This window comes from Aythya fuligula, chromosome 5, assembly GCF_009819795.1.
Source record: "Aythya fuligula isolate bAytFul2 chromosome 5, bAytFul2.pri, whole genome shotgun sequence".
Taxonomy (NCBI): domain Eukaryota; kingdom Metazoa; phylum Chordata; class Aves; order Anseriformes; family Anatidae; genus Aythya; species Aythya fuligula.
Genome location: NC_045563.1, coordinates 1191325 through 1477172, shown reverse-complemented (window position 1 = coordinate 1477172; position 285848 = coordinate 1191325). Strand labels below are relative to the sequence as shown.

Here is a 285848-nt window from a genome sequence, read left to right as displayed (position 1 = left end):
ACAGCAACTGAAGTCAGCTTATCCAGGTATGAGAGGACACGGTCCTGGGCTGCTGTCCAGGGGACTGGACGAGATCATCTCAAGAAGTTCCCTCCAGCCTCAGTGATTCTGTGATAAAGGAATTAGAAAATAGCCACGCACTCTGCTAGCTAATAAGGGTGTGTGCCTTTGGCACGTATCTGTATGTCTACCAGCATGTATTCCCAGTGGACTCTGACATATCTATACAGGATTATAAAAGGGAGTCAATCGTCCTTATCCCTGTACTTATGGTACCTGGATGCCAAGTTCACACAAGATTATTTGGGCCTCTAATTCCTTTTGTACTCCCTTCCCAAAATAAAACCTGCCTGCGAAACTTCAGCTTCCTGCTGACACAAAGCGTGGCAGGACGGGTAGCGCCTCCAGGAAAAAGCGAGATGAGAGCTGTGCCCCTGAGGGTGTCTCTGCAGCACAACCCCTCCAAAATAAAACCTGATGCAGGTTATGCCCTCCTTGCTCAGGGCTGTGCTGCACATCAAACTCTCCTTCCACACACCTGAGGAGGTCTCCCTGTGCTGATCTTACAGACAGCTCTGTGTTTGTGCCTCCAGTCTTCGTTCAGCCACTGACACACGACCTCGAGTGCTCTGTGAAGAGCAGATCGGGCACGCTGTATGATTATTAACCACCTACAGCAAGGAAGGCACCCGTATAACAACGGGACTATCAGCTGGCAGTGAGCGTGGGCTGCAGGGAGGCTCCCGCACAGGGGGTTCCCCCCAAGGCCACAGGGTCAGGCTCGTTTCTTTCATTCATCTTTTGTTTGTATTTTCCACTTGGACCACGCACTTCTCCACATCATCCTTTTAAGCCACGCAATGTATTTTACTTGGCACTGGAGCATTAAAAAAAGACAGCAGCAATTGGTGCAATAGCTCAGCAGAGCAGGGTTCAGCCATCCCGCTCGCATTTCCAAGGGGCAAACAGAGATGGACCCGTGTGTGAGTCAGATCGGGCAATGCCACTCCCTGCAAGTAAACAGAAGTACTTATTCTTAAAAATCAAAAGGTAATCACTCGCTTTTCAAATTGTGTGAAAAGATGGAGACTGGATCTCCATTGCTGGGACGTGAATCAAACCCAGACTGAATTTAATGATGTTAACAGGCATCTTTAGCTTTCATAATCACTCAAAGAGCTTCTGCTGAATTTTTTTGATCTCAGGCTTTTTGCTCACATTTCAGCAGTACTTTAGAGAGCCTATAATGTCTGAGAAGCTTCATGTTCCGAAAAGGGAAGGAATCACAAGACTAATATTACTATTTATTACTTTTTTCAACTCAGTCAAACTTAAATTACATGCACAAAACTTCGGGATGATATAAGGCACATAAACGCCCGTATTTAGTATTTTGATTAGTCACAGAAGAAAGCAAATCATGAGCTTGTCTATAGAAGTTGCCAAGCTGCTGACAAAGTCCTTCAGAAATAACGCTGAAAAATAATGAAGTCTCGTTTATGAATGAAGTTTGTGTCAAGGTAGGACAGCATCCCTTCAGCATGATAAACAGCGCTTTGATGAAAGTTTCATAAATTGTTTAATTTTTCTCTTTTATCTTCTCTCGCCCTCCCCTCTCCCCAGCCTTCAGAGCAGCCCCCGCAGAGGAACGGCTGGGTCGGGAGGTGGGAGCAGCCTCCTGCAGATCACAGGCGGAGGTTTACACCGCTCTCTAGGAGGAAAGACACCTCAGTTACGGGTGTTGGACAGGAATGGATGCACAGAAACTACTGCTCTGTGCAGGACGCCTGCAGGCTCTGGCGGAAGAGGTCAGCTCCCTGCGGGGCACTGAGCATTCACTGAGAGGTAATTGTGACCACGAACTGCAGAGAGAGGACACCGGGAATCTAGCTGTTCTCAGCTAAGGTGTCTGTATAGATGGAGCTGTATCACCAGAGAAGCTTACAAGCTTTCCCAGCTCCATACATCCTCCAGCCCCGTGTCTCAAGAAGCTGCTTGGAAAGGGAAGTTCACAGTCACTCCTCCTCATTGCCCAGTGCTGGTCTTCATCCCACGTCCCCCTTCCTGCAGGAACTCAGCTTCAGGCCCATCCCTCTGCCCTGTGCCACAGGCCCACCTTCAGCAGCTCCTTTTCTCTTCCCATTTTCTGGAAATGCGGGGCCGTGCCTTCACTTTTCGGGCAGAGCCCACCAGGCTCAGCGCTGCAGGGGCAGCTCTCAGGCTGATTCCTCTTGCAGCAAGCCAGCAGGTTTGGATGTCAGAATGGCATGCAGCAATCACCGACTTTTCTTCAGAGAATGACTGAATTGCTGTAATCTCGAGGTTCTCCCTTATCGTGCAGGTTCAGCCCCTGCCTGCTCGGTGCAGGTGCTGCCTTTGTGTTGCCTTTGTTCAAATCTGCATCCAGACAACACGCACAGGAGCATGCCTCTCACCTCTGCATCTCGTGACATATTTCTCCAGCAGGCTGGCAGCAGCTCCAGCAGCCCTCCTTGTAGCGAAGGGGAACCACCCAGAGGATCTCTGCGTTCCCGGAGCAATGCTGGATGTTTGTCTTTGTTGTGCCTCGTACCGTGCTGGAACACTGCTGGGTGAGCAGCAAATAAATAAATCAGCAGATCCGGACAGAGCAGCCAGATGAAGGCTGCAGAGAAAGGTCCCTGATTTGCACGTTGAGTCTGTTCATTGATCATCCACGGTAAATCCTGGCTGCAGACAGTAGAAAATACAGGGACTGCTTCCTTGGACGTACCTCTTGGTTTCACTGTTTGCTTCAAAGCCTTCAGGCACGGCCAGCCCGCGGGAGGGCAGGGCAGGGGCTGTCAGCACGGGCACTGAGCCTTGCAAAAAGCCACCACAGCAAGATGCAGAGCCCCGTTTGAACCATGAGAGCAGGAGATGTGTGAGCCCTTCCCCTTCCCACCACAGGCTCCCACTTCCTCTTCCCAGCTAAAGCTAAGGAGGAAAAAATGCACTTTAGGAGAAGGGCTCCTTTGAAATGAGGCTGAACACGGTCACAGGGGGATGAAGACGAAGCCTTGTGATAAGGCCACGGGCAGCAAGAGCAGGGACACTGGGAACAGGGGAAATGTCACAGGGGTTAGAGCTGAACTGCACTACGGGCAGCAGGGCGAAAAGGTGCCAAGGCTTTACGGGGAATTTTTCTTCCCATTATTTTTGTGATAACGGGGACAGGGGAGAGACAGCAGAGATAACCAGGAATACCCTGACTGAAACAGGAAAACACAAACGTGCACAGCAATTGTGCCACCTCTGCCTCCCAAGTTCCAATCCTAATCAGTCGGGCGTTATTCTCTTTAAATGGTCCTCAAATGCCATCTCAGCAGGCACTGCAAGGATATCACAGCTCACTCTTTTTTTTTTTTCCCTAAATGTTCTCCAGATGCATTCTGGTCTTTAAAACTATCACTGAGCAAAATGTGCTGTTGTCCACGTGGAAAGCAGAAAGAATGAACGAAGTGCTGAACACCCTTACTGCCCTGCAAACATCCAGGTGTCTCTCCAGCACAGCGCTCACTGTGGGATCTCGGACACCCTGACCCCAGGTGTGGTGTGACAGTCACACAGCTGCTCACCATGTCAAGCTCAGTGCCCACCACGGAAACACAGCAAAATGCTGGGGGACTCCAAGAGGAGCTGGAGCCCAGCCCTGATTTAGGGGCACACACACACAGACTGGCAGCACCCGCTGGTGTGCTCAGGACCTGGGCAGGGGCAGAGCCAGCACTGGCCGGGGTGGGAGGGGAGAGGTGGGATGGGACTGGAGCTGCTGCTCTTCCCTTCCCCTGACAGATTACTCTCGTTTGAAAGCTTATTAGAGCAAAACTCATTTGTACTGATGATCCTTTCCAGGAGCTACAGCAGTGTGCTAAGCAGTCCTTTAAACAGAGAAGGAGCTGTGCTGAAGACGCTTTTTTGGCTCACATTTGTTTCTGTTCCTAATGGTTAAATGCTGCCAGCTTGAGCAGAGTCACCTCCGTCCCTGAGTGCCCGGTAACATGCAACCAGTTACTGTACCTCAACGCCCAGAGCTGCCATTGAAAAAACCTGCCCAGAAGTGTTTCATCTCAGCCAGAAACTTGGCACGGGTGGAGGCAGCATTAGGGGGACTCGCTCCCCTGGCCGGCCTGGTGCTGCCACCGAGGCAAAACACTGAGGGAAACACCCCGGCAGGAGTCGTGCATTTCACAGCACAGCCACCAGCCACTGCCCTTAGTGTCTGTGATAATCCTGAAGGCTTTGTCCCTCTCGTGTAGGAGCAGGTTTACTTACAGCAGCAGTCAGTAGCACTGGTGCTAACAGCACTACCATCGCTGCACGATTCCCCAAGCACGTAGCAGGCTTGCTGTGCAGCAGTACCATCTTCATCCTGGGTGCCCATTAGCTCCAGCGATGGCAATTGAGCAGCTTTACGCAGAGCTATGCAAACACTAAAGCAAACTCCTCCCCGTGCACAGGGTCCATTACACGTTAGGCTCTGACATGTATGCCAGGAGCTGGAAGAACAGCAGTAACACAGCTGTTTGTCGCCTCAACTCTTCTTGTCACCCATGTCTTGCTTGGGCATGCAAATATTCAGTAATCAGAGCTGCATTACATCAAAAGCCAAGATGTCTCAAAGCAGCTGCTTTCATGTTCTCTTGTTCCTGCCCACAGCAGCCCGTGGTGTCCTCCTCTTCTTCCCCCAGCCTTTCCCTGCTGACCTCTGCAAGGACGAGACTTTAAAGGAGTTCCCCCCAGAGCGACCCTGAAGCGTTTCAGGATGGCCTGTATTTCTGAAACACAATCAGAGAGGATAAGTTCCTGCTCAGTCATATACGGACTGACAGACCTGCCTGGTTTTTGCCCCGTCCTGATCCCGTGTGAGAGGCTGGGGAGCCAGCACCCGGCAAACCGCAGGCTGGTGCCTGGCTGGGAATGCAGCAAGGTTTCCGTGTTAACATCTCCGTGTTACCTGCTGCCGTGGGGGCAGGAGGCTGTGGTGGCTTGTATAAAACTGCTATTTTGCTATTCATTGGGAGTATAAATAAGTGATGAACAGCTGTGCTTCTCTGTGCTCTTTTTTTTTTTCTTTACTAATTTGGACTTGAAAAGTTGAAAAATTAGAAAGTTCTACACATAAATTTAACTGGATATTTAATCCTCTTTGCAAGCTTGTGTATAGGTTTCATACCTTCAGGCTGTGGCACATAATTAACATGCCCCACTTCCATCATGGCTTTCTCTTAGAAAAGATTCTGGAAGTTATCAGAAAACACCTTCTCTAATTTTGGTATGCCAAATTCTAATTACAGTATGAATTTTTTATTTCTTAATTCTTTACCGCTTTTGTTCGCCCTCTGGGTACTGAAATATAATTAATTCTGCTTTACTTTTTCTAATAGATTTATGTGTATTATCATATATATTAAATTTTCAGTTCTGTAACTTTTTTCATTTTTACTGCTTCCCACACTGATGATGTTCACTTCATTAAAAACATGTAATCCCTGAGCTGCGATCAAGACATAATTGCTCATTTTTGTATTGTAATAACATGCATGTTCTTCATATTTTATTAGTGAAACTCCCCGTTATGCTTGTGCGACTTGGAGTCACCTTCCCGACGGCACGTGGATCCCGAGCTAGGCCCTTACAGCTCCGCCGTGTGCTGTGCCTCATCTGCTAGAGACTTGATCTTGGAAATTGTGTTATTCATATCACTGTTAGTTTTATTTCAGTCTTTTCTAAGCACTTAAGAAACAGGAAAAAAATACTGAAAATACTGTACAGATAGAGAACAAAGCCAAAATTGTCTTAGCAGTTCACGTAAAGCCGTAGGGTGTGTTGGTACTAAGGGGGGATAAAGGACGCTGCAGATGTTGCTTTTCTCTTAGCCATCTATTTGGGATGCTAGCAAACATTACAAAGTGGATGGTAGCACCAGCAAGCACGTCTTATCTGTCCCTGCTGCAGAGCCATCATCCCTACACTGAACAATGAAATCAAATATTGCGTGCAGCCCTGGCTCAATTCAAATCGTTAAGGTATTTGCCTCACCTTGACACAAATGCTGTTCAGGCAGCCTCACAGCTTGCTAAAACACGACCACAATTCAGAAAATTAAAATGCTTCCTCATATGAAGCTAATCACCTGTATTAACATTACCCACGGTGAATTTCAGTGTTGTGTTAGAAATACCAGGTTCCTGCCCGGCCTTTTAATACCCCGTTTCTTGGTCTGATGTACAACAGAGACTGTTGTTAGCAATTACCTCCTGCTTGTAGCAAGTTGTCAGAAATAACAGGGAAAAAAGCTGGAACAGTCATTGCAAATCCACTGGCAAGATGTCAGCTCCTGTTAATAATCTCAGATCAAACCAGAGATGCGCCGGCTGACGGAAACAACAAAGCCTGGCAGAGACCCCGGAGGGGGAAACCCACCCGACCTGGTCCTTACTGCTTGCTGCTTCTGGGCACGGCATGACAAAGTGAAAAATGGCCACGAAAGCAGGATGCTGTACAAAAGATGAGTGTTTGTCACCAGCCCCGTGGTGACAGGAGCTGCTTTATGCCCAGACACAGGCCCGGCCACCGGGCGAGAGGCCTCCGGGACTCAGCGGGTGCTGCCGGCCCTTCGCTGGCTGGAACAGGCCGGGCCTCTGGCATGAACAGGGAGTTGCCTCCTAACCAAAATTTACAAATTTACACACGTATACCTGTATTTATGTAATACCTACACAGGACTTCCACTCCGTTAGAAGCAGTGCCAGCGGGTGGAAGCAGCCTCTGCCCCCAGACGGGGCATCAGGCACCTCCTTTAGACAGGGGCTGCCGTCGGGCAGAGATGCTGTGTGAAACACAAAGAGTTATCGTGAATCCAACTGCTAAGATAATAAATAATCATTATGAATCCTACTCTGCTTATAAATCCTAATTGCTAAAGCCAAGAGGAGAGTCTCCGTATACCTGACTCCAAAACAGATAGGTAGGAACTTAACTTATTCTTCCTCCAGATAGGAACAAGGACCAGAAATCGAAAATCCGTCTGCCTCTCCCATAGGTGATTACAAACGGCTTCGGCTTTGCCTGATGTTTTGACCTGCACAGATATTAAGAAAGCTGAACAAACAGAAGGATGGCTCTACCCTCTTCATAGGATAACTTCCTCTCCTACCACCCACAACGTCACGTCAAAACATCTCACAGGATCCTATGCACTATGGAAATCAGCCATTACGCTGATTTTATAAACATCAGCAAAATAAATAGGCCCAGAAAACGAAAAATATTATTGACATGACCCTGCAGCTTTACAGAATTACACGTGATTTTGGAAAAGGCTGTGGACTGCTTAATCACATGGCAAAAAAGCGCCATTCAATATCACCTTTACTTTCTTTCAAAAACTAACAACAAAAAAGGCATAGATTAAAAACAGCCCAAGCATGCAAAATGTGCATACTATTGGGTCAAACTCTCATTTCAGCTGAAACCTCACTACCTTTGCTTTAGAGGGAAAAAAAAAAAAAAAAAAAGAAAGAAAAAAAAAAAGCCACTGACAGCCTCCTGGATGATATTAAAATGGTCCTGAGGTCAGATAGAGAAAATCTCACTGCGGGGGCTGCTTGCCGCTAGGTCCCTCTCCCTGGCGCGGTGTCAAGACCTCTCTCTGAGTCCAAATGACAGCCCCAACAGTGTCATGGCTCATTGCAGCCTCTTGGGAAACGACAGTGGAGGCAGCCGTCCTCCTGGCCCCAGTTTTAACTTGTCTTTCTTCCCAGCTCAACAAATGAAGACACCCCTTGAGCAGAAGAAATTAGGGAAAAGAAGAACTTCTGCACTGAATAATTGCATCGCCACATTATTCCAGCTGGCAGCTGCTCTGCGAGGACACTGCTGCTTTCCAGGTGTACAAACCTCTAGTTTGTCAGTGGAGGGTGCAGTATAACTCTTTATTTTTTAAGTCGTTTCTGTTTCTCTCTCTCTTGTTCTCCCTCAGACTACAAGATGCTACACGAAGTGCTGAATGTTCGTCTGCATAGGCAAGCCAACTCGGCCCAACACCGTGTCAGAGACGAGCAGTGGCGAATCCCCTCTGCAAAAGGCACACAGCAGCAGCAGCAGCAGTGTGTCCTGAGCCAGCAGTGCCACCCATAACACCAACCACACGTGCTGGGGGTATTTGAGGAGATCACACTATTTTATTTAAACTCCGAAATTCTCATCTGTGTTCCTACAAGGCACAGATAAATGCTGATGTCCTGTTAAAACAATATTGATAGTTCAGTTGTTTGCTCAGAAAATCCCTGAAATCACAAAGTCCATTGTATAAACCCGCAACCAGCAAACCAGACTGCTGTGTAGGACGGAGAAAAGGAAAAGGGTTTCAGAGACAAAACCAGGAGAGTTTTCTTGGTTCCCCTCCAGCTGCAAGAGCCCGTGTTGGGTGGTGCTGCTGAGGGACCCAGAGAGACAGCACAGTGCTGTGCCTCACACCCAGGCACGATTTCTGAACCCAGCAGGACATGTGAGGTGATTCCTCGCCTCTGCTTTGATCCCTTCCAGGAACAAGCTGTGCTGAGCATGTGCTGCAGAGGGGCTGCTGCCCACCTCACAGCCCATCGCTGAACAAACTGACCTTCTAACGTAGCCAGCCTAATGGCTCGGCCCAAACCCAGGATGAAATATGACAAATATCAGGCTCCTACGGCCCCAGCTGAAAACATAAACAAACAAACCCGTTAAAATAAAGAGAATGAAGCCAGACTGGAACAAGGCATTGGGTCCCCCAGCTGGGGGACACGGGCTGGGCCCCCAGCAGCAGTGAGCCCTCCTGCCCCCAGCTCCAGCGGGGAAGGCAGAGGTGGGGAACGTGGGCCCTGGGGTAAGAAAGCCTCCTCGGGAGAGCAGAGAGGGGACGGGTGCTGCACGTCCTTGCATGCTGCAACCCCGATACCTCCTCACCTGGGGCTGCTTCCTCAGTGAATGTGACAGTGTAGAAATGCAGGTTACTTCTAAGCGGCAGCGGGGGCACCGAGGTGCACTGTGCTGGGGCGTTAGCACCTGACAGCCTGCCTTTAAAAAATCTCTGTCTTGCTCACCCAAAAGGCACCGTTTTGCTTTACAGCTGCCTCCTCGCGGCAGTGAGGAGCAGAGGTTTGAGCTGGAGCTGTCAGCCTCGGGGGGGAGAGGCACAAATATCCTCAGCCATCCCCGGCAGCCGCTGCAGCCCTCATGGAGCTCCCGAGCTGCACGGAGCTCCAAAGCCACCGTTTGTAAGCAGCACGAAGGGACAGGATGGATCTGAACAGCCAAAGCCTGTGAACGCCTCGGCAGAGGAGGAAATGTTCCAGCGGGAGGAGGATGCAGGCAGAAAGGTTGCACGAGCACAGCGAGAACAAAACCTCCTGCTGCAGTGCCAAAGCGGGGGGAGCCGCAGAACAAGGCAGCACGTGCACTAGGGCAAGGTGATGATCTGAGGTGTATTCAAATATTAATTCCTCAGAAGACTTGTGAGCCTGTGGTTGCCTTGTTAACTCACTGCTGTGTAGATACAAAGCAGAAAATACGGCTTGCAACTGCAAAGATGCCTCAGGCCCTTGCGTGACATTAGCCCTGCAGATTTTGGTAGCTGGCTTCCAAATAACACATGGTCCGGGAGTGAACGGAGCCGCAAAATCAAACTGCCTGCAGAGGGGAAGAGAGGGAAACCTCACTGGGAACCGGGTTCTGGAAACACAGGAGGCACTGGGACATCACAACTCGCCCTGCTGCATGCACGGGGTTAGCTTCTGGCACAGGAGCCTCGGGAACATCTGATATTTTGTACAGCTCCTGGGCTCGCTGCAGCAGCCAGGCTGAACAGCAGAGCTACACAAGCCGATACCTCAAAGCAAAGCCCAGCACAGGTGAAGAGAGGAGGTGGTACGTAAGTAAGGCTAACACCAGGAACCCAATTTCTCAATGGGAGTTTTGTGCACTTCTGTATTTAGCTCAGCGCTCTGCTGGTGGCCAGCCCGTGTGGCAGGCAGCTGAGAGCCACTTCAGCCACAGCCACGCACGACGTGGGGAGGTGGCACACGCTGACGCTTCAGCTTGCACCAGCCAAGCAGCGGGCAGCTTGCTGGCCTGAGGCACGAGGCAGGGTCTCTTGGTCCTTCCGCACCTCTCCTGGCATCCTGACAGGCTGCAAGGATCTTCTGGGGAGGCACTTTCTAAAAACATGCCACAACGTTAATGCATCCAGTAAGATAAACTGCCTGGGCAGCAAGAGCAGAGCGCACAGACCCGTGCCAAGCACACAGGCATGGAGAAGAAGAGGAGCAGAGCAGTTTGTCCAGCTCCACATGGAGGTGGGCTCCCAGGACGCTGTAAGTGCTGCTTTTTCCTGGTTATGTTTATCCCTAGGGTCATCTGCAGTGAAATGCTCAGAAATGCTTTCACAGGCACTAACAAGCACTAGGCAAGGAGCTGAAGCTGCACGCTCCTCCAGATCTTCTCCACACCCTGCTGCCTGTCAGCCACCTCCGGGCAGCACGGGAACATCCTCGGGTCACACCTTCCTACAGACACAGAGCTGCGCTCTCCCAGGCAAGGAGAGATCGATTTGCAAGCAGGACTTCTCCTCGCATCTTCAACCCGGCTGTCCCAAGGCAAGAGCCTCAGTACCCATTTCAGCCCAACGGTGACTGCCAAAGCCACGTGCCAAACCCCACGTTTCTGTGATGCAGAGGATGGCAGAGGGAAAAGCATCTTCTGTCTTCCCACCTCAGTGAGAGGCGGTGGGGTTGCACCATCCTGACACCGCTTTAAAACACACTGAGCCTCCCCCTTGCAGCCTCAGCTGGTTGTTTTGTTTGTAGTTCTCAGAAAATTGGGTTTGAAACATTTTGCCTGCAGTACTCTGCTGGCAGATTGATGGTTGTGGCTGTGGCCAACACAGGGCTGTGCTCTCAGTAACACTCTGGAGGCAGGTAGCCCTCCGGCTGCCAGCAACGTCCCTGCTGATACACCGAGGACCAACAGAGCTATTTCACACGCGAAGCAACACCGGGATCAGGCACGGCAGAGGCTGGAGATATTTACTGTGTGAAAGAGAAATCCATAGTGCCTGCAGAACTCTGAAGCAGCAAACTCTGAGTCCTTGAACACCCAAACTGAGCAGGCCACCAGCACAGCTACGGGTAAAGCACTGCGCTGGCGAGGCGATGAGCGCCCCTCGGCACACAGCACGTGAGGTTACCGCAGGAACCTGCGACCAAGGCTTCCTGAGAGATCATCCCTACCTAGAAAGGCTAATGAAAAGCTAAGGATAATTGATAAAAGCTAAGGATGATTGTAATTAACTGCTTAATATTCCAAATATAATTTGGGGGTTAAATGGCCTTACGATGTTAGATGAGCCCATTATCAAATGGCTGCAAAAGCAGTGTGCAAGTCCACGTGTCCCTCAGTCACACAGAGAATCCAAATAAAATCCCAACACAAATTTAACATGTATGTATTCCCTCTGGGCCCGCTTTTAATCTCTTTTGCTAGATTTAGTGATTTAAGGCCAGCATCACTGTTTTAGAAAGCCTTACGGTGCTAGCAGCACCTTTGCCTGTCTTCACTCGTGTGAACTTCGCCAAATAGTGTCTGGCCAGGCTGAGCTGCTCCTCTCTGAGCTTTTATTCATTCATGCACTTTACCCATAACAGTATTGCTAATAGCAGTTTGAGTTATTTTTTATATATTTTAAAGTGTTATTGCCCAGCATAAGGTGCTTTAGGGCAAGATTTGTATACCTAGGCATAGCACCTAGCTATTGCCTGCTGGAAAATCTCAGATTCGCCAAATTGCAGGTCTCAGGGGACAGGAAAAAACTGCTTGCCCTTCAGTCCAGCTGCGTGACGTGCTGTCCCCAGGCTCCCCAGTCCTACAGCCGCACACTGGTGTCCTCCTGACACCTCCCTGGGCGCTCTCCCATCCCTGTGGGTCTGTAGGATGAGCACGGGCACGGGCTTGCAGGTGGCTCTGTGGGGCAGTGCCGAGGGCGGCTCCGAGCCCCTTGGGCACACGGCGAGGGGAGGAGCGGCCGCCTGCAGAGCTGCTGCTTCTGTGTGCCAGGAGTCGTGCAAACTCACAGAAACATCTACAGATTAAATCAGGGGTTTACATGATGGGATTTAATTCTGGCCGTTTATTTCTGTTTGTCCTTGCCTGCATTAATTTGATTTAATTCTTGCTCCTCTGAGCTTGAATTTGTCCGTGCCACTAATGCACCTCTGATGTGGTTCTGAGCAGGTCCCAGACAATGCCATAACCCAGTCGAACCGAAAACACTCCCACGAGTACCCATACTCTTCCAGACCCACTGCAAGCAGCCCAGAAACCTAATGAACTTGTGAAAAACACAGTATAGGTAATTGGTTAATTAACACGCTGTGTGTTTCACACTGCATGGCAGGATGCTGGCCACAGCAAACACGGCGCTGAGCTCCCGAAATTAATGGAGTTAGGAGGGAGCGATCTATAACATCTGACTGACAGAGCCAGCCACACCTTATTTATTAACAGGATCTATACTGAAGCGGGGGCCGGCGTGCTGATGGAGAGCTTCATTAAAAAATAGTGTCAGTCTTACATTATCTAAATTACACCTAGATCCATACTTAATTGCATTGGATTAGCCCAAACAGGAGTCCCCTCTCAGGAAGTAATGAGCTTCACACCTGACACCGAAAGAGATGGGGATGGATTCCGGAGTGCTTTGACTCTTAATCAGGCAATTATATTTTCTTCTTGCTCCAAAATTAATTGAAAAAAGAAAACAGCTACAACATTAAGACACTTTTACGATAAAAACAGATTGGTGACCATGTGTAAAAGCAGAGTGAGCCATACAAATAGCTTCCTGAGCCTGGCAGAGACGGGTCCCAGACAATTCCTCTTCCCAGAGCGATAAGCAGAGGGCTCTCCTCCAGCAGTGTGGGTCAACTACGGATGCCTGAGACACATCAGACACACCTGAACTGTTTTTACAAGGCGAGCCAGAAAACCTGGTAAAATTAGCTGCTTTTCCTTGTATTTATTCCAAGAAAAAACAGTCTTTCAGCCATCACTGAGTCACCTTGACTGCACAAAGCCAGGCAGGCACAGGACGAGGGCACTTCTGGTGTCGAGCTGTGAGGTCAGAGCCTGTCACCCCCAGCACATCCCAGGGCACAGAGGGGTTTGAGCAGGGTGCTAACAGCCCCATCCTCTCTGCACGGGCTCTCACCTTGCAGCAGAAGCACCAGCCAACAGGTAAGCAAGTACCACCTATTTCCAGCCTCCTTGCAGACTTTCTCACAGGTTGCAGGAACACCCGGGTGAAACCTCAGCTTCCTGGAGGCCCTGACTTGGTGCCTGCTGAAGGAACCGCTTCGAAGAGCTCCAGCCCAGGGAGGCTTCGCACCGCACCTCACAAGTGCCGTCCCACCCTGTCTGAGGCTGTTCTGCTGCTCACCCTAAACACCACCCTCTTTTTGGCCAGCACACCCACCCGCTATGTACTTAGTGCTTCCACCAGACCACCACAAGTGCATCCTGACAAAGCTTTCCCCACTCAGGAATTAATGAAACAAGTCTGAGATGGAAAGCAAAGCACAGCGAAGCTCCTCTGCATCTCCTCACGGGTCAAATGTGCCAGTGCATCTGCCCCTCCGGCACGTCTGTCAATCCCCGACTGAGCCAGGGGATCATAGAAGCTTTATTTTTATTTTGTTAAGACCAAACAGGGGTTTTTTTGCTCAATGAATGACAGGCAAACCCATTGAGAAGACAATATACACCCTACATCTGCTGATTCATTCCGTATGTGCGCTCATTAATGGCTTCTTAAATCTGCAGAGACACAGCAAGGTGAATGGAGCACAGAAGTAATTTTTCCCCCAGTTTAATGCCCTCATCTAGCATGACAACAGAGCCCCATTGATCTCTGCAGTCACTGGCAGAGAGCTCAGCAAAGGATAACCCTCCTCTTTACTTAAATTACACCAAGTGCTTTAATTAAGAAGCATTGTGAGAGCCTTACTGCCTGCTCGCTCTGCGCCGCACAGGAGAGGTGTGGGGGTAACGGGGCCTCTCCTGGCTCAGGGCTGCACAAAGCAGAGCCAAAACCAGGGCACGCTCCCCTCGAGGGGCTGGGCACCTTACCTGGGCTTACACGTGGTACGAAAACCGGGTGAGAACGACAAAACTGTGAAGTCCAAACCAAGTCCCCTGCCTGCAGCCTCCTTGCCAGCAGCGCTGCCCCAGGCTCAACGAGTATCTGGAAGCCCTCATTCACCCCCCACAAAGTGGCAGAAACGAGAAGAAAAGAGAAATGGGAGGTTCTGAGGCATGGAGCTCTCTGAAGCTGGCAGGAACGGCACGCAGTGAGCGGCTGCCTTTCACACCAGGGCACTGCTCACAGTCCTGTCCTGAAACAGCAGCCAGCCGGGCTGTGAGTGACACGGCACTGAATCACACAGGCATCAAAAGAGGACACTAAATCCAGCCCGGTCTGTACCAGAGGTGGGCTCCATGGGGCAGCAGACATGCCAGTGTCAGAGCGTGGTTCTTTAGGGCTTGGTTGTTGCTCTTGGTGGTGGTTTTAGGCAGGCTCGTGTGGACTGGCGCTGTGTGAGAAGCAGTTGCGTTGCTGGTAGGCAGCTCACAGGATTTAGTGACATTAGGATGCTTTGAAGAGTGATATATCCAGGAACTGCTGGTTAAAAGAGAAGAATGATTTACACACGCACAAAAGCAATTAAAAATCCTATCCAGGTTTACTCTGAACAGGGGAAGCCACTTTTGGAAAACACCTGGAGCTGCCTCCTGAGCTCCTGGAGCACCCCGCGGACACCGCTACTGCCCAGCCCTAGTGCAGCCCTGCAGCAGCTCCGAGCCATGCCCTTCAGGCACTCACACAGCACGGACACGGAGCAGGCACGGCCAAAGCAGCACCCGAGCACGAGCTGGGCAGCCTAAAGCACAGTATGGGTGTCCACAGCCCTGTCAAGAAAGACCACCCAAGGTCTTGCTCTCTAAGGTTTCGGCCACTGCAGCACCAGAGGAACACAGCAACACCCGAAATCCAACGTCCCGGTTGGGAGCAGAGGGCAGCAGCCCCGGCACGCAGTGATGGGCACACGGGACCAGCCGAGCCACAGCACTCACCAGGGTTCACCTTCCTCCTCACCGGGGCAGCGTGGAGAAGGAGGACATTATGTTTCCTGGCAAACACTTCCCTCTGCAAAATGTAGAGCCAGCGGTGCAAAACAGAAATATTCATAAGAACTTTTCTCTGAGTGACAGGCAGAGCTTTGTCTGAAAGATTTGTGTGAATAACAGCAGTTTTGAGTTACATTAATTAAAGGAAACGAGATTGGTTCCCACTTTCAGGTGTGCTGAAATACATGGACAAAACATCCTGACAGCTCCTACTGAAGGAAAACCAGTGGCATGCAAAGGCATCTTACAGACACGGGGCATCGTCGTGGTCCCTGACTGACTCATCTTCTAATACAGCCTCTCGAGATGGGTCTCACAAGAGGAACAACCCCACATCTCCACACCTCGCTCTGGGGACAGCGCTGGCAGGGACTGGCAGATGTAGATGTAGAGCTTTAGATGTAGAGCTTAGGGATATGTTTTAGTGGGGACTGTTAGCGTTAGGTCAGAGGTTGGACTCGATGATCTTGAGGTCTCTTCCAACCTAGAAATTCTGTGATTCTGTGATTCTGTAACAGCGCTGGGCCCCGCTCCCAAAGCAGATGTGCAGGGAGCAGAAGCGCAGGGAGGCGAGGGGAACGCGGCGAGGGGATGGCAGAAGCAGCCCCTGCGGGGAGAGGGAAACTTCGGAGTGCTCTGGAGTCAGGCACACGTCCTGAAAGGCTGCCATAAACCATAAATCTGCAGAGGTGCAACGGAAAAGATGACCTATTAGTAAACCTCTCAAATACAGATAGCCTCCCAGGAGACAGGGGTGTACGTTACTCACAGAAATAACCCTGACAGCACAAAGATTTGTAGAGCATTTCAATTGCCCTGAGATAATTAAGAATTTGTTCAGTGAAGAAAACTAGAAACCTAAAAATCACAGCGGCTGAACAAATTATTCCAAAATCTGCCTCATTTATTTCATGGTGATGTAGATTTGCAGAAAATTAACATAAGATGCAACTTCAGTAGCTTGTGTTAAGCTGAGGAATGCAATAAACCAGAGAACAGTACCGTGCATCTCCTACAGCATCTTTGCAAAGGAGACCACAGCACCTCACTTCTGCAGCAAGCCGGCCTTGAATGAACCTTTGCCTGATATTTGGAACACCTCATGAAAAACTACCTGCTCAGTTCACTGAAATTACAGCACAGCTTTGGTAGTAATTGTACTCGGTGTGTATTCAGGCTGCAGTTTTCATTTCCAATCTCTCTGACTGGGGACAGGATGACTACCTTTAATATCACCAAAAGCCTCCTGGTTAAAACGTGGCTTCGGATGACAAGCTCACCCCTCGTAAAGCAGACCCACAAACAGCAGAAGCACATAATGGTTTTCAACTAAATCTAACCCCCTTTTATTAGTACACCTAAAGTTTACTATTCCCAGACCAGAAAGGGAAACAGCCAGCCCGACGCATCTCTAAAGGCTGAGATGTGTAATGGAGCACACGGCTCCGTTACCTACCGGGGAATGGATACGGTGCCAAACAGGAGTGAACAGTAAAAGTGCCGCCGCGGAGAGGAGGTGTGAGCTGAAAGCTAAATGTGGGAGGACAGAAAGCATAAGCAGTTTAGATTTATTTCTTTAATGCACACCACTGAGTTCTTTATCTGCTTCAGTCCTAAACCTCCAACGACTTGCCTGACAGAGTATTACATACAGCCCTTACTCCTGGTGAAAGAAAAATAACTGCTCTGCAACAGGCAGTCACATAGCCGGGAGTGGAAAGGAACAAAAGCGCGCAAGGAAGTTGTTTAAATCAGATGGAATTGGTCCACTTGATCACATATCAAGTTGATTGATTGCTGATTCCTCTTAGCTCCGTGCCTGTACTAATGTATTCCTTACACTACAAAACTCCCCTCCAAATCAAACAATCCTTTGCCAGGGGATGTCCAACGAGGGCTCAGTCATGTTCCTAGCTAACAAACTGCAGCTGCAGTCCTGCTGCTGCCTTCCTGAGAGCTCACGCTGCTGGCAGTGGTACCTCCAACGCCTCTCAGTTCCACAGCACTCCTCCTTTCAGCCACACCAGGACTGACATCTGGCTTCATGCAATTTGTACGGACTGCATGACGGTCCCACAGATCTCTGCTTTATAAATATCTTCCGAGAAAGCAGAGCGTGTACATTTTTTGCTGGAGGTGGTTGTTTTCTTTAACAGAGGAAGCTGATATTTCAGCTTTCTACAACAGCACAGCCTTACCTGTCTGGCATACGTGCAGCAGATCGTCGAAGGCAATCTGATGTTGTTTCCAGCCACCTCCACCCCGCAGATGGGAGAGGAAGGGAATTAAATTCATATAGCAGCTCAAAATAAAAACAAGCCAAATGTGGGGCATGCCCCTCAGGAACAGCCCAGAGAAGAGCACTGTCATCTTCACACTTGGTGCTTTTCTTTTTTTCTGTCCGATTTTTTTTTTTCAAAGTACCATTTTCAAATACCCTGTGAACGAGGACAACCTATAAAATTGTTGCAGGATAGCACCCCGGCGGGGTTTGGATATGTCCAGTGAAGGGGACTGCACAGCCTCTCTGGGCAGCCTGTCCCAGTGCTCCATCACCTCCCAGTACAGAAGTGCCCCTCATACTGAGCTGGAACCTCCTGGGCTTCTGCTTGTGCCCGTTGCCTCTCGTCCTGTTACTGGGCACAACCAAAAAGCGACCAGCTCCATCCCCTGGACACCCAGAGGCAGACATTCAGACACACTGATGGGGTTGACATCGACGCAGCCACCTCCCAGGCTCCCACCCTTGTGTGACCAACATCTGGGCCATGGGCAGAGCAGCAAGCTCCAGCAAATCTTGTCAGAATTAATGCAGAAGTAAACACTCTCATTAACATCCCCCCCCAGGAAGGGCTGGCTGGCCACGGGGCCATGACAGAGACCCCATTTATTGCCCCGGGCTGGGCTGTGAGGCTGTGAGGTGAGCGATGTGGGGGCTCGGGGGGGTCAATGCTGACACTGCCTGGGTGCATGCAGCCTGACCTGCTTCGTGCAGCCGTGCCCAGCAGGCTGGGTGTCAGGATGCCAGAGCTGCCTGAAACAAAAGGTCCCAGCACCTGATCCTGTGAGCCACCGGGACCTCTGCCCACGTGTTGGTACACAAATTTCTGTACAAAGACACAGCAAGAGTGTCTTTGTCATGCCCCCCTCCTAAGGGAACAGACGGGTCTGGCTTAGGGGTACCGTGGTGTTTCCTTCAAAGAAGTAAACATGGCTTGGCTCTGCTTGCTCCAAAATGTGCAAGGGGTCTTCACCCCCATGCAGTCCCCTCCTCGGAGATGTGATGAGGGTAGTGGGAGGCAAGCTAGGAGAAAGAAACCACGTTGGTGCTTACCAGAGTGTCCCTTCACTGCACCTTACGTGCCCCGATTAAAGAACAAAATAACACGGAGTTAACTGCCCTGCACAGTACCCAGTAAATTGGGCAACGAGACCCTGTGCTGGTTGGCCAAGGGCCTGGCACAAAACCGTCCCTCACACTGAAGCTTGTGTCGTAGGGCATGGATTGGCAGGTATCCCTGGTTAGGCCTTGAATAAATTATTTGTGAACTCACCTGCAACAGAAGCATTACTGTACCGCAGAGGTATAATGCAGCCCAATAACACTCATTTTCTGCATGAGTTTTTATGTGGGCACTTCAGCACTGCTGACACCTCTAAGGCTACAGCTGCTACACAAACATGAACAGAGCTGTAAGGTTGAAGCAATGATGTCTGCACGATGTCATTGGTAACACGACTATTTGTATTATGTCCAGGTCTTTCAGCTACTTGTCAGAGAGACCACGGAACTTAACCTTTGATTCAAAGCACTTGGAATAACCCCAGAATGGACCAACAAACCCAAGCTTCACAAGCATTAATCTCATGCATCAGTTTAAACACTATCAAGATCTCCCACTAGCCACAGCCTGCAGCTACAGAACCGCTCCCCTGGACCCACTCCACGAAGCCCAGTCCCTTCTGCAGTAACTCTCAGGCCGATGACTTCTGGCAGTGTTTCTCACCTGAGACAAATCCCACTTTCCCGATTACCAGCAGGCTGGGAGCTGAGGTTTGTTCTGCCTTGCATTCACCGTGATCTAAGTGGCTTCAAGGCCTCCTCACACAGCACAGCGGACTAGCAGGATCGCATCTCTCAAGCCATGCTCTGACTCTCTCTCTCGAGATATTTGCAGCCCTACAACCTGGCACGTGTCCTGAGGTGCTGCACCAGCCAAAGGCTAGCTGAGTTACGGAGCAGCTGCTCTGTGTGTACGCACAGCAGCTCAGACAGGAGACAAAGGAGAGCATAGTGGGGCAGGGGAGACTACTTGCAGGAGAGGAACAACGAGAGGTTTGCTCCCTGACGGCTGCAGCGCAACAAGGCCGGTGCTGCAGGAACACAGCAGCACAATAAGGCAGAGGCAGAACCCAGACAAGGCTGCTGGGGTCCCTGCAAAGTAGGGAGGTGGGGGTAAAGCTCCCTGCTACACCGCATCTCCTTCCAACACCTCTTCCCGAGGGTTCTGATAAACCCTCAGACAATGCAAACAAGGAGCAGGAGGAGATAACGCTCCTCGAGTGAAATCCCCACTGGAGAAAAATCGCAGCACAAAATGGCTGTCGGGGAGACACTTGAATTTCTTTATTTAATGTAAGTAAATAATTTAATGAATAAATCTAGTTTCACAAAGAAGAATTCCCCGGGGTTCTCAGGCATCAATTAAACACTACAAAGAATCCAAATGACCAATTGAGTTCCTGAAGCAAGTGAATCCCTGGGAAATTCAACACCTCCCGAAAAGAGCCCTTAGCAACTAGCACTTGACACTGGAGAAGCTGAAATTAGACATCAAAATTCATAGTAAGTTCCTAAATGAAGCTGAGGTCAGCTCCTTAACTAATTTACTCGTTAACATTCATCCATCAGGCCCAGCCTGGAGAGCTGAGGCTGCACTCCAAGCCTCTCCCAGCCAATTCTGCTGCAGCTTTAGGTGGTTCCCACAGCTGTAGGCAGCTATCAGGAAAGGTGACATGCCTGGATATATCTATCCTCAGTAAGTGCTCTGGGAGAACCTTCAGGACATTTTACTAATTCATTAATGAAAAAAAAAAAAAAAGTTTTCATTGCAGCCCCTCTGAGGCCCCCTCAGAGGTTGGTGGTGGTGTGGGGCAGAGCTGCACGCGGCCGGCATCCTGCCGCCGATAACCAGCGGTGAGGGGCTGCCAGGTATGAAAACGATGAAAGCTAATTTCAGTCCTGTATTTTCAGTATAGAAATATAACCTCGGAGCAGTATTCAGAAGCGGAGCAAAACCTACAGCGCCTGTTTTTCTGCAGGTCCAGCACGAAGCACGCTGTCCACAGCCAGCTCTTCCCACCCTACACACCAGGCCTCGGACGCAGTCCAGAAGGCCTCCCTCTCGGTGCAACACGCCGCCTGCCAGCACACACAGCTGGTTGTGCCAATTCCCCTCGTGTCACCGGGTGCAGGGTGTTCCTCAGCCCGCCGTGGGATCGTGCCACAGCCCCGTGTGCCCTGAATTTTCTACAATTCGTGGCCATTCCCGGAGAGCAGCTGGGCAGGAGGCAGGAAGCAGACGCGGAGCCACAGCCAGGGCCGAGCAGAGACCCCGTTGTTCTGCGCTGTTCTCCTCCAACGGGGAGGGTTTGTTGCCAGCCATTTTCCAGGATTTAATCTGTTCTTTTTGCTTCCCAGGGTAGACTAGAAACCAATTAATGCCGAACAAAATGGTGAAAGCTATCCCAAGTTTCACCTTGGTGCCAAAGGACTCGATACAAAGACTAAACCGAGGTGGCTCCCGCTCCCTCGCCTCGCCTCACCTCGAAAGGGCAGGATGGAAGGGAATTAATTATTAATTCCACCTCCTCCCGTTTCCAGCACTTCAGGAGGTTATTCCCAGCACGGGAGCACTCGGTTTTAAATCCGCTTCCAAAAAATCTTCAGCTGTCAAATTCCTCAAAAAGACGTGTTAAGAGGGAAAACTTCCCAGGAACGCAAGTGAAAGCTTTGCAGTGAAGAGACAGAATATATTTATTTTTCAATAATAAAGCCCTAAAACAGTGACAAAGCCACAAGGGTCAGAAGAAAGTTAGTGTTCCTCCATTAAAAAGAGCAACGTCCCTTTGAAGTCTCTGCAGATGCAGCCAGCAGGCGGGCCTCTTGCCAGGCAATTCTATGCAATGAATTTTTAAATCCGTCACTGAGCTCCCAGACAGAAGCAACAACTAACCTTTTGGATGTACAACGATTTTAAAGCAAAATGCCAAATCCACATGTATTAATATTAACTCGCATCGCAGATCAAACAAGGCTGTACAAGAGTACTAACTGCACGGCTGCTTCTGCAGGTACTCAAAGGAAGAAAAGAAAAGAGAGGTACTCGCAGGGTGAGATACGAGGACGCTGCTTTCCCCAGCAGAAATTATTTCCCTTCATGAAAAGCGTTTCCTACCAGCAGCAGACTCATGAGTTGACCCGTTGGTGTACGCCTGCCCTTCAGGTCAGCAGCCAAAGGAACCTTGTGCCCAGTCACCTCTGGAGCCTGAGCAGCTCATTAATGTATCAACTGCATACAGCTGAATTTACCTACTCCTGAAGTGGGAGCTCTTCCAGTGTGCTCTGCTCATTATGGAGAATTCACAGCTCCCCCTGCTCCTCAGGACACCTCTGGGCAGACACAGCACGAGAACGAGCTCTGGATCACACAGGGGTGAAATTAAAAAAATAACCTGGTCAAAGTCAAGTCCCAGTGAGTTCAATCGGCTGCAGCTCCAGGAGCCCTCTTCCCACACTCACACCATGGAGTTGTGGCTCACAGCCTCCGCCACACCGTGGTGGGACAGTCCTGGTGCCCGCAGCTGACACGTCCAATATTTGCATGTGAAAAGCTGGCAAATGCACAAAGATCTAGCCTGCCTGTGTAAGTGACTTCAATAAGTAATGTACTGTAGGAGAGAAATCCAACAGACTGCACTGTTTAATTTATGAACCTTGTTTCCACCGGGAGCGGCTGTGAAGCCAATCACTGCTTGATTCCTTTTGTCTGTCCTTATCAGCCCAGCAGCACGCGGGGCAGCGTGAGGAGGTGCCACCAATCGGTAGCACCAGCACCAGCTACCAATTGGTGGTCCCAGCATGTAGCTTTGGATGCGAGCTGCTGCTGTTTGGCTGAGGCTTTGCTCCCTGGGCTCACCGGGCGGCTCCTGCAAAGAGCCAGGCTCCTGCTGCACTGCAAACCCCAACAAAACGCTCCACATCAGCCCATCAAGGTCCCTATTTCTACTTTACCGTGGGAGGGCTGGCCAGCTATATTTTTTCCCAAACTATATTTTTTCCTGAAATTAACTGGTTAATCCTCCCAGGCTTGTACCGGACAGCCTGCCCTGGGCATCGCCCCAGAAGCAGTCCCTGGGAGGAAGCGAGGTGAGACATTTCTCATGAAAACACGATGTCAGGCAAATGGGGGGGAAAGGATGGAGGTCTGAATGAGGCCAGTGATGTGGGGCAGGTGGGATGATGGATGGCTGCAGACAGGTCAGGCTGCAGGTACCAGGCAGGGCACATCCCCACCACAGCCACAGCCCCAGGCCCTCCCTGCAGCCTGAGCAGAGCACAGCAGGCTGGTCCTGGTGCCAATGAAGTCTGCAGGAGCCTGGCCACAGACTTTATCTTACACAGTCCTGATTTTTCCTGCTTTTTCCAATTTACCTGGCCCCTCTGGCCCTTAGGACCAGCTCTGAGGCGCTGCTCACAGAGTGCCTGGGCTGAGGGCAGGGCCAGGGCACAGAGATGCATTGCTGTGTGGTGCTGTGTGGTGCCCGTGCCCATGCCCATGCCATGCCCATGCCATGACCGTGCAAAGCCAAGGAGACGAGGAAGGCACGGTGCCGAAGGTGTTCTTAAAAATCCTCCTGCAGCCTAAGCAGGGCTCGCTGGATTTCCTTCTGCGAAATCATCGCCCAGTGTGTTTGCTCCCTTACCTGGTCACAATGCACAACATGAACGTGTAATAACAGCAATAGCTATTTCTACTTTTCTTACCACGGCAGATGCCTATTTATTAGGATAGAAACTCTCAAATCATCTTCTAAAGGTTAAAACTAGCAAAACAACAATCGCTTGAAGTTGCTGGTACCTTCTATAATCTCCTCTCTTCGCTTCAAAAGCAGCCTTCTCCCTTTATGTCAGTTAAGCTCCCCGCGTTTCCAGCTAGCACAAAGCCCTTAACACCGACTCCTTTACAAGCAAGACTCACCAGTAAGTGGGCATTAATACGTTACCTTGGACATGAAGCAAAATCAATGTTTTCTTAAGAATTGGCAGGCAAACAAGACCAAATGGCACAGAGCTGAGCAGCACACAGAAAGGCAGGGCCTGTACCTGAACGGTCAGGAACTGAAGCTGCCTTTCAAACCCCAGCTTCAGCACAAAGCTCCGCGAGCAACCAAGCGCTCCCCAGCCCTGTCCTGCGGTACCTCCTCTGCTGCTCCAAAACACGAGCAGTGGACGGGAGATGAGCTGAAGTTGCAGGGCAATGTGGAAATGGAGCAAGCAAACACACCTCATTTTGCAGCACTTGGCTACCTCCAAATCCCACTGTTGTACAACAAAATCGCTCATTTAAGCTCCGGGATGAGTTTAGCAGAAAGGATGCTCTGTTTGCACTCCCCAGCTCCTCTGGGAGCATGGGTTACCTTCAAAAATTCCCCTCGTTACCCGGGAAGGCTGGGTGGCTAATTACCCCACACCTCATGCTGCATGATGGGGATGCCGTAAGTGTGCAGGAGTGTGCCAGGACCTGCTCACGGCTCTCCTGCACACCCAGCCCACTGGGAACTGAAACATGTGGCACTCCGGATAAAATTCGTTTTCAGAAATGAAGGAAACCACTCGAGGAAGAGGCATCAGAGTTACCAGGGAGCACTGGCTGCATTAAACGGGACTTGTAGCTTTCTGACAGACTCTGCATGTGACAAAATCTTGTTGGCCAGTAAAAGATCTGTCATAATAACTTAAAAAAAAAAAAAAAAACAACACTCCTGAAACATGTCTTATAACTTTGTACAACAAATAATGAGCGATGTTTGCTTGGGACTTATTCACAACTCTGTTTTTCTTTTCCTCTGAAAGCATTTGCCAGGTGGAGGAATACAAAAAGAGGGAAGGTGAAAAGGTTTGCCCAGCATGAGTCTATTCCTGGGTTTTTTTGTTTTTTTGTTTTTTTTAAAAAAAAATATTTTTTTATTTTTAAATTTTTTATTCCTGTTTTTTTTAAGAAGTTCCCAATATCACAAAGAAACCTACATCTTTACTCTGCTTTCCCCTGGGTCAGCTTTTCCCTATTGCCTGTCTTCCCCTACCTCTCGTGCCGCCTGCCCTCCCGCAGGTCACGGGTCGGATACCCCCGAACAGAGGCCAAGAGCAGCCAGCAGGTGTGCCAGGCTGCAGAGGTCACGCAGGGAGCTGGAAACATGTGCTTTGTGTTTATAAAACCACGCAGAGCATTTCACAATTCATCGCTATTTCATATTGCTAATGCATGACTCATGCCATCACTTACTTTTATCGCCCTGTGTGTTGTCGCGGCGGTGGCAGGCCCGGCGGATGGATGGACACGAGGGGACAGTGAGGGATGGGGCTGTGAGATCGGGGACACCCCGACAGGCACGCAAATAAAGCAGGTTCACTGGAGTCAAGAAGCCGTGTCAGAGAAGCCAAACTTCAAGACAATCAAGATGAAACTAATGAGGGTGTCCCTGCTGCCAAGAACAGCCCCAAAGGATAGGGCTGTGGCTGTGAGCAGGGTGGCCGAGATCACCCCGTGCTCAGCAGCCGGCATCAAGGAGCCACAGCACTGGGGCACTGGGAGAGGCAGGCGGTGCAGGCTGTGTGCTCAGGACACTGTCGGTCCAGCTCACGGCATCCTCAGGGAATGGGCTGGCAGGCTCAGAGCTCCAGCTCCAGCTCCAGCAGTGAAGGTCAGTGCTTGAAGGAGCGTTACCTCCAAGCAACGATATCAAAAAGAGCACGGAGCAGCATGAGATCACTCTGCTGGCTTGCGACAGCTCTGCAGAAGGCACGTTCCTGGCAAGGGGCTTGTCACAGGGCCTTAAAGCATGATCTCCCCGACCTGCAAATGGTGTTGCAAAAGTCACCCCAGGGACTCTGCAAGGGGCCCTGAGGGAGTTGAGCTGGAGAGGGCTGCAGGGTAGGAAAGGAGACAGGAACCCGGTCAGACAAATGGCTGATCCAAGGCTGAACAGAGTTTACATAAAAAGGATTTAAGAAACATTTTCTATTTGATCATCAAGAAATGCTCCCAGGCCCTCACACGCCACCACCATCTCCCCTTGGAGCTGGGTCTAGCTGAGTGAGGCTGCCACGGCTCCGAGCCACCAGGACGGGTGGCACTTGCCTTTAGCCACCGAGAGCGCAGGGCAGCTCCCAGCAGGGATGCCTTTAACAGGCTGCTGGAGGTCAGGACAAGCCTCTTCGGTCACAGCTATTTTCTCCCTCAGCAGTCCCCACACCCGATCCATGGGGCTGGCAGTGAGAGACACCCAGTGCTGCTTTCAGTGTCTGGCTTCTTCATACTGGGAGGACAAAATTTGGCATTGCCAGGAGCAACGTCACCTACGTGGTGCTGCTTCTGGTGGCCTGTAAAGCGTAGGGGCTGCTGCTCCGGCATGGGCTGGGCTGCAGATGCCATTTATGCTCTGTGCTTAAATAGGAGCAGCCACCAATGCTGCCAGAGGACAGAGGAGGTTCAAGAGGTTCATGGAAATGGGACATGTATCATGAGCTTGGTTAAAAATCCACTTTTTTATCCTGATCCGTTACCTGCTGGCCAGCCGCTCACTCTCAAAGCAGAGCACTGCAGACCGTCCATTTGGCCCTCAAAATTCAAGTACCTACGCCAAAGCCATGTTACTTGCTCCCCCTCTCGACAACCTGGGACATCCCCGACATGCAGATCAGGTGGGGAAGTTTCAGACTCCTGGTACTTTATTTCCTAAAGTTCAAGGAAAGATCTTCAGAGTTTTTTTCTCATCCATCTGTAATCATAACTTGAATTTTAACTTATACAACTCAACGAAACTACTGAGGCATGCAATTATTATGAAATCTAGGTTCTCTTATTCCTCTTTCAAGCTCTCATTAATTTATGGATATTCAGAAGTTTCGGATATAACAGGAAGGCATTTGTCACGGGTTTCTTTTAAGTGAAAGATCAAAACAAAACGAGAAATCTTTAGGTTACAAAAACACCGCACAAAGATGGACAGAATATGGAGTAAGAGAGCCCATCATCACTTCCCGGCCTAAAAGAAGAAGAAACAGCAAGTGATTGACAGCAAACTACAGTCAACAGAGAAAAAAAAAAATCTTCATACATTATGATTCATTTTTTCCTTTGTTGACTCCAGTTTCCTGTCAATCACATCCAGCTTTTCTTTATTTGGGGTAGGGAGAAAGGTTGCTGTCTCCTTCTTCGCGAGCAAGCTGTCTGTTTTCCTGCGTGCACTTTCTACCCGAGGTATTTAAATGTTCTCATCTGGTACTTAACAGAAATATATAATAAACCTCCCAATTACCTTCTACCCTTTTAAATGTCAAACCAATCAAAAGGTTGAAAGGGGAAAATTAAGGCCTATTTTCAGAAGAGCACACTCACTAATGTATTACTGACCTTCAAGGGCAGAGTAAGGTAACGCAGCCCCCGCTCAGTACGCAGCCTGGCTCCAGCCCACAGGATGGATTCAGAAATGCGGGGTGCACTGCCAAAACCAATCTCACAAAATGTAATCAGATTTACTCTAGGTAGCCTCCTAAAAACGGGGTATCTGCTGGGTTCTGCTTTCAGTACTCTCTCTGTCACTGATTAGCTGCAAGGCAATTTTAACCGTGAGAGGCAACGGGTGAACAGAAGCCAGGCTCGTGATTAGAAGAGCTGCTGGTGATGTTTATAAACACAGCGGCATTTGGAAATCGTCTTTTCCTGGTTTGTGACGGGGCCCAAACCCTGACGGCCGTGCAGGAGCAGGCCCAAGCTCAGGGGGCACTGCCGGGGGCCCCATGGGGGGCTGAGCCTTGCACCATGTGGGGGTACCGGAGCACCTCTCTGGTTAACTGATCGCCAGGGTACAAAACGCTCACCAAACTCTTAAATTTTAGCACTCCAATCTGCTGAGAGCAGGGTCTGTAACAGATGAATATGGGAACTTTGGTCATTTTGCCTCCAGGCTGGGGGAAGCTTGAGATTCACCTTTTTTCCAGCTGGATTTTTTCAGCTGGATTTCCTCGTTATGCCGAGCAAGGCATACCGGTAGCTTGCTCCCACTCTGGTAAGAGGCGGATCAGGCCCTTCTAGTAATTAACTTGTTAAAGCCTATTTCTGCACGTTAGAACAAGAGAGTAGAAGTAGCTATGGGAAAGCAAACTGCTCAGTGGACACACACCCAACTAAAGCCAAACCAAAGCCAGGGCCTGAGTGTTAACGTGCAAATTACTAATCTGCCAGCTCTGTGCAAGAAGCCATCACTCCAAACACGTGCGTGTGCTTTGGCTGTAAGAATCAGCGGTGAATTTTCCCCACGTGGTGGCTCAGCAGCCTGCAGCCTCCCACGACGCCCCGGCACACACAGCCCCTGGTAGGAGCCTGGTGCCAGCACAGCCTCCCCCTGCCTCCCAGGGACCTTCCCTATCAGCCCCTCCTGGCCCAGGGAAGCGCTGATATTTCAGGACAACAGAGCACGATCCTGCTCCGGTGGGCCAGAGGGTGGTAGGTACAGCCTCAAATCTGGGGTTCCTGTAAGCTTCTGCCACATTATTTCCCTCCCCATATGGCACTGAGTACTGGAGATGGATACACTGGTGAGACCCATGGCAGAACCCATCACCATCACCCAGAACATCTCACAAAAGCCTGCCTGGTCATAGTGGACCTCACATCCATCCTCCACATTCAGGAGTGCCCTATTAGCTCTTGTATTTGCCCTTTTTAACTCTTCAAGCCCAAATCATGTGTTTTCTTATTCATCTTCCATTCGAGCCTGCTTTCCTCAGATACGAACATGCATTAACCCTAAATGTTAAACTTATGCTAAATGTTGTAATTGCTGCTAAGTACAGCATCACTGAGGACACATTAATTCTGGCACCATGAGAGCTGTGTTTACTTGGCTTTTATAGCCACCCAGCACATCAATGTCACCACAGGGCACTGTGCACACCATCAGGGGGCTCAGACAGAGATAGGAGAGCACAGGCTGCTCCTCTGCGTGGGTGATGCCAGCTATGATGCTGCAGCCCTGAGAGATTTGTGATGCTGTGGCAGCTCCCAGCTCCCTGCCTTGGAGGCCGTGCTGCTCTTTCCAGCGTTTGCTGCTGCCTTTGGAATACATTCGTCCGTCTTCTGGAGACTGGGGACGGGCGTTTGGATTTACACGCTCCCAGATGAATCTGAATGTGGAATTTGGATCCAAACTCTCAAACCTAACCTCAAGAGAAACCCTCTCTGCACCGCTCTGAACTTGGATTTCAAGTCCTTTAAAACAACCGAAGTTGCAGCACGGAGGCAGAGCCTGTTCGCACTGCGAGGGTGCAGAAAGGTTAATTGCTGGGGAGAAAAACAAGCTGTCAGAGCCGACGGCAGGAGCCAACGTGGCAGGAAAAGAGAGTGGACAGCAAGAGAGCTCTGTTACACCAGGCTGTGCTGCCACTTAGGATTAGAAGTGTTAATATTGGCATTAGACAAAACCACCTCATTATCCGGGCTTTCAGTTACCTCCCTCTGACTGCTGACAGGTGAGAGCCCTCACCTCGGGATCACAGCCAGGCTGCTCCGAGATCTGCCCCTTGGGCTGGGAGAGGGGCCAAAGCCCTCGGTCCTGTCTTTCTCTCCCGTCTCCTTGGCAGAAGTGCTGTGCTGATGCTGCCTGGTACCGCACAGCCACAGCTGCAGAAGTGAAGATAAAAGCCGAGAGAGCTCCCTGTGCAGATGAACTTCCTGCAGACCACAAGGCGATGAACTTCTCCCAGAACGTGCTGAAACTGAAACTGAAGAATGAACTGTTTGAATGGCCCATCCCTCACAGCTAGTCAGCTCCTGCAGGATTAATCTCAGGCAGTTGTTTCCTCAGAGTGGCAATTTTTGTTTTACAAAGAGAAGGCAGCCCCATCAACTCCGTGCTGGGGCTTTTGTGTTTGGTTATGAGCACCTGAGGCAGGGAAGGACATTACCCACCTGGAAGACAAGCGCTGTGCTACCCCAGAAGGGCTGTGAGCTCCCTGCAGCCCGGTGAGCACATTTTCTCCACCTTCCTATGGCACTTCCAGGTGCCAGCAGCCACAGAGACGATCATGCAGCCCAGTAAATTTACACAAACATAAAGAGATTGTGTTTTCTTTGCTGCCCTGGCTCCTAGAATTTATTAATATGGCACTAGATGCCCCCAAGAATAGCGCCTGCCAAGTCTGCTCCTACTCTCTAAAACTGCGCTATAAATCACGCGCCAGGAGAGCATCCTGAATGCTGATGACTGGAAGATGTGGCCATGATGAGAGTTGCCAGGAAGAATAACGTGTTTTTCTCCCTCAGTCCAGGCAGAAGTGTTCGCACACCCCACAGCCACTGTCCTGCCCGGCTGCTGCTCTGCCCGAGCCGCAATCCCTTCGTAGGAGCAATCCCCAGCTGAGCGCCGTGTTGTTAGCACCATTAACGAAGGGATGGTTCATTGGCTTACAGCCCAAGGTCTAACGCTGTGGTAACAAGGAGGGCCTCGCTTAAGGCAGTTCCTTCCATTAGAGCACAATAAAACTATGATTAGTTCTGTATTCAGATTAATAGAGGAAAATCATGTCCAGTTGCTGGAAACCTTCACTGCCACGGTACCCACTTGTTTGTTTGCTGCTGCTGCAGCATTTCTTAAATGGGGCTGCTGTCTGCAATTTAGCCTCTCAGGCCACAACATAGTTAATTAATCCTGTCCCTGGGGAAGCGTTTGGGCTGGGAGCAGACACTAATATGGGTACCCACCAGCTCCCCCAGCACAGCCCGTGCGGGCCCAACAGGTCCCAGCACCGCAGGCTCCTTCCCAGGGCGATGGGCACCGCTGCTGGAGCAGCCAGAGACCAGGGCTGCACTGAGCCATCACCTGTGCTACTGGGAGCACTCTGCCCATCGGTGCTGGGCAGGGAACAGTGGAAAAGCTGCTTGAGGAAAGATTATCCTACCTTGATGTGTGCTGTCTGGTGACATGGCTGGGAAAAATGTAACGTGTTTCTGGGAATGAAGGCAGAGTGAGGGAGCGCGTGCCAGAAGAAGTACAATACCGGGACTCATGTGGGTATAAATTAGTCACGAGTTAATTTAGACTGTGAATGATGAGAAAGCCCTGAGGCCCTGCAGGAAGGGAGCTGGGAGACAGGTCGGCAGGCCCACGCGCACAGCTCCGCAGCAGGGCAGCGGGAATGCCAGGGAGAGAAATGCAAGCTTGGGTCTCAGGTCCTAGGGAGCCCAGCACATACAGGTAAAGGCTGTAAGGTGCCTGAACTGTTATGTCTGTGTTTGGTGTGTTAATCTGATGCTTCAGGGCTTCTACATGCTGCTGGAACAGACCTGGGACAACTTCTTCCATTAACGAACAATTTCTTTGCCTTTTATTTTTTCTTAATAAATAATTTCTTTGCTTTCTTTTCATCTGAACCCAAAGCATTAGAAGCTGGACAGCCCTTGAGATGGGCACTCAGTATCAGGAAAGCTTCAGGAGCCTGCTGTCTCAGTGGGTCACGGCCAGAAGGGTCACCAGGAGAGCTCCTGTTGGGTAAATCCTCCCCCAGGAATCGGAGTGCCCCATCTCCATGCATGGCTTTCCTCATCGCACTGCAGCACAGCAAGAGGTGGCACTCCTGCCCGGAGCTCTCAGTGCTCATGTCCAACCCCCTTAAGAGAGGATCCTCACACTGCCCGTGGCTGAGCCGCCTTGCTCCACACTGGAGCAGGCATCCCTTCTCGGAAAGGTCCCTCCTGCCTCTGCAGCCTGCTCCAGAAAGCACGAGGGGACAGCCCGGCAGCAGCAAGAAGCAGCTCCCCATCCCGTGCTGAACCCGTGTGGGGAAGGAGCCGCAGGCAGAGGCAAAGCGCTCGGTGCCACCAGGACAGCATGGTGCAGCTGAGGTGCAGGCAGGGACAGCAGGAGGGGAGGACAAGCCAGCAGTTTGCTTGGGGACAGCTGAGGCGATGTGTAAAACACAAATGCCAACTGAGGAGTTAATGGGTGTGCAGGACATCAGCACAGGGACAGGCAGGGCCCCAGGTGGGGCAGAGGGCCTGGTGTTGGGCACGGCGCAGCAGGAAGGCGAGCACGGTGCAGCCTCGCCAGGCCTCCACAGCATCCATTTTAAACACTTTTGTTTTGTTTTGTTTTAGTTTTCAGTGATGCTGTTAGTGTTGGAGCACTTTCAGAGCACAAAACGTGAAGAAAAGCCACAAGGCTGCAAAGCAGAGAGGCTGTGCCCTGTGCTGGGTGCTGCCCCAGCCCCAGCAGGCCGCAGCAGGCCGGGCCCTGGTGCTCAGAGGACCACGAGTGCCACCTGCAGCACAGCCCTCAGCCAGGCAGGGCGAGAGGCAAGGAAAATCCACCCAAAGGCCCGGGTCTTGCCTGGGGTCTGCTTTTCTCCGTGGTGGCTGGGAAGCTCCTCTGCAGCGGCTGTGTCACCTGTGGGAGGAATGAGAACCCAGCAGCACATTGCCTCAGTCTGAGTGAACTGAACAGAAAAAACATCGCCCAAAGTCACACCAGCTACCCTGGTAAACCAGAGCCTGTCAGGATTCGGTTCAGAGATTGATGTCTCAAAGCTTAACGAGATTGCCCCCCACCAGCGCTGGAAGCCTCTCAGTGTCTGTGAGTGCACGAGAGGATCCTGGCACCAGTTCCAGTCCAGGAACCCCAGGCTGACAGCAGAGGAGCCTCCGTACACAAATACACCGGCCCGGGAAGGGCTCTGCTGCTCACCTGGCCACGCTGCAGCCCAGGACACCCTGATGAAGCACCAGAAAGGGTGGCACAAACTGCTAAGGTCCCCCCAACACTGACCCCAAGGAACTGCGTGCCATAGCCCACCTGCATGGGTGTTCCCTTCCACCTGCATTTCCAAGCCCCGGGTGCTTACTTCAGCACACAAATCCACGAAGCTGTGCTCCAAGCTGCAGATGGTTTCTGTGCCTGCAGAACAGCGCTGTGCCATGCAGCATGGGCTGGCGAGGCGGCCCTAAACCTGTGTATGTCCCCTGCCTTCTGTGAGAGGGGCCTGTGCCTTCTAGGAACATTCAGAAATGTGTTGGGGTGAGACACAGAGGTTATACTTGCATATGAAAAGCAGTGCCATGGCCAGGGGACACGCAGCGGGCTGTGGTGGGGGTCCCGCCAGCGTGCCACAGCCCCTCCTGCAGCCCTGCTCTGCGGGAAGACACGAGAAATAATTGTGAGACAATAGACGTTCTCCGAAGAGGAGCGTTTTGATGAACCACCATCTGGCAGTGGGTAAAGCAGTTTTCTGAAACCATTTCCAACAGCTCAATTTGAACACACAATAACTGGGGACTCCCAGAGGGGAGGCTGCAAGGTACCTTGGGTAGGAGGCATTACTGCCACTGCAGAATGGAAATGTCAGGTAATTAAAGCCTCTCCTGCTTAACAAAGAGAAGTACGTGAAGAACCAGCTGCTTGGAGGTAAAGCCAGAAGTGTTCAAATCACACAAGGCAGATATTTTTAACAACCAGGATGATTAGAATAAACTCTCAATGGAAAGGTGATTTCTCTGTCTCGTGACTTCTTCAAACCACGTCTGGGTGTCTTTCAGGAAAGGTGCTTTCCCAACAAAGTTACCGGGCTCCATGCAGGGAGCAAATTCAATTGTCTGTGACTGTGGGGAGATCACATTAAATAACTTAATTCTCCCCTGACTACGGAGTATACCGGCCTGGAAAATGTATTAGCTGCAACACAATATGAAGGCAACTCTCAAGTACTTCTAGCTAATAGTAAAAAAGAAAAAAAAAAAAAAAAAAAAACCCTGTTTGTACACTGCAGCTCACCCCAGCAGCACTTGCAGACACTGTTGGTGTTACAAAGCTCTCTCCCGATCTCGTGGAGCCAGCTTGTGTGCTCTCCTCAGGGACCAAGGAGCTCCCAAGAAGCAGGATCCTGGCACACCAAGAAGTCTCCTTGGCACCACGCGTCCTCCCTCTGCCGAGCCCAAAGAAGGAGCGCCCAGCCCAGCCTCAAGGGCACGGCTCCTGCAGACCCAGACACTGCAAACAGCCGCGGCCGCACAGCGCCCAGCCACTCCTCGCGGGGAGGCTGATTCCCAGGAAAGGATTTCAGCGTCGTTACTATTGCATTTTACTGCTTTTTAATGACCCATTAACCACAATAACAACGATACAGAAACATTTACTAAAGGGTTTGTGAACTATTTCATCATTTCCCGGGGCATGCAGCTCTTCATCTGCAGACTGTTTCTCTCTCAGGCTTTGCCTAGGTGTGTGGCAGCGCTCCAGCTGCTCCGTGTCACCCCCATAACCCTGAGATTTCCAGCACTTAAAATAAACTCCCCTGACCCTGCAGCTCTGCAACAGCCAAACATCTTTAAATGGTGGTTCTGGAGGCTGCTTTGCTTCGGTCTCACATTTGTCAGGCTGAAGCAGCACAGCAGTGAGATCCCCTCTCAAGTCTTGGTGAGACCCTGGGCCCTGGCAGTCAGCTCTGTCAGCTGGGCGAGGTACAGGTCTTCCAACCTTTATTCAGGTAGCTCTATTGTCTTGGTATTTCTGGTTCACTGCTGCACTGGGTGCTGTGGGCAGCCTGAAGAGCACCTTCTGCTGCTGGGCACAGAAGGCAGCAACTGGAGAAGGTCACGGGGCAGGGGGGATGGCACGGAGATGCCATCGGTTGGGCCATGTCAGGGCAGGACAGGCTCCTGGCACTGGGTTTCCCGAGTGCAGGTACTGGGGAGAAGCTCCTGGCAAGGATGTGGGTGCTGCTGCTTGTGCCTTCCCTGTGGGACAAGGAGCTGCTGGGGGGACACCGACGGGAAAGGCAGAGGGGTCACAGCACACGTCTTAGTTATAAACGCCTCAACACCCAGAAATACGCCGTAAAACACAGGAGAAGGTTGGGTTTTGCTAAAGGACCACTCTTGGCTGTTTAAGCCACTTTTATTTAAGTCCATAAATTACCATTTTCAAAGAAAAAAATTAATTTCAGAGAAAGCAAAGCTTATTTTAATGGCAGATCCTAAAATATTTTCAAATCTCTAAAGCAATATTTATCTGGTTGGAATAATAAAATGATAATTACTTAACTTCTGCCATTCCTGGAATTAAAATTTTGTTACGTTTGTCTTCTGAATCAAGTAATTGATCCTCGTATGAATTAGAATTACACCCGCTCACAAAGCCACGGACTAATTGAATAGCTAACCAAGTGTTCAACAAACTTCACACCTTTATATTGTACCTGTTCAAATTACTTAATTAGATTTTGTTCTTTGCTTAAATAGCTGTAAGTGGAGACCGCCTGGTTTCACTTCTCATTTCGCTTTATTCTCCAAACACATTAGCACAGCTCCATTTATCAGATCTCTCTACCTGTGTGCCCTCAGAGGCTGCCTGCAGCAGCAGGAAGGGCTTCGGAGGCGCTTGTAGCAGCGAGCCGTGCTGCAGCCACGCAGCCTGCAGAGGCACGGGCCCTGCACACCCGGCTCAGCAAAATGCTTCAAGGACTGCACAGCCCCTGCTCAAGCTGCTGGGGTAATGCAGAGTTTACTCGGATACCCTTGCTCTGTTTTATGCAGCTTTCAGCCCCTTATTGTATGATATTCCCCTCCCACCCTTCTCATGTGCTTCTCTGCATCGGGACCATGCAATCACTCGTCTTGAACAAAAATGTCCCTTGGTGGGGTGTGTGACAGGGAGAGGGCTCAGAGGTCTGCTCGGCTGGGTCAGGGCCCTCTCAGAGCCTTATTGCCCCGGAGAAGCCGAGGGAAGGCGCAGAGCGGCGCTGCCTGCCGAGCTCTTCAGCCTGGCCAGGGCAGGAGCAGCCCCAGCAGCAGGGACGGCCGGGGCTGGGGCTCGCTCTCCACACCTCTGGTTATTGCGATGAGTTACACCCCTCCTCTTTTGCTTTTGTCACTCAGCCACAGCGTAACTACAGCAATCACCTCTTTGGTGAGACGATTATAAATCTGCTTCCCCCGTCGCAGCGTGCAGGCGCTGCTCACGGTAGGTGTAAAAATGTTACGCCGTGTACTCAAGTTGGTGCACACAGCAGTGATTTTTCAAAAAAAAAAAACAGTCTGGACACTTTATGGATATTTCTATCCAAAGACCAAGCAGCATTTGGTCACACTGCGAAGCGCATGCCAGGAAAATACACATTTTAATTAAGCTTTAAGAAATAGTCAAGTACACTTTTAAAGTAGTTTTGGGAACTTGACGTGTATTGATGGCTTTAGCCTTTCCACAAGCCCATTGTGCAAACAACCTGCACGCAGGATAATTAATTTTGCATCTCCCAAGCCCAGTGGGTATGGAAAGGGCTGCTTCAGGGGGCACACTGGGCACTGCCGGCGTTCAGGGGGCAGGCACCGGGCGGCAGCAGGCAGGAGCAGCTCACAGCAGCGTTTAGCACAGCCTGGGATGTGCAGATTCAGCACGGGGCAGCTGGCTGCTGCCTCTCCCTTGGCAGAGGGGGTTCAGGGGTGCTGCAGCTGCTCGGCTGCACAGGAGCGTGCACGAAAGCCGAGCCCTGCAAAGATGTGGGTTTGGAGGGAATAAATTGAGGTGCTCTCAGTAGCTGTGTGGATCTGCTCACGCACGGGTATTTTAGTGCTCTCAGTTCATGTTTAGAGTAATCCTCTGAATCCATATTTCAACCTTTTATCTCCTTATTTTCTCTTGCCTCCTTTGCTGTTTATTCTTTCAGGGATTTCGCAAAGGCGCTCAACCGAGGTCATTACAAAGCCTTGTGCTGGGCTCCTCCGAGCTTTGTAACAGCGTCAGCAAAGCTGAACACCACATTTAGGACAACCCATTGCCCTGGATAAGGATGCAGGTTGGGCACATCCTGTCCCCTCACCAAGCCCAGCCCTTACTCCCCCTCTGGCACAAAGCAAAGCTTGTACCTGTAGGTCAGTGAAATCACTGAATCACTGGTTGCCCAGACAAAGGCTAACAGTAGCCACCAGTGTACTGATTTGGGGAATTGTCGGCCATATTTCAATAAACTTTTCCCTTTCTTTCAATGCAGGCAAGAAAAAATGTTCTGTACTAAACATGCAACTCATTTTGGAAAAAAAAAAAAAATATATATATATATATAGTACAGTCTGCTCTGCCAGCTGAGCAGTCCCCAAGCCCAACCTGATCCCGTCAGTGGGGCTGCCTTGCTCTCTGCCCTGCTGCCAGGCTTGATCTTCTGTTTCTCACAGAAAAAATGAGTTTCTTGCTTACCAGTAAACTCACCCTGGCTGTAAACCGAGACAATTTTGAAGAAGTCCAGCTGTTTGGAGCTGCTGCCTGGGTGCTGCCCCCCAGGAGTTCAAGAGCGAACCCTGCTGCTCAGCCCAGGTTGGGTGTGGGGGACACTAAGAGCCATGCCCAGGGATCACGTCCTGGCAGCCAGGAGTGCGGTGCCAGCAGTGGGAATGCAAGAACCCCACACTCCCCCAGCACCAGTTGGTCCTGCAATCCTAAATTACCATCAGCCTCAATCCTAAATTACCATCATCAGCCTCAGCAGAGGGAATTGCCAGAGCTGCCACACACCAGCGCTGCAGAGCACCTCCTCCTGGCCGTGAGCACGCAGGCAGTTTCCCAGCTGAAGGCAGAAGGACAATTAGCTCCAGAAGCCTCATGTTCCCAGGCAGAAGCAGCCTTGGCTTCTTTCACAGCGACGCAGAGAAGCAGCTGTACACACGGCAGCTCGTGGTGCTGACAGCACCAGTCACTGACACAGCCTGGGAACACCTGGTCAGAGCCTGTGAGCACCCGAGAGATGAACCAGGTCATGGGGACAGAGAAGCAGAGCCAACGAGCACATCAGTTTTCTGATTTTATAACCTCGCCTGAAAGCCCACTAAGCTGATGTCTTCTTCCACTGATTTGCAGTGATTCTTTTTTAAATCACTGCTGGAAACAACATATTTTTGCGAGGTATGATTGTACATCCCAGGTACCTAAACACAAGCCTCCATAGCACAGGCTTCCTCCTAATATGAGCAATAAAACAAGTAATGTACAATAAAACAAGATCACTTGGTGCTACCTGTGGTTGCTATTATCCAATGTATTTGCAACTAAAACACTGCCATCAGCTCGGGAATCCATTACTTGGTAACATCCTAGCAGCTTCCCCACACTTCAGAACAACCCCTTTGCGAAAGTCATGAAGAATTACATTATCCTATAACACACAGAAAATAACCGTGGATATTCCCCCAAGAACGGGACGTTTCCTGTGCAGAGAGCAAGCTCGTGGGGGCCTAACCTGGAATCAAATTTATCCCAGCTGAAATTACCGAGTCCAAACCCTCGCCTTAAAGCCAGCGGCAGCCCCAGCGCAGCACCGTGCCCACAGGGTCTACAGGATACAGGGTGCCTTTTTATTTCAGATTAGAGCTTAAAAGTGTCACGACTTGCAGCACTGCTGGCTGGTGGCACGTGGATGTCACCGGTGCACTCCACCTTCGGGCTGCCCCTTGGCAGCCAGCGGGGCAGCCGGGCAAGGCTGGGGAAGGGACGTCCCAGTGCCTGGGTTTGCAGCCCGGGGCTGGCTCTGTCCGTGCTGGGAACTGCCCGTGCCTCTCTGCTCCTGCAGCCCCAGCCCCAGCAGAAGGGATTAGCCCTGACAATGCACGTAGCATTTTGAAATACAAGTTTCCCAAAAAGCCGCACAAAAGGGGCAATAAATCACGCCAGCAATTTGTTAGAAGTCTGCTTTACACTCCAGTGCCTTGGGTGGATTATTTTTAGAGAAAGCTAAGAGTCAAGACCTGCAACCACTTACAACTTTTTATTGGCTAAACCAATGACCTGCCAACATTAAGCACAAGGTATTTAACAGCATTAACCACCCCATTATCCATTTCTGCACTTATCATGCTCTCTCGTATACAGAATTTTACTGTGCTTTTGCTTCCAGCTCCATTAAATGCCGGTGGAAGCAGTCCTTCAGAAGATGGAAAGTACCGGGCTGCTAAGGACAGAGGCAGACAGGAACCCAGATTATATTTAACTCACTTCCAAATGTGTCATTTAAACAGCCAAGAACAATAATTGCCAGCCACGATATGCCCATCATTTTAATTTGGGGTTCATTTAAGCTACATGTACATGAAGTAATTCCCAGGCTTTCCTTCACACAAACGCGCTGCCAGGCCATTAGAGCAGGGCCCCGAACCTTGCTGTAATTTACCGGAGCGATAATTAAACTCAATCTCACAGCATTAACTTGCTCTCCGTGATGCGAACTAAATCCTGAAAATAGAATTTCTCTTTAACAAAATGATCGCAAAAAGCTTGAAAATGGCTTTACCAGCAACGCTGGCGTGCCTTTGTCCTCACCCCTCGGACAGCAGCGAGGGGCTCAGGCTCCCCAGCCCCGAAGGACAGGCTGGGGAGCACCCCCAGACTTCTCCCAGATCTGCCCAGAGCTCGGCAGGGCTTACCCCACAGGTACACGCGGCATTCATCTCCTTTGGCACCCAGGGAAGCTGCCTCTGGAAAGCAGAGCCAGAAAAGGACCTCGGCATCAGCAATGCCCTGGTCACTGCCTCGTGGGGAACTCCTGCAACAAAAGCACAGCTCCAGTTCCGGAGAGATCCCACAAATTTTTGGAAGGACCGGGTGGATGTTGTCACACTGAAGCATTTTCTGATGTCGTGTGCTGCCAACAGCAGATGCACGCGTGGCTCTGATAGATGTCGGAGGCTGCGGGCATCAATCACCACTGCCACCAATGTGCTGGTGGCTTTTATTGAAACGAAGCCTTTGATCACATTGAAACTTTTCTCCTTATGTGGATCATTTTTTAATTAAATTTAAAATAAGGTAATTGCCCACTTCAGTTGTTAGGATTCTCTGGGGAACACTTACAATAATAACCATGATCATCTAACCCGGGGATCGCCAGATGCGGCGTTCCAGATTGATCCACAATAGGGAACATTAACAAACCAAAATCCAAGGAGAGATTAGTACTCCTTTGCCAATTTAACATCTTAAAATGACTATTTAGAAACTTTTAAAGGGGTAATGAGACATGTATATTCTGGCTGGCGAAATAAAAACTCATGGAAACTGTTAGATGGGAGGAGAAAGGAATCTGGCAGAAGCACGGGGACCAGACCCAGCCCGTGGGCAGACTGGATACGAGAGCACTGGTTTCTGGCTCTCATCTCCTAAAATCTCCCCACCAGACAGCAGCAGCTGGGTCTTTCTGCATGCCTGGACCACCCAAACCCCGTGTTATCAGGGTGTTGCCAGGAGAACAACCGGCTGTGCCCCTGCTCCTCTCTCTGAGCTGCTTCCCAGAGAGGCACGCCCCGAGCTGGCCCAGCCTCGTTCCTTGCTGTCGGCAGAGATGTCGCACATGCAGTCAGTCCGTGGCACCAGCACTGATGGCACGGAATATTCCAAAAGCAGGACGAACAGTGCCAACACTGAGAGCAACTCCTTAAAAATCAGCAGCACACGGGGTCCCATTTCTCTGCTGAGTATCCTGGCTTCTTGTTCACGGCACCGTGACACTAACAGAGGGACAGCGGGGCGAGAGAGTCCTAGCTCTGCACACAGGAGTTCTGGCAGAAGAAGCACAAATACATTGCTTTTCTCGGTTTCCTGACATAGCTGCAAGGAAGAAACCTGTATGAGGCTCAGAGAGCAATTCTTCCTGCCCCCAATCCTGCCAGCCCCAGCTGCAGATAAAAGCCAGCGGTTTCAGTTGGAGGGGATTTAGTTATTACTCTAGCATGTAGGAAAAAAAAGTAGGAAAAAAAAACAGCCGAGCACTGTCCTAGCTGGGGGATGCACACTTTGGTTGTGATTTGTGGGGACTTCAGAGAAACAAAGGAAATTGTCCCCTCCAGAGCTGTGCTTCACGTCACAGCAGCGGGCTGTTAGCCGTACCCAGAGCAGGACAGAAGCGAGCTGTGCCTGGTCCAAAAACAGCTGCAGGGTCAGATCGAAGCACAACCAGCTGGACACACGCTGTTTAACAGCAGCCCCACTGAAAGCTGTGACGCTTCCTGGGGATGTTACATGAAGTGTTTGTGGCTGTGCCTTTGGAGCCCAGGCACACGCACTTTACGCCACCTAAGAGTTGTATTAATGTGGAGATCGTCGTGGGAAGCACTGGGGGATATTATGATTTTATTGTGTCTAACATATGGAAAACATTTTATTATAGGAGACACAGCATAATCATTGTAATTGAATACTATCAAATGAAAATTCCCAGATGTGTCTGAAAACTGCACCACTGTAATTACAAGCAGAAACCAAGAGCACTGAAAATAAGGGGCTGGCAACAATTGGTTTGCTCCATTTTGTTCGCTTTGCAACTGGGGCAACATTGCCTCAGCAAGGTAAGGGCTCGCTGAAAAGGCAGCTCAGTGCTCTGGCAAGGGAGCAGAAAATGCTTTACATAAGGAGGAATTTGATTTTTTATACTCCGGATATGCAAGACAACAAGTGGCCCATCAAAACCTTGCTCTTGGAATGAAACTTTACTCCGATGGAAGCCTTAATTCCCCTGCAAGGAGCTTACAGGCTCCTCGATCTTTGCTCTGCTCATTCCATCAAAACTCTACAGAAATGAGCTGTGGCAGGTTTGGATCAAAGGTTTATTCTAATAGTAATTTTGTGAAATTATTATGCAGCCCCACACGGCCCCGCAGCAGCTCCTCTCCCTCCCGGGTTCACCAGGAGCAGGGCTGGTACAGCAGTGAGCAAAAAAATAGGGGAATCAGGGGAAATGCAGCTGCGTGAGTGTTCCCTGAGAGAGCCAGCAGCCCAGCTCAAGGGAGCAGCAGGCGCACAGCTAAGTGGCCCTCAGGCAGCAGCAGTGGCCACGGCTGCAGCGGGGTGAGGCCAGGGAGGAGCAGAGCTCCCAGGGCACAGACAGCGGCCGGCTGGGAGGGAGGAGGCAGCTGCCCAGAGCACACAGCAGCCACCTGAAGCTGCCCGTTTCCTCCGCTGCAGAGGGGTGGCACTCACAGCAGAACAGGACGGCAGGATCCCAAAAGTGGGCGATTGAGGAGCGACCCCACAGTCCTGGGAGCTGGCAGGCAGGAGGGCAGCGGCCGGTGGTGCCCCACTGCCCAGCTGCTGGGACCGGGGGAGCCATGCTAGGCTGCTAAGCATCAGTGGAGATCCCACCTGCATTTCGGTTGTGATGCTCCTACTGCTGCTTGCAGAAAACATGAACAGCTAATTGCAGGAGAGAACGGCCATCCAGCCTGGCTGCTGCACCTGAAGTTAAAAAAATGACCACTGTAAAGACGAAACATTGGCCGGCATGTAATCTTTATTCTGCACTTCTGTCTCTTCACCTGCTTTAAAAAACCTGCTTCTTAATGGAGCCACCTCGTTGTGTTTGAGGAGTATCAGCCATCCTGATGAACGGCGACTTATCCATGGCGAGGGGACGCTCCCCAGTGTGACCCTGGGAGAGAAAGGGGATGCCACCGAGTCCCTCAGGAAATGAACAGCAACAAGGTCAGACCCTAGAAGCTCTCAGAACACTGCCAAGGCTAAGGCACTGCCAGAACAACTTCAAGATCAGTTGTAAAGAACACAGAAACGCTTTAAAAATAAATAAATAAATAAACTTACAGCAAAATCATCAAGACCTGGAGGGAAACAGGGAGCCTGATTAAAGATCTCATCTTCATCTCCACCAGCTCTGTGAGCTTGCACAGAGCAGCAGCGATGTGAAGCAGAGCTTCTTCCACCCCTCCCAGCAGAGCAGGTCAGTTCATTACCAAAGAAGAAAGTTCCCCTGCAGCTGGTGAGCGTGCACAGCCACGTTCACCCCTGCTGCGTGCACGGACACGAACAAATCACACCGAGAACCTCACCAGGACGGCACTGCTCCGACCTGCTGTGGGCTCCTGCACAGCCACCAGAAATGCACCCACAGAGCTCCAGGAGCCACGCAGCAGTGCCATGGAGCTCAGAGCAGAGCTGTGTGCTGGCACAAGGGGCATTGCCACGACTTGGGAGTTAATTTGCAGCTTGCTACTCACCGTACCTTCCTCATGGCCAGCCGTACAAGGAGGCACACTTGGCTTTGGTGTGCCACCCCTGAGGAAGAATGCACTGCTGTGGTTGTGTGCTCAAGCCAACACACAGAGAACTGCCTTTTACACAGCTAAAAAAAAACTGACTGACTTTTACTCAGCTAAAATAAAAAGCTGGGGGCTCACACGTTGAGCTCCACTGCTGTGACTAACACTCAAATGCCAGCTTGTCTCGGTGGGAGGTGCCCTGGGGGATGTTTGTCCAAGGGATGAGCTTGGCAGGGGGCTGACTGCCTGCCTGGCTGCCCTCTGGCTGCGAGCACGGCTCAAGGAGGCAGAGGGGTGGCCGTGGGGCTGCTCTGCATGCGGGGAGACACACCTGCAACGGGGCAGCGGGTCCAAAGCTGAGGTGCAGCTCTCCAGAAAGCCTCCGAGGAACCCCAAGCCAGTAATGCTCGACCAAAGGAACGCCACAGCTGTATTTTATTTTGGGGGTGGAAGGAAAATCTGCAAACTTAAAAGGAAAGGAAAAGAAAAAGATTCCAAATGACAACAGCAGAAGCGCTGATGATCTGCCACGAACTGTAAAACATGGGATGGTTGGAGTTAATTTATTCCTTCTCCTACCTCTAACCTGCAGGGAAATTACAGCCTCCGACTATCTGAACTACCACAAATAAATTACACATTTATTTTAATTCCTTTGAAATTTCCCTCTGACAAATTGTATAGGCATAAATAATCTTGGAAGTGTTTCAGGAAGATAAACAGCCACGTTTTAATAATCGTAATTCACAAACCGAGCTTGACACTTGGGTTTAAATGGAAATGCAGCATCACTCTGCCCCAGGAGGGAAGGCTGGGACATGAGAGCATCGTGCTGATCCTCCCACAGGGGTGCTGGGCTCAGACAGGTGCCGGGTGTGCAGCACGTCCCCTGAGATGCCTGCACACAACTTGCATGAGAAGTCCCCACACGAGGATCCCCAGGCAGTGCTCCCTCGTGCCCATGCCTTGGCAGCTGAGCTCATGGGGAAGCACAGCACGGGGCGGACTGCACCACCTCGTGTCAGAGGCAGCTTGCCAAAAACTAACTCACCAACACGGCTGGAGTGACTCAAGGCACCTCTTGGGAAATGCCACCCCTCCCAGGACCAGGAACAAGGAACCAGGACCAGGAACAAGGCTCCCAAAACAAGACCACCTTTTGCTGGCAATGAAGTCAATTTACCCAAAGGTCTGATTTTTACCGGCAGTTCCTAAGACAGGCGGTGTTACATAACTCAGCTGCCTTTTCTGTCTGCTTTCTAAGCCATCAAGTGACAGGAGGGGAAATGAAAACAGCAGAAAAGAAAAAACTCCACCAAGGCCATAATGGTCCATTAAGCAAAATTTTAAACCAACTTGTCCTCGGCTCTCCATTGCTGAAATGCCATCCTGCTCCTTCCCTTCAGGCTGTTATTAACACTTCTATAATAAGTAACTAAAATAAAACTCGAGTGAATAAATACGCCCAAGGTGTTTTGCTATTTCTGTGATTAGAGAAAAACTGCCACAGCCAAGCCAAAAGCATTTGGGGATGGTACTGAGGGGAACGCTCCCCGGGCTCTTGGCGCTGCCCCGAGGGTCGGGCTCTGCTCTCCCCCACTGCAGCAGGGCACAGGATGAGCACAGGACCTCGCACAGCACCGCCAGCCCCATGGGCTGTGGGAGCTCTGGATGTCCCCACGGGGTGCCACGGGGTGTGGCTGCCACCAGCCCATGTCCTGGTCAGCCCTGCAGCAAGCCCTGGATTCACCCAGCGATTGTTCATTCCAGCAAAACGCCGGGGGAATTCCTTCTGGGGAGAAATGGGGCACAAGAGGGAAGGAAGAGGCCGCCGGGCTCTGCAGGACTGATTTTCTGCTGTGACTGGCTAACGGGCTTCTGGACAAGAGGCAGCAAATGTCCTCTATTGTGAGGTCAGCCATGCCTTGGGGGCTCTTCTACATGGCATCTCAGAGCAAGCTGGGGAAACACGGCTGGGATGGAGCAAAGAGGGAGAAAGTCAGAAAATCATACTGAGAGTGGTGATCCCTGATCCCTGGGGACACGCCGAGATCTGCAGAGATCCCCCTGGGCCCTATGTGATCTTTCCCTTATCGGCCTGGATGTGTGGCACACAGCCGAGACGATCTGGGGCAGCCTGAAGCTACCTGGGGCCGAGAACTCAAAGGAATCACAACTGGAGGAGAGTTTTGGAGAAGAAAAAGTCCGCACCCTGCTGTGAGGGCGCAGGCTGCAGGCTGACTGCCTCAGGGACCGGGGCCACCCCAAGGAGGATCCCAAACACATCACTGCACCTGTAAAACATCCCCTGCCTTCAGCTGCCTGCCTCTGCTTCGACAGCAGTAAAACAGCGGGGTACTTGCCCATCCTTTGGCACTGCCCTGTCACCTGTGAGTAACAACACCTGATTTTCCACCAGAAATTTTGACCGCCTTGTCCCAAACTCTTCCAGAAGCAGACACGGTCCAGCTGTGTGTGCAGTGGGTTTGTGCTTGGTTCTGTTTTTGGGAACACCAGACACTCACAGCAGCCGAGTCTTCACATTCCCAACATCTGTTGGTGATGGACTCTGATTGTCTCTGTGCTAATTTGGGTTGTTCTTGCATTTTATGGGCTTTGCATAAATTTCCTTACAGCAAAATGCTGCCTGGGACATTAAAGGGCTGCTCCTTCTCTTTTTTTTTTTTTAGATTCAGATCTTGAGTTCTTAGGTTTTGTCTTCCCCTTCCTTTGCCCTTAGCAAATCAAACACATTTCCAATTTCGACAGTAATTTCTCTACAGAGAAGAAAATAATTGATCAGGAGGCCGTTTGCAAACGCATCTCAGGGAGGGTGCAATCTGAATGGGGATAGCTGCACGTGGAAGCAGAGCTGCACAAGTTTCCTGGCAATAACTTCGGAATAACTGACCCCAGGGCAGCTCGGGTGCGGGTTGGGTTCCCCGCGGGTGGGTCAGAGCTGGACCGCTCTGCAGGCTGCAAGCTGTCCCACCTGGCAGCAAGGCTGCGAGCTGCCCCCAGCACCCCAAAAGCCCTCAGGAGCCCACTCCTGGCACTGCTCACTGCCTGTACCGCAAATTAGATAAATCCACGGGAGAAAAATCCCTTAAAGATTGTTAAGCACAAAGCTACCGTGGCTGATTCAGAAGGTCCCGAAGCCACAGCCGGCTGGAGGGGAAGAGAAGGCAGGGCAAAATTCTCACTGCTGTCCTGCTGTCTGTCCTGTCTGTCATGCCGTCCTGCTGTCCTGCTGCTGGCAGGCTACAGAGAGCAGCACTTGGTGTGCGCTGCTGGGAGATGAGCAACCACTTGAAACACCTTAAACGCACACACTGCATTTAATGCTGTGGTCCAAGGGACACAATCTGCCCACGATCCACACAAACGCTGTTTTATAATTCAGTTTCCAGCGATGAGAGCCGTGTACTGCTAACAAAGGCATTATTCTTTAGTGTTAATGTACTGCAGTGCTTTGATCCAAAATACATATTTTTTGTCACTTAGAAATGAAATCGTTACCACTCCTTGCAGGGGTAAAACATTGTCTTAGCACGATGCGTGTGAAATGCTCTCTGCATTTTTCTCCTCACGGTGCTCTGCTGTCAGATAGGTTACTTCCAACACGGCTCCTTCAGCTATTACTGAAAAGTACGCAGGTAATACATGGATTCCTCTTCAATCACTCAAAATATCCCCTCAATACAAAGGGCTAGTCCGACTCCAGGCTTTGAGCCTACGTATATAGTATCAGGCCATTTGCATGAGTTGTGACTCGATCAGGCTGCAGATAACACGCACAGGGACCGTGTCTGCAGAATGCCAACGGCTGCTTTAACCCTCCCGAACACCAAACTTCTCCTTTCCAGCAGCAGCTCAGAATGACACCAGTGCCTGTCACCCCTGGTTTGAACTAAGTAGGCCGAGGCAAAAACTGATGCAAATAGGCTTAAAAACATCACGTGAGGCCATGAAGAGCAGAGGCAGGATGAAGAACCGAGACTCCTCCCCACCCAGCACCACTCCATGCCCCTCACTCAGCCGTGTGGCTCTGCATACCCAGGGCAGCACAGCGGCCAGGTTACAGCACGGCACGGCATCTCATGACTCCTCTAGCCACCAGGGGAGTGTGACTTGTCTCTGCCCTCCGTTACAACCAGCTTTGGTTCGTCGCTTGTTTCAGACCGTCCCATGAACAGCAGTGCATGAGGCATGAGCAGTGCTCGCACTCAGCACCCGACAGGTGCCCTGCTGCCTGGAAGGTGCTGCAGGACAATGCTGAACAGGCTGCCCAGAGAGGCTGCTGAATTTCTGTCCGTGTTCAAGGCTCCCCTGGACCCAGCCCTGTGCAGGCTGTGGCGATCAGAAATGTTCTGGGAGGCTGGGCTGGGCGACCCCGGGAGGTGCCCTTCAAGCTGCAGCAGGATGCTGGCCCTGGAAGGCTCCCGGCTCTGCTTCTCCAGCGGATCCCAAAATTACACTCTAATTTAGAAGAGTAAGGGGGCTGCTAATTCTGTGGGGCTCATTAAGTGAATGCAATGCGCAGAGCACAGATCGCTGCCTGGCAACAGCCTCAGCACGCTTGTCAGCACTTAGCTCACTTCTCCGGTGCCCGTCCTGCCGGGGGATGCTCTGAGCCTGCCCGTGGAACAGCCACATCGCTGTAAGTGAAGGCAGCTGAGAGGTTGCGATGCCTTTAATAAATCCTTTTCAAACTGTACCCACCGAGTACGATGTGGTTGCAGATGAAAACCCTGCCCTGTGTTTTCCATTTCAAACACACGTTCTGGGTGAGAAAAGAAACTCCTGTATATTTTAACAGTGCAACTCCTCCAGAACTCAGGCTGCCGAGTAAATTGCTACTAGGTTGTTCAGCAGCATCAAAAAGAGCCTCAGACAGACTATTTAGCAAATAGCCTCGCCTGTGAGAGCAGAAAGGTTTGGCAATGTTTAATCGGTGTCCTGCTTTTTTAGGGGTGGTCATAATAAACCAAGTAAATCAAAGAAGGTATTTTACCTGGAAAGCAGAAGAGAGAAGGCGCTATCTGCCCTGCACCTTCATTATTTGCCTTCAGCTTGAAAGCATGCAGCCAGCTGAAAGCGATGCCTAATGATGGCCCTTAATCAGCAGAGCAATCATGCTAGGGCTGGGTTACATTACTCCCTGCAGAATATTAATGGAGTGAGGACATTGCAGACTGATGTGCAATGAGGGTTTAAAATCCCTCCAAAAGGCTTCCCAGAACATTTTGTCTTGTGCTGTCACTGTGCTACCCGGGCTGGGCACAGCAGCAGGCAGGCAGGCACTCGCAAGGGAGCTGAGGAGCAGCACACGGGCAGTACCTGCTCCCTGCTGCACCTCCCTGCTTCAGGGAGCCACGTGTGCAGAACCAAAACACCGAGTTAAAAAACAACGTGCTTTTGAGGAGCTGGACCTGCAGGTGGGCTCAGACCACACGGCCGTGCAGCTGCAGCAGAGGGGTCAGAGACTGCTTGCAACTCACCCACCTCTGCCCAGGGCTGCTGCTGCCACGCTGGCTGCAACAAGGACGGGCACTGGTGACATGGGCAGGGAAACTGAGACAAGCTCCTGACTGCTTTTTCCTAATGGAAGACTCTGTTCAAAAACACCTTTCAGGAAAATGATTGAAGCTGAAACTGCTTATTCAAAAGCCTCGTCACTCCAGCTGAACACGTCATGCACAATACTGTGATCACACATCTCGTACCCTGGCACAGCTGTCCAAAGGCACTAATGCCACCCTCCACACACCAAGCCCCAGGGCAGTCTGTGTGCACTGCAGTGTCCCACAGGAAGGGGTGCTGTGAAATCCCACCCAGAGGATGCACGGAGCATCAGCAGAGATCAGTCCGTCCCAAACCCTGCTCGTCAGCACGACACGACACCCCTGAGAGCATCTCTAGCCTCGTCCTTCATGGGATGACCACAGAGCAGTGTTTCTCTGCCACATGGCAAAGGCTGCAGGACAGTGCCATGGTACACCCTGCCTGGGGAAAGCAGCGGCACCAGCATCCACAGGAGGAGCTGAGACGTCCCCTGCCTTCTTTGTGATGGAGATGCGGGTGGCAGAAGCAACTGCTGTCAGTGCTGTGGCCGGCTGCGTTATCGCTGCTGCTGCTGGCATCGCTGTGCTGGCGGTGCCCATGGCGCAGCCTGTGCTCGCCACCTGCTGCTGCCGCTGGGAACGGCAGGAGATCGGGGACGGGACCCCCGCGGCTGCCCTGCCCCGGGGAGGTGCAGCCGGAGCCGGGCTGCTTCATTGCCATCAGTACGAGACGGCGAAAAGCCCCGGGGTCCTGCTCAGCGCCGGGCAGCAACAACGGCAGGGCAGCAGTGCCATGGGCGGCCTCCAGAGCAGGCAGGAGGCAGCCGCTGCTCCTTCCACAAGCTGCCCGCACCTGGCCCTGAAACACACACAGGGCTCGCCGGATACCTGGCCTGGGGGCCAAAAAGCAGTGCTGGGAGCAGCCCTCGGAGGGGCCTTCGTTCCCTGAGGCTGCCAGGAACCAAACGGCAACCACGAGGGCACAATCAGCTCCTGGAGCAAGTCCATTCGAAATTAATTTCATAAATTATGTAAAGATTAGCTAAATTAGGCTTCTGTGTGAAGTCGGGACGCAGACAGCACGACGCAGCCTGCGCCTTGCCCACGCTCCTGTCTGCGCCTCCGTCACGGCACGCAGATCCCACGTGGTGCATTCGGTGACCGAAATACTTCGAGTTTTAAACAAGGACAAACTGAGGCCTGCGGCACCAGCTCTTGCCCTAAGTTAAGCTCCTGCCAGGGTACCCGACAGCAGCTCCTCAGCACCCCGACCACCCGCGCCAGCCCCGGCAGAGCCGCAGCGCACCGCGGGGGCAGCGCCGTCCCGAGCTGACCTTGGGCCGCCTCTGAAGAACACGAATTAGCTTGCAGAGGGAGTGGAGTGGAAAGCCGAAACTATCATTTTCCAAAGATATTCAAGGTAAAAAGCCTCAGGAACAATCTTTTGTCAGTTTCTGAGACTTGATTAACTGCCTTAATTCCACATGATTAATGGCTTTCACATCCCAGGAGACCCAAGTCTCTGCACACGTCTTGGTACTGGAGTGTCTCTAAAAGCCCTGCTCCAGCAATCCTCTGAGCTGCTTGACAGCCTCAGCCCCCGGCTCCCCAACAGGCCTGGCAACACGGTGCCCTCCTCGTGCTCAGCTGGTGTGCCTGCAGAAGGTTTTTTGTCCTCCCATCCCACCCAATTCCCACACGAAGGGGACGCAGAGAGATCACATCAGTGGGAGGAGCTGCTTCCCTACAAGGGCTGGACAGGGGCTGTTGCACCTGCTGAAATCCCAAAGGGAAATATGTCCGCTGGAAAAAAAATAGGGAAACCTCCTTCTCTTCTGTTCTGCAGTGGGAACAACTCCAGAGTGCACGAAAGGTGCTCGGAGCATGTCTATCTCTGGGTCCCTCTGAGCGTTACCAGGTGGCCTTGGTCAGGGCAGTGCTGGCACTCCCATCCTGCTGGCGTTGCGCCTTAGCACCACAAGTGATGCCTTGGGTCTCACCCTCGACGCTTGTTCAAGAGACTTGTGACACGGAGCAGAGGGTGGAAAGAAACCTCATGAAAATGATCAAAATCCTACTGACGAGTTAGCAGAACACTGCTGATTAAGGTTGCAGTTCACGTGTGCAATAATAAGGCCAGCCAAAGCCCATTTCGTTCTCTCCTGTGATCACTAGCAGATGATCCCACGGGGTCAGCAGTGATGGAGGCCCAGGGAAGATCTTTCAGTCTTGCAAATGAAAGTGGTGACCAAAATGCAAACAGAAAGAGAAGAACATGAAAAGAAAGAAGGAAAGAAGCGCTGCCCCATCACCTCATGTTGCTTGCCACATCAGCATGTGTTCTCGCAGTGCACAGTGCTCGTTTCCCAGCTCGTGGTACACGTGGCGATGCTGCACACTGTGGCTTATTGCTCCAAACAAAGTCAAATTAATAGATGGAATGAGTACGGAGTGGGTAAGTACACACGAACCACACAAGCCTTATGCAAGATGTCAGTAAAACACTGGTAGCTGAATCATTAATTATAAGTCAAAGGTTAAAGCAGGAGAGCCTCCAGCAGAAATGCACAGTATTTTATGCAGCACAAGGTCCGTAATGGATAAAAAATTCATCCCATTTCTGCCCTTGTTAATCGAATGCAAGAACTGTGCATCTACAGGATCTATAAATAAAGCACCAAGGCTGACTTGCTTCTACTGCACTTAATGGTAGGAAATTGCATAAAGGAGTTGGTCGGGCAGTCAGTGACCTTGAGAAGTTCATGTGAAGAGAATGCATACGGGGCGATTGCGCTCTCCTGGGGTGGGCTTCTGAGCAAGGCTATGGCATCAAACGTACAGCAGGGCTGCAATTTTCTCATTTGTGTTACGGAAAGCCAGAATGTAGCTCACGTGAACAGGACTGAATTATACATGGGTTGGATTATTATTTTTACTTATTTGTATTTATACAGGAAGCAGAAGTGCTGCGTGGATCAACAGAGTGAAACACACAACCTGGCTCTGTGGAAACAACTATTGACCTTTATTGGGCACCCACTCGTACATTTAGTTATTTGTACCATTTCCCATTAAATGCCTCAGAGCTTTTGCTATTAAATGAATCGCGGCTGACTATGGCAAGGGGCAAATAGTTCTGTTTAACACACACGCAGCAGCTCCTCTCTGCAGCTCGCTGCTTTGGGCACTCACTAGGTTTCCCCCCAGCCCATGCACACGAGCTAATCACCCTTCTGCTCCTTCTGCTCCTTCTGCTCCTTCTGCTCCCCTAGCTCTGCCCGTGACAGAGCTGTATATGGATCTCAGTGTCTCGGCTCTGTTGCATGACTTCAGTAAAGGCTGTACCACCGCAGACATTGCGTTCCCTGGCTCGTTCAGAGAGCAGCGTTTCAGTGACTGCCACGTGCAGAGAGCAGATGTAATTAAAGCTGTTTGAAGAAGTTGCAGAGATCTGTGCAGGGGCTGCAAAGGTCACAGGGCTGTGCCTGGAGAGGGGACAACTGAATTCATTGTCCCACAAACACAACAACTACTAAAGAAACTTCACTAAGGTCACAAACCAGGTGTTGAGATGTGAGGGTACATAATGCTCTGGGCTAACTCACCCGGCCCCCTGCTGCGTGTGTAATGGTTGATGGATTGGTACCACCTAGGAGTCTGTGTTGTTCCACTGTGCCCATCTCAGGACCTGGGGATGCAGTTTTGCTAAAATGCAACCCAGAAAATCATAGGAACACAAACCAGAGTTGAAAGAGTGTGGGCTCTGGGAAACACCATTGCCTTGGCAATGCCCAGACATAAAGCTAAAAAGCCCGTGCTGTCTGCTGGCTCTCCAAATGCCTGGGGTTTGCAGGTCAGACTAGGTCCTTCTTGACTCAGGTATCTGCAGGAAATGCTGACTGCAAGTCAAAATCTGCTCTGCTTCACCAGCAGGTTCTCAGTAGCCTTTGGAGACCGCAGTGGAAGCTGACCCAACACCTATTCCCCACTGCCTGCTCCAGAAACATTATTTCCATCTGCCTCCTGCCCAACTGTGTATTAGAAACCAGTAACCATGAGCTCCTTCTGTTGTTCCTGCAAGGGCAACGTCACTCATCAGCAGGGAAATGGCACTCTGTGGACATCCAGAAAAATAAAGCTGCCTTCCCCTGAAGGCTGTTGCTGACTGCAGCAGTGCCTGCAGGCTCTCTGAATTAGTCCCAGCAATAAGCCTGGCTCCTGCAAGGAGATGCAGTAATGCCCCGCTGCTACAGAGCACCGTCTGATTTTGGAGTGTCAGCTCCAATGCAACATCCATCTCCTAGAGCTAGCAGGACAAATGCCAACCCTTGGGCTTGCTGAGGCTCATTCCATTTCTTCTGAAGTAAAACTGGACTGCCCGACACGCTTTGCAATAGCCAGGAAAAGAAGCATTTCAACATTTTCAGGTACAAACTGAAGTTTCCTCAACAAGTGGAAGACAAAGCCGTGCCCAAATACGTGCAATACGTGCTGCCACTGGTTTAGTACTTGGCTCTGGGATGGTCACCCTTGTACCTCCATCTGAGCCTTCACTTCTAAAACACACAGCAAACGAGGGGCAGTGGCACCGGATTCAGTTGCAGCACGCTGTGTGAATTACTGACAGCAAGTCCTGCACACACTCTGTATCTGTATCACAGGGCTCTTCCAGCAACAAATGAGGTACTGTGTCCTGGCATTGCCAAAATCCTTCTTTTCCCAGGCAATGTGTATCTTCCTGAGAGGACATGACTGCCCGTTCACAGCTCGCAGTTAGCACAGCTTTCTGTGCTCATTTCGCTTCTTTCTGATCCTTGCACTACTGTGAGTTTTATTGCCAGTTCAAATTAAATTACTTTTACAGTGTGTATTTATCTTCCTGCCTTTTAATATAACAAATTGGAAACCTACTGGATGTGTAGAACAATAATGCTGTTTTTCTTTATGGCAACAGAACAAGTTCTTTGCCTTTCTTTTCCCAGGGAGAGCAGTGGGCCAGGGCAGCACCGCAGCCTGCAGAGGAATGCATTTTTTGACACATTGAGCACAGCAGCTGAGCACTTCCAAGCTGTCATTTTGTCACACTGCTGTCTGTTAATTCCAGTCAGAAGTCCTTACACCTGGGGGAGCGGGATGGTAGAAACTGAGTGTCAGGTGGTATTTACCTTGCCTTCCCTGTAGTTAGCAAAGACATTGCTTATCTCATTGGGATTTCATGACCTACAGCATGGGTTCGTGAAACAATCCTCAGTAATGTTCCTTATCACTAACACGGTGTGACGGACTCTTCCTTTAATCTTTCTTGTAACCCAAACCATAAAAATACTGCCGAATGCACATCCAGGAACTCAGTCTTTCTGTCCAGAAGAGCACAAATGCTGCTGCCAACCATAAAGAGTCTCCACATTGCCCTCTCTTTGCTCTTCTCTCTCCTCCCTGTAAGTACAGCCAAGCTTCTTTATTTTCTACTGTTTTTACAGCTGGTTCCCAGTCCTAAGGTTTGAATATCCTCCTGATATTCTGATGATTTCCTACAGATATCCCAAACGGTCTGGGAAGAGAGGACACACTGAGATGAGAAGAAGCAACCTCCTTATCATGGCATGTGACACTGAGAATAAAGCCCTTGGAAGGAAAGGTGTCAGCTGTGCAGCTCAGGTGACGCTGCTTTCAGTAGTGTGCCAGCATCAGGCGAAGGCATTGCGATGAAGGTTGGTTCACTTTGCTGAGGAAACAATAAGAAAAGCCGACAGGAGATCCTGGGGAAATTCCAGTCAGGCCCTCCGTGTGCTGTGCCCTCAGGAGAGGTGCACAGAGCGCAGTGGTTCAGGCGTGCAGTCCAAATGAGTCTGAACTCTGGCAGCCTAACAAAATACATAAACAACAGGGAATAACAAACAGGATAATACAAACAACAGGGAATAAACAAAAAGGATAAACAAAGAGGAAGGAACTCGTCCCATCATCATTACTCCATCCCAGAGCATGTTCACTGTCATCGCAGCCCCGATTCAGCCCCGCACTGTGGCACTGAGGGCTCACCCTGACCTGTCTGTGCATTCTCTTCACAGAGGACTCGTGCAGAAAGTGAGGATTCATCCAAAGGACACTGGCTTTCGTGCATTGGGTTCCTGCTTCTGCCTTAGAAGACTGCAGACATGCGTAGAGCAAGCACCAAACTCCCTGGCCGCTCTCAGATGAAGTTCTGCCAGTGCAGGGAACCGAGCCCGAGGTTCAGACGTCCCCACACTGCACTCACTGCAGCCCCTGCCTCCCCCTCTGCCTATCTGCAATGCTCCTGGGGACACAGAACCCCTTTAAAGGAAGCATAAATGGGCTGCTTTGACTTTTCTATCTAAACAAGTCAGAAAACACTCCCTCCAGGCCCAGGAATCCTGGTGGACAGGGAAATGTTCCTCCAAAGGCCTTTGTGTGATGGCACCCGGGGCAGCAGAGCCCAAGGACAGCAAGGACACGGGTCCCAAGCAGCCACCGGAACACAGCCGGGGCTGCCCCCTGACCTCCCAGCCCCCAGATCCCAGCAGTACATTGCTGTAAGAGAGCCGTCTCTGGCAGCTGCCTTCCTCCGATGGCTCTAAAATAGCAACAGCGTTTAGCAAAGCAAACTTCAGCTTAGAGCATAATTAATGTGAGGCAGCCATGGGGAGATTCTTCGGAGGATTGGTAACATTCACCAGCGTTAAATCCTGCTGGCAGAGCGCCGTGAAAGAGGATAAAAATAGACCAGATCTGGTGGCAGCCAGCACTGCCCGTGCAGGGCGTTTCTGCCTGCAGCCTGGGGCTGGCAGGGGGACAGGGGCCTCATTTCTGCCTCCTCAGCTCTGCTTCTGCTGGGTTTTCTGTGTTAAAGGAAGGTTGCAAATGCAAGCTGAGTGAGGACATGGGAAAAGGAGGTGAAATTGAGATTTCAGGGCTTCTCAAAGCAGTGATTTCAGGGAAAGCCATGCACCATGGAGCTGCAATGTCCTGAAGGATGCTGTTTGCCCAATTTAACTCATAAACCCAGAGGAAAGAGATCTTGCGAGAGATGTTCTCTCAGTAGGAAGACACAGAGATTTTGATCTGTCAGCATCTGTATCAATCAGCTGATAGTTCATGCCTTCATTTTGCCAGAAGAGATGACTCTGAGTAACTGAAAGGGCACCAACAGACAAGTTTTAACAAAGCAAATTCGAGACATTATCACTCATCGCTTCCCAAAATAGAAACCTTCCGTCTACAGCATCTCAAAGACTAACATTTCAAAATGTTTTTTATATTTTTGTTAATTCTTAAAAATAAGCCAGAGAATAATCCAATACCTTTCTACAGTTAGTCTAATGCTCGAATTTGCTCCGAGTCTTGTTTTGATCATTTTCCTACAGACAGAGCTGGCTGTGTCCAGTAAGAGGGTGAGAACCAAGAACACTCAAAAAATAAACAACCAAAAGCAGCAGGTGATGGGATGGAGAGGCCTGGGATGGCACTGCAGGCTGCTCAGCAAGGAACTTAACCGTGACCAGAAGTGTGTCCCTTGTCCACTCCCCCACTCCTGTGCTGTAGAAGGGCCCCGTGCCGTGGCCACCCACGCCTACATCTCACTTTCCCTGTCCCAGCCTGCACAGCCTCAGCCTAAAGCTCGGCTTAGACACGTGCTGCTTTGTTCCACCTAGTGCCCAGAATAACCCCAAATCAAGCCACTGCCCAGCACTGCGTCGTTCTGCTCAGCACGAGACAGCCTGACAGCCCCCCGTAACGCACCCGGCCCTGCAAGGTGCTCACGGCTAACCACTTGCTCAGAAGGTGCCTTGTTTGCATTTACAGAGAAGGAGCCAAATGTTAAAAAATGTAATTCCTGCAGAGTATTTCCTTAGTAAATCATCATCATCACAGAGTGGATGCAGCAACAGGAGTCTTGTTTGGTGTTAATGCTGCTCATGTGGAACCCAAACCAGGACACAAAGGTTCTCCTGTTCCAAACAGCTTGCAGCTGTGCCCCGTTTGCCAACATCCCGTGCTTTATTTCAGTGAGCAATGAAAGCAGAGCAAAGCGTGCAGGTACACTGCCCAGCCATCACTCCTGTCATTAGGCAGATGTTAGATCAGCACCCTTAGCTGAGGTGGAACACCAAACCCACGACCAGTGAACTGAGTGCCACGACAAATTCACGAGTCCTTATTTATCACCAGCTTTATTACCAAATTACTTTATTGCCATTAGCATTTGGGTGATGTGGAACTTGTCTAGAGGGTGTAAAAATAATACTAAGGTATTCAGAAAAACCCAGCCTAGTTCTGAGCAAACTTCTCAACAGAGAAGATTAACCCCAAAAGAGGGCTAACACCAGCTCTCCTCCGCTCCCTGACAGCTAACAGTCCCCAGGGACAGCGGTGGGAAGGTGGCACCTCGCCGTGTCCCAGGGCTCGTTGTGCAAAAGCCAGCCGTGATCCACGGTCCAACAGATTAATTTAGAGCAAAATGAGGGCAAGACAAAGCGGTAACTGCAAGTAAATTTCATCCCAAATGGCCTGATGAACCTCACCTTCACAAACGAAGAGGCAAGCTGTTCCTGTCAGAACTGGCTGCCTCCTGCGGTATCTTAATGACTTATTTAATTGCCATTATTGTTAGGATATGAGGAGAAGGGGGGCAGAGGGGAGAGCAAGAGGACTTCATTTGAAGTTTGCAATAATGCCTTCTCCCTGTCATGCCGCATTAATGTTCTGCCAGGCAAGCAAAAAACTGTGATGTTGTACAATCAGAGTTAATTAAATTCGAGGGAAGAAATGTGTCATTTTCTATCAGAAACAGGAAGATTTTTTACATTTGCACCTAACACGCAGGAATGCTTTCCCTGGCAAATGGTCTGCCAGCACCACACACACCTAACACGAGCAGAGCGCTGCTATCGCACTGACAGCACCGGCTGGCGGTCCTGGGCCCAGCTCTGCGCACAGGGACTTACCTCGTTGTCACTAGAGCCGTGACAATCATCCTTCTTTTTCTACCCAGCAATTTTTTGCTGGAAATGAAACTTTCCTGCTTCAGAGCAGATCGGGCTACTTAGGTCTTGGCAAAGGGAGTATCGTATCCCTGCGGCGGGAGGTTTGAGAGCTTGTAAGTTCTTCTAACTCTTTACTGCTTTAGGGAAGTAGAAGCCTGAAGCTTCTTTACATCGTACCAGGGGTTACACGGGGCCAGGTTAATACCCACCGCTACAGAACCGCACTGCTGGCGGCACTGCCAGGGCTCACCACTGCTGCCACTGAATTTGAATCCCCTCAGACACTCCCTTACTGATCGTTTCTCTGTGCCTTATCAGGGGCAAGCTATCTATATGACTCTGGGACCAAAGCAAATCATAATAATAATAAAAAACATTTACATTTGCTCCACATAGCTGCTTCATGCAAAGCAGCCTGCCAGGGAGCACATCAATGCCCTCGTTTCAAGTCAGCTTCTTTCCGCTGGTTCCTTGGAGTTTGTTCTTCCTCCCTTTCCTTTCAACAGCACATAGGAATGAGTGTGCCTTCGTGCAGATCAAGGCCATTTGCACAAATATAAAATATTCAATTAATAAGGCTGGAATATTTAATCATGATATTGAAATACTTAGGATTGCACTAACACTTATTATTCTTCAGGAAGGAAGGATTTCCAGCACTCTGCCTGCAACTGCTCCATAATTGCTCTTTGGAGCTTGATGTGGGTTTTTGGTCTCTTTCCTACACCAATGTTAAAAGGCACTATTAATGCAGATTAAGCTAAATTTCAGAAGCACTAGAGTAATACTCCAAGAGAGAGTGAAATTACTAGCTCTTGATTTGAAAAACTGGGAGAAACATCTTTTTTCAGTTTCCAATTAGCAGAGCAGAGATGTCAGAGAATTATGCAGGAGTCAGCTGAATCCACTCCTGGATGCCAGCGTGGGTAATGCAGAGGGAGATTTATCCACCTCCTCCCCTGTCCCTGCCCCACTCTCCCTCGGTGTGATCCCTGCTTTTCTCACAAAAGCCCAGGATTTTGCCTGGGAGGTTTCTTTAGGCGAGCCAAGGACTCACTTTCAAAGAAGAGGCTCATGAAACTGGACTGGGAGGAGTTTCTGCCAGGTTGCAAGGCAGTGGAATACAATCAGAAGTGAGGGGTATTGCAGATAATGTAAAATACCTTTTTTTGGAAAAAAAAAATAATAATAGTAATAATAAACAGGTCTTATTAGTAACAGTAGGGCTCAAATAACACACTCAATGTGTATCTTCACCAGAGAGACAATGAAACAAAAACGAGCAGTATTTCAGCCTTGGTACTGGAAAAAATAAGAGCAGGTCAAAGGAAAGCTTGATACAACGACGAACCACTGGTCTCATCCTAATGAAAAGGTCCCTAAGTATGGCTCTCAATTTCACGGATTTTAGTCAAAGGAGGAAATTTGAGAAAACTGGACTGAGGAGTTCATAGCCAGAGGCGAGATGAAGGTCTGCAGATGCCAGAACTCCTAACACAGCAAGCTGAAAACCAAGTGGGGCTGTTTATGAGAATGAGCCTCTTCAGGAAAGGGCAGTGGGAACACAGCATCGGTAATTACCACTTCAAAAGCAGGTGGAAAAATACAGACCCCTGACATCTTAGAAGGCATACGGAGAAATACAAGGAAATGTCAGAATTGTCAAAACCAAGTTGCTTTAGAGCTTGCAGATGTCAGAAAAGCAACAACGAACACGTCAGAAACCTGGGGCTGGCCTGAGGTGGGGCAATTTGCACAGGCAGCAGGAAGGAGCAGCCTGCTGGTCCCGAGGCACACCAAGGCACCAGCGCCAGGCCTGGTGCTTCACACCCAGCGCTTCCAGGATTTGTTAGCCTGGGGAGCAGTGACACTCTGCATGTCACCAGGCCAGCAAGGGCCCTGCTGGGGGAGAGTCCTGCGCCACGCTCACAGCACCACCCAACAATGTCCCCAAATGGGTTTCCTTATTTCAGTCAGATTTATTTATTTTTAATCCTGTACGAGGGCATTTTTGCTCCGTGTACGGAGGGATGCAAACGTCAGGGAGGGGGAAGTGTTAAAACTAAGAGGGAAAGAAAACTTGCACGAGAGTAAATGGTATGAAACAGTCATGAATCCAGGCTGGAAACCTGAGGATTTACAATCCCAGTAGCAGGGAAATTCTGAGACAGCCTCCCGGCAGCAGTGGATGAGATAAAAACCCTCTCTGCCTTGTTTTTAATACGCAGTTTGTCCAGCCCACAGGAACCTGTGTGAGGTGGGAGGCAGCTCTGAGAGCACCAGCAGTGTGCCCTGGGAGCAGCGGCAGCCACCAGCCCCGGGGCAGCAGGAGCTTGCTGAAAAAGTGAGAGATGTGGAAACCTCGAATGTGATTTGGACCTGGAATGGGCTGTACGTGCCCTCCCTCCTGAAAAACGTTCTTTCCCAAGCAAACTCAAGCGCAAGGCAACTCATTTGGCAAACATCCAAAGGACTTGTAAAATGATGTGCTAAAAAATGGTAACACTGAGCTCACGTTGCTTTAAGTGCTCACCAGTGAATAATGTGGAGGTCGGCAACATCCACTCTGCTAATGGCTTTGTAATTTGTGGTGCTAGGAACGAGCATTAGCGTGTATAAGGATTCCTGCATAGAGCTGGCTTAAAACACCTCCTCCCTCAAGTGACAAAACCAGAAAGCAGCGCGGAGGAGCTCATCCCTCTGACCAGACACTGCTTTCCCTTCCAGCTCACCACGCGGCCGTGGTTGAACATTTGCAGTTAACGTCCGTGCCTATCGAAGCCATTCCTCTTTGCCATGATTGAAGAGCAGATGCACACGCTTTGCAGCCTGTAGGTCACCCAAGCACTTTGCCTTTAGTTAAAGTCAGTCCGTTCAGTGCACGCCTTTGGCAGATGTCCCTGGACAGCCTGAGCAGTACCAAGGAAGGGGAACGTCTGCACCCAGCCGCAGAGCACAGCACAAGAGGGGAATTTACCCACAGCAGCCACGCTGGGGACCCTGGTGAGAAGCTGTTAGCATCCCTCAGCTGAGAGGGATCCAGTTGCTGTGTGCACAGGAAGGGGACACACACTTCAGCCTCTCCAGTGACGGGATGAAGCCTGCCCCATGAGGTGCTGGAGCTAGGCAGGCCTGCTCTGCACCTTTTTTCCATGCCAAAGAAAAAAGCTTTCCCTGTGCCCAGAGCTCCCACGGTGCAGCCCATGCCCACTGCCCCCCAGCAGCAACACCCAGCCCGTTCCCCTGGCCATCAGCTCTATGAGCGACACGCTGTGAGCTGCAATCACACCAACATGCTGCTTAATTTCTCTTTTTCTTTCTTTCTTTCCCCAGATGTATCTGTCGAGGCCACCTTGTCCCCTGGCTCCAAGGGGCTGTGCTGGCCCACACCTCCCAAACCACAGAACTTCCCCTGCCTACACCCTAGCCTTGCCTGCTCCCTGCCACGTTCACTTTCAGCCCGTTTCCTAGTCCTTGCTGACTCCCCAGCTATCCCCACCACGTGTGTGTGCAGGTACAGAGAGAAGGAGGTGCCTGGTGCCACGCTGAGTGGGCAAGTCCCCTGGGCTGCCACAGCTCCAGGAAGAGTCAGATCGATGACAGAGTCCATCACAGAGCCAGGAGAACCATTAGGGAATGTAGAAGTTTGCCTTAGAGTGAGACATTTCAGGGCTTGATCTTATCAAATAGGATTAAGGAGAAACCTGGTCACAGTCTGTACCAATCAGCACACGAACAAAACTGCCCAGCAAACTCCGCCACGTAGCAGGGCTGGGAGGAGCATCACCTGCACTGCACAGGCAGTGACACTGTGATGGGAACTGCCTCTTTCTGCCCTCACAATAGACATGAAAATACAGACCATTTTTTAAAACCTTAGATGAGTGCATTTCAGGACCTCATTAACAGGAAAATTCTCCTCTGGGGGCCAGGCAGCTGCTGGAGCAGCAGGCCCCCAGCTGTGATGGAGCCAAGAACATGAGCCCTGGCCCCAGGTCAGTCTGAAGTCGACTGCATGCATGGCCAAATAGCTCAGTGCAGCTGGTCCTTCCCCAAACACCTCACACCTGCAAGCTTTTAGGGTAGATATTTCTCAGGTGAGAGCCACAGCTCTGTGTAGCTCAGCACCCTGCAGATATCCTGCAAAAAAAGAGGAAAGCAGGACAAACACTGAGGAGCCTGCCCACAGCACCGTCCTAGTTTGCATCCTTTTGGGTCAGGGCATAAGTTTTGACATATTTGGTGCTTCTGGGGTGACTTCCAGCTGCTGCAAAGCAACTGCACCTCGAGGAACAGCACCAGAGATTTGGCTCACTCCTTAAACTCGGGTTTTTCCTAATCCCTTAAAAGCCAACGTTTAGAAAGGGAGCGAGTGGCAGAGCTGAGCTCTGCACCGTGTCGTTTCGCTCTCACCCTGTGCACACGCAGTGCCGTGCCTCACGGGGACACGGTTCAGAGGGCAGCAAACACACAGGGCTGAAGCAGGTTGGAAACTGCAACAACCAAGGGAAGCAGACTGAGGAAGACCTCGTCCCTCTGCATTGAAGGCAGGAGGAGCTGCTGCCCGAGGAGCACAGTGAGACTGTGCCAGCCGCTGCCTTGTGGGCTGCCAGACCCCACAACAGCCAAATCCCTCTGAACTCGGGAGACCCCAAGGCCTGAAAATAACCAGAAGCCAGGAGAATACACCTGCCAGTTCCCTCTTCCTGTGTATCTGCCTGCTACTAGAGAAAAAAAAATAAAAATAAAAAATAAATATGTGGCATCTGTCCGGGGAGAGGGAGCTTTGGCATGTAATGCCAAGAGCAGAGCAGATCCGCTGGGGACAGGGTGGTGACAAAGGCGAGGACGGCTGTGAACCCCCAAAAGAGAGCAGTGGGGGGATGTTTGCCCAGTGCAAAGACACGGTGTGGAGAGCACAGCTCTGTCACGGGTGTGGAAATAAGCTTCAGTGAAGCAGTGTTAGGGGTTTGGGCAGGGCTCACGGTATTCTACATGAGAGGGCTTGAAAACAAAATGACATCAGGTTATTGCAACATATTTTAGTAGAGTCACAAACCTGCATGACTCCAGTCCTCTGAAAAGAGAGTGCCATTAGATAAAAGGGAAACTATCCAAATGCAAAAAGTCCTACAGAATAAAATAAAAATAAATGGCAAACAGGAAAATCAATGGGAATTACTCTAAGTGATCACTTATGAAATACACAAGAAAGATAAGGAAATAGCAGACAGTGAAAATAAAGAAACCAATAAGGGAAAGGACAACATGGAGGTTTTAACAGAACAATAATGGGGGAAATTATTGTAATAGCTTACAAGCATTATTGGGAATGGATTCTGTAACTGTGAGTGTTAGAGAAAGCGTTCAACAAATATTTATCTTCTGTGCTTGTAAGGACACCGAATGGGGTATTCACTCCTTACAGTAACAGGGAAAGGCTTTCTACTCAACGACTGTTTAACTAAGCAGATTATTAAACAACCACAAGCAAAGTTAAGTTAATTGCAGACAATTTTCTAGAAACTTAAAGCAATTTTTGTGAGAGGTTTAAAAAGCAATTCTTTGACTAACTGCTTATGTGTTCAGCAAGTCTCAGCACCCTCAGAAAATCACAGAGGAGGGGGAGCCTGGAGATGTAGAGGGCTGTGTGGGGCTGGAAGGGGCCAGCAGCATGGCCTGGGAAGCTCCAGAATGGTGAATCTGGTAGCCCTGGCAGGCCAGGTGGGACAGGCTGAGAGTGATGGAGGTAGGGTTCATTAACAGAATGCTGCGAAGGTCACTGACTTCTATAAAAGTTAGCCCTGAATAAGCTAAATGCCTTCTAGAAGCATCTTCCGCCTGAACTGCGATTATTCACCAACCTGGAAACTCTCCGATCAAGCACCTGAGGACACACAGAGAAAGAGCCAGCAAGGACACGAGTTCCTGCTGTGTCGGCACAGGCTGGGGGCTGACCTCGCTCCAGGACAGCCGAGAGCAGCTCTGCTTATCGGCTCCAGAACAGCAGACAAAGCTGTCCAGAAGCAGCAGCAAGTGACACGGGTAATGCTTCCAGCTGGGGCAAACTGCAGCTGCTCCCTAGAGATGCACAAGCAAGAAAATAACAGTGAAAGAGAATTTGGAAAGCTAAAGGGCAGGGCCAGTGCAAGAACCAAGAGTTATAAATCAGCTATGAATAAATTCACACTGGACACAAGAAGGCAGCAGCTAACCACTGCAGAGGGAGCACTGGGGCTGCACTCCATAGCACCAGCAGTAATGAGCAGCTCGTTACCAAATGAGCTCAGCGTATGGAATTAATGGGGCTGGGCTGAAAGCACCTCTCCAGCAGTCCCTGCAGCCCACGTTCCTACGGAAAGGTCATGGCTCATCCCACGTGGAGATAACAACGGGGCAGCTGGAGTGGCTGAGGGGTGGACGTGGGATCCACAGGCAGCAGAACCGGGGTTAGGGGCACTGCTCCTGCCGCATGCAGCACTGCAGAGCAAGGGGTCACACTGCGCAGTGACTGAAAAAGCACAGGGAGATGGGGCACCTGGAAAGCCTGCCTTGCGTGGGGAGATGAGAGAAGCTCTTCTTGGTTTATTTTACAGAGGGAAAGGAGGTGACCCATTCACCTCCTGCATGGGGTGAAAGCTTCTGGTATTCTGGTATTTTGGTATTCTGGTGTAAGTTTCAGGCTGCTCTGCATTCCAGCAGAGAAATGCCTGACCTAATGCAGGGGCTGGAAACTAAAGCCGAGCGATTTCAGCCAAGATGTACAGCACAGGTCTAACACCGAGGGTACCAAGTACTGGAACAACCGACCAAGGAATGCGGTCGGTTTCTTAACCAGGCTCCAGAAGGTGCTGAGCTGTCCTAGGAGCCGATGGGCCTGTCTGGAACTGACAGGAATACACAGAAATGGGAATTTCTTGGCCTGCAAGCTTCAGACTCAGTGGCCATAACGTGGCCATAACGTGGCCATAACACTTCTCTCTCGTCCTGGGATCAGTGGCAGCGGGTGTAGGCAGCAGCAGAGCAGTGTGGTGCCATGGCACAGCTTCCAAACCCCGAGGCAAGCTTTAGCTGTCCCGCACACAGCACATCTTCCTGAACCCTGGCTCATGCCCGTGTCTCTGCAAGCACAGAGGGGGCACGGTTAGGAGCAGCAGGCTGCCCGCAGTGCGCAGGGCTGCGTGCCGCACGCAGCAGGGAGCAAGGCTCGGGGCGCCTGGAGATCCCAGGAGGCTTGGTGCAGCCCTGGGAGGCCTGGAAGAAGTGCTGGGCACGTAGGGGCTGATCCTCACAGCCTAAATGGTTTTGCCTCTTCGCCTCAGACTGCAGGACCATGCGACAAAATCCAGTTGCAAAAGGTTTTGTGAAGCGGATCATCTCTAAGCAACAAAATACTTCAAGGGCTTTTTTTTTTTTTAATGCCTTACTTATGCAAAATGTAACATCAGCCAAAGCAACAGCTATTTTCTATACATTACTCAAATGTATCTTTGCCAAACAAGTAATGAAGGAGCCCCTTTTGAGTATAAAACAAGTTTTGTTAAAAATGGCATTCATTTTGTTATTTTTATGTGTTTAGTGAAATTAGCACATTAATGGCTTAATACTGTAGCTGAAGACACTTAAATCATTTGTGGGGTTTCAATGCACCAGGCAAAACTGGATCAGAGTCCATATTGTTGTGGGTATTATTATTATTATTATTATTATTATTATTATTATTATTAGTTGTTGTTGTTGGTGGTGGTGGTGGTGGTGGTGGTGGTTTGCTTTTCTGGACCAAGATGGGACCAACGCTGCTTCCTCATTGCTTTCCTCAAATCCATCCCATCTACCTCCTGCCTTGCCCTCTGCAGGGTGCCGTGCCCTTAAAGCACTTCCATGTGGCAGGAACGCCTGGCTTAACCAGTGCTGATCCAAACTGTGCTTATATGTGGTGTACCGACAGAATTACAGAATTAAAGCAGGTGTGCTCTCACGTTTCTCAGGAAGCGTTCTCTCCTGCCACTGGTTTGCTGAGCAGACACCTTCAAACAAGAGTATTTGCAGGTTTTAGAGCTCGTTAGTGACCTGTGTCGTGTAATCACAGCTATCCTTAGTACTCCTCTAGGGGTCACGTTTGTTCCTCCATCAGTATTCCCGTGATGATGCCCCAGAGGCGCAGTGAGGTGATGCACACCCGCAGGTAACGCCAAGGTACAGCCACCTGGTGAAGGCAATTCCAGGGCTACGACACAAACATGTTTCTGATCTCAGTGTGACCCTGCTATGAAATCAATCCACGCTATCACTCGGCTCTGAGTCTCATGAAATGGATATTCCTCCTGGAGCAAGACAAGGCCAGGACGGGGCTGTAATGCTGCGGTAGGGCCAGGCTCCCTGCTGAGCACATGCAGGGGAAAATTCACCTCAGCTCACTTCAGCTGCCGGCAGCACAGACTCCTGCACCTGCACTGCTCACCTCTCCTTGCCCAGTGGAAAGAAGCAGGTATTCAGATCCCTGCTTTCACATGGCTTCATGGATTACTTTGATTGCCTCTTCTGCAGCTGTAAAGGAAACCTAGGGCAAGAAGCTCAGTGGGTGTCTCGCTGGCTTCTGCCTGCAGGGACAGGCACAGCCTGAGGAAGCTCGTGCCTTAGGAGAGAAAAGCTAGGGGTGAACAAAGAGGGGGAAGGTCTGCACTTGCTGTGGCAAGGGACCAAGGTTTTGTAAAAGCAAGTGTTGGTGGGGAAAGGTGTGAATGACTGAAACAGCGAAGCAATGCACACAAATTGTCCTCCCAATGGAGGAAGGAACGTGCTGGGATTGTACCAAACACAGCAACACAGCCCTGATCCTGCAGGGAAAACAGCTGCCTTGGGAGTTACACCCCACCGGTGGACAGAACAAGAAAAGAAAGTCATGCCATGCAGCACAGGTGCCCTGTTACTCCTAAAAAATAGTCAGCCTGGGATTTCTTGCCTTAGGGAGGAAGCCCAGCCCTGTAGCCAGGAGTGCCCCACATCAGGGAGGTAAGAATCTCAGTCCCCAGCTGTCACGGCTGATCTGCAGGCTCACAGCATTCAGCTATGGCTGAGGAGTCGCCCTGCTTCCTCCGAGTGTCACAGAGCTGTCAGTCTTACATCTTTTTATCCCTTTGCACACAGTTGTTTTGTCAGTCCTGAGAGGTAATTATCACTGGAAACAGAATTAAACAGAACCAACTCCCTTCTTCCCTGCTAGGAATTACTTAATAGATGAAATGCTTTCTGCAAATAACCTTGCTCAGAGGAATGAGCAATTTGGTATATTTGAAAGTTGACTGCGTTTCTGTTCCAGTCCATTTCTGAGGTAGTTGGCCAGTCCTCTCTTTTCTGTATCTCACTCAGTTGCATCCTAGCTCTTTTCCACTGTTTCAGGTCTTTCCTGTGTTGACAAAGGACACCTCAAAATCCTGAGCCTGCCACTCAGACGCACAGCCTGCCGATGTACAAGACAAAGTGCTCCGTGCGCCACTCGGCTCAGGGTGTCCTCAGTCTGTGGTTTGCCTCTCTCCTTTCTGTTCAGTGGTGTGTACTTCTGTTCCTGGCCAGCCCACCGACCCTGCAGCAGTCCTTCTGGCTCCTTGCCTCGATGTTTACCTTAAATCACAGGTTCTTCAGTCCCCTGACATACAAAACAGGGTCCTGATCATGCTGCCTTTGATCCACCATGCCGTCAGGTCCTCCAGCTTCGTCTTGCTCAGACCCCAGGTCTTAATTTTGCCCGTGGCTATCTTTGGCCTGTGTCTTCAAACCCCTTCCTGCTTGGTCCCTAACCTTTGATTCCCACTGCACACAGCTCGGCTGGGATTCCTCATCAGGCCCCTGTTTCCTGCAGAGATGCAGGATATCTCAGTGCCTTTATGCAACCAGTAAGCCAATCCCAGCCTGTCCTCCATGACTAAATCCAAGGCTTCCAGGAAAACATGGTTCAGTTTCAAGTTTTCTTTTGAGCTTCCTGAAAGTGAAGCAAGCTACAACAAAAGAACAGGGTCTATTAGGAGAATCTCATTAAAAAACAGATTGTTCAGTGAAATAACAATGGAAAGTACGTGAATGGGTAGTTACTGAGAGAAACAGACCTGGCACTGCAACGGGTGATATGGATAAGCCAAGAATAAACAAGACTACAAATAAAAGCCCTAGAGAAAAGCATATGGCTCTGAGCACTATTGCTAAATCAGCTGAAGAAGAGTTCACAGAAATCCAATTAGCAAGGACAAAAGCAGAATAGCTGGCCAGAATGCCAATCAATATCTGAAACAGCCAGCATGACGATGGAATGTATTAAACACGTCCAGCCCCAAAGTGGAACACCAGCAAGCAAAAGAAAAGCATGTGTGTGGTAAGGACAGGAAGCACTGGTTACAAGCACAGAGGAAAAAAAAATGCTCTGCAATGCTTAAACAAGGAATGCAGTAGCAGGAGCACAGGGCATAAGCCACAGAAGGCACATGGGACTTGCACACACGGCAGCCTGCCTGGTTCTGTGTGCAGCTGTAGTGGTGAGCCTGCAGCACTGCCTCACACGCCTCGGGCAGCTCCTTCGCCCCATGCCCAGCCTGGAACAGAAAGACCTTTTTGGTCTCTTCTCCCAGGCAACATGCAACAGGACAAGAGGAAATGGCCTCAGGTTGCACCAGGGGAGGTTTAGGTTGGATATTAGGAAATAATTTCTTGCCTGAGAGGGCTGTGAGGCACTGGGCAGGCTGCGCAGGGAGGGGGCTGTCACCATCCCGGAGCTATTAGAGACGTGCGGCTGGGGTACTTAGGCATGGTGTGGTGGTAGAGTCGGCAGTGTGAGCGGTTGGACCTGATGATCTTAGACGTTTTCTAACCTAAGTAATTCTATGATTTTATGATCTTAGGGTGACTTTAGCAGGCAGCTCCCGTGCCGTCTCAGAGCTCTCCTCTGAGCCCTTCACATCCCCGTGCCTGAAGGAGCTGGGCCCCCGGGCCTTGCAGCAGCCCAGGCCTCTCCTCAAGCTCCCCATGAAGGTAACAGATATCCCTATGCCAGCCTCCCTGTCCCAAGGGCTGCTCTGACTTGCACCAGTACCCCTGGATTTTTTCCTGTGTTACCAATTCCTTTTGGTGCTCCCACACAGCCTTCCTCCAGAAGCTAATCCTCCTCACCACAGACCGGCCGGGCTGCGACGTGCCTGCACCTCCCAGGCTGGGCACAGCCACCAGGGCAGCCCGTTCCTACACAGCAGGGAGGCACAGACCTCTGCCCACAGCACAGACAGACTGCCAGTGGCACAAACTGGTAGCACCTTTGCAGCTCTTGCTGACAATCCCTCCGGCAGCTCCAGAACCAGTAGCTTTAATCCCGACTCTCGATTTTGAAAAATGAGCAAGGTGCCACTTCAATCAGTGCTCCAACAGCTCCATCTGTCTTCCCGGAAGGGTTCAGAATAAAAGCAATTTTCTGAAAATCTTATTTATTAAAAATGGTAAACCCCAAAGGTCTGGTGGTATGGCCAAATGATGACAAACACTGCCAACACTCCGTCTAGAGAGCCTTCTGAGAATGCAATGCAAAACCAGACTCACTTCTTTTCTTCTTTTTTTTTTTTATAGTTTATGTGCACCCACTGAAGAATGTTCTAAAGAACATGCTAGGACACTGGTTAGCTCTATGTCATTCAAGTTTTCAGTCCATTATATGCCCGAATATCTCTTCAGTCATGAATAAAGCTGGAATAAAGAGTAAATCTTTCACAGCGAAACAATTTAGTTTCACTAATATATTTGCATTCCAACCAGAATTACTAAATAATCATGAACATGACAAATGCAAATGCATTCACTGTTAATAAAAAAGAGCAAAACTCATGCACCAAATAATACATTGCATCCATCCACTGCTGAACAGTAGTCTGCAAAGTCCCCTTATGGTGTCTGCCTGGTAATTTACCACAGTCAGAATCTCACAGTGAGTCTCACTTACCGTAAGTGGACAAACTGCTCTGCAATGCCTGCAATTGCTTTATTAAACCGGTGTTCATGCAGTAACCTCACTTGCTAGTTTATGTGAAACGGAGGAAAACCTTGCACAGATACAGGCTGACAACGCTCAAACCTTACCTAAAGGTAAGCCTGTAAACCAGGACGACATTTCACCAAAGAAATAGCAGGTCCAAAGGAAGTTCCTCCAAAAGATTTTCTTCACATCCTCTTCCCGCTGCTTTTAATTCCAGAGCTAGGCCCCATTCAACATGACTATGCACACTACTTTTAATTGAAATCTCAAGTAATTACACTTAGGAAGAATACTGATTAAGTGCTGTCCAATTAGTATTCATCACAGAAGCTGTGATGCTATGAATATGAGACCGCATTTCTTGAGTCTTTTTCTTAGAAGCTGTTTTCAGGAGCCAGCACAGCGTGGAGTGGAACTGCTGAGGATGTAAATCTCACTTACTATTCAAAAACACCACGAGAAGAAGAAACCATCATGAAAACATGACAAGAGAGAAACCGTAAGAATTATGGGGCTACTGGAAACTCGGCATTTTAACAACAGATTATTTTTAAGAGTGGGAAAAACACTAGAGAAGCAGTGGAGCTGCAGACCAGGACTGTAGAGGAAGATGCTATGGGGACAAACCTGGCATGGAGAGGTGCTCGGAGGTGTTTTCTGACAGGAAGGTGCTCAGATCATCACGCTGGATTCTGGCCAGCTGGAGCAGCTTTGACACATCAAGCTTTGTTTCAGACAAAACCACAGGGAAAACTTGGCGCAAATACTAAAAGATGACATGGTACAGCCAAAGCCTGCTGGTGGGAAGGGCACAGAGGGGCTTTGGAAAACTCTTCCAAATAAGAACAGGCCCTGCACAGCACATGGAGCCTAAGCCAAGAACTCCTGCATGTGCAGCCTTAGAGACTTACGGGCAGCACAGAGGAGCAGGCATGGGTTGCTCTGGGGCAAGCACAACCGAGTTCACACGCACTGCCTGAACCACAGAACTGCCTGCACCTACCCTCACCCCACCCTTTAACATAAGAGTAGCTACAATTGCTCCACAGGCTCCAAGCATGGTTTTAGGAAGCAAATTATTCACAGTGATTTGATGTGCCAGTTTTTAGGAGTTGTTTGTGCCTGCTTATAAAGCCACTGCTTTTCCAAACAAACCATATCCAAGCACCTCAAACACCACAGGTATTATATCCCACACCGATGGAAAATCTCAAAGGTACACTGGAAACCACAGACCAACAAACCTCAGTTACCCATAGATTATTTCTCCTGTGTGAGAATAACCCAGTTTATTTCACTAAAAAAGGTGCATTACAGCCCCTGCAAACATTACCAACCTTCAGCATGAATAAGAGATGGGAGAGAAAGAACTGGTCCAAATGTTTTAGTGTAAATTCCTACAGGCTTCTGAAAAACTCTTTACAAAAAGCAATTAAGGGGCCTTAGTTATTAAACACAGTAATCACTCTCTGGTACTGAAAGGTAGGTCCAGGTTCAAAACACGTTAGTTATTTTCCACAATGTCAGATGACTGAGGAGTGGACGCACGTGTACATACCAGGACTTGTTGCAGCCTCCGACCTTCTAGTTGGTTCTGTACTTCACAACCAGCCGCTGCCTTTTCATTTGCATTTTGCTGAGAATTACAATTCTGCCTAGTTTGTCTTTCATGCAATTATGTTGATATCCCCAAATCACAGCCTCCTTTTTCCACTCCCCCTTCCCTCCCTCCGAGCTGTTGGCTAAGAACAGAAATAGTACCAAACCATTCTGAAGAGGAGAGGAAAAAGAATAAAAAAATATGGTCTGCAGTCAGCCACCCACTGTTACCTAAAGAAGTGTGGTTGTGTTTTGTCAGCAACAACCGGTGCTGTCACTCAGAAGTGTTTGTGCAGAAAGTCAATATTTGCTTACTGCTCGAGCTGGCAGGCAGACAGACTCACAAAAGATGTTTCGGCTTTTTAGGTTCATAAGCCACGTGTTCCTGCAAGAGCTATTCACTTATCAATTATTCCCACGCTCTTGTCCTGGTGGAACATCAGAACTTTTCTAAAAAATCAACATATGTTTTGGAAAACTGGGCAATTCCGCACCGTATTGGATTGAACTTTTGAAAAAAAAAAATTGAAAAAGTAACTGTATTAGACATTTGATAAGCAGTTGCACTTAAAAAAACAGATCGGATTGATCTGGTAACAAAGCTTGGAATGGCTTCTTAAATCTGGGTCGCACTTCCCAAAATGACAAGCAGGCCCTCGCAGAAGCCCCATTTTAACCAGGCTAAATGTGATCCTGTCAAAAGTTACACTGCTGCAAAGTGCAGCGTTCAGAGCTCTAGGAGCAAGCAGTTTGTTTATCTGCTGACAAGCCAGCTAGTGGAAACTGTTCTACTTTCGTGTTTTCCCGCAAAGAAACAGTAATGTTATGCAGACCCAGACAAATATATTCACTGTGCTGGGAAGCATTCAGGAGATCACAAACTTGTATGACAGAGTCCTCACAACAGCTTTTAAAAGCCTACTCACACGCACGCTCTTCAGATCTCGTCTAAAGACATCCTCCGAGGCTGCTAGGAACTCCGTCAGGCTGTCAGCAGTGGCACTGGTGGGGAAAAAAAGGGAGAGGAAATGCTCTGTCAGCCAGCTATAACCTCACTGCTTCGACTGGTAGATGGAGTAGAAGCACTGGGACAGCAAGCGACATTGCTCCTGCACTGAAGGGTGAGGGAGAAGAAAACAAGGTATTTATTGACCTCATTTACCAAAAGGAGCCCACTGGCCAACAGCACGAGGGCCACCAATTTCTTGGGGTTTACACCAGTATATTGCAGTTAGAGCAAGGGCAAGGAAAGAAGCCCATGGGTGCACTTCACTTAATCGATGCCAGATTTCATCTGAAACTTCAAATCTGATGTGATTTACTCAATTTATAACAAGGCCTTCATCTAGGAAGTCTGACCAATATTCAAATTAACTGTCTGTTAGTACAAGACATAGAGGGTCCAGTTATCTTTAAGGGCTCAAGAACCAGAAATGTTCATAAAATTCTTTTTGAGAGCTTGAAATAAAAATAAATAAATAAATGATCAAAGAGCATCCCCAGAGAGCCCCCTCCAGCTGTAGACTTTCAATGGCATCCCACCTGAGACACTTCACATGTGCCCCGCTCCCAGCAGAAGAGGTCCGCGTCTTCCCGAAAATTCAGGCCAGCAATGGCTCTCAGGTTCTGATGCCCAAGGACAGGAACAAGTGAAAATCATCTGGTGCTGTGGCAAATCTTGGTCCGCAATTCTTTTGGCTGTGCAAAATACGTTGTGGCTGCCCCATCCCTGGAGGGGTTCACAGCCAGGTTGGATGAGGCCCTGGGCAACCTGATCCAGCGGGAGGTGTCCCTGCCGCGGCAGGGGGTGGCACTGGGTGGTGTTAGGGTCCCTTCTGACCCCAGCGGCTCTGTGGTTCTGTGTTGGGTAGAGGAGCTTAACGCTGCTCTGGTTGGGACTAAGGCTGGGCAGAGCAGGGCCTCATCCTGCCAATCCCACTGTGTGCAAAGTCGCACAGACGTTGTGCTTAGAGTGCTCCAGATTGTAGGGACTGTGTAGAGTACCAAAACAGCATGGAAAAACAGTGCCATGCCGCTAAAAGAAACCAGGTTTTGACACTCATGCCCTACAGGTACTGCAGGGAGGGATTCACCGGCAGGGAGCGTTCACCCACAGCCACACGGGACCAATTCGGGTGTTACAGAACCAAATTGGATGTTCCAGGGCCAATTTAGGTGTTACGGAACCAATTTTGGTGTTATGGAACCAATTTGGGTGTTACAGAACCAGTTCGGGAGCAGGCCTGTGTGTGCCTCTTCATGATGGCAGCACCCCAAGAGGGATCAGGGCCCCGTGGCTCGCTGTGGGGAGGCCTCCCTCCTCCAGCCTAGCGCTGCCGGTGGCTGAGAAGCCGACCTCTCACGGTTATGAAGCCAACCGGACAGATTTTTATGGGGCTGGGCATTAGTTCGGGGTGGTGCTGACAGGGCCAGGCTGCGGTGAGCTCTGAGTTTTGGGCCCCTCGCTACAAGAAGGACATGGAGGTGCTCGAGGGAGCCCAGAGAAGGGCGACGAAGCTGGTGAGGGGCCTGGAGAACAAGTCCTACGAGGAGCGGCTGAGGGAGCTGGGCTTGTTCAGCCTGGAGAAGAGGAGGCTCAGGGGCGACCTTATCGCTCTTTATAAATACATTAAAGGAGGCTGCAGCGAGGTGGGGTTGGTCAGTTCTCCCAACAGCCGCCTGACGGGGCTCTACAGCACTGTGAGGACAGCAGCAGGGAGCCCTGAGGGCACGGTGACAGCCCGTCAGCTCAGCCGCAGCCATTTTATCGTAACCGAGCCCCCGCCTCCCGCCGCTCCCCTCACGGGAGCCCGCCCCGAGCGGCCGCCTCAGCCCCCGCCCCAACCACTGCCTCGGCTCAGGGGGGGAGCCCCTCCGCCAACCACCGCCCCCCCCCTCCCCCGCGCTCACTTCCCGCCGCCCGGTGACGCCGCGCGCCCCGCCGCCAATCGGCGCGCGGCGCTCGCAGCTCAAACCTGCCGGGCGCGCGCGGGCGGCCTCAGTGCGGCGGCGGCGGGCGGGGCGGCGGCAGCGGGCGGGGGGGGGGGCGCCGCTTAGCGAGGCGCTGAGGGGGCCGTGAGGGTGCTGAGGGGGCCGTGAGGGGCCGCCATGCTGGCGGCGGCCGCCCTCGGGGGCCGCGGCGCGGAGCCGGCGCCGTTGGGCGCGGTGCCGCTGCGGGCCGTGCCGCTCAGCAGCCTCCCCGCGGGCTCGCTGACGCCGCTGAAGGAGCTCCTGGCGCGGGGCCGCGCCCGCGAGCCGCCCCCCGACCCCCTCCCTCCCCCCCCCCCCCCACCACCTCCCCACCTCGCTGAAGCGGCGGGCGGGGGGGCCGCCGGGCCGCGAGTCCCCGGCCAAGGTGTTCCAGCGCCTGCAGGACGGGGCCCCGCGGCCCCCCACACACGGCCACGGCCCCGGCCCCGCCGCCGACCCCATCCTCACCCCCGCGGCGCTGCGAGGGGGGTGGCGGGGCCCGAACCGGCTGCAGGAGGCGGCGCCGCGGGCAGGTAACGGGACGGGACCGGGATGGGGTGGGATGGGGGGGGGGGGGCAAATTCCCAAATTCCTGCCCCGTTATTTAGCCCAGGGGTTCGGCACCCCCCCCGCTTTGCCTCGTTTAAGGCATGGCTGCAGGAGGCCGGGCTGAGCGCTCGCTCTGCCTTATCTAGTCAGCAGCACGGGCACCACAGGCCAGTGTTGGCACCAGCAGGTTATCGGGTCTGTGCCCAGGCAACATGCTGTCACGGGGTGAGGATACCCAAGTTTGTGGTTAGACATTAAAATGTCACAGAAAAACCTGGGACATGTCCAAGACGTTTGCCTTGTACATTTGTACAAATGTACATTTGTACAAGGCATGTACTTGTACATGCCTCCTGTACATTTGCCTCAGGTGCAGCTGAGGCAATGCCTAACCCCAGGGCAGAAGGCTTGTGCTGCCCATCCCGCTTGGTGAACAGCCAATTGTCATCTGCTGGTGGCTGGTGCATTTTGCTTACCCTCCACGTGAAAACGCTTTTCTACCCCAAAGTCAAAGATTTTTTTTTGCATTACTTCTAGAACCGCCTTGTGCTTGGATTCCTCAGAACCGAACCGTGCAGATGCTGGCAGTAGACCCTTGTGTGTTGGAATCTCCTCACAAGTTCTTCTTGCGAATGAAGCAGAAATTGCAGCAGCAGAAAGGTACTTGGCATTGCTCTGAAAACACTTCAAAAACTCCCTGGACTTCAGGGTCTCTGGTTTTGGTTGTAATCCCTCTCATGCTTTGGCAGAGTGTCATAAGGTATCGCTCTCTGTAGCCTGTGCATGGAGGAAAGTGACACAAGAAACCTACAAATTGGTCTTTTCAGGCCTGGAGATGGCATTCCACGTGTAAACTCTGGATTAGGGCACTGGCTTCTGATCCTGAAGCTCAGCATCATTAGTTGCGTGTGTGTGTGCATATTGCTTCATCCTGAGCTCCTGGTGTTGTGGCTAAGAGTCCATTACAGGCTAGGTGTGCCACTTTGGCACTTAAGTTTAAATTCCCTTGTATTTTTTCCCATGTTGGTTCTTATTAGTGCCCCTGAATATACTTCTGTCCTATAGTTCTGTTCCTTAAAAACAGATGAAGAAAATAATGCATGGCAAAGACTTAATGTTGTTCGACTTCAAAGCAGCACTCAATTTTTCTGAAAGCTCAAAAACCAGTGCTGGTAGTTCCCAGTATAACAGCAGCATGGCTAGAAGTCAAGGTCCTGAAGTTTGGAAAGAAGGAAATATGAGGTTTTTGTGAATAACAGGGGCTTTTGCTTTACAAGGAGGATTCCTTGAAGTAAAGACAGGAAGAATGGTAAATATGTACTGCTAATAGGTGTGTGCTATGCGCTATCTTGGTTTGGGGGGAAAGTGGGGTGGTTATAAGTTGATCTCGTGGTGAGGGAAAGCTAGTCCGAGTCAATTCAAAGCAAGGTTTGCTGTTGTGTTAGCAAGTACAAGCCTAGCTCTGGAACTGTAGTACAAATCATGAGAACCTACTCACTAAAAGTAGAACTAGTGATACAAAGCTTTATTAATTAATCCTCAAATATTACTGATTGCTTTTTTTTTTTTTTTTTAATGGGCAGATACAGCATCTTCAAACCCAATCAAGCAAAGCATTCCTCCTTCCACAACTGCAGAAAAGCCATTGCTAAAACCCACTTTTGGTGAGCCGGTCACGAGTGCTCCTACGGAGAGTGTGGTCCCTGATAAGGATGATCGGGATAATTTCCTCGTGGAATCACTGGATGCTGATGATGAAATGTCTCAGAATACAATAACCAGTTCTGTGAATGTCTGTTCTGCCCCTTCGAAGCCTGGGGACCAGTTAGAAGAACGCTGTGGAGGCAGAGAAGCAAACTGTTGTGAACTTCGGCAAGAAAAAGGGCAGCCGCAGCCAAGTGATCAGCAAGCTGCTCACAGAGCAAAGACACCAGAGACTAATTCTCAAAAGCCCTTGCAGTGCTTATGCAGTATTATGTTCTGTAGTCCCAAAGTCCACGTAACAAAGAATAAGAATTTGAAAGAAAACTCTAAGGGCCCTCAGGATAAGCCTCATTCGGGTCAACTTGCTGCCAAGGCAGGCAATGAGGTGGGAGAACTTACTGCTTTAGAGCTCCTGACGGGCTAAAACCTCCCGTGGGCTGCTTGTGGTTTATTGTTGTGCTGCCACTCTTTCTCATCAAAGCAATGAGCACTCAGATGAAGCCATGGTTTGAATAGATTCTGTGCAGGCTGTGGCTGGGATGGGGCTCACCCTCCCCACAGCATCCCCCACGTGCCCCCGGTGTCCCAGCTCTCCCTGGGCAGTGCTGGCACGGCAGCAAGGCTCTGCAAGCCCCCAGGGCCGGGCTGGGCAGGGGACACAGCCAGGGGGACCTGAACCGCCCCGAGGGATGAAACGTACCCTGTGGCGTGGTGCCCAGCAGAGAGCTGGGGCAGGGGGCTCTGGTGAAGATGTCTGTGTTCCCAAACAGCCCCTACACTTAGCCTGCCTCCCAGGATGTGGCTGAACATCGCTCACTGATGGGAAGTAGAGAATAACTGTTCTCACCTTCTGGTTCTGCATGGCCTTTGCCTGTTTTTTCTATTCCTTTAATTAAACTGCTCCTCTTCTCAATCCGTAAGCCTTCTTTCCCTGTATTTTTTTCCCCCTTCTTTTGAGAAGGGGGAGTGAGAGAGTGGCATGGAGGAGGTTAGCTGTCTGTCAGCGTGAAACCACCACAGATTGTGTTGGTAAACATTCTTCCCTCAAAAAGACATTGTTTTTTTTCCCAGACTTCAAGGTGAAAATGTTCTTTTTTTTTTTTTTTTTTAAAGGCAACCTTTTCTTTTAGTATTTGCAAGATACCCTGCTTGAAGGAGACTTCTGTGTCATCACTTAAGTTTGTTCATTGCTATGCGCTGGAGTGATGGGCATGTCACAAATCCCTGGCTGGTCCAGCTCCTGGCTGTCTAGGCAAAAACAGGAGGAGGAGGAGAGCTGTTTCCTAGCTGTGGGCGAGAGGAGGTCCTAAAGTTAACCAAAGCTCTGTAGGTGCCTGGTGAGAATCTCTGCTTTCTTGCCAGAACATCCAAAGTAACGTTATGTGAAGCAGGGATCTTTTCCTAGCAGGCCAGCCTGCAGATACCATTTTCACTTCAGTAAGTGCTTGGTGTAGTACTTGCAGCTTTCTGATTCTACCTCTAGTAACGCAGCGTCTTGTGGTGGGTGCCAGATTCCCCAGGGACTGGCCTAGGAGTGCATTGGTTTCCAGCTCGGTCATACTTCTGTGTTCATGTCTTTAATGATTGCTTTCATTTTTTTCTTGTCTGGAAGACGGTGCTGAAATAGATTCTCAAGATATACAGGAGTGAATTTCTGTTTTGCTAATGTCTTGGTAATGTTACATGTCTTAGTCTAATTTAAAAATAATGACATATCTAATTTTTTTTGTGACAGAAAAAAATCTGCCTAACCAGTTGGAGCATTAGAGTGATCAATGGTAACACTGCAATATGCGTGGAAGGAAAACGGAAGTAAGAAAAGATTTTGTGACTTAAATGCAATGTGAAACGTGTCGGTGGGCTTTCAGCACGTGAACTGAAAAGGCTTATAGCATCCTTTGCTTAACTGGGTAGCTGTAGCTCTGACACTTGTGCTCTCGAAGTACCTTGGTACCTGTTAAAGTCAGTTCTGCACCCTTGTGTGGCTGTCTTCCCCAGTCCCTGGGAGCATGGCAGCATGGCCCTCAGCCCGAACCCTAACCTGTGCAGTGAGAGCTGGCACTCATGCTTCCTGTCCTTCCTTACTAGCAGCACGTTCAGGTGTTGTGTTGGCGCAGATCCAGTATCCGTTGCTTGCCCACAGGGTACTTGATCTGCTCTATAGCCCCTCTGAACGGACTCCTGCCTGTTCTGTTTTGTGGCAGGTTATACAGCTAAACATTTGCGCTGTCTTCTTGGGTTTGTCCTTAATCCCGTTTAATAGCTTAACCCGTTGCTTACTGCTACAAAAGAGTATTTTAAAAAATGTAGATTTTTTTAATGTTAATGCTTGCATCTGTTTTTTTTTTTATCTGGTGGAGAAGTCCCTTAAATATTTAACACCTCTAATTTTTGCACATACTGGGGTTCCTTCTTCAGTTGTTCTTGTCGTTAAATAGGGTTTATTTAGGGTCTTTAAATTGGTCAGAAATCAGAACAATGTTCCTGGAGAGCATGTGCATTTGACCTGTATGGTAGTACTTTGTGAACTTGCGTGACGGTGTTGCTGCAGCAGTGAGCTTGATGGAGCCCTTCAGGCCGTTTTGTTTCTGCAGTCTAATGTCAGACTCACGTTCTGTGACTCACATTGCAGTAGCTGACGTGCTCCTTTTGTCTCCTGTCCGACTCTTACATTAGCCCAGGAAGTCTTCCAAGCTAAGCAAGACGCTGGTAGGATGTGCTAGGTTTTCTCTATCACTCATAATGTACCACTCTTAGTCTGATATGGAATATCAATATTCTTGCTTGAAATTCCTCCCTTTTAGAAAACAGTTTTATATCTGTTCTTCCTGTTATCTGTCTTTTCGTAGGGATATGAAAGACCTCTGTTGGCATAGTAATGCAATTATAGAACGTGTAGCAAACAACCAAGTTAAGACATCATCTGGCAACATCTACCTCCTCCAGGGGCACATAGATTCTGCTTCGATGAGAAAAGAAGGTAAGAAGATGATTTTTAACGCAATGTTACTATCTGAGAAGGTCCTGAGACTTAGGACTGCTTCCTGAGAAGCTGCTGCTGAAGTGAACATTTTGCATTATCCTGCCCACTGGGCTCAGCTGTACTCAGCACATACAGGAAAGTGACTCCAGCTTCAGATTTGCAAATATTAGCGGCTGATAATCGTAGCTGGCATCTTTAGGTTGCTGCAGGTATGGAGAGGGCTTTTGGAGTACGAGCTTGACTAATGGGTACGTTCCTTTAGAGAAACCATTTCTTGCCAAGATTGCCTTTTTGTGATTTTGGTCTATGTTTTGGCATTTAAATAATGCTAAGACATTGAAATAAGGATTATTTTTTTTTATATGCTGCTGAAATTATTGTGGTGTTCACATTCTATTTGTGGCTTACTGGTCTGTGATGAAGCAGTAGCTCCACAAAGCTGCATGGAATTTCAGTTTGAAGACAGACTAATTATGGAGTCAGTGCTTTAAAATCTACAAAATTGAACCATTTTTAGGGTCTAAGTGGTAGGTTATACCGCATCCAGCAGAACTTCTTGCTTCATATTGTTTTGAAGCACATGGAATTTTAAAAGGAATATAAAGTTGCACACTAAGTGAAGTTGGGCTGGGCTTTCTAGGCTTCACACACATCCTCTCATGTGGCTGCTAGTACATGAAACCAGGAAATGAGCTGCTGTGTTAAGCAGGCAAGGGCACCTCTAGGAAGATAAAACGTGTCTGGCATGGATGGAAAGCACGCCTGCCTTAGCACAGACGTGCCCCGTGTGCACAATTGTGCCCTTTTTAATAGGGCTGATTGGCACGCTTTGCTTTCTCAGGCCCAGCACAAGACATCCAAAGATATGTCTGTGGCTTTGTTTAATCTTTTTCTTCTTGTTCACAGTACTGGGGTGCATTTTGATAAATACCTGACTTGGCTGTTCTGACTTGGATTTTTGTCTAGTTACACTGCTAAATAAATTCTTCTTTAGAAAAAGTTCTGAGAAATAGAAGTGACAGCAGGAGGCCTCTCTTCTGAGCAGGGTGCCTGAAGTAATACAGAGGTTTCCTCAGCCCAAGCGTTAATGGAATGTGCTGGGTTGATTCCTCTGATCCTATGGACTTAGCACTTATGGCAGAGCATCCTTCTTTCTGTTTCCTCCTCCGCTCCTAACACACGTGGGGGGAAGAAAAGCTAATGTAGGCTTGGTATGGAAAATACCCTGGAAGTACTTTGAACAGATTCGATATTGATACATGAGTCAAAAGAGAACTTAAAGACAAGCACATGTAAGTAGCGAGGAGAAGAAAGGCTGCAGCTGAAGTCTGACCTGAGGATTTCCTTCAAGCTGGGGCCATGGCAGCTGGGAATGCTGGGCTGCCTGCAGTGGCACCGGCAGTCAGGACAGAGCTGCAGCAGGACACAGCTACTTGCCCAGGGAACACACCCGGCTGGGTGAACTCCTTCATTAACGGTGTCAGCGCTCTATCTTTCAGTAAGAGCACTGCCTAAGCACTCACCTATTGACGAAGTTACTTATTTAAGGCCTAAGCACCTACCTTAGTGCTCAGTAGCAGTTAACTTGAATGCTGGGAGTGAACAGAACAAAAAAACCTGTTTCTGTCTGTAAACGCCATAGCTTTTGCCCATGAACATCTTAAATACTTAATCCAATTCCATCTCATTTCCTCTCTTCCACCAGCCCAATCCCCCTACCCCCCAAAATCTTAACAACCTCCTTTCAAAAACAATACAGACTACAGCAGAACATGAGGAAAAATGGGAAAATTATTCAAGTTTTCATAGGGCAAAGGCCAAAACACGTTAAGGGATTTCAGCCTGCAAAACAGAACAGTTTTGGAGGGGTGTGTAAGAGGTTAATGAAAGAATAAAGGGAATGGTGATGGGAAATAAAGATCACTTGTGTGAAGTTTCCTGTTGCAACAGAGTAAAGGAAATTAAAGAAACCTAGTAGAGGGGAAATTACAAAAAAAATAAATTTCATACCATGTGCTTCTCAGGTGGGAATCCCTGCACAGGATCTTGTGGATGCTGAAGTTTTACATGAGTTCAGCTGGAGACTGAGCTATTTCCTGGAAGCCAAATTCCCTGGAGGTTTTTCAGCACTCAGATATCAGTGTTGGTTTCTGAGTTGGAGGGTGGGGGACTGCATGGGGAGGTACTCCTGTCTAGTTGCCTGGCTCCTATGATCTTTGGCCACTACCGTTGGGATCCTTTCCCTGATGGGGGCTAGGTAGGCCTTTTGTTGGGCACTAAATAAACTCACAAAAGGCTGCCTGTATCCTTTCCCATCCTAAAGGAGCTCAATTGTAACTCTGTTGGCAAAAGCCAACAAACGTCAGTGGTCTTTCAGCTCCCAAGATTAGTAGTCAATGGTTGGGATACTTCATTTTTTTTACCCTGGGCCTCTTGAATGCTTTTTAGGACAGATACTGCTTCCAAGAACTTCACATAAATAGGCTCCTATTTAATCATGTTTTTAATCACATGTTGCAGACTCTGGCCGTGTCACTACCAGAGGATGAGTGCTGCTGTTTTTAGAGAAGTACCAGCTCAGTGCTGTGCTCCTGCACAGGGGGTGGCCTTTCAGCAAGAAGGCTGCGTGATAGTCACAGGGTCATAGAGAGCCTGAGCTGGAAGGAACCCACAAGGGTCATTGAGTCCAACTCCTGGGTCCCCCAAGGACCAACCAAAAAAAATCAGACCCCATGTCTGAGAGCAGTGTCCAAACACTTCTTGACCTCCGTCAGGCTCGGTGCAGTGCCCATGTCCCTGGGCAGCCTGTCCCAGTGCCCGACCACCTCTGGGTGCAGACCCTTTCCCTAACCCCCAGCCTGACCCTGCCCTGTCCCAGCTCCATGCCGTTCCCTCGGGCCCTGTCGCTGTCCCCAGAGAGCAGAGCTCAGCGCCTGCCCCTCCGCTCCCTGTGAGGGAGCTGCAGGCCGCCATGAGGCCTCCCCTCGGCCTGCTCTGCTCGGGGCTGAGCAAACCCAGGGACCTCAGCCGCTCCTCACACGTCTTGTCCTCCAGACCCTTCACCATCTTTGTAGCCCTCCTTTGAACACTCTCTAGCAGCTTTATGTCTTTCTTGTACTGTGGCGCCCAAAACTGAGCACAGTGCTTGAGCTGAGGCTGCAGCAGAGCAGGACAATCCCTTCCCCGCCCCGCTGGCAGTGCTGTGCCTGACGCACCCCAGGGTACGGTCAATCCTCCCGGCTGCCAAGGCTCACCTCTGGCTCATGTTCAGCTTGCTGTTGACCAAAACCCCCGGATCCCTTTCTGCAGGGCAGAATCCAGCACTTGCTCGTTAACACTCACGGTGTTGGTGGTTGCCCAGCCCTCTGATTTGTCAAGCTCTCTCTGCAAGGCCTCTCTTGTCCTGTGTTCAAGTCATTTATGAAAGCATTAAAGAGAACTGGCCCTAAAATGGAGCCCTGCAGAACCCCAGTTGCTGTTACTAACCTAAGATTCTCCTAGGGCCCTAAAGCCTCATGTTCTGTGAGGCACTTGTAGCAGCCACAGGGAAGCCATGTGCCAGTCTGGCGTAGATGAGCAGGGGAAAGTTAACGTTCCTGGTTGCCAGGAAGCCAGAGCGATGTCCCCAGGTACCGATATCTGTATTTAATGGCCCCTTGGGTCACTTTGCCATGGAGCACGCAGTTCTCTTAAACCAGGGAAATCTGTCTCTAGTGTTTAAAGCTGCAGTGAGCTTCTGAGGTGCTTACAAAACTGCTTGTACAGGGTGTTATTTGTTCCTTTTCTGATTAAAAGCATTGCCTGGCTGTTATTAATGCTACTTTTCTTTCAAACAGGATTTCCTTATCGCTTCATCAAAAGATTTACGTATGGGTTTTCCAGCAGATGGAAGGAATACGTTGAGGAGTTACTTGAGGAAAGAAGAAGGTAAGTCCTTTGGAGATTGTTTCACTGCAGTGCTCTTAAGCATTACTTGATTTTTAAGAACATTGCACTAGCGGAGGATAAAAGATTGCAGATGCAGGTATGAAGACTGCGATCCTGGCAAATTCTGGTCAGCAGGTTGGAAAAACACCCTTTTAGTAATCTGCATTATACTGGTTTGGTTTTGTTCCACCCAGTTACGTAGTCTTAGGATCAACACAGGCACAGGGCTTCACTAATTTAGTGGCTTGAATGGTGTCAGTATGGATAGAGCTGCACCATGCTGTTGGGCTTTTGCTGGGGTGGGGAGAAGCTTCAAGTCTACCTCAGTTAATGCGTTGTTAAAGGTCAACTGCTTCGGGTGTTTATGATTCTTTTTTCTTAAACTCTAAATCATTAGGAAAGAACGCAAACAAAGTATTGGTGAGAGTGAAAGTGAAGAGAGTGACTCGGTGGTGGGTTTGGATGTGTTGGAAAACGCAAAAGGCCCAGCAAGACATGTAAAGAAATCTGAAGCGAGAAACGCTACTTATGAAGTAACACCAAAGAATGATGAAAACACTTGTGGGTATTTACAACACTATTCTCTAGAAAAAATAAATAAATTGAAAGCTGTTTCCCCAGCAAAAGATACCTGTTTGTTCTCTTCCTTGTTAATTTGTCTGTAGGTAAGAGGTAACTAATTGGGTGAAGGGTTCTTTTGTTTACGTTCACTTGAACTTCGGTAATCAAGAGCACTGACCAACACTGTTTGGTTTGCTGATGCACAAAAAAGAGGTGCTGTTCAGGTGCTGTTCTGAGGAAGAACCCTGGGAAAAGGAGCAGGAGTCTACTTTGGTCTGTAGTAGCTGAAAGGAATGGCTCCAGAACTGTTTATTCTGACAGCAAACTTGAGTTAATTTTTTTCCAGCTGCTATATTGCATATCGTACTCTCTTTTCAGTCCTCTGGGATGTCTTTGGGATATAATCTCTCCACCGAGGCTCCGTCCTTGGGATTCCTCCCCTGCAGTGCCATTCCCCCTCTTTTTTGGCTGCCTTAGCTTGAACTCCTCCTTTGAATCTTTTCCTAGAGCATGATTATTTTATGGCATCTTTAATGTTTTTGCCTCACTTGGACAGAATGGATTGTAGAAAAATTCGTTACTTTTTCTTTGTTTCCAAAGGAAATGTTTGTGAAGCCATAACCCGATGATCAACATGTTTTTTCCTTGCCAATCTTGCACACCTAGCTTCATTAAGGACACTAAGAGCTTTGGGTTTTTAACCTTGCCTTCTTTTTATTATCTTGTCATAGGCTTCAGCAGGGCTTTGGCCAAATCTCATTGGACTATTTGTTAATACTGTAATCAGATTTTCTTGCTAATACTATTACACCTGTTTTTTTTTTCTCTAATTACAATCGGGATTTTTTGTGTGACACCTTTTCTTTGTTGTTCTAATCCCCTGTATGATTTTTAGATTATTCATAGCCTTGTAAACAAATTAAAACTAAGAAGTTCACAGCAGCGCAGACTATAAATCACGAAAATTATTGCTTCAGTCTTGTTAAAGTGTCCTTACTTCTAACCTGAACCCTTTAACAGAACATCCTTACTTTATGGTAAGTTTCCTATTTTCTGTGTAGTTGATGCAAATGAACAGGTTTAACTACGTTATTGCTCCTGTGCCTGTGAAGTGTGCAATGGTGAGTTTTCAGTACAAAATATTTATGGAAAAAAATGAAATTCCTTGTTTTTCTTGTAGATATAGTGCCAAGACACAGTTCCATATTGAACGACAGAAATGGAGTTTACACTCGTAGCGGCCGTCTTGTCAAACCACCGTTAAGTTTCTGGTGTGGGCAGCGTGAGTTTGTCGATCAGAATTTAAACGTTACTATAGAACAAGGAGGAGTAGATTATCTGAGCATAGTAAGTGTCTTTTGCGTGTTGTTACTTACACATTGCTTTAAATTGAATTATTATTTAATAACCTTGCATATGTAGTTAACCGACGGGAACAGTCCAGCTCCAGTAAGTACCTGAAGAAGCAGGACATTTTGAAAACATTATAAAAATGTTAAAAAAACAAAAAACAACAGTCCGAATTGTCAGATAGTTGTCATCTGTGAAGTGGGGATAATGGGGAATTCTGAAAAACGACCTGTCTCGAAAGATCAGGAAATTGGCACAGGTGGGTGACAGAGTCTCCTAGGCAAACACTCACGGAGTCCCTCTGCCACGTTTAATCACCCAAGGGGTGATTGCTGCAGGCAAGTTCTTGTGTTCTCACTGCTGTTGTCAGCTTTCCCATTCCTGTGTTTCACGTGCGTTAGGACTAGGTATTTCCTCATTTCTTGTATCATCACCTGTCCAGATGACCCCTCTCTTGATTGGGGTGGGCTGTTTTTATTTATCGTGACACTTCACCAACTCTGATAACACATTGATAATGGGAGTGAAGTTTGTGTGAGGGAAGGCGGCGTTCTTTGCAGCAGCTGCCTTTTTTTTTTAAGATCAAGTGGCCATGTGGAACGGGGAGTGAACTAAAACTTGTCATCAGCACCGGCAGTGTAATTTACCACAAACTCAAACAGCTGTAGATCTTGAGATTTTAACCCAATTTTTAGAGTATTTAGAGGGAGTCTGGCTAAGTTGCCTTGGTCACATGCACTTGTGCTCATCAAACAGTACTTACTAGACAGAAGGGACAGTGTAGGTGTCTTAAATCTCCCCACCGTGTCAACATTTGGCTTGTTCAGAGCTGACGTCAGTAGGCTTGATAAGTAAACTCTAGCAGAAGTTTAGATTAAATTGTTTTATTTTAAAGTTGTATAGTACTGAAAAATCCAAAAAGAACACCTCTAAGACGGAGAAGAAGGACGCAACGAAGGCAGTGGAAGAAAAATCAAAAAGCAAAGATAAAGGTAAAAAAAAAAGATGGGTTTTGTTTTTTTTGTTTAAGTTATTGACTGGAATCAATGGGATTATGTGGTGGGTGCTGGGGCAGTGTGGTGATGTCTGGTTAATGCAATAAATTTATTTAAATCTTCTAATGATCATTTGTTTCTTCTATGAAGAATTATCAGAGTAGCATTAATGCCTAGTTTTACAGCACAAAATGTTTTTAAACTTTTTCTTTAACTACATGAAGGGAACGTGCAGATTTCTTTCCAGAAGTTGAAATGAAAGGATTATGATGATTTTTTTTGAAGTTCCTGATCTCTCAGCATGGCTATTACATGCAACTTAAGGTAGCCGACCAGTCCAGCTATCGGTCTGGCTTTGCTTCTCAAGCTGGATGAATTTGATGAAATGAAATGCCTACATAGGTACACACACAAAAAAAGTACTGACAGTTTTAAAGCCTTTATTTTTTTTATAAAATTTGAGAAGCGGTAGCACCCTGAAATCAATCTTAAAAGCAGCAGTAATGTTTTTTACAGAAACTATTTGTAGTGCAGATAAAGCTTTTGAGATGTGAATGTTTGCTTGATCTCAGTTGTAGCATTTCAGTAATGTTTTCTGTTTACTATTTGATTCTCTATCTGCTCAAGACTTTAACGTTCTCTTTTGTAGCCTTGATAATCCTAATTCTTCCAGTAGTCTGGAGGCATTCTGTCATGGGAGCAAACTGGGCAGGAACTGGAAGTCTCCTTTGCATGAGGAATCCTACCTGCTGCTGGCCGTACTCCCTCTGAGCAGAGGAAGGAGCATTTGCTCCAAATGAATTCACTGCTTAGAACTGGTTTCATGCTGCATGCTCTTTGTACAAGCTGTGTGTAAAGGTATTTTCACAGCTTCTTGACTGCAGTGCCCGGGAGTGGCCTGCTGCTGGGAGGCAGCATCCTGCCTTTTTATTGCGTAGCCTCGTCTTCCTGCAAACTTTCTTCATGAAGACATAGGAATGCGTGCATCAGGGCAGAAGGTCTTTACTTAATCTGCCTGAGAGATGTTTACAGGAAAGGAGGTAGTGAACCCAGGAAGCTTTGCTAAGGTGCGGGTTTTACTCGGTCAGGTTTGGTGAAGTTATGGACACCCCTAAAAAGCAGAAGTGATTTTGCAGCTACCATCGGGCAGGTCTTTGGAAGTGGGTTGCAGAGTACCTGTGCTTACACCTCTCTTTAATGGTGGAGGGACAGTACAGTGTGGGCTGATGTTTCTTAGCATCATTAATTTCATGCTCCTTAAGAGCATTAAAATTAATAAGAGAGCATTTGGTGTGTTCCAGAGGGAAGCAGTATTTAAATTATTTTCATGTTCCAACATGACCATTTGACGAAATGTCCCCTTGTCCTGAAGAACTGCACTGTGCTGGTAGCTGGGGGAAAGGCTTCTGCAGAGCGTGGGGAGCTCAGGCTGGAGACGTGCTGCTTGTGCCTTCCTGCAGACTACGCTCAGCGTACCAGAAAGGAGTTTGCAGATCTTAACAAATGCAGGAAGCATTGCGTCCTGCAGCAAGCTGGTCTTGCTCGTCTGAGAGTATGGCAATGATCTGCATTGCAGTGGGTGCTATACTGATGTCATCTCTTTCAGGGAAAAACAGTCAAAAAGGAGTAAGTTCCAAAAAAGAAGCAAAGTCCACTGGAAGCAAGGAAGCCAGGCGCTTTGTTTCAGATGACGATGAATGCGATCATGCAACGAAGACTAATAAAATTAAAAGACAGCTTTCTGTTGAGGCAACTTGCTTAAATACCGAAAACAGGAACAAGTACAACAGTAGCAGCAGAACCACGAGAAAGGAAGAGACGACAAGTCGGCAGGCTTACGAGTACTCTTTAAGGTCAGCCAAACAACTTCATCAAGACAAGCCTTTAACAGAAGGATCCTCAAGCCAAGATGAGGAAGAATCCAGTGAAGATGTCCCATTGTCTGTCAAAAGGAAAACTAGACCTTTAGTGCAAAAAGAGACTCAAAACTCCAAATCTTCCTCTCACTGTAAAAACTTAGAGGACGGTGCCAATGCGGTGCCATGTGAACAAAGGGACGTTAAACGCTCTGCTGCTGCCGCCTCCCACGGTGTGCAGCTGAGGCAAAGGGTGCCTGACACTGACAGCTCTTCTGAATTGCTTGAAGAAAAAACATCCAGCGAGTCCAGTGCTTCCCATCTGTCTGAGGCAATAAGGACAAGAAGCAGAACCAATGCCCCAAAGCATTTGTTTGGACTTGACACTAAGTTTGACAACAAAGATGGGGAATTTCACATAATGGAGAAGAAATCAAAAGCATCCGATAAGCAGCCAAGCCGTGCTGCTGCTCATACTGCCAGGTCTTCAGCAGCAAAATCAAGAGAACCCGAGAAGGAAAAGGTGCAGAAGCCTCTCGGATTTCTTCCAAGGACAACCGATGTCTGGTCTGAAAAGGAATTACAAAAGCTGCACAGGCAAGTGGTTCCCTTGTCCTCAAAGGGCAAAGTTTCCCTCTGGCATCCGGAGGCATAACACACTGGAGTGCTTTGGATGGTCTGTGAATTTGCATTTTTCAGATTTTTGGTTTTGAGAGTTGGTTTCTTTCAGTTTATTTTAAGGGTTTCCTTTATGCTTTAATTTCCTTTTACACAATACATTTTGTTCACAAATTGAAAAATAGTAAAATAAAGGAGACCCCATAAGTTTTCTAAAATAACTGTAATGTGTGAGCCTAGAGCTGCCCCTACCGCAGCATTAAGCGAGAGGAACACAGCAGCTAGGATTTTGTGATTCACTGCTCCTCTACCCGCTTCTCAAATCCACCTACTTACTTTTAGTGTGATAGATATTTCTTTGAATAAAACTGAAAATCATGACTTGGTAAATAATATTGTCAAAGTATTTGTATTTATGATTTGGCCAGTAAGGAGAGAGATTCTCTCGCCCAATGGAATAAAATATTAGAGATGTGCTTATGTATTTAAGTTTTGTGGAGGGGAGAATAACCACGAGAATGTTAAATTAATGCACAATCCAATGACTTAAACTGGTTACTGGCTACTGGGCAGTGTTTAATATATAATTGGGTTATAAAATAACCGTGTTTCATTTTGTTTTTCTTAGATTAAAAACCTGAAAAAAGGTATGAGTTAGTGACCTGGGGCAGGGGGGAAACCTGCTGGAAATAAGGATGAAATATATCTTGTAACTGCTCCATTAGCATAAATTACTGCAATAAAGTTGTGCGTGTTTCAAAGTGTCTGGATGCCGTCAGAGACGAGATTCTTTACATCCAGTGCACGGTGCCCCTCCTAGGAAGGGAACGGCAGGAGCTCCCTCGGCAGTTTGGCGCAGACTGTTGGGCATGCAGGAGGTTGTGGTTTTGTTCCCTCGGCAGGGCGGTCGCTTCACTTCCAAAGCACAGGAACGGTTTCTGGGTGGAGGTAGCGATGGCCGTGGGGTCTCGTTCTGCTGAAGAATGCCATCAGAAATACACGGAGGAACAACAGTCAAAAGCTTCCAAAAGACGTGCCACAAAGGCCACCACTTCAGGAAAAGCAGAACAGAAAGGTACCGACCTCTTGGTTCTGAGTATAATTTTCTCTTCACCTAATTTTCAATTCAGTGTTCGTTGTGCGGTAGGAGAGGCAGCCACAGCACACACCTAATATACGAGCAGTAAGGAGATTCTGCCTTTTAATGTTTGGACCAGAGCCCTGTAGTGAAGGAGGTGAACTTCTCCTGTACAAAGGTTTGTTGTAGAGCTTGAAGGATGTCGTAAATGACTGCGGCAGTGACAAGAAAAAAAGGGCAGTTGAGAGTTTTTGAGTTCCTGCTGTGACAGGAAGGCTTAAACTTTGCCACCTAAGAGCAAACAGCTCTTCACATCTCAACAGGCTGCTGGACGCCTGGTGGGTGGTAAACTGCTCGGACAACCCTGCCCAGACAGGATAACGGGGTGCTTGAGTGCACCTGGGACAGAGCGCAGCAAGAACAACCAAACAGTTCTCTTGTGTTTGGCAGCTGCCTGCCTCGCACTGTTTCCTGTCCAGTTCAGAATCAGTAATTTGTGGTTAAGGATAGCAAGTGCGCCCTGGGGTGAAAGGCACAAGAAGCTCATAAAATCAGAGAATATCCGGGTGGGAAGGGCCCCACGAGGGTCATGGAGTCCAACTCCTGGGTCCCCAAAGGACCAACCAAAAACAAAAAAAAAATCAGACCGTGTCTGAGAGCGGTGTCCAAACGCTTCTTGACCTCCAGCAGCTCGGCGCGGTGCCCACATCCCTGGGCAGCCTGTGCCAAAGCCCGACCAGCTCTGGGTGCTGAACCTTCCCCCAGCACCCAGCCTGACCCTCCCCTGGAATTCAGTCCTTTCACCAACGAGGTTCTAATGATGCAGTGCTGAGCTGAGGCATGCTCGGTAATAGCTCCTGTAGCCAACGAGCATCCGTCGCTCAGCTGCTGGAAGCTGAAGCTTTAGGTTTTGCCCCGCAGTGGGTGAGGTGACCCCAGTGCTGCTTCTCGGTGCTTAAACTCGTGCATTGCTCTGTGTAGGGAACACACCGACAGTTTTTCTCTGCTCGAATGGGGTGATCCAGGTCACCCAGTCTGAAGTTCACGCAGGAGTGCTTGAGGCCACTTGTGCAGCCTCTGGTCTGGAGTCCAGACCGGGTGGTCACGGCAGGTTTCCCTGCCCTTAAAGTCAGGGGATCGTGACTCTGAAGGCTTGAAAAAAGCAGGCTGAGTTCAAGTGCAGAACAATCCACTTTTTTTTTCTTGACCATTTCTTTGAATCATTTGGGGCAGTTGCAGAATTCTTGTGAGAATCCACTGGACATCAGCTTAGTAGTACATTGTATTCAGCTTTGATGGTGATATTATTTTTCTCAAGCATGTTGGAGCACAGGTGGAAACCACCTCACGTTGACTGACACTGGCTCTGTTCTGCGTAATACTCAGCCAAGGATTCTGCCTGGCAGCTAGGAGCTGGTCCCTGGCTTTCTCTCAGAAGGGGAGCATATCCTGGTAAAGATGCATCTCAGCACAGATGACAAAATATTATTTTGTTCTTCTGAAAATCGCAACTAGAGACTTATTTTTATTTTCATTTTTTACTTGACCATCTGTGTAAGCAGCCATTTTAGTTTTTGAGTGCTTGAAGATTAGGGGATAGGGAAGGTGCTCTTCTAAACTTGCCCAGAGAGTAGCCAGGAATGGAAAGTAGGGGACTGGAATTAGAAGCAGCAGTGACAAAAGAGCTGTATCAGAGAACACATCAGCGAGGAGTTCCGAGTGGTTAAGATTTGCAGAGGCAGAACCGTGAGCACCGGCGTCTCAGACGAGCACTCCACAAAGCCTCTGTTGAGGATGCCAGCTGGTTCCCACCTGCCTGCGCAGCACAGCCTTTGTGTCTGAGTACTTGATGCTCCTCGATGTGGTGTTAATTTGTAGTGTCTTTTGTCTTCCCAATGCAGGTGCATGGCTAATTCTGTTAAATCATGATAACGACCCTTGCAATGGCCGTGTAAGGCTCTAGAGTAAGTTTCTGATTCAGATGTAGCACAGAAATCCTGTTTGAAAGTTGTATAGAAATCCAAAGGATCACAAAGAGGCTTTAAAAAATTTCCTCTAGAGGGCTTTATCTCTAGCATTGATTACAGTTAGCTAATTTTAAAACCATGCTGCATAACAAATGGCTTAGAAAAATTACTGCTTTGATTCATGTAGGTAAGAAAGAACCAGTTATGATAACTGCCAAAGTGGGAACCTTCAAAAGAAAACAGCAGATGAGAGATTTCCTGGACCATTTGCCAAAGGACAACCATGATGATATCTTCACTGCAACACCCTTTCAAAACAGAAGAGTGAAGGTAAATCTGGGAGAACTCCACATGTACTGATGGTTTCTGGTTCGTGTTTCAAGGTTGTGCTCCAACTCTGCCGGCTCAGTGCCAGCAACATCCCTGTGTTTTTGGGAGAGGAGGTTCCTTTACTGGACTCCGTACTGGAGGACTGTGGGGATGCGTGGGGCTCGTGCTGCTGAGCGGTGCTGCTGAAGGCACGAGTGCTGCCAGCCTGCAGCGTGGGGCTTCGCCCGCAGTGCTGCAGAGCGATGCTGCTTGTCTGGGGGATGCTTCTTGGATCCTTACACTGTAGAAATGGGCCCTGCATGAAGTCAGAGGGATACCTGACAGGAAGTTTTGCTTTCCCTCCCCTCAGCACATCTCAGATTTCAAAGCAGTTTCCTCTCGATGCTGTCTGTCCGTGGGAGCTCTGTCACCCTCTCGCCCTGCCCCTTGCTTTTTGCTGTTGTTTTCTCTCTCCCTCTTGTTTCCTCGGTTAGGCTCCTTTTCAGTAACCAAAGCACAACAATGCATCCTGTATGTTAAGACTAACTTCATTTCTTCATTTCATTCTTCTATTTTCTAAAGAGAAATCACTCACTTATCAAGATAATTTTATTAATTTATTTATACACACCTCTAGAGAATTTTTCAAGTACATTTCACGATGTGTTTTGCTGTCTGACCAGACTAGCTCCAACTATTAACACTGGGTCCTTGGCTCCAGCAGGGACTCCAAACAGCACCTGAATGTCTTTTGATACATTTGTTCTTTTCTGGTGTGTTTTTTTGTAGCAACACTTCATTTCTTAGTCTGGCACATATCCAGAAGTAGAGCAACACGGTGGCTCACAGGAAAGTCCTTATTTAAGCACTGGTAAATTCATTGCATTCTGTAGAGTGCCGTGTGTGGAGATGTCCCCATGACTACCACAGGCAGGTTGGTGTGGAATAATCAGTGCATCCATGGCCAAGCCATCCTCGTTTGCAAAGGGATTCCCCGGGAGACTGCCATTTGGTAGGATACAGTTTCAGCCAGTCATGAAAAGCACTTCCCATCATTTTTTTCTTCTTCTGGATTCAAATAATTTTACTTAGCGTGAGCTGTGCAAACGAAACGAGCCTCCTGTTGTGGTTTGTGGTGAGAGGTGTCCCTGCAGAGGGAAATCCTTATTTAGGAGCCACGAGTGGCATTCTCTTCCGTGAACTGATCAACCCCTCCCTGAAGCCATCAGACTTCCCACACCGCCAGTTCCATGGGGCAAGCTTGGGAGCTGAATTTGCTGTGTGACAAATTGTCATCGTTTGTTCTGCACCTGCTGACTTCGTCCCCTCTCCTCATGGGGAGGACACGGCACACAGCTGTGCTCATGCCCGTCCCCTTTCCTAGCACCCACTGCCATTTCTTGTGTGGAAGTTAGTCTGTGCTTTTGAACGTTTGTGTTGTTCCTCTCTGAACCTTTCCATTGCTCCTCTCTCTCTCTCTTCAAAACGGAAGGACCACAGGTTCCCCGAGTAATCCAGAAATCTTCCTCCTGAGTAGAGATGGTCAACTCTGAACTAATAGTAATCAGATCTTTTTTTGATGTGTAGTAGCAGCCAAAAGAAGGCCAGCAAAATGCTGGGCGTCCACAGGAGCATTAAAAGTAAGACCAGGCCAGCACTTGGCTGCTATGTGGGGTCCTTGCATGCCTGTGCTCTGTATGCTGTGTTCAGGGAGGGACATGTGGATTCGGGAAAAGCAGCCCAAGGAGCAAGGGGCTGGGGTGGCTGCCTGTGGAGAGAATGAGTCTGGGACTGCTCCCTGTGGGGAAGAGGCACGCAGCCGAGGCTCACATCACCAACGGGCTGTCTGCAATGGCTGTGCAGAAAGAACCCCGAGATGCCTCTTAGAGGACTGCAGAAAAGGGCAGGTCACTGACTGCTCTGTTGTGGTTTTGTAGTTGCCAATGTTCCCGGGAAGCCACGAGGATGACGATGACGACTTCGCGCTTACGGACAACCCAATCACACCTTCCTCAGTGCTCTTCCCTCTGGCGAAAACCCCCGAGTGTGAGCACATCAGCCCTGGCATGCTGGGGCCTATCAACAGGTAGGAGCTCTTACTGCTGCTCCTCTGCTAGCGCTTTCCTTTCTCATCTTCCCATGGATTGTTTTGTGTCTTCTGAGAAAGATCGCTTCACTTCCAGTCTTAGAGCGTGTGGATTAAATGCTGCCATCCCTTAGGTGTTTGTTTGGAGAAAGCTCTTTCATGTGGCAGTGCGTGCACTTTGGGCTACTCAGCTGAGTGTGGACAAGTAAAACGTTGCCCATCGCCTGGCCTTTACTCTTGGAGAAGGCGATGCTTTGGGGCTTCAGCCTCGGTAGAGGTCTCCCTGCTCATTCTGAGTCTTAAATCTGTTAACCCAATTGCTTCAGGCTTTACTGAAACAAATTTGAAACAGGTGGCATTTTTGTCTAATGGATGAGAAACGAACATCTGTGAGGATGATCAAGGTTTGTTGTCTGATATTTGCATTAAGAGTTTATTGCATGTGCTCTACTTAAACACTTCTGCACTGAGCCATACTCCCAGAGCTCGTTACAATGAATTGACCAATAACTGTTTTTAATGACCGTGCTAATTTCTGTCTGAATTAGACCTGTGTGTGTAACACAGCTGTGGCTGTGTCCTGCTGACGCCCTGAGCAGAGCGCACCAGTGACACTAACCTGCTTGGTGGCCTTCACAGGAACGATTACGACAGGCACGTGTTCAGGATGCAGAACGCGCAGGGCAGGAGAGGCACCTGGGACAAAGTGAAGAAGAAGCCGGTAACGCTGCTCCCCTGTTCCCCTCGAGCAGTGCCAAGCTCTGCTGAGCAGGCAAAGGAATCCCTGAATCACAGAGGAGTCCTTATACTGACAGAAAACAGGAGCCCTGCCCTGATTCATGCCCAAATTCTGGTTTGAATCTACATAGATTTTGGAGAAAAGTTACTTTTATTATTATTCAAAATGTCTTTTTTCAGGGCTTGTCACTGCTTTTGAATTTTCAGATTGGTTAAGTTCCCGTTACTTTCTCCTGTAGAGTGGGAGTGGAAACAAGGCTCCTTACCGTGCACCCTGAATTTCTGTATTTATTCCTTTGATGTCCTTGGTTTGGTAATTCTCCTGGTTTTTCCATGAACAACTGAGATCCCAGAAGCAGAAACATGTCACTAGTTCACTGAAACATTTTATGGTAGCTTAGTAGCTTAAACCTTGAGTGAAAATGTAGCACAGCAGTAGGGCAACTTTCCTCTAATGGCATACTGCGTTTGCCTGTTCCTTCCCCCCCCCCCCCATAATATTTCACATTCTCCTCATGCTGATGCCATAACTGCTGTTTAAGTGGAGACTTTTTCCTTTTTGCCAGGCTGGAGCTGCATTTGGTACACCAGCTTCAAGCAGAACCAAGTTTACTTTCGATAAAAGTAAGTAGTTTTGTTTCTCCTCCTTCGCTCACTCACTTCCACATTGCCACTGGCTCGTGGCTGTGGGCATCTTAGCTTTGGACCTTCTGTAACTGCAGTTTCAGCTCAGGCACACACGTTAATGATCTCCTCCCTGTTTTTCTTATTGCAGAGGTGAGAGAGGCGTCTGTTGCAGGGAAGCTCTTCATGCCTGAGGCAGCAGATTCATCAGATGAAGAGGAGGAAGATTCCTATTTTTCTCTTTAATGAACTTTGGAGGTTTTATTAGTTCAACATTTGTAAACTTCTTGTACAGAAAGTCAAAAGGAAGGCCCTTAGCCACGCCTCTGGCATGGTGTTCTTGTGGCCCTATGTTAGAGCTCGCTTTGGAAAACTCGACCTGCAGTGTCTCTGGGGTAAACACGTTCTGGCTGCCCGGTCAGCAGTGAGGGTGGCAATTTTTCATGTGTACAAAGTGGAACTTTCTTGCCTAGGCTCCTTCCTGCCTTTGTCCTGTTTTTCCTTGTGAAGGGGAAAGGGAGAATGTAGTCTGATACTAATTCTTTACAAGATTTTATGAGTTCATTTTAAGAAAAAAAACTCTTTTAGAAATATGACTGTACAGTAACTTTAAAACAGCATTCTTTATAAATAATGGGAATCACCTTTTACTCTGCTCTCTTGAGAATTTGAATTTTTTACCTTAATGTAATAAAGAAGATACCAAGTGTCTGACAGCAGTGCTATGAATACGTAGAAAAGCAACTGCCTGAAATTTTTAGGCACGGTCCTGTAAGCATTCCCCTTTTCTTTTAAAATTATAATTCCTGCCCCCTACAAGGGATTCTAAATATTTTGAGTGGTAGTACAGAAAAAAAATCTTTGAGCATATGTTTCCTCTGAACAGTAGGTAGGGGAAAAATCATTTGTTGTCCTCCTGCACAGGAACTTCCCCTCCAGGCTGTCACCGGAGAGTTTCTGAGCACTGAAGCATAGGGGACCTGCAGGCTCCATCCTCAGGCTCCACGCCTGGAGTGCTGATGCTGGGTGTTACTTTCCTCCTGCTTCTTATTGGGAAAACCCTGACAGCACAGGCAGAGAAAACCCTCAAACAGTATGAAAGAAGCTTGAAAGACTTCTGGTTGGGTTGAGCCACTCTGAAAACTCACGCTGAGCTCTGTCAGGCTCTTTGCTCTTCCCTTCAGTAGAGGCTGAGCCTCGCCCAGGCAAGTGGGGGACACTCGGGGGGCTGAGCTGGGCACAGGGACACGGCCAAGCTGGGGCTGGGGAGCTTGGCCTCTGCTGGGAAGCTGACTGGTGAGCACGGTAATTTCTGCACAGGTAACTGCAGGTAAGAGAACTTTGCCTGAATCTCTGCCCTGATTAGGCGCACAGCCTTAGTCCAAGCAGTGAACACGTCGGCCCGTGGGCCTCACCCTTACCCACTTCAGGCCTTGGCAGGCATGGGGCTGCGTTACAGTGAGGAGGGGCACTGGGAAACTGCTCTGGGGGAGGAAAAAAAAACAACCTGGAGAGGAAGGAAGCTCTGTAAAGGGAAGCAAGGCGGGAGGCTAAGGGGCTGCAGCTTACCTTACCCCTTCTCAGCCTGGAGGAGTTGCAGCACCTTCTCGTATGCGTGGCCAGGTCCCCTGCATGTCCTGGCCCCCAAGGCACAGGAGGCTGATGGCAGCTCCGTGTGCTGCGGCGTTTGGCCTTGTCCCAGCTCCTCTTTGGCCCTCCATAGCAGCGCTGCGTACAGCTGGCTCACCTCTAGGCCGCCGTGCTTTGCCCAGCTGGGCTGCAAGGCTGTGGGGTTGGGTTTTATTTTTTTCAGCTCAGCACCGCTGGCTGGCAGCCAGTTCCTCTGCACAGACACTGCCTTCTATCCTGGCCCCACACAGCCCGGCATGCATTAAGCAAGGGGATTTACTGCTGTTAAAGCTCCTTGGTTCTCTGCAGGCGTCTTCATGAATGCAAAGGAGGATGGCACCAGGAGGGAACAGGAAGGATTAAAAACTGGTTATTTCCAAGTAGCCACGGCGTGGCAGCAGCAGGCTGCGTGTGCTGCACTGCCTTTGCAGCAGGCTGAACACGGATCAGTGCCGTGTGTGGGGGGCTCCCTGTGCCCATCGCAAGGCAGCTGCCCCAGGGCAGGAGGCGAGGAGGCAGCAGCGGTTGCAGGACAGGGCCAGGAGAGCTGAAAAGGAGGTGGCAGCTGCAAGGCCACCTGGAAGCTGGCGTACTTACTGCGGCTCAGTGTCAAACCTTTGGGAAAGCAGAACCCGGCAGCAGCCTGAGGAACGCCTGCCGTGCTGATTCATTGGGCACCGCAGCGCATGGGACCTGCCCGCAGGTGGGCTCCTTCCCCTCCTCGCCGCCTGTCTGCCTAAGCCAAAGCGTTCTACTTTGCTGAAACACTGCAACAATTATTTTAGAAGGCGTTTTGTTATGCAGCTGAGCAGCAAACAGAAACCAGCCCTGCCCCCAGAGCCCCTGGCCCCGTTCTGCCCCCCAGCCACTGTGAGTGGCCCAGCAAGGACGGCGCCTTGTGCTAAGGCACACAGCAACAGGAGTGGTCCTGGCAGGCCAAAAGCCCGATGTGTCTGTGAGGATTTATTTACAAATTTACAGTGACTCAAAACTCAGTAAAGTGCAAGTGAAATAAAACAGCCTGAGGCTCCCAGACACCCCCATGTCTCACTCCTCAGCTCCTGGCGGGCGCGTGGCTTTTCCCCCTGGCGCAGAGGCTGTCGGGCAGCAGCTGCACGTCGCAGCCGTGGTGCAGGTAGCGGAAAATCTCCTCTGCCTTCTGCCGGCTGACCTGGGCGCCCGTGGCGACGTCCAGCGGGGAGCTGTAAGGCAGCACAGCGAGGGCACCTCAGCGGCAGCTCGCCCCACGTCAGGTTTGAGGGCTGCAGCAGGAATGAGGCTCGCCCAGCCCAGTATGAGGCACAGAGAAGGGAAGGGAAAAGCAGGCTATGAAATTGCCCCGCATTTCTGCTGTTACCTGTTGATCATCATCTTCACAGAGCGAAAGCGGTGGCACATGTTGAGAGCAGCCAAATAGCTGATGTTGGGAATGCTCAAGTAGAAGTTGAGCTGCTCCTGTCTGCGCCCCTCCACCTCCACTGGCACGCTGATAGCGGCGTTTTTGCGTTGCTCCAGCAGAGCCAGGTCTTTCAGCAGACTGGCAGTTTCCTCCTGGCAAGAACTAAAAAGAATTCGGACCCCGGCCTGGACCAAGGCTGAGAGCACGCCATCATAGTACTGCGTCCTCTGGAAAAACCTCGACGTTTCTCCTGCAGTCACAACAGAGATAAATCTCACTGAGTTGTCTCTAAGTCCTGAATTACCATGCAGAAATGCAACGTGAATCATTTACAAAGGAAATCAGCTCAAAGAAACCTGCTAGGAGAATTCACAAAAAACAAAGTGATGGAAAACTTGTCAAGGAAAGGAGGTTGGAGGAGCTGCAGGAGCAGGGTTTCCCTGGTTATCTGAGAGGCAGAGCTTAGGAATTAACAGTGAAAATGTAAGTTAGATACGGAGATCCTTAGGCCGAAGGACTGAGAGGAACATGTACATGGCATGTGATGAGCAACAGGACAGGCCAAAGAAAGCAGAATGGGCTTTGTAAAGCTACAAAAAAAAAGAAAAACTTGAGGTCTGTCAGCTGAGAAATGAGCAGCATTCTAGAAACAGTGTAATGAGAAAAACTGGAGAAAAATGATGAAAATAAATGACAGCAGTGGTGTAAAAAGGCAACCCAAACCAAACAGCTTATCTACAGCCACTGCACACAAACACCCTCCCTGAGGACCAACAATTTCAGGTCCAATTCTATCATTGCTTTCATATCTGAACTACCAATAATTTAGTTTCTGCCACAAAACCAAAGCTCCACCTGCAGCAGTTCCATTTGTCCTGACGTGTTACCTCCTGGCACACCTGCAATTTAATCGAAGCTGCGAGCAGCAGATTCATCATCTGTGGAGCAGGTGCAGGAGATCGCATTTTTTTCAAATGGCACCGAGAACAGACAGCGTTAGTAAAATCCTTCAGCTGCCTAATTTGGATGTGTAAAACAAACTGCTGATCAAACTATAGAGACTAATTAAAGAAGTGAGTCTTGAATTCTCCATGAGCATTCAGTCAGGTCAGGAAGGATTACAAAGGTGTCTTTGAGACTCGACCCTGTGCTCTGTGACAGAGGGAACAGCTCAGACTTCCTGAAGTCTGAACTCTTTGTAGAGGTGCTCTCTTGTCTTTTTCTAAAAACTGATTTCGTTCAGCTGCTTATCGTCTGCTTAGTCCAGCAGCAGCCATGGCAGCTTTCAGTCCTTACATTTGGAGGCAGATTTAACATGGAGTGTGGTGCGTTCAGGCCAGCCACTGTTCTTGCTGGCTCTACAATGGGAGAACTTCTCTACGACTTACAGACACCACTCACTAAGTCACTGCTACAAAAAGTATTTTTCTTGACTTCTCCACTATTTTATTGCCAAGCGTACACAAGATTACGCTGCTTCCTTCATTCTGCTCTTCTCACCTGCTTCATAGAAATCTGTCTTGGAGTTGTTGGGGTTTTTTTTGCATGTTATTAAGGTCAGTTATTAATGTTTGAGTTAATAAGCTTTTCCCTGTTTCAGTAATTAGTAATGTATCCCTATGGATTCAGTTCTGCATCTCTGCCTATATTAAGTGCTCAAAAGCAAAACAAATTGTAACGTTCAGCTTGTGCCCTCATTAATACAATACAATACTCCTACAGAGGCTGAAAGAAAGGTTTTTGATCTAATTTTGGTCCTGTGTTACACAAAGCCAGAGTGGCCACACACGCCTTGAACAGAGAGCAGCGTGCCCCCTGCCACTGCCCCGGAAACACCTACCTGCCTTAACCCTGTCCTTCTCCACAATCACACATATCCTCTCAAACATGCCCTGCAGGCGCTGGATCCGCTGGGTGACTTTACTCCTGTTGACAGAGTTGAGCAGTTCTGACTGGAATTTCCTTTCCACTGCCATGCGGTTGCTCACGATGTAATCGCTGCTGCTCAGGGGGCAAACCTGCACCTTCACCCCGTGAACTGCCTTCAGGGAAGAAATGACATCTGCTCCGGAGGAGATCTCCCGGCTGTCTACCAGAACGCACAGCGCAGCTTTTTTCTCCACAGTGTCATGAGGAAACAGAGCCGTGGCTGAGGAGGGTTTTGTGGAAGCAGCAGAGGTTGCAACTGAAGTGTTCCTGCAGGGATTCTTCAAAGAATTCTCCGCCTGTAAATGCTGAAAATCACACAGTAATTCTGAGATTGTGCAGAAGCATAGCGCCAGAGAATGACATGCCACTAAAAGATACACTTCCCAACACTGATGCTTAACAGATACACTTTGTACCATGGATTTTTGAAATATCCAATGAATAAAGTCTGTAAAAAATATTTTTGATGTTGCAAAACATAAATTAATTCAGACTAAGACTTTAATCCCCTACCACAAAATCTCCCCAATTAGTTCAGCATCGAAATATTTAGGAGTTTGTATGACAAAAGCACGCGGCCTTCAGTAGCACAAGTTCAACAAAAGACAGATAACGTAGATGACAGAAGTCAGGCAGAAAAGCAGACTGGGAATCCAACCTCAGACTGTCTTAATTTCAGACAGTGAACACTGTTCTGTAACTGCTATTTGAAATAGATCCATGTTCCTTCATGACTGTCAGACTCAAGACAGCATCTAGTCCCCCATTTTTATTTATGGACTGCTAAGACCCCCTCCAAGTTACCTGCGGGTGCAAAAGCTCCCGATACCAGAGGGAGGTAATGTAAAGCAGGACCAGTGGGACGGACCTGCCCCTTCATATCAGGAGCACGCTCACTCTTGCTGACAGCCCTCAAAATAACACTACAACAGGACAGGTTCCCCCCACGTCAGACTCTTGAGCAAAAGGTGAGGTGAGAGGAAGGTCCTTGCTTTGAATCACCACCCACCTCAGCGGGAGCCTGCAGATCCTCCTTCCCCGAGTCAGAACTGGCAGCAGCTGGTGAGGGGCGCCTGGTCCTGGCTTCACGTCCTGGCTGAAAATCCAGCATTTCAGATACTGAAGCCTTCAAGCCCAGCAGTATCTCACTCTTTTTCTCCACAGGCTGAGGAACACTGTTTTCCCCGGTGACATTTTTATGCTGCACAGAAGAGACTGAAGGCAATGACTTGGGCAGCTTAGCATTTTCCTGTTCTGTCCTGATACAATCTGTTTTCACGGGCTTTTCATTACTGACACTTGTTTCTTCCCCGCTGGAATCACTGAGAACAATAATCCGGGACGGCTTCCTCTTTTGCCCTGGGACAGAGCAGTTCTGTTCCTTCTTGGCCAGGTTTAATTTTTTCCTGCAGCGAGTGAGGTATTGCTGTCTCCCACTAGTAAAACTCTCATTGTTTAAGAGATCAAAATTAACGCATATTTCCTCCTCACTGGATTCACTTTTCCTGCATGGCTCCTCTTCCTCTTCTCCAACACAGAAACTATCTTCTGCGTAAGTCTCATCTTGCTCAGGAATCTGGGGGGGGGGGGGGGAGGGGTAAAACAAATCCATAGGTTCAGAAACAATGTAATGACTTTGCTCTTCCTCTCAATAGATGTTTCTTATTTATCCAGCCCATCCCATGCAGAGGCACTGCAGGGCCCCGGGCTTCTGACACCTCCCCAGCCCTGCCCAGCTGAAGATGCTCTGTAGTTCTGAGCTACTTCCTTGGAGGGCCTGGCTCTGGGGCCCTCCGTACTCATAAGATGTGTCTGGCAATGCACACACACTGAGATTTCAATCAGGCCAACGTTTTATCACCAGAAAGCTTGTAAAAGGAATACTAATTGTAATAGCAGAATAGAAGCAAGATTCACTAGCTAATAATCCTACCAAAGACAGGAAGAGTAAAACATAACCAGAAAGACAGATCTTGTAGGGAACATCTCATCTGAGTGCTGTGCAGTGTTCATATGGAGGGTGAGCACAGCCAACTGTGAAAGAAACTAAACTAAGCTGGGAGCAGCCAGAATGAGTTCACTGTTTGAAAGAAGTCGTTATGATAACCCAGCAACGTTTCACTGGCACTTCTATGAATATGGAGAATTTGTGCATAAATGTTAGCGTATGCCAGGGGGCAAGAGCTTAGGTAAAGCCTGCTCTGGAGTCATTTGTGCTCAGTGGTTACCCCCCGGGGCAGCGGCACAACTTGGTGCCCGGGGACCACGTGAAGGCTCAGACCCACTGAGGGCATCGGACAGCAAGAGGCACCCCGGCAGAGAGCTCAGGAGCAGCAAGAAGCACAGCTGTGAGAACAGAGCCAAGGACTTGGCCTGACTGAAACCTCAGTGCGTGTGCATTGCCAGACACCTCGTACACTCCCAAAATACCAGTTTGGAACCAGCTGTGAGAGAACGAAGCAGCACGCTTTACTGTCACACACAAGCAGAACTTCCCAAGGACAGCCGTCGTTTCGCCTCATACCTGTGAGAAGATGGCCGTGCTGTTGAAGGCACGATGAACCATTTTGAATCTATTCCCAAGAGCTGGACTGCGCACAGATTTCAGGTAAACTCCTCTCATCTCAGAGTCTGAATTAAAAACAGAAAATAGAATAAGAGAGTACAGTACTGTTAAGGATACATTTATCTTTCTTTATTATTAAATCATGTTTTCCATGAACAATTCCTTTACAGTCTTCCAAATTTGAAGTTCTCTATACACCTCTGATTATCTCAAAGCAAAGGAGTAACTCTACCCAGCTTGCATTTAGGAAGAGCTGACACAAAGGGTTTCTCAGCAGGCAGAGCTCTGGCTGCTCATAGCAGGGAGAAGGGCTATGGGAGCCACAGCAAACTCAAATCAATCCGTTATCCACATGGCAAGGCTTTCCCAAAACAGACAACTGATGTCAGGGTCTGTATGAGACAGGTGTGGGGATTTCAGACTTTCAGCAGAGAAGGAAAATCCTCAACAACACCTGGGAAGCTCTTAAATGGTATTAAGATGATTCCATCATGCAAATATCCTAGGAAAATCAAGGTTTATAAGCACAGGAATAAGAAAATCTTGGCCAAAAAAGAGCTTTACCTTCTCAGCTCTGTCAGTGTCAACACTGTAATCTACCTTTAAAATTCATATTGATATTTCACATCTAATTTTAGGTCTCTTTGTATGAAAAGACCTGAAAGCTTCAGAAATTTCTAAGTGAAATGGCAAATTCTGTTTCCCTTCAGTCACACTGGTGTATGCGGGGTTGGCTGAGGGGAACTCTGGCCTCCATGGTCCCCAAAGAACTCATTCCAGCTTGCACAAAGCTATGGCATGGCAGAGACTCCAGTGAAGATTTGCTACATAAGAAAACCAGGGGAATACAAATAGAAAAGGTAAAACAGGTGGAAAGCACCTGATTTACTAGAGCTGAGATTGCTACTAATTGGCTGACCCAGAGCAACTGACCGAATGGCTGTGCCTCTCACACACTGCTTGCTAAGCAACACCTTATCTTAAAATCAAAAAACCTCCATCACTCACCATTTAACACCTGTGTGACCTCTGCATCATCATTCAGGAACTGACGAAGTGAAGAGTTCAGCTCATTCTCTGTATCTTCACCTTCATCAGACGAAACACAATCTGCATCTTGCTGGGACAGCTCAGCTTCGTCATCTAAAAACTGCCTTGCTGCATTCTAAAAAGGGAAAAAACACATCCAAATGAATTTTAGCTAGACTCATTAATTAGTGTCATGATTAACTATTGTTACAGATGAAAACTCTGATTAAATCAGTTCACCCAGCTGCTCAGATCAGCTCTGGGGCTCCCAGCACAAGGAGGACAGGGACATGTTAGATCGAGTCCAGAGGAGGCCACGAGGATGCTCAGAGGCTGGAGCCCCTCTGCTGCAGGGACAGGCTGAGGGAGCTGGGGGTGTTCAGCCTGGAGGGGGGAAGGCTCCAGGGAGACCTCCCAGTGGCCTTTCAGTGCCTGAGGGGCTGCAGGAATCATGGGGAGAGACTTTGTCAGGGGATGTGGTGACAGGACAATGGCTTTAAACTAAGAAACTTGATTTAGAATAGGTATTAGGAAGAAATCCTTCCCTCAGAGGGTGGCAAGGCCCTGCCCAGGCTGCCCCAGGAGCTGTGGCTGCCCCATCCCTGGCAGTGCCCAAGGCCAGGCTGGAGGGGGCTGGGGGCAGCCGGGGCTGGGACAGGGGGCCCTGCCCATGGCAGGGGCTGGGATTAGATGGGCTGTGAGGTCCCTGCCAACCCAACCCAGCCTGTGGTTCTGTGACCACTGACACTAGGCTTCTGTCTGGAGTAAGAATCCATCACACAGGAAGGTGATGTAGAGAGCATGATGTGTAGGGAACTGCACAGCACACGAAGATCTGTCCCACCAACACCGCCAGTGAGGCTGGCTCCATCCCGCAGTGGTGCCGGAGGTCTGCACGCTGCGTGACGCTGTTAGCACCAACTAGGGCTGCAGGCAGGGCTTACCGACTGACCTACCCCAAACCATCAGGTTATTTGTGACTTATAAATCTTGTTTCACTCCTGTCAGCTAGGAGTTCTTCACAAAAAGCTCTTTTGATTTAGAAGTGCCGGATTTCTCTGAACTAAAGTCTTGGAAACTTCAGGTACAGACTTCATGCTGGTTTGAACTTCTCTGATTTAAGATTGTTTGGTAAATTCGTTAGACAATGAAACTCATCCTTAAAAAATGCTCATTCGTGGATGATGAGGCACTTCATACTTGAACTTCAGCATAGAGGTGTGCTATAAACGTAGATGCTGTGTTTCATAGTAACAGGCAACAAAACATTAAAAAAAATGTAGAGAACAAAAGGAAACTATCCAGGGCAATGTTTTGTCAGAGATGCTTTTTTTAAGCTAACTTTTTCTCTTAAAATTTCAGCTAAAGCTGCTATCATAAAACCTGGAAAAAATCAGCATTTATCTCATTTTCCCCAGAAGAACGATTGTTTGCCTTCAGAATATTTCGAACGAATACTGTACATTTTGTTTTAGCACACAGATGTGCTACAATAAGAGATCTCTCAACTTTTTTTTTTCAATTCCTTGCTGTTAACTTACTTCTTTACACCAAGTAATAAGCCTGACTGACAGGCATTATTAGCAGTTCCTTTTCTAGAAGAGTTTTGATTATTATAAAATGCATCGGAGGTCACCCGCTTACAGGAAAGACCTCTCAGTGCTACTGCCAATTAGGCTTAATCCTTCTTACTGGGGGAAGACTACGCAGAGGACAAACCCTGCAGCACAAATAGCACTATGACACCAGAAACCAACAGCCAGGAGTCTTGTCACACTTTGGAAACGAATAGTTATCAGGTTTTTAGATTGCCTATTGACCCTTGTTCAGTGCCTGCTGGCTATTTGGGTCACCCTGGACTTCCTAGGATCTCAGTTAATTGCAGATCACTGCTGCACTTACAGCTCCATTATCTGCAGCTGCGACACGACACCTAACTGGGGGTGGATTGATCACAGTGACTGTGATGTCCTGGATCTTCTGTGAATCTAGAAATCTGACATGTTCATCACCACAAATGTTTATCTAAGATAATACGTGAAGGCAGGGTAGAATTTCTTAAGTATACAGGTAATGTACTCTCTTTTCATGAACCTTTTGATCCCACATCAATAAAACATTTAAATAAAATAGAGAAATAGATTTTTAATCTCCCTAATTCTTTTTCATTCCAAAATATAAAGTATTGATACTGTAGGAAAGTCTCCATAATGAGGGTTATCTTTAAAACAAAGCTGCACCAGGGGAATTTCAGACTAGGTATTATGAAAAATTTCTTTACCATGAGATTGGTCAAACCCTGGAAGAGGCTTTCTGGAGAGGTGGCTGATGCCCCAGGGCTGTTAATGTTCAGGAGGCATCTGGACAATGCCCTCATTAACATGCTGTAACTTCTAATCAGCACTGAAGAGGTCAGGCAGGTGGACTTGATCTTTGTAGGTCCCTTCCAACCGAACTACTCTAATTTTAATTCTAATTCTAGTATTAAAAATATGCAACATAATGTGCCCTGGAGTCTGGATTACTGTAGTTGTGGAAACACATCTATGCATATTTAAGAGCTTTTCTACTTAATATGAGTGTATGATTCTGGCCCGGCATCTTCTCCACAAGTTCCCAATGCAGCGGCAGATTAAGAGTAAAACACTACCTTAATACTTAAGCTTTGGGGTAGGGCGAGTACTGCTGTCGTTGGTCATTCAAAACTGAAAGCATTAGAGCAGGTGATATATGCATATGATATAAAGTCCTAACAGTGTAAATTCTGGAAAAGTGCCAGAGCCAGGCTGCCTGATCTTTGAATATCTCCTTACTTGTAATGTAAATTCTTGTTTCGCTTCAGAACATGATTGCGCAGGGACCTGCAGACTACTCTGAAGGTCATGTAATGCATGTGAGAATTAAATCATTAGCCAGTGTTTCAAGAGTTATTCCCTTAACTTTGCTACAAACCTGCATGAAATAGCTATGACCCTCAATACTCCTAAACAATGACTTAAAAATAAACAACTGCTCCACTGCATACCTACCACAAAATAGTTGTACCATGAGATCCTGTGTAAGCCTGTAAAATACATGAACACACAAGCTCTAGAACGAATGCTCTGACACAGCCTACCTTTGTCTTTTGGTTGTGAAATCATTGCTATAATTGTTCATGTTAATTTCTGTAATTTTCATGTTTCTTTAATAATTTAAATACAGACAAGTTATGAAATATTTTGTTCACTCTTGCAGTTTGGACACAAAATAGACTCTTACTAATTCTGTATCTCTTTTAGTTCAGTTTGGTGCTGCTCATGTTCAAAGAAGCATTTTTGGAGGTGTTCAAGGCCAGGCTGGACAAGTCCCTGGGCAACCTGATCTAGTGGGTAGCATCCCTGCCCATGGCAGGGGGCGTGGGACTACATGGTCTTTAAGGTCCCTGCCAACCCAAACCATTCTGTGATTCTATGCCTATTCTGAACTTGATTTTGTTGTGTTGCAAACATGAACACTTATATAGGTACATACATAAAACAATACAACTTCAGTTCAAACTGCTGTACGTGTAAGCTTCAAAGCATTAAGAGATGTGAAATTCCATACCTTGCATGTAAAATCACTCTTGACCTTTTGACGTTTTGCACTTCTTCGCTGTTTCTTGTTATGTGCTGCTGAGCTGCTGTCTGTGGTCCTACTTGAGTTCTTGTGAAAATCCAAGCTGTCATCACTGGACACGTCTGACTAGAGGAACATTTCACAAACTCTTCAATAAATACAGCTAAAGCAAGCAGCATTATAATTACACAGTCATCCTTCAACATCTGTTTTTTTTCTTAAGCAACACACAATTTTGATTGATTTGGTATGGCAAAATGATGGAATAATGCTAAGTCAAAAGTTGCACCTCTTCAGAAAAGAACAGAAAAACACATTATTGGGAAGAAAAATTGGCTAAATGTGGCATGAACATTTTTTGATTCAAAGTTTTGAGGAAGAAAGGTTATTTTACTGCCTTTCACAGAGAGAGAGGCTCTGCTCTCTTCCCTATGACAATAATTCACTCCCAAACAACACCTACAGACACATCTTAGGAGAACTTGGGGATAAACTGAAGGAAGGAAAAAAAATTACATTCTAATACATCTTTGGTCAGATGCCATAAAGTATTTTTAATAAGAACACTTGCCTACGAACTGAAAAAATAGTGAATGTTTACAAATATCCTCCAAAACCAAGTTTATTTTATTTTCCTTCTTCGTTACCAAAGCTCTTACTAACCATGTTAAGCGGGTGTCGGCGTTTTCTGATGGCGTGAATTGGTGATTCAAAATCACTATCATTCATAACCTATGTGAACAGAAATAAGAATAAATGCAAAGAGGATTTTTGCTTTGACATTTGACTTTCTTGCTTTTTGCTTCTCTTGTCTTTTATTTTCTCTATTAAGACTCACCTCAGGAGACTTCAAAACATTTATTTTTCTGTTTTTCCTCTGGAAAACAATCTCTTCTTCACTTTCACTGCTGGTTCCTACAGAAAAATAATAAGTAACATTCACAAGGATGTGTGTTGTTCACAGTACAATATTGCTATAACTGAACAATCAAAACCTCTTTCTCTGATAAAAGTACCTACAAAGGAGATTACTTATTGATCTTTGTGGCAAATATTGCTCTCTTTAGCCTTGTTAATCAAAATAAATAATCTCCAGTTGAGATGTACAATAAATCCTACTTTCCTGGAGGTTCTCTGAGCGGAAATGATTACCCCAGGCAGTACAGACACAGAAAAAGAGAGGTGAAAAATGAAGAATGAAACCTAGAGAAGAAGCCCTTAAAATTTGAGTAAGTATTACACTTCTGGAAACATTTTGTAGCACATATGCCTTTGGATGCCCGAAACAAAACCAGAACTCATCAAAAAGTCCTCTTCTTGATTCAATTTTTCAAACAACTGCAGCCTTTTCTGTTTTTCCAAAAGACTGCCTTTGCTGAAGTATAACATATGAATACGGCAACCGGAGGCAATGTGACCTCTTTGATATCTTTATTGATGACTTGGACAAGGGGATTGAGCACACCCTCAGTAAGTTTGCAGGTGACACCAAGTTGGGGGGAAGTGTCAATCTACCAGAGGGTAGGGAGGCCCTGCAGAGGGACCTGGACAGGATGGGTTAATGGGCAGAGGCCAAGGGGATGAGGTTCAACATGGCTAAGGGCTGGGTCCTGCACTTTGGCCACAACAACCCCATGTAGTGCTACAGGCTTGGGGCAGAGTGGCTGGAAAGCTGTGCAGAGGAAAAGGATCTGGGGGTGCTGACTGATGCTCGCCTGAACATGAGCCAGCAGTGTGCCCAGGTGGCCAAGGGCGCCAATGGCATCCTGATTGTGTCAGGAGCAGTGCAGCCAGCAGGGTCAGGGAGGTAATTGTCCCCCTGTGCTCTGCTGTGGTGAGGCCAAACCTCAAGTGCTGGGTTCAGCTTTGGGCCCCTCAGTACCAGAAGGACATCGAGGCCCTGGAGCATGTCCAGAGCAGGGCTACGAAGCTGGTGAGGGGCCTGGGACACAAGTCCTGTGAGGAGTGGCTGAGGGAGCTGGGGGGGGTTTGGGCTGGAGAAGAGGAGGCTCAGAGGAGACCTCATTGCTCTCTGCAACTACCTGAAAGGAAAGTGTGGGGAGCTGGGGGTCGGCCTCTTCTCACAGGTAACTAGTGATAGGATTAGAGGGAATGGCCTCAAGTTGTGCCAGGGGAGGTTCAGGTTGGGAATGAGGAGACATTTCTGCTCAGAAAGAGCAGACAGGCACTGGGACAGGCTGCCCAGCAAGGTGGTGGAGTCACCGTCCCTGAGGGTGTTCAAGGAGAGGTTGGACGTGGTGCTTGGGGACAGGGTTTAGTGGTGACATTGGTGGCAGGGGGATGGTTGGACCAGATGATCTTAGAGCTCTCTTGCAACCTTAATGATTCTGTGTTGCTGAAAATTCTAAATAAAACAAGAATAGATCCTACACACAGCTGATGTTTTCAAGACAATCCAGGTTTGTGCAGAAGTTATAACCAGAAAGTGTTAAGCACTAGTTAGTTGTCATGCAACTAAACTAAAAGAAATCCATCCGTATAGGTTCTATTCCTCAGGAACAATGATGGAAAACTATGAAGGTGTGGCGGGTGGACTCAGGGACTGAAGTGCAGCAGATCTGGATGATTATGAATAAGCCATTGAGAGGATTAGGAAAGGGCTTTACAGGCAGCTGTAGCTCACACAATTATGTCTCCCATGGTTGCACTGTTAGCGCTTGTGGAGAGATATCAGGGGGTTAATTCAGACTGCTTTCTCCAGTAGGTATGCATGAGGCTCAGCCTCAGATGGCTAAGCTAGAATGCACGGTACACTGCAGGAAGCTGAGATTCTGGGAAGCCTCCTCGTTGAGCTACCTTCTAGTATTAAAACCACTGTTCTCTTTTCCTCATATCATAGCCACCTAAGTCAAAATACCTAGCTGAATATGCAAAAGATACTGAATTCAAGACTATTTACATAAACATGAAGGTATTAACTAACAGTACCACTGCATCCCCTACCTTCAGCAGGACACACACGGGAAGCACGAATATTGGTATCTTCCAGGTTTGCAGATCTTCCTAAAGGGGAATCAAGTGCATCCAAGGCTGAACTCTCAAAGTTCTGTCCATGTGAGCTTGTATCTACTTTATCTGTAGGACGAACACCTGCAATTTCCTCCACGACATGTGAGAAAACATTCATAGGATTTCTTCTGATAGCTTCAATATTCCTAACCCTTCTACACGGGGTAGAAAGGGGAGAAGCCAAGGCTTCATGTGATCCACTTCTCCTTCTGTTCCCTGACTTTGAGACAGGCCCTGCAGGGGTTGTATCTCCAGCCACTTCTGCAGGACTCACATTACTACTCCGGAGTGGCAGTGGTGTGGAAATGTTTCTTCTCTCAAGGCTTTTGCAATCCCATTTTGGCAATGTTTGAAATCTGCAGCTATCGTTTAGTATTTTTTCTCTATCTTCAGTGACACCTGTGTGACTCTGTAAGCCACCATTTAATTCTGGCGTATTGTTCGTATTCACTTCATCTTCCAAGATTTCATCCTCACATTCTTCAATGGAAAATCCCAGATCAAAGTTAACAGAAAACAGTTCTTGAGAAGTGTCATAAAGATCGTTATTATCCAGACTCTGCTCAGTCACACTAATATCATCCACTGTTTCCACGGTTGTGATTTTACTGCTTACTTGCTGTTCCTTGCAGGTTTTGTCATCTCGTGAGGGAAGCCACTCAGAGCCTTGCACTGCAGCCGACGTGCTAACATTCCCACCTGAAGCTGACATGACAGAAGGCTCATTATTCACAGATGAAATTTCAGTATTTGTTTCATAAATGTGTTCATCTTCAAATAAATGTATACTCTTCTCTTCATCAATAATCGCACTTCTCTTGTTTGTTTCAAGGCACTCTTTATCTTCTTGAACCAAACGCTTACTTGAAGAGTTATTTGCTGGAGTGTAATTTATTGTCAGAGTTTTCTTTTCAATTTCTGTCAATTCTTCATTGTCAAACAGGCTATCAAAGCTGTCACTCCAGTGAAGCCCCTCGACTTTGTCATCAGCAGTCTGCAAAGATGATACAGGTTTTGAAAAACAGGTATTTACAGAAGCACACAAGTCACTGGTGGCTTTCACTTCAGGATTTTCAGAGGGCAGGAGTGAATGATCAACTTCAGACGAAGCAGGAAAGTCTTTGTCCTGCAGTCTCTCTGAATGACTATTGGAAATAGCTTTTTGAGAAGGGCTTATTGTTTCTTCACTTCTCTCCATTTTTTCAAAATCACAAAGTTTATTCAAAGGGGGAGGAGAGTGTGATAAAAGCCTTTCCACACAGGAAGATACGCCTTCCAACCAAGAAGACTCTTCAGATGACCTCACAGGCACAAACAAATCCAAGTATGATTCAGGAAGATAAAATAAGTCAGAGGACACAGGTGATTTCTCAGCTGTGAAGCTGCTACAGCCCAAATCCGCATGGTTCCTCCCCGGTGAACAACAGGCTTTACCTACAGTTTCGTATTCCTTTATTGCTGCACTTTCATGAACTTTCTTCTGAACTGTACTTTCACTGTTGTCACATAAGTCAATAAATTCATTTAAGTCAAACGTCACCTTCTCTATTTCCTCATCCTTTTGATTGTCCTGGTCAGTGTATTCAGCCTGAGTGAGCCTCCTTGCTGAGTAAGACTCTGAAGCATTTAAACCTGTAGACATCACAGGCACTTCTGAATTCAGCCCCGAAGTTCTTTTGGGAATCTTTGTGGTTATTTTAAATATGGAAAATAATTCACTCTCATCATCCTTTACATCAGGTAGAAATGGTTTTACTTTTGATCTGTGTGCCGTGTCTTTTCTGGATGAATGTGCTTTCTGATCAAATGTGGACTTGGTCATGGAAAGAAGACTTTTATTCCTTTGAACATTAACATCTTCAATACGTAAGTGAGGCTGAAGCTCCAGCTCATAGCTGCAATCTCCCTGGTGAAAAACACAGCATAATAATGATTATAAATACAGAAACATTTTCAAGGACTTGCCATGAGGATATTTAAAACAAGTGGCAAAGGTTTTTTTACTCCCCAGCATTATCAGAAAGAAAAAAAAAAAAAAAAGAAAAAAAAAAGGAAGTGTTTTGCATTTAAGGTCACAGCTTTCAAACAAAGTGTTTCCTGGCAGCTTAGCTGCAAATGTTTCATGCATAACTATCAATTGCATTTAACAGAGCTGCAATGCACAGCACTCGCCACTGTGCGTCTGTGCCTTTCTCAAAACATTAACAAACAATTCTTTGCTAACTAACTGTGCAAGGTATTGTCCCTTCAGCCTAATACTAACAGGCTCTAGTTCTAGGAGGACTAGGAAATTCAGAACGGTGGTGGGAGCAGAAGAAAACCTTATTCAAGGCACATGTGAGCCTGGAGTTCTCTGTTCTCTTCGTACTACTGTTCACAATTTGGCTATTGCCACTGATGCCATTGCACATGAAGAACTTCTCACTTACATACTCTGAACTTCATTTTTTCCACGGATGCTTACTGATCTTCTTTTTTAAAATTCACTGACCTAGGCAACCAACTCTTTAAAAAAACTGGCTGTAAAAGGAAAAGTAGGCTCTGACATCATTCACAGCTAAGGGAGCTAAGAGAGTCCTTCCCACTCTCTCTTTTAAATTAAGTTTGCAAAATTAAGGCTTGCAATCTCTGAAAGGAACAGTAAAGGCCAAATGAAGCTCTGATAGCAGTGGTTTGAAATGCTCTTTCAAAGTTCCAGTCTGCTTCACAAATTAAAAACAAAACAAAACAAAAACAAAACAACTACAAATGGAGAAATAAGATCAAAACAGAAAGTACAATTATTTTCTGACAGTTCAGTCAGATGAATCTCCAGATGCCTTAATCCCTGCAATAAAACAAGGTACCTTCACACTGGATGACAAAGCTGACAATTACAATAAGAGGTAACAAGTAACATTCTCCAAAGTCTTCCCAGATATCAACTGTAAATGAACAAGGTCCTTGCAATCCAAGCTCCTAAACCCTCCTCATTGTCCCAAGAGAATATTATTAGAGAAGGTCTTCTTCAGCTTGTGCAGGTCGTGATGTTCACTCCCACATCTCTGTCTTCCAGCTGCATGTATTAGCCATTAAAGCAATACTAATTGCTCTTCTCCCGTGGACACAAACCCTGGTCTTCATTCGCAGAGATCCTGACTTTCCCTTTCTCCAACAGCCAGGCTCTGCCCACTTGAGCAGTTAGGGAAGTGTCCAGGGCTGTTTAAGAGATGACGCTGACACACCAACTTCTTGCTAAAGCTGGTGCCCCTGGGACCACTCGGGCAGCTCTTCCAAAACAGACTGTGAAGAAATTGGACTTGCTGATCTCAAAGGCCTTTTCCAACCCAACTGATTCGATGATTCTACAAAATCACACCGTCAGAGCAGCACGGACGGCACACCTGAGGCTGCTGTTAAACTGACTGCTACTGACTTCTCTGGCTGCTGTAAGGAGTCAGGCAATCGTGGAAAGCAAGGTTTGAGAAGTACTCTGTAGGCACTCTGCCTATCCCACTGCACGAGGGAGAAAGATCAACACCTACACGTACTGCCGGTTGGTTTACCCAGCAGTACTCCCGAAAATAGCCCCGACTGAGGTACCAAGCTGCCTTCCCTGCATTTGAAAACTGATCCCACCCTAACAAGCTTTGGATGCTCTCTGGACGCAGAAGATAAAGCATACTGTCTGGGACTAAGAGTATTTTTTTCACTCTCGAGCATTTTATAACAAATCAGCATTTATTATTTTAAATTTTAACACTAACTTCACCAAGAGGCCACAGAAGGGATCGTATGCAGAATAAATAAGGACAAATCAGTGTACAGCTGTTTTGGGGTCAGGGCACAGCTGGTTACAAACCCTGTTAACAGCAATGACAGCTGTGTCTCAGTGACATAGTGCGCAATTTCTGTAAGGTCAGCACAGGAGAATGAGTAGAGCAGGGGGAAGAAGTCAATTGCTGGAGTTTCATTTATAAAGAGCCACAGAACAGGCAATCCATTTGTCACTACAGAAGATGTTACTCAGCTGCTGCACACCTGCTGCCTGTGCTTAGGCCATCGGTTCATAAACGAGGATATCCGAAGGAACTAAACGTTAGGATTTCTCACAAGGAGCAGAAGAGGAGATCCCCAGGCTACACATGCTGACTTATAAGAAGTCTTACTGTCAAAACAGTGAAGAAACAATTAATATGAAAGGGTTTGAGGACGATTTTGATATTGTAGGTCCAAAATGATTATTTTCCCTCAAGTTCAGCCAAAAAAAAGAATCAAGATATGGAGGTCTCCAGATAAAATCAAAGAAGAGCAGCAACAAACAACAAGCAACAAGACCTGGTCCAATTAATTTTACATACATCCTCTGAGGAGTTTACGTATTTGGTTGACAGGGTAACGGTGCTGATAGTGATATGGTTTAGATTTACGTAAGTCATGACTGAATGCTGCACAATATTTTGATTAAAGTATCCAAGCACTGTAAAACCACAACATACATTAAATGGATTGAAGATTGATAAGCTGCCAAACCACTAAGCTATATTGAAACAGAAGTAGGTGATGCTCTTTTCCGCCCAACACACTTCTAAGCGATGCAGCTCAGACCACTGTAGGCCCTACTTTGTTTCACATTTTTTTAAGTAACCCAAAGTAAAACAACCTAAACAGTAATTAAACCTGCAGGAAAAGGTGAGGGTTCTAAGTAGGCAAAATGGTAATTCAGATCACAACTGGACCAGAGGTAAACAAGTTAAGAGCAAATCATTTAACTGTCAACACAATGAAACAAAGAGTTACAGGTTTAGGAGTAGCAACAAGTAAAAGGACAGTGTCACGTCATGCAAAGGACCTAAAGAAATTCATAAACAAAATTCCTGATTGATAATGGTTGGTATGCAATCTCTTGCTTACATACGTGGGGATCTAGAAGGTGGCAAATGTGATGCCATTTTTTTAATGGTCAGGGATAGATTTGGGAAGCTCTAGGTTGCTAACTGTATACCGAATAAATTAGTAGAAGCTCTAACATATAATTTCTGGATGAGTCTCTTCAGAGGAGTCAATACTACTTTTGAAAACGAAATCAAACCAACAAAACAACCAACCTTATAAACCCATACAGACCACTAGATTTCTTTGAAGTGACCAACAAACACAAGAGTTGGGAAGCTCTCATGCATACAGTCTTCCTGTTTTCCAAAAGGTTTCCAAAAAAGTCCCTGCTGAAATCTTTAAAACCACCAGCAGAGACCAAAACAGGAAATTTTCTTGCATGGATAAGTAATTGTGTACAAGACAGAGAGCTGGAGTGAGGAGCTGTTGCAGTGAAGAACTTTATTAGGCCACTGCTTATCCTCATGCTTCCACTATAACGTGAACACTACACAGAAGTCTAGTCCCACTCCTCAAAATGATTTCATAGAACTGGCAAAGTTCAGAGAACAGAAGCAAGAACAAACAGTCATATCCATATAAGCTGCTAGAAAGGCCTCTGTCTTCAGGACTCAGACCCCACCTCATCTATTCTTGATAGGCTTAAAAAATACTCAAGATACAGAAAAAATCATTTTTGTACTTAAATTTGTATGTTACAAGAGTTCTATCCTTTACTAGAAGCCCGATGTATGTTCTATACATGAACTACACCAACAAGAAAACAACCAGCCATATCTAAAAATTGTATCTAGCTGCATTCACATTTCTGCAGATTTTTCTCCAAAATTTCCTGGCTTGCAAATGTATGTAAGCACAGCAATTAAAGGAAAAAAACAAAGAGAGAGAACACAAACATCTAGCAGAACTGCTGTGTGTCAGGACAGCAGCCCAGGAGATGAATTTCGCATCTAGGACAAACGTTGGTAACCCAATTCCAGGCTTACACGGAGTTATATAACTGGTCTGCTTCAGCCTAGTTCAACTTAGTCATCCAAAATACTTTCTCCCAGCAAGTCTAGGTAATACTGATGGAGTGAGGGGACAAAGCTGTAATTACCACATTGCAGCTGGGATATGTACAACTTGCAGAATCTTAAATTTGCTGTTCAGCTCTTTCACAGACTGGTGAGCTCCAGTGTGTAGCAGCAAGTCAGCAAGTAGGTCACGGGCGAGCAGACACAGGCACCTCACTGATCTTGTCATACTAAACCAATAGCCCTGCTCAGAGGACTGGTTCAGTACAAAAAGCAATAGGTTTCTTAATACAGAACATAAAAAGGAAAAAGGAAACAAGATATTAAAATCTTCATTCTTACATGTATTATCATGTATATCTGTATGTTCTCCAGCACTTAAATTTAAATACATTGCTAATGTCAACATTAAAATTAACCTCTCCCTCCTAATAAACTACTTCAGATGTGTGTTTTCTAGTAAGGCTGACGTCTGCCCAAACCATAGTGATATTTACTTTGATATTTTAAAATGAAAAGACAAGTCAATAAGCAGACATGATACAGATGTTAACAATTACAACTTCTCTAACTGGGCCCTGTGTTAGAACTGAAGCAAAAGCAGCACGAACTGGCACTGAAGTCTGCTCTGACACCAGAGAGAAAAAACTATTTTCAGAACTGCTTTTAGTTAGACCTAGGGAAGAAAGGCTTTGGGATTTTTAACTTTTACACCGAGTGTTAAATCCTGATGAGTAAACACTGCCAATGTATTCACACGGGTGTCTTCTCTGGTTAGCTCATGGTTTAGCATGAATACCAGTAACAATTACAACAAGAAGGCTGGTGGTTTTCCCACAGCGTTTCTCACAAGCAGGTAGAGCAGATGTCAAAGCAGCAGATTGCAATCTACTTGAATGACAAGAGGTTACACATTTATCCTCACAGGTGATCGTTTGATCCCTTAACACTCAAGCGAAAACCCCTTCCTCCTCATGTGGAAGACCCTGTCATGTATTCTGAAACACAAAACCATGCCTCAAATGCTCGCAGCCACGACCGTTCTCCCCTCACTTCTTTGCAAGGTTTACAAACATTTATTAGGATATAATTATTGCTTTGAATTTGTTAAATTCAAACAGATATTTTAACACACTCGCTGAGGAAGATAAAGCACACCTCCAAGACATGCAGTCAGTTGTAATGGCAGACTGCTGGAGGGCAGAGGAATCAGTGTGCAGTTCTCCTCCATCTCCTTCCATTCCCACAAAAAGGGCTTCTGCCTTTCGGGAATCCTGCACAGACGCTTGGCAAACTGGGCTGTACATAATAAAATACTGTGCTCCTCTCCCTTTTTAGGCCATTTTCAGATAGGTTAAACAATTTTGATGCCTATGTGATTTCACTGATAACGTCTGCCATCTGAGTGCTGGGCAGACCTTTTAGGAACTGGTTAATCAATCCCTCCTATTCCATGAGTGCGTAGTCTCTGACAGAGACTGCAGGGAGAAATGCTGTCAAAAACTATTTTTTGAAGTTCAAATTTATTATATACACCAAACAGCCCTTAAAAACATCCTTAGTTGATTCATCAGAGGAGCCCAACGGACATAGAAACCACGACTACAAAAGCTGTGATGTTTCTCCTCCTGATGATAACGTTACCGATGCATCTAGCAGTGCTGCTGCTGTTCAAGCTGCTCCTGCCTGCAGCTTTTAGCTGACAGCCATGTATCTCTCACATGCTTTACATTTAGTTGCTTTCCCTGAGCTGCAGCATTATGCCGTGTCTTACAGAAAACTGAGACCATGTACGTTATGAGGAAGGAGTGTTTCTGGCTGGCGTGCCCGGACCTGAGGAGACTTTCAGGCAGCAGTGAGAGCACCAGCGAGCCGCCCCCAAACACAGCGGGAGCATTACCTCAGATTAACCCAGCTAAGCCCCTCCAGGTACCACACAACGTGCTCGGTCCCCTTGTCCCTTTCACACGGGTGACAGCCCCGCATCCTTTGCCAAATCGCTCTGCTGGGTTCTCGCTGCGCACATAAAACCCTACAGGACCATTAACAACAGCACACCTGCAATTAAAGGTTTGAACCATCTAAACAAGGGCTTAATTACAGTTCAGGCTCAAACCATTTGGCAACAAGATCAGAGGAATCAATATGGCACAAGGAAAACTCATTTAATTAGGGAGTGGAGATGTCTGCGGGCTCCCCGGGGCAGCCCTGCTGCCTGCCAGCACAGCACAGCACAGCACGGCACAGCACAGCACAGCACGCACCTGCCCCTGGGCGCCTTCCCCTGGGGTCTCTGTGGTGCAGGACACGCGGGGACCCCTCTGCAGAAGTCCTTGTTGGGAATCCTGGGACAGAGTGCTTGCTTCACCTGTTCTCTGGGGTGTAAAACAGATTTGGCACCCCAATAGTGAAGAGACACCCACAGCTTAAACCAAGAGCTCCAGAAAGGCCTGAGGGTGCACTGTGAACCCCATAACCAAACGTCACGTGCAGTCTGGTTTTGTTGCTGGCTGGCAAGAAGTGCTGCACATCTCGGACCAGGTTCTTAACCAGACATAGGATTGCCAACAAGGGCCTACAAAGCTATCCTTTTCATTGCCCTTATTTGAATATTTTTAACTTTGATTCAGTATCTCCTGGTAAAAAGTCAGTGGAATCACTGTATTCCCCCAAACATGTTTGATTTAACCTCACAATCAGGAAAGTATCTTCAGGTTCTTCGGAAATCCAGGGTATTCCAGGAGAATTTTCCCTTGGTCCAGCACTTCACCTCATGAATCTCAGGCAGGTGTGGGCTGGAAGGGACCTTACCTTAAAGACCCCTTCTCAGTCCCCTGTCCCTGTCACTGACAGCGCTGATAATCAGCGTTACCGGGTGTTAGATTGCTCTGACTGGACTTCTGATTGCCAGGTTTGCAGCAGGAAATGGATGCCCATGTAATAGTTCCACACATGATGACATTGTGACTTTTAAAAGTCATTATCAATTGCCTACCTCCCAGAAAAAAGTGCACTTGCACCTCAGTATTTCCTGTTACAAATCCTCAGGATCTTGGTCAGACACAATTTCAATAAAAGCGATTACTTTGCCCTGACCTTGTTTCCAAAGAGTACAGTTTAATTTTCAAAAATGCTTAAAAGCTATTGAATTATTTTGCATAAGGACAACTTGATTTGTTACCGTGTTACACAAAAATCCATGCTTGTAGTTAGGAGAAAATCCAATCCCATCTGCCCGGTCCTCGTTGCTGTAGCGATAAAGCCATGCAGGCATTAAGGGCTTTTCTGCAGGGGGGTGCCTTTGCAGGGCTCCTCTCTGGGATTTCTTTTTTTATTTGCTTTCCAATATGCCATTCTTTTCTCCAAGTTATTAAAAGCATATAAATACAATACAAATAGAATTATTCCAAACATTTTCACTTCTATTTAAAAATATCTAAGCCTTTTAATCAAATGTTTAAATCTTACGCAAAACACAACTGCATAGGAGATTTCTTGGAAACGTTAACTGAATGAATAAATGGAAAAGAAAACTACAGTGCTGAATTCCTGAGCAGTCTTCCACAACAGCAGATACCCAAAAAGAACACACACACCCCTCCTGAGCTGGCTGGTGTTATTACTAATCTCTGAATGAGATCCTTCCCAAGAAATAATTAGTGCATCAGAAATTTCCAGATCATTGGGTTATTCATATTAAAATAACTGGCTGGTTTTATGCTTTATACCTAAGTAAGAAAATAATCAATAAAATGGTGGTTTGAAGTTCAATATCCTGGTTATTTAAGGAAATAGCTTTGACTTGTATCTGTCTTTATCCCTCTGCTATTAAGAACCGTAAATGAACGTCAGAGAGATTAGCAGTGATAAATTTGGCTACAGAATATTTATAGCAGGAACTTGGATGCACATTACACACAGAGCCTGCAAAAACCTGTGAATCACTGCTAAAACATCATTGTTTCTATCCTCATTTTCATACCAGACAAACATTTTAGGTAGTTTTTTTACAAGCGTAACTTCTGCTACAGGTCAATTTCCCGGAGGCTGATGTAATATCCCTTTATCCTCTCCTCATGCTTATTAATAGCATCTGCTACAATTTCAAAACACACCCAAATACTAAAGTAAGGTGAAACTTAGGAAATTTTCTATTTGCTACAGCAAAAATCTTCACCAAGAATGCCTAGGGCCAAGTGGTGTAGAAATCAGCAAGCTGGAATTAAGACTATCCAGACTGGTGTGCTCACACTGAGCATATGCAGTGTGTCTGCGGGCACGTTAACCCAGGCACTGCACGAGCACGTTGTGCTGGGGCAGGAGGCACTGGTGCTGAGAGCAGCACGCTTGTCCCTGCACTGCCTGTGCCTTCAGCAAGCACAGTGCATCCCAGGGGTCTCACTGTGAAGGGGAGCAGGGCACTAAAGAGGGTTGAAATCAAATCTGGCAGAAAAGCATTATTTTGAACCTCACAATTTTCCCAGTCTTATGCTTAACTGAAGTGCTTGTGGAAGTACAGTGGCAGAAAAATGCACGGGGCCGGCGTCTGACAGCCCTGCACTTGCCAACACAAGCAGCTCTTCTGGCAGGTGCAATGCTGCCCAGCACAGCCTCCGCAGTACCAGAACCAGGAACACGGCCAAGACATGTACCCACCTACAAAACCATGCCTTAATAGCAATGCACAAATTCAAAACATTGCCTACCAATCTGAATTTCTTCTATTGTGCTCTACTTATACATTTTTAATTAGTATTTTATTCTCCAAACAAGGACTCTACAATAAGAATAAAAACAGTATAGCAGTTTCTACTGTCAAAGTAAATTAACCCTGCCTCCCTGCACGTCTGGCTATAGGCAACATGGCACAATCAGGTTTTGGCAAAGCTTGCTTAATTTTTAAAGATCCTGACGTGAACAATTTTATATGCAGCCGTGTCAGGAATGATGCAAAACACTCTGTCATAAGGAAAATCTAAACGTGTGAAGTTAGAATGCCATGCTAATGTTATATTTAGTCCAATTTTAAATTTAGAGTACAAACTTCAAATCAAAGTAGCAAATACAAGTTTTTAAAGGGATATCCCAACAAGCACACAAAACATAGGGATGAAGAATTCAAGGCTGCCCTTTATGAAGATGTTACCAGGCTACATGGGCAGGAAAAGTGCAGCAGCCCTTGTTTACCTTGACTTTAGTGAGGCTTTTGACACAATCTCACAGTGAACTGTTTGGGATACAGTTTGATCAAAGGACGAGGACTGGTATGGAGTCCAGCCAGTGGCTAGTTGCTGGGAGTCCTTCTCAGAGTTCTTTGCTATTTAACATTTCTATTACTGACCTCGACTGCAGGTGCCGAGTGCACCTTCGGTAGGTCTGCAGATGATGCCAGGAGAGGGGAAGCAGGTGACACACTTTAGGACAGGGCCAGCAGGATGACAGATACCTCAAGACAGAAAAATGAGACAGCAGTGTGCCCTTGTGGCAACAAAGACGAACACATCCTGGCTCCTTTGATAAGACTGCTGCCAGCAGGGCAAGGGAAGTGATTATTCTCCTGTGCTGAGCACCTGGGGAACCTGATCTGCAGCATCTGATCCAGTTTTAGTCCCCCAGTACAAGATCTCTTCAATGGCTCATCAGATTGCAGCAAGTCCAGCCATACCATCAAGACTGTCAGAGGCTAGACCACATTAGGTACAAGGCAACAAGTTTCTTGTGCCAAAGGAACTCAACCTTGAGAAGAGAAGAATCCTAACACTGCCTTCAATTATCTAATGCAAGAAGTATACAGCAAGGCTCTTTGGTCTGATTTGCCGTGGAGCTGTAACCCTCTTTCCTCTGTGTGCATTTTCTGAGGCACCAGAACTGAAGCTGTAGGAAGACTGAACTAGGACAAGACTGGTACCGAGGAAAACAAAACAACCTCCTGCAAACTCACACATCCTCTCATGTTAGCAGTACGGAAGACTGTTCTCTTTCAAACTGCAGGGCAGCAAGTTTGTTCTGGTGTAATCCTGATGAGTAAGGACTGCCACAACTCAGTGACTGGTCCAAGGCGATTCCACTGTAAACAGAGCATACAGCATGCACTTCCCTTCTCTTTGGCGAAGGCCAGTGGGAACACAGCCTGTCTTGGGAAGACTATTACTGCTTCTCAGAGAAGCCAAAGCTGACTTAAGAAAATTAAGAAAATATTAATAAAACTTTAATGCAAGAAACCACTGTCAATAATGACAAAATAAATTAAAACATTCCATCTTTGTTTTTGTGAAGAAAAATATGATGAAGCTTTGAAGTCCTTGAACCTTGACAATTTGGTGTAGGTATAACAAACAGACCAAGAACCACTTATGTTTGAAAACTGGGTGCCAGTGCTGATTACAGCTTCTGCCTCGTGAACCTTGCCAGATATAGTCAGAGTTACTGCAAGTGCTTTGTTTTTCTGTATAAGAATTCAACAGGGTGGAGCAATGCCTCATGTTGTAACCTCTCATATTCAGCAGTCACTAGAAGGTGTTTTCAGCCTGCCGATGGCATCCAGTTATGCACTTCTCCTCTAACTGGTGAGAAAGTTCAGCATCTCCACCTACGACTAGTTAAGACAGATCAGAGGAAGCTGGCTGAAAATCAATCCAGATCATGCCTGAAATGCTGAGCTAGGAAGAAGGTGAATGAGATAACAGGCAGTCCCACTCTTTTGGAAGCAAGAACATTATTTACAAGACACCATGATTAGGCTAACATTTAGCTGTTAAATTAGAAACAGTGAAAGCCAACTGTTTCTCACTGGTTATCAATGAACAGCAATACCCCTTCCTTTCTGACACAGATCTTCCAGCATTTTCCAGGAATGTGAAAAGGCTCTATTCGCAGATTCTCTGCTGCACTGCCATGTCTTGTACAGGGGACTGATCTGAAATACTTGGGAGAGAGCTTGTGTGCCATGATGGCACAGGGCAGTGTGACTTCTGAGCAGGTAGCACCGTGCCCCGTGCCTATGCTGTGCCTATGCCTATGCTATGGCATCGTCACACTAAGCAAAATCTAAGGTGATGGCCATGAAGCTATCGTGTTGGGCCCTGCTTGATGAGGGAGCATCCTCTCTGTTGACTGTTCAGTACACAGCAGAGGCAGTTGTGCCTCGCTCCAGTGAGGGACAACAGGCAGACACGTCTCTAGTAAAAGTTTTTTTAAAAGCAAGTGTTAGATACTCTGCTTTGCTTACAATTTTCTGCATCTATTTTGACGGAATACTGACGACTCACTTGCAACTAACCAATTTGCTCTGTAGATTATTTTATAGGTGCCAGGTGTTAGCATCTACCACAACTCTGAAGACACTTGGGAACCTGAGCAGCCTTCTGGTAGCAGGACACTTTCAGTAAGGGAACTTAAGTCACAAATGCTTCAAATGTCTGATTTGGTGGTGGGGAGTGAAGTCCTCCATCAGAAAAAGAAATCTAAAATTTTTAACTGTTCCTTTGTCTATTGAATTCCTTCAGCCCTCTACACCTGAACACCCCTCTGAAATCCTCTCTCTCTGGCAATATGTTATTGACCCAAGCCAGAGAACACAGACTCTCAAAGAAGTCAAGAATGCCACTGTCCTGTGATGGAGAAGCTTATCTTAGCTCTAAAAGTCTATTTACAACCTTCTATTAATACACTTTCTGAGCAAGGAGTACAACTACAACGTCTCTATTCTCTTCCTTGGTTAGTGGAGTTATTCAGGAAACTCTGGCAGCTTAGCAACAGATTCTGATGACCTAGAAAACTTCAACACAAGAAAAAGCAGTACGTATAGAACTGGAGGGAGAACACTGAGGGTTTATAAACAACTTCTGTGGAGAAGAGTAAGAATTACAGAACACCAGTGGGAGACATTTTTTAAACAAAATTAAATGCACATTATCCATTTCTTAATGAATAACATAGCCCAACACAAACATTTCCTTTTTTTTTATTTCAACTAACCAGACAAAAGTAGAGCACTCATTATTTTTTAAGTATTCTAACTGTGCATTAAATACACGTGCACGCTTACAGACAGACAAATATAAATACCTCACCTGTTCATGTCTCATCAGTTCTATCATTTCCATAACACTAATAAAATGGTAACAGCGATCCGAGTGGTCAACCATACTTGTAGGAAAAGGACGATTCTGCCAAATACTCCACTCAGACAAGGAAAGTTTATGAGTTCCCTCCTCTTCAGGCTTCTGCAGTTTAAAATTAAGATTGGCAAGGAGATTTTAGTTAAGAAATTGTTCAGCAAAACCAATTCCTGCCTCTCTGTCAGGGTCAATAAACACTCTGAATGTATCTGAACAGTATCTGAACATTACAGTATCTGAACATCATCGCAAATGTTTAAGTCCAGTCTAAAACAAACAATTAAAAATACAGGCTTTGCATTGTCAGAGCTGTTCATCAGATACAGGTTGTTTTAAGTAGTAAAATGGCATAAAAACTCCGTTTTTTCCCCTTGGGATCAGAAAAGAGCTTGCAAAACTTGAATTTTCTACCAGTAACACTTCTATAGTTGTATAAACAAGGTAACAAAAAGCTGTGATACAATACCATCATGTATACAGTGTCCTGCCTGAAATTCTTAGAAGCAGGAGCAGAACTTATTGGACACTGGGAGATTTTTTCCTTCTATTTTTAACAAACAGACCTAACCTCAAAAACTCATTTCAAACATCTAATTCCTAAATTCTTAACTTCAAAAACCTGCATGTCATTCTCCAAATTGCATTTTTAAGATAGACATCCTTCAAATTCATAGTTAACTTTCTTACCCAGAGTTCCCATTAAACTACGTGTCAAAGAAAACATTACATTTAGGTTAAACTCACTGATGTTTCTTCCAGGTTTTCTAAGGTTTCAAACTGAATTTGAGGCAGTATCGGTTCCTTTACTCCATCGCTTTCTTTAAGCCTGTAAAGTCTGTTCCATATTTCAAATTCCTCAGCTGACAAAGACCAATTCTCATGACTGTGTATTTCCTTTGGGCCTGTTGGAGAGGAAAGAAGGGGAAAATATTATCTACTTCAAGAAAAAAGACACACAGAAGAAGAAAAAAAAACAACTTTGTGTAGTATCAGTCAGAAGAAACGTATTTTCTTTCTGCCACAACCAGAACCAGATATAGAGAATCTGCTGTCAGAAACAAAATATCAAAACAAAGTTGCACATGCTAGACTTTGGACACATCTATTTATTAAGTGATTGCTTTGGGGAAGGCCTCACATAAAGAAGCACTGACAGATATTAATAGAGATTTTGATTCAACCTATCAGACACCAACAGGCCCTGAAGACAGCTCAGCAAACAGGGAAAGCACAGGGCTTGGACTTGTAAATGTAATCCTCAGGGGGACACCAGGGAGAACAAACTACAAATAAATTGCATGTTTTTTTGGTTGGTTGGCAGTTTGTTGTTTGTTTGCTTGTTTGTTTTTATTTTTAAGTTACTCTTTAAGTACTGGAAAGTAACATCATTTTGCTATATCAAAAATATTTCTTATTCATTTCTTGAATCAATCTCTTTTCCATTTTAAACTGCTCAGGACATGTAGATGAATAGGAGGACAGAAACAAAAGCATTATGAAAATTTTGAAGGAGCAGGGAAAAGAAAAGGAGAGCCCATTAGTTTTATTTAGACTCGTAACACCAAATGGTGAGTATGGGGAATCCGTGAGCATCAACATATAGATAGAAACAAAATATGTGCTCATATGGCAGTTCACTGAAGAGAAGGCCCTGGTGCTGCACAGCCCTGTGCGAGCAAGCTCCAGTGACACTGAGAGATTGAGTAACTTTGTCAGTCTGACAGCAAGCCCTGGCACAACCACCACATACTGTGCCAGCTGTGTGCAGCAACAATGCCAGATCCCCCAAAACTGCCGTCAGTGCAAATAGCAAAGGGACATCCAAAGCATCACTGTTAGGAGCAGTTAATGTGTGATTGCCTTCAGCCTGGATGTGTGAAGCTTGGAGAAAAATAATTAAGTTAATTTGAAAATCGCTCTGAGACAGGATTTGGGATGAATATGCAGCCAACACCCTATTCTGATTTAATGACGTGTTAGAGGAATCAGCCTGCATCTCTCAGTCCTCTCACATTGCAGTTTCCAAATGCTGCATCTCCAGGGACGATGTGACAATGTCTGCAGGAGACTCAAACCCAGATCGCTGAAAGTCCTGAGTACAAGGTTCACTTCCTGCTAACTCTTTCACAGCTGGAAAAGTCTAACCAACACTGAAGTGTTTAAATACGTTTGAACTGAGTCTAGGAAGCGTTCCACTTATTTACAGCTAACACACAGGTCAGGGACTCAGTAGAAGAGGAAGAGAGACTTGAAGAAAAATGAAAATTAAAAACATCTATAAGAAAAGTGTATCTCATGGCCTTTCTTGTTGTTTATAAGAGCTTAGTGTTAAGTTGGCTCTAGCAGGAACTACCCGCACCCATACACCAAGACAGAATATTTCAGTCTTGAATTAGCACGGAGCTCTCGAGATTGCTACCTGCACAGGGCATAAAGGAAAGGCCAGGAAGGGCACTCCGTTGTAGTCAAAACCTAATGGCCTTGGCCAGTCCGAAGAGACTTCTACTGCCTCACTTAAGACATATCTTCATACCCAACAAGAAAGAAAGACAGTCTGCCAAGGAACCAAGATGGCATTTTCAAAGAGCAAGTTGCTAGACAGGAAAAAGCAGACAACAGCAAAAAACTTCAGAGGCAAACAGATCCATTTTGACATCTCTCTTGCTCTTGAAGATGGTTATCAAGGCAGCGTACCAGAACTCTCCCTGACAGTCCAGGTGATGAACATGCCATCCAGACACGCCAAGGGAAACGGTGAGAACAACAGATGACTTCAGTTCTCTGTGTTACAGATCCAGAGGAAAACTTGTATTGGCTTTCCGTGGCAAGGTTTTGTAGCAGGGGCTGCAGGGGTGGCCTCTGTGAGCAGAGCCCAGCAGCTGCCCCATGTCAGAGCAGGGCCAGCTCCAGCCGGCTCCAAAAGGGACCTGATGCCGAGCCCTGAGTGAAGTTGGTTGGGCCTCTGGGAGAGCAGATTTAAGAAAGGGGGAAGAAAAAACTGCTGGGCAACAGGAGCTGGGAGAGCAAGGAGCAAGAAGCAGCCCTGCAGCCCCCAAGGTGGGTGGTAGTTCTCATTGCTCTGCTTTGATATCAGCAGCCTCATAGAATAGCCAGGGTGGGAAGGGACCTCTGATATCACCTAGTCCAACTCCTGCCCAGTGGGATCAGACAGCAAGTTACACTACTCTCCCTACTCTGAGTCCGTTTTGCCAGTGACAGTAACTGGTGAGTGATCTCCCTGTCCTTATCTCTGCCCTTCCCATCCTATTTTCTCCCCTTTTCCTTTGAGGAGGGAAGTGAGAGGAGTGGCTGTGGTGGAGCTCAGCTCCCCAGCAGGGTAAAACCACCACACAGCTCCTCCTAACAAAGGCAAGAGGATCCTCTGATACCATCAGGTGGTTGTACTGCCCAACATTACACAGGCAGGAAGGCATCCAACAGCTTGCAAAATGCAGTAACAGACACTTCCCGAAGCTCTGGGCTCAATAACTGAGCTATGAAGTTTCTGTTCCTGAGTAGAACAAATATTGTGGGCTGTCAAGACAATGGCCTCTGTACCTGACAAGACACAACAGATCTCCTCAAGAGGGAATGGAAGGGAGTCCCTTGGCTTGTAAAGAAGAGCGATGTGGTCCAGCAGGTAAGTTAGGTTAATGCCTAACTTAGAGGTTGCTCAATTCTTCCCTTCTGCAGAATCAATTCCATGCAATATGGGGAAAGGCCTGACCATCTGCCCCGAATACTTTGATGCATCAGGGTAAAGGAGGAAAGCACGAGCTGAAGCCTACTTTCAAACTATTTTTCTTCTCTAAAGCCTGATTGCTGTTAAATGGAGGGAAAGTGAAGCAGACCAAAGGCAATTGTCTTAAAGCAAACTATTGCTCAAGTTATCACTTCTACTTTTTACTACTGGTACCCTCTCCATGCTTGTTCTACTCATCTTAGACGAGCACACATTTCTAAGCTGTTACACTGACATGCAATGAAGCCTGACTAAAATGGAGAGAAACAGGGATGCAGACAAACAGGACTCTGTCAGCATGTGTGTAAAATACCATTTAACTCTTAAGGGCTGGCCAAAAAACAAAGGGACAAACAAAAACCTTGTTTTTAATGTTCACAAATTCTAAATTCATTAACCCATTCTTCACAAAAGGCAAAAGCTTGTCACTACGAGTTCTGCAGAGCACTCTGAAATAATAGCTTGCTGCAGCCAAGGGCGAGCTGCCCCAGGAAATGGGTGTCTATTTGCACTAATGGGGAACCCTCACGGCTGAACAGAACAGCTCCAATTTGTTGGAGCCGCAATTCTGAGATTACCAGAACTCTCTGTGTGGATGAAGAATTCCCAAAACTAAAAGGGAATTTAATAATAGTGCTGCTGCTGAGGTCCCTCTTGGGCAGGTTATAGCTGATACTCACGCTCCCCCCAACAGCACGAGCAGCTGTTCTGGGCATGCATTCAAGGATGCAACCAGTATTTTGGAGAGGCCGTGTCACTGGCTGAAAAAAATAATGCATCTTAGGTGTAACTGAAAGATGTTTAAACAAACAAACAAACAGACGACCTATTAGATGTAGGTAACCTTATTAGGCAAAGTCAAAACACTTTAAAAATAGTATATGCATCGTAGAAAGCAATCAAATTTTCAGAAGCAAAATACCAGCTGTTGTCTGAATTAGATGGAGACAGCTCTCTACTGAGAAAAGCAGAGCAAGACATAGTTGATGTAAGACACATGCCAAGTGTTACATTCTTGGTGCAGCACACAAAACGGTGACTTTCTGCTAACCCCGTACTGTCAGGGTGAGAAATCTGAACTTAGGGAACTGGAGCACCCATGCATAAACACCTCCTTGACTCACTGCTTTTTTCAGAGACAACAAACATTGAAAACAGCAGTTTTTCTGCAGTATTTCCACTGAAAGCAGTGCAAATAATTATGCATGTTTAATTCAAACAGGAGATGAGCTGAGAAAATTTATCAGGCATCCAAAAGGCCCTTCCACAACTGTATTGAAAAGCATGGGCAACTGGAATGGCATCAAAAACCCGATGATCTTTCGAGGTCCCTTCCAACCCCTTCAATTCTGTGATTCTGTGAAAAATCCACAGAGAGACTAAAGAAGGCATATTTTAGGTATATTATAGAAAGACAGTAAAAGATTGCACAGTTATGATAAAAATGGCAATTAAGGAAATAATGTGATATTCTAAAATCAAACAAAAAGCACAATAAGATCCAACTCAGTGACTGATACCATCTGGAAGCAGGGAAAGGCAGACTAATTGAGAAGAATCAGGGGAAGAAGTCATCACAAAATGAGATTTTACCTGGACAAATACAACATAAAAAGAAAAGCAAAAGAAATTATTGATACCTTAAAATTACATTCAGCTAGTAGGAAAAACAAGGTATGGAAAGAGCACATCTAAGGCATGTTAGCTATTACGTGCCATGACTATTGTGGTTGTGTATCTCTCGCAGAACGGGGATATTGGCAGAGAACCTGAAAATATCATATTAAAGATGATTATCTGGATCTTTCAGCACAGTAATTTGAAAACAAAAGACGAGCAAAACAAAAACCTTGAGCTATCTCCAAAGATACCTGTTCAGAAATGCTACCCCCAATGATTAAGATTAAGAAAAGGAAATATTTAAATTTAGCTAGGAAAGGAGGAGATTGCTTGGAATTACTATGATACTTCTGCCTGGGATAATTCAGTTTCTGTTCACACATCCTTCCATGGACAAATCTGAAGATCAACCGAACCTCAAGAACAAATGAAAAGCAAGAAAGGATAGATAAGAACACACAAAACTTATTCATTACAGCTACCTTTGTCCATTTTATAACATGGAAGGGAGCACTGAAATTAGTACATGAAAATGCAAAAATTAAAGAACTTTTTCTTCTGTTTGGGTCTTATCTTGAATATCAGGCACTTGCTTCATACAGTAACGAAGGGGACCTTAGCACATAAGCCTGGTGCTCAGTATGAAAAAAGCGTCAGCAATTTGCACTGATGTAACACCAGTTTCCAAGATAGGCAGTCAATCACATTCAGCCTCAGCAACTGATAGATCACCACATACGCCGTGTACTTCAGTGTGGCAGCTGCTAACCTATTTCACACAAAAGGAACCTGGTAATTACAGCCTCTGAAGTGCTATTCCCTCAGCAGGAAATGTGTTCAAGTGTATTATCTGCTTTGTGCACTTCAAGCCTCTCATTTCTATTTTCCAGGACAGAGTTACAAACATTCTAAAATGATTTTTTTAATTCCATGTTTTGCCCCACTTTTATTTTTCTCCCAAGTTGTGTCTTCTTACACCACCCTTGCTTCTCCTTATTCGGCACCTCCTGGATTGTGTACAGAACCCAGATAAGCAAGCCTTGGAGAGGTGTGCTGGAAAAGCAATGTGATCAGGGGCACCATCACAACCGTACCATGGTTATGGCTGCAGCACATGCTACTTGGCAAGAAGTTAGGCTGAGGGTGGCAGGTACAGACTGATCTACTGATACTAGTCCTTCTCCAGTACATTTCTACCCTGCAAAATGGGAAATAGCATGAACTGAATTGCAGCTTACGGAAAGGAATCTTTTCTGCATGATTTTGTGGCTTGCTTCCCCTCTTCTCTGTTCAGGCTTTAGTTTGCCCTGGATGGTGTTCAGAAGGGGATCAGAGGCAGACTGTGACAGTAAGAACTTCTGTGGTCAGAAGAGTTTAAAAACACTAACCTTTAAGTCTAACTACTCAGACACTGGAATATGAAGCTTCTGAATTTTTTTTTTGGAGTTTTCTTCCTTCCAAGCAGTTGCTATTGTTTTTTAAAGTACTGAAAGCACTTAACAAAAGAGATTGTGATTGATTTCCTAGTATTTGTAAAATGTAGCCTTTTCTTCCTCTTTTATAAGCTCATTCCAGGGCTACCTAAGTGAACAAGCTGAGGAGCCATTTCTCTTTTTTAAGATTTATTTTTCTCCAAAAGCGTGTGCAATAAATCAAAGAATCACAGAATATTTGAGGCTGGAAGGGACCTCTGGAGGTCATCTGGTCCCAATATCCTACGTTTGCTTTCTCCATTTTTCCCCTCAAAATCCTTCAGTTTTCAAGCATTCCTGTTTTATTTTAACTTCCAACAGTATGAAAGACACATTTCTTGCATTAATACAAGAATCAAGCCTAGGTGTTTTAGCTAAAAAACAGATCTAGTATAGAATTAACACTAAAGATTTAGTGACAAGTATGCCAGCTGACAGGCATATCAGAAGTCTTCAGAAGGCATTAACATTGGCCTCTTCTGTTTGTTGCTGGAGTTTCTGGCCCTCAGTCATTGACTCTATGGGAAGCTCTATGGGGAAGGATGAAACAAACATAGAATCATAGAATCATAGAATATCCTGAGTTGGAAGGGACCCTTAAGGATCATCAAGTCCAACTCTCGACACCGCACAGGTCTACCCAAAAGTTCAGACCATGAACGTTCAGACCAAACGTCTGATACAAAGTACAGATACTGAAGGACAGAACTGTGATTTCAGGATGTTAAAGGAAAAGAATGCAGAATCAAAGCAGCAGCCAGCTCAATATCACAGTTTAAAAGTTAGAGCTGTCGGAAGGACACTTTTGCTAGAGACCCAAACTCATGTGGGAGCGCAGTTTTGATATGCTGTAATACAACGACATGAGATAGCAGCTTACAGAGCGCTTACAGAAACACCATAATCCTCTTACCAGTGACACAGGAAAAGAGAGCAGATTTATTTTGAAGGGAAGTAGATCTTCTCCCTCTGGAAACCATTCCTGAATTGTTTGGTTCATATTTTTCAGCAGTAATAAACATTTTATGCAACTCTGGATTTATGCCTTCTGGAATCATACGCGGGCTATGCTGGTAAAAATGAAGCACTTTGTTTCCTGAAATAGCTTTCTGGATGCTCCTTTTGTTACACTGGCTTTGATTGTAAGTCTGTAAAAGAAAGGAAAAGTCATATGTTGCTGAACTGCTTTTTCCACATGACTAAGCAAAAGAACGCCTGAGTGTCTGTGGGGTTTTCATTATGTTTTGTTCTGTCATGCACTTTTTTTTTCTTCCCAAACACAAATAAAACAAAATATGATGCAAGGGCCAGAGAACTACGTACATGCCCTATTCTGTGGACATGGTCAGTAAGATCAACACAACAGCATGTTCAAGTTCCTGAACTGCAAGTCCAAGACTTGCAGTATGCCCCCACATCATGGCATGATGGGGGCATCAATTACAGAGAAGAAAGGAGCAAAAGGATATAGAGGAAAACAATAAAGTACTAAAGTTGCACTGAAAATCTGATCATGATTACATTAAAAATAGCTTCTAAGTTCTTTTTTTCCCATTTTACGAAGCTTCCAAACTAACATATCTAAGTCAATTGAAATTTGAATGCTCATTTTGTGCCTCTGTAAAACATTCAAGGCAAATGTAATAAAAAGCAAAGAGGTACTAAAGAACAGTGATTGTCCTTTAAGTTGCAAACATGCCTTAAAAATCCTTAAAATAAATAACACAAAATATAAACTTAATATACAGATTTTTCTATCCCATAAGTAAATCAGAAGGAGGCATGACACTTGAGAGAAAAAGAAACACAGCCCTTGCCTGGAGGACTTCACAATCTGCAATAGATATAGGGATGATGTAAATCACATTACATCAGGAAGAAAAGAGGTCAAACAAATTAAGGTATAAGGTTATTTGTTAATATCACGCGTGCCTCAAGTCCTTTTAATTACATCTCATTTTTATTGCGCAACAGAGAAACCAAGATGATAGAGAAACTACAGAAAGAAACTGGTCCCTGCTCTGCACACTTCTTGTCTTAATACATTTCCCTGAGTCTCTGTCGCAGGTCATTGATGGAGACAGCACGCCAAGTTGAGCAGACTGAGTGCTCTGAGTATGCCCAGCGTGGCAGCTAAATTCTTGTGACAGATGATCTTTGGAAGCAAGGACTTGAAGAGGCAGACACAAGAAGACACTCTGAATAAAACTGGAAGAGGTTAAGGGAGAACTTTATTAAACTGCCTTATAGACATTCCAATAAAGTTTTGTTTTTTCTTAATCCTAACACAGGTAAAAAGTCTTTTTATAGAACAAATTTTCTATTAACAATTTAATTGCCTTACAGAATTGTTACTTTACTGTTGCTAATCAGTCTGGTTCCTTTTTGCTGTGTTTCACAGGCAGTGTCAGCTTGGCCTGGCAGGAGTCTGAGAGGCCTTGAGCCCCTCAGGAACTCCTGAGCCCTCACCTTTGTATCGGTTTAAATCTGCAGCTAGGAGCTCCCTTCCAGGCTAATGCACGTTGAGCTGAGCTGTCACAAGACGTTAAAAACAAACAAGCAAAACACGACATGCCTGGGAACACAAGGGAGAAGGCAGAAAGTTCGAGGGGGGAACCCAGGGGACTGACACAGCACAAGCAGTCAGGTGGCACGAGCCAGCCTGCTGGATGGCAGCGAGCTTCCACGGGGAACCCAACCTGGGGGGCAACGTGTGGGGAGATGGGGGCAGGAGCAAGTCACGACAGCTTCTGTGACAAAAATTCTTGTCAAACTCAACATTTCCAGACCTATGTTTTCCAATTTCTCCCAACAAAACTTCTTGATGAAAATCATGATGAAAATGTAAAGATGCAGTAGCATACTATACTGCAAGGCATCTAACCAAAGAAGGATGTCAAAGGGATTGCCGTGCCTCCTCCCACCTAGCACTACCCTGTCATCTTCTTTGGATCTCATCCAGAGGAGCTGGTCAGTGTGCTGGTACAGCTGAAGATCAGTTCCCCCACCTCACAGCTTAGCTTTCCCCTGGTACATTTGTTTCCCAAGGGGCAGCCTGCGCTCAGAGAAGATTAATTATACTCTGAGTTGAGTGCTGAGGTTCAGGAATTTAGCAAAAGTAGATTTCCACTTAAGCTGATCTCTTCAGACCTCACACGCAAGCCTGCTACCACTAAGTACTTGTCTGAAAGCGCAGTGTCGTCAGCAGTTCAGAGAGAGACACTTACAGCCCTCCAGCTCGCAGAGCTTCATTCTCATCTCTGCCACAGATTGTTCCATAACCTTGGCAAAAAATGTTTTTTTCTGCATCTCAGTTTATTGTTTACAAAATAAGCACTATCAACAGCAAAGCTTGGAGTTCTCAACATGGAAGAAAAAGACATTTTCTTTTGGTCATAGTGGGCTATTATACTTTCCTGTGGACAGTTAAGACGTTGCTAAGAGCACTCACGATTGCCATGACTTTTAATGCACACTACACAGTTTTCTGGAACACAGTAAACAAGTCCCTCTGGTTTCCCAGCAAGAAGAAAGCTTCACACTCACCCGCTCCTCCCGCCCCTCGGCGAGGATAACAACAATCCTGCCTTGCCGCCTGCGCCCCGTTCTGCCCATTCTCTGCACGAGGCGAATTGGGCTTTTCTGAGCATCGAAGCAGATGATGAGGTCAACTTCACCAATGTCTAAGCCTTCTTCTCCAACACACGTAGAGACGAGGGTGTTATACCCACCTTCACGAAAGCGTTTTACCACCTGATTAAGAATAGATTCAACAAGTTAGCTAGAAAGCCTCACATACACACTTTGCATTTTTTTCTAGGTGTATCCAGAAGTTGAAAAATAGATAAATTTGTATTTTAAACCTACAAAACACAGCCAGTCTTTCTAAATTTGTCAACTACTTCATCATGATCAACTAGCATGCACTAATGTTATCAATATGACTCTTCAATTCTAAAAGAAAGTGGAAAAAGCACGTCTCATTCTGACTCTAACTACATCATACTTCTAAAAGTCATCTTCCCAACTTTACAATATTTTTTTTTATATTGCTAAATCACAATTTAAGGATATATCTTATCTTTTCTACGTACAAGAAAAAAAAAAAAACAAAGCAAGTAAGTATTTAAATATTTCCATAGATTTTCAAATATATAAAAGTTAGCATGTCTTAATATAATGTAAATGGATAAACTATTCCTATTTATACATTCTGTTTAGTGAGTATAACTTTGGATACTCTGAAAGCAACTGAACTACGTATTTACTAACTACACTTGAAATTTCAGTCACTGCCATACAACCTATATTAATACCCATATAATTATTTATACTATTCATATTCCTTGTAACTATTCTTAATACAAGTTTTATCTTCTCTTTACCTCAAGCTGTTCCTTTTGTGTGAAGCCTTTTGTGCTCTTTCCTGTGGAGTGGCCAACAAACATCATTACTCTAACCATTGGGTTGAAGCGGGAAAGCATTTCTGCAATTTCTTGCACACTATCCCGAAATGATGAGAAGATCATCACTCTGGTATCCACGGTGTTCACAGATGTACTGTCAGTCGTGGTTTGATCTGTTTAGGTTAAAAAAGGTCAGAAAATACATGATTTTAAAACAGTTGCCACAGAAATGTGAGGACCAGTCATCCCACACGTTACACATTCACAGCTCTCACCTGACTTAACAATTAGAAGATTTTACCCAAGTATATGGCTTTTCTTTTTTTAAGAATTTTTCTTTAAAATGTATTTAAAAAAATCTAAACATATATATGTATAAGTAGTAGAGAAAACTGGTAATTATGAGCCCCTCAACCTATTTAGGCAAACCTTTTCACCCCCAGAAAATGCTCCTAGATATACCTGCTCAAACAATTCCTCTCTGGCATCAAAGCAGCATTCAAATTTTGGAGAATTGACACCAGCTGTAGTGAGAATGTCTTATATCTGAGGTACTATTATTCATGTTACTTCGAAAAGCTGGCATGTGTCTTGAAATAATGTGTAAGATGACTTCTTTCAAAGAGGGTTTGAGGTGAATTTTGAATATTACTGAAGTGGCCAGAGTAAGACAAAGGCGGTGATATTGCAGGTGATATGGGGGCCATCTGTCAGGTACAGCAACCTGTCCCAGTGAAGGCCTAGAAATGGCATGGTGCACATGATGCCATACTTTTAACTAGAAACCAGACCACTGCAACACTGAAGGAATGTGTTCTGTATCGTTTGCCATCCTGAGCAATTGACAGGCTATACATTCTAGAGTAAGTGCAGGTTGCATATACCCTACTTACATGAGTCCCTATTCTTCTCTTCCACTAGCTTTATTACCAACACCATTGTTCTGTATCTGTTTTTAGCACAATCCCATGACTCGAACAGTGACAACACTCAATAGTATCTGTCCTTGTATTGCAATACAATTTATGTGCTGCCACTGCCTCCTTGACTTATCCAAAACCAGACAGAGAAAATTCAAGATACTAGCAGCCCATAATCAACCTAATATGTAATCTAGGTATGGAAGATTAGCTGGGAGAAGCTCATTATGCTGAGCCAACGCTTCTTTAGAGCTGGCCAGAATGTCTTCTTGAACTTACCTGAACTGTGGTGTGTGCATCTCACAAGGCAGGGGTATAACAGCAACATGAACGAGAAGCTCAGACTAAGCCTGGTTGCTTCATTACTCAGAAACAGATCAGAGAATTTGCACAGGCAACTTGGCACTACTCCTCTGAGTCCTCATAGGAGAGACTTCATTTCAAAGGGAAGAATAAGAGCTAGTGTTGTTCCTTTCCTTTCCAATCCTTTCCTTCTCAAATGCAAGACATCTCAATGGAAATGTTTTGCTGAAGCAGTGACTGGTTTTAAAAATTAAACAGGCATGATCACAGCGATTTATGAAACTGAGTAGTTCAATAATGCTTAATTGGAATGAAGCAGTTGGGTTCAGAAGTTTTGCTTGCTCCTATTGTTTCCCTAGAGATATTATGCACTTGAACAAGCTTCCTGAAACAAATGCTGAATGTATCTTCCACTGCTCACATAATGATTTAGGCTTACATTTCAGAGCCTTCTGATGGAGCAAAGATACATGCAATTATGATTGGAATCATGATAAATACTCAAATTTATCTGTTTTATTGACAGACTCATGACAAATTCTTGTCTGGAGGAGGGACACGGGTGTGTACCCTATTCAATTAGAGTCCAGAATTTAGGGTGTAGCTACTTGTGTACATGTGGATTTAGAGTTTATTTCCAAGAAAAGTAAGGGTAGAAATACAGGTTTGGAGTTACTGCTCAGAATGTATGATCAAAGATGCTATGACACAGTGAACAACATGGCAAATAAAATCACAGTGTCAGCTGCCCAGCGGATTTGGGTTGGAGATGTATAAGGTTGTGATCAGACTGTGAACTGTAAAGGGCTTTCTGGCCTTGCATTAGAAACATGCCTACTAAATTCTGAGGTTCAGGCACATACACACAAACCACAGAATCAAAGCAGCTGAACACTAATTACCTGTTAGCAATAATTACCTGTTAGCAATATTAAGACATACATCTGACCAACACTGCAAGAAAAAATATATATGATGGGATTCATATGACAGTAAAATCCAAGCTATCAAAAGAAGATGTAAGAGTATTAAACACAAAACTTTGTGAAAGTAACTCCAGTGCAGAATACAGAACCTGAAAAGAAAAGGCAACAGCAAATAGCAAAAGATGTTACAAGAAGCCATATAGAGGCACTGAGGGAAGCAGGGAGAACGGACAGAAGTGTGGAAAGGACAACAACAAAATCACATAAAAATAAAGCAATTTGATAAAATTAATTTGGACGTATTACAAAAAAACAGAAAGACAAATAAGGAAACTTAATGTTGCCTACTATAAAGTAAATGTAATTTCCAGTGTATTCTGAGAACCAGCTATCTAAGACAGAAAATAAAAACAAAACAAAACAAAACAAACAAACAAACAAAATTAAAAGCTGGTCAGAAATTATTGGGGCTTCCCAGAGGAAAAAGACACAAACAAACATGGAAAAAGAAAAGAAGCAGCAAAACAAATTATCATTATTGATGTCATTATTCCCCAAACAACAATTGAATCAAGAAACTGAAATTTCCTAAAACCAGAGAGGTTTGAATGATTCAGAGTATTTTGCTTCACAATCTCTTGCTACAGTATGGCATATTTTTGTTTCCCCTTTCAGTCAAGATGAAAAAGAATGAGAAAGAGATCAATGTAGTAGAAGGTTTTCCATTTCATATTGATGCCTCTGTGTTTGTCATTCTTAGCAACAGGGTGGATACTTGACTTGTCTACACCGTCTTCATGTATTTTAAAAGAGAGAAGGAAGTGAATTTAACAATAAAACTGCTCATCATATAGAAGAGATGGGACATAGGGAGTAGTGAAAACATTTGTTTTGAACATCATTGAAAAAAATTCCACATTTATGTGAAAAAAAAAACAAAACTTGTAGCTCACAGAAAATGGTAATATTTTCCCCCCATGCCTATATGCATATACAAAAATGATAAAAAGATAGAATAAAATAATCATAAGTGGCAGCAAACTTATTAATTTTCTCCATTCTCAAAGCCAGATAGAAAAATTGATTCTATACTTCTCCCTGCAGTTGTTTTGCTATCCTGTTAGACAAAATCCTGGATGAACTGCATTATTTTTTATATAAAGAATAAAAGGAAAATTGATGTTTTGTTGACAGAAACACTGGCAAAAAGAGCTGCAAAGACCACCATGTATGAAACAGTGAAACAATATTAAGCTTAGGGAAAAACTGAAACACTTGAGAGAAATTTCTTTTAAAGGTCTTTTTGCCCCCAAATAATACATTCTGATTTCAGATAAGCATAAATACAAGCAGTAGTAATACATATTTTTTGTAGTGGTGAAAGTCTCAGTTGTTTCAGGTGTTTCAAGAGAGAAACAACGAGACAAAAATGATGTCTTTGTGTGACACAGCCTACTGTGACACAGTTGAAGCTGCCTCCCTTTCTCGCGTACTATGCCATAGCCAGTTCATTTACTTAGGCACACTATTAATCGGTGTGCTTTACCTGCAACAGCCATGCTCACATCCAAGTCAGTGGCATGCTATCAGCTGCACTATTCCCAGAAAAACTTAAAGATTAGGGACGTTTCAGTATTTCTCCCTTAGGTAAAAAATGCATCTTAAGCACAGTTACTGAATTACTGGCAGTATCCTTGTATTTATATACCATGTACAATACATTCCGTTTGTAGAAGCAACACTTGTATGCAAAGTCCATATGACTACACGAATTAAACACTCTCACTGCAAATTATAGCTATAAACCAATCTGTATGAAATTCCTTATAAATGTCAATTTCAAGACTTCTCCAAAGACAAGTTGTAAGAGAGCCAGAAATAATAAGAACTGAGGGTTTTTTTGTTTTGTTCTTGTTTTCTTTTTTAAATATTCAATTCTTTTTTTTTTTTTTTTTCTTTAAAGTTTCAGGACAAGACTGAAAGAGAAGAGGGACTGCTTTTCTATTATAATTTTTCAACACTGTAAGAATAATTAGTGTCCAAAAGATATTTAAGAGGATATTTCAAATTAGGATAGAAAAGAGCAACCTTTTGTTCATCTACAGTTGTTTTAGAACTTAATTTCACTAAATACAATTTTGTAATTTAAAATGATCAAAAAGCATATTTTCCTTTAACAAATATTTTATTTTTGTTCCTTGAGAAATGATACTTTAATGTTAGCTAACTTATGTCCTTTCACAAACTCTTAAGTGTTTTATCCTTAAGTTCCGTAAACACTTGGCATCTAACTCTGCAAGAGAGAACGGTTCATGGTAGCACTGCACTAAGAGCTGACCTCCAGAACAAATTCTGTGGCTAGGAAAATCAGGGGACACAGCACCAGTAGAAGCACTTTCGTTACTGTGCAGGTGCTGGAGCCCTGGCACAGGTTTATATCAATAATAGCAACTTACAAACTGTTTGTCTTAAAGAAATTGTTATTGTATAGTTTCTCTAAAAAGGACTTTTGCACACAGAGGATATACAAACATTCAAGACAGAAAAGAAGCACTTGAACAAACTAGGACATAAATCAGTAGGCTCTTTTACTCATTTTCATTAACACTTCCAACTGGTCACTACTTTTTCTTTGAATTGTCGCTACTTACCAGAACATTTCATCTTCCAGGATTTGAAGTGTTCTACTACTATTTCCTCCAATTTCCTTAATTTTGGATGACTGTAAATAAATTCCTTTTTATTTTCAAACACTGAAAAAGACATAAAGCAATTAAAGATACAAGTCATGTTGCAACAAGTATAAAGATTCACTGAATTTAGTTTTCTCCCATCATAATTCTCCAAGTTATGCATACAAACTCCTGACAGTAGATCTAATTACATTCACCTAAACAAAAACCTCAGTGACATACTTACAGAAGCATGTTTGTTAAAGCCAGTTTGTGAAAACGTGCTGTTACTTTTGTGAGTCACATTGTTAAAAGTATGCAGTCAAATAATACTATTTTAACCTTTCATTTTAAATCATATTAAAAACTTCAAAGATACAAAACTCATTTGAAGGTAGCTAAAATTACTGAAAAGTGATAAATACAAAAAATAGAGAGTCTGAGGAAAACAATCTTGTATAAAGAATATTAGCCAGGTGCATCAAAATGCATGGCTTCTCCATCTACAAGTTATGCAGAGCTATTTGCTGTTTCATTTAAATAGAAAGTGAATATTCTGTCCCTAAAGGGGAAATACTGACCTGTTCTACTCTCACAAAGATTTCCATTTGCTGAAGTCTGATGTGTGTCTGCAAACATGTCTCTAAGCTGCTGGTACAGCTTCATGAAGTCCTCATTGCGACCAAGTTCATTCTTCGTACGAGTAAACCCTTTGTAAAAAGTTTAAATACTTTAGCATTCAGTCTCCATAGTGAATCTCATTTTTGCTACCCAAAAGATCAGCTTCTCAAAATTAGTAAGCTTGTTTAAAGAGCTAAAAGGTACATTGTAGCTTTAGAAAATGTAACAAACATTGTTTAGATCAATATTTTCTCAAAGAAGATTCTTTTACAGATTTTAAAGATGAAAACTAGTTGTATAAACATAAGCCTGGGTCCCATAGGTAAACTGAAATGTTCTACATCAACCATTTAAGCAATAGAAAAGCCATCCAATGCAGGAATTCTGCCAATTACTCAAAGAAAAGGGAACCTAATCAAAAAGCTAAAATTAACAAGGTTCCTGAACGATTTTATGACAGTACAGAAAAACTATTTATTCATCTGTCACCTTACAACAGCAAATGTGAATTTAAAGAATCTGAGAAACTAGGGAATACAGGAAGGTGCTCAGGTCTAATGAGAGCTCTGTACCATCAGAAATGTAAAAATCTGTGCAAGCAGAAGTAATAATCTGTAGCAATGCCAGATGCATAAAATTCACAAGAAACTATTAGGACATGCAAACTGTAAATATATATTCTATAGATACTCTAGAATATGCAGCATTTATGGTACACTTTTGGTTCTGACATCGGACAAAACAGTGACATTTAAATTAAGCAGTGCTTTAGGCAACGTTGTTTTTGAAGCCACCCTCAGTCACACAGCCAAGTGACATACATGCAAACCAAAATGAAGCAAGAAACCTCAGAGCCACACCACAGCATATTCTGAACAGCTGAAACGTTCCCCTCCCACATCCAGTGTTCAGAAGAAACCTGCAGTTCGACTGACATTGCTGAGTGGAAATTTCCCCCCTCAGAAAGCTGTCAGTACCAAACCAGCTCTACAAGACAGCAGTGACAATCCAACAGGTCTGAAAATGACTGGAGAATTACAATATTCAGTGGCAGAATTAAGAAAAATAAAGTGAGGCCAGAAAAGAAAATATTACTGCATCACTGTTTGAGGTCATTATGTACCCACATCTGGAACAGTGCACGAAGTTCCCATCATCTCATTCACGAAAATGAAAAAAAGTACAGAGACAATAACAGCTTCCTTAGTGAGAAGTCACACAGCTGGGATAGAAATTCTAGTGTGATGTATCTAAATTTGTAATAATCTGGCAAAAACGCTTAAATCTCATGCACACATTTACACTATTTTTGCTATAGGGGGGAGCTAAATAACAGAAGAATTGTTTTGCAAGACCTAACAATTGCTTCAGAAGACCAAACAATTTCTTGGATTAATGGCTTAATTGTTTTTCCTGTCTCTTCTAAGATATTACTGCCACTTACTCTGTGTTCTGTTCATTCCTTATTTTGTCAAAACTGCTGCCATACACACACATTTGCTTTCCCAAATACACTCTATCTGTAACACTGAGTCAACGTTATTTCCAATAGGAATGAAGGGAAACCAAGAATCAAATATGTTTGCAATCCATATTAGCTGTTTTGTGCAAAACTAGCCAGACAGATAAAGTAAATTGAATGAGGAGGAGTGGGGACAAAAGGAAGGATGTTTCTGAAGACATTTCACCTTTAGTTCCATCCATAATTCCACAAAGGTAGATAAATAATGACCGCAATCCCATTTGCTGCAGCAGCTCATAACCATGATATAAACTGATACAAAGTGCAAAATCTCCTTCAATTATGCCTTGCTGTATCCCCTGTGGAAACAAAACAGACTCATCAGTAAATTAGGGAGATGATAAGCAGCAGGAACCACGCTGCAATTCTCATGACTAAATCAAGGTTAACATCTGAGACACCGAGCCAAAGAACAAACTGATGCGCATCACGTAGTCTGCCTATCAAATCAGGTTACAGAAGTCTTAATCATCAGTGAAGGGAATCTTTTTCCACCTTTCAAGCTACCTCAAAAATACTTGTTTTATCTTCTAAGACTAGCTTGCTACTGTCCGATACAGCAGCATTCAGAATTTGACAGCTGGCCCATCCCTCAGTATTTGGCAAAGAGAGAGATTTCTGCCACATCTCCACAGGTGACAGAATTTAAGTCAGGAAAACTGGCTTGCCTGCTGTGAAGTGCATTCTCCAGTGTCTTCTTTAAGGTACACTGACTTTTTTTGTAAGGCAATATTCATTTTTAAGTTTAAAAAATTTGAACACTCCACGACAAATAAAACTCCAAGACTCTCCAAGAGAAATAGGTCCTCTAATATAATTTTGAGGGGAAAGTGTAATTCTGGCCATTGTTAAGTACACTATAAATTCTCAAAACATTTTCAGTTTGGAAAAGAAGTTCTTCACTTTTTTGTTACCTCTCCTATATCAGCATCAAGAAGTGTAGAACAAGTAGGCTTATTTTATTCCAAGGCTTAAACATAGAATGTTACAATGAAAACCTAACTTAACATATATATATAAAAAATTGTAAATTATGAAGTATTACTATTTATTCACTCCTTTAATAACATGAAATACGACATTTACCTTGTTTTGTGAGGAAGGGTTTTTTCTATACTGATCTCTTGCTAGAATTATCTGGTACTTTGTGAGGCTGGGAATATCCCGCCTTGCCAAAACTCCCATTCTGATCAGGCGTCCAGCAAATGTTTCTAGCACCTGTGAACAGAACACAGAATATGTAAGAGATGTCAAGGTCAGAACATTTAGCCCCTTAAAATAACTTTGTTTTTACATGTCTTGCACAATGGAACACAAGTTGCTCATTTATTTTACTTGAAATATAGATTTTTTCAAAACAGGCAGTAATGATTTGTGACTAATTGGTTACTGTACCAGATGATGAGCTAGTGCTCTGCCTCACCATCGGGTTCTCTGCTGCCAGCACAGAGCACCAGCTAATTTACAGATTTTTTTTTTCTCAGAGCAGAGCCATTTCAACTTGGTTCCCTATGGATTTGTGCCCCCCATGCTATATATAGACAAACACCAAGGTAACCCTACATTCATCAAATGACTGAGAAGTGGAAACACACACGGTGCTTGTGGAATGGCACATGTACTGATGTGGTCGAAAGGAAACCAAACAGGACAGGTAATGAGCTCTCGTGTTCATGCTGCAGCTCCCTTGCGTACTGGTAACTGACTTCTGTGCCTCCTCAGTCTCCAGCACACTTGTAGGCATACATGCATCTCCTGATGTCCAAATTAGCACAGTGAATGACCAGCCAGGCTTAGAGGCATGCGTATGGAAGGGGTGGGAGTGGGAGAAGTGAGCAGCGAGGGATGAGCACCATGCAGCTGGGCCCCATCTGGCTCAGCCACCATGCCAGGAGACAATTTGTTTTCATACATCACATGTACCTGCTTTCCACAGCAGTGAAACAAGGGAACTGACCTGCACTAATTCATCTTAATCCTGTTTTTCCTCTTTGTTTCTCAGCCTCAGGTGGTCGGGATTTTTTTTTCACAGTCTTAGTTTTGCTTGAGCGCTAACTCTGGAATAATTGGAGTAATCAGATTTGTTCTACAGAAACGACTTACAATCTGTTGGCCCACTTGGCGAGCAGTACCAAACCCACCACCACAGCACAATAACAAGCCTCTCCAAAGGTAGTCCTGACATAGTTTGACAGCAGAGAGCTCCTGATAGCTGCTCGCATGCATACGGTGCTTCCCAAGGTCTCCAGGCATTGTCCCCAGCCCAGCTGAGCTGCGGTGTAACAAGCCCCATACCCCGCACTGCTGTGATTCAGCCTACTGAAAATCAGCTCCACGTGAGCCCATAAAAACAGGTCTAAGGTTCAGACTTCACACAATATGATATATCTTCAGCTGCTGAAGACAAAATGCCCTAGCTGGAAAAGAAAAGTAATTTTTTAAAATGCAATGCACGTTTAAACACTAAGCAACAATACTGTGACAACCTCCTCATGCAGTCAGCGTGCAGTCACTCAGGCTGGGTTTTAGAGCCCGTTTAGATGCACAAATATTACTAAAGCCCACAGTCTGTTCATATTCCATCGGTGCCGTGGCAGCTTAGTTTAACTCCTTCTCTCTGCTTGCTTTGATTGTTTTTATATTTTTGTACCACTTCAGCTTCTTACTCTGTGTACGGTGCCTACAAGGCATGAAGCAGTAAATCCTGAGCAAAGGGGGTGGGAACGATTGCCACCATCAGCTACAGTTGTATCAATCCCCAAGAGAATCAAAAAATGCACGGAGAACTTTGAAAGGGTGAAGGAAAAACCATGAAAGCACCAGCTACATTGAGAAACCAATGCAGCAGGGAATTTCCACACTGTGGGCTCCACGCCTGCAGACCTTTCAAAAACAACCCGCTGGAGTCGGCCTGCTAAGCAGATTATAACAGATAAAGGCTGCTGAGAAATAATAGAAATGAAGCCTAAATTCTGCATACTCTGGTGCACCCTGGGTTGCCCTGTGCCTTCGGACGGGGTACCAAGTCTCACGCAGTGTGCCACGTGCTGCTGAGGAGAACGCGGCCCAGGCGGGAGGCAGCAGGAGATGCCGCGAGCGTGCAGTGAGGGCCCCACGGCCGAAGGGTGCCGAGGGGGCACAAGGGGTGCCGAGGGGTGCCGAGGGGTGCCAAGGAGTGCTGAGGGGTGCCAAGGAGTGCTTCTGGAGGCTTGATGTGGCCTCCTGTGGCGCTGCCACAGCCTGCCTCTGGGCCAACTTCACCTCCAGGCCGGCTTCGGCTGCGCGCTGCCTGCTTCACGGTGTCTCCGAGAAGCGCAGTCAGGAGATTCTGCCCCAGAGCGTGTCTTCTAATTAACATCAGAGGATAATTTGACCAACTAAACCACTACCGCAGACACGTCTACAGGAACCCATAGTGTGAAAAAGAAAACAGTATGGGGAAAAGAGACATCTTACTGCTTATTTTTCCCCAGGGTTTCTTAATTTCCATATGACACCCAGATGAGAGATTCTGCTCATCCTTTCTGGGCTGGTTCGTGGGTTACACCCACCACATCCATCTCTAAAGGATTTCTGTATTGAACTGACAAGCTAAGACCAACTGTAAAACTACAATGTTGTCAAGAATTTCTGGAGGAAAGGAAAAAAATCAACTGTTTTTTCTTTAAATATGGTCAAAACCATACATCAATCCAAATCCAAACACACAAGAAACTATCTTCTCTGACTTGATTTAGTCTTAAGAGTTTAAAATTCAAAACGTTGTCTTTTATCAGATTGTTGTTACTGTTTTTAAGTCTGGCCTGTATTTGATGAGCCACTTTACAAGGAGAAAGGCAGAAATGTCTGTGCCAGCTCATAAGAAAATGTACTTAAACCAAAAAATGGTTACCCAGCAAGGGATAACTGTGTTTTTTATTTTAACGGGATACCACTGAAACAGAACTTTTCCCTCCCATCAAATCCTACACAGTTCAGTGATGAGGACACTTGAGGAGCTTAAGATCAAGCCTAAACTATGTCTCAAATGGTGGAAATGGGGTCAGTCTCTGAACAAAAAATGTTTCTTTATAAAACAAAATTAATGCTTTCATTAAAAAGTAAAGCCCACGTAAGTGTAGTATCTCAGCACTGGTTCATTATTTCCTACTTTTGTTGCATAACTTTTTTCTTTTTTTTTTTTTTTTAATTTCCATAACTTGTATTTTTATGTTTCATCTCTTGACCTAGTTTATAACATGTAAGAAAATTATATTGTCACTGTTTGCTCGGTGTACACCCCTGTCTGATTTAATCATCTTCTGCAAAACAAACCAAGGAAGACTATTATGAAAGACAGCAGGATCCAGTCACCTGGAGCTTGAAAACTAATAGGGAACAGTAAACATAACCTACTTAGAAGGGATACAGAAACAAGCACTACTCAGAGTGATTACATTTATCTTGTCTCCATACCTTTATTTTAATTAAAAAGAAAATACTTTTAATTAAAAAGAAAATACTCCTGGAAGGTCTCCTCAATCTTTCCAAAACATTCACGTTATATTACCTGTTTAAAAACAGAACTGTAAATCATAAAAAATCATTTAAATGATTTTTTACTAGGACTAATGACTTCTTCTAGCTTGCTAAATTCAGTTTAAAGAGCTGGCAGATTTACTACCAATCTATTAAAGACAGCTGGTAAAGCTGTCCCACTAAACTTGCCAAGAAGATAAAGGTTTTTGCTGAACAGGTTACCTACCCCAGCAAATCACACTGCTTTCCAAATCTTATACCTGAAGTTGGCATAAGACCTCCAGTTTGGGGCTACAGCATGCACTGGGGACCACACCGTGCACTGTAAATTGAATGGAGAAGGCAAAGAGCTGTTCACTGTTTCAGTTACATCTCGCTAAAAACTGCTATTAATTTATTTTCTCCTTGCACAATAAAAAACAAAGACTCTTAGCAAACAATCCTGCCTCATTATTTCACTGCAGATTTGCAAACATTCTTTGCCACACAGGAAAAAATGAATTTCATCGCCTGTGCATAAATAACATTTGTATTGCGTTTCTTACCAAGAAGAGAATGGGTGATTTGAGAGAAACCAGACTAAGCAATCTGCATCTTCACAGAACAGACAGAAAAGGTCTACTTGTACTTTTTCCCTCACATCTGCAGGCATCTCCGAGTGCCACGAAGTTCTCCACAGCTCTCCAGGCCTCGACAGAGAGACCTCACCAGTTTTATACAGTCACGTTGTACCTGAGATGCCTTTTTGCTTCCTCTCCTTCCCCTGCTTTCCCACCTCGCCCAGCTCCAGCACGTTCCATACCCAATATGCCACACACCACTTCCAAACATGCTGTGGCAAACACTGAATTGATGTACAAGGACACGAGACTGCATTGTGTGACGGAGTTAACATTACGCCTACGGCTGTGCGGGGCCGTTAGCATGGCCCACACCAACACGCTGGTTTCATTTAACACACAACCACTGAAACCAGGAGCAGCTCCAGAACACAAATCCAGGCTTTTGTTGTTGCCGTGCACCACATGGACGTCATATTGTTCCCACTCTCTGCTCCGGATTAACAATTTTTCAACACAGAGAGTGAAGAAAGGAAGAAGGAAAAGACGAGACTTGTCGCTGGCTCAGACCTTACAGTCTGTAGCTGGAAACCAACTTCAAGAAGTGCTTCAGAAAAGTGTAGTGATTGCACTGTCTTGGAGGAGAACAAAATGACTTGGCAGGAAGGCATGAAGGCAAAAAGGGCCTCCTGCAACTTTAGGAAAGAGCAGCCTCAGTGAAGGTTAGCTGAAGATCTAGAACATTCATTGCTTCAGTTTAGGAATTAAACTAAAAAGGGCTGTGGTTCAACATAGTGTGTTACCTCAAGAAGTGTAAGCATGGTACCCTAACATTCCCCCAAAATACCTTCCAGGAGGAAGGCCCAGGAATGAGCTGTGTTTGATCTCCCTGCCGTACCTCACGTTTGAGTGAAAGAGTCCTGAGGCTCCACCAGAGCAGAAAGGCCCCGGAGCCCCGCAGAGGCCAGGTGCAGTCCCGCAGCTGCAGCAGCGTCTCCCGAAGCACCAGGGCAGCTCACATGGACCCTTTCTGCTGACTGTAAAGAAACTTTAGGTACACAGAGTACATAAGCTCTATGCACAGAGTGAGAACAGGTCATTGTAACATTCGATGAAACCTCTCAAAACAGTACAGAGCATGCAAGGAAAGAAGATAGAGGACAATGACTAGCACACACACAAAAAAACAAGTGGATTTATGACAGAGAACACGGGTGAGAAAGGCATCAGGAGCTACTACGAGTGCTCAATTTGGGTTATTATCTCTGTACAGCTTCAGAGTTGCAATTACAGACAAATGAGCTCTAAATGCAAGGGAGAAAAGCACTATTTTGTGTAAGCTTTGCACTGACATATTCTTATCTTCCCAATAATGAAAATACAACAGTGATGACACAGAGGGGTACAGTGTTTTTAAGAGAATCATTGAAGTCTCTAAAAATAATACTGATCAACACAGTAATCATCTTGGCTCCTCTGGAAATTTCCTTGTCAATTTAATATTGATTCATTCAAACACTTTGTGGTCTTGCCGTTCTCCAGGACTAGGCTACACATCTAACATATACTATTTTTCCTTGGAAGCTGGTATTATTCACAAAAAAGATACAATATCTTGTTGTCTTTTAATGTCTTGTTATTCTATGACAGCATTTCTCACTTCTTAAAAGTTACAAAAAAGGCCTACAGACTTTACTTGTCAATTCATTTCACTGAGAACATTTTTCCTCTGTTACTTGAGAATTTATAAAAGGAAATGGCATTTCAATACAAATCTGCAGTTCAGTAAGAGTCAATATCGTCACTGCGCCACATGACAGAATGAAGCATCTGACTACAGATGCTTTGTATCCTCAGTTTGCAAGGCTGAATATTTGTTTCTTTTTTCTACTCAGAGATACAACCTGCCAGGAAAGCACCAAGAACACAGCACTAACTAAATCATATTCTGCCACGAGTGACTGCTTATTAGCCAGCAGTTACACAGAAACTTAACAAGTTGAGGGAAAAAAACAAATACAAAAAAATCAGCCTTGTTCAACTCCAGGAATAGTCAAGTGCTCTAGCAGTGTCTAGACACAGAGCATCATACATTTTCAATGCTCTGTCAAAGGCAGCACTTTTTACATAATTACTACGCATATCTCAAAATAAAAACCACAAGCAGTTACATGTGATGGGTGATCTTTAAAACAGGATCTTAAACTCCTACCAGCCTCTTTCTTACAGCAGTTATTTATTCTCTAAATAGTACTTGACCAAAAGAGTTGGAATTGTTAAATCGTTGCAATCGTTAATTCTGTTAAAAAGTGTCAGAATCATTTCAGCACTGCAGGAAAGGCAGAGGAGGTCTCTATGCACTGACTCCAAAAGTCAGTTCTTAAGAATAATGTTACCCAGAAGAAATCACCAAGAGCCGGGATGCCATCACTTAGCAGTAGCAATCCAGCTTCCCAAATTATGTGGAAAGTTCTTTGCCGAAACAACTGCAGTTAGTGTTTGCACTGTACTTAAGCCTCATCTGAAACATCACCTGTGATGTGACCATTTCATACCGTGACTTTTTTCACGGTGCCTACCCACAGCCATGTCGCTGCCCCATGAAGGAAGTTCAGCAGCACCTTTGTGAGGGAATTTCTGATAGCTGCCATAAAATGCAGTCCACTTCAGCATGCTCTCGACGAGGCTTGCACTTCTGCATACTAGGTAGTTGACCATGAAATCAAATCATCAAGCACACAATCAAAATACTTAAGCAGGCATCATCTCCAAGCATTTGTCAAGGACGTAGGTGAATTTCAGACCAGCAAGCAGTGTGTGATGCCAACATGCTGCCTACAAACAAGAGGCCAAACAACATCACGGTGGAACCATCTGCCTCATTTACTGCAACCAACGCATTCCACTTTACTTAACCTAAGGCAATTAATACTTTGTTGGCACACCACAATGAGCCCTTGGGATTAGAAAAGTGAGCCTGGGAGACACTGATCAGACACGGTGGTTTGTGTGGGGGGAATTAGGTGCCGCATCACAGAGTCAGCACTTACATCCCTAATCCTTGTTCTCCTCCTCCTGCAGGCATCTCAGCGGTGTATAGGTGCAATCTATTTTCCTACTGAAAATTCTGAATCCTGCAGGCTTTCCTCTGCTGCCTTGTGAAAAATGGACCAGCACACTTATTTCTCATAAAGACAGCTAGAAACAGAGCTGCATGCTCCGGGGACACCCCAGATTCAGTCAGATCCTGCCCCACAACAGCCTTCCCCAAACAGGGCTGCTCACAAACCCTTCTCTCACAGACTTTCCTCAGCAATGCCAGAATTACACAGCTGCCACCCTCCAGAACGAAACGACCCAGGGGGTCTGCAAGCCCAGCTGGAGTCTGCTCCGAGACACCTTGCAGCCGGTCCCGAGCAACGTGAAAGCTCTGTCTTTGGGGCATGGCTTACGAGATACAGTCACAAGGAAGGACTGACAGGAGATGAAGAGCAGCGGGGAGTAAAAAAAGAAGAAGAATTAGAAGAAAGCCACCGCTCAGGGACCGAGTGTGTCCCCACACACACCTGGGGCCCGCCCCCGCCCCGCCCCGCACAGCTCAGCCCTCATAAAGCGCCTCGCCGCCGGCAGCACCCGCAGCCCGGCTCGGCTCGGCTCCTCAGCCCGGTTCGGCCCAGCACAGCCCAGTTTGGCCCGGTTCGGCACGATGGAGACGGGCGGGTGCCGGATGAGCGGCGCGGAGCCGGGCGGCCCGGCCGTGATCACGCTGGAGGAGCTGGACGGCATGGCGGAGGAGAGCCCCGACTCGGCGTACCACAGCCACGGCAGCAGCCTGGAGGAGGAGGCGGCCGAGCGGATGGAGGACGAGGAGCAGGAGCGGCTGCTCAGCTACTGGCAGAGCGTGGGCAGGGGGCACCAGGTGGACGTGCCCCGCGGTAAGAGCCGGCCGGGGGCAGGGGGGCGGCTCGGAAGCCCCCCGGTGCCGTCCCACGGATGGGGGCGGTTGGGGCTTGGCGGTGGCAGGTTGAGGGGAGTAGGCGAATACAGCACTGACCTTGCCTTTTGACGGTAAGCCTCCGCGGCTTATCTTATTAAGAAGTGGCTTGTTTTAAATTTTGAGAGAGATGGGAGAGTCCCCGGGGTGAGGGCAGGCTCACTGCAGCCAGAGCCACGACACCTCGGTACTGCCCTGTCCTGAGCTCCAGCGGTGCTGAGGGGCTCTACCTCTCCCAAATCCTCCTCGCAGAGGATGGGGAGCACAGAAGCCTTGCACAGACTGCCTCGGGCACTGTCAAAACGAATCCCTTGATCCTTAAACTCCTCCTAGATTCCAACACAGCAGAGGGAACAGCCTCATTTTCTGCCTCCTTTTCAAGCCACATCTGCAAGTCCCATCTCATTTTTCTAGTGTCTCAGCAAGGAAAACCAACGACCCTTTGGGTGCTAAAAGGAGGCCCAGCAAGCTCAGTCTGAACAGCATTCACTGTCTTGCCCCCATGGGGGTGTCTGACAGGTCCTGCTGCTCCAGCACTCAGTCCTGGTCACACCGATCTGACCGGCAGCCTCCTGCCTGGGGGCGCAAAGGGAGAGGGCAACGAGAGAGGGTCCCTGTCTCAGGCATTAAGCAAGGCCTGGACACACGGATGTGAAATGGCCCCTTCTGAGGAGCTCTGCATAGAAGGAACAAGACTCCTTCCCACAAAATGATGTGGAAGTGTCAATGCCTTCTTTCACTAAGATTTATTATGCAGGAGATCGGGTTTGGTAAATATATCAGAAGTAGTATTTTACCATGTTGTGTTTGCAATATAATAAAACACTTCCTTTGTAGTATTAGGGCAGGCATTACAGAAATTGAAATGCAAGACTTCCTTCAGTGAAGTCAAGATACGTCAAGAGAGGATTATACCTCAGCTAGAAGAGCTCATCAATCTATTTACAGTGCAAGTTAACGTAATATCCATGTTTGGTATTCAGTCAGCCTCAGACATCCACAGAGGAAATGCAGATGACATGCTGGGAGGAGAATCCCTTCATTTCACTAGGGAGCACGCAGGCTCTCGTGACCAGTGTGCCCCATCCAAGCAGCTGCTGGCACTGGAGCCCTGGTGCAGGAAAGCACAAGAGCTGTCCTTGGCTGTTTGCTGCCACAGTGCTAGCTGTGCACACAGCATCTGAGATCCCAACAACAGCTCATGTATTTCCTGTAGTCTAGTGGAAAAGTCTGTGAAATCAAGGCAATGCCACCCTATGACAACAGCTCTGGGCTGCCACAAGCTTTGACAGCTGTCTTGCTCTATGGGGACAATATGCCTCTCAAAAAGATACCTTGCTAGTAGGCTTTGTTAGTACCTTTCCTGGGTAACAGGAACAAGTCTTCTAAAAACAACAGATTCTGTGAGATTTGAACATCTGTATGACTGGTATATTGATTTATTACGATTAACCAGACTGTAATCCTGTAAGATGACTGTCTGGCCAACAGCAAGCCCTGCAACCAAAAGGTAAAAGAAAAAGCATAGGATGGTAAAATCTAACCTTGGCTTGAGAACTCCATGTTACCTACCTATGCTCAGTAGAAGCAGAAGGCATGCTTCAGCAGCTACTTTAAATTTCTCATTAATAATCTCAATACAAGATTAACAAGCAAGCTTGGGAAGGTTGCTACTCATCAAAATCATCCACTTGCTAAAGCACAGTGTTCTAAAGGTGCCCAGTGTACAAAGCAGCATGCTCTGAGGTCAAGTACCTTGGCCCCAGATCAAAATCTAGATCTTGAATTGCACCAGATTTTGCCATCGGTTCCAATATGCTTCCCTTGCTGAGGTTGCAGCACGTAAGGGGTAGCACAGCTCTGTTGGTACAGAGGCTGCAGCACAGTTGGAGCCAGGACAGGACTACGCTGTGGCTGGGCTGTCCCGGCCACGCAGCCTCCCCCACCTCATGCATAGCCTCATGAGCCTGCTTGTGAGCAGCTCCAAGGTGCGTGGCACGGGTCTCGTGGTTCTCCTCAGCATGAAGACTGCTTCCTTGTGCTTCAAAGCTGCCTCCTAAACTCAGCAGCCTGGTGTGCATGCACACTGTTTGAGGGCACAGCTGCAAGTACATCCCAGTCCAGTGACACAGCAGGTCTGATCAGACACCAGTTAAGTTGTGCAACACTTCAAATACTGTTCCATCTTGTCACTGTGTACAAGTCTTGTCAAGTGTGCATTATCTATATACGTTTCTCTGTAAAGACTTGCCTCTTTCATAATACCTACCCATAGGCAGGTATACAATTATTTCAAGACTGAATTTTACCAATTAGTAGTTTTCAAAACTTAATTAAAGCTAGCTTTTACCTAGATATACTGCTACAACTCATTATCATCTTGCCTCATTTTTTCACACCAGTATGTAAGTTTGCAAGTTTGGTCTGGCAAAGGGTATGTACATCAAGCAACTCCCTTGCTTTGTGCTGTATAATCTAGATGTTGTGCAGGCTAAAACATTTATTACCCATGCTATACTGCTTTGCCTGACAGGCAGAGATTCATGAAGTGAAGAATAAAACCCCTAAATGGACTTACTAGTTGTAAATCCTATCCTGTGCATTAACACGGGGGAAAAAAAAATCTGATCACATTTATCAGCAAAGGAATGAAAATAGAGCTAACATTTCTAGAGCCTTGAAATGTTTCCTAACTCCTTGGTACTCTGGAAGTCTCATCTACTATTCTTCTCTCAGCATCTGAAGAAATCAATTTTAAATGTCACTACTTATATTTTAAATTTAGTTCCCAGTGACATTTAAAAAAAAAAAAGTTTAAAATTAACCGAAGTGCATCTTTCTACCCCTTATTAAAAGGATCTTTACTGTTCCAAATGGCCTTAAAACTAAACCCCCTGCACTGGATGCCAGGAGATGTAGGTTTGATTCCCAGCTCAGCTACAGATTTACGAGTGACCTAGGCTAAGTTAATTCTTCTGCATCTTAATTCTCTTCTCTCAGAGATGAATAATACTCTTCCTCCCTCCCCCCATCATCCTGTCTTTTCTGTCTTTAAGACTCTGAGGCACTCAAAACACAGAAGAGAGGGGATCTTATTTCAGCTGGAACATACAGTCCTTTGGAACATGTCTGATACACAGCATGAAGTAGCATGGCAGAAATTCACAAACATTTTCAAACACTGCACAGAAAAATCAAGTTCCTAAGCCTCTATCACAGTGCACAAATGCTTGCATTACTTCGAGTTTGACGTGCAAGGGAGCAGCTGTTTTGGAAAAGAGGTTCTCCATTGCTAGGACTAGCCTTATAACCAGAGCTTCTAAGCCCTTCTGCTAGGAGCTAACTTTTAGGCAGAGTTTTGTAGGAACTACAGTTAGAGCTGTTGTTGAGGCAACCATAGTTGCATCTACACCTAATCCAACCGTATTTAAACTACAAAAGCATGGGAGAGCAGGAGTACAGCAATATGCTAGTATTAAATAGGCAAGCACTTGCTCCTTCTATCCCCCTGGGAAGCGTGATGATTGCTGCAGACTGGACCTTTATTTATGTCTGCAGCTGGAACTCAAGAACAGGTTCACTACAGAATCCTTTACAAAATGTGAGAATCACTCAAAGAGCTGCGGCATGTTTCAGTTGCATCTGTACTAAGCATGCTTAGAGCTCTTCAACAATATTTTCTATTAATGCTCTCCTTCACATCACCTGCTGCCAGAATGCCAGAGCTCAGGCCAGAAGCGATGGCACTAGGCCATACTTTGGGTCCTTCTTGGTCCAAAGGGCAAGAAGAAAGAAAAGGGCAGACATGAAGAGCATGCAAAACACGGTGTCCCTGTTAGTCAAATATACTTGGTGTGTTCTGTTTAACTTTTAAAGTGCTTTATGGTAAGGACTAATTTGAGAACACTGAACCCCAGTGTTTCTTTCAGTCAGGTGTAATCCTCTGATGAACAGAACACAAACCATGAAGCTAGCTTTGCTCTGCTCCCACCTTGTGAAGTTGTTGCATTTTTGCAGGAATGTTCATGCTCACTGCAAGCCAACAGCCTTCTGCCCCTTCCAGCCTTGAACAGAAACTTTCATCTAATGTGCCCAGCATGTAATCAGACAGCCCATACTGATAAAAATTCTGCACCAAACAGAAATAGGGTCAAGATAGCGCACAAGAAAGATCTTTTCTATTTGCTTTGTTAAAATCACATCCTCTCAAGACACATTTCTTCACTGAAGTATGCATTGAGGAATTGTTTACTCACCTTATACTTCTTTACCTTAACAGAACACTTTTCTTCTCCCTCATCTATAGTTTCAGCATTTTTAATGGAAGTATAAAATCTACTTACACTACTACACAACTACACGATAATTTAGGGTGTAAGCAGCTTCTGGAGCTCTGCAGTCTAGCTCCTTGTTAAAAGCAGAGCTGGTTTCCAAGTTAGGCTTCTACCTGTCAGCTTTGAAGTTGCTCGGGGCCTCATCAAGCTGATGTTTTCCCAAGGACAGAGGCCCCTCAGTATTTCAGGCCCCTGTCCTGCTGTTTGATCACTGGCACTGTGTTTTTCTTGATGTACCTCATCAGAATTTTCCACGGCAACTTAGGTCGCAACTCGGTCCATTTTCCGTGGCAACTCAGCCTTCTCTGTACGCCTCTGTGAGGTGGTAGGGAGCACTCTTCTTAACAAAATTGGTTGTTTGGCTTCTGTATTTAAAGTTGTCCTGCCCTGTGAGGCCTTACTAGAAGGGCTTGCATTTAAAAAGAAAAGGTATCACTGGGTGAATCACTGAAGACACAGAGCTTCCGTGTGCACACAGAGGCTGGAGCATCCACGAGCAGCACGGCAACGCGCGTAGCACCAAAGGCTGGGGCTAGCTATCAGACAGAATGTCCTTTGGGAGTGACAGCTCCCACAGCAGTACTTCCTTGAACTGTGAGCAAGAGCAGCCAAAGCAATTTGCTTCTTCATGTGGATACACGTGAATCAGTGATGGAAGACATGCCAGAACTGGCAGTACACCTGTGGGCACTGACAAAAGCCCTTTAAGAGACACACGCGTAATTGGAATATAGAGGGGGTGGGAGGGCAAGACCTGTTCTGAATGGTACAGAGACCAAAGCCAGCCAGCCTTTCCTGCTAGCACTGAAAAGCAAACGAAACTTGTTAAAGGCACACAGTCCACAGAAGTTTAACTCAGAGAAAGCAGAATGAAACATTTCCTTCCTGTTTCTGCAGCTTCACAGCTAACTTGGAAACGCGTTATTTTATTGTAGACATGGCGGAGCCGATTCAGCAGCTGACCAGAAATAACAGCCCCCAGGAGAGGCAGACCATCCCTTTTACTCTGATCCAGCGCAAAGAAAAGGTACCCGCTTCCTTCCCGTTTGAGCTTCTAACAGTCTTTTCAGTATTCATACCTAGATTTCAAAGCTGCGTTCCTTTATACAAGTAACTCATCCACTTATACAAAGCACTAAAAATCCTAAGTGGACATACCCCTTATAGCTGGATAACTGCATTTCTTTTTAACATCTCACTGTTTTTTCATGCATGTGTGACGTTTTCTGTTTCTGTAAGCTAGAAACCAGCAGGAATGTCAGAAGGCAGTCAAGAATGGCAGTCTTGGTGACATTTTTGAATTAATTTAACAAAACCCCCTCATAATTTGACATTTAAGATAAAACCCCATTTTCTTCATCTAAATCATTGCTTCTTTACAATCATGTTCATTAAACCTTAGGAAACAGTACTTGGAGGAGATTATCTGAATTTAAAACCAAAGTTGTAGCTTTGTATCATGGGTCATTACAAAGAGAACATCAATTTGCAAATCCATCTCATAGAAAACATCTTATCCTCCACTAAAACCTTCAATGTCCAGCAATTTTTTTTACAGTTCAGGAAGCATGCAAACAGGTGTCTAACCTTAAATAAATGACAAATAACGAAATCTTTACTAACCGCGTAGGAAGATTTCCCATCCCATTTATTTTAAACAGATCCATATAATTCAAATTTATAAATCTCACTATTTGAGTGTGTTTCATCTGAATGGTTTGGGACTCAACTCTTCATGTTGTAATTAAACGCTCAAAAGCAGTTTCTCTGTAGTATTGTAGTAACTAAATATTAGATATTGCAAGGTCAAAAGTTATCAGTTCCTTATTTTGAAGAACTGCCTGTAGGTCTGCTGAATAGATTTTGGTCCAAGATCATTAGAATATCCCTCCTGGATTTATATGAGAAAGGATTGACACTTACATGTTCCTTTCAAAATCATTTCACTGACAGTCGAAAAAAAGATGCAATTTTTCTTTTATTCGTGTAATTCATTGCACTGGTTTTGTTTATCTACTTATTATATGCCAACTTGAACCTTGAAACAAACTGCATGTGAACTGAGTAGCAAACAAAACACTTAAGGTATAGCTGACGCTGAGAGTTAAAATAACTTCTCGTGCTTGCTATTCTCCTGTTCATAAAGAAATCAACTTCTGTAGGCACATGTTATAATCAAAGCACTGAATATTGTATGACTCTTGTTTGCTTGTGTTTTTTGTTTGTTTTTTTTTTTTTATTTTATTTTTATTTTTATTTAACTTAAAACACAAAATTGTGATCTGACTGTGTTTGCAGCTTGGAGACCTGCTTTATGAAAAACGTCAGTATGGAAAAGCCAAGTGGGCTTGTATAAAAATGAAAGAAAAACAGTATGAACAGAGCATTTGTCTTGGATTCATGAAGCTTATGAGGTACATTTGTGAGCAGAATTCCTCAGGTAATTAGTACCACAATTCTTCATTACAGTGAAAACATATTTATGGACTAGTCCCTCCTAATTAGGAGGATATTTTTATTAGCTGTTTCTGTCTGTATCACCATCCTCCTGTAATATGGCCTTTCCAGTATAATCTAAACCGGATGCTGGTCCCTCTACGTACATGCTAGAAGGGAACCTCTGAAGGTACATGATCGCTGAACTGACTTCTAAGGGCATCCTGACCACTACAACTGCTTGGGAACTGGCTCTGGCTATTTTTGTAGACTGTCGGCTATGAACGAGGCTTTTGCTACAGCATTCAGTGGGTTCGTTGTCACACAAGTACTGCAATCCCCTACTCACAGTGTAACGCCGAGAGCCCGTAGCATTACACTTGCCTTGTGTTAGCTCATGATACTCAACTTGTGCATGTCTGAATGGACACCAAAAATTGGTGTGGTCAGAGTATTTTCCACAAACATAATCCCATTTTAACTCAAGAACACTAAAAGGATAGCAAATCCACCATGTCCTTGATAGCTTTTCATTTTTACCATTCTCCAGATGATTAAGAAGTACTACAATAGCCAGTGTTTTGTTCTGTAATACCACATGCTGTGATCAAGCCAAGTCTTAATTTCTTAATTTTCCCACTCCCCCTCCACCCCCCGAATTCTGTTAACATTTTAAATATTGTTTAAAAGTTATTTTGGCTGCAGAACAGCAGTTTTGTTTTCAAGCCATGTACAGAGGCAGATTTCTCACCCTTAATAATCACAGCTATCTGCACAGTCAAAACCACAAGCTTTATTTACTGCACAAATAAAGCAACATGTTTGTTAACAGTAAATCCTAAATGAATTCACAATGCAGCCCCCTTGTCCTGCCTACATTCTTTGCTCCCAAATATGTGAAACACGAGACAAGGGCAGTTCACAAAAACACATCCCTCTGAAGGTGGAGGTAAGAAGTTATGTCAAACCATCTGCCATACGTGCCATAAGACAGGAGAGCTTGCCAACTACCACGTTTTAGACACACGTGCAAACATATTTGCACACAGAGGTTTTATATATGTATATATGCACATACAGACATGCAGACACATACATACGAATTACAAGGCACAATCAAATGTTACTTCCTACTTGGAATACAGAAATCCAATTTCTGAGGTATGCTGAATTCCTTCTAATAACAACAAACCTTTCTTCTCAGTGGTACTCTATATAATTCAGTAGGAGTTCAGAAATCAAGTAGGGTATGAAGACCTCCTTTTGTATTTTCTAAAAGTCATGTTTGCCTCCTCAGGGCTGTACCTGGGGATAACAATCCCCATCGTCACCATAGTACACACGAATGAGTCTCAGTCGGAGATGACGCAGTCGGTGACGGTAGCGTACTACCTGCCCGAAGTGCTGCAGGACCAGCCACCTCATCCCTTTGACTCTGACATAATCATTGAAGAATGGCCTTCTACTATCGTTTATAGTAGGTAAGAAACATTTTCATTTTGTTCTAGTAAAAATGCAAAAAGATGCAGTTCTCAACATAGGCATGCTGCACATGTTAAACCAACCTCTAAAACTTAAGACATGATTTTCAGTACCTGTTGAAAGCTGCCTGCTTTATGAAACTCGGATATTCAGAAAATAATGCATATGTAAATGTAAGATATGAAGCATCTCAAAACACACAGTATTCTGTATTGCTGGCAACAAACTATCTAACACATCACTGAAAATACTGAGTTAAGAACAAACTGTTACCTGCTTGAGACCAACCAGAGTCAGGTAGTGCCATTTGTGAATCATGGCTGAGCTTAGAACAGAGGGCACATCTAGGCTCGGGAAAAACTGGATTTTAAAAAGAATTTGATATGAAGTTGATTGTTACAGGAGCTTCAGAGGAATCACCAATGAAGACTCTATAATGAGAGAAATAAACCTGCTGGCGGAAATTCTGGAGAGCCCAGAGTTATGTTTGCAGGATACATTCATCATTGCAGGATACACAAACCCAGCTGCTGCTAATCGACACAATGAGATCTGGTTCCTCCAAAGACCGTAGCTGCCCGTTTCTGATGCCTGTCTGTTACAAGAATCAGCTCTGATTTACTGGCAGAATTTTACAAGTGAATTGTGTGAGACTAGATGTCAAACCCTTGAGGAAATCTAAAAACGTGGCTTTAGCCAGCTTAGCAAGGCAATCACTCCAACTTACTAAGCAAACAGAGCTAACATATGAAACCAGTTCTAAATAGTTCTTATGGAAATTTTAGCACTGTAAAAATGAGAAAAATTAGTTCACCTTTTCTTCCCCACTTCCCCCTAAGATAAGGGAGGCAGAGCCCTCTCCCCTCACCCACTTATTAGCATCTCTGATCTGTTGGGGCTTGGCACTGTCCTAACGGAGCTCCTGGAGCCCCTGTCCTGGCTTGCTCTGGGCACTTAGTGCTGCACCAGCTACAGAAAGGCACTGCTGGGGCTTTCGATGGGACATGCATTAAAACCAATTCACACATGCAGACTATGCTTGAGAAAAAAGAATTTCTGGGTCTTTATTTCTGAAGATAATTACCAGAGTTAGACCACCAGGATTAAACCAAGGAACAAGACTAGGCCAATGCTGACCAGCTTTGTTCTTATCTCTGGTGGAGCAGAGATTCTCAATGCTTAATGCATTACCTCACCACGCATTCAACCAAAGTACTTTAGACCCTGAGAAGAGACCAAGGCAGCAGAACAGTGCTTAGGCTCACTGATGTTTTGGTAGGAAAGTTACAGCTCACCTTAATCACCCACTTGCAGTAACCCCATGACTAAATGTGTCATTCCCAAACAGAAAGCGGTTCGTTTCAGCTCCAGCTTTCTGAACACTTTATCTTAAATCTTTACTCTGGCAGCAGCGTTTGTAACATTCAGCAATCTGTTCACTACTTTTTATGTTCTTATGGCAGTGTTACACTGCCCAAGTTAGAAATGCTGCCAGTATTTCTCTTAGCACAGAACCACGTAAACTAACTACACAGCCCCGATGCTCACCTGGCCCAGCCCTCTGCTGGAGGGGCCAGCACCCACGAGGCTGCTCAGGGCCTCGTGCAGCCCGGCGTTCAGCACCTCCCGGGACGAGGCTCCCCCAGCCCCTCTGGACCCTGTTCCAGTATTTGACCACCCTCACTGTGAGCATTTCTCTTCCTAATTCCTAGTTTTCTGTGCTGCAGCTCATTTCCTTTGCCTTCACCCACGTGGCGAGTCTCAAAGCAGCGCCCAGTGCACTGGGACTCGAAGCCCAGCCCGCACAGCTCCAGCACCCCGGGCCTGAGCAGCACGCAGGCTTTGCTACGCACCAGTTAGGGAGCACCCAACGCACTTTAGAATCGAGTTAGCAAACAGGTTTGCTCTCAGAAATCCCTTCCATGTCTCCCCTTAGAGATATGATAATAGAGCTTAATCTTAATCTAAGTAAATGACTTTTTATATAAAATTTAATGGAGTATATCCCCAGGGTCACTTATCAACTACCTGAGCTTTTGTGTTCTCCAGTTGCAACACACAACCCAACCAGAGCCTCTGCCTGAGCACTTATGGCAGTGGTTGTTAACTGGCAGAGGGGATTGATGCGGTACTTCTGAATAAACGAACAGGTCCCAAGACCCTTAAGCCTGCTGTTTGCTCAGGGCTCTGTGCTGCACAACACTGACTTTATGTTAACCTGAAACATGCAGTGGGTCCTGGGGGGGCAGCTGGGAGCTGCTGATGGCACTTCAGCGTGAGCACGGTGCCCTCGGGTGGCTGCTGCCTGCAGAGACCAGGGAGATGCAATTGGGGGAGATAAATAACGAGAGAAAAGCCTTACTTTGAACCGACAGTGCTGGGGGCCCCGTCCTCACCCCCTTCTCCTCAGTCTCCTATTTCCCCAGCTGTTCAGCCTGCCCTAGCCCAGCACAGACAGGTGTGATTACAGACAGACTGTGATTACAGTGACTGGGAGGCTGGGGGTAGCTGGCAGGGCAAAACCTCAGAAAAGGCCGTGGGTTTGGGGTCCTCCTTCCAGCCAGAGACCTACCGAGCCTGGTTTGCCCAGCAGGCACCCCAAGCTGCCAGGTGACAGCACCAGTGCTTGCACCAGCGGTGGCCCAGCTGGGAGCAGTTTGATGCGCCAGGTTAATGCACACCCAGGCACCTCTTACCCAGCAGGGTGAGGTGCTGAAAGTGCCTCTCGTATCTCTTACTGCTCTCAGCTTGTTCAAGGCACAGGGTCACAACCACGGGAAAAAAATCAGACTTGCTTTTCAATATGTGGAATCGTGCCCTGTTTGAGTACCCCTAACGTTAGGCACTAGCTAGAGAAGGCATTTTATCTCTGACTTTTTTTTTATTGTCAACATCTCGCATTGCTGGAACTGCCAGCCACTATTTAAAGTGGAAGTTTAAAATGGAAAATAAGAAAAACTTTTCTAAAGCTGACTTGCATAGAAGGTCCAGAGCAGCATTAATGACAGGTTTTGTTTTGCCCACTTCTCCCTATGCCCTCACCCCACCAACAATTTTCATATAGGGGCAAGTAAAAACAGTTTTTCTACTCTTACAAGATTTTACATGAAAGGAAAGAGGCTTCTGCAATTTGATTGCTTTTGCTGATTATAGGAATTATTTTAGTACAAACATAAAACATCTGCTGGAAGCAGTTCAATTCTCTCACCAGAAATATCAGTTTTTAAATGTAAAATTATGTACAAAGTCTATTGAAAAAGTGTTTGCTACATGCTATGTCTCTTCCCTTAGAGAATCTTCACCTAAATACTTCTGCAGCTCAGTTACCTGTGAGTATGTAATAGAAACCCGCCTGTTACTAAAGCATAAACCCAAGGTACTTCTCGGAACGTGCTGATATCCGAACAGCAAGCGCTCGGTGTTTTATGTAAAACTGTGAATTCCAGATAGCACCTATTCTGACTTGTGTTAGGCTGCTTCTGCTGCTGAGAAAGAACCAATTAATCTGAAGTTTGAAGATACACTTTATGGCCATGGAACACGACCAGCTTCTGCAACCAGCCCTCACAAAGTACAGCAGGTTTCCATTCACACAATAAAGTTTGCCTGATAGTTACACCCATGAATGCCAAGGAGATGTTAGTTACTGAAATAGATCATTTTGGAAAGTTTGAAAACCTTATGTCAAACGTAATTACCTAACTCCTGCTATTGGCATAGGTATTTTATTACCCACCTGTGGCTCTGCTTTGTAAGCCATTAAAGGATTTCCATTTTTAATTTGAATTATTTGATTTCTACTATTCAAAAGAGATAATAAAACAGAACTCAAACATATTTTTGAAGATTAAATGCTGTAGCCTTAACAGATAAACGTTGTCCTGCATACTGTGTATTTTTCAAACAAGCATTAGTGCCTAAAAAGTTTATTCCAGCTATTGTGATACTCAGGACCTTGCTTATTGTATGTATGCAAATATAAGCATAAATATAATTTCTCTGGCATTGCTGAGTTGTGCAGCTTTACACTGCCCTTTATTTTCACTTAAATGTTGTCTTGTTTACTGTTACTGTTTGTCAAAATTAAAGATAATGATTTTATTGTGCAAAGAGTATACTTGGGTTTCACTTTTTGTATCATATAAAGAATTATTTTTATTTGTTAACGTTTCCTTCAGAATTCTGTGTTTCGTGATCTCTTCATTTCTATTTTTCCTCTGAATGGAAACAACAGAAGTCGGAAGGTGCTGTTCTGATTTTACAGAAGACATTTAAGCCCTGAATTTGACATGGTTGCTGTAAGACCCAAAATACTTAAATAACTCTCACAAAGCATACGTCTTTGAGCCAACCAAACAAAAAGCCCATATGTTGGGAGCTACACATCTATATGCTGTAGCCAGCAGTCTGCTGGCGAGCTCATTCCCCGTTGCAGAAGCCACATGCAGCCGCCTTTGGGAAATATCCTTGACCTCCCACAGCCTACTGGCCCCCCGTGCTGCTCTGGAAGGAGGCTGCAGAAGAGCCACCAGCACCCTGCTGCTGCCTGGGCCAGCGCTGTGCGTGCCAGAGGTCCCTTCTTGTTAGGGCACCAGTGCAAAGGCAAACAGCAGATCGAAGAAAGGAAATGGAAACCACCGAAGCCACACTGACAGCCATCGACTGATTGAAGTTAGCGAAGGTCTGTCAGTACTCCTCAGTTACCCCAGATCAGCCAAACCCATGTTTATTTCAGCTTACATCTGAAGCCAAACACCTCAAATTAAATCACCAAGACCAACACGAGCATCCATATTCATTCCCAAATCTATCTTAAAGTTCCTTCCAGCCTGTCACTGGAACTTCAGTTAAACACAATCCCATGTCATTTGTTTGAAAACAGCAGATCTAAAAAAGCCAACTTAATTTAGGAAACGAACGTGCAAATTTGCCTTTCATGGTCTTCACCTACATCATTAAACTTTAACCAAAAGCATACTCAACAGCCAACAGCTAGATAGCAACTAACTCCATTTATTTTTATGTCTCTTACTAAAAAACAAACATACATTTTGAACTTATCAAAATGGTTCCTTATATACTACTATTTGCCTACTACTGCCATGTATTTGGATATTACCTACTGGTTAAGGACAAGCAAATGTTCTACATTTCCCACTGCCAGCTTCTCTCCCCCCAAACTCCCCCACCAAAACAAACAAACAAAAAACCACAACCAAGCCCACACAAGGGGAAGGAAGCACACTCACGGATGGGTAAAAGCTCTAAAGGCCATTGTTAACCAGATGAAATATTTGAGTCAATATACAATTTTCACAAGGCTGGCAATAACCTAGACAACACAAGCATGGCTCTTCTTATCCTCCCAATAAACACTAAATTCCAGCCAAAGTAAGAAGCCCTCAGTTCATGTCTCATGCCAATTTGCAAGGACTCCTGAAGGAGGGTGAGAAAACTCAATGGTAAGCTTTGCATCAGAGCTGCTTAGGCTACTGCAAGCTAACAGGTGTCCGTGGCGCAAAGCAAAGCAGCAGCTACTGTAGTTGACACCACTGGCAAAATTAACTCCATAGGAAGGTGTTACTGTCACAAGCTACTGCTGGTCTAGGCAGCGAGGTTCAGATCGGAAGGTGGGTGTGTATATACACACACACATAAACGGACAGGGTCACTAAATGTATATGTAACAACAAAGAAATGAAACAACTCACCTGGATGTAGGCATTCTGAACTTCGGTCAGTTCTTCGCCGAGTGGAACAACAATTTTTTCCACTTGTCGCTCATGAGAATAAGGCTGAATTTCCGGAGAATCTTCAGTACATAGCTCTATCTGAGCAATGAGCAAGTTGGAGATAACCTGCTGCACAGCCTGTTTGGAAACCCACAAAAGAGGCTTGTTAACACACCAGTGATGGAATGAAGGTCACAGGAAAGTAACCATTTTAACACGTTTTACGTAACATATTTTAACAGCCCTTGAATATAATACAAAGGCAAACGTACTTGGTATCTATAAATGAAAAACTGAAGACTCTCCACTTAAAGATCTTAAGTAGCACATAAAGAGCCAACGCAGTGAGCTCATGGATGCAAAACTGCAGGAGGGCTGCAGCGACAGAAGTCTCCCTTCAGACCTGGGCACAGCCAGGCAGCCAGCACACAATGCTGCAGCAGCAGGGACCTCCAGCAGCTACGGGACACAGCAGGGTGGCACTGGCACCAAGTCTACACCATGGGCACCGTGACAGAGCCACAGCCCCTGCCACACACCACCACACGAGGAACACGCACTTTAGGCCACGCTGATTAGCACAAAGAGAGGCTTAGAAAACTTGAGTTTAACAAAGTTTTCTCCATTTACCTCCTCTTTAATAATAAGCTTTACGAGCACTACACGACTCTCTTGACAAAAGGCCTAACATCTTGAAAAGCTCCATAAAACAATTAAACAACATAGCTTTTCCTCAAAACGAACTTGGATGTCCTCCTGCCTTAGACTGAAAACCTTAGCTGTACTTATGCCTACCCAATAAACCACCCTGAATAGAATACAAAAGCCATTTTGCATTAAAAGTATGCTCTTTTTGGTTCAGGTAGGTCTGTATTCTCGAAGAAAATCAAATCCTTTGAGAAAGGACAGGAAATAAATAGTATAGAGTCTATAGCGACACGAAGGCAAACACTGAAAAAACAGACTGTGAAGTGATTCAGTTTTTACCTGGAATTCTCCTCGACTTCAATACCCTGCACTATTCCAACTGTTATCAACCACAGCTTCTACTGAAACTGTATTATTCAAGCCATGAAAGTAATTTCACTTGCCTTTGTGTCACTGCCTGGTGTAGCACTGAGGGCCAAGATCCGAAACTGATTCGTGTACTTGCTTAGTTCCTTTACAACCTAGGAATTGGAAAGTTTCATGTTAACATTGTTAAAGGAGATTATTTGCTTGTATAACTATGCTGACAAAAATACCTATGAGATAGAAAAAGCTCAACAAAGCATCCTAAAAAGAATATGTCTAAACTCACATAGGAGCCAGGAAGTGTTCAGTTTATAAAGATTTCATCCATGAACATGTAATCTCCATTAAGTGTATTACACTAATCCCACTCAGTGGAGTAACCTCGGTAAATTATTGAATGATTTTTCAGTTGATTTCACAAAAAGATTAACAGTGGAGTAACCCAAGTGAGCTGCCCCACGTTTCTCTGACACAGCACATCCCTCCACTTCACATCTATTCAAACCCAGCACGGAGGCACCAGAGGGCACCTGCAAACAGGAACACTCCTGGAAAGCACGCTGATGTTTTTATGGCTTCAGTTCAGAAAATATATGGAAACAAAAAAGTTGCAGTGTTGTTCAGACAGTACTAATGCTCCCATCTCACCCTGTCAAGTTCTAATACAGGTTGAATTGATTGCACAGAGCACTGCTTGCTTTCTGCTCATCTTTCAAAGCGAAGGAGCTAGAGGAAAGCCTCCCAGCAGCACCAGCCACACTTCACGGAGCACTTTGGTGACTTTGGGGGTTTTTCCATCAGGAGCAGGGCTGGGGCCTGCGGCGTTACCTGGCAGTAGGCGTGATTCCCGAGCGCTTTGTGGGCTTCGTCGATGACCAAGCACTTGATGTCGCCGGACGGGCAGCTCCCGCGGGAGAGGTCGTTCACCATCACCTGCGGCGTGAGGAAGAAGACCCTCTTGGTGGCCCACAGGTCCCGCCGGCTCAGGGCCTGGGTGCCCCCTGCAAGGGAAGGCGGTGGCGTTACAGGGCCCTGCCAGCCCCCGGCCCGGCCGCCCCCAGCCCAGCAGCACCCACCCGTCATCTCGGCCATGTGGCGGGCCGGGATGCCCATCAGGCGGGCGCAGGCCTCCATCTGCTGGGCCACCAGCGGCTTGGTGGGGGCGAGGAACAGCACCTTGCCCGAGGGGAACCAGCGGTAGAAGTTGTACATGACGACGGCGGCCACGAAGGTCTTGCCCAGCCCGGTGGGCAGGCAGAGCAGCGTGTTGGCCAGCAGCGCGGCGCGGGCCATGCGGAGCTGGTAGCCGCGCACCGGCAGGTTCGTGGGGTAGATCCACAGCGAGCCCGCTGCCAGGCAGAACCCGGCGGCCGGCGGGGATGGAGAAGGGGCCGGGGCTGGAAATGGGGCTGGGGATGGAAACGGGGCTGGAAAAGGGGCTGGGGACGGGTCCGCCGCCGCCGCGGCCGCCGCCAGCAGCAGGTCGTCGGCTTCCTCCCCATCCTCCTCAGCCTCCGCCTCAGCCTCCCCGGCCGCCGCCGCCACACCGGGCTCGGGCTCGGGCTCGGCCGCCGCCTTTCCGCGGGGCAGGCGCCATGCCCGGGGCAGCTGGGCCTGCCGCCCGCCCTGCCGCCCGCCGCTCATCGCCGCCGCCTCCCCGCCGCTCCCCGGCCCGGCCCCGGGGCGGTGCCGCAGCCGCAGCCGGAGGAGCCGGAGCCGGAGCCGGAGTCGGAGCCGGAGCCGGGGGCGGCGCGGGGCGGGCGCTGCGGGAAGATGGCGGCGGCGGCGGCGCCGGCGCAGCCCTGGAGCGCGGAGGAGCTGCGGAGCGAGGCGCTGCCCAAGAAGGACATCATCAAGTTCCTGCAGCAGCACGCGGCGCAGGCGGTGCGGCCGGCAGCACGCGGCTCCCCCCTTCCCCTTCCCCTTCCCCTTCTCCCCTTCTTCTCCCGGCCCCGCCGCTCACGGCCGTGTCTTTGCAGTTCCTGGCCGAGCACCGGCTGCTGGGGCAGGTGAAGAACGTGGCCAAGACGGCGAACAAGGAGCAGCTGATCGCGGCCTACACGCAGCTCTTCCACACGCAGGTGGGGCCGGGAGCGGGGCTGGGGCTGTACCGGGGCTGTACCGGGCCATATGGTACCGTACGGGGCCATGTGGGGCTGTACCGGGCCGTGTGGGGCCATGTGGGGCCGTGTGGGGCCGCTTGGGGCCCTGACGCCGCCGCCCCCCGCAGCGCTTTCGGGGCACGGAGGGCGCGGAGCCGGCGGTGGAGCCGTCGAGGCCGGGCAAGGCGGAGGAGGCCAAGGAGCGAGCGGCCAAGCCCGAGGAGGCCCGGGACGAGGTGGGTGCCGGGGGCAGGCGGGGGCCGGGCCGGGGCCCCGCTGCAGCCCTGACCCTGTGCCCGTGATCCCAGGGGCCGCCGAAGTACACCAAGTCCGTGCTGAAGAAGGGCGACAAAACCAACTTCCCGAAGAAGGGAGACACCGTGCACTGCTGGTACACCGGGAAGCTGCAGGACGGGACGGTCTTCGACACCAACGTGCAGACGGGTGAGGCCGTGCGGAGCGCTGGGGTTTTGCTCCAGACACTGAGGGGAAAGCAGCTGGGCTTGTCCAGCGGCCGTGGTGGGCCTGGCCCGGCTCCAGAGGCACGGCTTGTGCTGTCGCCTCGCTGCCAGGCCGGCCCTGCACCCGCTGCGCTCAGATTTTCCATGAGGGGAGGCCGGGCGGTATTTTAGGGCTGGTGGCTGTAACGTGACACTGCTGCATCTCGCCAGGCCTCGAGTTTCGCATTCTCCAGGCCACAAATAATGTGAAATGCGAGGACTCAATAAGCCCAGAAATTACTCCTGAGGAAGGACGGGTCCTGCTCGGGGGGATGTCCTTATCTACGGAACTCAGCAATGAGTTAGCTTCCCTAAATATCCGCTAATTGGTGTATTTCTGTAATAAGCCCCCAAGTGTGGAGGCCCTGGAGCGACAGTGGTTTGAAGTAGTCTCTTCCACAATATTTACAGCAGAGATGTTAGTAATTATCTGACCTTTTGATCAGAGGATTCATGCGTATGAAGTCTGAACTGCTAGAAACTGTCTTCCAGCAGCGGTGTTCAACATCGAGAGGAACAGCAGGGCTGTCATTCATCCTACCTGTTTTAAAATCTTTCTACAGCATTGAAAGCAAAATTGGTTCTCTAATGACTTTCATTTGTTTGTTTGATTCAGTAATCCATTTGTGACATCTGAAATCTCGTCATTCAGAAATTGCTCTTTTAGGTTCGGTGGATCCATATCTGAAAGGTGCTTGTCAGCTTTAGCTCCTGGTGCACCTTGATCATTTGATAATGTTTTTAGTGCACAGCACTAAATTTTTCCCCTAAAAATCTGTCAGTGTGCTAGAAGTAATATCGTAAGAATAGGTAGCTATGTAAAGCGTGATCATAACAGCAAGTTTCAATGGAAGTGTTGTATGTGTTGGAGCGGCGTTAAAGCAAATGAAAATACTACTTTCTTTCAGGTTCAAAGAAGAAAAAAGCTGCCAAGCCTTTAAGTTTCAAAGTTGGCGTAGGAAAAGTTATCAGAGGCGTAAGTAAATCGTTACTGACTCCCTCAGAATCCAAAAAGAGTTTTCACACTGCAGGGTTTATGGCTGCGATGCGGGTTTCAAGCTGTTGGCTCTTGATGTGAGGTAAAAAGGCACCTTGGAAGCTTTTACATCAGCAGGATGTAATATTTATTCATTATGGATGCATCCATCCATCTGCAGTGTCACTGCTCTCGTTAAGTGGCGTGTGGTCTGACAGCTGCATGTTCCCAGGACACGTACAGCCTCTTGCTGTCTGTGTCGTGCTCTGCACAATAGGCAAGATTATCGGGTTCCCGGGGTTCTGTGCTGGGTGCATTGTGTGCTTCAGTCAGTCAGGAGATGGGGTTTTGTCAGCATCTCTTTTTATTTGTCTCAGTGCTTCCTCACGTATAGCTCAGCTCATCCATTAAGTGAACTGTATGCTGAAACCCCAAATTGTAGTTCCATCGTGTGCCGAACCGAGCTGCAGTTTTGGTGCTGTCATTCCTCTGCTGTATCCAGCACTGGCTGTTGGGGAAGCAAAGGCAGAATCTGCGTGAGAGGAATACCCAGACAGACTAAAAGCACCAAGAGTTCAGTATTCTGTATATCCACCTGCTCATGTAAATCTTAAGTCACAGAAACTGGTGTAAACCTGCTGTGTCAGGGAGGTACCAGCGTATGCACAAAGCAAATGTGGTGCTCGACTCCACCACGTTGCTGCTGCTGAGCTCGTGGTGATATTTATTGGTGGCTGCCTGCAAAAGATAAGAATACAAGAAGGATCCTGTGCCTACACGACTTTTTTCTGTGTAGTCATACACATGCCCCTCTGTGCTGCCGCTACATAGCAAGGCACTCTTGTGAGCACCACTGGGAAGGGGAGAATGGCCTTGGGCACATGGCCAGTACTGCAGGAGTTGCCTGGGTTCTGCTTTAGTATCGTGGCTTAACACTCCTGTGTTTTGTGTGGGTGCCAGACACTGCTCAGGCAGTCACAAGAAATGCGTAGCAGCTGTTCGTTGTGAAGCTTTGATACGATGCTGAACTGATCAGCAGCTTGGGGCAGTGTGGGTGAGTCTTGGAGAGGCACAAGCACTGAAAATACAAGTAGGCGTTAAGAGTCAGCCTTAAATAAGCACCAATCCACTTTGTGGTAAATGCGCTCTGTAACTGGATGCTTACGTTGAAGCAAGCACGTTGATTTCATCGGCTCAGTCGGAGCTGTACAACATAAAAGCGTGAACCCGAGCTGTGGTGTCCAGGGTAAATGTTTCCTCACGTGGAAAGAATGGAACTGCCCCACTGTACACCTTGGGGTGGACGAATGCACCCAAACAAATTATGCGATATTGCACGGGTCTTCATGGGAACAAGGTGAAAAATGCATCTAAAATGTACATTCTTTTTTTTTTTAAGTGCTTTAGGACTTTGGTTTTATGTTTGTCTTTGTTTTGTTTTCAGTGGGATGAAGCTCTCTTGACGATGAGTAAAGGAGAGAAGGCTCAACTGGAAATTGAACCTGAGTGGGCGTACGGCAAGAAAGGGCAGCCTGATGCAAAGTATCCTTTCACAATCCACTACTGGCTGCTGTCTTAAGTAACCTGGAAACCCCTCGCAGAATGATGTGCTTTGCAGGCAGGCATAAAATGGGGAAGCAGTCACTTGCTGCTTATAGCAGGCTGTGTTAAGGAATACAGTAAGTCCAGTGAGCTGATGGAGCCAACTGTCCCTTTCTTTGGAAGCAAACCTCCTGTGCAGGGGACTGCGTACCAGTTGATAACTTGCTAGTGTCTCCTGCCTTGGTTTTATTCTAGCTGCTTCTGAATGCTTACCCCTGCAGCACAAAGGGAGATGCTGACATGTGTAGTTGTGGGGTGAGAGGCAAAGCATCTGCTGCTACTGAATAAAAAGCAGTCAAAGCTTGTCTGGAAGCAGCAGTTCTGGGAAACAACTGAAGGAGGGGTCCTACAGAACACTTTTTTACCAACCCTTCCTGGCGTTTATTAGGAATAAGGAAAAGGATTATTCTCTCTTCCCCTAACCTTATGTCCTGATAATTTGAAGTGTTGTCTAAACAGCTAAAACAACTCCCACCTTTCTCCCCACTGCAGTACGCCTTCAGACAATCTAACCTCTCAGAGGGAGACACGTGAGTGTCCCAAAAACAGAGCCAGTGCTCAGGCAGTTAAGGTGAAACTCAGCTGTTCATCGTAAGAGGAATTGGAATAATGAGCAGTACGTTTTAATACAGGTGTATCTGCAGAGCTGGTTCTGAACATCTTGTGAGCACTCATGCTAAACAGCAGCAGTGGCTACATACTAAATCCAGTATGGTAACATAGGCCAGGGAAATGTAAAACTGGCAAGGAGCAGGCGCTAAATCACTTAGCAAAGCTTTATAAACATAACTGTGTAGTGCTTGTCTTTTTTAAAGCTTCCTTAACCTGTGTCAACAGGATTCCACCAAATGCAAAACTTTTCTTTGAAGTGGAATTGGTGGATATTGAATGAAGATTTTCTTTGCTGCTGGGAATCCATCTGAGCAAGAAAGCTTCTGACAGCTGCAGTTTTGCTCTTGTAACTTCAGGGTATAACTACAACTGTGGCCTTGTATCGAAACCAAGTTTGTTCCCCCCAATTGCTGTACAGTAACATACCACTAAAGAAAACATTGTTTATACTTGCAACTGATTTTACTTTCGTGTACGCTTACCTTAAAACTATTTAGCTGGGGGGAATGGGGATGCTTGAGACTACATTAAAACTGCTGAAGGAGAAGTAGCGCCATCCTGACCTGCCGTGAGTGGTTTTATCGATCCTTCTCGTACTGGGTCATGTTTTACTGGAGTGTATTTACCACAACACCACGCTCAAGTCAAAGCAATGTGTTTCTCTTTCAGCTTTATCTTTTGTGCAGCTGTTAGGTTTTACAACAGCACTCACCAACGGTATTAGTTCATCTAAAACATTAGAGGGGAAGAGGAAGGTGATGCTTTGTAATGCCATACGTAATTCTTAAACACACATGTATATTAGATTTCACCTTTAAATATATTTTGAAGTGTCAGGCATGATACTAACCCATTCCTGAAAGAGAACCATGTCTGCCTCAAAGTTCCTGAGGTGATTCTATACTAAAGGTACAGATTTTTTTTTTAAACAAGACAGCAGTAGAACCTGCAGAGGCTGGAATTCTTAGTGTGAATGAGGAAACCCAAGAAAGCTCCAAGAACTACTGAATTCCTTGCTTTTATTACGAAAATGAGAATGATCACTTTGATCAAATGAAAAAAAGTTTGCTCACATTGTGTACATGAAAAACTCTAGATACAAAAATCATCCCAAACACAGTTTGTGCTTCTTAAAAAAGAATGCAACATCATTTTGCACTGCATTTTAATTTTTGACCCCCCACACAGAATAGAAAATACATATCACAGCTTTCAAAGGCTGCCATATTAAGCTGAAGAGTTTGTTATAACACTACAAACAAAGTAGTCTCAGATTTGCTCACTGGGGCATAGAAAAAGATCTCACGGTGAAAGCAGGTTATGATTTGCCTGGGAAGGGGAGCAGAACAGGTCAAAGGAAAGCCTTGGCCCTGAACTGGCAGCCAGCCGAGACCGGCTTGTTTCCTATAGCAGCCACTGGGGCTAACAGAAATCACAACTGCTTTTAGAAAAGAAAAAGGTTGGATTTATTGATTGAATCTGTAGCATTGTATTGGGCTTAGGTGGCAGGATTTTGCTAGCGGGCAGCTGCGGGGGTTGCTCCAAGTCAGATGAAAGCCAGTTCCAGCCAAAATTGAGTCAAGGAGTGCCAGCTGCACTGCTGTGACAACACATTTAAGGAAGGCTAAAACACACCACACAGCAGCTGCAGGAGCAACAAGAGAAAAATGTGTGCAACATCTCTGCAGCCCCACGGTTACTGACGGAGAGGGCAGGAGGTGCTCCAGGTGCCCCAGCAGCCCAGGGGGTGCCCTGACAAAGCAGACGCTGCTGCAGCCTGCAGAGGACCCCATGGCAGAGCAGCTGGATGTGCCTCAGAACCGCAGCCCCTGGGGGACCCACGCTGGAGCAGCCTGTTCCTGAAGGGCTGCACCCCATGGTACAGGCGCGTGCTGGAGAAGCTCTTGGTGAGCTGCAACCCCGAGGGATCACGGTGCAGCACTTGGTGAAGGACCATGCCCCATGGGAGGGACCCCCACTTGAGCAGGGGAAGGTTGCAAGGAGGAAGGAGCAGCAGAGAAGCAGCACAGCAGAGAAGCAGCATTATGACTGCAAGCCCTATTCACCATCCCCCTGTGCCACTTAGCACAGGAGAAGGCAGAAGAATGGAGATTGAAGCTGAACCTGGGAAGAGGGGGGATCAGGACAGTGTTTTTAGTTTGGTTTTAGTTCTCATTGCCCTACTCTGTTATGAATTAGCAATTCATTAATTATTTTTTGGCGAGCAAGCTCCCTGTCCTTACCTCAACCCACACCTTATTAAATCATATCTTCTCCCCCTGGCCCACTGAGGAAGGAGAATGAAAGCACAGCTGGGTGGGCACCTAGCAGTCAGCGCAGGTCAACCCACCCCAGGAATCAGCATGAGACTGAAAAACATTCTCCAGAGAGCTCCATAAGTTAGTGCAGGGAATTAAAAAAAAAAATGCATTTATAGTAAACTAGAATTGTACAGAGATACCATTTATCAGTTATCAGCACACAAATCTTGCTTCACACATACCCTGTGAACATCAGCTCATTTTACATGCAAAAGAACAAAAAGCAAGTATTACAACAGTTCTTTAACATCCCTAATTTAGAAAAATATATTTTACTCTTTCTTCGCCGAAACTGCACAGTGAGCTTCATTCACTCTTCTGATCAAGTTGAAGGAGAATAATACTGTCCGTAATTCCACGCGTTCTGGTAATTGTACTAGAGAAAGATACACAACAATGCAAGTCAGAACAGCCATGTTCCTGGAAGGGGATCTGATTAAGCTATCTATCATTCCTGAAAGACACATCTAAGTTCACTCCTTTGTAATTTTAATTGCTCTGAACAGACCAGCTGCTGTGGTGATACAAGTGTCAACATGGGTGATACAAGTGTCAACATGCTCCATGTCACATCCAGAACAATCCTGTCTCAATGCCTTTTGTTTGAGGCTTTACATCAGATTGAGATGCAGGATGCATGCAAAGTGTGGAACAACTCAGGGTGCTCCTCTTCAATATAAGGCCCACAAGCTCTGAACCACTTTACAAAATCTACTGGAAATCAGTTTTGTTACTGAGGTAAAACTGAAGTGTGGTTTAGATGCAAAGTCAATGATCAGATTTTTAGCAAAGGCCAGTGCTGAAGCAGATACTGTTGCCTGCAGTGTTTTTAATTGCTTAAGAAGCATGCATTAAGCAGCATGCACTTAGAAAGTCTTCAAATACAGAACAGGTCAAAGTGAACCTCTTGTGCCTCAAATCCCCTCTTTGGTAACTGCCCTACAGCTCTTCCTGATTTCCATTTCAACAGAAAGGAAGTAGCAGAAGATAACGGAAGTGTCCACTCTTACAGCAAACCCCACAAGCAAGGAGAGCCAAGTGTCCTGACACTATTCCTATAAGTCTATCAGTTTGCAGCTAGCAGAAGCCATCACTGAGATAGTTGCCATGGTCTCACTGCAACCAGCTGCACCCATCTGAGCTGAGTTTAGGTATTTAGCAGCACAACCCATACTGAGATATAACAACTAGTTGGAAAAAGTTGGTAACCCAAGGTCATCTTCCGGGGCAAAAGTTTGCAGCACAGAACATGTCTATTGCCCTCTGGCAGCAATATCCTTCACTTACACTTCCCTTCACATGAAGAGCTAGCCACCAAGCTGCTAGCACTGCTCCACGCTAAGAGAGAAATATTTTACACTTCTATAACAGAAAGAAAAGCAAGCAACTAAAATGAGCTAGGGTTGTATTCCAACCTTTCCCTGCCAGCTGGCACTTGGCCACAAAGAACAGTGACTGGGAAAACAACAATTTGCATATATTCAGAACATGTGTTAAAAGAAGTAATCAAAGCATACACCTACCTGATACCAGGCGTTATAGTTGTATGCTGCCTGATTGACCTGCATGTCCCCATCCATCATCTGTGCCGATGCCATAGTTGGGTCATCTGTGAGCATCTTTTTTTCATCTGGCTCTTCTGACCTGCAAAGTTATTATACACTTGTAAATGGTATCTTAGACTTTGAAAAATATCTGTGTAAGAAATACTAGAATGGATAAGGGTAAGTAATATTTTCCAAGCTGGCATCCTGTCCAAACAGAGCAATGGAATACGAGTCGGAAAAAGATGGTAGTATGTGGTGCTCAGCACAACAGGCTGCTTTTGAAATTATACCGGTGCTCAAACTGAGACACCTACAGCATGCATCTCCTTAGAGATTTAGTTATTTTTAACAGTATTTAGTTATTCCTGTGATACACAATTAAAAGTTAACTTCCAATAATTGTTTCCAAATGTAAGCCAATAGCATAGCCCTGGCATATACTTTTAAGCAATTAAAAAGTTACTTTGTTCTAACAGTAGGTTTTAAGCTAGTATAGACTAAACAAAACAAAAAGCCTCTGAGATTGTTCTCCAAAATATTTCCAAAGCATTTACATGCTTTGTATCAGACATTTCAGTGGAGTACATGTTGCAGCTACCAGTATTGCAGAACCAATCAAGTCGGTGTATAACCTCAGGTGAACACACTCCCTACCCGTTCTCTGCTCTTCTTTTCAAAGAATCCTGCTCCTTTAGAAGTGCTTGATGTTCATCATAAGCATCCAAAAGCCTGAAGAAGACAAAAGAAAAAAACAGCACTTTGTTCACCACTTCCATGTTAATGTTTTAAATATAAGCAACCATTTTAAGAAGTCTAGTTCAAAATGTAAAAATACTAAAACATTCTAGAACAAATTCAATCCTAATCCATATTTTTTCCAGTGATTCACAATGGAGATAGGAAAACAAAACAAAGTAATTTGAAAGGGGGATTCCATAATGCAGAGTAAAAATTTTTTTCAGAAGTGTTACCTCAAAAATTCCCAACATTTTGCTCAACTTTTAGCGTGCTTCACACAGTTCTTTATAAACAAACATTATAGAGAGATTTTAGACAACTTGTCTGTGATACAACTACTCCTTCCAGTAATTAAATTACTTCACCTAAGTGTTGATGCTATCCATAGGAGTGTTGATATTTAGGAAGCTGCACTTCTTTGACTACTGGAAATGAGTATTAGACAGAATTAAAACAATTCTGAAGTTGTACCCACTGCCTTTTCCCAAAGGGTATGGAAAGAACAAGTGTATCTAACACAGAACAAGAGTTACAGTATTCACGTACTAAGTATAACCACCTATTGACGAATGAAAGCTTAAGACTTATATTTCCTAACTGAAATTCACATGAATAGCTAAATATAAAGTTCATTTGCTGCATAAAACAGTTTACAAGATATCAGTTGAAAAATGCTTCTTCTATCAATATTGCTCTCAGTGAAAAGTTTCTGGTACAGATTCTGCCCTCTCATATTATTTGAGAGCTTAAAATTTAATTTTGCTTGGACTGTTTAGGACTCCAAAGTTGCAATGCCCAGCTGCCACGCAAGTTTGAGTGTTCAGAGTCAACGTAAGTTGAAACTATTTTTCAAGAAACTTACAAAGCAGAAAAACTAACTCATGGTTAAACTTTCCGAGTTAATTAGCTGAAAAATATAAACAAAAAAAAACCTTATTTTACATTAGAGAATATTAAGATGAAAAAAAGGCTATTAGCAATAGAAGTGCAAATTTCACTTAAATATCTGATCCTCCCATGTAAGCGTACAGCACTGTTAATGATTCTAAACATAGAGAAATACCAAAAAAAATGCAGTTTTGGAACATGAAGCAGTGACTCAGGGTACAGAAATATTTTACACCTGTGTCGCAGAACACTTCACTTTCTCTTTGAGAGGCATCCCCCTTTAAAGTAAGAAGTGACAGGCAACAGGATTTTGCACTATAAGGCATTAGGTATTTCAGGAAAAAAAAAAAAAAAGATAACTTTCTGAGAAGAAATTTCTACTTCAAGATAGTCAAAATAGGACTTTGGTTTAGAAAAACACCTACACCTCAGAGAGCTGATGACAAAAAACAAAACAAAACACCTTATGGACGCAGCTAATGCTACCCCTTTCCTACTACTTTTACAACCCCTCTTTTGGTGACCTTAGTTTGGCCATTGCACAGATTATATCTTACTTGTTTACATCAGAACCAAAGTCTTCAAGAAATTCCACTTTTCTCTGAGAAAATGTAATCCTCATTTTTATAGACAATTCACCATTAACAGCTTTATCAAAACAGCTCAAAATGTTTTCTTCGTTTTGCTTGAGATCACCGCTGTACTCCATTTCAAGTAAGTTGAGATACAGTTTTGTATTTTCCTGTGGGAAAAAATAAAGTATCGGAAGCTGCAGATCTGTCATATCATATTTAACACTGAATGCATGTCTACAATGTGTGCTGAAACACAAGCATATGCTAAGACAGCCAATATAAACATCTTGTTCTTAAATGAGGTCAGAGATGACCAATATATTTCACAAATAGAACAGAAATTAGCTAACACTACAAAACCAGATGTGATGTTGAGCTAACAGTTAGGGCTGGAGTGTTACACAAAATGCTTCAAGAATACTGCCTACACGGTCACTTTTGTTTGCCTTGAGATACAAACACTCCCGTAAGTGTTTACGGTTCTAAAGAGGGAACATGAAGGTACGAAGCAAGTTATGCATCTGATTAAAGAGACTTACAGCTTGCAAATTTCCAGAGTTGAAAGCTGTAAATATGGCAACATCAGTTTAGAGGGACTGGTGTCTCCATGCAGCAATGGAACATTACATACAGTCAAAATACCTGTCATCATTGTTGCCTTACTTATAAAAGGGGTTCAGAAAGAAAAAAAAACAGTTTGCTGTATTAAAAACAAAAACAAAGAGGAAACACATACTTTGTCAATTTCTATGGCTTCTGACAGCACTTTTCTTGCCTTTGGAAGATTCTTCTGTACTTTGAAGAGGTGCCGAGCTAATTTGATGGAATAAAATGACGATTCACTAACTGACTTGGCGTTCCTAATGGCTTCTTCAAGCAGGTGTTCAGCTTCTTCCATGTTTCCATGTCTGCGCTCTAAGCTTACTCTTCGCAAGCGAACCATAGCTAGACCTAGAATACATTCTTCAAATGTTTTCAAGATTCTTCTTGCTTCGTCGATGTTGCCTAAAACACCAGTGAAAATGCCTTAAAATGATACATTCAACAGCTTCTTCAAAACAGAATCCCTCCCAGTAAAAACCTTGTTCTTACCCTGCTGTTCCTCAAAGGCAGCCCACAGCATGTGAACCATTGGTTTCTTGGGAAGATGTATTGTGCAAGCCCTGCTGTAGACATGCCTCACTCCTTCAATACTATGATTCTCCATGTATTTGGCATACTATAGTTGAAAACAGAGCAGAGATTGAACAATATTACAGCTTATATTTGTCTTTAAATACCTGACAGAACGATAAAATTCTTTTGTTTAAACCCATTCAGCACCTTTATTGAACCACTAGACTAGTTTCTGTAAGGAAGGACGTAGAGAGGCAACGAAGTTGGCATATGCAGCAGTCAAATCTGGTTGCAAGCAGACCATCTCCTAATGCAACAGATATAGTTATATATGAACAACATTCAACAAGAGTACAAAAGGTTAGTCACTAGATCAATGTATGCAGTCGGTAGGAGATCAGTGGTAAACCACTTCCCTTACCTTAATCCAGAAGTCCTCATAGAGGGCACATGAAATAACACATCTTTCAAAGAGGACCACAACTCGCTCATGAGTTCCATTTTCTATCTCAAATTCTAAGTACTCTTTCCAGTTTTTCAGCTGAGCTTTCTCCAGAGGTTTTACGTGAAAGTAAGGCCTCTTTATCTGCAAGAGTGATAGGTTGGCAACGTATGACTAATAAGCATACAACCAGATGGGTTAGAAAACAACCCCAAGCCATTCAAGTAATGCCACTGAAATAAGCAGGACTTCAGAGTGTTTCTTCATCACCTATTCGAGTCAGTCAAGTGGGATAATCCCACTTGATTGGGAAACTGCTGACAGTTACATTACACCAATGCTTTGTTTGCCTATAAAGCTTTTTGAATGCAAGTGTTCAAAGAACTTGAAGAACAAGACAATTACTCCCTTGCAAACCTACTGTTACAACGTAACAAGGACATTATAAATAACAGTTATTGTCCACATACAAATATACAATCAAAGTACTTACCATTGTACTAGTGCGCATCCTACATATTAAGTTCCAAATTTAGTTGAGAAACATGGCAAGGAAAGACAGAGCATCGGATTGAACTTCAGATGAAGTATTTACATTAAGCTGATTATTTAGTAGCTAGCAAGATTGCATTTTTACTCCTGACAAGAGGAGTTCTGATGGACAGAGTTCAGAAGGGAAAGTTTAAACACTGCTTTGAACTCAATATAGCAAGACATCCTTCCAGAGATCTTTTGCTTTTCTTCTCTTCAGTTTTAATTTCACCTCATAATTTCTCTCCTGTACATTTCTACCCCAGCGACATCCATCCAAGTCTCCAGAGAAATTTTATAATTAAGCAGAAACATTCAATCCTTCAAGGCCACACAAAACCTAAAGCCCATCATCCCCTCCACGCTCCTTACTGAGCTCTAGTATGGAACCCAGTAAGGTCCTTGTCTTGATAAATTCACAGATGCATTGGTGCCACTGAAGTAATAGTAAAGAAGGTCTAAGTGGCCTCCATCACTGCTACCTGACCTCAACTGTGTATCGACCTCACTTCTGTCCATTGTAAAGACTTATATAGTTTTGTTTTCCACTCTTTATAGACCCAACATGTTAGTATCTATAGAGAAGAAATACTTTTAGTAGAGCAGGTATAGATTCTGGCCAAGAGCAATATAGAAAACCCATCAGAAAACAGGTTATTCTATGGCATGTCTGCAGTTGTAGCATTCTTCAAATCTTCAGTAATCTGTAGCTTACTGATCCTGTGAGTATAACAGCTACACTCACACAACACATCAGCATATTTGACCCTCATCTCCTCTAGGGACAAGTTTGGTATCCTTTGCTTCCTTCTAGGACAGGTATCTCGTACAAAAGTGTTCCTGCAACACGCAGAACTGATAACAACAGCACTTCAGGCTGTTGTATAACAAGAAAGGGGAGATCGCTTTGGTCTGACTTTGTGCTAGGAATGATTACAGTGTTGTATTTTTGAGTTCCTGTGGCTTATAAGGTATCTTGCCTACTCTAACAGAGCATGGTGAGTAATGTAAGAACAGGTCTGAGATCGCGCAGACTATTAAAGAACCTCTGAGATCTGTCCCAGCTGTTCAATATCATCTTTTCAAAGAGTGTGATGTAAATTTAAGACAAGAACAAAATGTTATATAATAACATGTTTGCCAAATTGAGAATTAAAAACTTGGGCTGCTTTTAAAAAGTAATTAAGCTTAATTCTATATAGAAAGTATTTTGATAAATAAACGATTGGCTTAATTACTTCTAACATGTTATATATGGGAGCTGCAGGTTATGATGGATACTTCTGGAAAACAAAACTAACTGATTTCAGACTTGAGTGCAACCAAAAAATACACATGCAAACACGAACATCACTCTGCTTTTAGGACACGCCTACCTTTTCAATTAAAGAAGGGAGGAAGGTAGCAACTCCAGTGATTTTGTAATACTCCAGGTGCATACTGATTGGCATAGCGTTTCATACATGTACATTTAAAGACTACTCAGTAAAATAACATTACACCATCTTGCCTCTCTTCAAATACTGTTTGAAGACTGTTACATCCTCAGATGACAGAGTTGACCTCACAAGCTGCTTTTTGATAGGAAGAATGGCACAGAAGTAAAGCTAGATCTTTGTTCAAAACACCACAGTTTAAACTGTAAGGCCTGCCTAACTGTTAATCAAAATTCTTAATTCCCAGTTTGTTCAAAACTGACACATGCTGCCTCACATAGAAAAAAGAAATGAACTTACCCCTTCCTCAAATGTCCACCTCTTACTGACTTCATGTTCATTGTGATTGAACATTTCTTGATGAATCTCAATGATCCTGTGCCTCATGTTTTCTATTTCAGTGATTAGCTAAAACACAATTGTTAAAAAAAATGTAACAGGTAGATACCACAGTGCACTTTAAGATAACAGTAATATAGGCAAAGTAGCACAGATGCACTAAATGCTATACGAAACAGCTTGGGAAGGGAGGGGGGCGTTGCCCCGATGATACCTTGGCTCTTAGCGCAACCCAATTGAATTTGTTTTCTGTGTGAAGTTTTGGTCTCATCTTAACGATGATGAACTCCATTTCTTTCATACCTATGAAAATGCTGGAAGCGTATGCTCTACAGACAAAGAGCAGTGATATGCAAAAAACTAGGTGAACAGATCTGCTACAAACATACTAGATTGTCTGCAAATATATACTTCTCTTAGCCACAGATTAGGGCAAGGAATCCAACAAACTCTCTCTGCAAGTGTACCTTGGCAGGGTCAGTTATATCTTCAGTACCAGAGGGCAGATCATCTCCAGGTGACACATCCTCCCCACTGTGGCCATTCGCAGATGCCAGTTCTCTGCGCAGCTGAATAAACTGCTCCGTAGTTAGAAGTTCTCGTGGCAAATTGTTTTGTACATGGTCTTTAAACCTAAGAGAGTTAGAAACAAGTCAACACACATTTGACGTTTTCTGTTTTAATACTCTGCGTAACCAGAACACACAATAAACCCTACTGGGATTCTTTATTACTTTGTCAACCTAGAGCAAAAATGAGCATGCAACTTGTGACAACATGTGCACAAAACAAACCTCGCACTATTTTTCAGATATTCAGAAGCTTTACATTTGAAAGCAAAATTAAAGGACAAGGAAATTCAGTGGTGAAAACAGAGCACTTAGGTCTGCGAAAATTACAAGACCGCTGTATAATTTAACTAGAGCTTCCGGATCCCTCTTAACCTCTCTGTACTAACACAGAATTCTACTATCTAACACTTATCCAAGTACTGCTATTTGGGTTTCAACAAAATTAATGTTTAACCACAAACGAGCACTGCATGAGGAAGTAAGTTTTAAAAATCGCTCTTCTGCTTTTTTTTCCAAAGACATCCCTACTTCTCACTGACGCTTCCAATGCCTTCCTTTATTCCACAGCAGAATTTGTGTTTTAATGTAAAGCCATATTCTGAAAATGTGTATCAGTACTTAAAAGTTAGTCAAAGCATGAGTAAATAAACGAATATATAAAGCTAAGCAACTATTTTAAATAATAAATAAATGCTCTTAATAAATATTTTCACATTTACAGAAATAGGTTTGCATGTGCTTGAGAAATTCATGGCATTAGGTACTCCTTTGTTTTCTCTTTACCTTTGGAAGTGATGACTGTAGAGCTGTGTTGGAATTCCAAGGATACGATCATATATGGATGTAACTTCCCTCAGGTTTCCCTGCTCATTTTCCCAGTTTATATACATCTCCCATAGTCTGTCAGAACGGAAATCTGTCCCAGCGGCTAAAACTGCGTGTTCGTAGGCTCTGAAAAGTAATTTACAGTTGATTCTGGATGCGGTGACAGAGCAAGGAATAGTTCTGGTTTTTATTTATTTAGATATTTTGCTTAGATTCTAGATGTCCTCATTTACTTGCAAACCCACAAATTCATGATTTAAATTCTTCAAAGTATCTTCTAGGTATCTGTCACAAGACCTCTAGAGATTCAGAGTTCACACTTACCTTGTTTTCTCCAGTACTATTACAACAGAGCAAAAAAAGTTAACAGAAAAAAGCCAAAATACAAAACACTAAGAAAATACACAGTCTTTAGCACTTAGATCCTGCAAAGAAGCTTCTAAATTTAATTTCAGTTCAAACTGTAGTGCAACCTCTTACTCAACCAGGGCCATTACCAGCAGATGAGCTGAGATATTCTAGAATCACCAAGAAATTAAAATTAAAAATCTTCTATGGAGAACCTGTTCCAGCACTGCATACCACTCTAGAGCTTCACAAAGCATTTCTAAGGTGCAGTCTGAAGTTCACAACTTGTACCACGTTGTAATGTCTACCACTACTCCATTTAGCTCCATAAACTCCTAGAACTCCCTAAAATAGGTCGTTATTAGGTAGCCCCTTAGTGTAGCTGGATTAAGGTGTTTAAGTTATGTAACTATCTGCACGTGCTTCTTGGACCACTTAGGCTGCTTTCAACTTACCCTCGAATCGTATTGTTAGTTTCAGGATCATCGGGGTCCAAGGTGTCTTTTAAGAAGTTTATATAATGTATCCAAAGGTCAACACTAAGAGGAATTGCCTGAAGCCCTCTGCGATAAACCTATGAAGAGAACATGAACTGTACTTCAAATACTCACTGGTGTCCTAAGAGAGAGGCAACACTGTGTTATCCGGTGAACCTTAGAAATACTAATTACTGGAATTTTGTTTAAATAATCTACCATTACCATTCGGGTGGAGGTTGGATAGAACATGGCAATGTTCTGATCTCCACGTGCAGAGTCTTGATCTTCAAAGCGCAGCGGTCCCTGCATTCTGACCAGGTTGTGTGGGCAGGCTTTGGGGTACAGACCATAGGGCACAGACCCATTAGAGCATCATTGACAGCGTCTGACCAAAAATGCAATAAGATGTAGCAATTGTGACCAGCAAACCAACTATATTGCTTTGAAAATGAGTAATAAATGTAAGTGACAGAAAAGCCCTGCCCTACTTGTTAAGCTGCAGTGTAATACAGAGGCTTGCACTGCAAAGCTTGACAAACTGTAGAGGTTTAACGCACCTGCCAACAAAGAGAGAAAACATTAGCTACAAATGCCACAGAAGTGACAAGTGCAAACAAAATCCCTACAGACCTGACCACGTGTGGCAGGTACTGGCAGCCAAATGACTTGCAGCGCGTTAGTCATTATTTGGCCAACGGGACCAACGGCAACTGCTTTGCCCAGCTACCTACGTACCTCATCGGACTGTTTAATGTTGTCGTGTCGCTTTTCGAGGTCTGCATACTTTTTCCAATATCCATAGCAATATGGATAATGTGTGAAAAACTTGTCAAACGCTTTCCTGGCAGCCGGTATGTGGTTCTGCAAGAAACACACAGCGAAAGGTAATATGTTATCTCCAACATACAGCCCGAGGAACAGAACAAGCACCTAGCCGGCATCTTGTCCAGGAACGACAGCTGCAGGCAGAGCATGCAGCCATGCAGCGCAGTACACCATCTCCACCGTCTCACAGACAGATCAGGAGAAGCATAAAAACAGGACAAAAACGATGAAGTGTCTTCAGTAGCTTTTTCCTAGCCACAAAGTTCACAGCTTGGAGACTTCCTTAGACAGAGTCATTTTCCTGTTACAGCCCTGTGCAATTTTTGTTTTTCATGAATTTACATGGGCTCAAGAAGCAACAAAACTTCTGTATTCAAGTATCCTGCAGTTAAGTCCCACAAGTCAGTCCTATGTTGTGTAAAAATCCATTCGTGCTTTTGGGCACGTGGTTAAGAATCAAATGAAAGCAACAGATGGGAGGTCACATTGAGCTTATTCTCACCAAAAGCTGAGAAGGGTGATACAAAACTCAAGTGGGATCAACATGTTTTTAGTAATAGTGAATGTGCCCAAGTGCCTAGCTTTCAAAAAGCTAGCAAGAATTTTCTGTTTGCATTATAGGTGATTATTTACTACCAAAATCTAATTGCAGAGAGTTATCTCTAGTAAAGAACAAGTTCTAGCAGGCAGGTTCACCTTTAGAATCTGGAACAAAGTTCTTTTAAGTGTAAAAAAAACCCACATTATTAACATTTTCAAAACAATTACTGTTTTAACACTGCCTTCAAAATTGTTGCTCTTGTTTTGTGATCTCTGCTGACAACACTGGTAACAGTGACTGTCTTGAAACTGTATGTATGACACACAGGTCTAGATTCCTTACTGGAATAACTGCTGTCTTAAAACAGCACGTATCAACGCCTGATGGACTGTTCTAGGTTTGTTACTGGAATATGTTAGCTAATTTGGTTTTGTTTGGTTATTTCTGGAAGACTAAGGAAAAAGGGGGCACATACTAACCTCTTGCTCTACGTACTGCAGGAGATATACCCATCCTGTGAAATCCTGGTGATTGTCCTCTACTACTTTCCAGAACTTGTCAAAATCTGGAGGGAAGCCAGCCTCAATATCTGTTGTCTGTAAGCTTTCAATATTTGGAATTTCACCCTCTTCTTGTGCATTCTCTTCATTCAAATCAGGGGAACTATCAGGTGATTGTTCCATCTCAGTTACACTCATAATTTCTGTACTGAAGTCCATATGCTGTTCTTCTGTTGCTGTTTCGGTGCCATTGCCTGTGCTGTCATTGCTTACAGTCGTCGTTGTCGTCTTCTCCTCCTCCGTATTATCCGAGTTCTCCATGGCTGAGGTTAAAGGTGTCCTGCAGTACTATCCTACAGAAATAAAAACATTCAACGTTCCAGCAGTGAAGATCCAAGTAGAACTGGGCTGTGAAATATCAGCCCATGCAGTCACTAATTCAGCTGCAACACTAGCAGAAAAAGGCTTTGAGAGCTGTAGCTGTTCCTACTTATAGGGAGGGGATGAGGGAAGCTTTTATTCCTAATAGCCGTTACTTAAATCAGAAAGCTGCCCACCCTCTCTAATGGCTGCAGAGAGTAGATTGGTTAAGCTACAAATAAAGAGCTGAGGGTATTAAGATGTATCCCATTGTGTTACTTTAAAAACAGCTCATTGATATTGATCTTTCTCTTGCTCTAACATAAGAGCGTGGAAGACTCAGAAAAACCTAAAACATTCAAAAAAATAGGGATTTTACCTAAACAACCAGAGGCAAATTTCTAGTTAAACTAGGAACATGAGTGTGAATGGATTACTCCTACATTAGACTGCAGAAGGTAACACTCGAGCAGTTTCCTGATTCTCAACCATTCAAGAGTCTCCCACGTGCCTCATGCGCTCCTGTGTTTCATCACATCTGCTTCACTCATGAGTCTCATCCACAGCTAAAACAGAAGTTTGTACCCATCGTATGTTTTGACATACACACATAAATCTTTGTGGGTTTTCCCAAAAAACTACAACAAATAACTAACAAGGTATAAAAGCAAGCCAATACAGTTTTCCTGGGTGATTCTGTTCGTAGTTCTAAAACTGAGGAGGCTAGCAAAACTGTCCTTACACATACAAGAGTTTTAAGGCCTAAACTTATTCTGAGACGTGATGGATATTCTCCACTTCTGGCTGATTCGGGCGATGTGTTCCAGCTCAAAAAACACCTCCCCCAACTCCAGCTACGTCCTCGGATTAGGAGAAGGAAAACGGGAAAAAAAAAAAAAAAAAGGGACACACACACACACGCACACTCTGCGTTTCAAGCACAACCTCCAGGTCTCTTCGGCAGTTTGCCTCCAACCGAGCGCCTTCGGGAACGCCCCGAGGGCAGGGCAGCAGCGCGGGGCCCCCCCTAACGGCGGGCCTGCCCCGGGAGCGGCCGGGAGGCCGGGGCACACCGCGCAGGGGCGGCCCCGTGCGCCAGGCCCCGAACCGCCGCCGCCTGCGCCGCGCCTGGCGGTACCCGCAGGGCCCCGCTGCCCCCCGCAGGCCTGGCCGGGCCCCGCACGCGGCAGCGCCCCGCAGGGCACGGCCCCGCCCCCCCCCTCCCCCCGCACCGCGCGGCCCTCACGGCGCTGGGCCGGGGCCGGGCCAGACCGGGCCGTGCCGCCCGCCTCGCTCCGTACGGCCCCAGCCCGGCCCCGCGGCGCAAGGCCCGCGCTGCCCGCCCCCTCCCCACGCTCCCGGCCCCCTCCCCACACCCCCGGCCCCGTCCCCACACCCCCGGCCCCGTCCCGGTCCCGGTCCCCGTCCCGCACCTCCCGCGGTGCCCCCGCGCTGCGGCCTCCTCGCGCTCCGCCGGCCACTGGACGAGCGCGCGGCCCGCGCCTGCGCATTAGAGCCCGCGCCCGCCGCTGCGCCGGCGCTTCGGAGCCTGGCGCCTGCGCGCGGAGCCCCCGCTCCCTCCGGCTCCGCGCCTGCGCGCTGCGCGCCGCCTGCCGCCCGCCAAATGGCGGCTCCCTCCCCCCTCCCCCCCCCAATCCCTGAGGGGCGCCACGCTCAGCGCTGTGTCCGCCACGGGCCCTTTATTGCCACAGCGCCCGCCCCGCGCCGAGCCAAAGCCGCCGGCCCCGCGCGGGCAGCTCCGCCTGTGTCCCTTGCGGTGCCTGGTCCGTGCCCCGTCCCGTCAGGCCGGCAGCTCCAGGACCTCCTCCAGGCTCCTCCTGACGTGCGGGGGCTGCGCGGCGGCGCGTGCCAGCAGCACGGGGCCCATCTGCGCGAACAGGGCCCGGGACAGCTTGGCCGTGGCCGCCCGGATGCTGCCCCCGGCCCCCGGTGCGGGGCCGCCGCTGTTCGCCGTGCCCAGCAGGTGCCAGAGCACGGCCAGGACCTTCTGCTCCACGGCCTGCGGCTTCCGCGGGTACAGCTCCGCCACCAGATCTGCGTGACAGGAACAGCGCGTCAGCAGCCGCTGGAAATTGTTGTAAAACACAGTTCAGAAGCGACCCCCCTGCTCTGAGGGAGGTTTAAAAGCACCGAGTCACACAGTAGAGTCTCCTCAGAGCCACTGGCACAAAAACCTGGCCGTTTGCCAGCAGAATGAATGGCCCTCACTAGGCCGGTTTTCCCTACAAACACCTCTTTAGTCATCTCAAAAATTCGCACAACTGTTGATAAGTTTAACTCTCTACTAAAAATAAACACGCCATGCACTCACACAGCATTTGGTATTTTATGATTCTCCTCCATCTCAGAAATACCCAATAGGTGTTTGAATTTAAGGAACAAAGTAACCTCACACTAGAAATGTATGTGTATTCAATGAAGCGTTTTCTCTGCTTGGACAATTACATCATGAATTTGCTATTTAATTGGCAAGTACTTGCCTTTGTGGACTCTTCCGATATACGTAATGCAAGCTACTCAGAAAAATCCCACCAAGAGAATTTAAAGGTTTGGTGATTAATACTTTCTGAAAGTATGCATTTAGGATCATTTCAAGAATAGACCTTCCACTATAATGTTTAGTTCAATGTTATGGCTATTACACAGCGAACTACTCTCAAAGTAAGCCAAGTTCAAGCTTACTGCCCATGAAGACATCTCTTGTTCACTTAAAACATCAAAGGGAAATCCAACACTACTCCTAGTAATAATCCCCAATATTAAAATATGTATGTACGTTCTAAAACATTTGTCTTTAAACTTCTGACACCTGCTTAGGAAGCAGACCATCACGAAGTCTGCCATCTGTGTGGTGCCTCTAGCTCAGCTTGCACCTTGTCTCCTTTACGACTGAACACCAAGAAGTGTTACCAAGCCCCTGGGGCAATGAGAACAAAACCAACTATGAAAAGTAAAAAGGTACGGCAGTAAAATTGTGGAGCTGGAAGGAGACAGCCTTAGGGACGAGAAAAAAGCAGTCACTCTTCCTGGCAGGAGTACAGGGGAGTGGGTGCTGAGAGGCAACAGGACTTGCAGCAAGTAAGCGAAGGAGGCCCTGGGCCCCTGGCTCTACCTGGACACAAATGGTCACTCACAGGACAGAGGGAGACATGAGGGGACCCAACTCACAGCACAATTTAATATAAAGCTGCTCAGTTTCCAAGAGAATGAAATTCACCACAAAACAACCCTTTTTCTCTTTGGTTTGATAAGCTTAAGCTGTCTACACCTCTTCTGGGGGAGTATCTAAATATAATCTTTTATTTTGTCAGTAATAGCTTCAATTTGCTTTAGAAGGGGGTGAAATCTGAAAATTATTGCATTGTTAACACTCACAATCTACTGTGGCAGATATGCAGCCACCACCATCCTATAATGGATTTGCATAATTAGGATGGTAGAAAAACAAGCAAACATGCAGAGCAAAACTTCACCTTACCAGCAAGCTTTTCTGTGATGTCTTGTTTTGCTTTTCCATGCAGAAACTGGGCTTTTGTGCAGAATGGCTGGAGAAGCAAATAGTTGTCTAAATTCAAAGAACAAAACACATTAAGAATTGGAAACAGAAAATTAAACACACAGGAAATTAATACAATATAGAAAAATGTAAATAAGAACCTTACTTGTGATGTATTTACTACAAAAATCACAACATATTATTTAAGGGGATAAAAGCCTAAAAGATACTCTTAACAAGCCCTAGCTCCTCCTAGTCTGGTAAAACATAGCATTTTCATTTACTGAAAGTACTAACAAAAGAGATGAAGATGGAAAATAGCTGTGGCATACACACATCTCCGAGAGTCTAGTCCTTTGACCTGCTCAAGAGATTCAGCAGTCTGACACGCTTCTGGATGATGAGACACTTGCTATGCAAATATAACAACCCCACCTATGTGCTTGAGACAAGTCCAGCTAGCTGCATTTACCTATTGAAATATGAAGATGACTTGTGTGCTTTAAAATGTGTGAGAATAAAACCAATGATGCATTACACAATGTAACAATTTGATGAAAATTATTGGAAAGAAGAACTCTTTAAATTAAAAATGTAATTAATGCAATTAAAACTCTTCAAAATTAAGAGGGAGAAAATTACCTAAGTGTTGACATAGAGCCTGAATAACATTTGTGGCAGCTGCATAAATCCCTGGATTTTTGGAGTTTAGGTTGTTGTCTACCATTGCAGGAACCAACATGTTGATCACCGGAGATAAATTGTCTTTCAGCAGTGGAATCATCTTGTACATTGTCTCCAAAGCAACCTGATTTACTTTACTGTTTGAGTCATGTAACCGAGGCTTGAAAGCATCAAAGATCTGAAAAAGCATCCAAACAACATTTGTCTGAATTAATTAATACTTGAGGTGGATATTATGTTTCTTGCTTTTTTGTTACACTTCAGTTGTCCATCTTAGCAAAAGATGGCTCTGATATGCAAATACTTGGGATTATTTTTTGAGCAAGTAAGCCAGCACTCACTATTTTTATATTGTGTACAACTGAAGTGTATCCAACATTCTCTGTACTTCAGTCATTTCTGTGCAATGTAAGAGGCATACTCACTATCTGTAACTTTCAGTGTGACTGATATTTTGTGCAAGCAAGTATGTTTAACAAGACATAGTTTTATTTAGCAAAAAGAATGCCCAGTAGTATCTTTGAAATATGTTTAATTTCTGTCTTCTATAGCACACAGTGACAGTTATCATAATTATTATATAAGCTCTATATTATTAACCCTAAGTGTTACCGCAACATATGCAATAACATGCTAAAGTGTGTTTGTTTTTTCCCCTTCAGAGGCATTAGGAATAGATATCCTTCACACAGAAGATCTAGTCTGAACCTCCTAAAATTTGTTCATTCTGTGTCTATCTCCTGTTAATTGCTAGATCAAGCTCACAGTTTTAAACTCCACCTCTTATCAAAAGGAATTTGATCTTCAAGATTTCAGTAACATTCGCAGTTAAAATACTACAAAGTTTCACAGCGTTATTTCATAGAATCATAGAAAACCGCATTGTTAAGAGACAATCTTGTTTTTGCTTTCATTCTGCCTATCCTCAATTTACAACTGTTGCACCTCACCCTAGTATTTTTCTCTGAAAGAACCTCTTTAAAGGCAGGCTCTTTTTACAGATACTTAAACTGTTGTATCGCAGTAAAGACCCTTCCCCACCTTCTGGATACATGAAGCAGACAGAACTTGCAACTGTCTGTGATTCGGTTACAGTTTCTCAGATCTTGGGATCCTGCTCTCTTTGTAACCTGTTCCAGTATTTTGATATTTCCTCCACAGAGGCATGAAAAACTGCACACAATATGCAGAAAATACCTCCGTGTGCGCTATCTCTAATGAACCTCTTTCACCTTCTTCCTATTTTCTTCCTTTACTACCTTTGTAGCTCTGAGATATGCTTACTGCATATCTCCTCTTTAAGCATGCCTGACCCTTTCCTCGAGGTTTTCCTGTTCATCAGATATTCTGATCGAAAGAGGAAACCATGATTTTTAGCAGAAAACTGTGACAGAACTTTAAAAACCTTTGAAATGAAAGGTTTTTGTACAGTTACCTTCACAATGTTTGCAACAACGAAGTCTTGATTGTTCTCTGTATCTGATAACAGCTGATTAATTCCATTTATTCGATCACGGAAGTCTTTTGCATTCAATAAACCTATAATGTCTTTAACATACTCTTCACTTTCTATTGAATTACGAGGAGCTGCTTTTCTTGTAACTTCACGGGCTTCCGTAGTCTCTCTAAAGAAAAGGAACAGGTTGCTCAGTGAACACATAACCAAGCTGAAAGAGGAGTCTTTAATCTCAGACATTCTCTTTCCACATAAGTGCAAATATCAAAAGGAAACAGAAAATCTTCAGATGATCATGGTTTACTTTACACATAATTTGTTTTTTGTTGCTGTTGTTTCAAAAAATCATCTGCTAGCAATTGTTGTTCCTGAAGTCTTAGTATAAGTGCCACCCAAATGCATGGAAGTGTATCACCCAGGAAATGCAGCAGCCCTGTGCTTCCTCATGGCTCTGTACCACAGCAGCAAGGTTTGACCTTCCCTTACACATCAACACGTCAAAAAAAAAAAAAGAAAAAAAAAGTTAATATAGTTCAATTCTTCCTTCTCAAGTACTTCAAACACTGACCCCAGTCTGAGGGGCAGCTAAGCAGTGTGCTGTGCTGTGGTGGAAATTTAAGAACTCTTCACAGAGGATTCTGAGACAAACTTTCTGTAGCACCTGATCTTATTAGACAGTCATGAAAAGGATTATGAAATCTGTGGAATCGCTTTCCTGCCTAAGTAAGCACCCATAAAGAAAGTATCTTTAGTAGAAGGCTGAAATTCAATGGAAGTGCAATGATGAGGTTTCAGATCTAAGCAGGAACAAATTACTTAACCAGTAATTGATGCTGGAGGAATTTCATCGTTGCTGGAAGTTCTTCAGAAAGACTGTAATGTGGAAGAGAAGTACTGTTGTGTGTCACTGAATAAATTAAGCAGGAGTTCAAATGTTTCAGAAGTTAAATGATGAAGAATTTAAAGTGTTGCAGCTTGACCAAATGGACAGAAAAATTCTCCCACTCTGTTAAATGAGCTTTTCTGACTAAGGAGAGCTTGATGAATCCAATCTATGTGAATTTCAGAGAAGTAACCACAAGTATCCACGAGTGTCCATCTGTATTCACAGACCAGTCTGGGTAGATTCACTACCTCATTCTTAATTCACTAGGAGAAGTCTTTGATGGAAAAGGCAATAAGCATCCTTCTTACATTTTCAAGTCCAAACCGATTAGCTCTGTGAGCAGGCCAGATGGCATCAATTCTTGTCCTGCCAGTGTATCACAGGCCACTAAACACACCCAAATTAAAGAGTCTATGGCAGAACGCAGCAAGTAGGACATCTAAGAAAATGGGCATGTAGTTTTACATGCCAAAGCATAAATACACTATCAAGCCTGGAACTGATTAATATTTTGAATAGCAGATGGTGTGTGAAAGAACTCTGTGGCAGGTACACCTTCTTAAACCTGCAGGCAGTTACAGACCCTATGAACTCTAGATTCTCGAGTACAGACTTTCTGGCCTGGTTTCATTTTTTTTCCTGTTTCTTTGTTCACTTCAATAGAAAACCTATCAGAAGGCAAAACAGAAAACAAAAGATGGAGAGAGTATGCTCTAAAGTCTTCATCATCCACAGTTAGGATTTAACTAAATCCTTACTTTCCAGGCAAGTGCACAAACAGACCATTTTTACTGCAGCTAGTACTTGGCATGTTGTTTGTACAGAGTTTGGATGGCAACACCCTGAGCTGATGGTGACACAGATCTACCATGAATCCCAAGTGTTTTCTGTATTGTGTGCATTTTCAGAGGCAGTCAGTAAACAAATTAACTTCCAAATGTGCAAAGCCATTTTAATATTAGCAATTATCCTATTTAAAAGAGTTTATTGGGACATGTTATTTTTTCCACTTTCTTCGGGAATGTTTAACCCTGTTGCGAGTGTTTGTAGACTCTCTTCTTGTTGTGGGACTGTTCTCCTGGCGGTCAGTTACTAACAGGATACAACACTCAGGAAGATCATTACCTGTCAGTGATGCTGAGAGCATCTCTGGAAGTAGATGATGACCTTGAATGCCCAACAATACTAGTATGAGAACGTCTTCCTTTCGCTGAGGGGGTGTCTAATGGCATCTCCCCCAAACCCTGCACAAAGATGAAACCGTTCATTAATATGGCTGGCACATTCTGCAGTGCTGGAGGCTCTTTAGAGGCAAGTCTGAGGCATGCAAAGTATAGCAGCAAAGTGCAGTTGACGCAGTGTATCTGTAAGGGTTAATGATTCTATGATTCTATGATTCTGCAATTAAAGGCACGCATAGGTCAGGTAACAAGCACCACCTTGCTGTGCTGTATTCACGTGTTACGTGTCTCCCTCTGAACACACTCCTCCCATTCCCTGTAGGTTCAATGTCCATGCTTAACAATCACTAGCACAAGTTTACGTTTCTCACCTGTTAAACGAGAGCTTTCCACATACCTTTTGACGTAGATTGCTAACAAATTCCTTAATGTAAGGCAAATCCTTGGCTGGCACATATTTTTCAAGTGTTTTATCAAAATCAGGATGATTCATCATACTGAAAAGCATCTTTCGACCATAATACCTGCAGGGCAACAGACCGTGACGTATATATCTGTGAACACTGATTTGTTCTGTAAGGCTCTTGGACAATTAGACACATGCAGTTTCAAAATACAGAAGCACAGGAGGATTGCTGGGTTTGTAACCAGACACCCCTTTCATCCTCCCACAAAGAAACTATGGTCAACAATCATTACTTGATCAACGACTGAGCAAATTAAAGACTGAGAACAGCCTCCTATTCCAGTGCTGAGGTATCGGCTGTCTTTAAGCCCTGCCAGTCAGACAGCGCGGATCCTAGTGCTGGAATTCCCTGCATGGCCTACATAGTGCGTGGTGCCAGAACGAGAATGTCCTTTGATCCCTTCTTCCTACTGCCAAGATGGGCAGGGCTGCACGAGCCATTCGGGTGGTTCCCATCACACATTATCCTAACAGCCATTCTCTGCCCCTGCTGAATGGCCCCCACTGGGCTATGCAGAAGTCTCAGCCACCTCAAGCGTGCTTATCTTAATTATCAACTGTACTAACCTTGTTTGCTGGGAACTATCCAGTGTAAACCTGGCTATTGCAGGGAAAATCCTATCAGTGACAACTTTGGTTCCAGCCAGCATCCACTCCGGTCCCATACGTTCTACAATATCCGACATGTGCTGGGCTGTGCATCTCCTCACCGCCGCGTGCAGGTGGCTGAAGAGAACACAACTGCTTAGTAAAAGCTCCTCACAGTAGGTCAGTAACAGTATTTATGTGCTCTACCAAATACTGTCTACAAGTATTCTTTTTTATTCTTTAGCATAACCCACGACTAGTGGAATACTGCAGAATACTGCAGCCTTTGAACTAATAAACTGGTCATTTTCTGCTTTTAGAACTTTTTTTCTAATTTTCTTAAAAATAATTGTGAAATACTCTAGAAAGCTCACCACAAGTCCTTTCCACCAACTTTACAAAAAACAAATCCCTGTGCTCAGAAGCAAACCCCATATCTACTATATCAATTTAGAATTAAATAAAGCAGCATTCTACTGACTTCGAAAAACCTTGCAGAAGTCTGTCAAATTAAGTCATTAAATACCTATATTGATGAAAATCAGAGAAGGCCTGGAATTAATTTTCAAACTCATTCAGCAAACTAATGGTGTATATAACTCTGCAGTACCTGCTGATCCCACATGTTTTCAGAGCATGCAGTTCTGCAGATCCAGAGTTTTCCAATTTTATTTTCATGTTTGGAATTTAGGGGCAGTTTTACTGCACAGTAAATGAGGCAACTGTATGGCTTATCATTCACAAGGAAAAACAAGTTTAAAGGAGGGAGCTAAGGAAAAGAACTGACTTGGTAAGCCACACTAGTGCCTCCCCAGCTTTTCAGATTGACACGAACACCCAGGATTCCTCCTGAATGGCTGTGTTCTGTTTTGGCAAGATTTTATTTTTCTGTGCTTCCATAGATTATCATGGCCTCATTAGACATAAAGATATCACTAGATTAGGTTGCACAAAGTAGCTTCAATTTGCACAAAGGCTATCTGGGTCTATTAAAACTGCAAAATGTGACAACTCAGAATACAGTTGAGGCTACAAAAGCTCCCCAGTCGCTTGGCAGCTAGCACGCTAAGCTCTGTGCTACGCTCGGAGCTGCTACGGAGCTACCTAGTTTCAGACTAGCTTTGGCTGGAGTTCAGTACCTGCTGTTCTGTCTGTGTGGCAGCCACAGGTCTCATGAGTTTGGGAGAAGGGAAACAGTAACAGACTACCTCCTACTGTGTGTACGGGCAGGAAAACAACAACTATGAGGTTTAAAGACTTGACTGAACAAAACTATGCAAGTCCCCATTCCCCACAACTGCCTGCTGCTCATGCAAAATAGGAAATTGTGTTGTACGCATGTCAGACCCTGAATTAAACATAATTTATACATAGAAACATGATGTTAAAAATTCTTGTCCTGGAATCATGATCATGAGTCAAGAATCTATTCCTTGAGGTGAGTTTACAGCAGTTGTCCAGTATCTCATAAAAGCAAACAACGTTTTTAATTATTCTTGTTGGTAATGACAAAAACAACTTGTAGGTGATGAAGACTCAGTATATAGACCCACTCAGGGTCGCAAGCATAATACTTATGATCACAGTAGGTTTGAAATGTATTTAGGAGAAAACATGTAAATTTTAAAAGGTCTTCTGAACCATAAAAAACAGGCAATGCATACCTGCTAACTTGAAGTGAATAGTTGTAGTGAATAGAAGAAAAGTGTAAGACAAATTTAGAACATATATCTTTTCTGTAGTTATGCAGCTGTATCAATCACAACCTGTCCATTCTGTCCTGAGGACACGTATCACTTTTCTCCCAAATTTCCACTTTGCAAGATAATTGTCATATTCATTGCTACAGCCTCTAGAGATGATAGCTCCATACATGCCACGTGGGCTTTGCTGCTAATATGGCCAGAGTTTCCTGAAGCCAGTATTAGAGAATTTGTAACTCACAGTGCTATTTAGGCCATCCACTGATGTCATGCATTAAAAACATACTGTACTCCATGATTCAGTCACTGTTTTCACCGAAGGCTTCTTAGCTGTGAAGAAATTAATCCCTGCTTCAAATGCTATATTCAGACTCAGAGTTCAGATCGTTCTGATGCCTTATGTATCTGAAAATGTATCTGAGTACACAAAGTGGAGGGTTCAAATTTGTATAGGTCTCATAAGGATAGTCAGTGTGTTTGGATCTGCCACTGAAAATACGGAGATCAGATTTCACCAATTATGATCATGAGTATTGCTTAGCCAAGGATTTATGAAAAAGTGATGGGAGTGCCTAAACAAGTAATGGCTGGACTATTTTGTATGGCTTCTGAGATAAAGCAACGCACAATTACTGTCTGCTGCTCTTAAATTCCCAGAAATAACTACATACAGGCACGTTTCTTAAATAATTTAAATCTCAAGGCTGGTAGCATTTGCCTTTCAGTTTAAAGTTCACATAACTGAAGTATGGTTTTCATTGGCTTTCAGAAGACAGAACCAATACATTCCAGAACAACCAGCTTCCCAGGAAACAAAACAGGAAACAAACTGTGTTTTGGATAGCAGTTCTGAATTCAGACTCACTCTCAGGATTTCTAGCTATACAGTAAATCTAAGGATTGATTTATAATGCAAAATCTAAAATATTTAATGGAAAGGATAGGTTACAAGAAATTCTTACCTATCTAAGCGATGACAGATACAAAAGAGATCAGATACAAGTAGGTATACAGCTAGTACGCTGAAATGCCTAGTGGCTTGATTAAGCATTTCTGTTACAAGCAATGAGGATATAAAAAGAACAAAGCAACACACTTAACAGGTAAAGTGTAAGACAAGAATTTAACTTCTAACATAGCATGAAGTCAGCTAGAGGTTAGAATCAAACCATGGAACCAGAAATGGAAGCTTGTCGTGTTTGAAGCAGACAAGAAAATAAACGGTCACCGCCACTGCAAAGGAAACCGAGATGCAGACAAAAAAAAGACTTATTAACCAGCCAAGTCTAGAGAAGAACATGAAATCAGCCAGGATGGTTGCAGCTCGAGAATTTTAAGCTGTAGATCAGGTTTCTAAAGAAAAATTAGTGCTGAAGGACTGAAGACAGGCATTTGATCGCAGAACAAATGGCAAATGAGAATGCTAGGTGAGCTTTATTAGAAAGACAAACAGCATTTCTTAATTCTATTTCTTAAGAATATTATATTAACATTGAATAAAATTACTAAAGACTTGCAAAACCACTGGAAAACATACCAAGTTCCAAAACTGACAGCCAACTTCTTAGTTAATGTAGAGAAACAAACATGGGGATTACATTTTACTTTTATGATAACAAACATTGTCCTGGGCAGAAGCCTTGCACAGCTGACTTACTACATTTTCTGTTATATTTGGATTTTTTAATGACTATAATTGACATATTTAATCTATTCACAAGTTATTTCTTTATAAAGTCTTTGTAATTATTACCTTTGCCCTCCATTTATAAGAGAACAAAGTGCACGTGCTGGAGTCACATTATTAACCATAGCCTTCAGTGCTTTGTCTACCTCTTCCCTTATAAATGTGTTGGATTCACCAGCTTTGTGCAAAAGGACTTTTACTGTATTATCTAGTTCTTGATCCATGCTCTTTTTCAGGTGGGTGAACAAATCCCCTAAACAGACCACAGCAGCTCGAGAAACACCTGAGCGTAAATTCTTGACCTGCACACAGGAAAAACCCAAACAAACAATGAATAATGTTTATAAAATATATTTAGAAATAAGTAAAGCTTAATGTTTCCCTTTCTAAGTATTAAATAACTTTACAAGCAACTGAGCAATACATTTCTAATGTGATTTACAATGTGCAAGAATAAAAATACGTACAAAAATATTTGAAAATTATGATGTAAATTTTTCCAGTCTCTTAGCAAATCAAATAAACTGTTGGAATCTGAAGTATGAGAGCTGCTTTGCTGAACTACAAAGTCATCCCTTTGAGACTGTCCAACAGAGGAAAACTGATCACAGATGAACATACCATTTCACTTTAGTGTATCTCAGAGCTATAAAATACATATAAACACATATAAGCCAGTAAATGTTCTGCTAGTAAAATTTAACCTCTTGAGCCACAGCCAGACTTGTTTCATGAAGTTTTACAGTCAGAATAGCTGCATGGTAGGCAGACAAACATCTAACAAAGTTCAGACCTTCAATCTTCTTCTCCCTATGTAAAGAAAACATTTAAAATCAAAACACTTTCAAATTTCTCATTAAAACAAACAAAGAAAAACAACAAACAGAATTCTAAGGAACCAAATAGTAAGTGAGATTGTAAAATAAAGCAATAACATAAAATGGGAAATTCTTTCAAAGTCAGTCTACCTTCTAATGTATTTGTAGGACTATTTTAAGATAATATTCTCTAAATTATTCCCATTAATTCTGTCCACAGCTTGCAGTATGGCAGTTAAAGGATTACTTTCCTTCACAAAGTACAAAAGGCAATGGTACTGTTACCCCATTCTGTCTGTTAGAGAAGTAGTGAAGCCTTATATTTCACAAGAAATGACAAGCAGGTATTCCAAAAGTTTCTGAAAGCTTAGATATTAGGCCTCAATTTATAGCATTGACAGCTTAATTTAGATTTGGACTAAAAAAAACCACTTTATTTTCTTTTCTCATATATCACTTGCAACCCTTCTTCATTTTTGATGTTATCTTCATTTTGCTGTATTTTTAAAAGAAAGATATGAAAATAAATGCCTTACTCATTACGTTCAGGTTGTAGATAGATGTTTGTACTTACCAGTCATCATCAGCTAAAAGTACCAGGGCTTCTGTCAGTGCTGTTTCTGGTTTTGAAAAGGGTTGCAGTTCTGACGGATCCATTATTTCTGGACTATGAGTGACTGATGGGGTCCGCTCTTTATAGCGTCCTCGTGGCCCAAGAGAAATTTCATCTGCAAAGTCACAAAACGTATCAAATAATTGTATGATCTCAAGAAAACGATCCATTCAAAGGAAGGAAATAAAAAAAATAAAAGAAGTTTGAGGTGTATTTACATTGCTGTTATCAGTGACCAGGTTTTCAAAAAGACGGTTTTCCCAGTTACATCCTCAATCATTCGGTACATATGAATATTTTTTTTTTATACAACTACCACTTCACACAGTCATAAACACAAATTAGTAGTGATTTTTTTTAAATGTAAAAACAGATGTACAACTTGCTGAAGTACAGCGCAGTAAGACATAGTATAGTAAAACTTAAAGAGCCACTTGAGAAATTCTGAAGAATTTTCTGACCATCATCAGTACAAATGTCTATTTTGAAAAGATTTCTACGGCGTTATTTTAAAGGCAGCTGAGAGACAAAATGTACCCAGAAATGTTTTTCTTGGAGAGAGAAGATGTTGGAAGAGAATCAATTTGTCATTAATACATTACATCATTTAAATGTCTAAGCAAAGAAAAAAAAAAAGCCCCTTGTGTTGCAAACATCTTCCTAACAGATTTTAGATGAAAAATGTTTCAAGGGGGCAGTGATGAATTCAAATCCTCTTCACATCCACCCCCACAGTAGTAATTTTCCAGATCATCTCAGGAGAATCAATCATACATATAAGTCATATTAAACCTGATTGTATTTTGGAACTGTCCTACTCTGTGTATCCAAATATTTTAACAGTCTTTACATTTAATTTAATGTAACAGCTTACCAGAATCTAGCAAGGGTGAACACTTAGTTTTCTTCAAACTGGATGTTCTTTTTAATGAAGGATTCAAGGCAACATTTTCTAATGACAACGATACATTTCTTGATGATGCCAGTATATCCCCATAGAGATCTAACTCTAAAAAATAAAAGGAAATGGCCAAATCACAACAACAAATCAGAAAATAGGAAAATAACCTTAGTGTTTTCAATCCGAGTTTGTTTTTTGAAATTTTTATTAATTACAGGGTTTCAAATGTTTCCTACAAGTACTTTACTCTCCACCATTTATTACAACGCAAATGACCAAAAAAAAACTTCTGTGTAAAATTAATTCTAGCAATACCTTATGTCACAGTAAACAGTCATAATTTTTAGTAACTATCATAGAATTTCACTTTCATTTTATTTAAATTTATTTATTAAACTAATGCTCACTTTCTGTTGTTGTTTTCTCTGGTTCATTTAGTTTAAGTCTTTCCCAAGAATTTTCTTCCTTTTCTTCAAGGTCTTTGACTTCCTGATGTTCTTTGTGATTTTGTTCTTTTCCTTCTTTTTTCTTCTGCCGCATCTTATCCTGGACAGATTTTGACAAGGCCACTTTTATCTGCAGAAAACAATGCACCCATTATGATATGCAATATAATGTAATGCATAAACTACCCAATAGCTTATTACCCAGTTCTTGGTATTCTCTAAGGTAGGCATGGACAACTTCTATTTTTGCCATCATTTTACAGAGTCAAAGAAAATTGTTCACATGAATACTAAAAGCAATCCTGAAAAGAGCTGAATGTGCTTTCTGCATGATAAGTAGCCCTATTGGCAAAGACAAGCAACATTCCATGTTTAAAGATTTAAGGGAAATAATCTTTTTTTCTCTAAAATATCTGAATAATTGGAGAATTAAGGTCTACAAGAACAGGTCTTCCATTTCTCTGGCAGCCTGGTGTAGTTTTATAAAAAATTAAGTAACAAATATACAGTCTGGGCTAGCTCACATTTAAGCATACAGGCTTTTTAAAGCAACGGTCTTTAGCAGTGCTACCTGATCCTTTTCTCTTGTATGTTTAAGATGCCCATAGTTTCCCATTAAATCTTTACAACGTTTAATACTTTTGAATTCGATCTCTCCAAGTATTCCTATATTAAGTGGCAAATAGAAAATGTAAATATTTTCTCATTGACTTAAAGCTTTAGTCATGTTAAAATGTTATTTTAAATGCTTTCAGACAGACTTGTGATTGTCATTTCATTTTTTAAATTTATGTCACTACTTCATTAGACAAATCTTGTTCCATGTTATAACAAATGAAACCGTTCTATGGGACAGATATCCCAGACACTGCGTTTTACAAGTCCTATTAATGGAGCTAGATTAACACTACAAATGTTCATCCAGAAAACAAGACACGATAAAACTCAGCCAGGTCCTCCTCCTACATTTCTGTGAGCTTTGGGAGTGAGAGCACAGGACATTTTCCATCTCCACTCCATCCTGCAGCCCTTCTCCAAGAGACTTCAAGTTAGTTGGGAAGCTTCTGGCACAGCAATTTGCCACTAGAGAATTTCCAGGTTGAACCAAAAGAAAAAGCAGGGAGAAGCACATTGGTGGCTACAGCCTCATTTCATACACGTGGGGAGCCTTACTGCCTACCACTGTGCACTAAAATAGATTTAGCTCAGACCGTTAGCCTACAGAATTAGGCAGGAAGTGATTTTTTTTCAGTCATTGCATCCCCAGTGGATACAGAGGTACCTACACAAAGAAGAACAGCTTCCATAAGTGAGACAAAACATTTTAATGTCTAATTGTTAATCATTCATCCAGAATACCAAAACACAGTTAAGTGCCCTCCTCCAATCCCTTGAAAATGGGCCTTAAGCAGTTACTGAGCTGCTAGAAAATATTAGTGGACCTGTACAGTGTTTAAAGAGATCCTCTTTAAAAAAAAATAGTCTAAAATATCACTGAATTACAGAAACGCTTTATGCAGTTCACTTGACTTGGTATCAACAGTATTGGTAGTTGATGTCATTTGTAATAGCCCGTTTGAGATGTGAACACAAGTTCCCTAGTGACTGTGCCAGCCAACAAGCTCAGATTTATTTCCGATGGCGTTACCAATCAACAGATGGCATCACATGGACATGGACATGCAGCAAGAAGTCACGTTACAGTTTTTATTTAAAATTCAATAGAAAAATAACTCTGAATGACAAGAAACGTTTTAGGTTTAATATAAAATTCTGCAAATGTCAGAAAAAGCAAACGTGCTTTCATTGCTGTTTGCAAAATGGTTAAATAGGCAGTCAGAGCAAAAATTTGCACACAGTTAACCAGATGTTCACGAATGTGTTCTCACTGTAATCCAGATTTAGTCTTCACCACGTAACGGAACTCAATCAGTAACAGGATAAAAGGATTTAGGCTGAACTAGATGATCTTAGATGTCTTTTCCAACCCGATAGATTCTATGATTTGTATTCTGCTGCACGTCACCTGAGCTATGAATTAATGCATTTTAACTGAACTCATTTACCATACCATAGAGACTGCAAAATTATATTCACCTGGATTCATACATATTAAAAGAGGAAGTGAGACAGTAAATAGTCCTGAAATCTTACCTCTTTTTCATTTTCAGCGTGGAAATGAGAAGCACTGCTCTGCTGGATGCTTCTCCTACAGATCCCTGAGGGTGGCTCGGTCTCCTGTTTGACAGACTGGTCGTCTCCGTTCTCTGCACATGCTATGGACTGGCTATGTGTTTGAGCAGAAGAAGGACTTCCAAAAACACCTGAAAAGCATACTGTGTTGTGCCCTTACCAAAGTAGTTATTTTTTCATCCTAACTGAGCAAAAACTAAAGCAAAACAAAATTAATTCCATTAAATAAAAACATTGCTGTTGTCCTATTAGTGCCAATTTCCCCCCAAAGGTAATCTTACCTTATTCTGCCATGTAGGATGGATGCACGTACATGAGTGCACACTAGGCTAGAAGTGAAAACTAACCTTCATAATATGCTTCCAATCTCTCTTGTTGGAATGGAATTGCAGAACCCAGTAAAGGCAAACCTTTCAAGCATTACCCTTTTACTTCCATTTAAACTGAAGACAGTTCACAATCTCAAATGTTTTAGGGAACCTATTTCTCTTTTTTCCTCTTCAGAAAGTATATTTTCCCTCATTTTAATAATATGAGATATGGGAGATTTTTTTTTTAATTATTTTTTTTACCAAGGATTTTACCAACCTTTACCAACGACTACAACCGCATCTTCAGACAAGACACTTGGCGAAATGAAATCTAGGTTATTCATCTGTTGAAAACCAGATGTTGACCCTGCAAAAACTAAAAAAAAAAGAAAAAAAAAAGGAAAAAAAATCACCCACTGTACATCCAGCAGTTCACCCTTTGGTACATGTTTCATTCTTCTAAAATGTCATCATTCACTGATACCTGAATTTATCATTTTTAAGAATCAGGTTGTTCTCAAGTTACTGAAGTTAACAGGATTCACTAAACATCAGTAACCACAAAATCTTGAAAAGCATACAGTAAAAAAGATTTCTGCCAATGACAAAAAGAAAACCAAAGTTTCTAAAAGGAGGTTAAATCCTTTAAATCAGCTGGTTCCACTGGGGAAAACAAACAAACAAAAAGTTTGAACTCACTTATTGCTTATTGGAAGTATAGAACTGTTTCTTAATTAATTCAGCACAACTTAATCAAAACAGAATTTGCTAAAATATTTTTTTCCAAGCAGCACTTAGTGTTGTTTCCCATATAACTATCAGTTCCTCAGATTCTTCACTGAAGTGGATGGGATATTATATATACATATTTATTGGTTACACTAATTGCAAATAAAACGTGATCATTTGTGACAAACAAAGATCTCCATTTGTTTTTGCTATTTAACCTGAATAATCTGAAATTTCTAAACAGAAAAGATGGCTTAAGAAAGCTTGATTGCATTCTAGAAAGTGCATAAATAAAATGACTGGGTCACTGAAAAACTTCAGTTGAGGAACGTTCTGTTAGTGACAGCCCTACGTTACAGCCACAGCTGCTGTTACATCTCTAGCCCATGGAAGCACCGGGCACACAGAAGCTGGGACAGCCCTCTGCCAGGCAGGTGTGCAGCTCAGGCATTTATAACAGACCTTTCAAGAGTCCCACTTTCTGCCCTCATCTCAATCTTTAATTTGCCAAAAGTAATTTCAGGCAAGATTGTGACAGGTGCCTCTTTACCTTACAAATGATCTGATTCAGTGGTTTTGGAGCTCTCCTCTTTATGCTTTATGAGAAATAACATCAAGTGAAAAGGTTTCTCTTGAATGTGCTATTTTGTCCTCACACAAAGACTGGCATTGGCATCTGAATGTTCCAAGTTTTGAAGACTGTCAAAATTGGTCTTTTGGGTGTTTTCTTGAATACAATCTTGAGACTTCATAAGCTATTTTCTCTTAGACCATAACTAAAAGTGCATCAAATGCTGGATCCTCTTTGGAACCTAACCACATATCAGGACCTTCTGTCCTAAACTTGGATTCCAGCTTAAAAAATTTATGAATTTTCTTTTCACAATTGTCATTGGTTAAGCAGGTAATGGCAAGAAAAAATGAAGGGGGGTGGTTTAACAAATCTGATTATATACTTTACTTGGACTGCTCAGGTTTAAATGTTTCACATGAAGTAGCACTCTGCCATTTCTATAAAACCTTGAGAACAGACAAATCTATCTACATTTAATGTTGAAAAGAGATGGAGAAAACAAAAGATCTTATAGAGACAAATACTTCATTATTCAGTGTCTATTGATACGTAGAAAATTGGCAGTTAATTTTTTATTTGCCACAGAAACATAGTTACCTGATGTCTATTTTAGCCACTGCGAGATCTGAACAAAAGGGAGCAAAACAATGTGCTCCTAAAGCTTCCAAATTTTAGTTTTGATGGTCAAAAAACAAACCACAAAAACACTGTTGCTCTATTCTAACAAGCTCATATTTGCAAAATACATCTAGTAACTCTGGTATGTTCTGCCTATTGAAATGACACAGTTAAATGTGAAATATATTGACTTAAGTTCCTTAATTTTACCAATGAACAACAGAGCAACTTAAAAACACAAACTTTTAGAGCTCTTCATGTATTAATATTGAAATAAGATCTTGGCCCTTTTTTCATGGTTTGTACTCTCTATTTTTAGTTTTAATTTAACTTGCACTCTGATTTTAATTAATGACCAAAAATATCAACCAAAATCATTAGAGTAAGTATAAAAGCTAGAATACAGAAAAACACATTAAACACCTTGAAATGCATTTTCTATAAAAGCTGTTTTGTAAAAAAGCTACACATGACCTCAGTTTTTTGCCATAAACAAGAGCTCTGATGAACAGTAATATAGCAAACTCACAAACCTTTTGAATGCTTAAAACTTCTTTGTTGTTCCATATTTTGACTTTTAAAAATACTTCGTGACCCTTCTTTTTGCTTCTTGTCCTCATAATCTCCACATCCATTGCCACAGTTCAGGCGTTGGCCAACTATGCTAACATTAGAAGTCCCTTTATCATCAAATACTAGCCATGCAAAAAGAAAAAAATCAAGTATTAAAAAAAAGCAAACTTGAAGTATTAAAAATTTAATACTTGAAGTATTAAAAAAAACAAACTTGAAGTATACTTCTGGTATATTACAGGATTCTCAAGAAGTTACATTTTCAGAAACTCTCAGACTTTATGCATACAGAATGAACATTTTGACAAAGATGCTCAGGCTCTGTTCATCTTTTACATGCAAAGTTTTTCAATTGCAGCTAAACCCAAGTTCCAAACCGAACTCAAAGACTGAAAAATTGTTTTTAAGTCTTTAAATCTGAACAATGAATATTAGTTAATTCATTACTGAAAGCAAAACTAAGTCATAAGTGAACTAAGTGAAAATACTAAAATACTAACTAAAACCACAAGAAATCCTTCCATTTACATATGCTAGAAGTCATGAAACACATTTTAATGTTGCAATCATTATCAGTTGAAATTGAGCATTCAGTGCATGGCTGATGCAGCTCGGTAATCCCAGCATCAGGAGTGCTCCAGGCCCCTTCCTTTGAGAGGAACAGCCAGCTCTCTATGGCCAGAGTTGCTGTGGCTGGCACGGAGGCACTGATGCATTTTCCTGCTTATGCCCATCTGTCCTGAAGTCTTACCCTGGTGGCTGTCAGTGTCAACCTGACCATGCCCACATGAGACCAAGAGCCCTACTGAAATCCTTAGAAAGCTTTCCTCTGTTCCCTTCTTCAGCTAAGAACTTGGATTGGAACAGAGTGCTGTGTTCTGCTAGGGGATGGAAACCAAAGGGAATGTTATGTTGTGGGATCTTTGGCAGTACGGCTCTTCCAGCAAGGAGAACTATGGACTGTGCCCTAAGACCTAAGTTTGAACTAAGAAGGAAAGCTAGGAAAAAAAAAAAAAAAGAGTTAGTCTAGAGGACAGAAAACAAAAGGGAGGAATAAAAAAGGAATAATCTTCTCATAAAAGGTAGTTGCTTGAATTAAGAAAATATTCCAATTCTTGAAATAAAATCAAGAAGTTAAGAGATTAAATTACAGCAAGGTACGTTTAGATTCAGTATTAGGAAAAAAAAAATCTTTCATCTGTTGAGAACAGTTAAATGCCAACCTGATTTTTAGAAATTTTCCAAGTTCCAGTGTAAAAAATTGAGCTTTTTGAGATTTGTCCTGTGAGATGGACCAAGCCCATCTATCTTCCAGTAGTGGAAGCAGAGGACTCTTCACTAGTTAGCTGTACATGCATTATGATGTTGACCTTATCAGTAAAGCATGCTGTCAGCTCTTCACAAGTGGTCCAGTGCTGTCTATTCCAGCTGATTAACTGGTTCAGTATGCAAAATAACTGTGTTGCTCATTATTTTACACCAAATGGCAATTTCTCACAGAAGCCCTTTTGTATGATGAATATCATTAACCACAATATGTATTACTGTGTACGTGCAGTGTTTGCTTTCTGGTGTAAGCTGTTACCTGACAAACCTATTTTCTAATTTATCCCGAGAAAAAGGAGTGACTTTATTTAAAATGAGGAGCAATTACTTAAATTAATGAAAAAGGATCATCAATATCAGTCATGACTATTATTCATTGATTATGATGTTTTGTGAATTCAGATGCCCTCCTGTCTCAATCACACAAAGCTTTGTAAGCTTCCTGGAAAAAATCATGGCTGCTGAGGCTGAAGGAGGGTGCATCAGAGTAGTCACAGAATCACAGAATTGTAGGGGTTGGAAGGAACCTCAAGAGATCATCAGGTCCAACCCTCCTGCCAAAGCAGGTTCCCTAGAGCAGGTTGCCCAGGTAGTCACTGGGAAGAAACGTCAGAAAAGAACTTTGTGGAGCTGGCTCCCACCATTCCTTTTCTCTAAGGAAATACCTCCTTCTAGTTGAACCCAAATTGATTAAACATACATAATCATAAACAATTGATTTCTGCCCATGACAGGAATCTGCAGTCACCTGTTGTTCACTATAAGCATGCAATGGAACAGCATCACTTAACTTCAATTTCCTACCAGGAAATTAACTGCTTGCCTTTTACCTTTTGACCCTCCCCACTCTTATCTGTTGGTGTCCAAGGAATTTTCAGGCAATACAATTTTGAATTTTGAAGTGCAGGTACTCACAGGCAGCGTTTGCATTAACACATTTTATCTTGACGTAGTAAAGAATAAACCTTGAGCTCCTCATTTCTTTCTATACCACAATATAATCTCATTTTGACCAGACAGTGTCTAGTAATGACCTTTTCTTAAGTGCTTAAGGGACGCGAGCTCATTGAACAAATAAGAACACTCAAAATCAAATCAACTGACTATTCAGTCATATCACTGAAGCAGGATATACACATTCATAAGCACAGTGAAATACCTGTGCTTGAGTTATGTTCTGCCACGTTTGCATCTCTATTTCTTGCTGAAGATACTCTTGCAGGCTGTGATTTACTGCCAAGCAGTGGAAAGGTGTCTGACCTGTTACAATACAAAACACATTTTGTAAATACAATTCTACACACTACTCAGAGCCCAACTAAGCAATACTTTGTAGCAAAAACATCAATAGATTTCAGTTTTTCCTCCCCAGTGTACCTGGAGGACAAATATTTCCAGAATACCTCTACAAGTGCTCACACTGAGTAGAAAAGGAAAATGAAATCAGTGGAAATAATTTGATGAGCAGGTCTGTTATGAAGAACAGCATAAAGACAACCCTTAAAAGTAAACTTTACACGAGGACTACAGTGAGCATAAATTCAAAAAGCAAAGGAATCATTTGGCCTAGGGGACTGATACTGCTGGATCCAATCTGGCAAAGAACGGCAAACAGTGACCAAAGCCACTGGCCTTTGGCTATCAGAAAGGAGCAGTTTTCAGCTCAGTTTCTAGCAGACAGATATTCACCAGGAAAATGCTGTTACCTACAGCATTATCTTCACACATTTTTCTTCAAATGATGCATTTGAATATTAAAAGTGATTCATCCGAGTACTCTGAACTGCTAAGTACTGTGCTTACCTACACAATAGTCACAGGCAAACAGCAGCTCCTCCACTTCCTGCTAGTACAGTACCAAAACGCACACAACCAGAAGCCTGGCATACTTCTGAAATACCACTAATACAAGTATCATGCTCCCACTGCTCACAGTAGTTTACCAGTGGCTAAACTGATACTTCTAAAAGCAAATACATAGAAGCAGCTTATATTTGTGTTGCCCAGCTACCCCGACTTTGTGGACAGACAATGACAATTTCCAACACTGGAAAACTAGCAGCTGAAACAAACTGTCTGAACATTTTCTGAACATTCCAAGGCTTTTAAAGTCTTCTGGGATATATTTTGTCACATCTACAAAATCATTCTTCCTGCCAGACATCACCTTTGTTACTACTTCAGAACTCCCATTTCTGTGAATCCTGTAAAACATTAAGCTTATGACTGAAAAATGAGAACGGTATGTTGTACAGAACGTGTAGAGGTGTTCTAGCTAAAACCCTGCCTGGAAGAACATCACATACAGCATTTTATAGTCTTGACTTTTTATATATTCTAGCATTATCATGTGCTATTTTAAATTAAAACTGTGTTTTGGCAGTAATGCGTATAGGGAAGTTAAGTATATATAGTTTAGTTCTGAGACTGCACAGCTGTAAAAACCCTCTGATTCTGAATCATTCCAGTCTGCCTCCATCTCAATAATCTTTCTGGTTTATTTATTTATTTATTTATTTTTAATTCTGTTTTATATATCCTCCTTTTCCTATCCTATTCACAAAAATAAAATGTATCTTACGATCAGAGCTACAAGTAGATTTATCATGGGATCCTAGAGCAGAAAAGGGGGATCTGTACTGCAGACTTTAAAAAAGTCTGAGAAACTTCCCATTTCATTGTAAAATAGTTTATAAAATGGAAACAGTTCATGATTTGAAATAGCAACAAAAACCTATACTGTTTTCCTTTTACTGAAAAACAAAACCAAAAAAACAACAAAAATGTTCCTGCTTCAATGTTCAGGCTGCAACAAGCAAACTTTATCCGTCCTCTTAACTCATTCTCCTTCTTACTCATTTGTTTAGGCTACGGTTCACATAACTTCTATGACAGGCTGAAGTCTTAATAAAATATTTACTACCACTGCCAGGACTTCACCAACTGCACTGTATTACTGTGACTGCACCATGGAACTCTTTAAAATTAAACCCAGTACGAACCAGAATAATATAATTAACCAGTTATTGGATAGGACAACGTATTTTTAGGTAGAAAAGTAATTCGCAGATAAAAATCAAGCTATTAAGCAAAGCAGTCTCATATAAAAAAATGAATTACAGATTTCACCTCTGTTAATATTTAACTAACACCAGCAGAGACTGTGTGAGAATTTCAAAGCAGAGCTAACATACAAGTTCCACTCACATTATTCTCTTTCTCTGAGGAACCGTGGATATAGGAGACGTCAGAGACTCCTGGCTGTAGACTCCGCTTTCGCTACAGGAGCCCACACTTGGCGAGGAAGCATGGGAAGGGGAATCCCCAGACAGGTCGAGTTTAAGAGCAGAATCGGGACTTTCAAGATCTGAAATGCTGCTGGTTAGCTTTGCCCTCTTCTTAGCTGCACTATTTCGTAGAGATCTAAGTGAACTTTGCATCTAAATGGGATTAAAAAAAGAGTTTTTAATCACTGCATAGGGAAAGAGCTTTTTTAAGCAAAAAAGAAGCATGGTTCTGAATGTCAATTCAAGTCTACAGTAGTTCATTGCACATGAGCCCTAGTGGGCAATGTGACTGAAGATTCAGATATGTTATGCGGTGTTGTAAAGATCCCTTTCATTGTTTTACTTCCCAAGATTTGGTATTTTTCAACCATCAGACACCCGAGCAGCAGAGGGAGCTACAGGATGCCTTAGCAGTACCGGGCACAGCGGCAGGGATCAGCACCAGCTCCCTGCATACACGAGGGGGTCACTGGGGTCACTGAACAGCCCACGGGGCTGGGAACGGCAGTGTGGGACACGCAGCTCTGCTCACTGCAGACTATTTAACAGACCAGTACAGGGAAATGCGGGGGTGAGCCTCTTTAACAAGCCTCATGGGTCATGTAAGGAAAAGGGTTTTGAAGGTATTAAATATCTCAGGTATTTACTAAGTCACCGCTTGACTGGCACGCTCAGAAAACTGCCACTGAATACGCGTCGGGCACAAATTATTACCAGCAGGTTTCCTCTGACAGGAGGACCTTTTGAGCCTAATGCCAAATGTGTCTGTGCTGTGCAACACAGAGGCAGGTGGCATCACGTTCATCCAGCTTCACATCAGTTTTTCTCATTTTACACCAGGAAAAAGTAACTGAATTCTAAGAGAGCTGAGACATGCTGCGTATCAAAGACAGCCCCCTTAACCAACTCGGGAGGCTGACGAAACTGCGAGTCCAAAGAACCCTTCAGCAATGAAGTTATTAGTTCTAACAGGTGAAAGGATTATTATTTAAAGCTGAGGTGAAATTTAAAATTAACTCAAGGTAATGAGAATAAAAGCCGTGCAAAGGCCTGCAGTTCTGTCTCAGTACTGCAATAACTGAAAGCGTTATGATCTGGCTCGGAGGAAAACAAGTGAAATTAAGATGCCTGGAACAAAGACAGGACTTGGGCTTCAGCTGGTACTTTAAAGTACCGTGGGCTTTAGTTAGTGGGCTGTAGGTGTTGGGCTTTAGTTAGTGTCTGCTGAGAACTCAACAGTATCTCTCTAAAGACCTGCTGCACTGATCACAGTGCCAAAAATTTAATTCAGAAATGTTTAGTATTTTCTGGCACTTGTTTAAAAAAAAAAAAAAAAAGAGTTTATAATCTATCAGTTGGAAAAGTGTGTCAAAACACATTTAAACAAACCTCTTCTTGGTCCACTTCCTCGCCATCAAGAGTTAGCTCTGAAAGATCAGCTGCAAGCTTCCTGCCCACTCCGTTCACCCACGTGTCCTCACACTCCTCGTTTTTCCACTTTGTCACACTTAACTCGATCTTATCGGGCAGCGGGCTGGCGAGCCGCGGTATGGGGGGCACGGGTCTGGTCCCATTCAGGCCTCTGCGGGAAGCTGGGTGTCTCACCAAGGCGGGCTTCAGCTGCAGAGGGGAGTGTTTCTCCTGCGAATCGTCCCCTGAATAAGACAGAAGCAGGCGTCAGTCCTCTGGAGAGACGGCAGGAGCACAGCACTGACCACAATAAACTTCGTGCCTCATTTCTTTGTGGGACAGGGAAACACCTTTGAAAACGAGGTGAGCTATGTTAAAAAACATACTAATGCACTTAATTGAATTTACTACTATAAATACATTTCAAGAACATTCCGTTTGGCTGAGCGTGTGTGAATTTTTACAACAACAAGAACACAAAACCAGCCATATGAGTCAGATAACAAACTTGTCCCCTAACGAGGTGAGACACGGACACCTAGGAGCATTTGGACAGAATCTGGGGACATGCAGAGGCTGGACACAAGCTGACATACTGTCCTGGTTCATACATCCACTTCCTTTACCAAGAAATTCTTAGTTTTGGCTTCTACTGCAGCCTGCAGTCATCAGTTCCACAATGAGCATTAAAAAAGTACTTTCTTGTATTTAAAACTTGATGTCACTGAACTCCCTTTACGTATGCATCTATACCTGTATTCACGTGTATGCATAAATACACACACACACACACGAAAATATATTTCTCACACAAACTAAATATTGATTCCCTGCCCAACTTTATTTTTATAACATTCATAATTGGAAAAACTGTCAACATTGCTCTAATCAGCTAAATTATTTAAGTACTTGTAACTAAATGAGCTTAAAACTATTTCAGTAACTGATGTGTACGTGAGGTCTTCAAAGACGGAAGAAATCAGACCACAAACAGCAGCCTCTGCCATTAGCTGTCAGTGTAAATTGGGATGAAATCAGCACAGACTCCACTAGCTGGAGATGTAGCTGCTTGTAGCCAGAATTTAAAGAGCTATTCCAAGTACTAGAAATTTGAGACATCAGTTCCCAAATGCATAAAAAAAGGTAAATCAGCAAAATGCAATGAGCAGTATTTTCTTGTACACGTATTATTCTGAGCATTAAAAGTAGCAGGCCTTCCTGCATGGGTTTTCCTTAAAAGTGCTAGATTTTGGGATCTGTTTTTCTTTTAGTTTGTTGGTAAGTTTTTCACTGATGATGTCAGTGAGTAGGAATATTCCTGTTTTCCTAATAGAAAAAGCAGAGCTGTTGCATATTTTTTATCCCACAGACTTAAAAGACAAAAGGAATGAAACATTTCAGTACTTCAAACTACCAATATGCAAAGATGCTGCTTTTAAAAAGAAGCCTCCAGTGATATGACTAGACTAGAGCAGGTAGAAAACGTTTCTAATTACATTCGGGGTGTTGCATGAGTCCCAATTTACCTGTAAGCTTTCTGACTACTGCTAGAAGTCACTCAACATGCAAACCTGCAATCCATTCTCAACATATTGGCAGCATTCCTACCTGTATTGTCTCTGGACTTTTGACTACGAAGGTGCTTCTGAGAACTAGGCTTCGGCAGTCCTTCAAAGCTTTTGAGAGGCCAGGAGTTTGAGAAGTTCATGGTATTATCTTGTGACTTCTTTGGAGAGTCAGCTGGCGAGGAGACGTGCTTGGGGCTGGTCCTGGGAGATGACAGAGGGTAGGACGGCAGAAGGAAGGCCCCCTGGCTCGCATTAGGACCTTGGAAGGACAACGTGTGTTCTGCTTGATTGCAAAAACTTCTCTGGGTCTTGCTGGAAAAATTTAGGCTGGCACAGACTGAGCAAAGAAAAAGAGAGTGGTATTTGAGGTAATTGCCCTCTTTGACAGATGTTACAATAGTAATTTCTAATGCAATAATACACTCTGCACATTCAGAATTGAACGTCAGCATTTTACCCAAGCAGTCATGTACAAATCAGCTAACTTAATGCTGCAATTTGCATCCTCCCTCAAAATATCAATTTCCTTCTTTCTGCATTTGATCAACCAAGTTTGAGCCTAAGCTGCTTTGCAGGCATGTTTTACTAATTATATTTTTAAAAAAGAATCATTCAAGATGACAGAACGCAGCCCTGCTGCTTGCTGCTCTGTATCGCAAGTCTGCATTGCATAAAATTTACAAACACAGCTTTCAAAATCCAGTGATACAGGAGCACAAATAAACACAGATGTTATAAATGTTACTTCTTTTAAAATAAAACCCCAAAATTACATTTCCTGGAAATCAGTAGATCAAAATGGAAAGATGAAGGTAGATTTAGAACTAGGCTGTTTTAATTCTTTTCCATGAAATGCAAATACCTCAAAAATACCAGGAACAGAACTGTTCCCACATACACTCATGCTTTTACCCATGGCAAATGAGTAAGAGAACAAGTTTTAACAATGCTCCTGACAGCTTCTGAAAGGCTCATTTTAAGCTGGACAATTCCAGCAACCTTACCAAGAGCACGGCCCCACAAACAAGAATGGGAAAGCACAGCCCAAGAGAGAGAGCAAGTGATGGTGAGTTTGGTTTGGGGAACCTGTTAATGATCTGCGCCACTCCGCAGACCATTCAATTATGCCTTTAGTTATTGTTACAGCACAAAGATGTCATTTACAAATCAGACAGCTCCAAGGTCTCTGTCTTCTGCGCCTGCTGCTTCCCCAGGCTGCGGCATCCCAGCACTCCCTGGCTGTCCCAGGGCAGTGACACCAAGAAAACTAAGCCCGGTGTGGGTGGAGAAAGGCTCAGGTGACAATAACTGCTGGCACAGGATCTGCTTGCAGAGAATAAATCAGCAAGTACGTCGAAGTACTTGACAGCCTTGTGAGGACTGAGGGGAAGAGAACAGAAGATCGGCCCTGTAGTTAGAGGCAAGCAGCACACAGAAATTTTCTCCTGTCTTTCCATAGGCATTGGAAGAACACAGCATGCAGAGCCCGTAAGCGGTGAGCAGTAACCTCAGCGAATGAAGCTCCTGCACATCCTGCAGGAAGGCTGCCAGCCTGTCGCTCATCCAGCAGCCGGAGCCAGACAGCCCGACCCCTCCGAGCAGCTTTGTCCACAGTTTGGTACCTCTGCCACCCATTCCTCCGGACAGTGAGGCTATTCCTTCACGAAGCGCTCACCTAGTCTTTTCACTGTTATTACTACTTATGAACAGCCAATTTTCTGCACGTTGCAGGTCCTGACTCACCCCAGCCTACACCTGCAGGGTTACGGCACACTCCTGAAACTAGCAGCAAGAATGGCCTGACGTGGCACTGCCCTGCAAACCTGCCCAGTAAAACTGCCCAGAGCCCACCAGGCAGGTGCCAGCTAACTGAGGGCTTCAGGGGCAATCAGAGCAATGACAGTGAGAATTTATATATATATATATAAATTTTCCCAAAAAGTTCAGTTTCTGTTACAGTACCACGTTTTATCTAGCACAGTGACACCGTCAGGTATCAAAGGGTTGCAAATGACCACAAATGAAAACCACCTCACAGGAGCAAGGCATGAATGTGTTTGCGTAGGGACAGAACAACATTTTGATAATTGTTTTTATTTCTTAAGGCAGCACGGAAGAGACATTTCCCAAGTGACATGCACTGACTTATGACAGTTAAAATCCATATACCTTTGTCCTGCTGACCGTTATTTAATCCTAAAAACTGTAAATCAGAGTCCACACTACCACTCTTCCCACGTGTCTGTGTGCATCCAAGTGTTCCACATTTCCCTGAAATATGCGGCTGGTGAGAGCCCATAGCACCTTTCAAAAGAAAAACACAAAAAACTAGATAAATACTTTACATGCAGTGTTTAACAAAACACGTACAGTAATATGTAACAGGGAAGGAAGACACTGTCTAACTTGCAGTGTAAAACCTAACTAGTCACTGAGTTCTGAACTGAGAAGTTCCTAAGCAACCCCGTAATGCTGCTCAGAGGCACAAATGAGAAGAATGGCTGGCTGTCCTTCAGGGCACTCCTCCAACTCGGACAAACAAACAAACAAACAGACAGACAAACAAACACAGAACAATCACCTCTTTAAATATGTGACAACAGAGGGAGGACAATACCTTAAACCCCCAAAATACAGAGAATTTCTTTAGTGTGATACCACCCCTTGCAGAACACGTGAGTGAACTTTGCATTCCACACACGTCAGCGCTCCTCAAACAACACTGGGCATATAACCTACTGCCAAGGGAAGGGAATAAATCAGGTCTGGTCTTGCCCAGCCTCTTCATATGCCTTCGGCTATCAAAACACAAATCACTGCTAAGCATGAATTAAGTGTAGCACTACACCTACAGTCTTCTACAGAGCTGTGTTTCAATACCATGACACTTTATATCCTTTAAAACCACCTTCAAAGCTCACTCCTCAGACAGCTCTCTACCTTAGCTGTTTACACAATCAAAAACAAAACAAAAACAACAGAAAAGTAAATCTATGTTAGATATGAACTGCTCAGGTCTTCTGAAGAGCCTACCACACACGTAAGTATGACCTTCTGAACATGTTGTCTGGTTTGTGGTTTGGTGTTTAATATCCTACACTCACTGTCAACTGATTCTTGATCAGTGCTACTCTAGCCAACAGTGCATTCTTGATGAAAAGTTGGTAAAATTCTGTCTCTTTGTGACTTCTTCTTTATCTGTGATTCAAATTGTATTTTACAGTGTGAAAAAAAAACAGACTGAATTACTGTGTTGCTGATGTAAATGACACTTTTTCCTCATTTTGCAAGAGCAGCGGGAAGCTCTCTGTTCCAGGGATCTCCCAAGCCCTCTTGTTCAGCACGTCTGGTCACAAAACCACACCACTGCTGTCTGGTCTCACTGTGCAATAACGCAGTGCCACCTGCGGAAGAGGCTGGCCCATGAACTCTGCCGGAGGCACGTAACCTAGCACAGCTCTGTGCACAGCAGGCCTGCTGTCAGGGGCAGCGCGCTTCTTCACGAGCACGAGCGGGGCTTCTGCAGCTTGCTGCAGCTGGAGGCAGAGCCCTGTGCCTGCTACTCAATTCTTCAGAGTAAATGAAAATAAATAACGAACCCACTAATCGGCAGATGGTTAACCATATCATGAAGCTATAAATTTGTGCTCAGGTTCTTACAGATCCGTTTTGTAAGTGGCAGACCAAGCATGCATCTCTGTCAGTACTTACCGGCACAAACAGCAGAATGCTCAGAGTTAAAATCTACGCTGTTCTGAAACAAATTCCTCGGCGGCCTTTTTCTACTAAAAAATAACTCCTCACTGCCTGGCGTTCCTTGAGAGGGCCTCAGCTTTGGAGAATGAAGGAAGTCACTGGATGGAGGGAACTGCGGGAGAAAGGAAAATAAAGAAACAAAGCTGTGTGAACAGGCGTCCGGCTCTGCCCTCCACAGACAGAACTGCTCCCACCACCCCCCAGCCGAGCCCCCCGCTCGCTCTGCCTGTGCTGGGGGCTGTGGCCCCACCAGGGGCTGAACTGAGAGCCCCTGGGCAGAAGGGGCCTCGGGTGCCTGCCCAGCCCCGCTGCCCTGCACACACGTGCTGAAGGTCACCCCGATGCCCTGTGCCCACCTCGCACAGCCCCAGTGCTCAGGCCGGGCACCCCGAGGCCAAACACACAGCTCCGGAGCCTCGGCTGCTGGCTAAATGTGGCTTGAGGCCCCGTTTCAGAGCCAAAGCAGGTCAGTGACAGACGTAGCCCAGATGGCAAAGGCTGTCTGAGCTACAGCCGTGTACATCCACCCAGACCTGCTGGATTTACAAACATAAGTCTATACCAAAAAATGTACACTAAGCACACAGAAACAATGACAGCAAAATAAAATGGGGAAGAAAAAAAAAAGTGAGAAATAATCACCTAGACCCAAAACGTTACCTAAGTTTAAAAAAAAGAGTGTCCAATTCCGTCTGCACTCATTAAACAGCCCCACCTAGCCCTTTAATAAAGATAGAAAAGCAAGATGCACAGCCTCTCACTGTCATGGAACCAAACACGAAGCAGCACGGCCAAGCCAACAGCTCAAAAATCCAGGCCACTCGCACAGAAAGGCTGGCAGAATTGTTTATAAAACTCCAAAGTTGGCCTTGAGCCCAGGGCCCAGCCATACGAACCACCAGGGCTGCTCTGCTAACACAAGGCAGCTCATTTTTAAATGCAAAGCATTCGGATGAACATTTTCTTTCCCCAGCCATCCAGTACTTGAAGTGTTTGAAAGCCTTTAGTCAGCTTCCAGCTCTCACTCCAATACTGGCTGACACTTCACACTCAAGAAAAAAATGGAAAAAAAAGAGTTAACAAATATAAAGTTTTTGGTTTCCATTAAGCTATGTAACTTTTTAAATAGGCAAGGGCTGTCTGAGCTGTGCAAGAAGCACGCTTCAGGTTCAGTCTGAAGGCTGCACTGAGTGGTATCAGCACCCTGCAATCAGAACCAGTTATAGTTAAAGGAAAACTGAGTAATGTACTTAGGAAAGAAAAGATCAAGCTTTGAAGGCTTCTTGTTCTCTGCTTTAATTATTAAAATCGGTAATTAAAATCATCTCCGGGCTATATTAACTCCGTTCTCCCCTTTCGCAGCCAAGGCTCCAGAGGTCAGACCAGAAATCTGAACCAAAAGGAAATATTTATCCAGGATCAGCCAGCACAGCGTCACGGAAAGCCTGACGCCCCGCTCAATATTCCCTCTGTGCGAACGGAGACGCTGCAGTCTAGCACGGACGAGCTGCATTCACTTAAAAAAAAAAAGAAAAAAGTGCTCTTTTTAGATTTTACTGAAGGTCTCAGTTCACCCTAAAGACGGTTTCTGAGACCGGGGGGCTCAACACACGATCTCTCCCTAGGAAGCTGTGACTGCCGACCAGCTCCTGAGCGCTCGGCTCGCAGCCTGGCCCCGCCAGCTGCCAGCGCTGCAGCGTCCCACGAACCCATCCCTCAGAGGGGCTCAGCCAGGCTCCCAACAGGGCCAGCAGGGCCACCAGCACCCCACGGGGCCACCCACACCCCACAGGGCCCCCAGCACCCCGCAGGGCCCTGCCAGGAGCAGCGGGCAGCTGTGAGTGCTGCAGGCACGCTGGGGGACCCCGAGGAGCTGCCCAGGTCACCGTGTCCTGAGTGAAAAGGCTCTGTCAGCTCCGCAGCAGCTGTTCCAATTTCAGCTTAAAAATTAATTTCATAATGTGTTTAATATTGCCATGGGGTTTCACAAAAGCATGGCAAAGTAAAACAGGGCCAGGCACAGCGCTTGAGGAGGCAGGGTGATGACACGAGCAGAGTGGCTGTGAGCATGCTCTAACTGTTTGTACATAATGACAGCATTTGGTCTGTCACACAATATCCTAAAAATAGATTTTTTATGGTGATGGAACATAGACAAAAATCTCTGAATTTCAACAAAATCACATAAAAGCCCAAAGAAATCAATTCTCCACCCCCTACCGACGAGACTCCTCTTGAAAGCAGGACTCCACAACCCAAACTTTTAGGTTACTTATTCCTAATTCTGCTCCCTCTCATAGTGCCTCCTCCCTTACAACCAGAAAAAATAACTCACACACGGTACCTGTTAGCAGTGAATAAATAAGCAAAGCAGCAATTTGGCTGTATTTCCAGCCTGCTCTTTAAATCCCCGAGCAGCTCACAAAGCCCAGCTGTTTGTCTCCGTGCTGGCTGCCAAGGTGCACGGCCGCGGGGACACCGCTCCCCAGCTCCAGCAGCGGCGCTGATCCTGGGAGGTCTTTGTGGTTAAAAAATAGGCAAAAATCCGGTGTTGGTGACAGAACGGCATGCCCTGACCTATTGTAATGCACTGCAGGGCCATCGGCACAGCGACTCCGTGTCTCTGGTCCCTTGCCAGGCAGCCCCACCGAAGCGCTCAGAAGCTGAAAACTTTTGATCTCACCGTCCGCCCTCACACACGGTGCTCACGCAGGCCTGAGCATTCCAGTTGGGTTTCTGAGGTTGGACTCGCACGTGGAATGCTGAGGGAAATAAAAGCTCAGCTGGAAGCTCGCAGTGAGGGAAGGCTCCAGCAGCCGAGGCACTGAAGGGGTCGGCCTGGATCCCGCCTGCAATGGGAGAGCGCAGCCGGGTCCCAGCCGGAGGGACAAGCCTCGGTCAGACCACGGCCAGAAACGCGAACAGGAACCAAGTCCTGACGGCTGGACGCACACCAAGGGCAATCACAGCAAGAGGATGCACTAACAGGAGCACGAGTGTACAGCAGTGCTTCTCCAAAATGCTCCCCCAGCCCCCAGGAAAACCACAGCTCACCTCCCAGAGGCTGACACCTCCAACAAAACCCCCCGCGGACAGCCAAACCTGCAGCTACACGAGAACAGCTCAGGGGTGGTTCACACCACGGCGTAAAACCTCAGCAAAGCGTTCGGATGCTGTTGGTGCCCCACCCGAGGGCACTGCTGTCAGCTGCGGGCACGGTGACCCGCAGCAGATATTTTTTAGGAATCTTAGATATTATTTAGATATATTATTGAGATAGCAGGTAGGTTTTACAGGGAAAAACTGCAAGGGAGCTTTTCTCCTGTGGTAATTCTGCATTACACACAGCACACTTGGTCTGCAGGGCAAGCAGGAGCAGGCAGCGACCAGACACTGCCGAGGACCCCCCAGCGCAGCGTTCGCTCCCTTGGGGCAGCAAGTTTCATTCCTGCTGTCAGCAGGGCTGTCGCTTTTAGTTTATAAATAGCACTTTGTACCTAAAACCTAAAGAGTGTTTCTGTTCTGATAATTTGCTTAAACTGGAATTATACAAGATTCGAGTTTAAAAGGGAATAGAGGGCCTGCCAACGCCACCCAGACCTCACGTGTGTGACCTCCCAGGAATGGCATGAGGAGCTGGGAAATGATTTGTGAATGTATCATGTGTTGTTACAGCGGGTTAATTTCCATTTCTTAAAGCCAGCACCCAGAAGCCCAGTTAGCAGATCGTGCTGAGTCCCACAGAAAACAACCTGAACATTTCCCTCAGGGTAGGCTCTGGCTTGCCGCAGCCTGGAATTGTTTACAGCTCCCGGAGACCACGGAATTGCAGCAGACGTAATGCACCGGCACCTCCAGAGAGAGAACGTTCACCTGGACAGACCCAGAGACCGTTACCCACGGGATTTACAGATCACATCCATCCTCCCAAGCCTGGCTCTGCCTGTTCGCAATTCGAAAGGAACAGGACCCTTCTGAAGTACGAAGGAAACAATCCATGGGGCTAAGCTCTTTATTACTGCCCTGTTTTGCCAAACATTTTCCATCTCTGGCAAACAAAAAGTGCTCCACTGCTGCTGTCACAGGGCTCCTGGAGGTGTATGCAGCAGAAGCTAAAATCAGAGGTGCTAAAAACAAAAACAAACCAGACAGAGCTTTATTGATTTAGCTGGAACCAGAGAGGCTTCAGCCTGCTGACGTGAGCTGCGTGGTGCCAGCAATGAGCTCTGCCCAACGTGAGCACCAGGAGCTCAGGGGCCACCCAAAATCTGGGCTGAGAAGCGGGTAGAGTTGAAGGGCCCGGTCTGGGCCACAGCTGTGACAGATGTGTGCAGCTGCCAGGAATGAGAAACAGAAACACAGGTAATTATGCTTCAGTTGATGAACTTGGGTTTTGCTCTCGGAGAGAAAGAAAAACAAAAAGCTGGGGTTGTAGGAGCAGCGATTCGGCTGTCAGCCTTACGCCCAACACACGAAGCACCAAGGCGCGCAGTCAGGCTGTGCAGCCACAGGGCAGCAGCTGTCACGGCACGAGGCTCACAGACTGAACAGACCGCTACAAATGCTTTACTCAGTGCCCTTTTTACCAGCGGGGTGGCGTGTCCCCCGGCAGCATCACCTTCTGTAAGTGCGTCCCACGGCCAGGCACCGTGCGGCACAGCTCCCAGCAGGGCTCCCAGGAAGGCCCCGTGGCCCTGAGCTATCCCATTTTGCTGTGCTGTTCTGCCGCAGGCCAGGAGCAGGCTCCCCTCCCCTCTCCTCCCCTCTCAGCACAGAACCAGGGCATTCCCCGAGGCTGAGGTGCCGGCAGCTGAAGCGTCTGAGGCTCCCGAGCTGCTTGCTGCCGGCTTGTAATGCTGCACAGAGCTGCAGCCTCGTGCAAATTCAGCAGCGAGAAGCCCTGCTCTTGCACCTCTGGAGTTAAATAACCCCTGCTAGCTCGTGGTGCCTCAGCTGGCGATCCCAACAGGCTGTGTCACTGCGCTCACACCTCAGCCCCGCACAGTACAGATCTGTGCAGGAGAGCTGCAAGCCCTGAGGGGCTGTGTGGGCAGCACACCGCAGTCAGACTGGCCGTGTGAATCCTGCTAGCATCACTGACCCCCCAAGTTCGCAGCAGGCATGAAACAAACGCACTGTCAGAGCACTTCCGAGGTTGCAGGGCAGCGTTTCACCCATCGAGCCAGTTAACATCGCCCACGGAAGCCGTGTGTAGACACAGTGGCAGAGGCAGTGTGCTTTATCTACCTCACATGCCCAGTACACATTAACCTACACATTTAACTCCCTATCTTATCTGATCAGCAAAGTCTAGACGTGGCCTTGGACAATCACAGCGTCACCTGACTTTAAAAATACAAGTAGAAAAAGAGCTTTAAAGATTAAGCTAATTTCATGCATTCTTTCAGCCACAGAATGACTCCAAAAGTTAATTTTTAAACAAATTCATCTCAAAGGAATGTCCGAATTAATAATTAATTTTTTTTTTTTTTTTACATTTACTTGAACAAGTACACACATTTTATGCATGACATACCATACTAAAAGCAGGCAGTAACGAAGAGACACGGGGCTGCCTTTCTATCTCTTTGCTCATTAAATGCCCTGGGGTAAAGGACTTTATTTATACAGCTTTTGCAATTTCTCAGCTAATGAGGAAAATCTTCAAGTACAGGAAACACTGCCCAAGTTCTCCGGTCCCAGTGTGGCTTAGGGGAAAGCACAGCTCACCTATTTGTACGCAGAGACACATGCCGTGGGACAAACGTCATTTTGTGGCACGGGCGTACATAAACAAGCACCGTCAAGAAGCCAGCAAATACTGCAGGAAAGTATCAGAAAGCCAGATAAGGTGATGGTCCCCTGCCCTGGAGAGTTTCACAATCCATTCAGACAGGTTAACAGCAGGGTCAGATTGGTAAATGATCGGGATGTGAAGACGGGGAAACAAAGCCGTGAACCCGCAGCGATCAGAGAAGTATCGCAGTGCTGACACCACGGTGTTCTTTACGCTCCCATTAGAGGAAATGCAGATTGAGCCACTCAATAAGATTTAGGTCTTGATAAAGTTTTGAAAACAGTTCATGTCATCTTAAATTACATCCTTGGCCACCAAGACGGCCCTCCAGATTCTCCAGATTGCACTTTCCCCATTGACAATGGGGCTGCTTAAGCAATTACTGTGTAGGTAACTACAATGAATCCCCACTCTGTTTCTCTCCCTTACACACGATGAAGAACGGCATCTGGTTAACCTCCTCATCAAGCCTCCCTCACAGAACTCTTCTGCAAACAAGGCTGCTCGCTCCCTCCACACAGAGGGGAAGATGCAGCAGCTACATCAAATGACGCCTGTCCCTTTCACCGGCACATCCCTACAGCCACAGCTTCCCTGCACAGCTGTCCGGGTACGAGGCAATCCTGGAAGCTGACAATCTGAGCACCACCAGCACTTCTGAGAGGCAGTGGGTGCTGCCAGCACCAGCTAAACACCTGGTGCTGGAGAGAGAGCTGCACAACGGGTGAAGGGATTTACATCCAGGAGCTGCACGATGGTTATGGCAGCCCCCGCAGTCCTGGTACGGGACTGGACAGAGAGGCAAAGCCACTCCTTGAGCCACGCTCCACTCACATTTGTCCCAGTATGTCTTGAAAGAGCTTCGCAGGTGGGCAGCTGTTAATCCACTGCAGTTTTTAACATCACAGCTCGCACAAGCCCGTTGAAGGGTAACTGCCAAACCGTAAGCCTGCCAGCACGGTGCTCCTCTAACTGCCTGCTGGGGAAGAAGCAGTTTGCATTTTCACATGGACTGAACCAAATCTTTCAATTTTTCCACTGAATGAGAACATTAGCTGCGGCACTGCATTACTTTCCAGATCTACAGGCACAACACCCCTGACGTTTTGGCACCAGGTGAACCACCACCTCGAGAACGCGCTGGTAAGGCTACTGGCATTTCAGCAGCATGTTCTTTTATGCCCAAGTCAAAAGTGGCAACTTCCAAATGCTATCAGACATGACATCAGATGTTATTCTCATCAGTACTTACCTGCAGGCAAGCACAAAGCTACGTGCAGAGGAGTTACACGTCAGGGTAAAAGGAATTCTGGATAACTGGAGGGTTCTGGGTATTCAGGCGTCTTTCAAGTAAGTGCCAAAGCAGCACTAACGCGTTTCCTCTGGCAGAGGGCAACAGATGAAGTCTTCAAATTCTGACACCTCACAGCTACCGATCTGCTTTCTACCAACTTAAATATGTAAGAAAACAACATAAAATGGAAGTGAGAAGGAAACAGAACAAGGCAGAAAGCAGAGGGAAGAGACAAGAACAAACAGCATCTGTAAGAGGCACAGGATGTCTTCGAAAAAGTCATTAGATGCAAAAACCCCACCTCATTACAAGGGAATACATACAGCAGATGACAAACACTATTTGCTCCCTGCAGAAGAACTTTTGTGTCCTCCTACTACACGGCAGCAGTGAAAGCAAAGTGAGAGTCGGTAATCTCATGGCTTAAGGCCCCCACACGCCGCAGAGGAAAACAGGCTGGGGCCAGCAACCTGCACAGTTCCCCAGCAGTTCCTTGGTTTGAGTTTAGAACGATGCGGTCACCAAAGAAAGGCTGAAACCGATTCAGGTCTAATTCTGCAAAACAAGCTGGCACCATCTCAAGTTCTACATCTGTTCATAACGATGGACAAGGCGAGACATTCGGCACTGCACACAAGGATGGAAGAATAAAGATGATCCCAACAGGAAGGCGTAAATTTTACGCTGAGGTATTTGCATGATGCTACACAACTGAACAAAGTTTTCCCAGGAGGAAAGAAAAGAAACGCCAGCTCCCTGGCAGTGGGACTGGTTTCCACCCCAGTAGTACGAGGTGGGGTTTAGGTCCATGAAGACCCCACTACAGCTACAAACATTCACAGGGTCTAAGAAGCGTTCCTGCAGCAGCGTCGAGGCTGTCACCCCACAGACAGCCCACCTCACTGTCCCTGGCCTGAAGCCTCAAACACGCGGCTACTTCCCCGCTCAAACTCGAGCCCACACCGTTCCTAACGACTTCACGTATGCAGCGAAACTCAAACCAAACATTAATCGCCTTCTCTCCCTCCCTTCCTCCCTCCAGGGGTGAAACATTGGGCAGTCCACCCAGTTCACATGGATAAACACAAGCACGTGTGCAAAAAGATTTAAAAAAAGGTCAGACCTGTTCCCCAGGAGCCTCCTGGCCCTGCGAGCTGCTGCCAGGGGAGGCCTTGCCTTTGGTACCGGTGTACCCCAGGAAATGCACAGACTCCTTCCAGGTTGTCACAGTGCAATGATGACAGCTCACATCCCTGCGCTGTGAGGCTTCAGGAAAGCCTGCCCTTCACGCAGGAACACCGTTTGTCACTGCTCGTGATCTCAGCCATGACAGCAGCAAGTTACTAAGCAACTGAGAATTAAATTCTGAATACGTAAACATGGCAGCGAGGAAATCTACTGAGCCAACTTCCAATTTTCTTTAAAGAGCCTCTTGCTCAGTGACAGAGTTTGAGTAATTCTAGAGTAACTCCTTCGCTGCAGACCAAGTGATGCTGAATTAAACCCGTGCAGCTAAAGGAAACAGCACACGCCCCAGCTCTTATGTGCGGGGATATCGAAACCAGATGTCACAGAGCAGAGCCACTGCCCAACTGGAAGGGAATTAATTTATCAACGGTTCCTTCCAGGCGTGGATGCCAACAGGGTCAGTGTTAGAACCAGAACCTGGGCCAGTCAGAATCACTGTTTCTGTCTCACCGAGGTTTTTCCTAGCCGAATCAGCCTGAGAGCTGCAGGCACACCTGGCAGACCACGAGCTGTACCAGAGGTACGCTGCCAAACTGCGCCAGCTTCGGTCACAGTCCGGCTACATTAGAAGTTAGCCCTAGCTCAGAGATGCCTGTCAGCCAGCGCACCTTTGAGAGCTGCCAAACCCTCCCGCGGACACCCCTGCGAGCGGAGCTGCCCGGGGCTGTCGGTACGCACCTGCTGCACGCCCTTGGCGGAGGGCATGGTGCCTCCCTCCCCGCCGTCCCACGGCAGCCTGCTCCTCCCTCTGCTGGCGCTCAGGACTCTCCTCGGGCTCCCTCCTCGCTCAGCAGCCGGGCGGGCGGCCCGCAGGCTGTCGGTGTTGCGGTGCCCGCAGCAGCCGTGCGCGCTCCGAGCCCTGCTGCCCGCCAGCAGCCGGCCCGTGTCGGCCCCCGCGCTGTGCCCGGCCGGGGGCAGGGCCAGGGGCAGGGGCCGGGGCCCGTTGGCCCGCAGCAGCCCCAGCAGGAGGCGGCGCCGCTCCCGCCTCAGCGCCCGGCCCAGCGCCGCCGGCTCGGCCGCCGCCAGCAGCCGCTGCAGCTCCTGCAGGGCCCGAGCCCGCCCCTGCCCCTGCCCCTGCCCCTGCCCGTTCCCGGGCCCGGCGCCGTCACCCGCGGGGCCCGGCGGCCGCTGCATGGCGCGGGCGGGCGGCGGCGGCCATGGGGGAGCGGCGGGGAAGGGGGAGGAGGGGGGGGGGCGCCCCCGGCAACGCCCCGCCCGCCCGCACGCCGCCGTCGCCAAGGGGCTGCCTGAGGGGCCGCGCATGCGCGGAGCCGACCATGGTGCTGCGGGGGGGGGCGAGTACACACACAGACATAGACACACACCACACACACGCAGGGAGCGCTTCTTCGCCCTCACCGCCGCGCGTACGGAGGGGAGATGGGCCTCAATTCGAAATAACGGACACATCGCTGTGGCAACCGGGACCGGGATCGGGATCAGGAACCGGCCTCCCCCCCGCCATGCCACGGGTGGTGCCGCCCGGGCGCGGGGCGCTGTGGGAGCGCCGCCCCTCTCCCGCTCCCCTCCCCTCCGGCCGCGGCTGGCGGCGCGCGGAAGTGACGCAGCGGGGCCGAGCCGCGACGGGGCGCCAGAGGCCGCGGGCACCCGCAGCGCCCGCAGGTAACGGGGGGGGGGGGGGCGGCACCGGGGGGCTCCGGGGGGGTCCCGGGGGCTCGGCTCAGCCCCGGCGCTGCCTCGGGTCCGTGCGGTGGGGCCGGGGCAGCGCCTGGTGCCGTGGTGCTGCCGCCTCAGTGTGAGGGAGCCGCGAGCTGAGCCTGAGCGCACAGCGCGGCCCCGGCTGCTGGGCGGCTCTGGGCACGGCCTGAGGCGGCATCGGGAAACGCCGGCACCGGGACGGTGCCTCCCGAAGTACAGCCCAAGGGTCCCCCTCAGGCGTGCGCTTGGTTCCTGCAGCGCAGGGCTGGGGCTGCAGGAGGCCGAGCTCTCTGGGGCCAGGCTCTCCCCTCCCAGAGGAGCCCTCACTGCTCTGAGCGGTGGCAGCCGCCTCTGCGCCTCCAGGTGAAGCCCTTTGTAAAGGTGCTCACTGCAAACGAGGTGCCGGTTAAGGAGCTGTAAAAACAATAAACTTCTTACCAGTGAGATAAAGGAAGTGAGATCTGGCTGTGCAGTCAGAGTGAAACCAGCTGCTGCGCTCAGGGGCGGGGTGGTGGCAGGGCTCCCCACCACACAGCAGCTCTGCCCCCCGAGGTGCCGGCACCCCACACCCCCGCCTCGGGGCAGTGCACTGGTGGGAGGCGCTGAGCAGGACCTGAGGCGCTGCTGGGGGTGGCAGCACCGCTGGAGCTGTCCCCAAGCTGCAGTTACCACGGGTACCGCAGCACTGGCAGTGCTGGGGGCGAACGCATTTCTGGGAGAAGTGCTGGGCTGAGGGTGGCAACGCCTGCCCCTCTCCTGCCCCTACGAACACCGCGCGGCCTGGAGGGGAGGTGGTGGTACCAGGGCACCCACCCTGCCCTGTGCGGGCACCGCTGGGCAGCTCTTGTCCTGACAGAAGCCACACGTGGGGGGAGGCAAGGATCCCGCTTCTCTGCGCTCCTCTCCAGAGTGCAGTAACCTCTCCCACCCCTCCTGCAGCCCTGGGGCTCAGAGCGAGGCACTGCTAGGGGAAGGGGCAGGGAAGGGGGTGATGAGGAACACAACCCCCCCACCACCTGCCACAGCAGCTGGAAGGGAGGCAGGGCCTGGCTGTGCCATAGCAGCACTGTGTGGGGCTCGAGGAGCACGGCTAGGTTCAGAAGTTGGGTAACTGCCTCAGATAAGCCAATTCTTTATTTGTCTCCGCTTTTCTTGTGGTCTCTGCACAGTTCTCTTGAGTAGCCGATGTAGAACTCTGGCAGGCACTCTGTGTGCCAGGTAGTACGCATTTTGTTCCAAATGGGGGAAAAAAGTTTGTGTGTTTTTTAGTAAGAGATGAATATAGAATCCGCCATGAATAAACATGTGATTGCCTTGGATTTAAAGCCTATGAAAAAGCGTAGAGCATAAGGACTTGAGAAGTAAATTGGAGAGCAATATACTAATTTAGATAAAGCATAAAAGGAAAAATATTATTTAAATGTTATGTGCAGCATGTCTAAGTACCATGAGTAATGAAAGTGCTGAAAGCGAAACCCTGAGTAATGCTGTAAAAATCCTGTTTGTCACAGATGGACCAGTCGTCTCCAACCTACATGCTTGCCAACTTAACCCACTTGCATTCTGAGCAGCTTCTGCAAGGCTTGAACCTCCTTCGCCAGCATCACGAGCTGTGTGACATTATCCTTCGAGTCGGCGATGTCAAGATCCATGCCCACAAAGTGGTGCTCGCCAGCATCAGCCCGTATTTCAAGGCCATGTTCACGGGGAACCTCTCCGAGAAGGAGAATTCAGAGGTAGAGTTCCAGTGCATCGACGAGGCAGCCCTGCAGGCCATCGTGGAGTACGCCTACACGGGAACCGTGTTCATCTCCCAGGACACCGTGGAGTCGCTCCTTCCAGCCGCAAACCTCCTCCAAATCAAGCTGGTGGTGAAGGAGTGCTGCGCCTTCCTCGAGAGCCAGCTCGACCCCGGCAACTGCATCGGGATTTCCCGGTTCGCAGAGACCTACGGCTGCCACGACCTCTACCTGGCTGCCAACAAGTACATCTGTCAGAACTTCGAAGAAGTTTGTCAGACTGAAGAATTCCTTGAGCTTTCACACTCCGAACTGGACGAAATCGTTTCCAATGACTGCTTGAACGTTGTGACGGAGGAGACGGTTTTTTATGCGCTGGAGTCCTGGATCAAGTACGACGTTCAGGAGCGGCAGAAGTACCTGGCGCAGCTGCTGCACTGCGTGCGCCTGCCGCTGCTCAGCGTCAAGTTCCTGACGCGGCTGTACGAAGCCAACCACCTCATCCGCGACGACCACACCTGCAAGCACCTGCTGAACGAGGCTCTCAAGTACCACTTCATGCCCGAGCACCGGCTCTCCCACCAGACCATGCTGATGACGCGGCCCCGCTGTGCTCCCAAAGTCCTCTGTGCCGTGGGAGGGAAGGCCGGGCTCTTTGCCTGCCTGGAGAGGTAAGGAAGGGTAAAGCTGCCGCAGAGCCTGAGCGTTGTGCTGCTCACGCACGTTTGTCATCTCCCTGGTCAGGACTAAGGCGCACTGGAGGGCTGTAGTTTGCAGGGCTGTGGTCACTGCTTGCCTTATGAGAACTCAAGGAGGTTTTTTTTGAACAAGGACAAGCGATGACTTTAACACGCTTCTTGATTTTGTGAGTAGTCTGCAGAGGTAGGGGCTGTGGTCGGTGCCGACGCAGGTAGAAAATCTCACCTTTTTCATTCTGGTGGTTGAGAATTTCGTAGTAAGCGTGGCTGTTTTCAGTCTGTATGCTACTTCTAACTCAAAAGCCCTTGGAATTAAAACAGATTCAATCATAAAAAAGCTAAGAAGTAACTCTTAGCAACATTAAGGTCTTGGTCATAATGTAATATGTTTTTAGTCTCTGCTCCTGAGTGAATATCCGTGTTTGTGCTAGCAGAGAAGGTAAGTGCTCATCTTTGCTCTTCATCTGCTTCTCAAAATGAGCATCCTCTTTGGTTCACCGCTTTGTTGCACTGCCAAAGCTGATCACGTGGGCAGAAGGAAGGTAACAGACGAAAACAGCTTTCTTGCTTGGGCTTTCTTGTAGTGTTGTATTCCTGGAACACGTTCAGAAATGGTGAACTGCGAGGGGTCCCGCAGCTGTGCGCCTGCTCACACGTACAGTGCTCCGATGCTGAAGGCACAGAACGCTCGCTGCAGTAAGGCAGCCTCCCGGGGCTGGGCTGGGGCCGAATGCTGGGCTGGCACTGTACTTGAGGTGCTCTTCTCCGGGGCGGTTTTGTGCCTGGACATCTGTATGTGCACGCTTAAAAATATGGGGAAGCGTCTCTGGGGTTTTCCTCCTGCGTTCTAATAATTTAGAAACGCTGTCAAAGTTACGTAAAGTTCATTTCTCTGGTCAGTGGGGGTCCATAGCGAACTGGCCGTTGGGACTGGGAATTGTTAGGTGTATATTCTTAAGAACTAAGGGGTGGGGTGTTTTAAACAAATTGAGTGAATGAATAAAGTGGGTCCTCTGCTATTCCTCAGCTGTTTCTTGCACAGGTTTTTAAATGGTGGTGTCAATATTACGGACTGATGTGGACTGGAATACTTTGTTGGTCTGATTTTAGCAAAAGTGCACCTTCCTGTTGTTAACCACGTGTTAATGCATACAAAAATTTCTCTTTAATTTATGTATTACTTGTATTGGTCTCTCCGACGGATGCTTCAGCTCATGCTTCAAGTTGCAGTTGTTCTTGCTGTACAGAAAAAAAGTCACAGACTGGCTAAAAATAGTTCCTAATAATTTAGGTCCCTGAGCTTCCCACAGCTAAAATTGGGAGTGGGAAAGTGTAATTCCACTACTCTGATTTTGATTTTCATTTGTACTTGCAAGAAGGCTGATTTTTTTTTTTTTTGCTCACAGTTGGCCACTGCTTCATGATAAGGGTACTAAATGCATTGTAAGTAGTTCTGTTCTTTTTTAACGGGGCCACTGCTTTCAAGAGCCAGCCTGGTTTTGTTCGGTCCCTGCTTCTGGGTTCTTAGTCAGTGGTTTTCACTTCTCCAGTGGCTTTATTTTCCTGTATGTTGTTAAAGATTTTGGTAGATGGGCTAGATTCTGTCTGTGCTAGCCCGGAGCCACCGTATTTTAGAACTGAGTCTAATCATCGGAAAGTGGAAATGCACAGGATTTTGAAAACAGATATTTCTGCATGTGTAAGAAGTCTGTTTACAAATCTGCAAACTTTCTAAACGTGTTTGTGATCAGACGTGATTATCCCTCTCTTGTTCTCCTTTTCTGACTCCCTTCTCTGTGGCTGTTTGGAGTTGTTGGGTGTTTCTAGTTTCCAGTTTACCCCCATAACCCTTTGGTTTGTATTTTTAGCTTGCCCTCCCCACAGCCTGTCTCCAAAAGCCGCTGAGGCATCAGCACTCCATTGTCTTCCCTCACGTTGTCCGTGTTGCTGGCGTGCCTTCTCCTCAGTCCGCTTGTTCTGTACTTTCAAAATTCACCTTCTCAGGTCTTGGGCTTGGTGCCGTGGCTACCCACCAGTTGGCTGTGCAGCATTCACTCAGTGAAGCCCTTGGTTTTTTTTCTCTAGAGCAATGAGCAGCATTCGATTCAGCTTACATTCAGGAAGTTGGAAGAAACGGCAAACTTTGAATGAGAAATATGGAGCACACACTTCAGACTGCCTTCCTTGTTGCTTATTTGCACATAACAGAGCTTCATGGAGTTGGGTTTGCTCATGCAATCTTTCTTCTCTTCTGTTTCAGTGTTGAAATGTACTTTCCCCAGAATGACTCCTGGATAGGCCTGGCACCTCTCAGCATTCCCCGCTACGAGTTTGGAATTTGTGTCCTAGACCAGAAGATCTACGTTGTAGGAGGGATCGCCACCCACGTGTGTCAAGGCATCAGCTATCGGAAGCACGAGAACTCGGTGGAGTGCTGGGACCCCGACACGAACACTTGGACGTCCCTGGAGAGGATGTTTGAGAGCCGCAGCACTCTGGGAGTGGTCGTCCTGGCGGGAGAGCTCTATGCCCTCGGGGGCTACGACGGGCAGTCCTACCTGCGGACTGTGGAGAAATACATTCCCAAGGTGAAGGAGTGGCAGCTCGTGGCCCCCATGAACAAGACGCGGAGCTGCTTCGCTGCGGCTGTCCTGGACGGGATGATATACGCCATCGGGGGCTATGGGCCTGCCCACATGAACAGGTACGTGCCTCTCACGTGTAGCCTGGTGCCGTAAGCTGGTAAGCAGCAGCAGCCACTCTTTAAGCACGTGTTCAGCAGCCGGCTAGAACCGTTCTGAGAGAAATCAGCGTGAGTCCACAGCGGGCCTCATTAAGCCTCCTGTAGCACCAGCCTGGTAACTCAGCTGGGAAATCTCTGCTGAAGTGTATCCGTGTGCCCCAGCTCAGCGCTGTAACTACTCAGGAATCCCTGAGAAGGGTGAATGACGAGGCAGGAGGTGTGGGTGCGTGCTGCTGGGCAGACAGAGAGAGCTCCTGACCGTGTGGGTGCCCCAGCTGGGCAGCACAGCACACCCAGGGGTGCCGTACTTGTGCCTGCGTGCCCTCAGGGGCAGCTCGGGGGCAGCTGTGTGACAGCACCCTGCTGCTGCTGCGCCAGCGCCTCGGCCTCCATCTGCAGCACCGCAGGATGCGGGCTGTTGCCCCTCATGTCGGAAGCGCTGCGTAAAAACGGGTGGGATTTTCTGCATGCTTGGTGTCCCCGGTATTCACAGGGTCGCTTCCTGGTGCCGGCGTGTTCTTTAATCAGCCTGTTCCATGTTGCTTTGTACGGGTAGGCCGGGGTATTCGGTTATGCAAAGTGACAGGTACTGGTACTGGTACTCTTCGTTACAAACGGGAACAGATCGGCCATATGCTCCTCTGGGAAGCAAACGGGCACACTGCGGGCATGGAGAGCTGAACAAAGAGAGAAAATGAAAATCTTGGTGTAAGGCTGGATTATTCAATAGGACAGGATAACAGCATTGCACTAATCATTAATTGCACTCATTCTTCGTATTTTATATCCTTTACGTGAACAGCTTGGGAATCAAAGAAGTGCTTCCAAAATGGGAAAGTCTAGCCAAGCAGTTTTCACTTGGAAAATGAAAAGTGTTGTAAATTACTGAAAGGCACAGTGTCAACAGGTTAAATTGTTTGGTACGATTGTGGCAAGATCTTAAGAAGCTTGGTATGTCTTGGGTCTGGTTTCTTGTATCACTGACTGGCTGGGGCTCGAGGCAGCTCCAGGTGCCTCTGGCCCAGCCCCAGCAGCCCCCCAGCAGGGTGCCCAGCCCCACGGCCAGGTGGCTGCTGGAGATGTCCCCGAGGAGCCCCCAGCCCCTCCGGGCAGCCTGTGCCAGGGCTCCGGCACCTGGATACAGCTCATATTTTAAATTACAGGCTGTAATAGCAGTTTAAATACTCAGTAGAGAAGGAAACTGGTGGTTTTACCCTGCTGGGCAGCTAAACACCACCACAAGCGCTCTCTCGGTTCCCCACACCCCCTCTCAGAAGAGAGGGAGAAGAAAGTATGCTGGAAAGAGAAAGGCTCATGGGCTGAGATACGGCTAGTTCAATTAAAGGGAAAAGAAGGAAGAGAAGGCAGGGGGAACAAGCAAAGGCTGTGCAGAAGCAGAGAAGAGAAAAACTGATTATTCTCTTCTTCCCATCACCGAGTGATGCTCAGCTACGTGTTGGGAAGCGGGGTACGCGCAGTGGTTGTTCAGGAGGCCAGGCGTTAGTGAGAGCCCCCTGCCCCAGCTCTCTGCTGGGCACCACACCACAGGGTACGTTTCATCCCTCGGGGCGGTTCAGGTCCCCCTGGCTGTGTCCCCAGCCCGGCCCCGGGGGCTCGCAGAGCCTTGCTGCCGTGCCAGCACCGCCCGGGGAGGGCCAAGACACCGGGGGCACGCGGGGGCTGCTACGGGGAGGGTGAGCCCCATCCCAGCCACAGCCCGCACAGAATCTGTCTCAAAAACGTTTTCTGTTGACTTGGGATTTCTTCACGTGGAAGATGACCTGGAGCAAGCTGCCCCTTAGGCGTGTGCCCTCCTGGTGCTGCGCAGAGCTACCGACGTGCTAGCAAGGGTAAACAAAGCAGAGTCAGCAGCAGCAAGGAGCAGGTGTGCCAGGAGTTCCCGGGGGACCTCCGGGGTGTGATGCTCCAAGGAAGGTAACCGAGCCCTTGCTCAGGACAGGGCTTCCCAAAAGATGAATGCCCCGTGTGTACGCAGCAGCCTCCTTTGGGAAATGCAGAACTGAGCAGTGGGGCAATGGGAAAGGTCCGGGTCGGGTTGGTGCCTTCAGAGGGGAAGGCTCCTTCCAGCACTAGGGTTCTGCAGTAGCCTTGCTCTCTCCCTCAGTCAAAAAGGAACTGCTGAGAGCTCCTGCAGAGTTATTAAATTAATGGATATTTCATTAATTGCCTCTTTACATGTAATTTACTGTTTGTTCAATAATTTTGTTTTTATCGACTGTTCAGTGATGCAAGTAATGTGGCGTGCTGCACAGTCTCAAGGCTCACACAAGCTCTAGCATTGATAGAAAGCTGGTTGCTGTGTAACTGAGCACCTTTTCTCCTTCTCTTTAGCACTTCTGACTGTCTGTTCTCCCCTTTTCCACCTCCGTTGTCCCACTGAAGCTGCGCCATGGGCAGGGGATGGCTATGGGCAGGGAGCGCTCAGTGGCTGACCGGTACAGCTGCAGCGATGAACAAAGCGATGCCGATAGCTTCCATTTTATCCCGAAGGTCCCTTCTGTCCTTAGTGTTTGAGCAGCAGCCCCTTTACTGCTTTTGCTGAGGGATTTTCTCTCCACGTTTTTTTTTCCTGTTACTTTCCAGGCATGCCTCAAGGAAGGGTTTGATGTGTTGTGATAGCCAAACGTACGCTTCAGATCTGCGATCTGTTCGGTTTCCATGAGTTTCCTTATACGCGGCAGCAGTCCTCTGCTGAAAGAGCTTTCTGTTCTGAGCCCAGTGTTGAAAAATCTTTCTTTCTTTCAATTTGTAACCTGAAGGTGCATGGCAGGGGTGTGACAACATGGGAGGAGTGGCTGAGCTGCAGTTGCTGGGTCAGGATGTTGAAGTGATTTTTGGCACCACTTTCTGGGGAGTTTGCACGAGCTCCGTTGTGGAGGCACTCGAGGTGTTACCGCCGGGTTCAGTGTTTTACCTGCTAGCCTCGGGCAGTACAAGGCGACAGAGCTGCAGGTTTTTCCATCAGCTCAAGCACTTTTTCTGTGTGTTACGTTGTTCTGGTCTGTAACAGTACTGGGTGAATCTGACAGATGTACATTTCTCGTGCAGTAAAACTGATGTCACTGGGATCCAAGCCTCACGAGTTGTTTTTGTATCTGCAGCATGGAGCGCTACGACCCAAGTAAGAACTCCTGGGAAACGGTCGCCTCGATGGCTGATAAGAGAATAAACTTTGGTGTTGGTGTCATGCTGGGCTTCATCTTCGTGGTGGGCGGGCACAACGGGGTGTCTCACCTCTCGAGCATCGAGCGATACGATCCGCACCAGAACCAGTGGACGGTGTGCCGGCCCATGAAGGAGCCCAGGACAGGTAGGGGCACGCGGCGCTCAGCAGGTAGCGGGGTGCCCCTGGGGGTGAGCTTCTGGGTGACCTGGGAGAAGCTGCAGGAAGTTAGGGTTGCAGGGACTTGTCTGCAGAGCGTTGTTCTTCATCTTTGCATTGGGCCAAAGGTCACGCCATCAGTTGTGTGAAAGAATAAGTATTTAGTAGTAAAACATAATGTAAGCATGAAGTCCAGTCTCCTTTTGTTAACGCTGAGCCGTACCAGAAGCATCGTGAAATGTTTCTGCTCTGTCCTCTTTTTTTCCATTGAGTGAATTTCAGCAGTCCCGTGCCTGCTGTTTTATTGTCTCCGCTTTGATGTTGAGACTCAATAGAGCATCTTCTCCGCTGCCTGCCTGAGGAGTACTGCTTTGCCTTCGGGAAAGGCTGCGAGAAGAGTCGGAAGGGAGGTTAACATCTGAGCACAGAGGGGCTCTTCGTTTTCTTTAGAGACAGCCCAAAGAATGAGAGGCTGGGAGAACTTGGCTGCTGTGCCTTGAGAAGAGGTGGTGGGGGGTTCAGTCAGGAACAAAAATGCCGTTCCCTCATGCACCCAATGGTCACCTTACCCTTTTTTTTTTTTTTTTTTTTTCCAATAGGAGTTGGCGCCGCCGTGATCGACAACTACCTGTACGTAGTGGGAGGTCATTCGGGGTCGTCCTACCTGAACACTGTGCAGAAGTACGACCCCATCTCGGACACCTGGCTGGACTCCGCGGGCATGATGTATTGTCGGTGCAATTTCGGGTTGACTGCACTTTGATGGGAAGCGGGACTTCACACGGACCTGAGGCAAAGGTGGAACTTGATCTGCTTGAAAATAAACCCTGCTGCTGGAGACCGTACGCTGCATTTTCAGAAGCTGGAAAATGGGAGGAATGTGGTGAAGTTGCGATTGAAACAAGGAATGATTTGTTTTATTCCGGTTTTTGGCCTCTGTTACTCCAGTGACGCGGGCAGAAGGAACTGAAAGCTTACAGCCAGCTGGGTTTAGATAGCATCTGGTTGATGGCAGTGAATTTTAGAGAGTGTACTGTACATGCCTAGGATATGGTTAGAAAACTTACTGTATATCTAACCCTTTCACTTTCTAGAGCTTTTCTCTCTTCCTCCTGCCTACTGAGAAACATGAAGTTTACTGTGCTTGGAGTGAGAGGCGTGTGAGTGTGGTGTGTGACTGGATGTTTGCTGATAGCTGTCTGGTTGTGTCTTCATATTAAGAAAATGCCAGTGCTTCATAATTTTTTAATGAACAGTAACTAAAGGGCTGCCTTGTTTCTGTATCTCAAGGTTTATAAATAATAAATGCCATAGTATGTTGCCTGTACACTCTCCTCTGTTACCCATTTACTGATGGGAGGGCTGGGATGATAAATTAGAAACTTCTTAAATTTAGAAGGCAAATTTATATTGCTTCTTCCCAAAATGTTGGGATCTGATAAAGACATCTTCTGTTTTCAAACTTTCCCTTTTTTGTGGATAAATGAGTACTAGATTCAGCAACTTAATCTTGCTGATCTGCTGTGTGTTTTCAATTGTTATGCAAGGAAAAATTGCAGCAGTAATGCATTGGAAAATGTCACAGCAGCATTGACAGCATGATGTAAAGTAACTGCTCAGAAACGGATCTGTCCCATCCTTCTCCAAAGTGCACCTGCACCCGTGTCCATGCTCCGTGTAACTTCCTTTTCTAACAGAATGTATGATTGCTTTCTCAGCGTGTTCAGATATAAAAATGGTGCTAAATGTAGGACTTAACGGTAAGGCTGTTATTCACCGTAGTGCAGTATGCATAAAGCATGCTCGTTTCGATTCTCCTAGTGTTTTTGTTTATTTGCTTGATCCATTTGTGCCTATGAAATCTGTCAAGAATAACACAGTGTACTGGACGAGCTCTACATTTGTTATTTTTTTTCAGAAGATCTCTGTGTATTGTTCCTGTTCTCCCAAATGCACAGCTATGGAAGGAACAGTGAGATCCCCCCTCGGGTTCTTCGGCCTTGCCTTTCCCGCAGGTTGCAGTGGCACAGGGCACGGTTACTCGCCCTGAGCGCGTGTCCGTGTGGCGGGGCTGCCCAGGGGGGTTCCTGAGGTTACCCAGAGCCTCCAGAAGTGATAGCTTTGTGATAGCCCTACCCTTTGGGAAAGCGTGGGTGGGTCAATAGGAAGTGATGCTGTGGGTTATTACCATTATTTAAAGGACTGAGTAACGATTAATTTTAGCTAATTTAGCATGTTTTAGTTTGTCTTCTGATTTTAACTAGGAATCATAATTATCTTGAGTTCTTGTTTTGATGTCTTCGTGTGTATGCCAGACCTGGTACTTAAGAAATTGTTTGCCTTGAGTTCCTTTTTTGCCCTTGTTTTAACGTGTTAAATTAATGTTTGTTTCCCCTTGTTTTCCAAGCCCGTATAGTATTATTTTTGAAGGTGCAATAATATTTGAAATAGTTGCTTTAAAAGCCATTTCTTTATAAGTATGCTAAGTGGACGTTTTCTGAGTATACCTAATTTATTTTTAAGTTCCTGCGAAGCTAATTGTAGCCGGTCAGATAGCAGTGTTCTTTGTTCTTCCATAAGCTGACGCTCAGACGTTACACAGCCGAGGAGACGAGGGCGTTTCCCCATAGCACATTACTCACGGACAACAGGTGTTTGCACAAATTAGAAAATCCTGCATGTGGTCTTCAAGTTTGGTGGCGTTAAGCAGGACTTCAAAAGCAAATAAAATGAACAGCTTCAGAGTTTTCGATGCAGTTTGCCTGACCCACTGAGGATTCTAGCCGTATAGCAATAATAGCATGAGGTAATTATTGCAGTGAATCTCCTCGTAGGACACAAGGAACTGCACTGCCTGTTGCATGTCGGGGGGGTGAGGAGGCAGGGGAGCGGTTTGGGGGTTGGTGGTTGATGGAAATGTTTCTGCCTGCAGAGATTGCCTCTTCCTTTCTGTCAGGTAAATGCAGAAGCTGAATGTTTACGTGTGCTGTTTTACTCCTCACTGACAGTGTCACGGATGCCATTGCTTATCATATTTTCCAATATACACCAAAAGATAAATTAAGTAAGGAAATTCTCTTTTAACATTAAAAGTCAGGCGTAAGCCCTGAAGTGGTGTGAGGCTTCCCACGCTGCTCGGTACGTGCTGTGCCAGTAGAGTCGGACTGCAGCATGATACCATGAACGAAGACGTCCATGCATCTGCGGCAGTGTTGGTCAGGGAGGTTTCCAGTCAGCAGAAAGTGGTGCAAGATGGAGAAGTTGTTTTGACATCATCGGAACAAAAGCAGCAGGGTGATGTTACTGGCTGTTCACTGTTTACATGCCCATCTTTCATTTTGGGAAATCGGAACGCTTCATGACAAAACGGTTTGTTAGGTTTACCCAGGCAGTAGCAATATGAAGTTAGGTCGCAGTGATTGGCCCCGAGTTGTGCAATGGGCTCCTGCTAAATTCTAACACAGCAGGCAGAAACAATTTTTGTTCTTACGCAGCCTTGGGATTAAGCATGGGAAGAATACCCGGTGAAATATACTGCTGTTACTAGGCGAGCTGTTCAGCTAGAAATGGATCGAACAGTGTATGAAAGTAGGGGTAGCATCAGTTCAAGCCATGCCATCTTCCTTTTCTGTTCTGGGTGCTTGTTGTCCTGTTCACTGAAGTGCTTGGTTATGGGAAGATCAGACACAACTTGTTCAAATCTGCATCTCCAGTACAGTACTCTTATTGCAATGTCTGTCTTGCAGTTTAAAAACTAAGGACCTTCAAATAAGATGTCATACAACTACAAATTATCATCCAGTTCTATTTCTTAATCACTCAAAATGATCTGTAAAGCACTTTAAAACAGGCATGAGTTTGTGTGTACACATAGTTCCTGAATTTCTGCTTTTTTAATCCAGACAGCCATCTGAAGCTTCCTGACTGCTTGGCCCAGTAGGCTCCCCTCCCAGGAACGCTGTTCCTTCAGGAAGCCTGGCTGGAATCTTCTGAAGGGGCAACTTTGTCCAAACGCAGTGCAGACGGTTAACTCTTACTGGGAGGCAGCGTGTTACTTTTGTGAAGTCACCATCTGTAAGTCCCCATTCATTGTATGAAACAATGCAAAATGTCCAAGCTTGCCTTAAATTCTTGATATTTAACTGAAACGCAAAGAACTGGATGATAATTCCTATTTTTTTGCCTTACGCGCTGTGCTGTATTTTAAACCCAAGGATAAGTATAATTTTTAGCAGGATTTAATAATTGTACAGAGAATACCAAATCGTACTCGGACTTACCGGAGTGCTTTGGTCGGGAGTACACCCTGATGTACGTAGTCTCGTGTATGTGGAGTGTTTTTATGTGCACACCTTTTTTAGCAGCGATGTTCTGGGTTTGTTACTGTTTACACAGGTGGTATTTGAGTTCTACAGGAAAATGTGTGACTTGCATCCTTGTTCTTCACTGGTGTTGCTATCGTGACAATGCTCTGTAACTGTTGTAACTACTTCATTGAATGTGAAACGATTTAGTAAATAAACCTGGAGAAAAGCTTGCTTTTACACTTTTTGTTGGGGGGATTACAGATGCATTGTAGCTTTAATGCTTTCTAATGTGGTCTCCTTGGGCAGCGAGGACACCTGGGCACGAGGGGCAGCAGCTCCCGAGGGGCTGGCACCATGCGGGCTGGGCTGGGCTGCTGGGGCCCGGCCCCTGGCTGGCAGAAACTCTGGAAAGAGGATTTTAGGGTGGGCCTTGCTGTTTCCCATCTGTCCCTGCAGCCGGAGGCACAGTGCCCCTGCTGGATCAGTAACACCAGAAGAACACAGCCTGCCTGTTCCCCCTCCTTTGGCAGGGGGGTGTGCTCCAGAAAGCTCCTGTGCCAACCCCAGGACCCAGCGTCAGAGGGACTGTGCAGGGATGTCTGCGTGGGCTCAGGACTGCAGGTCGGTAACTTCGGTGTGCCATGGACAGCTCCTTGTGCGTGCTGTAGTGGGCATCTCACAGCAGGAGGTGGCTTATGTGGAGTACCACTGAGCACCCCTTTCCGTTAGAAGTGTAAGATGGGGTGGCTGAAGCTACATCACATCCTGGCTGGCTGTACCTAAATACAGCAGGGGTCTCGCGGCGGGGCGAAGGTGCACGGCAGCTGGTGACCCAGCGGGGTCAATGAGGGGGGACAAGGAGAGCGGAAAGTCCTGCTCCAGGACTTAGGTCTTCAGAAGAGGTGGAACAGGATTTGACCAGGGTGGAAACAGACAGTGCCCGCTGGTTCTGCCCAGGAAGGAAAAGATGTGGTGCTTTTTTTTTTTTTTTTTTTCCTCTCCTCACCCAGGCACACAGCAGGCTGTGTTCGAAGGCTGTGCTCATAGAAATTCAAGTCCTGTGCATTCTGAAGTAGAAAAATGATATTGCTCTGCTGAAGGACGGTGATGTTACTTGAGAGTTGGAGTTAAGTGCATGCTTGAGTGCTCTATTTAATTGGAGATGAAATTCAAATACCAATAGCTTTGAGCTGCAAATTTGGATACATATTTGAGTCCTAAAACCTCCAGGCTCCAGAGCAGTTGTTGAGCCCATTATGAACGTCGGGATGCACCAGGTATTTAATTCTGATGTGGACCTGGGTTTGCGTTGCCGACTTCCCCCACACTTGTTGAACAGCGCAGAGCAAAGAGCCCCAGTTCTGCACCATTAACATGTACACGAAAATTCCTGGGCATGCAAACTGAACCCACTGGCCTGTGCCTATCGACTGCACTGCAGGAAGCAAGGGGCCGGGCAGAGGTCTGGAAGCCTCATTTAATTTCCCTCCCTGTCTCTGGAGGGCTGCGTGGTGCTGGCCCTGCAGTCAGCCCATGAGCGAGGGGTGCGCTGAGGCGTCAGGCCGGGCTGGCTGCTGGCATCACCACGGGCAAGTGTCACTGTGGAACACAAAAGAAAACCAAAAAGCAATTTGCAGTTGAGGAAAAGGATTCAGAGAACGTTGGAAATACAGATGCTGCTTTCAGGGAGGAGAAAAAAAAAAAAAGCAAACATCTTTTTGGTTTGTTTGTTTTTAATCATGAGCTGTTTGCTGCTGTGTGGCCACGGGGCAAGGCAGAGGTATGGCCTCCACTTCTCTGTGCTTTCCAAACCCCACCTGCTATCTGTGACCCCTTTGACATAAGTGTTTTAAGAAACCCCAAACACAGCCAGCCCGCAGGCAGAGTGCATGGCGAGACGTCTCTGAAGGCGCTGTCCCCAGCTAAACCCGGAGTCCAGCTACCCTCCGGGGGCCATTGGCACCAGCAGTGCGCCCTTCAGCATCATCTCATCTCTGCTGGTCCAAGGCACGGAGGCTGCGAACAAGGATCTCCTAAATATGTCATCCCTGCTGTTAATTCATTCCCAGGGGATACTGTAAATCCAAGCTAATACCTGGAGATATGCAGGCGCGCACACAATGTATGTGTCAAGCTCTCTCTGCTGTACTGTTTATTTTAAATCCCGAATTGTCCTAAATGAAAAAGCACTTTACTTACTCGTGCAGATTAATTTAGAGAGCTGGAGATGATAATATTTTATAATTTTAGTGTGAATTTCCCAAAGGGCTTGCAGTTATTCAAATTAAACTAATTCCATTCAGGAATAGTACCCAAATAGGAAACACATTTTTTTTTCTTCCATCAAAGTGCCGGCCGAGCTCCGCACAAAAGAGGTAACACGATGAAGGGAAGGAAATGGTGAGATCCCAGTGGAGGGGGAGGCTTCATGCACTGATGGCACCCAGCCTGCAGGGAGAAGCCAGGGTTCTGCTCCCCAGCCCCATGGGAAGGGGGCGAGGGTTGGGATGTGTCTGCCTCTGCTTTTCAGCCCCTGCCAGGTTTGTGTTGAAGGAAACCCCCTTATTTCAGCTCTTCCTGAAAGCCAAGCTGAGTGTACCCAGAAGCAAGGCCCCAGGTTTGCCGTGAGCTCCGCTGCTTTGGTTTTTGCACCCCAGTGGCAGCAGGGAGGGCAAGGCAGAGCTGGCACTGCACTGCCGGGAGCACGCCGTGCACAGGCAGGGTCGGGGTTTGCCAGGTTTACGTGGAGGTCACGCAGGCACTGGAGTAAACACCGATGCCTTGCCAGGGGCAGCAGCAGCAGTGTCTGTGCCAGTGCTGGGCCTTTAGGGTGCGCCTTCTGCTCATGAGGCTCTGTAGGGCACCCCTGGGCAAGTGCCGGGCTGCTGGCAGTGCTGCTCCATGTGCACCGCCACGTGAGTGTGGGGAGGACAGAGGAAGAGGAGAAGAGAATGAGTATTTGCAAGAGGCCTGCCACTGCAGCATTTAAAACACTTGTCCTGCCTTTGATAAGACGAATACTGTGCCATGGTCAGGTATTAGCTGGGTAGCGGGATGGCAGGGCTCCGGCAGCGGGAACGAAGCAGGGAACGAGGGGCTGGATTTGTCCCCAACAAATTTGTCTCCAAAGTTTCCATTCCTCTGGATTCCTTCTCCCAGCCCAGCTGGGGAGCTATGGCTGTAACGCGATGTGAGGCCCGAAGTTGATGCCATCGCTGCTGTTTGTCTCTGCTGCTGGGTATGGCAGAGTAGGACAGGGACCTCTCCCCAGTGAGAGGAGGCCCGTGGCAAAGTGGGAGAAAGAACAGAGCCAGCTGAAAATGCATTTATCCCCGTGCCCTCCATCCCGTGTCCCACGCAGGGCAGCGTGCGGGCACAGCCAGGCGCAGAGCATCCACCAGGAGCTCGGTGCTGGGACAGGCCCACAGCTCCTGCAGGACTGAAGCGACTGAAAATGGGGTCAGGGGGCCAAGACGTGTCTTATTTTTGGTGGGGGTAGGGGTGAGCATGGAGAAAGCTGTGCCTGGGCCGTGCTGCGCCACCGGGCACTGAGCGGCAAGGCGGCTCCACAGGCCCCGTGTGAGGGATGTGGGGCTGTGACAGGGCCTGCGGTGGCGGCAGGACAGCCCCAAAGGGGAGACCACAGAATCATGGCAGTATTTGGGTTGGAAAAAGCCTCTGAGACCACATCCAGCCTTTAACCCAGCAGTGACAAGTCCACCACTGAACTCAGTTGCACGTCCAGGTTTCCTGAAGGCCTGGCGGGTTCCTGGGGGAGCACAGCGTGTGCGAGGGGCACCAGGCCCTGCGCCTGGAAATGCAACATGCCCAGAGGCTTCAGACCCGGTTTTGTTGCTTGCTGCAATCATTTCAGCCCCGGAGGGCTTTGGGTTGCTCGTGGCACTGCGTGCTCACCAAGCTGGCATCCTGGGTGATGGATCAGAGAGGATGGCTGGGGCAGCCAGAGGCAGCGCTTCTGGAGGCAGAGACTGGGATTAATGGGAAGCAGTTCCTGGGACAGGCTTAAATGGGCTGCTGACTTTGTGTTCTTTTGATTTTTTTTGCTCTCTTAACAGAGTTTTTGTAAGATTCCATCTGCTTGCTGCTGTCCCCCCCAACAGATCCCCAGCCTCAGGAATGGGACTCCCACCGCAGGCAGGTGCCGGATCCCAAGGCCTGCACTGCAGTCCCAGGGCCCCGTTCCCGACGTCCCTGCCCTGTCTGGCTGTGCTGGCCTGTGGTGGTGTTTGTCCCAGTGCCTCTGGATCCTCTGCAGTCCAGCGCAGGGCTGCAGGGGTTAAACCACTCAGCAGCAGGTTTCCCCCCCAAACTGCAGCCGCTGATTTCATCGCTGGGATTTTTACTGACCAAAAGCTGCTTTTCATGGCCACACAAGCACTCTGGATGTGCAGTGAGCAGGGCTGGCTGCAGATGCACCCTACAGGTCACACCATTTCCATGGGGCCTGGTGCCCTGGGCACCCCACGGAGCACAAAGCTGCAGTCACCACGAATACCTGGGGATGATGAAGTCTGGTTAGTGCTGTGCTAATGAAAAGCTGTCAGGAGGCTGTGGAGTCAAAAAGCCCACAGTTCCCCCGAGAGGTGCCAGGGTGTCTGGTTTTCTGTCTCTTTCTTGTTCCTGATGGCTTCTTTCCTCCTAGGGATGCCCCATGTTATCTGCATTCAGATTACTGCGGGATAAAAAAAGATCTCATTGGCTTAATTTCAAGTGACAGACCTTATCCCATGGTGTCACCCTGCATTTCCGAGAGGAAAAAGAGAAATAGAGTGAGAAAATGAAAAAAGAATTATATACATACTTTTGTGCTCCCCGGAGATGCAGCAGCCAGAGCTGGGACGTGGGGCAATGTGTGAGACGTGGGGTGATGTGTGGGCTGTGGGGTGATGTGTGGGATGTAGGGCAATGTGTGAGACACAGGGTGATGTGTGGGATGTGGGGAGATGTGTGGGACGTGCAGCAGGCACCAGGCTCAGTGCCTGCTTCTGGCCCCGTGCTCAGTTCAGACCAGGAGAGCCCAGGAGGGGTCTGGTGATGCTGGGGAGAGGGAAGAGCAGAACTCCTCTCCCCTGTGCTGGTCCCCAGGGATGCCGTGGGGGAACAAGGCCGGTGTCCCCCTGCTCTGAGCCTGCTGCCCTCCTGGACCCAGCAGCGGGGCTCAGCACGGCACCGCAGCAGCTTCTGGGTCACTGCCACAGGCCATTCATGTGGTATGGGATTCAGGGGAGAGGACTTCGGAATTGCGCATGATTTGTTGTGGGGAATGAGGGTAGGAAAAGGGGAGGCGGAGGTGGGGAGGAACAAGTGTTGGAGAAGGGCTGTGGGTGTTAGCAGCGATCCAGCCCCAGCGGCAGTGAGGAGGAGCAGCGATGGGGGTGTCTGTGCCTGTGCTTGTGTCTCTGTGCACACATATTTTGAAGGTGTTTCTGTAGAGGTAAGACAATGACTTTTGCAAAGTCACCTCGGTGAGCAAGTTTGGGATTTGAACCCAGCTTTCTGCTCAGAGGACAGCAGCAGCGTGTGGCAGTCTCCTCCGGCAGCCCCGCTGTCCCGCGGGTGCCCAGGGATATCGACTCTGAAGAGGCGAGATGCCAGAAAATAGTTTTATTGACAATCCCAACTCCGTCAGCACAGGGGAACATTTCCCCCAGCAAATTGCTTCTGTGCTTACTTTTGATGTGAATCTGATGATAGAAAACATGTTACTCTGCAGCAAGAAAGGTTAAAAAAAAAAAAAAATCTAACTTGGAGAGTGTGTTTTCTTATTTGCTTAAAGAGAATGAGCCTCACTCAGCAGAGAACTGAACTAAAGGTGAAAACATTAGACAGAGAAGAAGGTCACACAGCAAACAGGAGCCTTCCCCTCCTGCAGGAGCCCACAAGCTCAGAAGAAAGCTGTCCGTGTGGGGCAGCCCCGTGCTGCTGCCAGCCCCCAAACCCCGAGAGCCATGACATTTAGGTCCTGCTGCGGTGGTGGTGGAAGCCCCTGCAGCAGCCCCCAGCTGCGTGAGGAGCACCCGAAGAGAGATGGGGGACTTTGGGGTGCTTTCTGATCCCCCCCAGGAGAACACAGGTCATTACATGAGGAAAGTGTCCTGTGCTGGAATCACACTGGGATTTTCCTTCTGGGTATGGAGGAGTCTGAATGCGGTGTGTCCATGTGGGAGAAAGCCCAGACAGATCCCTCCAGCTCTTCTGCTGTTACTTCTCTGCTCTTTTCAAAGGGTGCAGCGGTGCGGATGGGGTGGTGGCACTGATGGCTCCTGCAGGAGTTGTCCCGCTGTTGGGCCCCACAGGGCTGTTCTCTCACTGGTGGGGCTGTCACAATTTAATGCAATTCGGACAAAAGGATTTTAAGCTCTGAAGGGATCTTACATGTATCCCTGTGACATTTGACATGCTAATCTTATGGAAATAGATTAATTACAAATGCTATTTCTGTAGGCTTAACTTGCTATCATAAGGTCATTGCTAGAGGATAAAAGCTGCTGAGATTGTGCAGAATAATAATGCAAGCCGCAGGATTCCTCTGCGCGATCGAGCAGCGACTTACAGGTCGTGCTGGAGGGATGGGGCAGGCTTTGGGGGGAGCGGCAGCTGTCCCAGGCCCCAGCGTGTCGAACAATTCCTAGCAGCAGGGAAGCAGCAGCCAGCCCGTGTGGGGGCTTGCCCGGCAAACGATGCAGCAGCACAGGGAGCGGGACCCAGCCTGGGCACTGCTGGGCAGCCTCAGCATCCCCCCGGTGCCCGGTGTGCAGGGGCTGCCGGCTGCACGTTACCAAAATGCCGTGGCCGAGAGCTGCCATATCGCGAGGCCTCGACGGCCATGTGGTGCCGTGCAGGCTGAGAAGGGCTGATGGCCCCTTGGGAAATGTGGCTACGAAACACTCCCAGCCCCTACAGTGCTCAGGGCACAGGGCTGGAAGGGGACGGTTCCTGAACCCCCACACTGCTGGCTGGCTGGGTGGCCACGAGGGGCGAGCAGGGGGGGGCTCCCCACGGCCACCCACAGCCCCAGCGGGGCCCCGAGGTGTGCTTCATGCTGGGACACGGCCCCCAGGGGGGCTTTGTGTTGGGACACGGCCCCCAGGGCGGCTTTGGGCTGGGACAGGGTCCCCAGGGGGGCTTCGTGCCCAGGTCGCCCCGGCCCGGATCCCGCAGGCCGCTGGAGGCGGTGGTGGAGGCCGGCGGGTGGCAGCAGAGCTCCACAGCAGCGCCAGGGCCGCGCTGGGGCCGGGCAGGAGGGGCGGCCACACACCGGGGGGGGGCGGCCCTGGGCCGGGGGAGCGGGGCCGGGGGTCCCCGGGGGTCCCCGAGGGTCGCACCTCAACCCCCGGGCCCTGCGCCCAGCGGGCAGGCTGCAGTGCCCGTCCCGTGTCTGAGCACCCCAGGGGCTTCCACAGCAAGCACCGTGGATGAGATTTTCAACATTTGTAGCTCCGTGTCGGTGTAGATAGCACCGGGGGAAGGCTGGATGCCTCCTGCCCTTCCCTCACCCCACTGGGTGCTGCAGGAACCGGGCTGCGGCCCCAGCCCCAGGGCTCGCTGCTGCTGGCGCCAGGAGCGAGGGCACCGGTTCGGGGCTGAAAACCAGAAGCATTACCAAGGCACGCTTGTTTGTGTAGCTAAAAAGCTAGCGTAATGGAGGAGGACCTCATTTGGCAGGAAGGATGCTATTAATTTCAAAGAAGGTTGTAGCAAGAGCAGGAAAAATAACCATTTCCAGCAGTAATAATTACAGATGCTGGAGTTTTCTCCATCTGAAGATTTTAATGACTTTTAAAACACAATTGATTTTTTTTTTTCCCCCCAGAAATCTGAAGCCTGGAAAGGTCTTTTTCCCTAGTCTTATTTTTCCTTATAAAAAACCTGTAGGACATAAAGTGGGATGTTTGTGGGGGACCCACCGTGCCTGGGGACCCAGCTGTGTGTGCCCAGGACGGGTGGCTCTGTGTCGCCGTGCCTTTGTTTCAGGGACCAGCACTGCATGGATAACCTCACCTCTTTGGGCATGGGATGTGAACAGAGCTGTGAAGGGACGTGCCCACCGCTGGGCAGAGCTGTGGCATGCAATGCTGCTGGGTGCCAACGTACAGCACCAAACATCGTGCTGGGGAGGGCTTTGGCCAGGTTCCTCCTGAGTTAAACCCTGTCCCTGCCCATCCGAGGCCGGCCGCGCTCTCCCACTGCCCTGACGCCCCGGGCTGCAGTGCAGCAATGGGCACTGGGGAGCTATGGTGCATTGGACCAAATTTTATCATGTTTGCAAGTCAAGAAAAACGAGGCCACGCATCCTCCCAGAAGCGCTGAACGCATGACTCACGGTCCTCCGCAGCGCTCGGTCGTTAGCAATTTAAAAGCAGATGATTAATCAGGAATGTTTTCCATATCCCTGCTCTCAGGAGCCACCCCCCAGCAGGAAGGCTGTGCCCCGCTGGGCAGCCCAGGCGTGAAGTGGGAAGGTGTGGGGACACACTGGGCTCCCCTATCACTCCCCATCTGTGGGGTGCCTGGGGAGCTGGGGCTGGGGGCTGCGGTGGCTGCAGGGTGTGTGGGGAGGTGTGAGGGGCAGGAGGTGGGAACTGAGCACAGAGATGCCCAGAGATGCCCGGAGCTGGGAAGTGATGGGCCCTGACACCGGGAGCATCCTGCGCGCAGGGGAAATCTCGTTGTTTATCCCTGGGAAGCTGAGGTTTGGTTCAAGGGAAAGCACGTAGTGCGTGAGGAGCTCAATATTTCCAGGTGCCTGCTAATGAAGGACTGGTTGATAGCAGAAAACCACGAGGCAGAGGCATTGCTGTCGGTGTGACATCTCAGCCCTATTAGCCAGATTAAAAATGAGGCGCACAGTGCAGCCCGATGCGTCTGTGCCAGAAGCTCGGGGCATAACTTCACCTGGGAGCGGGGGTAAGCGGTGGGCGGCGGGGAGGATGCGGGGAGGATGCTGATGCCTGCTGTGCTCGTGTCTTCAGGCGGCAAGATACTTCCCACCCCACTTGTGCTCAGGATGGACTTCTTAAAAATGGGGCTAATGATGATCAGCCAGGACAAGTGCTTCAAAAGCAGCTGCTGCACAGGGCCCACAAGCTGTGCCAGCCCTTCCGACTGTCTGCCTCCCTCACTGGGGAGGGTTCCTTCCTGCTTTCCCTCTCCAAGGGCATCAGTCACTGCAGGCACCGTGCACCCGGGCTGGGGCAGCGGCCTAGCCAAAAGCCCCCGAGCCACGGGCTGGCAGGGCACGGGTAGCTCTGACTCAGTCTGGAATTAGGATTTGATCACAAACAAATCGGTTCCTTCATTGCTTTTCCATGGGAGCCAGGTTTACAAGATCATGTATATTAATACACTCAGATCTCTCTAAAATGTAATTACGAAACCTCGCTTGCGATTCATTTTGTGCAATGTAATTTGACATTCTCAGAGCAGAAGCATCGTTAAGAATAGCGCATTTCAGGAAGAAGATTTGGGTGAAAAACTTCCAGTGTCCTCTGGCAGCTGACAGCTTCTCCAGCAGGCCGCACACCGGTGCCACCCAAATTGAGGGTGGTGAGGGCAGCCTTCTGCCCCAGCAAGGTGCACGATTGTATTTCAAGTCACGATGCAGGCAAGGCTCAGCCAGCTCAAAGGCACATTTATTTCTGGGCATCCAGACTTTCCTCCATCCCTCCAGCCTGTCGAAATGGCTCAGTAAAATGTCCCGAGACTGTGCCAGAAAACTGGCACTTTCGCCCCAAAAGCTCCCGCCCAGCCCCAGGCTTTGCCGTGGTTGTGCAAAGAGGAGCATTGCTCACATGAAGATGCTCTCGTGACTTACCTAAATCATCAGAGATATTTGTTTCCTCAACTGAGAAACAAATAGCTCACAGGGGATCAAACTGAAGAGTGATTTTTTTTTTTTTTCTAATTTCTGCATATTTTCTACAGAAAAGACAGAAACAGTGACACTGATTACTTGTTACATCATTAATATTTAACAGCTTGCCATAATAAAATATTTAAACTCAAATATATTGATTTTAGCACTTTAATACAGTTGCAGCACAAACAGGATTAGCAAGGTCTCATATGCAGCACTTTAATTAAATCCATAAAGCACACTTTTTAATAAACTTGCACGCGAAGCTTAATTTCAAACAAATGCCTGCAGGCAGGAGGCTGTGCAGGACCGTGGGTGCGGAGTGACCCCGGCGTGTCCCAGGGTCCTGCTTTCCTGTTCGCACTGCTCTCCTCCATCCATCTCCTGCTCCGCTCCTGTTTCTGAAATATTTAAGGAGCGCTTGTTTGCGATGTCAGGCCCTCTCTCTGGAGGCTCCTCAGGTAACCGGTTTGATTGGCACAGGATTTGAAGCCGATTACAGGTTTTTGAAGGTTTCATGGGGAATGTCTGGTTTCTGTGGGAAGGGAAGGTGAAAACAGCAGCTGCTGAGTCCCAAGGGCTGAGATGAGAAATGGGTGATGGTGACACTTACCGGGGGAACCAACCACAGAAAATAATTAAATAGTGTTTCTGGAGGAGAGGCCCTGTTGTGGTCCTTGACCAAAAGACTTGATAGTGACCCTTCTGCTTCAAACTTGTTGAAAGAAGAATTAAATGGTGAAACCAGACCCCAGCAACTCAGCCCCGGTGCGCTGTGCCCTGTCTGTGGGTGCCCTGCTGCGTGGCGGGGTGCCCAGGGGTGGTCCCTCAGCAGCCAGCCCACAGTCTGGGCAACTCGTCTTTTTTTGTGAGCTATCGGTAAGAGAAGACCAAAATATTGTTTCTGTATTACTGTGCTGTTGTGTAAGCAATGCACACACATGTTCATGTACACGTGTAGCTGCAAAGACATGTCACAGCTTGGCAGGAGACGCAGCAGCTCCATGCCCCGGCCGCTGCCAGGTCGCACCGTGGCTGTGCCCACATGGTGCAGATCGGGGCAGCACCGCTGGCACCTCACCTTGGGAACTGCTTGTACACACACAGAGCTGGGGAACCTCGCCCAGAGCTTTTCCAGGCTGACTAACGGGAAGAGCAGCGCTGCGGCCCAACGTGGGCAGCGCATGGGGCAGGTGGTGCTCGCAGCACGTAGCACTGGCCCCGGGTCTGGAGGTGCTCCTGGGAAGGGCTGGGCAGTTTGTCTGGCTGTGGGACCGAAGGAGTTTCCCTCCTTGAGTGTGACCTAAAAACCAGCTTGTGCCCTTGGCTGGAGCTCCCCGGATGCTGGGTTTTATTTTAGCATTTTCTGTTCTAACCACGGGAGGACATCGCTAGCCAGCCCTTCTGAATGCCACTAATCTCTTCCCATATTGCATCTTCATATCATTAGAAAAATTACCTTCTGGCATAACTAAGTGGATTGGCCTCTACATGGAGGCCCCTGCCGAGTCCCTAGGCCATTTGAGATAAGTTAGCACATTTGATTTCTGCTTCATTTTGCAGTGCTTAGCTTTGTGCAACAGCCAGCTGGGAGAAAAATAATAAAGGGAAACAGAGAGAGGAAGCAAAACCTTATTGTCACTGTTCATTGAGTTGCTACGACTTATTTTTACTATCAGAATTATGTTTCTGTTGGTTTCCTTCTCTTCTGCCTCCAGCCAGCCATGTGGGGGCCTGCTCGCACGGATTGCTCGTGGCATTTATCACGGTGAACCAGTGACCTGCCCAAAGCCTGTTTTCCAAAGGGGCTCAGGTCACACATGCCGGAGGAACCTGTCCCAATGCATGGGGCTGTGCCCATCTTGCAGGCTCAGTGCTGGCAGAGCCAGCCCACATCCTTGTATCCACTGTAAAAATGAGCCTAAAAGCCAAGCCCTTGAAAGAGTGAGTGTGTCCAGCGTGCATGGGCCTGGAGCTGCACGCAGGCAGCCTGGGCGGGCAGGGGGTGGCACTGCCTGCAAAATGCAGGTTGGAGCCGCTGGGCAGGGAGCTTACTGCAGAAATCGGACCCACTCTGAGCTAGCAATCTGTACTTAGAGAAGTGTGCAAACGGCTTTATTTAGGAATATACAAAGATGTCTGTTAAAAAAAAAAAAAAAAAAAAAAGGAAGAAAAGAATAGCAACCGTACAAATTCACATTTTCAGACTTGCTCTTGCCAAGAGCATCTTCTGGTTTAATGTGATCATTTATAATCTGAAGGCAGAAGTCTCATACAATTTGATTTACAAGAAACAAGTCAGAAATAAATTTTATGAAGCTGGAGAGCTGTGAAATGTCAAACGCAAATGAATTGACTGGAATGAAGAGTGGCCTGGGACTTGTGACCAGTACTTGTGTGTCCCTGGGGCTGGTCCCAAAGGCTGCTCAAGGCTGAATCGATTAGTGGTGCCAAGCCGTGCAGGTACCAGACAGTGCTACTGGCACGTAGTAGCTCCTTTGTTATCATCTGCTGAATCAGGACAAGTGAAACGGAGATGGATGAACCAGGAGGAACCTTCTCATCTGATATCTGTGGGATTAGTTTAAAGATAATTAAGTGTTCCACATGAAGTGCAGCTTTTGAGATGCACAAACCCTCTCCCTATGCAACTGAGAAAAGCAAACTGCGACCTATTTACCACAAGCCAGCTTTAAATTAAGTGCAGGGAAGAGCACAAGAAGGGTTCGATGAATGTTTCCCTTTCATATTCTAAGCTTTTATTTCTGCAGGTCCTTTCAGTATCAAATTTTGATGAAGTACTGGGCCATCTTCTGCATATGTCTTTAGGCAAGTAATGCTCACCATGGCCATGCTCCGCGGAGGGTCTGAGGAAATATGCAAAATAAACGCTATGAAAGCAACATGATTAAATTTTCTGACAGTGGTTGCCATGATGTTCAGAAGTGCATGAAATGAATGAGAATTGTTCATTGTTTTGTTACCTATGCCAGGTTGCCACAGAGGAAGAAAAAAAAAGATTTCCTGAAAATTAAAATAATTTTTCAATAGGTTAGATAGATATCAGTACTCTTGAAGAGGTGTTTGACCAGGCAGGAGCAATATATCACTTATAACACCAGGAAGCTTACCAGCATGGGGCACGGGGCTGGGCTGAGCTCTGCCCGCCTTCGTGGCAGCTCCCAGCCCTTCGGCCCTGGGTCTGCCCGGGCGCCTCGCCGTGCTTCTGGGGTGTTTCCTTCCCACGAAGAGCTGGCCAAACCCCAAGCACATTAAAATTGAAAGTGAGCTTTGAATGCGGCCCACTATTTTGTATGCAATACTGTATTGTTTGCAATTTGCCTGGCCCAGAGCAGAGAAGCAGCTGTGGCTGCACTGGAAGTAAGGAGATGAATGTGATTCCCACAAGCCCAGCGAGAGAACCAAACGCCAGCAGGCCTGGCATGGAGCAAAGAGGATTTACACTGACCCACTGCAGCTCATAGCCTCTTCTCAAAACACTTCTTAAACTGATCCACATCTCTATTGTGTGTGCTCCCTGGGGCCGGCTGAGGAGCAGGCCCTGCTGCGGCTGGGAGCAGTTTGTTTTGCATGGCCCTGACATGTCTGTACGACCTCCTGCTGGGCTGCAGGCTGCTTTATGGGCATGTTTGTGCCTTATGTGACAGTGCTCAACATTTTGTAAAGCTCCTAGAAAAGGTTTAAGGAAAATGGAGAAAGGGAACGTGTATTAGACCCAGACGCAAATATCAAGCCTTGAAGATTTCCAATATTGTTTTTCTTTCTGAACGGAAATTGTGGTTAAGCTTCCTCTCTTGTTCACTGTGGTTTGCAAGGAGTCTGAATCCGCTCCTTTCTCCTCTGTTTCTTGGTGCACAGATTCACCTCACAGCCACAATCCAATGCCATTTGCCTTTTCCTTTCTCTGCCCTCTGCTTCGCAGCAGCCCGGGGCCAGGTGGGGCTCACTGCTAATAAATCTTTAATTCCCACTCCCCTGTGACCTAGGGATCTACCTTCCTCCGCTTTCACTAGGATGCTGCTCCACCTATGCAGATTTGCAGTGAGCTCTTGTTCTCATTTGTAGCTTGCCAATAGCAAGGGGATTTGTGTAAATAGGTCATATATCACAAATAGATCTGTGCTGGGAAGCAGAAGCTTTTAAGGTTATGGAAATTTTTGCTGATGCCTCTCCATGTTATTGTGCGTGGTGGTTTTCTTTGCGCTGCAGCAGGCGAGGGAGGTGAGCAGGACCGCTGAGGTCCAGGGAAATCACCGGGCCGGTTGTCCACCAGCAGCTTTGTGTGTCTGGGTTTTGGGAACTTTGCTGCTCTGGGGCTGTCACTGCGGGTGTCCCACACACCGCACGGTCACACCGGTCCTGACCCGAGCCTGCACACACCATCCCTGTCTGTCCGCAGCCGTGGAGCATACCCGGCCTCTCTCCCTGTGCCTCTGGGGCAGAGCACCCGGTGCTGGGTATGACAGATCCATGGCTGGGCTCCCACAGCACCGGCACACCAGGTACCCACCTCGTATGAGCCTGCAGAAGAGGTGTCTGCGGACACGCCGGGTGCTGTTGTCTCCGACACTGCATGTCTGTGGGCTCAGTTCACAGCCGGCACGTTTGCAGAGCTCCTCGAGCAGCAGCGCCCGAGACCCCTCCGGGATTTCACAAGCAGGGGCTCGCTGAGCACCACAGGATCCCCAGGAGCTGCAGACAGGTGCCTGCGTTGTAGCTGCAGGAAGGGAGAGGTTGTGTTCAGAAAATTGCCAGAATTTATTGCAGGCAGACATATCCCTTTCAAGAGATGAATGGTTTGTTTTCACTGGAGTGATGTTGTTTTTAAAGTGGAGTATCCAGGTAACAAGTTCTGAGAAACTTGAGCTAGCTCCTGTCTTCCAGCGTGATACTTGAGCATTTGTGAAAAAAGCTTAACTTGCAAAGTTACGCTGACATTGTAATGCTTGCATATCTAATAAACCATGGCTTCTTTAAGTGAAAAGTGGAGATTTTCATGGAATGCTACCCTTTTCATTACTGCATACATCTTAGATTTAATTTGGCATGGGACGCATCAACCTTGGCTTTTGGAGACAAGGTTAGAATCTGCAGAGCATGAAAATGAGTTCCTCTAAACACTTTTTTTTTGTCATTTGCTACTCTACTGGGTGCAGGCTTTGAAAGAACGCAGGAACAGGAGTTACATTTTACATAGTATGGCATGAAATTATTACAGGAGATGCATTTCCTTTTCTTCAACTGAAACCTTTTTTTTTTTTTTCTTTTTTTTCTTTTTTTTTTTTTTTTTTTCCCCTCAAAGAAGAAAGAGCAATTGGGGCCATAGAGAAAAGCTGCAGCCAGTGCACATACATTTTACTGAACACATTTTGAAATATTCTCTTGTTCTGGAGAGCCTACAACAGCCTTCTGCTCCTCTTTGGAAAATTTAATTTCCTTATTGTTGCCAGATTATTGTTAAAATGAGACATTAAAAAAAATTTCAAGGCTTTTGGGTTAAACTACCTCTTTGGTCAAGTCTGTTTTGGGCATTTTGCTGCTCACTGTCCTGTTGGGGCTGGGGGGAGCACAGGGTCTTCTGAAAGCCCCTGCGGCAGCACAGGCAGAGGCAAAGCAGAGATGGCAAAAAAAGGAAAACAAATAGAGGTGGATATGAAACAAAAGGCTTTGGTCTGTGGAAAGAAAATAAAGCATCAGTGCTGGCACACTGCTCCCACCCCTCCATCTGGCACCGGGAGCTGCTGAGCAGTACCAAGGGGTGGGAAGGCGCTGCTGCTGCTGCTGCTGCTGCTGCTGCTGCTGCTGCTCCTGCAGAGGTGGCAGCAGCTGGCCAGGGCCGGGCTTCTCCTCACCATGGCCCTAAGTGATCAGGAGAGAGCTGTGGGGCTGTCGGACCCTACACGGCCCCGTTCCTAATGCGGCACCGTGCTGCCGGCCTGCAGCTCCCACAGCTGCTGACACCAGGGGGGCAGTGGGGAAACTTCTGGAGGTGGGGGGTTAGACAGCTGGGGTAAACTGGATGCTTTTTTACATGCCGATTTTACTCCATTAGCTTTTAATGAAGTGAGACTGCTTTGTGCCCATCTCGTCATTAAATTCGACTTTGACTGAAATTGCTGGCATCCCCTTCTGGCAGGGAGTGACCACGCTGTGAGGCTCCGCTTTCAGACCTCAGAAGCTCAGGGCAGAGGAACTTAGACCTGATATGGAGCTGATTTCTTCTGAACACCACCAGCTTTTGCATCCCTTCTCCCTGAGCATCTTGGGGCTGCTGAACCTGCTCCAGTGCTGCCGGAGGCCTTTATGGTGACTCCAGCGGCCCTTTGAATCAGACTGAAAAGACGGATTGTCTCAGTTTTCCAAATGGCAAACCTCAAAACAGAGATTTGCCCTACCCATGTTAAAAACAGGGAGCTGTGTTTTTCAAACCCAAGAAGGGCATTTTCCCAATCCCAGAAAAACATTAAATGCTCTCTTGTGGACATAACCGTTCATGTATCGTGGTGCTCAAGCTGCCTGGGAAGCCACATCTCCTTCCCCAGCACTCCCCAGGGTACAGCCAGGCAGAGCATGAAGCCACCACCTTCCTCACCCTGTCCCCATCCCTGTCCCCCCGGGGCTGCAGGAGAGCAGCAGCCGCTGCTGACGGATGGCTGCCACACCACTGCAGCATGAGCACACAGCAGCATGAAATACAGCATCTCAGCTACAATTTTCCTCCAAAAAGCCGTTTTCCAGGGGTGTGCAGAGCCCATTGCATTTCTAGGGTGAGCTCCTGAGCTGCTTCATGGGTTTGGTGACAAAGTGTGTCACCAGGTTGGGCATGGATCACCAGTGATTACAGAGAGCGCGCTCACACTGTGCTGCTTTACTAGGGCTAATGAACTAAAGTGTTTATTTCATGCTCCATTTCCACAACTAAATGGCTGTAATATATAATGTGATTATTCCAGCCTTTCTTCAGCTGCACTCTTATGGCCGTAAGAAACGTGAAAAGTATCATTATCGGGAGAAAAGTGTTGCTCGTGTATTTTTGTATGCAGATCATTACATGTTAAATCAGAACATTTACATGCTGTGAAAACAAGTAAACTGAGCTAAAAAATATCTAAAATTACTAATACTTTATGCTGACATCTTAGTAATTTGCAGCAATCTTTTGGGCCTATAATTAATGGATGTTCTACCTGCTCTTGAAATTCTTAATGCAATTTAGCCCTCATTTTGTCATGTCGCACCTTTCAAAGGTTGATATGTTCCTGTATGATTTGTGGCCATGTTGCAGGCTCTAAATATTGATGCTGTAGATGTGTACCTGCCAAATTGCTTGTGTTCGCCCTAACAGATTTATTGCAAGACCACCCAGAAAGCCAACAGGTTCTACACCAGCGACGGTGGCAGTTTTTTCTGCATTATAACTCAAGTTTTGAGGCAAAATTTTGTGATTTTTGTTATTTTCATGCTAGTATCAAAATGCCAGATCTTTTCACTCTGAATTTAATTTTTGTTTCAACATTTCTTGCACTTGTATTTTAATAATCCTCTCCTGTCACAAAATGATTAGATTTTGCCTAAAAGGGGAATCAGATTACTCAGAAACAAAATTCAAGTTGTTCACTTGCCCAGCGCTGACAACTCCGTTTCCCCCCGAGCAGACGCTGAGGCTTGTCCATCGCCTGGGGGTGCTGCCTGGCGAGAGGGCTTACACAGCCACCCTGTGCCTCACGGGAACAGGATGAAAACTGATGGATGCAATTATGTCAGGCTAAAAAGCCCCCTACAAAGAAATCTTGCCTAGAGATTGCAAAGCCAGGCGTTGCATGCCAAAGCCCAGACGGGGCTTGAAGAGATGCAATGAAATGCACATTCATCTCCCAGACAATTATCATTGTAATATTATTTCAATACAGTAATCTGGAAAATAATGCAAATTTCATTTTCCACAGAAATGGCTCAGAATGGATACAGCTTCCTAAATGCCAGAGCCAAGAGGCTGGCAAGGGGTCTACCAGGTGTCCAGTTGCGGCTGCTTGCAAGAACAAGCTAGAAAATGTCTGGCAGTGGTGATCTTTCCTCAGTGCCATGGGTTGGATTAAATAATCTCTTGATTTTTTTTTTTTTTTTAAAGATTTATATTTCTAGACTCTTAATTGCACAAAATGTCTGAAAGCGAACAAAATTTCATAGAAAATGGTTTTCTACTTCTACCCATCAGTAATCATCACACTCAGAGGAACGTGTTGTCAAATGGCAGATGGTATATTATTCTAGAAATAATTGATCGACATATGCTTACTTTATACATAAAGACTATGTTTGAAATATTTAGGAATTATTTCATGTATGTATAAAGAAATGCTATTTTCAAAAGACTCAGCTCCCAGAGGGCACAATTAGCAGATTCAGATATATAGGTGCAAATCAAAGTTCTGTGTCTCTACCTGATTTCCACTCCTTTGAGTTGTGACTGTGTTGAGAAAGAATTTCCTTTTGTACTGAGCAATTAATTTGGGTTAGAAAAAAAAAAAATCCTGATCTTTGTATGTTATTTGTATTCCGTCTGCTCCTAAAATTTGGGTACTGTACTGCTGTGGGAGGATTGAAGCCCAGGCAGGGCGGATGGTCAGAAGGTGGTGGACCTGGGCTGCCTAAAACAACGTCGGTGTCCCCAGGTGGACACAGGAGGCCAATGCAGGTCAGCACCACGAGGAGAGGCATCGGCCGAGGGGCCGCTTCTCCAAATTTCTACCTACATTTGAATTGCGGCTGTGAATTCCTGACCCTTGTCTGTCAGCTTCTGAAACAGAGAGTACTGAATGCACTTTAAAGATCATACATCAGGAACACGGAGATCTGAACAACCTCCCCCGGGGGTGTATGTAAGTCCCAGTTTAGGGCTAGGCACGGCTTCCCCCCATGTGGCCCAGGGCAGTGACCCCCAGGGTGGGAGCGGGGACGTGGCCCTGGGCACGCTGTGGTGCTGACCCCATGGGGCCCTGGTGGCTCTGTGCTGGGGGCCGCTTGCTTCTGGTGGCTCAGTGGTGAGCATCAGGAGGGGCAGAGCCACGGTCAGACTCCTTGCTGCAGCAAGTTTCTGCTCCATGTCAGAGATGCACAGCTAAAGGGTGATGTGTCCTTCTGCCCACCCTGCCTGCGGGTGCCGGAGCTGGCAGCCACGCGCTGCCCCTGCCTTATTTACAGCTGAGTATCTGAGCTGCTCTCACTTACAACATGCATCAGGCAAAAGCCATTTGTCAGTGACAGGAACCCAAACCTCCTGGTTTCATGCAGTGCACCCACAGGAGCACCCCTGGTGCTGTGCAGACCCCATGGGAAGCAGCGGAGCTGTGTACGTGCACTCGGCTCAAGACATGTCTGGTTTGCAGTCGCTCGGCCTTGCCATCCTTCGTACAGGTTAAAATCTTGCAGTGCCTTGGAAGAGGTCTGTTGATGTGTCCTTCTAACACCTCTGCCAAGGAATGTCTGGATAAATACAATCCCCCTCGACCACCAGCTCTTCTGCTCTGGACAACCCTCTCACATGGCTCCAACACACTTCTTTGTTTTGGTGGGACCAAGCGTACGTCCCCAGCATGACCACAACAAGGTCCTTTTTTCTGCTGTAGCCATCAGCTACAGGTTTGCAGCTGGAGGGAATGAAGTGTCTGTCTTCTGCTGTGTATCTCTTCAAACACATTGCAATTTTCCTTGGGCCCCACATAATCCCCTACGTGTATTGGCAATACAAATACGCCTGCAGAAAGTGACTTTCTTTGCTCTAGGTTATATAGCCAAATGTTTCCTTCTAATTACAATACATCGAGGAATATATAAACTACACGCTCTATATCAGGTACCATAAAAACCTCTGCATTTTACAGTTTTCTCTTTGAAGTGCTTTTTCTACCAGGCATTTAAGCAGGTACCTCCCCTGCACGGGAACAATTGTCTTTGCACGCAGGAGCCTCCCCCTGCGCAGCAATCTTTGGGGGAGCAGATTGACTCCACGCTAAGGTTACAAACATGGTGGAGTTTCCTGCAGGTCCTGCAGGGAGCCTCGTCCCACTGTAACACTTTTGCTTATCTCCTGGGTCTCAGGTGGTTTAAGTTTAGAGGAAGCTCCCGTTGTGTCTGCCATGACATGGCCAGTTGTGGAAGCACCGGATTTCTGGGAGGAAGGCTAGAAGTCCAAGCCCGGCTCAGGCAGAATCTATTTTTTCATATGGAAACAAGTCATTAAATCTCATATTTTTTGCATGTCACATTTTTCACTCAAAAACCTGGTAATTGCTCATGTTGGAAAACTAGGATTCTCTATAGACTTGAAAGCAAATGTGTTGAATACACTAAAAATCATCAAAGTTCAGGCAAATAAGTTATTTTCATTTCTAATGGGTAAGTGCAGTTGACACAGCCTGAATTTCAGAAAGAAGGATAACCATATGGACAGCAGCAGTGGTTTCTGTAGGAAACATATATGAGAACAACCATTCCGCAGATAATATCCTTTGTGGGATATTTTCTAGCAAGAAAAGTGTAGGAAAAGACTACAACAGCAACAATGGAATTAGGAGATCTTTCCTCCAGCATTTCTTCGCAGCTGCTTGGAGTTTAAGAGTGGTTATATCATGTTTAATATCCGTCGGTGGATCTATTCTTCATGGATTTGTCTAGGCCTTTTGAAATTACCTATAATTTGCTTTCTGCAGTGTTCTGTGGGGGAGTGGATTCCACAACTTAATTATGTACTATGTGATTAACTCCTCCTGACGCTTTATTTTAGGCTTAATGCCTAATAACTGCACAGGATAACCTATACCCCATCTAAGGAAGAACTGCTCCTGCTCTGTGCCTCCCCAGGCCCAGAGCTGTCCCTCTGCTCTGCCATATCCAAACCCCACAGCATTGCTTTTCCAGGCTGCAAAGTGTGACTGCCCAGAGCCTCGCAGGGGAGCACAGCGAGGGGAGCACTCTGCACCTCTGCCCTTCTTTCCTGGAGCACTGCAGGCGGCACTGAAGGGCTCGCCCCCCTGCAGGAGAACCCCTCAGGCTGTTCCCATGTAGCACCCACCTCTCTGCCCCCCGCCTGCAGTCCCCCAGTAGGTGCCCACCCCACAGAGCCGTTCCTCTTGCCCTAACACAGGCCCAGAGCCCTCCGAGGAAAATGTTGGTGTGCCCCCTGCACCGTGCTGCACCGCCCACCCTCCTGCACAGGGACATCGGCTCCTTGAAAGGACCCCAACAGGCCCTTGGGGCATGACCTGGCTCTAGAAAAGCTGTGCTGACTGCTTTACCATAGCAACACGAACCTACTAATTTCAGTCCCTTTTAAACCATGTATTTCACTGTGTTTGTTCACTTTTCCTATCTTCCTTCTTTGGCCAGCGGTTCATCCAGTGTCCCCGTATAATTTGTCTTACGTCACCTATTGCAGCAGTGAAATTTTGTAACTCAGCTGAATTCCCTTCTCTAATTATAAATGCCTTTTGAGCATTGGGCTGGTTCCTTTGCAACGTGAGACGTGCAATTGCTCTAACAGAGAACTTGCTCTTATTTAAAGCCCAGCTCGATACCTGTTGGGGATTTCTAATTGAAGAGCCTCAGGCCCTCACTGAGGTTAGAATTGGGTCAGAAGGTATTTTCTCAAACTGTTCCAAGGTAAAAGCAGTCAGCTTATTTCTGCCCACTTTTTTCATATGCAAGTGCACAGCTTCATGAGCGTAATGCGCAGCTCCAACGTGGCCTTCTACACTCCAGTTGTAATTGGATTTGCAAATCCAATTACAGTGGTTTATGGGAAGCACAACTTGAGCGCAGATTTCTCTTTTTCATCATTTTTCCACTTTTCATCCCCCACATCCCAGAGCCCGAGCCGGCTGGATGACAGATACAAGCAGAAGGAGTGGGTGTGTGGCACCGCACTGCACGGGGATGTTAACTCGTGCAGGAGCGGGGAGGTTGCTGCACGCAGGCTTCAGCAGGCAGCCACAACACTGAAGCCAGAGCAAACTGGAAGTGGGGTAGCAAAGCATGTATCGGGCTTCTTCCCACGAAGGCAGATGGTGACACTTTGCAGGCACCCACCTGTCTGCACACAGACACCCAAAGAACTGGGCGTGCCTGCGGCACCCTGCTCAAGGGAGCACTGCCGTGAACACAACGTGGCACTGCCTCTGTGCCTGTGAGCAGATCCTGCAGCACAGAAACCTGTCTTCAGGGGTCACTTCCATCCTGGGCTGGCCACAGAAACAGGGGCTGCAGATTTTTCTCACTCCAAGGTGATGGCCCCAACAGCTCCACTGGAGATGTTCTCCATGGCCAAAGTCCAGAAATGTCAGAAACACGGCCCCGAGATGGGTGGGGGCACCCACCCTTGGATATCTTTCAACTTCATGAGCCCATTCCATTGCAGTAAGACTGAAATTCCTTGGTGTTTTTGTTACAAACTGCTGGAAACAGCATGCCTGTGAATGATGGAAACGTGAAACCTCCTGCTAAAATCCATTTTTTGTGTGCTCTGAGCAATGGACGGGTTGGCACAAACCCGGTGCCTAACCCCTATGGCAATCACTGGCCTCGGGCAGTAAGCAGATGTTTGGCTACATTTTTGTTTCAGTACAAATATCGGTGTCTTCCTTTTCCTGCTGCAGTGTTACGGGGGTGCCTGCTGTGGCCCTGGGCTGCGCTGAGGTTTGTGCTGAGCCTGTGCCTGGGGCTCAGCGGCTCCTCGAGCAGAGTTAACACCGCGGTGTTATGCCAAGAATTAAGTTCCAATCATATTGAGGAATCTGTTTTGCTCATTGGGGTTGGTACAGCTTATTGTAAAGATTTGAAGGACTGATTTACAAGTTCTCTTGCAGGTTTTCATATTGTTTAATTGAAATTAAAATAATGATCAAAATCTTGGCATGATATGATATGATATGATATGTGATATGATATGATGTGATATGATGTACTATAATGAATATGTAATATAATGAAGATACTCCACATGCAAATCTAAGACTGTTTTCAGATGCTTTATAGAGTGTTAGGTAAAAATCCCAAACATAACCAAACCAAAACATCCCAACACCCTCAAAAAGGCCCTGCCTAATCCTTGCAGGTGTGTGTTTCTCCTGTGCTTATTGGAGAGAGAACCCAAGTGGCTACTTCAAGCATTAAATTTTATTTTCTTGGCATAACTTGAAAGCAGGAAATTAATTTTGAGAACTTTTACCTTGGAGTTATTTTGTAAGTAGTTCAGAAAAAATGATATTGTGGTTGGCCTGCTTTTGTAGAACAAAATTTCAAAGTGATTATTTATTTTTTATGCATATGTATCCATATATATGTATATATACACATATCTAGCTCTAATCTGAGACAGCCAATAGTAGTAACTCAAACAGAAAGAGAGAAGAGGATGGACCAATTCCAGGTTTAATCCATTACCTGTAGGGAGCAAACACAAGCCCAGGACTGCAGTCCCCAGCAAAAGCGCTTCCCAGAACTCCCTCACCGAGGAGCAGAGATTTAGTGCTCTGCAAACACAAACTCATTCCCACAAAATGTCAAACAAGGAGATGATCTCTGTCCCCAAAGGACTGCTTCTGAAATCTGAAACAAGAGACAAAGGATAAATACATGAGAAGACAGCGCAAACCCACAGTTCAGCATGGCACACCGAGAGCTGCAGAGCTGGGCACAGCAGGAGGGAAGGGCAGCCTTGCATAGGCTCTGGCTTTGCCATCTGCATATGTATAAGGTCTTTAGTTGTGTTATCACCCAATCTTTTTGTCTTACCCTGATTCCTTCACTGCATCACCTGGATAACAACTCAGTGTTCCTGTTCTCCCAGGCTTTTCTGAAAGCAGGAAAAAAATTGGCTATGACCAATCCTCCACAGCAGTTTGAGCCCCTCATGGAGTACTAGAGGCTTGCAAAAGAAAGAGAAAACTGCACATTTTTCTCCAAAAGCCTTTTTGGAAGCATTTAATCTTCCATATGCTCCCATTCAAGCTGTAAACCCATGGTGTAGGTACTGATTTACCAGAAGAGGCGAGGTGCCCCTGTGGTGTTTCTCAGATGACGCCTGCATGAGCACACATAACTAAATCTTGATTCTAAAGCATCGGAAAGAAAAACAATTTGTTGCAAGAAAATTCAAAGAGTGAAAGAAATAATTTTGTGAGATTAAGAAGAGAAATATTGACTATGACCCTTTTCCTCTCCTAATGACAGGTTCTTCCTGACCTTCTTGGATATAGGGGTGGTCCACAGCCTTGGTGGCTTACAGCGAACTGTCAGATGGGAAACTGTGGTGCTTTGGGCTTTTTATAGATCCACAGGAAAGAGCAAGGATGTGGTGCTGTTTGCGCCGTGGTGCTTGGTGTGTCTGGGAGCACTGCCACGGGTGCTCTTTCCCCAGGCCAGGGCCGGTCACCTTGGGCAGAGCTGTGGGTTTTCCAGGTTCCTGCTGGGCACACATCACAGCAGCTACAGCCCAGAGTTTTTGCTTCTGCACCTTAGAACAAGTTTTCATTTGCTTCCTTGGGCGTTTTTCTTTTCAGTGATTCAGTTTTGCTTTGTTTATTCACTAAAAATCTTTTTTTAACCAGTGACTGTTGCACCTCTATGTGTACGTGCTGACTTGGAGCCAATAAAAGCTTGGTTGTGTGCTGCAGACCAGGAGTGTGGGTTTGTTTGTGCTGAGATTTGGGTGGAAATCTGTTTCTGTACTTCTTTTATCCACATTACTTTATTTCTTGTCTCGCTGCCATAGAAGACATTATATGCTGCATGAGCAGTAACGTTTAACAGCTACGGAGCAAGTTCAGAGGGAATTTTGGCAATATGTGCAGCACAAATGAGGCACCCGGTTCACCTACATCTCTGTGGGCAGCCACAGCGTGCTTTTTTTTGTCGTTTCATTTTGTGTGTGTAAGAGTGCCAGCTGTTAAGCAGCTGTACCAGCTTACAGGCTTAACCCTAACCCCGGCCCCAGCCCGGTTACAGGCTTACAGCTGCTAAGGAGCGGTGCCGGGTGAGAAGCCATCCCTGCCCTGCCCAAACTCTGTGAGCAGGCTTTCTCTGCAACGAGACGAGCAAAGCAAACAAGCCAAGCGATGAGCTGACAGGTTTTAACACCTGAATTAATTTTGCAACTAAATGTAAAGGAGAAACCCTTCCATCCCCAGCCGCCCCCAGCGCTGTCCTGGGGGTCTGTCCCCGCTGCGGCGGGGCCGCTTGGTGACCTCACAGCGGGTGCCCCCGGAACCCTCCCGCCCCACACCACCAGCGGCCACCACCGGCACCATGGGGCCGCCCCGTGCCCCCCACCGCGCCTGAGGGACCCCCGGCCCCGGGGGGACCCCGGGAGGGGCTGCCCCACGCCGTCACCCCGGGCCCCAGCCCCGGAGAGGGAGGACACCGGCGGTGCTGGGGTAGATGAGGTGTGCTGCTGACCCCGAGGGCCATCGTCACCGCCGAGCGAGGACGCACCAAGGCAGCGGGGCCAGAGGACAGCCGGGCTCGGCGGGTCTGCGTTGGGCTGCGAGGGGATGCTGGCGGCGGAGGAAGAGCAGGAGGTGCCGGGGGGCGAGGCGGAGAGCAGCCAGGACCCCCCGGCCCCACCGGAGGCTGCAGGGGACCCCCAGGAGGGCCTGGCCTCAGCCGGCCCTGGGGCGGACGAGGAGGAGGCCCGCGAGAACCCGCAGGCAGGGCTAGAGCCGAGCACCATGGCACCATCAGAAAACCTGGAGCCCCTCGGTCAAAAATCGGACAGTGGCATCGATACTGGGAACCAGCCGGTAAATGGGGCTGAACAGGAAATCTCAGATAACCATCCTGAAACGGCTGCAGCAGACGGGCAGGCACCTCAGGGCGACAGCGAGCAGGCACAGGGCCAGGAGCAGCAGCACACACAGGGCCCAGCACCCGCAGGGGACAGCCCGGAGCCAGAGCCACCAGAAGCCCAGGGGAGGCGAAGCTCACAGGGCAGCACAGACGAGCAAAAAGGGGTTCAGCCTGCCAGCAGCAGCACCAGTGGCACCAAGGAGAAGGAGCTCCTGGGGGATGCTGCCCAGCCGGAGGCACCTGGGGCTGAGGAGCAGTGTGGAGCCGGCCTGGAGGCCAGCAGCCCACGAGGGCAGGAGTCCCAGCACAGCACCCAAAGGGTCTCCAGAGAGCCCAGCTGGCAGTCCCTGGGGGCAGCCTCCTGCCACAGCACCCAGGAGGGGCTGGAGGGGGACCAAGCTTCCTGGCAGCAGCGGTGCCCGTCGCCGCTCAGCGCCGACTCCAACGAGCGGCTGGAGCAAGTGCGGAACGCGACGTACCAGGCTGAGGAGGGAGCCACCTGGATAAGCAAGCGAACGAAAAGACAAGTGACAAACAAGAGCCAGCAGACGAGCGCTGTGTGGAGCAGGAAGTCTCTGGCTGAGATCCTGAAGTCCCCCACCCGCAAATCCAAGAGCATCGTCAGCGCAGAGAAGCAGTCATTAAAGCAGGCTGAAAATGAAAGTTGCGATAAAAGTGTCGAAACGGCTGCAGCCCAGGGGCAGCCCACGCAGCAGCCACTGCAGCAGGCACCGCCCGGCTCCCAGCCACCGGTACCAAAGGGATCACAGCAAGCTGAGGAACACAGACAGGGGGCTGCGCTGGTCTCGGAGGGCAGACTGTTCCTGGAGCTTGAGCTGCAGACTGGCAATCTGCAGGGAATAGAGCTTATGGTGGAGGAAAATGAACAGAGCCACGTGTTCCTTATAGGCTTGACTGATACAGCTCAGCAGAAATACAATATTCTTTCACCGAGCGGAGAGAATTTGTTGTGCAGCATAGCAAGTAAAATAAGGAGTCATGGTGAGCAAACAAGTGACAACTGGATGAAAAGTCTGGAAACAGCAGAAAAAGTGCTGTTCCAGTGTTCCACATCTGCTCTGGAGGACACTCAGGTGACTTACAACCACATGTCTGTTGAGGGAGACGTGGGGACGAGCAAAATGGGGAAAATCCTGGTCATCTCTGATGAGCAAACAGGCGACACCATAATTAAGGCAATTCATGGAACAGCTCAGCCACCTGGAAGTCAGCAGTCCCAGAACAGCCATGAGGCAGGCAGGGAAGTGTTGGCCGACGTCGCCGAGATGTGTGCTGGAGCAGGTGCAGAAATGCTGCAGGTGGTGGCATTCCAGTCCTGGGACGGTGACCAGGAGAGCAGAGACGCAGAGATGGCCTCGGGGCTCGTGGTCGCCTGTGACATCCCCAGCGACATGCAGAGCACGGCCTTGCCCACAGAAATGGTCACTGAGGCTCAGCAGACATACAGCGTTATTTCTCTAGACGAAGGTTCCTGGATCAAGAGGAGGACAGGCAAATTGCTGAAGAACAAAAGCCAACAGACAAATGTCGCTGCTCCTCAGGAAAGCAGTGCCACTGCGCAGGAGTGAAGGGGACCGGGGTCCTCCTGCGGCGGGGTGGGAGCTGGACCCTGATGGCAGCGGAGCGAGAGGGCACTGACACCAGCCTGACCCAGCTGCTGGGACCCCAGGAACACCAGGGGCCACCTCCCACTGCAGGCAGTGCTGGAGGAAATCCCAGAGTCGGCCACTCCTGCAGGGTGGCAGGGCCTGAAGAGCGGCACCTTCTGCACCGCGCTGCGGGGACCCAGCACTGGGGCACCCAGCACCAAAGACCTGACATCTGCTTGGCCAGCGAGGAGCTGGAACAACAATCTGTAGCCTGAAAAGAAAGGACAACGTGAATAACTCCCTCCAGTATGCAGCTGCTCCCTCTCCCGTGCCCTGCCGGGGCAGCCGACCCACGCGTGTGCCTCTGGTTTTGTAGCAGTGCTGCCCACAGAGCGATACAGCAGCGTAGCTCGGGCTGCCGTGCTGGTACAAAGAGTATCAGCATGTCAGCGCGCTTTTTCCCGGTTAACAGCTTTCTCTTGGTATGCTTTAGGAAGAGAGGAGACTTGCACCTTCTGGCTTAAAGCACTTGTGAGAGGTTTCAAGCACTGCCTATTGCTGTGCACATCTGTACGCACTGAAGCCATCATCTGGAACATGAAAAGCGAGGGGAGAGAGGTGGAAGCAGAAAATAACAGCAAAGGAAATATTGAGCTGAAAGGTGTCAAAAGGAATACAAAACACATAAAAGAGAAAAGCAGTAAGAAAAAGAAAACCAGTCCTGTGTAGTCACTGAAGTTTTGCTCATTACCTCTGTCTGCGAGCCCAAGGCCTCAGGGCATGGTGTGCGTTTGCCCTGCGGTGGCAGCCGGGTTTGCAGCGAGCAGCCCCGTGCCCGCGTGGTTCGTGCTGCAGAAAAGGCTCTGCCGATGTCCAGCACCCGAGCTGCAGGCTGCTTGGCTCCTGAAATGGCCCCACTTGGGAGAACTTCTCAACTTCTCCTTTTTAATTTTTCCACCTATAAACGAGGACAACAGTGCTTCCCTTCCTGGGTTTGCAGGGCAGGACCTAGAGGGAAGGGAAGGTCAGCACAGCCCGCAATTGGTAATGTGCCCCGAAGCAAAGACCTGCTGGCCACATCTCCTGCCAAAACCAGAGCAGAAGGGCAGTAGTGAGCTCTATTAGTGAGCAGGCAATGTGAAAGGTCCCTGTCTGCTGCTCACCCCCTCGCTGCGTGCCCCGCTCATGCTGGCTGGGAGATGCTGACGGGTTTCCTCCTGCTTGCTCCGGTTTCCCCAGCACATCTTTACATCTTTATCTGCAGGCTTGCAGCATTAAGCATCTTCCCAAAGCACCAGCCCCCAAATTCTTATGATGATGTGAGCTTTTCACCTTGAAACACTCATTTTAAAAGGTTGTTCTAAATGTAGAGTAATCCCTTGGCTTGTAGCATCAAGCTTTAAAATACAAATCCTAAAGACTTGGATTCCAGGAAGAAAACAGAAAGTCCCAAGAGTTGCTGTTGCTTTTTCAGACCCATGCCTTCAAGCCAATTTCGTGAGTATTGGCAGCCTTTTGACTTCATTCCGTACACTTAGGTATGGCAGAACTACATCTGACTTTATTTCTAAAGGGCGACATAGAGCTTTTGGCTCCTTCACTGAACTTGTATTTTTTATGTTTTATGGATTTTAAAGGAAATTTACAGCAACACTGAGCTATTACTTTTTGAAGTGGGGGATTCAGGGAGAAGCGAGCATAAAAGTATAGTTTGTGTTGGAAATCTGAATCCTACTTTAAAATGCAACTCCACATTGGGGCTGTTCACCCTGGAGAAGAGAAGGCTCCGGGGTGACCTCACTGCAGCTTTTCAGTGCTTAAAGGGGGCTTATAAAAATGATGGAGAGCAGCTTTTTGCTCAGCCAGGTCATGACAGGACAAGGGGGAATGGTTTCAACTTAAAACGGGGGGAAGCACTACAAGCAGCTGGCTGAAGGGGCAGGAGGTGCAGCTCCACCTGGAGCTGGACAAATTTCTGCCAGCCTAGCTGCAAAGGTGCAAAGGGATGAAGCCCCTTGCTGGTTGCCAGCCTGTGCAGCCAAGTGTTTGGGGCAGAAATCCAGGCTGTCCCGTCACACCCATCTCATGCCACTGAAGCTGATGTGACCGCAATGGCAGGGGAGCTGTGCTCGTGCTCAGCCCTTCGTCGGCTGGGGCTCTCCAAATTCATCACCTCCAGCGTTAGGCTCTCTGGACAGCTCCCTGCAGACAGATTTCTTCGGGAAGGAAACACCGTCTGCTCGTTCTCGTTGTGGTCACTGGAAAACATATTTTAATAAGACTACTTAGTTGTTATCAGCTTACTGCTCTGTGCCTTATCTCGTACGCACAATGACTTTGATCAGTCTTTAGGAAGGCTTTTATCTAGGTATGTCGCCAGAACTCTAGGTCAGTCTCCCTCACGGTTTCAGGTAGAGTTAGGAAAATGCACGCTAACGGCAATTTGATATCAAAGCAGCTCGGGGATTTTATCAATGAAGTGTTGCAAAGGTTGCTGTGGATCAATTTGCTTTGGACTTCCGTCATGTTTTGTGCTGTGAAAATGGGATCTGGGGGAACAGCTTGCTACTGGCAGGGGAGGCTGAAATGCCTGAGGCACGAGGAGCTCCTGCAGCAGCTGCAGGTGAGGAAAGGGCCGGGGAGCCAGGGGCACTGAGCTCTGCTGCCCAGGGGCTGTGCTGCCCACCCGCCTCATGCCCTCGGAGGAGCAGGAAGGGGGCTGGTGGCATTGGCTTCTCGGTGGGCTATGGAGAGGTTTGGCACACAGTGACTCTGGGAGGCACACAGTGTTCTGTGGGTGAGAAAACAGCTCTGCGGGCTCTTTCTAGACTCAGAATAAGAGGAAATAATCTGACCAGCCATCGCTGAGAGCGATGAGCACGCGGCGTTGCTGGAAGGGAGCTGGAGGCAGCGCAGCTTGCCCTCCGCGGCCTCCCCAGCGCCGGGTCACCCCCGGCCCCGCTAAACTCTGACCTCAAACCAGGGCTGAGTTGCAAAGTGTCTTGAAATGGGGAGCCGGAAAGGATGAGAGGTTTGTTTGTTATTGTGTGAAGTCTACTCCCAGCTAGGAGACAAACAAAAGGTGGCTTAGCTTTATGTTTCTGAGGACGTGAAGTGGTTGGTGTGGCTGTCATTGCAATGCGCTTTGAAACGCTCAAGTGGGTGATGCTGGGGAAGAGCTTCTGCTCCTCTTCAGCTGCTGGAGCAATGCGGTACACATGCTGAGGTCTGTGTTACCCGGAATTCATACTTTTATTATGTATGTCCAGCTTTATTTCTGTGCCGTGGCTCGCAAAGCAGATTGAGGAAGGTTTCCAGGGGCATGGTGACGAGGCAGCTGCTGTTTCTGCTCCCCCAGCCCCTCCTGATGGCAGCGCCATCTCCGTGCTTTGGCATGCTCAGCCCCTTCACCTCCTGCCCCTGCATGAAGTTGCCTTCGGATGGGGATGTTCTGCTCTGCACAAACACATTTGTGCAAATGTGACAACCCCACAGCCTAGACAATGAGAGGTAATAGCCTCGGAATATATCAGGAGGGCTGCAGCTTTAGGTAAGAGCAGCACTGACTGCCGTCTGTTTACTGACAGATCTCTCGTTTTATAAATAACTGGAAACATTTAAAACTAAACTTCTTTGAAAACATCATTCTTAAGTAAGCTCCCCATTTCATAGGTTTCAGCTCTCAAGCTGCTGTGAAACAGAGGCACCAGATGCCCTCGAGTGGCATGGCAGGGTGACAGCCAGCATGGCACAGCTCGCACGTGCCCCGCGCCCTCCTGCAGGCAGCTGCGTGAGCAGGGGAGCTGTGAGCGCTCAGACAAACTCCTGCTCAGTTGGCCACATACATGAAATAAAAAGTTGCTTCTAAACAGCAAAGGGAACCATGAGCTGGCTCTGCCTCTGAAAAATGTCCTACATTTGTCTGGGACGAGGAGGGGACGCAGCCTGTGCTGGGAGGGGACTGATCGGTGGTGGCTGAGCGGCCGCACGCTGCAGAGAGCCCCTGCTCCCGGCTGGGAGGTCTCCTGCTGGCAGCCAAAGCAAGGAGCTCCGGCTCAACCAAGTACGGAGGGATGGATTAAAAGTATCCACGGAATTACTGCTTTGCGCCTGGCAGCTGAAATGTGTTATTTGGCAGTGCGGCAGCCTTTGCTTGGAGGGCCCTCTTGCAGCTGAAATCGAGGCACACTCCAGCTTCTGTTGACACGGCACTGGGAGTCGTGGAGTTATTTACTGGGATTTTTACAAAAGTAAGAAGGCTGCATCGTGTCAGCTGGGTATCACAGGGACAAAACACACAGGATGGCAGACCCCACTCCTCTCTATGCCTGCAAGCACCATTTGAAAACACCCTGCCTTTTCTGAGCATCCCTGCCATTCCCTCTGCACACCTGAGCCAGGCTTCTAACACAGGTGGGGAGAGGTGCCTGCTGGAGCATGCTCCCAGTTCTCTGGTATCGGGCTGTTTCTCAGCTGCTCCTCCTGCTGAGAGCGAGAGCTGTGTGCCCGATGAGCCCCAAACTGAGTCCTAACACTGGCATAGGTGGAGTGCACGGGCACTCGGGCTTCAGAATGGTGCACCTGGTAATTCTGCTGGTAAGCTCCCAGGTTACTGTGAAGGGTGGTGTTTAAATGGTTTATATGGTTAGAAGGGCATGACGTTAGCCCTGCGGAATAGCTTTTTGAAAGGTCCCTTTTTATTTCCTGAAATTGCAATGGTTAAATGTTTCTGGAGGGCTGCTCATTTCATTAAGTACAACTGCCGTAATAGCCAATGGTCTTGTACCAAACAAAGCGAACAAAAAAAGCAACCTACGTGCTAGTGATTAGAGGAGAAATCCTGCGCTTGTTCTTCTCCTTGCTGGTGCTCAGGAGAATGCTCCTTGACGAGAGGTAACAAGCTGTGTGTGAAAGCAGGCGTGACGGCCCTCTGGAAGCGCGTGCTGCGGGGAGGGCCTCGGAGCCCTGCCCTGCTGAACGGGGAGCGCAGCGCGGCTTCGCGGTGCCCTGCAGGGAAATGAGTGCAGAAAGCGCTCCTGCGGCAGGTGAAGGGGCTACCTGGGAGGGCAGGGGCAAAACCTGCAGCAAGGGGATGCAGCCTGGAAGAGGATGTGGGTAAGAGAGAGCAGGGGGGGGAAATCTCTCTCCCTTCAGGTCTCAAGCTGTAATTTCTATTTTGGAAAGGAATAGAGACTGGGGCATAGGGAAAGGTGGGAACACCTGCATGTGGGCAGGGTGCTGTGGCTCATGGAAAAGGTGTGCCCTTGGAGGGGAAGAGCCACAGGAGAGTGGTTTGAGTCTGTAGCTCTTACATTTGTCTGTGTAAATCCACCTGGGGATCTAACTCGCAGGATGCCAAGAAGGTGAAATAGATATTTTACTGGTCTGCTGCAGTTACTTAAATTAATGAATAAGAATTTAGCACTGTTTTGGTGAGGCAACTTTTTTTTTTTTTCTTTTCTTTTTTCTTTTTCTCCATCATACATTCGCCGGATATTCAAAGGGATGGGAGCAATCTCTTCATGTTTCCTTGGTCAATGTGGCTCATTTCACTGCTAGGCAAAGCTTCCCGTATTTGTAGGGAAATGACAAACAATTTGTTTTGCAGAGCAAGGTTTTGTAGTTGTTTGTGGTAATTGGCACGTGAAGAAGTGACAGAAAGGCATCCAACTTTGGCCAATTTGTCTGGCTCCGGCAATTTCTCCTGTGAACTGATTGCTAGCAAAGTGCAGCATTGCTTTCATTAGCTACCTTTGAACTTTTCTGGATGGAAGTGAGAAAGCAATCACTGTGTGTGCTGGGGGCAGGGCAAGCCAGGAGTTTTGTTTTCTTTTCATAACATTTCAGGTGATAGCCCAGAAGTGAGGGTGGGAATTACTTTTTTCCCCTCCTATTTCTGAACACAGGTTGAATGCAGGATCCCAGAGGCACTGCGGCCCCTAAACCAGCACAGCCAATTGTACTGGCACGGGGTTGGGGAAAGGCCTCAGCACCTGGGGACACTTGGGTAAGGCTCTGATGCAGTGAGAAGAAGGACTGTGAGCTCCAAGGAGCTGTCCAACCATGCTAAGAAGGGCTGTGTGCTGGGCACAGGAGGTCCTGCAGCATGACCCCCCTGAGGACCAGCATGCGAAGCCCCGGGAGCTGCGTGTCCCCCAGCTGGAGCCCTCTGTCCCTGTCGTATCCCCCGCAACACGATGACTTGCTGCTTGTAAGACCTGGCTTTGGGGTGTGCATGCAAAATGCTCTGCGGAGAGGTGAAAGGATGTGTGGCATGGTCAGGTTGTGGAGCTGTGCCCGTGGCCAGGGGCTGGTGGTGCAGCTGGACCTGCACTCCGAGGATCTCCTGCAGGGGCAGCTGCTGCTGGGCTCTTCCCAGCCCTGCTATTGATCCTCCACCTCTAGAAGATGTCAGCCTGCATTAATAAAAGGCACAGCCTGAAGCCGAGGTGGGAGCCCTCTCCTTGGTTTACAGTAGCTCTTCCAGCCTGTATTTTTCATACACTGATTTCAGTTCCCCATGAGCTGCAGATTGCTGCCTGCCATCAGCATGTGCTCGATGCCTGCCTGCCCCCTTCCTGCCCTCGCCCTCTTCCCCCTGTGCCCTCCAGCACAGCCTCTGCTTTTTGGCCAGGTTGGGCCTTCTGCACGGCAGGCGTTGAGGAAAGGGGACAGGAGAGGTCTGGAGCTCCGTGCTGCCGGGAGCGCTCCCGCTCCTTGTGCAGTAATTAGTTCAGCATTTCCTTATGCTCACAACTGCGAACCATATGCTCAGCACTGCTGTATAATGAGCAGCATTCCCAGCTCAGCAAACTGCTGCAGAGCTTCAGAAGGATGGATGGATGGAGTGCCCGACCCAGTGCTGCCTGTGTGGGCCCTGCAGCGAGTGCCCCCCTCTGTCCCTCTGTCCCAGCCCCTCAGGCCATCCCAGCAGGGCTCTGCCCCTGCTGCTGCTCCTCCCGGGGTGCTGTACAGCCCCGAGTGCCCTGGGCACAGCCGCTCAGGTGCTGAGCAAGGGGCAGAGCTCGAGGACTTGCAGAAGGGGCTGGGAAGAAAAGCTGCACCTGAATCCCATGACCCAGAACCCTGCTGCCAAACTTCAACAACGCAGTGCTTACAGCCTTCCTACTGATGTGCCAGTGAAAACCTTGCTGTTTCCAGCTTGCTGCTCTGCAGATGGTGCTGCCTTGCTCAGGAGCCCCGCTCTCACAGGTGGCACTGCTGTGTGAGTGGTGCACAGCAAGCGGCCGGGCACGGGCTCTGCTCTGCTCCCGGTGCCGGTGGCAGCCTGGGGCTTGTAGGCAAAGCGCTCCCCCTGGGCTGGGGGCCTCGCCAAAGGCACCCGCCTCTTGCTTTCAGCTGCCCAAATGATGGTTTTTTTTGCAGCATTCAGTGCCTCACCCTGTGCTGTGTGACAGCCAGCACACAAATGCAGCCACGTGCTGTTCCGTGGCAGAAAGCTGGGCTGCCCCAGCCCCCTGCCCCGGAGAGGCTGGGGACAGCTTTCAAAGGGAAAAGACATCCTTTTGAAATCACATTTTGGATCCAGAAGGAGCTGGGGAACTGAAAGCACGAGGTGGAAGCTGCTTTGCCCTGGCTGCTGTGTGGGTGCAGATAACCCAGCTGTGCCTGCTGCCAGCATCAGGAAGGACGTCGTGGCGTGGGGACGAGGCACTGCGGCGGCTTTGCTGGAGTATCAGGCACAAACACATTACCCAGCACACAGCGTGAATGCTTTTGAATATGTTTTGGTCTTGAAAAGATGACTGGTTGTGGTTTCTGCTGTAAGAATCTCTGAGCTCCTTAAAAATAAAAGGCCATTACACAATGTTTTATTAAGAGCGCATCAAAGTGTTTGGCAAGTAATAAATTACATGTCATGGTGCTGCCGTGATGCAGTCACTGAGATAAAGGTTCACAGATAGCTTCAGCTGCCTTCAAAGCTTTGTATCCATCAGCCCCTTGGAGCTGCAGGTCCCCTGGCTCTGCTGCGCAGCATTTTGCTAACGGCAGAGGGTGAGCGAGTAAGAGGCAGGATGAAATTCACTGTCCTCAGTGCAGACTGGGGGTCACCTCACTGAAGTTTTTGCAGTAAAGTGGTGGTTTCAGGAAAGGTCTTGTTGCTTTTTAAAGGCTGGACAGGGTCGTGCTTACTAGTTCATGCTGGTCATCCTCACCAGGGCTGTATTCTTTTGTAATAAATTTTATTACTAACACAAGCACCTGATGAGGGGGCTCTGCTCCCCTAAGTGAGTGTGGATAGTGGGAAAGCAGCGGCTGCTCCCGCAGGGGGACTGGCAGACACAGCCCGTCTCTCTTCCACTTGGGAGGTTCTTTGAGGAATGCTTTGCTTAGCTGGGTTATAACTGACTGTAACTATGGCTGTGTACAAGAATTAGACAATAAATACCCATTAACCTCCTCCGCGGGAAGATACAAATGCAGCTGGCAGGCAGGGGCAGGCTGAAAGGCAGTGGTCTCCCTGAAGTCTGGTGGTGGGACCCAAACTGGTGGGATCGCTGCTTCAGTGCTGCTCTGACGAACTGTCCTTCCCCCAGGCTTTCTTCCCAGATAGCAAAGCAAACAAAAATCCCAAAAGCTTACAAGGGACAGATATGTAAATACCTTTATCAGACGTTTCCAACCCCATATTCCTAGGGGTGTGGACAAGCAGGGCTGTACCTGCTGTCCCCGTGCTGTGCTGTGGGTGCCCGTTTGTTATCATCGTGGCAAATTCAGCTGCAGCCTCATCTGCAATAACTGGCTGAATGCTGAAGGGAAAAGGAAGCTGAGTGTCTTTGGCATTTTAGAATAATGTGCCTTTTTTCATCTTGCCTAATTTAATGTGTGGTTCAGATGTTCCTGTCTGAGGGCTGTGATGGATCTTGCCTGTAGTGTGGAAGTGCTATACGGTCTGCGTTGCTCAGAGAGTAGCTTGTAGCTATTCATGCCTCGAAATAAAATATGAGGATGTTTAAATTCTCCCCTTTACATTTTGCACAGCAGTTATTAGTGAAACCAATGTATTTTTTGGCAGTCTTTGCTATTACTTTGTGACTATTTGTGTTTAACTAATAGCCTTTCTTTTCCCCCAAATTTCTCCTCGTATTCTGAGGCTTCAACAATACTCAAAACAGCAGTTTGCTGTAATGGCATGGCCTCATTAGGCTGATACATTTGAACATACATACTAATAAGGCTGTCATAAGGAGAAGGATACTTTATTTTGTTCTTCCCTGGGGTTGCCACTTGAAATAAGACCAATTGCCAATGGTGTGTGGTGCATTTCACCACAAGGAAGGAGGAGGCAAAGGCACCAAGGGCTTCATTGGGCTCCGGAGAAGCTGTGTGCTTGCATGAGCAACACTTCTCCCTCATCTACCTATCTCACCATTTGCTCGACATAGAAATGAATTTCACAGGTAGCACTTCTAAATTCATAATTAACTCCAGGTCCATAATTTCCAAGTGTGGGTAGATGAACTGCTGCTCAGCTCAGTGAGCACTAAAAATAGAGCTGCAGAGAAACCCCATGCCAGCTCACGAGCTTGGTTACATTAAATGTTTAATTAACAAAATTTTACTGCATTACTTATGGCTGTTTCTTCAATATATTGCTGTGTTTCATGAATGATACCGAGAAGTCTGCACTTGTTTTGTCATGTTTGTCATAAAGCTTAAATGAGATTTTTTTTTTCTTTTTGTAGAACAGACAACATTGAGGGTTTTCTTTTCCTTTTTTTAGTAATGGGCTCTGGAGAAGGTTTTTCTTTCTTTCTCATTATAATGGAGCCTTCTATTTCTTTTGAGGCATTGGCTGTATAAATCTAAAAGCTCTCATAATGCCTCATTTCAGCTTTAATAGTCATCCTGATTTTTTTGTTTAGAAAATGCAAGCAATGTAGAATTGCAATTACAGTACAGGCGCGTGAGCAGCGTACCAAGCCGCCTGTCCCTCGGGAAGCTGCATGGCGCACAGCCCGGCCGGGGGCACAGGCCCGGGTCCCAGCTCCTCGCCCTGTCCCCACGGAGCCCCACATGGTTCTGGCTCGGACATCAGCTGCAGCCCTCTTCCTTCCCAAGGCAGGCTTTGGGTTGCTCTTTTGGATATGAGCAGAGTCAAACGAGAGGAAAAAACGCGGTTTGGTTGTGTTTGGATGGAATTTAGAACTCTATCTGTGTGAGCCTTTTGAAGTCTTGTCCTCTGATTTTTTATTTTTTATTTTTTTCCCCTGAAGCTTTAGAGGACTCCTGCTTATAGCTGAAGGACAAATCTTCATTAACGATGGATATGCCCTCAAGAAAGGCTAACCCTAGTAAATAAGAAGTGGTCTGCAGCAGGTCTGGCAGTTTTGGCTTCTCCATTTGTTTCCCAAGCTTTTCGGTGCTGCCTGCTCCCTGCTGACAGCCCCAGCTACGAGGCTGGCAACCAAGCAGGGCGTTTTGTACAAAAATAAAGTTCTGCTACTGCTGTTGATCCTTCCTCTAATGGGCTTTCATTTGCGGGTAAGAGCTTGAAATTCCCTGCATGACAGGCTAAGAGCTGTGTTCATCGTTGAAGACAGAGCTGCATTTCTGCCTTCTCTATGCATTCCCCATGTACGGGAATTTTTCTCCCTATGGCAACAACTTCAGCTCAACACACTCGCTGAGTGGCTGAGGGCACTGCGAAGCACCCATTCCACTGCTCATTCTGCAGAATTCAATTCGAAACAGTTGTTTTAATTAGATCTTTTTCACTTTTTTTTTTTTTTAATATATATTTTATTAGATCAATTGGCATAACTGGAAGAAATAGAACATTTTCAGCACCAGTGAAATAGATGACCTCCCTCTGCAGCCCGCCTCTCTTGTATGATAAAACAATTATGTGCTCTGCTTTCCATGGGACTTGGACCTCAAATGCAGTGCAGCTTCAGCGAGGACTTACCTTGACACACAGCAGTCAATGTGTATATATTTTAGTTACATAATTTCTGGCAGAATTATGCACTGTTAAAAACCTGCTTTGACCACATTATTTTGTCCTTCTGATGGGCGTTATGATATTGATCTTCACCCTGAGCTGAAGCTGCTCTTCGCTCAGCCATGAGGCTGGCTGCTCCTGTGATGGGGCAGGGGGGGCAGTGGTGCTCAGGGGGCACCCTGTGCTCCTGCCCCTGCCGTGCTGCAGGCCTGCTTGCCCCGCACTGCTTGTGCAGTGCCTGGGAGATGTGGCTGGGACTGGGCTCATCCCGACCCACTCATCCCTGCTGGTGCTCCCAGGGTGCCAACAAGCAGGGCCCCTGCCCCCAGGCAGCTTGTGGGTGCTGCGCTTGCAACCAGACCTGCCCCAGTCTGTGTACGGTCATAAACTGCTTGTATTTAAGCTCACTAACATGGTTTTGCCATTTGTAAGCGGTGTTTCCAAACTAGCTCCTAAGGCATGGACTGCCACCTCGCCACGGCTCTCCCTCATTGCGTGGGAGGGAGATGGGGCCCTGGGGGTGCACAGGAGTGCCCGCCGGGACTCTCCTGGGGTCACTCAGATGCTGTGTAGGTGAAATGCAGAGCCTGCTTTTCTGGCGAGCCTTCAAGCAGCTGTTAGCTTTAACGGGGCTGAAACCTGCTGCTGTTTGGGGCCGTCTCTCCCTGCTGCAGGGGCAGTGAGCAGCGGGGAGCCGGGCTGCTGGCTCCTGCTGCGGCGGGCAGGTAAGCTCAGGGCCGGGAGGAATCGCATCGAGCTCATTAATCACTGCTCTGAGTGGTGAACCTGGTTCTGATGTGCTCAGTCCTGCTGCTGTTTAGGAATACAAATCATGATGGCTAGCAGTTTCCATCTGCAAAACCCCGGGTGGACACGAACAAATCCATCCTCACGGCATGTCCTGAGCAGTGCCCAGAGCACCCCTGGGTGCTGGTGAGGTGGTGGCAGCCGCACTCCCCTTCCCATTAGGAAACCAGCCCTGGTCTCTAAATTAACTGCAGGTGGCAGGAGTGTGACAAACTCGGTTTTAGGGTGAGTTTCTGATTGCTTTGTGTGGCCAAGGAGGCAGATATTGCTGAAGCAGTTGTGCGCGGAAATGCCAGATGCAACGTTTCACCTCAAACCGTGAGGACTACAGGGGCAGCAGTGCTTGGCCTCTAAAGATGTGCTGCTTTTCCCCTCGATACTGCCAAATACATGATGTGATGTGCTGTCTGCCTGTGCCAGGATGCCTGTCTGACTGCCCAGCACACAGCATGGGGCACCTGTGGGGTGCTGAGACCCCCAGTCCCCATTGCCCCTTTGGCTGGGCACCGAGCAGGGCACAGGGGGAGAATCACCACCCGCAGCCCCCGTGCCTGAAGGAGTCCTCCCAGCACAGGGGCACAGCAGCTCCTGTGTGAGAGGCACTCGGGTGTTGATGAAAAACATCTCCTATTATCTCACGTTGCTCATTTTAAGGTAGATGTTGCCTTACGCTAGCACGTCGCGTTTAATGTGTGGCAGGTGTTGCAAGTTGTGTGACAGATGCATTTTGCAATAGGGTTGATTCCTACACGCTCACAAAACCATTAATCCATCATCGCTACAAGGGAGCTGAGATATGCTCTCCTTTCTCTGTGCTCAGAGGATCAGAGGATGCTGATTTATTTATTTTTGGCCTTTTTCCAACTGCTTTAAATCCCTGTGGTATGAAGAGAAAATCTACTTCATTCTCTTCCTAGTTGTGCAGCATGTTCGGAAGGCAGTGGCACGCAGGGGTCTCATTTCCCAGGGCTGAGACCATCACACATGAGTGTCCCTGTCCTGGTGGCTCTTTGGTAGTTTGGAAAGCTTTCTGTCCCAAGGACCAGCAAAGCCCTTGGGCCAGGAACCCATGGAGATGGGTGAGTGCCTGATCATAGGCAAAAACACCTCTTCTACCTCTTCTATGTCAGTCCTAAGCTGTATTTTTATCCACTTTATAGAAACCACAAGTTTTGTTGAGCTGTCTGGTGACCAGAGGCTGATCTCAGCAGCTGGGCTCCTGCCTTGGCTCCTGGCCCTCCCGCGAGGTGCCCTTGGTGAAGCCATGGACTTGCCCTTGGTGAAGCCGTGCTGGCTGTCTCGGATCACCTCCTTGTCCTGCATGTGCCTTGACATTGCTTCCAGGAGGATCTGTTCCATGACCCTCCCAGGCACAGAGGTGAGGCTCACTGGTCTGTAGCTCCTGGGTCCTCCTTTCCACCCTTTCTAAAGATGGGAGCGATGTTTACCTTTTTCCAGTCACAGGGACTTCCCCTGACTGCCAGGACTCTTCAGGTAGGATGGAGAGAGGCTTGGCAGCTCCATCAGCCCCTTCAGGACTGTGGGATTCATGTCATTGGGCCCCACAGACTTGTACCTGTTCGGTTTCATCAGGAGGTCCCGAACCTGCTCCTCACTTACAGTGGGAAGGGCTCTGCCCCCCGAGCCCCTGCCTGGAGGTTTGGGGACCTGAGAGACGTGGCAAGCCTGACAGGCAGTGAAGAACTTGTTGAGTACCTCAGCCCTCTCCGTGTCTGTTTTATTTACTGCCCTGCTCTTCACCCTCTCGGTACAGCAGGCACAAGGACCAGCACCTCCAGTCCCCAGTGCCTCCCTCCTGGACCTCCCGGCACGGGGGCAGCCTTGGTGCTGGGTCCCTTTTCCTGGGGCTGGCAGTGGGGGCTTTCAGCCTGGGGCAGCTTCTTTTCTATGATAGTATTTTTTTTTTCTCTGTGATTTGGTGTGGGTTTTATTCAAGGCTTGCTTCAGTAATATGTTTACAGATTACTATTTTAAAGACTCTCAGCTTGGCTCCTTGTACTTATTTTGTTTTATACACACATGTATTCCGCAGATAACACAGAGGAATTCAGCTCGTTTCATTAAAAGTGAAGGGAAGGAGCCTCGGAGAGGCACAATCTGCACTCAGAAGTAATGAACTTGCTGCGAGCGAGGACAGCTTGTTCTCTCCCCAGTTATTTATTTACTTGCTTGTTTGCACGACGGCAGATGGATATCGGTGTGCGCTGGGCTTGCTTTGCAGTGGAGGTGCAGAAGCTAAACCACTGCTAAACTATCTGAAACCAGTTCAAATGAAGAACTTCTCCCCTGATAAGAGGCTAAAAGTATGGCTTAATTAGATGAGCAAAGTAGGAACCGGAGGAGGACGTGACTGCCTCAGAGAAATGCACTGAGGGCTAAACCCCGGGGAGAGAAAAGCAATATTTAACCTAAAGGACAGTGCTGGCACAAGGACAAGTGGATTTAAAATTTCCATGAATAAGTTTAAGCTGGAAAGCAGAAGAAAGTTTCTGCCATTCAGAAGAATAAATTATAGAATAGTTCCCTATAGAAAAAGAGGGAAAAAAAAAGTGTTTTCTTTAAGATAAATTTTATTTCTTTATGAAAATTAGCATGCGGTATGATCCCATGGAAATATTAAATGTTCTAGATAAGTCTTTGCACAGGAGATTGACCAAGTATTTGCTATCAAGGATTGGGGTTCCTAAGGAAAGATAACACATCACAATTACCCCATGCACTCTAGGTTAACAACATTTTCCCAATATGTTATTTTAGCATTAAATTATTTTCAAAAGTATCTTGGAGTACAGCTAAAGTATGTTCAGTACTCTTTCTCCTATCTGTGCTTACTTTCATCTACATGTACTTTATTCTTTGATTAATAAATATACTTTGCTATCCATACACTGTGAAAGTGCCCTATGAAAAAGACTGAATATTTAACTGAAGTTTAAACTTGTCATTCAATGATCTGATAAAAAATGTCATAAGTTATTCAAATTCCAAATTAAATCCATGAGCAAATATTTCAAAAGAAGTTGCTGATTTGTCGGTGTGTACTGCTTTATTTGTAGGAAATTTTCAATAACTAAATCACAGTGCTTCTGCAAAAAACACTAAATCAAGATTTTCCATCGACAAGTTGATAAGGACGGTCTGATGTCCTGAGTATTGAGTTATTTCCCAGTGTTCTATTTTTGTTGGTCTGAAATTGTCTCTACCTACCCTCTAAAAAGCCATTTTTATTGTGATGGGATTTTATGTTTATATAATTTTGCAGGTTATTTACTGCGAATGAGAAAAGAATGGGTTTTAAAGAGATGTGATGGATAAATGATGCCTACCTCTCCAGCTTGCTATTTTTCTTTTAGTTATAAGTAATATATTCATTCTTTCTTAGAAGCCAAAGAAAATTATACAGCAAGAGACAAACCCCAAGAGCACCTCTCTGGGAACCCCTCCGTGCAGCAGCAGCTACAGGCAGGAGGAACACCGGGGCTTCTGCACTCATGCCCTGTCCACGCTCATGCCTCCTGCTTGCAATTTCACAGTGGTAAAATATTTGCTTTCCAGCTTAGAGGAAGGGAACGGAGATCCACTGCTGTTAACTGCAGAAGTTAAATACGGATCTCCTTTTAAGTCAGAGCCAAGCTTTAAAATGCTGCAGAAGCCCAGTAAATGGTGGTGGATTGGCTTTTCTGACCCACCGCTCACCAGCTCCTTTTATCTGCTCAGGCTCACACGTCCTAGATCAAGGAGGCAATTTCCTTTACAACAGCCTGGGATGCACAAGCCTCAATACACCAGCAGTCATCTTAGTTTTCAGGATCAGTGGACTACAAAGAGAAAAGAAAGAGAACAATTTAATAACATTTCTTTTCCATAGGCGGCTAAGCCTGGGCACGCAGCCTCTCCCTCTGCTTTCTTTCCTTAGCAAGCACTGCTTATCCCACCAAATGCAGGGAAGCTTCTGAGCTAAAACGTAAGTCCAAATAGGAAAGAAGTGAGAGAAAGTCTAAAAAGAGAAAACCCCTTTTCAGCCCCTCTAAAATTCTTACAAAATATGTTCAAAGCAATCCACTGTCACCTAGGTTGCTGTATTGTTAGGAGGCTGCATGCCACCCCGGAGTCCCTCTTATTTCTAGTCTGTATGTTACAGAGTTAAAAAGGCTCTCTGTGATAAAAAAAGGGAGTGTGAAAAAGACAGCTTTCAGGCTTTAAAAAACTTGTTTTCTATTCAGCTTGCTATGGCACTGAACAGTTCTGTAGTTTTTTTTTTTTCCCCTCCTTTTTTTGCTGTGACAGCAGAACCCACCTTGTCGGTACTTTTTCTCTCTGGGAGTTAATATTCCAGTGCTGCAGCTCCCTGCAGCAGGCAAGCCTCATGCATTCCCCATGCCCTGTGGAAGGACGTATCCAGGCGGGGAAGCCACGTGCCGCCGGTCAGCCGTTGCCCCCAGCCCGTGCTGTCAGCTTTCCGCCCCACGTTTCCCTGCTGTGTCCTGCCAGGTGCTGGCGGCAGGCACATCTGCAGAGCACAGCTGGAGCTGCCCGTCCCCAGGGCTCGCAGCTGAGCCGCTTGTGCAGGCTCTCGTGAGCCTGCTGCCACTGCACGGCTGCGCCCTGGGTGCTGCAGCTGCAGCTGGGCCCGGGGGAGCACCCCCACATCACTGCTGCCAGGCATGCAGGATGGCAAGTGCTGAGCAAAGCTCTGGTGGTGTCCCAGCGGTGTTATTCTTATTGTGTCTGACATTTATGCACTTTTCCTCTTTTGATGTTGCTTCTGTACATGAGATGCTGCTTTGGGCAACGTGAGAGCTTAAGGAAACCTCGTCGGCCTTCCACAGAAGTGGATTGAGAGCACCAGTTTGTGCCTCTTCTCAGTACAGGAGATGCTTGAACAGATATTTATTTTCCTCTCTCATCAAATAACTTGTGTTTTCCCGGTGTTTGCAGAGGGTTGGTTTAGGAGGGGGACATGGTGAGGACCGCAGCCGCCTGGCTGCAGGCTCCAGCGGTGGCGTGGCGCTGCCGTGTGCCGCCGCTGCTGAGCTGCCCCGTGACTCCCACCGACCCTTCCCAACGTGCAGAAACCCTCCGGTTCTCAATTGCCTCAGCAAAGTACAAATCAAAGTAATCAAGGCAGCAGTAAATAGAAAATTGATTTCAGATTTGCCTGCTTTGGGGCTGCTGGGCTTCACTTCCCACAGGTGGGAGCAGGAGCCCCTGAGGGCTGGATGGCACGGGACAGCGGGGGAGGCAGGACCCCGGCCACCTCCCAGCCAGGCTGCTGGGAGAGGGCAGCCACCCCCCAAAACAGCGACGTGAAGGGAAATTTGGTGACTTGATGCTTCGAGTAGCAGTATTTCTCACAGCAAATAGCCCCAAAGCTGTTCCAGCAGCATGGTGCCTGCAGAGTGACGGGGTAGAGCACAGCCCCTCCGGTGCCCGTGGTCACGACGTCTGCCCAGCACGGGGATGGGAGCAGGGCCGAGAGCCAAGCGCGAGCCCGTCCCTTGCAGGCTGCCACCCCCAGCGCCGTGCTGCACCTTGTGCTGTGCACTGCTTTCCTAAGGACCTGCCCAGCAGACTGAGCACAACGAGAAGTGTTTTAAACAACGCACTGCACTGCTCATAGCGTGTGGCATGAACAATGGCCTGGGCGCTGAGTAGATGCAGGCAGTTAAGGGAGAGACATATTTTCGTTTTAATATGCACTCTTCTGAAGGTGAGTTAATAGAGGCTTTTTGTAATGACCTAAATAAAACCTCAATTTCTCATGCCTGTAAGCACTCTGTATTCTTTCTAATTCATTCAGGTTTGTTACGGGGAAATCAGCCGAAGCACTCACTAGACACTTTGCAATGCATTCTC

At 46.8% G+C, this 285848-nt stretch overlaps 7 protein-coding genes and 1 non-coding gene across 10 annotated transcripts; 4 read left to right on the top strand and 4 right to left on the bottom strand.

Annotated features, from left to right (window-relative positions):
• The first annotated feature begins 73882 nt into the window (after positions 1-73882).
• Positions 73883-95796, top strand: MIS18BP1 (MIS18 binding protein 1). Its single transcript, XM_032187842.1, has 17 exons — positions 73883-74008; positions 74088-74277; positions 74831-74953; positions 75877-76382; positions 77733-77809; positions 78847-78977; positions 82817-82907; positions 83305-83468; positions 84649-84815; positions 85714-85810; positions 87420-88266; positions 89190-89362; positions 91520-91662; positions 93579-93727; positions 94367-94448; positions 95032-95089; positions 95241-95796. Exons 1-17 carry the CDS (start codon positions 73883-73885, stop codon positions 95333-95335), a joined length of 3219 nt encoding a protein of 1072 aa, XP_032043733.1. The 3' UTR covers positions 95336-95796.
• Positions 95797-97641: 1845 nt separating this feature from the next.
• FANCM (FA complementation group M) lies at positions 97642-168200 on the bottom strand. The gene is made up of 23 exons (XM_032187841.1): positions 167633-168200; positions 167385-167557; positions 166634-166711; positions 165522-165680; positions 143573-143704; positions 142653-142785; positions 140925-141053; positions 140323-140424; positions 135502-135695; positions 134663-134869; positions 132030-132264; positions 125027-125184; positions 124235-124387; positions 110206-112177; positions 108080-108156; positions 107905-107973; positions 107230-107367; positions 103621-103777; positions 102571-102677; positions 101056-101622; positions 99958-100351; positions 98076-98367; positions 97642-97920 (listed from the first exon to the last, which is right to left on the bottom strand). The coding sequence occupies exons 1-23, from the start codon at positions 168198-168200 to the stop codon at positions 97773-97775; spliced, it is 6342 nt and encodes a 2113-aa protein (XP_032043732.1). The 3' UTR covers positions 97642-97772.
• LOC116489800 (heme-binding protein 2-like) lies at positions 151252-163169 on the top strand. Its single transcript, XM_032188454.1, has 5 exons — positions 151252-151499; positions 156828-156919; positions 158191-158332; positions 159626-159809; positions 160213-163169. Exons 1-5 carry the CDS (start codon positions 151271-151273, stop codon positions 160382-160384), a joined length of 819 nt encoding a protein of 272 aa, XP_032044345.1. The 5' UTR covers positions 151252-151270; the 3' UTR covers positions 160385-163169.
• Positions 168201-168329: 129 nt separating the features above from the next.
• FKBP3 (FKBP prolyl isomerase 3) lies at positions 168330-172904 on the top strand. Its single transcript, XM_032188413.1, has 7 exons — positions 168330-168440; positions 168536-168637; positions 168787-168894; positions 168967-169102; positions 170067-170134; positions 171579-171676; positions 172574-172904. The coding sequence occupies exons 1-7, from the start codon at positions 168330-168332 to the stop codon at positions 172626-172628; spliced, it is 678 nt and encodes a 225-aa protein (XP_032044304.1). The 3' UTR covers positions 172629-172904.
• A 446-nt stretch (positions 172905-173350) lies between these two features.
• On the bottom strand, positions 173351-188222 carry PRPF39 (pre-mRNA processing factor 39). Of its 3 annotated transcripts, none has more exons than XM_032187645.1 (14): positions 188165-188222; positions 186351-186724; positions 185241-185366; positions 184482-184600; positions 183637-183804; positions 182749-182914; positions 182243-182350; positions 179955-180119; positions 179510-179636; positions 179154-179422; positions 178400-178584; positions 176871-176945; positions 176193-176313; positions 173351-175045 (listed from the first exon to the last, which is right to left on the bottom strand). In XM_032187645.1, exons 2-14 carry the CDS (start codon positions 186690-186692, stop codon positions 174992-174994), a joined length of 2025 nt encoding a protein of 674 aa, XP_032043536.1. In that variant the 5' UTR covers positions 186693-186724; positions 188165-188222; the 3' UTR covers positions 173351-174991. The 3 variants fall into 3 exon arrangements, with proteins under 3 accessions (XP_032043536.1, XP_032043537.1, XP_032043538.1); XM_032187646.1 differs by lacking the exons at positions 186351-186724; positions 188165-188222 and adding exons at positions 184728-184890; positions 184994-185062 and having other exon boundaries at positions 185241-185304; XM_032187647.1 differs by lacking the exons at positions 186351-186724; positions 188165-188222 and adding an exon at positions 184728-184837 and having other exon boundaries at positions 185241-185284.
• LOC116490418 lies at positions 178992-179077 on the bottom strand. Its single transcript, XR_004253375.1, has one exon. It is a non-coding gene; the product is annotated as a small nucleolar RNA SNORD127 (small nucleolar RNA).
• A 226-nt stretch (positions 188223-188448) lies between the features above and the next one.
• On the bottom strand, positions 188449-227495 carry TOGARAM1 (TOG array regulator of axonemal microtubules 1). Its single transcript, XM_032187838.1, has 22 exons — positions 227040-227495; positions 217978-218134; positions 216436-216570; positions 214307-214603; positions 212678-212943; positions 211209-211441; positions 209161-209261; positions 206636-206797; positions 204459-204557; positions 203832-204001; positions 201639-201807; positions 201205-201339; positions 200292-200445; positions 199604-199709; positions 198966-199201; positions 195489-195647; positions 194853-194979; positions 194400-194518; positions 192368-192557; positions 190891-191110; positions 190231-190317; positions 188449-188786 (listed from the first exon to the last, which is right to left on the bottom strand). The coding sequence occupies exons 1-22, from the start codon at positions 227493-227495 to the stop codon at positions 188533-188535; spliced, it is 4032 nt and encodes a 1343-aa protein (XP_032043729.1). The 3' UTR covers positions 188449-188532.
• A 426-nt stretch (positions 227496-227921) lies between these two features.
• KLHL28 (kelch like family member 28) lies at positions 227922-241087 on the top strand. The gene is made up of 5 exons (XM_032188774.1): positions 227922-227984; positions 229532-230430; positions 232718-233161; positions 236323-236531; positions 237143-241087. Exons 2-5 carry the CDS (start codon positions 229532-229534, stop codon positions 237304-237306), a joined length of 1716 nt encoding a protein of 571 aa, XP_032044665.1. The 5' UTR covers positions 227922-227984; the 3' UTR covers positions 237307-241087.
• The last annotated feature ends 44761 nt before the right edge of the window (positions 241088-285848 follow it).

Bases quoted from the DNA above. Each gene is read 5' to 3' on its own strand.
- MIS18BP1 (XM_032187842.1), top strand. From the start codon at position 73,883: ATGCTGGCGGCGGCCGCCCTCGGGGGCCGCGGCGCGGAGCCGGCGCCG. The intron at 82,908-83,304 runs GTAAGTCCTTTG...CTAAATCATTAG, and splicing joins TTACTTGAGGAAAGAAGAAG to GAAAGAACGCAAACAAAGTA. The intron at 95,090-95,240 runs GTAAGTAGTTTT...TTCTTATTGCAG, and splicing joins CAAGTTTACTTTCGATAAAA to AGGTGAGAGAGGCGTCTGTT.
- LOC116489800 (XM_032188454.1), top strand. From the start codon at position 151,271: ATGGAGACGGGCGGGTGCCGGATGAGCGGCGCGGAGCCGGGCGGCCCG. The intron at 158,333-159,625 runs GTAATTAGTACC...TTGCCTCCTCAG, and splicing joins TTGTGAGCAGAATTCCTCAG to GGCTGTACCTGGGGATAACA. The intron at 159,810-160,212 runs GTAAGAAACATT...TGATTGTTACAG, and splicing joins TCTACTATCGTTTATAGTAG to GAGCTTCAGAGGAATCACCA.
- FANCM (XM_032187841.1), bottom strand. From the start codon at position 168,200: ATGAGCGGCGGGCGGCAGGGCGGGCGGCAGGCCCAGCTGCCCCGGGCA. The intron at 135,696-140,322 runs GTAAGTAGCGAC...TAACCTAAACAG, and splicing joins CTGGAAGATGAAATGTTCTG to ATCAAACCACGACTGACAGT. The intron at 134,870-135,501 runs GTAAAGAGAAGA...ATTCTTAATCAG, and splicing joins CACAAAAGGAACAGCTTGAG to GTGGTAAAACGCTTTCGTGA.
- FKBP3 (XM_032188413.1), top strand. From the start codon at position 168,330: ATGGCGGCGGCGGCGGCGCCGGCGCAGCCCTGGAGCGCGGAGGAGCTG. The intron at 168,895-168,966 runs GTGGGTGCCGGG...CCGTGATCCCAG, and splicing joins CCGAGGAGGCCCGGGACGAG to GGGCCGCCGAAGTACACCAA. The intron at 170,135-171,578 runs GTAAGTAAATCG...TTTTGTTTTCAG, and splicing joins TAGGAAAAGTTATCAGAGGC to TGGGATGAAGCTCTCTTGAC.
- PRPF39 (XM_032187645.1), bottom strand. From the start codon at position 186,692: ATGGAGAACTCGGATAATACGGAGGAGGAGAAGACGACAACGACGACT. The intron at 185,367-186,350 runs GTTAGTATGTGC...TGTTTCTTGCAG, and splicing joins TGCAGTACGTAGAGCAAGAG to AACCACATACCGGCTGCCAG. The intron at 176,314-176,870 runs GTAGGGAGTGTG...ATAACTTTGCAG, and splicing joins AAAAGAAGAGCAGAGAACGG to GTCAGAAGAGCCAGATGAAA.
- TOGARAM1 (XM_032187838.1), bottom strand. From the start codon at position 227,495: ATGCAGCGGCCGCCGGGCCCCGCGGGTGACGGCGCCGGGCCCGGGAAC. The intron at 218,135-227,039 runs GTGCGTACCGAC...TTTCTCCCGCAG, and splicing joins CCGCCAAGGGCGTGCAGCAG to TTCCCTCCATCCAGTGACTT. The intron at 199,202-199,603 runs GTTAAATTTTAC...TCCTGTGTGCAG, and splicing joins GTCTGGCTGTGGCTCAAGAG to GTCAAGAATTTACGCTCAGG.
- KLHL28 (XM_032188774.1), top strand. From the start codon at position 229,532: ATGGACCAGTCGTCTCCAACCTACATGCTTGCCAACTTAACCCACTTG. The intron at 233,162-236,322 runs GTACGTGCCTCT...TTGTATCTGCAG, and splicing joins GGGCCTGCCCACATGAACAG to CATGGAGCGCTACGACCCAA. The intron at 236,532-237,142 runs GTAGGGGCACGC...TTTTTCCAATAG, and splicing joins CATGAAGGAGCCCAGGACAG to GAGTTGGCGCCGCCGTGATC.